At 42.7% G+C, this 218,603-nt stretch overlaps 3 protein-coding genes and 3 long non-coding RNA genes across 8 annotated transcripts; 3 read left to right on the plus strand and 3 right to left on the minus strand.

Moving 5' to 3' along the window:
• Window positions 1-11,526: 11,526 nt before the first annotated feature.
• On the minus strand, window positions 11,527-16,865 carry LOC140002119 (uncharacterized). The gene is made up of 2 exons (XR_011808120.1): window positions 13,374-16,865; window positions 11,527-12,621 (listed from the first exon to the last, which is right to left on the minus strand). It is a non-coding gene; the product is annotated as an uncharacterized lncRNA (long non-coding RNA).
• LOC140002120 (uncharacterized) lies at window positions 11,826-19,188 on the plus strand. The gene is made up of 3 exons (XR_011808122.1): window positions 11,826-11,885; window positions 12,020-12,080; window positions 18,176-19,188. It is a non-coding gene; the product is annotated as an uncharacterized lncRNA (long non-coding RNA).
• Window positions 19,189-25,819: 6,631 nt separating this feature from the next.
• On the plus strand, window positions 25,820-28,841 carry LOC140002118 (uncharacterized). The gene is made up of 2 exons (XR_011808119.1): window positions 25,820-28,236; window positions 28,593-28,841. It is a non-coding gene; the product is annotated as an uncharacterized lncRNA (long non-coding RNA).
• A 16,641-nt stretch (window positions 28,842-45,482) lies between these two features.
• Window positions 45,483-88,515, minus strand: NID1 (nidogen 1). Of its 2 annotated transcripts, XM_027453765.3 has the most exons (20): window positions 88,243-88,515; window positions 83,734-84,033; window positions 82,375-82,604; window positions 81,358-81,782; window positions 80,179-80,328; window positions 78,685-78,936; window positions 77,396-77,596; window positions 75,543-75,788; window positions 73,941-74,084; window positions 72,302-72,430; window positions 68,965-69,108; window positions 68,096-68,218; window positions 60,582-60,806; window positions 59,799-59,971; window positions 57,714-57,840; window positions 52,955-53,126; window positions 51,655-51,812; window positions 50,154-50,277; window positions 48,854-48,966; window positions 45,483-47,277 (listed from the first exon to the last, which is right to left on the minus strand). In XM_027453765.3, exons 1-20 carry the CDS (start codon window positions 88,474-88,476, stop codon window positions 47,156-47,158), a joined length of 3,792 nt encoding a protein of 1,263 aa, XP_027309566.2. In that variant the 5' UTR covers window positions 88,477-88,515; the 3' UTR covers window positions 45,483-47,155. The 2 variants fall into 2 exon arrangements, with proteins under 2 accessions (XP_027309566.2, XP_027309567.2); XM_027453766.3 differs by lacking the exon at window positions 68,965-69,108.
• Window positions 88,516-109,578: 21,063 nt separating this feature from the next.
• Window positions 109,579-134,225, plus strand: GPR137B (G protein-coupled receptor 137B). The gene is made up of 7 exons (XM_072035585.1): window positions 109,579-110,090; window positions 118,832-118,881; window positions 123,861-124,083; window positions 127,813-127,966; window positions 129,810-129,934; window positions 132,455-132,579; window positions 133,621-134,225. Exons 1-7 carry the CDS (start codon window positions 109,722-109,724, stop codon window positions 133,730-133,732), a joined length of 1,158 nt encoding a protein of 385 aa, XP_071891686.1. The 5' UTR covers window positions 109,579-109,721; the 3' UTR covers window positions 133,733-134,225.
• A 2,215-nt stretch (window positions 134,226-136,440) lies between these two features.
• On the minus strand, window positions 136,441-169,406 carry ERO1B (endoplasmic reticulum oxidoreductase 1 beta). 2 transcript variants are annotated; one of them, XM_038176033.2, is made up of 16 exons: window positions 169,212-169,406; window positions 165,181-165,300; window positions 161,905-161,988; window positions 160,580-160,621; window positions 153,305-153,387; window positions 151,391-151,464; window positions 148,673-148,793; window positions 148,541-148,587; window positions 147,464-147,475; window positions 145,548-145,574; window positions 144,870-144,962; window positions 144,461-144,707; window positions 143,585-143,654; window positions 142,330-142,416; window positions 140,948-141,081; window positions 136,441-140,058 (listed from the first exon to the last, which is right to left on the minus strand). In XM_038176033.2, the coding sequence occupies exons 1-16, from the start codon at window positions 169,296-169,298 to the stop codon at window positions 139,998-140,000; spliced, it is 1,389 nt and encodes a 462-aa protein (XP_038031961.1). In that variant the 5' UTR covers window positions 169,299-169,406; the 3' UTR covers window positions 136,441-139,997. The 2 variants fall into 2 exon arrangements, with proteins under 2 accessions (XP_038031961.1, XP_038031962.1); XM_038176034.2 differs by lacking the exon at window positions 147,464-147,475.
• Window positions 169,407-218,603: the final 49,197 nt, after the last annotated feature.

Genomic DNA, 218,603 nt, shown 5'->3' on the forward strand with positions numbered 1-218,603 from the left:
TGTAGGAGGCACTTTCTCCAGATTAGCATTCTCGGACAGACGCTAGCCCTGGAGACACTGCAGGCCACAAAGCTAAATTTCAGATGCTCTCAGCCTCTGCAGCAGCCTGGGCTGTCCTGACAGGAACGTGCCCATTCCCCTTCACACTTGCCTGTGTTTTCTGTTCCTTCTCCAAACATCTCCAGAATTGCTCCAAGTCACTCGTTTGATGCCATGAAGTAGCTTACAGAAAGAGAGCATGACATTGATTCGAGGCAAGGAATTGAGCCAGTTTTGCAGGTTTATGTAACGCGGCGGAGCTCTGCAGGTATTTAGTTGCATTAAATAATTCAGCAGGGTGGCTGTCTGAAGTGCAACAGTTTCTTTGTTCCACATGAAAGGTGATTCACGCTTGGAAGGCTTCAGACACATATCCAGCAACCGGCACTGACTTTTTTTTGGAAACATACGCATTTATGGAACCAGAGACTAGCTCCCAGCACCCCTCCAGGCCCTCTGCCAAATCTTCTCATTTTCTGATGATAAGGCCAAATCCCGTTCACTGTTTTGTCAGCGTTTACTGCTTTCAGCAGAGTCACCCTGGAGTCATGCTGGTGTAAAAGGGTTTGCTACGATCTTCAGTGTTTCCCCAGCCCCCCCCACACACCTCCCCAGACCCTCCCCACCAGCACTCCCCTCATTGCTGACCTAACACAGGAGCTGGCACACAACCCCCAGGTACAGACATCACTCCCCGCTTCTGACCTGTCCCAGACAAGCACCACAATACGCGCAGCAGCTACTACTCACTCACCCCGGGCTCTTTGGTCCTCGTGCCAGATGTGGGGCCTCTCAGGATCTGCACCACTGGGCTGCAAAACTCTCCAGAAAGCACCCATAGCAGTGCCCTCCCACCTCCCCTCAGGCTGGTTTTCCCGCACCTCGTCCCACAGCACACCCTGGCACAAGACAGGAGGGAATGGCCCTCCTTGGACACCTCTCTCTGTCATCGATCGTCCCCTTCTCTATGCAGCTCACCCTTCCCTTGGAAATTAGGCATTACTCCAGGGAATAAAAGCTATTTAAAAACCTGCAGGGCATACCTGGTTTCCTCAGAGAGCTGGAGCTACAAAGCAAGGGGGCAGTGGCACAGTGTTACACGGGTATCCTCCTTCTGGGGACTCCTCTGCTAGCCTTGGATACAGACCCAGTAGGAGTGATGCTGCATCTGCACAAGCTGCTGCAGTGAAGCCTTGGAGTTTCTGCGGGATGAAATCACAGCTTCCTTGCTGCTGTGCTCTGGCTCCATTTCAGCTTCACATAAGCAGCCTTTTCTGCAGACGTTCGGAGTTTGGAGATTGCTTTGTTTTGCTTTTGTTTGGGTCAAAATAATAATAAAAATAATAACAATAATAATAATAAATAAAGCAAAGAAAGATTAAAAGAAACACATCCAGGCTTTTACTATCAGTGGTGCGGGGCAATGAATAAAAAATGCAGACAGCTACAAAGATTGTGCTAAGTGGTGCAAGAGGCTAAAAGCTTTCCAATATGCCATTCTATTGTGTTCGCTTGAGTATTGCATACAGGCATATCAAAAGGGAACGCTTCAGCCTTAAGGCAAAATTCATGAACTGAGAAGACTGTCTGAAGAACTCAAAACTCTGTCCAGTTTTGCCAAAAAGCTTTCAATGAGCAAATCTGAACTGATTTTCAAATAAAAGTTTCTTGTTTCCAGTTGATGCTATTTCTCTAATCACAGCATTAAAGAAAATAAAAGGGTCATCAAACCACGCAACTCAAAATCTGCAGCTGCATCTCTGAGCCTGTAATTTCAGATACCTTTTTTTGAATTTTCATTTCCATAACATCTGCAAGAATAGGAAGGCCAGGACCCCCTTCTGCTAGTCATAATAAAGAAATTATGTTTGTTCTAAAATACCAGATGAGTGCATACAGTTGCACAGGCACCAACCAACTCTTTTGTGGCTAACACTGGCTTGCTATTTTCAGCTAAAGGGGAAGAGACCCAAAGCCATGACCTCTTGCAGACATTGCTCTGGCTTTGCTCTGTGACCACGATGGCAGCTGCCAGGTGCTAAAAGCACCGCTGGAGCACAGAGGTTGGCAGCAGTTCCTCGCTTCCTGTGTGATTTTCCGAGCCCTCAGCTAAGAGGTGTCCATGCAATGTTTATTTGTCTCACAGAGTCAGCCTTTTAGACTGCTTCCTTGAGCTCCGCTGCCACATATTACCAGGTCAATTTACCCATTGGTCTCGATACGCTGAATTACCTCTTACGATTTCTCCTGTCAGTGCAATATGGTCTTGGGATTTGCCTCTAATATTTTCTGGGTAGGTTCTACGTCCTGCAGTCACACCTACATCTCAGGGTGCTGAGACTGAGTGCTAGGAAGGCAGTGCTGGTTCTCATCTGGTCTTGCATCTGGCTGGATCAGCCCACTGACCCAGCTGAAAAACGATCTGCTGCTTTTCCAGGGCAAGTTTTCAACCAGATCAGCTTGCTGACCTGTTTGATGGCGTAGTCACAAATATTGTGCCAGCACAAGGGAGGGGGGCATGCACCTGCAAGATGAAGGGCAGCACCATCCTTTTTGATTTCAGCCTCACAAGCCTAACCATGAAAGCAAACCTTACCGTGTATTCTCTGAATAACCTCCATGCAGGCTATGTGCAGTTGTATGGTGCTGGATTCTGCATCTACAGTCAGCAGGTCCACACCACCTTAGTTTTAGAGGGGTCACTCCAAATATATGGTTGTCTGAGGGGGAACTCACACACTCTCTGTGCCTGTAGCAGTTTGTATAAAGGAAGAGGATACAGCTCACCGTCAGTGCAATGTTGATGGAAACATGTAATCACTATTTAATTTGACTTCTCAATTTTGGAAAGTTCTTGGAAAGTCTCCAGGCATAAATGTACTTCTTGTACTTATACCAACAGAAAGCTTCTTCTCAGTTTCAGGGAGACAAAACCTGGCACAGGAGGCAATGAAATACTATAGCAGAATTCGGAGTCTGACACAGAAACCTAAAATAATCCCTTCATTAGTGCTGTAGCATCTTCCTGTCATAAAATGACTGACAAATCTGTCATAATGCCTAAGGATTTATGAAAAGAATGATGGCTCTTTAGAGTTTTTCTTAGAAATTGGAAATCTGCAGTAATCCCTAGGCATGAGATTTGTCTGATCTAAGTTCATTCCCCCATAAATTAGATGCACAATCTAAAAAACCATTCCTATATGGCCAGTGGGGACAGATAGGAACCAAAAGACAAGTTACTCTGTCCTAAAAGAGGTTTGCAGCATAAGTGGGATGAACTGGCCCCTGAAAATGCTCCTCTCCCTCTCTCTCCACTGACTATAGAAAGAGCCTAGGGAGCTGTCCTAAACTGACTGAAGTTAGGCTAGATGCAACCCATCCTTGCTTCTTCTAGGCTCAATTTGAACCCACACGTGTGTACGTGTTATGGGCAAACTTACACTACACACCAACTGCTTGCGTACATGCCTCCATCTCCCCCAAAAGAGGCCCTGAAAGCATGCAGGCATGTTCAGAAACTGTCTAGTGATAACCATCAGAGAGTCCGAGAGTCCATGCTATGACAACATCCTCAGGATCCTTTTTTTTTTTTTTTTTTTTTTTTTTTTTTCTGGTGAATGGCAACAGTGCGGTGAAGTTGCACACACTTGAGCTGAGTGACAATTGCTTGTACTGCTTTAAACATCTGGAGGCTCTAGCCACAGACAGTGCTCCATCACAGCACACGCTATGCACACAAACACTCCCTATTACAGGAATGTGTGGCATATGGATTCGAAGCTATAGTCTTATTGAGCATTTAAATGATTTTTATGATTCACATAAAGTTGATAATCTGTTTACATGTGCCACTTTTCTCCAGCTTTCATAACCCCTAAGCTGTGTGCCCTACCAGAATCCCTACGGTCACAGTGGCCAGCCCTTTAAAAACCTCTCGTTCCCTTTTGTTACAGCCTAAGGGCTATAACTGCAAAGTGACCTTGACAAATTTAAGCAGGAGGAAGTTTGGTACCAATAAAAAGGCATGAGAAAGTCATGCACAAAAGGAGATGATACAGGAGCAGGGGTGCAGAAGGCCAAAGGCAGGGTGGTGTTCAGCTCCTGCTCGTTCTGTGTGTGCCCAACAGCCTGGGAGACTGACACAATCACCTGGTGAAGGTTCAGCAGTCCTCAGTACCTTAAGGTCTGGAAATGCTCTTCTGGCAGAATACAAGAGCATCAGGCTTCCAGGTCTTAGTGCATGCTGTACAAAATTAGTTTGTACAAAATCAGTTTGTCACTTCCTGGCTCATGTTCAGATAAGACATAAGTCCTACCATGATCACAGTTTTAAACAAGACACTTGTGCTCAGACCAGATTGCCAGTACATGCAATTTGGGAACAGAAAAGCCTACATGCTGCACACACTCAGCACTGAAGTGACACCATGTACATGGCCTGTGTGTGTCACAGCTGATGGCGATGGAGTCAGATTGATGGAAATGGCTTCCTTCAGGCAGAACAGTCTGGTTGCTATGCCATTTCTGAGCCCTCTGCTTACTTCTGTTACTGGAAATGACTTACATCGGTTTCTAAATCTGTCTCTATTGATTAGCACTTAGTGAGTGGCTGCATGGCTGAATATAATGATCATGACTCCCACGCCTTTTGTTATTCCTGATGCACAGAAGATTGTTCTTTCCTTTTTTAGTTGCAGGATGTTCTTGTTATCTCAGCTTAGGGTTGTGCATACCTCATAGCCCATGGTATTTAGGAGTTGCTTTTAAACTATTTTATGCTGGCAACAAATGGTGGGGGGGGGAAGGAAGAAGTCTGTATTGCTAAATTTGAATGAAGCTATGACTATCTTCCAAAACATTAAGAAGATATAAAATATCACATAGCTCACCAGTTGTTATTGCACTAGGTATTTTACCGGCTATCTTTATTACTGAAAATGCTTGGGTTTCCTACAAGTATATTCATTACACTTACAAATGATTTTGGTTTACACTGCATGTAAGTCTATGCTTTGACTGAAATATAAACTTGATCTTTCATCAGAGGAGTCCATTAGTATTTTCCTTTACATGCAGTCATTGCAAATATCACATTATACAGTCACCACTACCTGGCAAGCTGCTGGATCGTCTCTGTAATGATTTCTTGACTGTGGCATTATACTTTTGGTGCTACTATGATTATAGCTCTAAATAACTTTTACTTAGCTCATGCGTTCCAGCTCCTCTTCTGAGGAAAACTTGATATCAGATGCCAATTAATAGTAAATATAAATTAATTCGGCCATTTTCTTCAGCACAAAAAACAGTCATCCTAGTAAGAGTTAGCTGAAAACACAAGTAAAATTATGCATGATTACACAAGTGGACAAAAGTACTTCATCTCAAAATTTGTTGTGTATGTTCAGGAAGACTCTCAGCTAAGACAGCAACAATAACGCCAGTGTAGTTCAGTGAAAAGAGAGCACACAGACCATTATGGTATGTAATTTGTCCGGTCATGCGGTATTCATGTCGTAGCCTTTTCCACAACAGCCCTGTAACGTCTGCATTACCATGGATCGGTGTCAGTTCTGGTTCTCTAGGGTTTGCTGGGGGTGATTAAGCTGATAGTTTAAGTTCCTGTAGAGGTTTCTTGAATTGTTCGTCTATCTGCTCTGGTGTTCCATTCACCTCTGTGTCAACACGTCGCAGAAGTGCCTGGCACATGTTTCAGGGTGGCCTCACTGCTGTGCTTCTAGTCAAATGGTGGAGCTGTGGTGTGGCACTGCCAAGCTCCTTGTAGGGGCACAGTTACACTCATCTCCTCATCCAGCACTTCTGCAGTTGCTATTCTTCATTTTGGGACTAGGGAACAACAGTTTATAATGAGTCTGAATCTAAAAGAGGTCACAAAGACCTGTTTCAAGCACAGCATGGATCCATCCCACCAGACTGCCATTCAAAGGTATCTGACAACAATATGAATTTGGGGAGCCATCTTCAAGTCTCTGGCTCTCCCTCCACAGTTCTGGGGTGTCCTGTAACCACCTCAGCTGTCTCTCAACTCTTTGTGACCAGAATGAAAGAGAATGAAAGCTGATCATTCACCTTCATCCTTTGGCAGAGAAAATGACTTAAAACTGTTGCTGGCACTGGGGGACTGAGTGGAGTAGCCCAGCAGATATAACAGTACTCCGTCACCTCACCCTGTACAACAGAGCTCCCATGAGAAAACAAGAGGCTGCTGCTTCAAGTCACTGCAGCTGGTGTCCAAGTCACTGCAGCTGGTGTCCAAGTCACTACAGCTATAAACAGAATGGATGTGAACACTGTGGACACAGAAGAAGGATGCTTGAGTGCTTGCTGTACACAAGTGAGGTCAGTTTTGCTCCCAGTAGTGCTGACCTGACAGGTGAGTTCCTGAATACAGATTTTCACAAGGTAGCATTGGAGACCAGAGGCTCTCTCCTGTGGCATGCACTTTGCATAACAGCTGCTTTAACACATCCGCATGCTGAACACATGCTTCAGACGTCACAAAAAGTGCCACCTCTGTACCACCAATATTGTCCTGGCCAGTGATGTTAATACTAGGCCCTTTGAGAAAGCTAGATGTCTGTTTGTGTTAAGACAAAATCTCCAAGATATGGATGAGGAAGATTACAAAAAAATAGAAGATAATACCAATGTAGACAGCCGATGCTGATTCAGCTGCAACATACAACAATTTTCAGTCCTTCTTTCAAGAATGCTAATCTTTATCTTGGCAGGCTGATATACAAAACCACAATCACAGGATACACAAATGACTCATCCCGGAGGGCTCTGCTTCTTCAGTGCCAATGCAATACTCTGCCTAAAACACATAAATGCAGAATATCGCTGAAGAGTCAGCAAAGGCTGGGACAGGTATCCTCTGCTGTATGCTCTACTGCTCTCACAACAGACTTCCATGACCCTGTGTATAGTGTGACAGTTTTTAGTTCTGCTCATAGGACTGTAAGAGAAAGAGTGCAACTCAGTCACATATGGAGGCTGTCATTTCTATAAAATGGCCAGAATCAAAGTGTGCACCTTCAGGGAGAGACCCATTCTGAAAGGAGATGCTAAGAGAATTCCATTCCTTATCTTCACCCTGATCTACAACAAACACAAGAAACAACCTGCATTTTTAAACTTAATATTTAATTAATTTACAGTGAAAGAGGTACATTTTTGCTTCATTTCTTTCATTTTTTTTCCTTTTTATTTTTTCTACTTTTATTACTAAAATAGGAGGAAGGATGGTCATGATTGTTGTCACAGGCTGTAATTCAGGAGATCAGTGCAAAGTTTTCCTTTGTAGCTTTAGTCTGTGTTCACCTTAGGAAAGACAGGATGACATTCTTCCTTAGCCTACAGGACTGTAAGAACTTCTAAGATACAGAAAATGGTTTCAAGATCTCTGCCCACAAACACAAATCTTTAATGTGGCAAGGCCCTTGATTTTACAAGCAAATTTTTCACAAACAAACCACTTTGGTCTGACAAGAAAGGCCTCTAATGCAGAAATGAAAGGCAGAAATGTGCATATTAGTGATTGGAGGGAAAGGGCAAGCGTGTAATTCTTCCACTGTGGACCAGATGTTCCAGGTCTGTGGAACCATCTGTGTGCTTCTACCACAGAAATCAGTGTCAGGGATGATGAAGACAGCCCAGGTTGTGATCAACGCTGGGGAAATGTTGTTTGTACACAGGATCTATCCAGAAAGCTCTTTGGAGACAACACAGTAAATTATCATTGCCTGTTGTTAATCTGATCAGTCAAACCAAGACCTCCCATGTGTAGGGGGACATGTCTCCATGGAAATGCATCATGGTGTCCTCTTCCCTACACATTATCCATCCTTCATGCCTAGAAGAAGGCTGAATATAGGTTAGTGATCTAACTTCCCTTTATGCCCTTGCTACAATTTTCCTGAGAGCCATTGCCCTCCAAGGTTTGGCTCACAGACCTATATTGAAACATACATTACATGCAACTGCTGGCATCAAGCAGCAGTTGCATGTAAAAGGTGAATCTTGTGAATAAGGCTTAACCGCCACCAATATGAAATTTAGGGAATAGATCACTGCACACCCTCCTATATTAAACAAACATTTCAATCACAATTTATTTTTTTTTTTAAATACTGTCTGTAATATTCCTCTATTGTTGGTTCAATTGTTTCTTGACTAGGTCTTTGAATTGTTCTTTCAACAGACCTGCAAAAGCTCAGAAGCATCTGTGATATATAAAAAAAAAATCAGATTTCAAATCTCATGATTGGATCACATTTGGGGTATCTAGGTCTAGTTACATTTCCAGCAGAAAATTTGACTAAATGAGTGAACAATATACATATAAACAAACATCATTTAGTTATAAGTAAATAATATATATAAGTAAATAACTTAACTTGCTTGGGATAAGCATCCAGTGGCATACTGATTGGCACATGGCTCACCTATCAGATGCCATTTTGAGGTCATGGTCATGTAAATACAAAAAAAGATGATTCCCAAATACATTACAGAAATTAACATGGGAAGGTGAAGCAGAAAGGGCTTCAGTCTGTAACAGCCCTGCTCGTCAGAAAGCAGCCAGCCCTGAGAGCGAGTGCTGGCTGCCTCAAGCTGTTGGAAACTTCGGAGAAGGCAGGCTGCGGCAGGAAATAAAAAAGCACATTGAATAAATCACTTGATGCTCTGATTAAGAGGCATGGGACTGTATATCATGTGACAGCTAAAGCTGTAAGCTCCAGCCTCAAATATATTATTTGGTACATGAATGGTTTGAATGGGCAGATGGTATTCATGAGCAGGATTACTATTTCTGGCAAAACAGGTCAAACCAAGTCACTTAGAAACGGAATTAAAATTTAAAGATCATTATCTCTGAAGGTGTGCGATTTTTATAAACAGAGGTAATGAATTGGGCTCAAGCTCATTATAATCGCACCATTTGCAACAAGAACTCATCCTGTGTAACAGAGAAATGCTTTGCCTTTGTTCCCTTTCTGTCAGCTAATTACCCATGCATTTTCCAGCATGACATTTGTCTCCAAATAAGAAGGGGTCGGCACTGACCAGAAGCATTCATTTCCCTAAACTACCCAAGAAGGTCAGAGGCTGAGTGACAGTGAAGTGAATAAAAAAGCAAGTGCTACTAGTAAAGCACGGCTCGCATACGGCAGCGCCTGCCTTTCTGAGAAGCACAAGGTCTGACTCTGCATTGGTGTTTGTGGTAGCCCACACCCCAATGGCCGTCCAGCCTGCCACCCGAGGCAGGGCCTGCAGCAGGCTGCATGGGCAGCTCAGGGAGGAGAGGCTGCCCCAGGAGGGTGGGAACCATAACAATCAACCCTATGGCAGAGGTGTAGGGCTGGCTTAGGGCCCACACTGCTTCCCTCACGGCAACAAGGGGAAAAGGTTGCTGCCCCAGTTGTTGGCTGGTTAGGAGCAGAGGTTCCAGTGGCCCCTCAAAAAAACTCATCTCCTGGCATGGAGGGAGGGGAAGTGGCTGAGAGCCAGGCAGCTGCCTACAGGGGAGGGACGACAAGTCTGTGCACTGCTCCTGAGAAGGACTGAAGGATGCTCTGGGAATGGTCTCAGGGAAGGAGGGGTCCTTCTGCCTTTTCTATGTGAGCATCAGCCCTTTGGGACAATCACTCATGGAGACATTCCCAGCGTTTTTCTTTGCCATAAGGCCCCCAAACTCCAGCACGTTAGCAAGAATATCGTAACCAGGAAAATTAGGAACCCTCTTTTTTCCTCACTGTACTGCTCAGCACTGGCTCATTCCTGGGAGAGTCTCCAAATTGCTTCAGTGCTGGATGACATTAGGCTCCCAAGGCAAGCCTGGGGAGTCTCACCTGAGCCTGAGTCTTGCCCCAGAAGCCTGGAGATGTTGCCCCAAAAGCAGTGCTCCAACAGGCTGGGCCAGCCGGGGCTGCTGGAAGAGGCAGGCAACTCCCTCGCCCCTGGGCTGGGAAGGCAACAGCTTCATAAACCCGAGCAGAAAGAGGCCACCAGTCTGAGACAGCTCTGCTTGCTGGTGAGAAACAGGGTGGCTTGTCCTACTCCTCCCATGCCACTGCTGCATCACCAGACCCAGGAGCATGAGGAGATGGTGCCTGCGGCCATCACCCAGCTTGGGCAAGAGATCCAGGAGATCCTTGCTCCACTGGCTAGCGAGGCATAGGATGGAGAAGCGTGGAGCTGCGGGAGAGCTGCAGTGTGGGAAAAGGAGGGGGAAGACTCAGGGGAGTAGTCACAGAAATGGCTGCTGTGTGAAGAAGGTGCTCATAACCCAACAGCTCTTATATATACACCTGTGAGCTCTGATTTCAGCTGGGCCTTCAGACAGTGTCTCCAACAGTCAAAATCACAAATTTATTACCTCCATGTGGGAGGGGGGACACTGCCGTCCACACATAGGGATGTTTAAGCAACACAAAAAGGGTTCAGATTGGAAAGGGACCTTTGTGTGGTGGCAGTGCAGAAACTCCTAACAGCCTTTGCTCCAAGGGCCTTGCACTGCACATATATCCACTGGTAAAAAGAAGGGGGAGTGAGGAGGCAAGAAAACATTACAGTTTTCTTGGGGCAGGAAAGGAAGAGCTGTGGGAAACAAAGGCAAACCGCAATGGCAAACCACAGGAGAAGAACAAATGGAAGAAGAGACAAGTGAAGCTGGCTGGAAGTGAAGGGACAGGGTTGAATGGATAGTAAAGAGTTTGTCTTGCTGGTCAATCTGCAGAGGAGGTGACCAGGGATGCAGATCCCATGCAAGGACGTCAGCTGGCTTCCCTCCAGCTGCTCCAGCTTAAATGCAGTCCCTGCAGCAGCCAGCTCTGCTGCGGGTGCCAGAGAGACAGAGGCTGCTAGGTGCAGAGCAGATGTCAATCAGCATGACCCTGAAGAGCAAGATTGTATTAGATCAGTATCACACAAATTACTGTGCCAGAAGGTGCAAGCAACAACATATTTCGACCAATTGTTATATACATATAAAGATATAGGTCAGCCGACAAAGCAGAGATACAGTTCATTCTGCGGTGATTTTTTTCTGGGCCTGACCCTTCTGCAACTAATCAAAGTGTGATGCATGTTTTGTCTGCTCGTGCCCACAAACGAATTTAAGACGTGTGATTTTAACACTTGTTACGATTATGAGAAACACCAAACGGAAGCTTTTGGAAAGTAAAGCTGCATGCTTAACCACAAGACACACACAGCATAAAGTAGCGCCTCCAGTGTGCCTCATTTGGCCCCACAGATGGCAAGGCCTGGCGGAGGCACTCAGTTCTCCTCTCACCAGCACCCACCTGCACCCACCTTGTCCTCTGCACTGTCTTTCAGCAGCTGCAGCAAAACCTGGCAGCTCTGGTGACATGCAGCGTGTTGGATGGCCATTGGATGGCCAGTGGCAGCTCTTCACACTTCAGCTAAAGGACATTTATTGATTCTGTGTCTCTTGTGTTTCCTTTTTTTTTTTTTTTTTTTTTTTTTTTTTTTTTTTTTTTTTAATAGGCTGAAGAATGAGATACAGAGAGCAGGAACTGCCAGAGGGAAACTGGTGACATCCCTGTCTGGCTCCTGGGAATCCGGCCTGTAAGCAAATATATAAGGACCTGAATCAAAGTGCCCTCATTTGGAGTTGTAAACAGGATTTAAATGCTGCATAAGCCTTGTGACTTCTCTTTTGAGTTCTACCATCCATAATTCATTATTTGTTGCATGTGACTCATCGGTTAAATCATATGCATTTTTCTGTGCTACGCACTTGCCTGCTAGTGAGCTTATCTAAGACTTGTGTATGAAAAAAACCTCCCTGAAATGTGAGTAAAAAGAAACCCTTTTTGCAAATGTGCATAGAAAATGAAAGGAAAACGGAAGTAGACCCAGTGTAAGTGAAGACAGATCTTGAATGGGTAGAAGATTTGAAAATTATTTATTTTGTTTTTTATTCAAGTCAAGCTGAGCCAATTTACCCGGAGAGATATGAGGCACATCAGATACAAAGGCCATGTCAGGTAGGGACAAACTTCTCTTTTATCATGTTATGTGGTCAGTTGCTGCGCTGTAATTTGAACTGTAGATCAAGTAAACATAGCAAAGACACAAAGCGTTAGCCAGGCTCCAGTGAGCGCAGATCCTGAGAGTCAGTTTCCAAACTTTCCTGTTTGTGGTATCAGATATCGTAAGCCTTACATCCATTCTTGTGGAAGGATTCAGTTTTCTAAAGGGAACCTAAGAATGTCAGGGATCATTTACATTATGTAGGTAATAAGGTCTGCTTGCTCTCTTTGCCTCTTTCCCCCTTTAGCAGATTTTATTTATAAGTTCTTGTTGGTCACTTTTGCCAGTACATTTACCTGACAGCCCACAGCAAAGGAGCAGTATGTGCTGGTTTTGGCCCCAGCCTTTCAGAGGGATTCAGAATAACTCGAGCTGCACAGACGCTACACAGGTGCATCCTCTTTCAGACTGAGGTGTCGTCACCAGATATTAACACTGAAGTGGTTCAGAGAGGCCTTAGTATAAAGAAGCACCAGGTTCCATTCAGCAGTGTGGCTGGCATGCAAATGAAAGATAAATAAATGACAACGTGTTAGAGTTTCAGCTTGCAGAGAGTCAAGTAACTCTCAGAAAGTATTTGGCACTTTCCGTTTCAGGTAATTTCCACGGAAGCTGAGAGATTTCAGTGCTGCTCCATCACTTTGTAATGGTGAGCTCTGGCCATGCAGCCAGTGGCTTTTCTGTGGCAGATAAATAGAGGCCTTGGCACTCCAGCCTCTGAAACATTGCTGATTAATTCCAAGGCCTTCTCTGTTTTGTTTGAGGATTAAATTCTCATTTTCAAGAATAAATCTCCTAATGAAAACCTCTTTTTCTCCATCTCCATGGTGCAGCCCTATATGTATATAGGCTAACCCCTATAGGGGTTAGCCTATATGGCTAGTGTATGCTATAGAGATTACTAACAGGGCAAAGGTCATAAATATAGTGGCATCTGCTACACACACAGAGGAAAAAGTTCCACTTATTGTCCCTGTTTTTAATATCTGTACTGATTTATGCTAGCTGGCCAGGTTCATTGAGCAGAGGTGCGTTTATCAAAGCTGATGTGTTTATTTAAGTGAATATTTACATACGCACTTCCATAGCAGCTGTGTGCATGACAGACTCAGTATAATCAGACTAACAGACCAAACAGAGCATAATACGAGGCAAAAATAATTCGCCATGCTGTGCTGTCCTGCCATCACAGGACTCCTATCATGTTCTTTAGTCACTTTGATAGTCTTCACACACAAGTAGCTTACCAAAAGGTTGGCACTTTTATGTCAGTTGTTCTCAAAGTGCTTATGTCTGTACACCTCTCTCAGGCTTGGGCTCTCTAAGCAGAACTTGCTGTGGTGCCAGCAGGTCCCTGGGGCCATGCAAAGCCTCCAGCATGTTCTGTGGGATGGTCATCCACCTGCACAGGAGTCACCATCAGGTCTGGGCTCACCTGTGGAAGAAGTGGGCTGGCAGGTCAGCCTCTGGTTAGGACACTCCTTTCCCCTGCACTGTGACAAAGTTGTAGCACTGGCCATGTGCTACGCTTCAGGATGAGTTGCTTGAGATTTCACATCCCCTAAATGCAATTGCATAGATGGGAGAAGCCAGTCACCAAGCAGTAGCACAGCTCAAGGGAGATAGATTTAACAGCGCCCAGTGGAGGTGCCTTATTAAACTGATACAAACTTAATAAACAGAAGAGCTGCTAATTATCTAAAGGAGTTAAGCAATGAAAAGTGGCAGAAAGCCAAGCAACAAGACCGAGTCTTCTTAATGCAAAGGGAAGCTATCCAGCAAATCTGCAGTTCATAATATGAGAGAGAAGAAGAGACGGATACCCTTAAAGATGATGATTTGCATGTTATTACTAATCCTTTCATGATTTTTTTATTGAAGCTATTTATATAAATCCAGTAGATGGAGGATGGTCACAGAAGTCATGTTGTTTTAAAAACGTACTTGGGAAGTCAAGTGATCCTCCTTCAGAATTAAAAAGAAAAGAAAAAAAAAGGCTCTGAAAGTATTTAAAAAATGGAATTGTGAACTACTTTCCTTTAGCCTGCCATACTCCATGATTTCTGTATGAGGAGAACAAGCAAATTGTTCCAGGAAAGGGAGAAGACACTGTAGGAGATGACCATTGCTCACCTGCTTGCGTCTCTGGCTCCTGGGAGCCCAAAGCACTGGGGTGAGCTGCTGCCCGGCCTGGAGATGTGAAGGCCCCCGGGGACCAGTCCACCAGCAGCCCGCAGACTAGCACCGAGACAGGAGCCAGCGGCTGCCCTTCCCCTCCTGCAGAAGAGGGCATACACAGGGGTTCAGCGGTCTCTCAGACCTCAAGCCTGCCAAGATGGGACCTGTATTAGCACAAACACTGCTACCACGCACAGACTGACAGGGCCAGCACAAGCACAGCACACACTGTGGCTGGCTCTGAGAAGCTGACCGCCTTACTGCTGCAAAGGCAGGGGACAAAGCGGGCATTAATATGCAGCCACCAGCACCTATGCAGTGACCATAACCAAAGCAGCCATCTTCTTCAGAGGTGAGGCTGAAATGGAGATAATTACCACACCGTAGGGCCACATCCTAGTGCAAACCAGTTCTTTTCTTGGCCTGTTGTCAATAGATTCAGTGTTTGCATAACAGAAGTGTCTGGTCAACACAGCCCCATGCAGACCCAGGTGTCCCAGAGTCCAGGGCTCTCTAGCACATGCTGTTACTGCCACCACAAGAGTTGGGCAGGCAAGGAAGAAATCAAACCTGCCACATCCAAAGTGAATTTTGTCCTTATATAATACCATTTTTGGAAGGAGTCACTCCAAGCGATGCTGCCTTGCCTGTGTCACTTGTGTGGTGGGTCAGGAGGCCTCGCACGCTGCTTGTGGCACCCTGCCCACTCCTGCCTGTGTGCGCATATGGCATCACACATCACTTTACAAGTTGCTCCAACTGTGCTCTCAGTGAAATATATCATTAACAATTTTCCCAGTCTTGTTACCGACTTGGTTAACCATTAATAGGATCCCTCTTTACAAAGTCCTCACAGAGACCATGAAGCGCATTTGAGCATGAGGTGACATTCTTCCCCTCAGTAAACCAGGCTCTGCGCTTCAAGGATGCGGGTGATCAGCTGCAGACTATGAAAATACTTTTCCATTTGCACACACAAACTAGAAATACATAACTTACTTCTTTATGCAAAACTACAAGAGGCCTTGGGCAGCTCTTTTGTACCCTGACATAAACTCTGTGAGGAATGAGGAGCTTTGCGTGGTGTTTTTATGAACTATGTTTGTGCTTCTCCAGCTTGCAATGTGCTGCTGGCAAGGGAGAGGCAGCAAAGTAGTTAATCACTAGCCTTTACTGAAGAAAATGAACTGTGGGCAAACAGTACATGGGGCAGGTCGGTATGAAATGGCCTGCCAGGAGCTGAATGGGCTCTTTTCCTGAGAGAAAAACACTCTTTTCTGGTGAAGACAACAGAAGGTCCACTAGCTGAGGAGTAATTTCAGAAGTTAAAATTTTGAAAGGCCAAAGCGTAGGAGGCAAGGATGCTTACCAGGAGGCACGCAGAGGGACAGAAAACAGCAGGATGGATCTGGGAAAAGCAAAGCATGCTGCATGGCTGCTCCTGCAGCTTTAGACAATCTGAATTTTGCCCTGGCCCTCTAATCAAAGGGCACTGCCAGCTATGTTCAGGGACATAACAAATGCTGGCTTGTTGTGAAGAGGGAGCTGCATCACTACAATTATTTCTGATAGCACTGCTTGCCCAGAAGGTAAGTGCCTTAAAAACAGACTCCTTGGCATGTCCCCAGCAATGAGTAAGAGCTTGACTCACAGACCTGGTCTGGAAGGATCTGTTGGACCTACCCTATAAAGAAGGTACTTTGTCTCTTGCTTTAGGGTTTAATTGGAGAGACTGTAAACAGGCTGGGATCTTGAGAAGAAACTGCAACAACTTCTGCCCCGAGAAGGAGCTCAGCACAAAAGTCTTCTTCCTCCCTTCCTCCTCCTCTGCCCCTGTGCCACCAAGCCCCTGGGCCTGGGGAAGGTCCTGGGGGCAGGAGGGGTACCAGGGCCGAGGGAGGGATGCGGAGAGGAAGGAAGGCCTCTGGCAGGTGTTGCAACCGCCTAGTCACAACATGCAACTTCGGGTGCTGAGAAATGTCCAAACACTTGGGTAAATGCACAAACACAGTGTGGGGCACGGGGAAATCGCTTCTTCCTCCAGCTGCCATACACCAAGGTCGTGCAGAACTGGTGTGAGAAAGACTTGACTTTTCAGCTGCGGGCTCCATGCCAAGCCCAAAGCGAGACACCACCATACAACAATTAATAATTTGGAAACTGAAATTATCCCTTCAAGAGAGCTCTCGCCCTGTGTGAGTGGCCTGCCCTCGGCAGGAGGTGTCACCCCCGTTTCCTGCCCTTGCACCACCAGAGGCCTGCGCGCCCGGCACCCTGAGGCCTGGTGGAAAGTGCCAAGCAAGACCCCGTGTGCTTTCAGTATAATGGGTGTTGAAGCTATATTTACGACTTGCTCTGGAAAAAAAAAAATAGTAAAAAGAAAAGAAAGCAACCAACAGTGAGGTTTCACGGGTAGTAAAATGAGCAGATGCAATTAAAAATACATACTGAACCTAGAGAGAAAGCTGGCGCCTCTTTCATATGGTGTGTCTTCCTAGCCATAACACTGAGCAGGTATTTAGCATTCAGAACAGAAAAGAATAAATAAGGTTAGAGGCAAAAAAGCCACAAAGATCCATTTTACATCTAGAAGACGCAGGCAATAAAGCCGTGACTCACCCTTAACAAATCCATCTGCTATTTTGTGACTAATGTATTAAATTATATAATTCACTCATGTCCTTCTCTCAGGTTTTCACTAAAGGCCATTTGCTGAATTACAGTTAGAGATAGCAAAATGAAGTGAAAAAGCAGAGCCTTTTAGAGAAAGGGAAGCAATCAGCACTAATGGATTTATTGTGCAAAAGCCTATGTGGTTGAAAAACCACGCACGTACACACACATCTGGCTGCTTCGGCTGTTGGCGGAGTCGTAATATAGCTTGCTGGTGCCAAACAAAAATCCATATTAATACAATTCTTTATTTATCCATTATTATAATGTAGATGTCAAGATATTAACCACAAACGTAGCAACAACAGAAAACAAACAGCTAGGTTTTCCAAGAGAAAGTTAAATTTAAATGTAGGTTAACCAAAGTCCACACTAAACAACTTGGCTAACAGACTGGCAAGGCTTACCTACTGTGTCACAGAGGAACCATTCCAACATTTGCAATGGCAACAGTGGGGACATCGCTTCCAAAAGAAAGGAAAAGCTCTATCCCTCTCTGACCCAGAACTCTGGCCCCTGCACACTGGTCAGAAGCATGTGTATCTTTGTTAGTACACATAATCGGCACTGTCATACCAAGAGCATGCTTCAAGAAAATATAACTTTAGCAGTAGAGCTCAGGATATGTAAGTACCAAATCTTTACCTAAAAGACTATAAAAAGAAAAGTTTTGAGGAGAATAAGTCGATAAAAACTGACAGATAGGCTTGCCTTTTGTAAATAAGCTAAATCTGTGTCTAGCAACACACCTGAGCCAAGCCGATCATGCCTGAAGTGACACATTTAGGAAAACATTTGCTTAGGGCCTGCAAGAAAGAGGAACCATTAAGCTGAACTCTGGGTGCACTACACAAATGTTGGGATGTGATACCAGTGCTTGGAATTATTTAGCTTCCCTTCACCTGTCCTTTCCAGTACTTTTCATGCTCTAAAGCTGTCTTCTTAGCCACACTATCATTAGTTTCATAATATTGGATTATCTTTCATAAAAGCCCAGCTCTTGCATTCATGTGGTCAATGAAGAAACTCCACTTCCCTTTTGAAAATTACTCATATCCTCAGAGTTGCACATCAAAGCATGGAAAATGAAAGCCCTAAAGTCTCAGAAAACAGAAAGCTAAAAGAGAAATGAATATTAAGTATTTACAGAAACACTGTTTTTAAGCAAATGTCTTTTTTTTTTATTTTTTATTTATAGGGAGACTGATTCCTGGTTTGCCGGGCCCTGCTATTTATGTAGAGAGAAGCTTTAAGGAGTCTTCCTCCCTCCAGTAAATGGGAGCTAAATGATCCTCTGTATTCTGAGGCTTGCTGACATTACACACAATACAGCAGGAATTTTCCACAAGAAAGATAGCTGATGACACATATCCATTTTCTAAAAGATGAGAATTTACCATAAATATACATTTCCTTAGAAGCTGCAAAGTCTTGAAGATATTAAGTTCATTTACATTTCAAATTGTTAAATATTTGGTTGTGCTTTCAAAATATGCAAGATTTTTTCTCTGAAATTCTTTTTCCTACTCACTAGTACTGGTTGGCAGAGATTATCAGAGAAAAGCTTTGAGAAGATTTCAACCTCTGATTATTGCTTTGTAAATAAAACATTATATTTATAACAATGGGTTATATTGTTATTATATTTATAACTATTATATTTAAAAATTACATTCTTTTTCAAGAGGAAACTCTTGAAAAAAATCACTATTCTTTCAAAGTTAATGTTGAGAAATGATCCCTAGTAATGATTATAAAAAGTAATGTTTTCCAACCAAATTTAAAAATTCCTTACAGATGGCACAGTTATTCCCTGATTACTTGTGACCACACCATGAATAGAATGAGACCCTATGGGAAAAATAAATGAGTAATAGATTGTCAGCTTTAATGGGACGATTGCATTTTCAATGGCTTATTTGCAAGGAAATGGGTTAGAAACCACTTTTGAAAGGATAAGTGAGATCATTTTACACATTTCTTCAAACCAAAGGCGTTGCGTGGAAGCATGTCTTGCAAGCGTGCAGTGTCTGACTCTGACAACAACTCTGGACACCCACAGAATTTGCCTTTTTTAGATCAGCATGGTACATCTAACACAACAAGACACGTAAAATGAGGAGGAAATATTCATTTCAGTGTAAAGTGGGCAAGTTGAGAGGAGTTAAATGAAGCTATGACTCTATGCATGGTATACATTAATTGTGGGCTCTGCCTGGAAAATGAAAGACGAAAAATGTTTACCCAACATTTATATAACATCCTTCCTCATTAAGAGTTCATTAACAGCATCAGTCACTGAAATCACAAGGAGAGGGAATAAAACACCCAAGTCCATTTTAACCTGCTAATTAGCTGGGCAATCTGATTAGACATTCACAACAGCTGTTGCCTTCTTGGGAGGGGTTCAGTGCTCAGCTGTGGAAACAAATGCATACTGCAACATATTAAAAGAAAGAAGCAGCACATTTTGTGGGATTAAAAAGCAACAGCTCAGAGATGGGAAAGTTTCATGAAGGCACGGCATACATAAACCTGCACCGTTAAAATTGTGCTTGGTTTTCCTGAGGGGCATCTGGAACAGGGAACGTCCCTTGCTGCTATGTGATTTACTTCCCTGACAGAGAGCACTGAGTGCTTTCCTGAATCACAGCCATATCAGATTTTACTGCATACTGCAATTCTTTGTTTCTTTTATAATTAGCAGATAGGATTTGCAGATTTCGCCTCTGTTGCCCCTGAAGACAAGGGGAGACATAATGTTGATTTCAAGGGGATGCAAACATTGGCAGCTTTTCCATCCACAGTAAATACATGCATGCAAGCACATGCCATCCTAGGCTCCAATTACTTAGTTAAGAGTTAAATATATAGGAAAACAGTACATCTTTAACTATTCCTTTCTTCTTGCTCTCCATGAAAAGATAACCAATAACTACACTGATTTCAATTTCCTGTGTTGTCTTCAGACATCAGCTCTTATGCCACTACTTCTGCAGAGAACCAGGTAATGTTATAACTCCTGTGCAACTACCTAGAACGAGAGGATTTTTTGGCCAAGAAGGTATCAAATCTGAGATCCTTTGAGCGATTGTGAACTTCACTCATTTTCTCTTGCAAACCGGGTGACCGATTCAATTTCTCTGTTCACTGCTGGTAAGGAAACGTGACAATGTGAAACCAAAAACCAGAAGCCAGCTATAGTGCAAATCACACAACATTGATAGCATACTGCTTCTAACATCGTTTTAGAAGTGATCTGTTCATGCTGTGCTAGCTTTAATGTCTTAGCTGTGCAGGATGTAGATTTCATGCCTGTTCCAGAGGGAGCATGAGTCACCATAACGTGATCCAAGTCTACCTTCCCTCCCCCTAGATGATCACAGTTTCCAGGACATCATTTTCATGCCATCCCTTAGTATTAACTGTAGATCGACCACTGAAAAATTCTGCAGTCCCAGCTCTTCAGGCAAGACCATATAGCTGGTGAGTCACATTTACTCCAAGCATCCCTAATTAATGAGCAAGGTTGGAATCCAGTAAACATCTTCGAATGGCAGATGAGTTCCGAAATCACAGCCCTAACCACTGGCCTTCTGTGACAGCTCTCAGAGAGAAGACATATCCATTCATTCCTCATTGGTCAAACAGAAGACAGAAAGGACAATGCTTTGGCAGTCAAAAGAGCAATGTTTTGTCCCTGGAGTTGGGGACTGTGGCTTTTAAAAACAAGCTGGTGTTGACATTTCTCCAATATTATCAAATTCATTATGTATTGACTTCAGAGGCTCAGAGAGTTTGTCAATCTGTTTGTTGGTTTGTTTTTAAAGTTTTGGTTGTAAATTACTCATTTGACAGGCTGAAAAATGTTATAGTAGTAGTTTCTGTATAAAAAAAAAAAATCCCAAACTATTTCTGGAATGAGAATATGAGAGCTGAATATTATTTGGTTTCTTTCCAAACAGAGAACAGAAATACCTGTGAGCACTATTGACCTTTCTGTTCCTGGCAGATTTAGCATCCTTGTCTAATAATGCACATGTGCTAACCGCAGCACCTTGCAGTGAACTTTGAACTGAGGTCCCTGGGAGGACGAATAAAGCAGAACTAAGCCAAAGATCCTGCTAAGATGCTGAGAAGAAATCTAGGCAATAGAAAAGCCATTTTCTAAAACCAAACAGTTTGTAGAATATCAAACTGTTTAGATAGTATTCACAGTAGGACGATGCAAGGCAGCTCATACCCAGAAAGCAGTTCTCAGTAAGAAAGGGAATGGTCCCAAAGACATTTCCACCAGGCAAGATCACGATCTTTCTCAGTTATTCCTCTGCTGATGCTGGCTCTGGAGATGGTGCATCGCAGATCCAGGACATCCCAATTCAGACATCAACAACCGCTTCAGTCACGCTAAGACTTCATGATTCCAGGCAGAAGGTGTGCTGACGCTGGATTTCTTCAGCTATCAAAGATGTCTCTAAGCATGCTGTCTCAGTCTCTGCAGGAGAATGCAGCAAACTGAGGCAGTAATGTCTGTCTTTTTCTCCACTGTGGAAGCATGAGGAGATGTGAACCAAAAAGGTCTTGAAACAAAAACAGTAAAACATGGGGAGAGAGGGCTACATGTCAAGGTAAGTCACCTGAAGCCCCCCTTCTTTGCGTTTGTATCCAGCAAACCAAAAGATACGTGGCTCTGCTAACCATGTCTCTCTGCTAACCCCATATGTAGGGTGGTCTTTCTGCTGTAAATGATTCACTAGAAATCCAGATTTTACTCTGCTAGTCACAGAAAAATGAACAGAGATTTGGGCTCTTGAAGAGCTTCCTCAGTTCCATCCGCATGTCCTGTGCTAAAGCTAGAAGCAGCACTGGTTGTTCATGAGGTGAATGAACGCTTTTTTGGCTATCTGATGAAAAAGTTCAGCAGGGCCTTGAAATATACCAAATGAAAAACATCTATGAACGAAATGAAAAACGTCTATGCAGAAACAAAATCAAACCAAACCAGAAAATGCAATATGAATGGGAGACCAAGTTGGGCACAATGAGATCTTTTTTCCCCATTTGCACAAATAACGTGTTCTTTCTTCTGAAAATAAGTGTTTTAGCATTTCTGAAATGCAAGATTTTCTATTCATTAACCCTTCACTACATTTAGTATACATACATTAGTGTACAGAACATTTTAGTACATCCCCTAGAACATTTTAATATGCCACCTGACAAGAAGGAAGGAAAACCAGAGCATTTTAGTAAAAAAGAAAGCACAGAGCAGTTTCCACTGACTGAAGCAACAAATGAACACCTGCCTCAGAGCTGCAAGCCTGCAATGGTGTAATCTTTCCTGGAGACTGCTACATTGTACAGCATAAAGAAAAAAAAGACAACATGGGAAAGACTGTGAGCACAAGATTTTATCAGCCTAGATAGGTTGCTGATTAGATAGGAAGACCTTTGACTATAAATTGTTCCTTTCAGCCCCGCATGAGTAATGGACACAATTCTTCCTTTCTGTGTACCAGCTGAACAGGAAGCCACTCACTTTATTTCACTTGGTTGATTCAGATTCTGCAGAGAGCAGAAGTTGGTCAGATGTGAGTCATTCTGTTTGCCTCCTGCTGTCAGCCCCAGGAGGAAAGGCTCTGCTGCTGCACCACCTGAACTTCTGAAGAGCCACAGTTTTTAAAAAAACATTGAACCTGGAAGACCCAAGATCCTGAGGTTTCACACAAGACAGAGGAATAGAGGGGCTAACTCTAGAGGGAGCAGTGAGAAGCAAAGGTATGGATATGCTGGTAGTGGTCTCTCTGCCAGGCCAGAGGCAGACTGAGAGCACAGCGTAGGGAAGCTCATTTTGCGATCGCCCTCCAGCGTGTCCTCACCCAGCCATCAGGCTGTGGTTCCTGCACACCACTCCATCACCAGAAGATCCGGCTGAAGAGGTTCCTACACCCAGATAATCATCCCTTCCTCCACAGCAGCAGGTGAAGCCATGTCACCAGTACAAGTTCTGCCAGGCACAATTTAACATTCCATCACACAAACAGCTTAATCAGCTGCAGCAGGGAATATATTAAGGCAGTATTGGCATCAAGTGTTTGTAATGTGAGAATCCAGTCTCAGCCACTCTGCAGTGTAACTCTGTGCAGCTCCAAAATCTTATTGGGTTGCCACTCACATTTTACAAGCTAACTCAAGAAAAATTTGCTTGGATAGCAGTTTATTTGAATCAGTGCTTCAATGAAAGCAAGCACTCCAGTGCCTATCAATGAGCTTCTACTCTCAAGCATGAAATGCACAGTACAAGTATTTTATTAAAGCTTAATACTACTTCTTTCTCTTCCTTTATTCCATGGAAAGTGTTTTCTTTATTCACAGACTTTGGACTCTGATTTTTATTGACAGGGAGTTACTAGTGCTTTGAATTTTATTCATTTCAAAACAGATGATACTATTAAACATGTTAGCATACTGAGCACTATTAAATCAAATGAAAAAGATCTCAGAAAATAGAATTGGTTAAATTCTCAGAGTAGCTAATGCTATTAAACTATTGGATGTGGACAGATCACTACAAATAGGGTTATGTAACTGCAACATTTAAGAAAGAATAATAACCTCATTCTACTATTTCCTTTATGTGTGAAGTGACTGCAGTTTTGTATTCCTGCTTTATAAAAGAATCTCTTTCAAAGTCGTACTGGAACTAAAATATTATATACACGGCTGCAGAAGAGGAAGGCCTTGTGATGTATGACCTTCAGCACCATATATAACCTGCCACGCATTAGGAGAACTTGACTCGCTTCTAAAATGAATGGCTTCTATGTGTGATTTCAGCATGAACATCACCTAAAGTTATCATGCAGTCTGTCTCGGTATACACCACTGACTTCTAAGCATTGCGATCTGTCTCTTCTCAACCAGACAAATGTCAGGCCGCTAGCAATCCATGTTTCTTTATTCTGGTGAAAGCACACAGAGGCTTTGGCCTCAGGGAGGAGAATGCTTCTTCAACCTCTCTGCCATACGTGGAAATGTAGAGAAAAAGCAAAGCTACAAATGCAGTAATAACACAAGCAAATCCTTCAAAATTGTGGGAGGCACTACTTCCACGTGTGCTACATTTTGCACCCATAACCACAACCCCAGAGCTCTGCTTAGCTGGGCTGCTGGGAGAAGGTAGACTCAAACTGGTTCTGAGCAGGTCACAAGGGCTAAACAGGCTGTTATTTATTTGTCAGGTCTTGGATAGGGGTGTTCCCATGGAGAAATACAGATGTACAGATAGTGCTTTGTCCCTGAATCCCTTCGGTTTCAGTAAACAGGTGTTCAAACCCATGCAGCAGAAATGGTAAATCTGTGGGCATGGCCAGGGCACTTCAGGTTCCTACATGGCAAAGGTCCTGCTGTGCAGGTCAGCAGTTCTGCTGGCTGACAGGCAAGGCCACCTTCAGTTACCTGAGAGACAACCAAGCGTACAGAAAGCAGGTAGGTTGCAAAGGTCTCAGCTGCACTTCTGACTGTCCTGCAAGAGCTGTATGAACATCACTAAAGTCCAAAAGCACATGGGACAACTAGCTGGTAGGTGGAGCTTCACATGCCTTTATTACTGTATAGATGTTGGATGGAATACATTTTTCTGCAAGGAAAAAAAGTAATTTTGATCATTTTCATACAGAGTTTGGCCCAATTGCTTTTTCTGAAGTTGGATACCAAAATCTCTCTTCTACGAATGCAGAGTCAAAAGATGCAAGAGAAGGATGAGCAGAGAAGAGCACGGCAATGGAGGTGCCCTCAAGGCATATCAAGGGGCTGCTCTGTGGGCAAGTGACAAGCCTCCTCCAGCTCAGCAGAGTTGATTGTGCAATTTTCTTCTGGCCGTAATGTTTTTGTGGCATACACATCTGCACATTAACTAATAACTCTTTTTGCGTCATTGAACAACAAGAGAGTGGACAACAACCCTTTTCTTCTTAACTCCTTATCTCTACTATTGGGAATGCAGGGCTGGGCTATCCGTGAGACAACTTGTCTTGAGCCAGAACAGGAAGCAGATGAAAGAGTCTTTCACTCACTCTGAAGCAGAAACAGTGCACATCCTACATAACTGGCCTCTACCACCCACTATTAGTAAACAGTACCTTGAGACAAAAGCATATTTCTGAAGAAATCCCCCATAACCTTTTTTTGAAACGAAGAGCTGTGCGTTCACAAAGTGCAACTCTTTTCTTCCTCTTCCTTTTTGCCCTGTTATTGTGTACATCACCACTGACATTTTCTGACTATCTGCGAGCAGACTTGCATGCAAAGCACTTTTCACACTGAGGTTAAAGATGGATATCATAGGAAATGTAATGTTTTTTAGATAAGAAGCAGTAAACCAGATTTGAAGTACTGCATGAGAAATCCTAAAGCTTCAGTAACCAGCAAGACACAATACTACTCAAGAAAGATGTTGTCCCATGTGGTATAGAGCCAAATTTGTAATGACATACATAGATAACGAGAAGAAACACGATGCAATTCAGTATGCCATTATCACATACATATAATACAACTGACAGCGTATCTGCAAATAGACATGCTATGTGTTTTGTCCAAAAAACATGTGGTTTTGTGCTCTCCATTTCTGCTAAGGAAAATAAAAATAAAATTGTGATTCTACTTGCAAACTCCTATCCTAAGTAGCTTTGGTTAGTAAAAAGCACCCATTAAACCACCCAAGAAACATTAACTGTTTTTCTTCCCTAAAAGTAATAAGCAATCTGCTAATATTTGACATAGTGCAAGGTAAACATTACCTGATTTCTTTTAAATACTAAAAGTACATCAGGATCTCTGAAGAATTATCTATCTAAACATGATGGTGACTTAAATCCTGAGTTTCTTTACAGCAGCTCACAGTTTATTACAGAATTACAAATACCTTGGAAAAATTGATAAGGTGAAAAGCTGCATAGGCTAAAAAAAATAATTCCTTTATTAGGAACTTGAACTGCTCCTATTGACCCAACAGGTATTATGTGTTCAAGTTAATAGACAAGAAGATTCTCCTGAGTAGCTACATAAAGAGACTGAGTCACGTGGAGCATGCAACTGACTAGTCATTTTATGTATATATTTCATATCTGATCTTACAGAAGAACCAGACAGACATTTACATGCAGATTTCACATCCTTACCCTGAGCAAAGATAAAGGAAAATGCAAAAGCAGCCCTGGTACTACAGGACATACCTACTCACCGCACTGGGGAAAAAAACAAAACCAACAAAACCAATAACAGCTTAAGTGCAAACCTGAAATGATCAGGATTTAGTAACACCCACGGGAAGCTCTCAAACAGAAATTCCTCCAAGGCATGATAGTTGGAGTCAACTGGACTAGAGGGAGATAAGCTGCTTCTCTGACGTTAGCAAGGGCTCTAGGCAAGGAGCCCGAGGAGGAAAGTAGAAAAGTTACACCCACACAGATCCCTCTTCCCCCACCATCAGTAAAACTGTGTGCTGCACCACCATCAGTCTGCATTTCTAGCTGCTCAGAGAGCTGCAGGGGAGCTGGCTGCCAGCAGAGATAAAGCTGCTGGCAGTGGCTGACCTGGCCAGATCAGAGGATAAAGCTAATGAATCATCTTTGTTGATTTGGAGATTAGGTTTGCACCATAGAAAAGAAGGATTCTCACCCATTCTATGCTGTAAAAAGAGAATTAAAGTGTGAGCCTGGTGAAGGATAAGCAGTAAGAGTTCCTCATGCAGGTGCTTGTTAAAGAAGAAACAATATGAAACTGGTTGATCACAATGAATGTTTTCTTAAACTAGAAATTGTTTTCCATGCTCATTACCATGTTCAGTTTTAGTTTGATAGATCCATCCAGTTTTAGAAACTTAAGATACTTTTCATCCATGAATGCCATACCTTGACCAACAACAGCTGCTGTTTTTTTTTTTTTTTGGACTGAAAGTTCCCCAGTTTCATTCTCACAGAAAATTACAAGCTCAATAAATTACCTGCAACACCACAGTTTAGAATACAGAACAGAAAAGTTTTCTGATCCTTGTCAGGTATAGGAATAAGGAAGTTCTGGGTTTCTCTGAGAGTTTTCCATCAGGCTGAGCTGGGGGTCAGAGCTTCAAAAGGAATGACCAGGAGACAGAGCAAGAGCAAAGAGGCCCTCAGCTGTCCAGGCTGAGATTTATCACCCTCTTCACAATTCTTCTGGAGAAGAAGCAAGTAGAAAATGAAAGCAAAAAGGAAACAATCATGGCAAATCTCCTCAAAGAAACAATCAACAGCTGTGTCTGTAGACTGCCTGGAGGTATGGGCCTTTGTAGGATTTACCCTCCCTTCTTGCTTCAAAGGTACAAGAGAGATTGCTGTGCAGTTTATCATCTGACAGCTTTCAGGGTGAGACCTTAATAACAGGAACCTTTTTTCTTCTACACAGACAGGAACTATCTGGTGGTATTTCCATAACACTTAAAGGTTTTCCAGTGCCCTGAAGTATATGTTGTTGGCTTCTGCCCTCTGCCACAGAATGACTCCAGAAACAGTGTTGTGGGTGAACAGGATCTTGCTGTACTGCCTTTGAAGCTGACGTTAATATTCCCATTTTGACTCTGTAGAAATGACAGCCAATTTCAACACCTCCAGGGTGATGGTTTTAATACTAAAATGTGAAAAGGTCAAGAAGCTCCGTGCTTTAGGGATTAAACCATGCTATAGGGATTAAACTAGCCCCAGTGTTTGATGTTCAAGAGAAAATCATTATAGAAATGAGTTACCCCACACCCACACATTGCTTCTGGTTCATCTCCAGCCCCCACTGGGGGAGAACATCCAAGCAAAGAAGCTGCTGGACCGAACTCAGTACGGCAACTCACAGGAGAGGCTTTGCCTGTGTGGGCAGCATTGTTCACTAACAACTGGCGTAAATCAGAGTCAATGACATCATACAGCCGAAAATGACGTCCATCAGGCAGCCCGCCTGCCTGCCGACAGGCCATCTGTTTTAGTCAAGGGCACCCAAGGCTTAAGTCAAAGCCCACTGAAGTTACTGGAAAGATTGCCACGAATTGTTGACTTTGACTCATCTGTAGCTTATACAATGCACGAAATGTCAGGCTCACAAGCTGCACTCTGTAAGCAAGACAGCTAAAGCTCAAAGAAAATACAAAGCAGCAGTCAGTTCTCCCACGCCACTATATGTCGGGATTTGATCTGCTGAAGCTATCGCAGAGGTAGTGATGTAAAGCAGGTGCAGGTAAAATGGACAGAAAATTCAGAGCTGGTACATTCTACTGGGGTGACAAAAAGAGAAAACAAAAGCTTCTCCGAAAATAAAACCAGTTACGTTCCGGTATTTCTGTGGGGTGCTACCATCAGTAGGGATATGCCTAAAGTATCATTAAGATGATGCACCTAAAGGGAAAACAAGGGCTGTAATGCCTGAGGAAATCAAACACCCCAGGAGAGGTGGGAGGAAAGAGCAGCTGAAATAACATCAAGACCAGGCAGAATTCAACGGGAGAGTGACATAAAAATAGCCAGCTCTATCTGTGGATTCAAGTTGCCTTCTTAAAAACAACAGTTCTTTTCTTTCCCTCTCTTCTATAAAAGGACCCAATTCTCTGCATGGAGCTCCCACTGAAGTCAGCGTGAGTCACTCAGACAGACTGCTTGGAAGTACGTCCCCAGGAGAGCTAATTATTGCATATATTATAACGAGCTCGCAGAAGAGGTTTTATAAACACCTGCCACTGTTTCACCATCTCCAGTTCAGGAAGCAGAACAACTGTCAGTCTAAATGAGATGGTTTGGTACTTTCCACTAACTCTGAACGTGAAGAAATAAAGAGCCTTAATAGCACCTTCACCTTGAAAGGTATTTTCAGGTAAAACCTGTATTGTAAAATGCATGCTAATTTAACCTTCAGTGCCTCATAAGAACATGCAGCAGTTAGGACCTCTTCTGTCCCTTTACGCACAAAAACAACAAAAGAATAACCAAAAGGGCCCCAAGGGCTGAATTTCACCCTTGGACCCACATAAAAAACAAACAAAAACACAACACTATCAGATATGATGGTTCAGCAGAACTTGAACAGATGAGAAACATAAAATTTGATGTTATAAAGCCTCCTTTCCGTTCCACTGTTTTTACAAGGGGGTAATGCTTATGTGCCGTACTCCATAGCTTAAAGCACCTGTTGGCCTGAAAATTGAACATGGCTGGAAAACAAGTTTATAACTACATTATCTGTCCTGACTGCAAAGACTTAATTACATGTGTTATTTAGGGGCCTTTTAAAGCGTGAGTTGGATTGCAATTTAGTCAAGAACTGAGTAAACAAATCCTCATGGGGACATAAGCCGCATACGTGAGGACTGAGCTTTTTGTCCCAGCATCAGCAATGGCAGAGGCTCTGTGAGTAAAGAATTAAAGGTTCTTGTTTGTCAAAGACCTGCAGTAGAGGACACCAACTCTTGCTTTGCAATTTCTACTACTGAGAAGTAGAGACAGAGCAAACAAATAATAATAGCTTTTGCTTTCTTATTCCAAGAAAAAGATTTAAGGGTTTTAAGCAAACCAAAGGAAAAGGACTTCAGAGATCAGAGAGGGAAAACGTCCAGTGAAAACCTCAAGTGGAACACCTAATCTCAGAATAAAACTGTGGGATTGGCAGCAGAACTTTTCTGGATTACCAGTTATTTATGTGCCTCATAATCAAGAAATCCCTTCCAAAGTAAACCAAAAGGGGAGATGGGGAATAGGGATTATATGATTTTTTATAGGCTGATGTTTCTCAGGGCCCACCAGTTGTTTTGTGCAGTCCCTCCTTTTCTACACTTTTATTGAGCTGTATCAGAGGAAGATGCAACTACACACCTGTGTCCAGGACAGCTTGCCCTTTAGGCTGTGTGGGCTCACACATGCAAAGCATTGCTCCTTGAGCAGAGCAAGGCAACAGGACAGAGCGACTGGCTCAATACCCATTAAAAATATTCACACTGTTCTAGTAAATTGTCGCAAGCTTTAACTTCTGGACAGTTTTATCTTTTCAACCATTTTATCTTTACCGGTAGCAAAACAATTCAGAAAGGAAATGCAACAAGAACTGGAACTCAGTACATAAATGGAACAGGAAACACAGTCAAGGACTAGGATTACTGTGGGTGCTACCTTCTGCTGATGGTCACTTTAGGATTTTTAGGCTTTGCCATGCAAGCTTGAAAAAAAAAAAAAAAAAACAATGACCCAAACTAAATACACTATTTGCTTTCTGTTTTATCCAAACTCTTTGGAGTCTTTCCTATATCCACACATTCTGACAGTGTAAATGAGAAATGATTCCGACATTATTACAGTTTATATCTGTTAATTAAACTCAAAAAAGCAGTGGATGTATACATCCCTCAGAGTATTCCCAGCACTGCAGCCTATGGTGTCCTTCCCAGCACTGGTCATGAGCTAGAGCTCCACACTTTCCGTCTGGCACCGACTCAAAACCCTGCAAGTACAGAAGAGCATTTTCCCTATTCCAGGAAACTCCCTGGACAGAGCAGGCTGGGTTACAATTCAGAACTAGTTATTTCCTATAAATAACATTAGTAGACCTGAAGTGTCTCAAGTTAAAAAGATTCCTGAACAAAAGTTTTGTTCAGCAGTGGACAGCAGGAATCTCAGATGCTTTGCTATATTTATTACTGCTTACCCCATCCATATATTTCAAAATTACCTGGGAAAGCACTGAGATCAGACATTATCTGGCCAAACTGGAAAAACTCCAAGTCCTATCAGAAATATTGCACTGGCCGCACCTAGTATTTTGTGACTATATTTATAGGACAGGGATATAGAAACATTTAATAAGGAAAAAACAGCCTCTTATTATGGCTTAGACAATTCAGAAATTACAGAGTCTATACTCACACTGCTTGAAGGACAGTCTGACGTGGCCTGTCTAAGGGAAGATGGCTGAAGTTGATTTTCCTCTCCGTTAGTCCCAGTAGTTTTAATGCGCCCCCCCCCACACACTTGCTTTTTCAGCAGAGGGGATGCAATGACATAGGACACTCAGCTGAGCTGGGCTGGGCACATCTGGGATGACGGATTATGGGACTATTGCCACACTGCAGCAATCTTGCAGAAAGCCCTGCACAGGAATGCCACTGAGTGAGGCACTGCCTGGATGAGGCTTGTCCAGAACAGGGAAGAGCATCCTGGCACCCCACACTAAAGAAAAATGAATACATGCTGGAATGGGTGCAGAGAAGGATGTCAGGAATGTAAGGGCGTCTTACAAGAGGAGACAGACAGCTATTACTACTGTTTGTTTCCTCTAGCGTCTGAGAAGGCACATGATCACTTCCTGGACACATACTGGAAAGAAACACAAAGAGGGAGAAAAGAGGGATTTAAGCAATGGGATAACATCGGCACAAGGACATGTGGCTGTGAACCAGCCACATACGAATTTAGACTGGATTTAGATGATTATTTCTACCCGTCAATAAGGCAATTCTCTGGAACAGACTTCCAGGCAGAAACTTTGGCTGCAAAAGCAGCCTAAACAGTTTTAAGATGAAGCTTGATAAATCTGTTTAAGGGATAACAAGACAAAGCTGCCTGCAACAGCAGACAACTGGGCTCCGTGTTTTAGGAGACCCCTCCAAGTACCGAGCTACCAGACAAATGTTCAGAACTCCTCTAAATGACCAATCTCTTAAATCAGGAATATAGTACCAATACAGTACCACAGCAGAAATCTGGAACCTCTCCTTGTCAGAGAAACAGAAATGCTGGAACAGGGGAAAAAAAAAAGTTAGTGCAGCTATCTCAGTGCTGTTCAGCTGCTGGCTAAAGGACCAGCCATGATCCTGTAGGAGACTTTTTCACGTTTTCTTTTTTGAACTATATTCCCGTTCAGTTGGCACAGCTATTTCAACATCCTGTCAATGATCCCTGCCTGATGGAGGAACACAGCCAAAATCTTAGGAGACCTGAAAAGCCGAGGCAGCCTGAAGTGGAACAGAATTCATTGCAACAGCTTCCTATGCTGGGCACTCACCACAATCCCTCTCCCATGGAAGATTTTAGATTTATTTTATTTTATTCTGAACTGGAACAAATGGAGATAGAAGGTTTATCCATGCGAAAAATAACTTTTGCAAGGATTCACTTCAAGATGAATTACAGAGCTGGACCTTCTCACCCAGGCAGGTCTGATGGCTCCACGGTGCTCTGCGTGACCACAGCTGTGGGGACATCGGTGACCCAGAACACCGAGTGCCTGACATGGTGGTGGGTCCCAGTCACCCATCAGGCAGATGGTCTGACTGCTGGGTAAGATAGCATGCTAAAGGAAAAAAATCAGCTTGTTGGGTTTTTTGTTGCACATTTTGTTGGAATTAGCATTTTCACAACACGTTGCTTTGCTTTAATTTGGTTTCCAGAGGGAACCCATTCATGAGCTGACCAGCCCTAATGTCACTGCTGGCTGCTGCCAGTACAGAGCAGCACTGAGGTTACTTCAGATCTTAGTTTCTCTCTGCCTGCAATGTTTGAATCTCTCAAGCTGAACCTGACCATTGGCGTTCATCATGCCTTTCTTCAAGGAAGTGACAGCAGTTGGTGCATTTTACTGATTTTTTACTGCTTTTTTTTTTTTTTTTCCTAGTATATTTTACTGATACAAATTCTCTAACTTAATTCGATTTCATTACGGCTTTTTTGGGAGATTTGCTGGGAAGCACAGTGCTCCCCTGGGACCCATACACTGAAGATTGCACAGGGCCTGGATGCCTCGATGCAGATACATCTCAGTAACACGTTAGCACCTACAAGCTCTAAGAGAATTTAACAAAAGGATAGCTGCTTCCTTGAAAAGTTGTTCTCTAGTGGCCCAGAAATGTATTTGGCACGATGCCATCCCAAGGGGTTCGTCTCATCACATTTGGACACATCACACCTCATTTCTGTCCGTTTTGCTCTTTTATTGCATGGGAGGAACAGGGCCTCAGTCCCAGGGCTCGTTGTCCATCCTTTTGCTCCATCTTCTGCCAACACTCGACTTTCTGGACCTTTTGTACTTCCTGGTGCTGTCTTTAAAATCCCCAATCACCACAGGTTTTGCTGGGAACTCGCCAAGTGACGTCCCTTCACAGTGCAGGCACCAAGGCAGAAGTTCTGCAGTTGCAGGTCCTGCCCCTGCCTCAGGACACGCTCCCAGCCGGGGAAGCAATCCATGCTGTGTTGATACACTACCACCTAGTGGTAAATCCTGCTCCCAGCCACACCGCCACGGTGTGCTCTGTGACCACGCAAGGTCCTCGGATCTGATCTTCATCCGAGGGTTTCAAGGTGAAGCCTCGGGAGGTGCCATTGCTTGTGCTGTGTCTGGGCATTGCTCACGCAGGTTTTCTCGCTGATGCTGCTACTCCACTTGGCCACCAGGAAAAGTAATTTAATTTCTCGATATTGCTTTTTGGTAAATTGGTTGCCCACCCCTTAGAGAGCTCTGCCTTTGCAAACCATCAGTCCTTCCCTTAGAGAGCTGCAGAGGTGGACCTTCAGCAACCACCTGCAGAACCAAAACCAGCAACACCAGCTCAGGAAGTGCCCTGGCTCAAAAACTTACCTGCTAACAGTTAATTGGGCTGTAATTAGTTCTGCCAGGGAATCTAGCAGGTAAAACTAGATAGACCAACTTTGAAAAGCTGCGTTTAGTCATTGTACAGTTATCCTAAAGTACTGGCTGTGCATACACCAGTGGTGGAACAAACAGCTGGGGCATCTTTTTGACCTGTAGCTACCACGGATATGGCACAGTCTATTTGCCCTGGCTGGTTAATGTGGGGGGCCTTCAACACCCTCATCCTGGCCTGTATCAGTCCACTACCACCTTATCTCATCAGAGGGCCATTTCTTCTTTCCCTTAAACTGGGATAGCAAAGAACAAAAGAAGCAAGACACATTATGACCTTGCACGGACCCAAAATGCTTCAGAAAAGTGTAACACACCCGATCAATACAACTAAAGCCCTGCACAACAGACATATCTGTACACACACACAGACTTGTGCAGAGTCAGCTTTTAATCTCACGTCACTGGATTGCTTTGTCTCTGTTATTATGCCTTCTGCAGTTGCCCTTCCAGTAATCATTAGGGATCTGCAAGATTAGCAGAGATATTGGACACACCTGCATATTAACCAAACGCATCGGAGTTGCTTGCACCAGAAGGTTGTCTGCATAAAATTATCACTTTAACATAAAGGCAGTGGTTAAGACACAGAAAACTGCTTATGGCTTTCTGCATGAATTTAAGAACGCAAATCTGAGAAATGCAAGAGGTACAAAGTGTGTCCCTTGTGCCCTGCTGGAGCTCAGTACTTACATGGAGCACCAGAACAGTTTCTGCTAACACTGCTTTCAGAGGTCATTTACACGAGGAAGTTTACCATTATACTTTGATTATGACAAAATACCTGAGAAAAAATATTTTGAAGAACAGTGATCACTACCCTCCTCTCTTTTTTTTTTCCCCACATTTCCTCCCAAATATCCATGGAACCTGCTAGACTTAGAGATAACGAGAGCACTAATTATGCTATTGTTGTTCCTGCAAAGTTGAGCTTTTTTTTTTTTTTTTTTTTTTTACAGGGAACTTACTCTACCTTTAAATAATTGACCGTCTACTGGTGTTTTGCAAAGGAAGAGCACCCAAAATGGAAGAAGTTAACAATCTGCAATAAAGCCCTTGGACATTCTTTTGCCATAACTCAAACTTCACAGAAAGATCATAACGACCAGAGCAAAAGCAGACACTAAGAAATACCAACATCTGAAAGAAAGGCTTCTCATGTAACATAGTTCTCTCAAAAGCAGCCCTACTTCTTCGCTTCTTTTTAGGCCTTACTCCAGAAGGCATGGGAAACATACTAAGTAAAAGTCACTGTAATATTTTAACCGTTATCAATTTCTGACAATTTAAGGACGCTATGCCTTATTCTGATGCTATGCAGACACTGAGAAACCAGAAATTAGGAGGTACATGAGAAATTACCCTTATTTCCGTACCAAAATGCAGACATTAAGACTATTCTGCAAAACAAAAAAAAAAAAGTGTCTCACCAATACAAGACATGATATCAGATTCTGCCCCCTTGATTTATCAGTGTAAGTACACACAGTTGCACAGCACTACCATTTGCTGCTGATGAGGCACATGTGTTCTGGCTTTAAGTATTTCCTCTTTGATTAAAATTCACTCTCTCCTTTTTCTTTACTAGATAGAAGATTTTAAGACTAGAAACATGAAAGAAATGTTAACTCTCCCACCAGCCAAAATATGTGGTAAAAACATCAAATAGTGCCGAGCTCTAACCTCAGCCTTCCTTGGAAGGGAAGAAGTAGAGAATTCTTTGCACAAGTGCTTGACATTTTCTTTCAGCTGATTTCACAACTCTGCAATTTTTCTTCTTTTAATTCCCCTTCTCCAGGGATCACAGCCCACTAGTTGGGGATTGCAGAGAACTACGGGACAAGAATTGTTCAGGAGTTCTTTATGTGAAGTATTTCTGAAGCTGAGACTGCCTTTGCATATGCAGGCTGCGTAAGAATGTTTCCATTTGTGGGATCCAGTTCACAGGAAGGTAAATCCTTTTCAAGTTCCCAGAGATGGGTTGTACAGGAATGAAGAAGAGAAAGCCATTTAACATCTCAAATTCCGTATTGACCTGAATTACAAAGCACCCTAAACACATTAGCAGATAGCTTTCTCTGTCACTTATTCTGGATTATAACAAACTACTTAAGATGCTAAATCAAACCTATTACTTATGTCTTTGTTCCATGGCCACTAAATACATGATCTTTTAAGCCTTTTGATCCCCCTATTGTACAACTCTTCCACTAACTTCCTTTAGTGATGCTTATGTGATTTTTACTGCTGCATTCAGGTAATCTCACAGTGCTTAGCCCTGCCTGCTACAACACCTCCACCTCTGCAGACTTTCACAAAGAAAACAAAACACCAGCTGTGGACCTGTGTCCTGCAGGGTCAGGACACAACACCCGTCTCTCTTCTGAAGCCTCCCCCATCACCCTGCCAACTGCTCCCTCCATCCAGCTGTATCATCTCTCAAGGTCATAATGCTGTCAAACTTGTCATCCAAACCTGTTAACTCCATGCTTTGGCACCTCGCCTCCTCCTTGCTGATCCAGATGGCCCTTCTGGGTTGCCTGAACTGTTACAGGTACTCCTCTTGATTCTTCCTCTCACTACCCTCAGGTTTAACCCCCTCTTGTTGTCTCTGGTACCAATTTCTTGTCCTTTCTTCCAAAAGAACTTTTACAGGCTAGTTCTGCCCTAGCAAAAGGCCAATTCTTTATTTCTCTTCCAGAGCTTTCACCCAGCCTCCCATGTTATCCCAGAAAAACCTTCCTCTCACAAGCCACTAAATCCCCCACTGGTATACTGCTCCTCTTCAAAACCAGGTCCTTCCTGCATGCATCCTGGTAACTGCAGCCCAATAACAGAGGTAAACTGGGATTCCTGGACAATTTTATTATTATTTTTTTTTTTTTTTTTTTTTTTTTTTTACCAGTTTGTTTACTTTCCCCAGAGCTGTTGTATTTTCAGGTGCTTTGAGTAAAGATGGGTGTAAGCTATGATATTTAATAAAGATTTCAAGTTTACTCCGGGAGTTACATGGATCCCAACTTTTCATGTGGTTTATCAGAGCTACTGGAAAAGGCAAGGACTATCTACTGGGTTTTCTGATGTACGACTTTGGGGGCAAGACCCCTCATCTCTTTACACATTGTGTGTACAGCCTGCCTGTTAAAACACGTGTTGAGACAGAGATTCATGCCGAGCTTTCTGTGCATAGCCTAAAGCTAACTATAAGGGTCTTTTCATAAAGGAGAATGAGATCCAGCTGTTAAGTGTTGGATTTCAGCCCCTCTCTGAAGTTAATGCATTGCACTGGAATTCACACTTTTTGAACGCCGCTTTCACATTTGGATGATGTACACTAGCAGCTGGTCTGTTTTTTTTTTATCAGACAGGTCTTTTTTGTTGTCAGCAGCACTGATATTAGATGCCAGTTTAAGATCCTTGTGCTTTTAAGCAGCAACCTTGTCTTGAATGTCAATGTCTTGAAGTGAATGTTTGTCATAAGATGCAGCAAGGAACTGAAATACACTGATAACAGGTGGTGATCTATTGGTGTTGAGAAAACAGCTCCAGGGAGCAAGATTCAAAATCTTGATCGCCTTCCTATGTTTGAAAGAAATATGGGTTTTAGAGAAGAGGGTCATGAATTTCAAATTTTTCACGGTTTAGTTTTACCTTATTTTGACAATTATTTATTCTAGTATAGAAGTCCTTGCAGACTTCAGGATAAGAAAGGACATAGCACTGCCCTCAGTTTTAGTGTCTACTAACAATAAAAAACAACTGCATATAATTAAGCTTGAGGTTTGTTTTTAAATTTTAAATTCACCTTTATTCTACTGGGAAGAGAGGAACACAAGGAAGCCATACTATCAGCCAAGAGCCTCCAACTAGTCATCAGTCAGGCTGTATAGCCAACACAAAATGAATCTATTAACATCCTGCTTGCAGTGCACTAGCAAGAAGACAAAAGAAAAGTAATACCTTATTAGCAAAAAAGGGGGGAAATGGTACTAAATGGCTCAACAACTTTCGTTTGTATTAACAGCCACCAACACAAGCACTGAACTTTTGCCTTCTTAGACAGTGCACTCTCCAGAACAGCTGAATACATTGAGTTTTAAGAAACATTAGGGGAAACCTGTGTTGCAAATATTAAGACATACTTTCCTTGCCATGTTGTTATTAAGCACTTAACATCGAAAAAGACCATGCTTTTAGATCAGAGCAGACAAACGGAGCAAACAAAACACAAACTAACCCCTCCCCCCCCCACACACACAGAGCTAGGAAATAGCTAATTTCAAATACGTTACTGAATTTTACATTTCAGACTACTCCTAAGCAAGATACCAATTGGTGGTATGCATTGGAAAACCATTTCAAATGCTAAACGCACTGGGGGTGGCAGCACACTACTGACAGATGATTTGGCAAGAAGCTGACTTGTAATTTCATGAATTTGTGAATCACTACAAGTAATACATTTTTGTTCTGATCACAAAAGACCCTCAGCAAGACAACTCAACATTTTGCCCACCATAAACACTTGAATAAACTTCAAAGAATGGATCAACATATGGCTGTAATCAGATTATTTTTGACCTTGTGCCACTAGCTGGTGTCCAGTTACATCACCACACCTGCATGAATCAAAAAACAACATCCAAAACTGCTGAATGCTTGCTCTTACAGCTTTTGCTGATATTTTGCGTAAGCCTTTTTCCAGGGAGATTTGGCTTTTCAAGTCTTATTTTTGATCTCCGTATGATCTTCTAAACTGGGAATGATGAAGTCTTTGATGTGGATTCTTGCATAAACAGAAGCAAGTAACTACACAGCCCCTAACTGCGAATAAAAAAAGGCTAGCCAGGACTGAAACAATGCAAAATGTCCCTTTTAAAAGTAAGGGGGAAATGGAAAGGAGAAATCCAGGGAACAAACACCATCACCACTGTTCAACCGAGGAAGCAATAAAGATTAAGAAAGCCGGTGTGGAAAATAATGAAACCTTTCCTGTGTGTTAAGCAGCTTTATATGTGGTCTTGTATCTCTCATTTGAGAGCTATAGTAAAGCCATTATTATGTGAGGAAAAATGCATGGCACAGACAGTAAGAGAACACTGAAGAAAAATAGTCGAATAACACTATAAAAAATAAAACTATAAAATTCAATTATTCAAAAATGTGGGATCCAGGCACCAGTGTGCACTGGGAAGAAGCATTTTCTCCTTCTGCTTTACTTCTCGTTTACCCATATAATTAAACACGAGGACAAGCACGGAGAACACGCAATGCCTCACTCTGCCCCCAGCTGCTAACACAGCAGGCACCAGGGGGCCTCAGTCGTTCGCTACCAAAGCAACAAGGGCACGGCAACTCTGTGAGCTGAATTAAGGCACTTCAAAGTCCTGATTTAGCAAGAATAAAAACAATGCCCGCAAGGAAAATAAGGAAGGAGCAATGGAAAAAAGGGCATTACAGCTGATCTATACAGAAATCTGCAGTAAAATGGCTAAAAAAAAATGTGACTCCAGCTGAGTTGTGCTACTAGCATGGCAAGTCTCCAGAAGCATGCATGGCACCAACACAAGAAAACAACAACAAATTACTTCAGTGTCACAGCAGGGAAAGGAGTGATTTATAGCGGAACAAAAACAAGAATTAGCTTGAGACCTTTTGATCAGCTCTAGTGATAGATAAGGGCAGGTGATTAGAGCTACCCATGCTGCTTGTAAATGAAGCTCAAGTTGGAGATGAAACCCATGACTTCAGGGCAGCTTGACTGCAATTTAGAAGAGCTCTCTTTCATGTTTTCTCTAAGTGATACCTGCACAGACAAGCAGAAATTAGAGACTTATCCTGTAGGAGTCTTACAAACCTGTGTGCCCACCACGAGGGATGTCAGTCAGATTACATGCAGTCCTTCTCCTACGGACCTCGGGTTTAAAACTGTTCACGTACTCTAAAACACCCAACAGCTGAGTTCTGCCTTGCTTGGCAAACAGCAGAATTTGAAGCAGTTCACATTTTCTGCAGAATTACCTTGATTTTACTTGTTTGTTTTGATACAAAAGACTGGAATTAGACCCAAGTGAGTTGTCAGGAGACTACCCAGCAAAGTAACAGGGCTACAGGACCCAAGCAATTACACAGAACCTAAAAAACCTGCTCTGATGCCCAGTCCTTTTTATCTGAGGCAGCTGCAGCTGGATGCATCTTGGAGTTTCAGTCAGCACACCAGTCCCAAGATACAAAGAACAAATGATCTTCTCTTGCTCAACACTAGGAAGCCTCTCAAACCATGAAGACGGACAAGCACTTAAAGAAACCCTACTTGAAGGCTTTTGCTTCAGAATCAGTAACTTACCTGGCTGCCAGACATGCTGAATCAGAAATTACTGTAACTTAAGTGATACCTGGCAATTTTGTATTAACAAAATGATACCTAATCCACATACAACACCGTGGCTAACCTGAGGATGATAAATAACCACCTAGCTGCAGTTTAACTAATGATATCATAGAGCACTTAAAATTGAAAACATTGTTTGTATTACCCTACTTGATGACATACCTTGACATCAAGGCTTAAATTTGGTGAGTTGCCTGAAGGTGTATTGTATTCAGCTGTAATTTGCTCCTGAATGATATCCTGTAACTGGACTGACTGTCTTAAGCATCTCACCAGCACGTGGGACCAGGAGCAGCTCAGAACAGAACCAATGCACAATCTGAAATCCAGGCAGATAGAGAAAATGAGACCCTATCTCTCACATAGCCTTCCACTACACATGACCGTTTATTTCCACATTCAGCATTGTATTTTAGATTGCTATATTAATCATTATGTTTGCGTTACACCTTGTTAAGTCTTCAAAGTGACAGAATCTTTAATTTAAATGTGTTTCACAAGGCTCCCTTTCATGTGTTAGCACCAATCCTAACTTGATTTCAACCTAACGTAGATCTGCTAGATGAAGGTCCTTCTTGGCCTATCAATCTTCTGAGGAAATGCTGGGCTTCAGGACTTCAGCACTGAAATGGGTCAGTACTGAGATGCTGCCCAAAGAGAAGGCAGCACCTTCATATTTAGAAGATTTCGGGAGTCAATCAGACAAGATCATGAGCAATCTGCTCCTGCAGGGAAGTTGGTCAAGCTTTGAGCAGGGCTTTGGACTTGACACACTGCTGAGGTTCCTTCCAGTTTAAATATACTGAATATAAATTTTGGGGGGAAAATTCTGTGTGTTTTTTTTGACTTCTAGAGTCAAGGTTATTAGGGGTCATGTGCATAAGATTTGAGGCTTTAGGAGAAAACACTGTTCCTGATAAAATCTTTGAATAAATTTTTAAATGTGTTCCCTAACTGTTGTACATTTGTTGCTCATTAGGCAATGTCTTAAGGAGTTTTTTATACAAGAACATGCTGCTCTTCCCTCTGCAATTCTTCATTCAAGTAAAAATCAAGCTGAAAATGAAAAGTACAAATTGCACAACTGTAAGAGCATAGATTTCTCAGAGCACTAAAGAACAAATGAGCCTAAATTTTCTTGCTTCACTAGTAGTAAAATACTGTACCAGGACAAATGTGTAATTTACATAGGTTTTCAGACTCTAATGGCTGCCCCTGAGAGATGACAATCCAGCAGACAAGCTAAGAACTGGTTGGGCAAACATAAGTACTGCCAACTTGCATTCACAGTTTGGATTCCAGGGAACACCCAGTGGGGACTGAGATTTCACAGGGAGCACATCAATCTCTGGCAGCATTTCCCTTGAGAGAAACAATTTCCTCCTCTTTGTCTTAATCTATGGTTAACATTCAAAACATCTTTCCTGGCAAAGTCCGGACTCCTACATCCATAAAATCTACGTCAGTAACATCTATCAGACAGAGGAGTGTAAGTCACGGGCTGCTGGAGTGAAGCACGGCCCTCTGACACTGCTGGAAGTTGTTCCTGCCATGGCAGAGCACGGATGTGTCTACCTGGAGAAGATGCATTGCACCAAACGCATTTTAATTAACTGCTACAGAGACCATACCAGACTTCACCCAGATCAGCTGGGTGCTTGGAGATATGCCAGGACTTGGACTGAAACAAAATAAAAAAGTGCTGGTTCTTCAGGTTAAGGTCAGCTAAAAATGTCTATGTGGCATGTCACTGTGAAAAGTGAGTTACAAGGTTTCTAGGTTAACACCCACACCCATTGCAGCATATCACTCTCTCATTGTTTTGAAGTCAGTGACATGGTTGCACTGACATTTGGAAGCCAAGAACCTAGAAAGCTATTTTGTTTCCAACAAAAAAAAAAAAAAGCTGTGTGGTTTGCCAGTTCTCCATAAGTCCTCATGTTTGAAAGGACAACATGCTTCTCAGATACATGATTAAAGTGCAATCACTTAAAAATACATGAGATGCATCTACTCAATGGTTAACAACCACTAATCCACCTCTAATACACCACATGAGAAAATCTCATGCTTACAAACACATCATCAGGTTGCAGGCTTACAGGTTGCCTGGAGAAGTGGATGCCCCATCCCTGGAGATGTTCAAGGGAAGGCTGGATGGGGCTTTGGGCAACCTGGTCTAGTGGGAGGTGTCTCTGAAGCTTGGGGACAGACCAGTGATTTATAGCTTGGGCTCTTTTCTGCCGTCTGCTCAGGTTTCTCCTCTGCATAAAGCAGGGAAGAGAGGCGAGGAGAACAGAACCTTGTGCTCTTGAGTTTCGTGTTCAAGCAGAATTGGATGTGGGATCTCACATTTAGCCTGCAGTGCCCAAAGAGAGTGCTGTGGTCAGTGGGAAATTCTGGTACTAGGAGAAGAGACTTAAAAGGTTTCTAACATCTGCTGTAACTCAGTGATTCTGTGGCTTCATCTCCCTTGCCCTACCCCCTGCAGTGTACTGACCACAACGGCATTACAACCTTCATGCTAATTGCTCCTCCCACCTCCCAAGCTTCCCACACATCACCATCCACTGCCTCCGAATCTGTCTCTCCTTCAGTTGCCTGTCACCACAGTTGTGCTTTCTCCATAACTCCACACTCAGCTCCTGGGAAGATTTCCATTGCCATCCCCAGCACTGCTACACAAGTTCCTGGGTCCAACCCGCAGCTGCCACAATGCACGCCCCACCACCATCTGTACTCTCCTGTTGCAGGCCCTGCGTTACACAACTACCCTGTTTGCCCTGTGTGTGTTCCAGATACCCCACTGTGCAGGAAACACTGCCTGCCCAGAGCAAAGGGACCACAAACTGAATTGGCTTTGGTGCATTCTTAAAACAAAGAAGCCAGAGGCTGAAATACACCGTTTGGGTAATTGCGAGACTAGCAGCTTTCTGCCATTCATCAACTCCAGAATCCTCCCCCCCAAAAGAGGAGCAGCAAATGTTACTGCAGCTCCTCCTGCTTTGCCACAAAGCAGCAGGAAGCCCACTCACTGCGCTGCCAGCTGAACATCTTGTTAGTTAAGCAAAGCTCCAGAGTCCTCAATATTTATATTTGTAGGAAAAAAATATTCACATCTTTCCCCTATTTTAATGACAGACTATCCTTAACTCATTTGTCGGATAAAGGACAGATTTCATATGCAGCAGAATTTAAATCAAGGAGGTGACTCAGTCTCTTAATGAACAAACTGCTGCCAGATCCCCAGTTGGGGATTTGGATACTGGACATAATATTCAGTACTTACAGACAGACCAAGCAGGGGGTGTCTCACAACTGTATTCTCTATAACCATGTGTTTCACAACCTGTTTTTTTCTTCAGCAAGATCTCCAAGCAATACACTGGGAAATCCTACACAAGAAATGGTTCCCATTTAACCATAGGTTAAACTGATGCATTGTGACACTGTCATCGAGGGGCCCTTATTCCCCACTAATCATCTGTCATTCTTAATTATATGCCCACAAGTTAAAAATGTAATATGTTGTGACAAAATTGTGCAGCTGGAGAACTGCACAGTAAGCAGTTTGCCAGCTTGGAACAATACTGGACAGGATGTTGGGTTTCAGCAAGCCACACTGCTTTAAACATGAGGAAAGAGTTCTTCAGAGGTTAACAAGTGAGTAACTTCTTTTTACACTTTTTTACACTCCCTTCAGATGCAAAGGTGGCTGAACCACCCCGTCAGTTCATCAGGGAGTCAATACTACTTTCAGCTTGCAACTTTTTACATCATTGCTAAACACTACTAATGGTGTCACCATTTAATATCTTGTGTGTCATAGAAGATCTGAAGAGAAGCATTTCAAAAAATTACCTCTGCAGAAGTCTGTAGTATTTTGTCTTTCATTCAACCACTGAAGGAGTTGTTCACCTTCCCAGAAAAACTTGTGAATTTCTGTTTTTTGTAGCCAATGTGAATTGTAATTACACGTAATAATTTCTTCAAACACCACAGCAAGACTGACATGATTACCAACCCCAGCTTTTTATAACTTATTTTTTATAATAACTTATTTTTAATAATTAAAGAAATCCCATTTTCCAATACCTTTTAAACCCAAAGCACAGTGTAAAATATAACTGAAATATGCTTGTGCCTGAGCAAGACTACAACAGTCAGACGCTAATAAACAGCAATCAGGATAGGAACCAGGTAAATGAATTAGATCTGGGTCAGCATGAGAAAGCCCCATGTTATAAAAAGATGCCATTAACTGTCTATGCTTTGAGAGACAAAACAGAAAAATCACATCTGCTATGTTGCATTCAAAATACTTGTGAACATCTAACTAAAAAATATGATAGACACAAGACAGATCCCCTGAAATGGCCAATACCAAATCTCAAAGCTTGAGATTCTTCCCCCGACTGTAACTAAAATGAGGAACTCAATACCACAGAACACTTCAGAGGCCAAAGATTTAGCAAGATTCAATGAGAACGCAAACATTTAAAGGAATAAAGAAATGTCAGTGTCATGACCCAGAGCACACTCCCACCACTAGCAGTTCAGCTGCTTGCACAAGGCCAGCTGGCTGTCAGGATGTATGAAGAGAGCGCAAAGCAACCTCAGCAGAGGCTTGTCCTCAAACAGCTCTGCTGGGAGGCCTCACTGAGGGCAACCTCCTTCCCTTGGAGGCTGATCTTCAGCTGCTGCTCTTCAGCTGATGCTCTCACCCTGAGCCTTGCTTGAGCTGTGCCACAGCCATGCACGCTATTGATCCAGACCCTGGCCAACAAACCTACTCACCAGCTGGACTGCAGGCCTTCATTATGGACTTGCCTGGCCATCACTGGTCTTCAACACTGCATCCAGACTTGACCCTGGCCCTGACGTACCATAGCAGTAAAAGTGTTAAGAGTTTAAACCTCAGCATCACCACCTCCAGCAGGCCCCATGGTTTAGCTTTCTACTTGCCTTGCAGACACAGCACACCCGTAGCCACACACACAGCCTGCAGCAATAAAGCATCCCTGTCATTCTCAAACTCTGCACGCAGGGCATCTCTGAAAAGGATAAATTCTGGCCCTCACTTTCTCTATTCCCTGCCCTGTATTTCCACTAATACAGAAGAGTGACATATGGTGTAACTGAATTGCGTTCAACTTATGTTTACCCAAAGATAACAACCAGTAAAAAGTCTGTGTCATCCAAGTCACAAAACAGAGGAAATTGTATGTTCTTTTATGCAAAACTAATGCAAGAGCACTAAAAGTATCCTACTGGCTTAAAAATACAAAATTCCCAACAGCACTTTCTCCCCTAATACGGTTGCATCATCAACAATCTATAGGAAAAGAGATTTGAGACACCACGTATCATATTCCTTCTGTAGGGAGGACTTTTTTTTTTTAAAAACAAAAAATTAAAAAACCAAACATTTTTATTGACTGTACTGTAGATAGCTGTACAGAGTGTAAACTTTAATATTTCACCAGATATGTGAACAATTCTGGAGAAAGAATTATCAAGCACCTTCATTTCAACACATTTTGATATTTACAGTAAGACATTCCTGATTAAGTGTATGAGTAAAATGAATTAAAAGTTATAAAAAGTTATACAAAAAAATCTTTAAAATGTTTACATTGCTATTTTTATGATAAATATACAATTAATGAGGAAGATGCCACAGTTAAGACTGTGGCTCTCTAGGAAGCTTAACTGTAGTGTCTGAAGGAGTGAGGAAACGGGTGTTCATAGCTTACTGCTCAGATCACAACATTATTGTGAAATGTGTGCTGACAGAAGTAGGCTTGCACATAAGCTTCCTTCCCAACACAAACTGCAGAAGATACGCTTCACTCTTAGCTTTGTACTGCTACTTTGACATTAAGAATATGAATTTTGATTTTGCCTCTCATCTCCAAACTCATTTGTGATATTGAAAACATGCTACAATTTTCCTTAGACTTTCAACATACCTTTTTGCTGTTACTGAACACTGGCACACAAACCGGACATAACTTTTTGTCTTTTGAGCAAAGACACAGCTGACCTTTCTGGAAACCAGATTTTTAACTTTCATGTTTCACATCGCCTATGAAAAGGCATGATGTGATTTGCTTAAGAAGAAAGATAGCTATGATGAAGTTCTAAGATCATTCTCAGGCTTATAGACTCAAACATAGAAATATTATTTTTAAACTTCTCAGGAAACATATATGACTTTCTCTCTTTAAGAAAACAAACACCTCCAAATGAATCAACATCCATTCTTTGATGAACTATCATAAATTGAGATCTATGTCTAAAGTTTGTTTAGTGGATTTTAGGAAACTACTCCAGAATCCACATCAGACAGAATTAAAATAAATCTCTTAAAATCCAGCAAAAACTTCAAATACATCCACTAAGCAGTGCTGACTATCTATCAAGAATCACATGCTGTGGAAGGGGATCATGAGGTTAGTGAGAACTACCCTTGCAGCACGTGGATTTTGCAGCACGTAGTATTTCTATAACACAAGAATCAAAAATTTAGATTCAAGTTTTGAAAGTGTAAAGACTAGTAGTGGGAATGAATGGAGTTAGGCATTAAATCTGTGCTATTACTGGGTGTTCCCATCTATTCATCCTTGAGACCCCCTGGCTGCTTCTCTGCTAAAGATAGAGCCCAGTCATGTATGTGAAGGGCTAAGCACACCATACCACTGTGCAGATAACCTCTGCATGCTTCAAGGTACAACCCAGTCTCAGAATCACACCACCCTCCATTCTATATTCAGTACTTCAATTCTGTCAAGGCACACTTCCTCCTAGCCCAGCACAGGTGCAACTAAGGCACCCACATTTAAATTTAAAAGCACGAAGGTAGTATTACAGGGAATAAGACTGAGTTGGACCCAAGCTGACTAGCTCTGTCTTGCCTAACTGCTACAAAACAGTCATTGCCTATGTGTGTCTGCATACATACATTGTTGCTTGCTGTCAACAGCATGCAGCATTTATCTTTAGGGCCTGATTGTATTTATAGAACTGAATTTTTTACAGCACATTTCCAAAAAGTGCCTGCCACTAGAAAGCTTGTTTTAATGCTCAGTTTCTTTCTATACAATCCACTCCAACTGTGTTGTCAGGGCAGCGGCAAGTACGGCCTCCTGGGGTAGCCAGGCAGAGGTGAGTACAACCACCATTATTCACTGAGCAGTAATTGTGTCCTGAAAGAAAAGAGATGTAAAATGTTGAAGAACAGCGTAAACAAACCCACAAAAAAATCCAAAACACATGTACAGAGAAAGTGTAGATTTTGAGACTGCACTGGAAAACAAGTCAGAACGAGACAGAGTGAAACAAAACTATGCTTTGGGGAGATGGAATTCATCATATCCCCTGTGTTTGCTTCTGATATTCCCCTCAAATAAAGGTTCAGCTATAAGGACAGAGCAGGAGAGGCAACATGAAGAAAATAGCCTGTTTCTGAAACATACTTCATAAATTGGCTGAGTGATCACAGATATTAGAATGAAGAGAGGGTGAGCGAAGAAACAGGGGAAACGCAACACATGAAGACCAAATCTAAAAGGCCACAGGATATCGCTCCTAGAGAGCACCCAGTACAAACACATTGAGGAATGATTTATGAAAACAAAATAATATTGGGGGTATGGGGAGAAATGCATTAATGTTGAGGGTAAAATGAAAGATCTACACGGAGTGGATTTTGAGGGCAAAGGTATCAGTCAGAGAAGGAGGAAAAGCACTTGAAATAGACCTATGATGAGACAGAAGTGATGCCAAGGTTACTACCATTATACACATTTAGTTAGTGCACAGTGTTATTTTGCTACACAGTGCCTATTACTATGGAACTATTAACTTGTTAATAATTAACCAATAGCTAATAATTAACTAGTCAACCACAAAATTAATAGTATTAACTAGTAATAAAATAATTGGTTTCTTAGTTATGATATTCATATGCATTTTTAATGCACTGAACCATGGATGCAATTAAGTTACATTTTTTCTATACATGTTGAGTAACTTGAGTAGAAACCATCTCAAGTTTTTTTTAGGCCTGAAATTAAAATACCACACCTCCTGTAATTCTAGCCACATCATAATAATAAAAGGTAAACTCATCTCCTAACTGTGATTTGATAAGAAGAACATAACTGAACTGTGGTATTGCTTCCCAAAGAACAAATTGTTATTTCAAGGTTATCAACTTCTCTTCTATGCTTCACAAGGGCATTTTCAATAAAGTAGCTGAAAAACTTAACATTCAACAGCACAGAAAGACCAGTCCACCCACTCTATCACCTGCTGTTTTCTGAACAGTCTCATTTTAAAATCACCCATCTTCTTAAGGACAAAAGACCATGATATTTCTATAGTTCAAAGTTTATATTCTATAGTTCAAAGTTAGTTTTTTGTTTTGTTTTTTTTAAAGTAAATAAGCTCTAAGTACAAATATAGCATTCAATTTTGATGATGACAAGATAGCAGCTTTTGCCATATCAGATTTTCATCTTGATCATACTCCTGTCCTTCCATACAGGAAAGAACAGGCCCCTTCTCTCCCTATTCTGGTTTGATATGGCAACCACAATAACTGCTTTTATAAAAACAACACATACATATGTGATTTTCAGTAACTCAGAAGACACAAATCTAAGCAATAACTAGATTTAAAAAAACATCTATATCAGTTGGAAGCCTTTCAGTGAGAGCTGCTACTAAGCTCGTTTACAGGCTAAGGTGCTGCACAGCTGGAAAAAAAATGTGGATTACCTCCTGGGCACTGAGCAAAAGCTGTGGTGATTCCATAGAGGCGGGAGCGCTTGTGAGGCTGGAAGTTATCATTTTCTGTCGAAGCCATGCGATCCACTGCTACAACAGCATCCCTGCCACATACAAGAGAAATTAATGTGTAAGTACACGGAGAAACAAAACAAAAAAAGAAAAATCTGGAAGTGCTTCATTTTCACTAGTAGGAAGTGATGCCAGAATAAAATCCCACCAAGACCTTAACTTTCATGGACAACTCAAGTATATATATATAGCCTTCATGCTAGGCAGCAAAAGGATTTAGCAGCAAGGAGCCAGCTTACTATTATTGGAGGTACTTCCAACACAGGGACACATCTGCTAGTAGTTTTGACACATTACATATTCTGCCCCTCTGATATCTTCTGTGACATAGACTACATAGATACTACACACAATAATTATGGACAATACTGTGTTTCAGGTGAAGCATTTTATCTGAAAGGAATACAGCCGGTCCTAAGTAATTTCTTTTTTTCCTAGAAACAAAACGGCACTCAGCTGACAGAACTGCAACACAGTTTCTCATATATCCATATGAGATATCCAGAATACATATATATATATATGGATATATATATATATGGATATATCTCAATATATATATCTCCATATATCCAGAATAGCATTTGCCAGCTATTAGGTTCCAGCTTGGAAATAATTAAGCACATTAATAGCTCTTTTTGCTGCAATTAACAGACTCAGTTATACAGAAGTTTGCAGGTAAGTCCACGTAACTATTTACCTCAAATGAAAATACTATATATTTCCAGAAAAACATCCGGTACATGTATTTTAAATATATAAACTATAAAGTCTCAATCATATTTCAGTGTTTTAGTTCACTTGCAACAAAGAGTGTGCCACCAAGACAGTAAAAGTGCCTTCTTATTTCTGGTTGAACAGTCAGATAACATTGAGCATAGAAGACCTTGAGTGAGTAATTTCTGTCCTCTACAATGCTGCAAGTACAGCCATAAGGAAAACATGTTAACTCCCACTCCTTTCCCAAAAATGTTCAGTTCTAAAAGCATTTTCTTAGAGGACAAACCAATGTGCTGAAAAAAGAAAACCCAGTTAACTGGCAACATCAATAGGTCAACTCTGCAGATTCACTCCGCCCTGCAACAGCTATTGCCAGGAGAAAAAAAAAAAAGAAAAATGTGTGAGAGGTCACACATGAGAAATGCATCAAATACTTCAGTTCCTATGAGACAGGAGAACAGAATAAAGCATTCCATAATTCCTTAAGCAGATAAAATACCTGCGCCAGTCCGTGTAGTATAAATTCTTCCCATAGCTTGTAACACTGAAAGGATACTGAATTCCTTCAACAATCTTTCGTCGACCAAACTGATTAGGGTTCATGCATTCCAGTCTCTTTGTACCTGCATATAGTGAAACAATTCAGTTTATTCAAAAACAAGACCAAGAGAGCTCTCAGAGGGGATAAAGGCTAAGTGTAAGCATGCAAGCACGAACAGAATAAAACTTCCTGGAAGTCTTTTGGTCTGCTGCTTAGTCAAAGCCCTTCCCATGCCAGATCTCCACACGTGCCAAAGACTGAATCGCAAAGTACCCTAGTGCTAATGTAATTAGCACAGCACCTAACTTACTGAAACACAAACATCCAGTGCAGCTACGGCTTTGCTCACATGTTGAAACCCTTGGTACTGAAACCAGCATACTCAGGCTGGGGTAGAAGCTGACAGAAGGTCTCCTCCATTCTGGAGGGATCCTTCAGCCACTAGTCAGGTTTTACCTCCTCTAGAAGGCATTTTTCAAGTACAGTTTGGTAAACATGTTCCCAAAAAGCTTGATGGGTTGAGCCACAAAGACAATACGGCAGGAGGAACATCCAACTTTTCAATGCAAATAGGGTGTTTAAAGGTCTAGCTCTAAGTTTACTACGCACCTTGGAAACACGGCTAGAGAACCTAATTTTGAAACCCACTACAGGTGTTTAAGAGAAAAGGGGATAAGAGACTAATCTGAGAACAAAAGAAGGAGAGAGGAAAAAAAGACAGCACAAGGAGAAACATATGAAGGCTGGAGAAAGTCTCTTACAGTGAAACAGAGAGCTTGATCTTTTTAATTTATCAGTAACTTGAAAGGTGACTTGAAGCATAAAAGGACATCCATAGGAAGAGATCTCTGGCAGAATCTACAGTGGCAAAGACAGCAGGATGGCAAAAAAAGAACAGTTGAAATGAGGATTAGAAGTATGCTTTTTTTTTTTTGAACAGGTAAGACACTGGCAGGAAACCAGCAATGTGTCAATGCCAGAATTTAATCTCTTGATCTCTAAATACAGTATGAATTGCTTTTAAGGCTTGCTTCAGTCAAATATAAGCCAGGCTTTACCTTACAACAGGTTACAGGGCTTAGAACAATAATGCCAAAATAATGTTCTGTAGATTAGACAGATCAGTGTTCTTTTCTGGTCTTAAACTATTATCTATGAAACCAAAACTTCCCCAAAGGCCTAAATACTATCTAAACATAAAGCTACATGCAAGGCACACAGATATAAACCTGCTGCATCCCTGGAAAATCTGTTCAGAATTTAAATCTTCCAGCTTACACAGTCTCTAATGTGAACTCAATGGTCATACGAACAAATAAAGTGAGATTATTAAAGCCAAAAAGCAAGGTATGAAATTTAAGACTTTTCCTAAAGAGCTATAAGCATTAATTGGCTGGGCATCTTTTCAGGATTAGTTATTATACTACTATTACGAAGATAGATTTCAACACCTATTTACCTGCATCTACCCAACACAGCATTGAGGAATAAGGATCAAATGTGAGCCCGTTTGGTAATCCCAGATCATCCTTAACAAGAATTCTTCTGTTTGTGCCATCCATGTATGAGGTTTCAATTTTAGGAGCTTCTCTGTTCCAGTCAGTCCAGTACAAGTTTCTTAAGAGAAAGAAAAAGGCAAAAATTAAGACAGTGACTGATCTCAAAGGATTGTTGTAATCAAGGAAAACAGTAAGAACACTGAAATAACACCATCATCCCCATTAGTTAAATCCATAGGAAGGACCACACTGCCCTTGGATATAGAAGCAACCGAAGAATAGTGAAGATATATCGAATGTTATACTTCCATTAAAAACAAAGACAGACAAACACACACACGGCGAAATGTTTTTTCTATATTGTTTACCTAAACAATGTGTGCAATAAAATACGTGCAAGATACCAGGCAAAACCACCTCTACTGAAACAGTTCTGCGGACTGGTCAAACTATACATCCCTACCACTCCTGCTCACCAGCCATCATGTCTGCTCAAGTTAAACAGCAGCAGCATTTGGCACACATCCGTGGAATTCATTCAGAATTACATTCTTCTTGTCAGCACACCAAGCAGTATGCAATGGAAGTGATCATAGCAGACTATGGTCAGGGGAGAACCCCAGAGAAGGCCGTTAAAAAATCGCTAACCACTGATCACTAATAATAAAGTATCAGTGATTTTTTTTCCTTGAATGTGCTTTCTAAATCTGAAAATTTACAGGGTCCCTCAAGGCAAGCACCTTTGCTTTCTTTTTTTTTTTTTTTAACCCCTAAACCCACCCACAAAATCTGCTTTGAGACAGAAGCCAGATCCCAGAGCCCCATGCTGTCAGGGGGTTTCTGCATGGAACAGGTCCCCCCTCAGTCTCATTATGCTTGTGCCTCTCCTCTTCCTTCATGCTATGAAGTGCATTCTTTTTTCCTTACTCTGCTGTCACTTGATGCACATGCACAGATGTTCTCATCCCACAATTACGTGACATATAGGAAATGTTGATTTTAACATGTATTGGACAAATCTCTCAAAGTATCACGGCGTTACCTAGTGGACATTTTAGAAGTTTATTTCAAGCCTACTACACAGGACACAAGTAGGTTGTTCCATTTTTGTTTGTTGTTTTAAGAAACTATAGTCCTATTATTGTCTACAGACCGCCTAATACATAGACACAGAGCATACACTACTGTTAAATACATAAATGCATAAATCTATTCTATAAAACCAAGCTTTGCATGTATATTTAGAAAAGGCATCCATACCCTCTCACAGGATCCACAACAATTGCTCTGGGGTTCACCAGGCCAGTGTCAAAAAGGATGCGACGCTGGCGCCCATCCAGCCTAGCCACTTCTATTCTGTCCAGTTGAGAGTCAGTCCAGAAGATGTTGCGACCCAGATGATCTACAGCTATCCCCTCAGGGCTTCCCAAGTCTGCAAGACAACAGAAAAAAAATCAAGCCTAGACATTATATTTTGTACCAATATACAGCATTGGCCTCATAAGCATTCTCAGCTCCTAACAGAGAAGTTTTCTTTCAGTTTTCTGGCTGTGGTCCAACAAAAGCCACTTCACATCAGTTGGAAGAGGAATATGAATTTTGCCTTATGAAGTTTAAATACACAGAACTTTTATAAACACAGAGCCCTTGGAGATGTGTCTGATGTATAAATAAAAGATCAATCTGTAATCAGAGAAAGACAGCAAACACAGTGCCAATAAACACAAAGATGACTTATGTTACTACTGGACATGGATTTTTAAGAACATTGCCCTGAACTGCAACTGATCTTCGGTGGCTGGGGCACTGCAGTGCCTCATTGGTGCAGGGATGGCAAAATAGCATAACAGCTAGGCAACAGCTTCCCCAGCTCTTCATTTCTTTTAACATTTTACAACCTAGAACTCTACACCTTTCACAGCAGATTCCTGCTTTCTCAAATACCTTCCTTCCCACCTCCAGCAAGGTCCCCTTCACTCTCCAAGCGTTGGTGCTTCCTTTCCCATCCTTGCACCTTTGGGCTTTGGCTTTCCCATTACATAAGAACAAGTAAAGCAGTTTGACTTGCATTAAAACAGAGAGAGGGAATTCCCTGCTTGATAGCTTTCCCCCCAAACCTCCCCTGGCCCATGTTTCCCTTCTTGTGAGCACTTCCTTTATAAAAGCCATGGATTTCAGGCAGGGTTACAGCACAGATAACCTGAATTGTTAAGACTCACTTATGCTTCATGTCTTACATTACACTGGGCTAGAATACAACTTACTCTACCCTCCTCAGCAAGTCAGGATCTGGAATAGATTTTATAACTTTTAATATTCCCCCTTCTTTGATACTGGCATATGTAGCACTCCTCTGAGAACTGGATTTCATACAAAGTTTAGCCAAAACAATACACAGAGATAACCAAGCTCAAAGGACTAGAGATAATGATATTAGCTAACTGATGGAATTCAGATCCAGTTCTTTTTTTTTTTTTTTTTTTTTACACAGCAACCCTTTTTGGAACATGTTTCAGAACTGTATGTGCACAGATTTTCTTGGACAGTGAGTTGTTCCAAAAGCAACAGGAAATAACAGATAATGACCTACTGCTTTAGCATTAGTAATTTCTAACCCACTTGAAGGATGGAGATGGAGAATAAATACATGGCACTTGGAGGTTTAATTCAGCCACTGTTGAAAAGCCGCTTTATACTCTTCAAGGTTCACTGAAAAGGAGTAGGCAGGTTGTGCAGGATGTAGTGAAGCCAAAGACAGGTACAAATCAACTTTAGTCTAATTTCAGTTCCAAAAGAAATAAAGAATTGCACGTGATCACTCCCCAGAATAGGCAGTGGTCCTTCATACCAGCCATCTGTCAAATTTTTTTCAAATGCAGATCCACACATCATTTGAATGTACAGGAATGAGGGTATGTGGCAAGTTAGCCTTCTATTAATGCTCAGGTTTATTTGCTGATAGCCATTAAATAAACAGATCCCAACACAAACTGCCTTTCTGGAAAAAAGGCATTTGGTCCAGAACACCAGACAGAGATGCAACTTTTCTGTGAATTAAGTTACACAGCAGACTAAACAGCCTCTCCTCTCTCACCAGGGTGGATTAAACTTAGTCTGAACACATCATTTTGGATGTATGTTCATTGCTGAAGAGCTGGAAAAGATTAATTAAGATATAGTCTTTCAAGAGGCACAAACATGTTCCTGCACTATTGTCACAGGCGTTATGCAGTCACAGGCTCTACCCCTGGGAAACAGACAGACACATACAGCTGATAAAATTTAGGCAATTACTACAAAGAGGGAAGCTCTACTTCCTGACCTGCCTACACAGCTGCAGAGCTCAGAAAGCCTCCAAAGGCTATACAGCTGCAGGAATAGATGAGAACTGGATGGAGTGTCACAATAAAACATGTTTCTGCAAAGCAACTCCACTTGGATTGCAAGAACTTAAAAAAATAAAAAAAATAAAAGTGCATTCCACAAAAATACACATGAACAGAAGAACGCAGCAAGCAGCTGTAGCTCTCCTGAGGAAAAAGACAAATATCAAAACAAAACAAAAAAATAGTTTATGACAAGACTCTCATGAGTTTTCTGAGAGAGACGCATTTTTCCCATTTCCTGAAATTTTAAAGTTTCAGTTTTGGATAGCATAGAGATACTGAAATACTGAATATTCAGCCTTATATTGTTCTGATCCAGTTAACATTTCACACAAAGTAAAGAGCAGCAGTGTTCAACATATCTTCAGGAATGCCACACACATCCTATGGGGACAACAGGACAACAGAAATCATGAGATGTCTTTACACACACATTATTTGTAGCAGATTAAAAAAAATGAAGGTTTCACATGGCATCATGCTGTAAGCACTTTGAATTACTTAAAATAATAAGATTGAGTTGAAAATCTTAACAAATGTTGCTAAAATATTGTATACACTGCAAGACTTTCAATGCATGCACACACTCTCTCATTAGATAGGCCAATTTATATCTATACAAAATCTTTAGCAATAGCAATTTCCCTCACTTTTTAAGAGTACAGAATCTGAGGAAATATTTGAACAGTGGAATTTGGAAATCCTTGCCCCACTGAATCTGTATTTATACAAGCACATGCTTGCACTATGGGTTAAAATCTCATTTAGATTGAACGTGTTGGGATGAAAAAGAAGTCCTACAAATACCTCAGACATCAAGTTGTACAGAAATACCATAGTTGCTACTGTGGTTAGGGATGGCTTTAAGCCCTCCTTTACCCCTTCCCAGAGCAATGGGAAGATCCTAGCTGCTCCCCCCTCTCCACTGCCTCTGAGGGCCTGAATGGAGCCCCAGCAAACCGGCTATTCTGAAGCACATACTCAGGTAGAGATACTTAAACAGATAAAGAAAACCAAAGCAAGATTATTGTGAAGCTTTAAAACCGCTTGACCATTTTGTTAAGTCAATTTCCTAAGTTTTAGTGACAACAGGTAAAAAGGATCAAAAGCAAGGGCCACCTCCTCCAGTGACTTGACTTTAGAGGTGTTCTACAATTCTGAGGATACGTGCATGCAAATAGTGCTGCTAGCTATTTTTGTTGTTTTTTGTTTTGTTTGTTTTTGGTGTGTGTGTGTGTGTGGGTGGGTGTGATTCCCCAAACCTGTCCTTTCCCTTAATCCTTTTCTTTTAAGAAAAGTTTTTGTATTGTAGATGGTCAGACTTACATTTCTAATGAAAACAAACACAAACTGCATTGAGCAGAGACCTGGGGGAAAAATACCATAACAGGACATAAGCTGTAAAAGCACCAACCCCACATTACTCTCTAGCCCAATTCTTGAAGCCTTGAGCAACTCCAAGGGTGAGAACTGAATGAGACTAGTTTTACTCATTCTTACTTCAAAACTTAACTGGAAGACAAGAAAACTCGCAGCTGAAACAGTTTCTAGCCACCTTTCAGCTGTTCAATCTCCAAGCCCAGGAACAGAGAGCAGGGGTTCTCCTCTTCAGCCTCCCTGCCCACCCATTACTCCCCAGCACAACAGACAGGTGACGGGCAGAGTGAAGGAGAGAAAATGCCTATACAAATTCAAATCTCAGACAGTCAAAATATTACCTACCTTGCTTACTAGAACGAAATCAGAGTGATGCCCACAGATAGAATTCAATGTGAACATACCAAATTATTATGAAATCTTTCTGCAACTCTTTAGTAGGCTTTAGTTTTGATTGCATTCATTCAACAGAAAGCTGACAATCCATCATCCTCCATTTCAAATCACAAATGCATTAAACAACAGGGATTGGCCCCAGCACATGCCCTAGGTTTTAATGATAACTCAATTCCATTGTAAGCACCAGCCATTTACTGCTACCCTTGTTACTGTCTTTTGCTCGGTCAACAAGAAGCTGTCAGTCCAGCAGAAAACCATCCCTCCATTCTCTGAACAAGCCCATTGGTAGGTCCTTTGCAAAGAACCTCACAAAGCATTTTGAAAATCCAGCTACATTATACTTACTGAATCACCTTTATTTGCACAACCACTGACTGTTGAAAAGCTTTCATAGTTTTATATAAGGCATGACTACCCTACGTTAAAACCAGCAAAACCCTAAATCAACTGTTAACATCATGTTTATTTATGCTTTTTCCTTCATGTATTTACATGTTGTAGGCATTGCATCATTGTAAGCATGAAAAATGTCTCTATTTACAGCAGAGCTTAGTCTACCCATATGTTCCAGCCTGCTCTTCTGCACTTTTGGGCTTAAACTTAGTTTATATAAGGAGATCAGACTTCTCACTTATCTCAATAGTGAAACAGCAATGAAGTGCTACTGCACAGGAAATGGATTTTTATTTTTATTTTTATTTTTTTACATTAGCCAGGCTTTCTGGTTATTGTTTATCAAAATAGCACTCATTTGTGATGCTACAGCGCAGGCAACAACTGCGAATTATAGATTATTAAACTCATGTCTCTAATACCATTACTAGGAAGTAGCAAGACAAAGAAATTAGTCCTGTTACCTGTTTTGATGATGGTTGTTGGCTCCCCACCATGCAGGCTAGCTCTGCTGATCGAAGGGCCACTGATGTCTGTCCAATAAACCATCTTGTCCATGCAATCATAAGCAACTCCAATAATAACTTTGTCCTGTTGGCCAACATGAAAATTAGGCTTATGCTAAACAAAACAAACAACGACAACAAAAGTATTTGCCAGCAGGTCAAAGTCTCAAGCCTAAAAAAAATAATTCTTGGAAAGAGGTGAGAGATGAGGAAGACAGGCAAAAAAAAAAAAGAAGTATGGGTAGTCATCATAGTGTAGCTTAGAATAATACTTTTAGTTTCAAGTTCCTTCTAACTAGCAGGAACTAACCTTCTAACTAACATTCACTGTTCTCTTATTCCAAAGAAGCACTGTAGATATTAATACTGACATGTTGGTCTTACTTCAGTAATTTCTTTAAATGGATATGCAGAAGAAAACTCATGATATCTTACTTTGTTATTCCTCATATGCTTTTTTCCCCTCTCATCCTTTCCCTTCAAGGACAGAACAATGACTTTATCAAATCTGACTGCTGTTCTGTATATTCATTAATCCATGCACAATGGCTCCATTTTACCATTTACTTACAAAGCATTAATTGGTATAAAGTTATAGCAAAGTGAGTTCTTAAAATAAAAAATAGTTGAATGAAAAACTCTATAAATCAATCATTCTGTTGGAATAAATATGCTCAGGGACAAGGAAGCAATTTTCTGGGCAGGAAAAGGTAGGGCTGAAGTTTGAGTTCAGAGTGGAAACTCTTTTCTCCAAACAAATGAATGGCATTTTCTGGATAAAACACTAATTTTTTATGGATTTCTGAGTTGATTTCTTTTTTATTAAAGAAGACTTAAGACTCTCATTCATTGGATGGAAAACGAAAAGGATCAGCAACTTCTTACAAAGATGGTCCAAAAACATGCATTAGAACAGAGATGGACATATTTTTGAGCCTACATTATTACTGTAGGGTACTAAATAGTCTAAATGTCTCCACACTGTCACTTCCCAAATACTGAGATAGCATAAAACAAAGACAATACCGCATGCAGAAATCGAGCGTTTAATTGAAGTTTTAATGAATAGTTGCATCTTGTCTTTTGGAAGCTCTTTCCTGATGATGGTTCTAATTACACCATTTAAGCCAGACCAAGTAACAAGACTAGCTGACAAGGATTCAGAATTGTTTCTCTATATCAGCTTAACAACCCACAGTATTTTCTTTAAAGCATTGCTGCAACAGTGCTGTGGACAAATGACAAAAGCTTGATTTTGCCGTTACATCACAGCAGAATTTGTGGTACTGTGTACTTAACTGAATCAGGGTAATTTAGTCAGTATCTCATCTATCAGGCCAGCATGCTACCTGGTGTATCATTTATAAATACACTAATACTAGAATGAAAATAGAAATCCCAGGCTTCAGGCAAAATAAATTAATGTGATGAAATTGGAAGCGGAAAGAGTTTGTGCATGTCACAGGTGATGGAAAAGATACATTCTCAACATCAGGGATTCATTTTCAAGGAAAAATGATTCTCAAGATAGTAGTAAGTGTGGGAAAAGGATTTACCACCCACTGGGGCTGCACATGGAAAAGGAAACAAGAAAAAAAATTATATATCTGTAGCCAAGAATGCTGAGAACATGAATAGATTAAGACTTATGACAAAATTTTGAGGGAGTAAGAGGAAAACTCCATATACTGCTTTTGTAGATCTGCATTTTTATACCACAGCCAGAAATGAATAGAAAGCCAATGAAAGTGTAAGGGTAGGAGTGTTTATATCATGAACTGTTGGAAACACATAAGATCACAAATATTACATTTTTATCTTATGATCTATTCTTTAAAGGCAAATATTTTTTTCTATAGCTCATTTTTTCTGAGTAGTCAGGTCATGGATTTTCAGTGGCAAAGTGCGACGATACTGAAATTCTAATGAAGAATAAAAACTGAATTTGGAACTTCAATTATCAAATGACATAAAAGAAACAATCCCTTTGATCTTTGCTGCAGCTCTTCCAAGACACATGGAATTTTATAGTAGGTTACTTACTGGAATATGCAAGAGTGCTTTTGCACCATTTTTCTTCATGTTGTTTCCCTCTAGTGGAACATGCTCAATTTTCCCACTTTGGGCGAAGAGCAAGTGTGTTCCTGGAGGCAGAGGTATCGTGTCTGGTCGAACAGAGGGCCCAATAGCAATAGGAGGAGCAGCTGTGCTCAGACCTTGTTGATAGAGAAAGAAGCAGATGGGAAAAAATGAGGTTGTACAGCATAACAAGGCCTCTTGTTATTTTCAGATACAATTACAGCCAGGCTTCTTAGAAGGAAACAGTCCTATAAGTAGACACTAATAACTATAATCAGATGCAGAGAGCTTCTCATTTTTTTCCTTTGGCTGACAGAGAAGGAGCAATTGACATAAAAGGTCATTTCATGTTCAACTCTGTAATTGCTTGTTCCATCAAACGTTCAAAATCTTATTTTGCAGTTGAAGTGAGGAAGATGTAAGAAAGAACATCTTTCATTTCCTGAAACAACAGCCAGTTACCACACAGCAAGAGCTGCCACAGCTCCCTGAGGGTAGAAACTATAGAGGCCTCTCACAGTTTCAAGGCACAAAAAGAAGTCAGAAAACCATCTTCTTAATCAGAGGCTCACCACAGTTGTCCAGATGCCCTGGCTGAAGGAAAAGCATATGCTGGAGTTGTCAAAGGGCTGGGACAACAGAAGTCTGCAATGCTCCAAGTCAGTGCTATATCTCAGGGGCCCCGTATTTGGAGACTGTACACTTCAGCAGAGAGAGACACAAAAGACAAGTGCTTCAGCCACTTACATGGCGGTTGAACTCCTGGGCCACTCCTGGTGCCATCAATCTCATTTCCATCCCTGTCCACACACCAGCAATATCCAGTGCTGGAATGGCACTGAGTGGGCAGGTAATTGCCATGCTCGTCACACTGAGGAACAAACTGAGCCACTCTCATCTCTCTTTGGAAGTAGGCGCCTCCGCTTGCAAGAGCTACTTCTTGCTCATGCTGACATCTGGTCTTTTCTACTCCTGTGGAGAGAAAACAGACTGGTGAATATTTCTGTTTTAACTAATAACTCTGCTCCACTAACAGTTACTATGCATTGATGGCTTAAAACACGAGCATTCTCACCACTGGAGGAACATTATTACAAACTTGAAAGGTGTATACCTTCAGTGCACCTTCAGAAAGTCTGTCCTATGTAAATTTAACACATTTGCCTTAACTTCACATCATTTCAAATATCTTTCACTGTGTAATTTAAAACAGAACAAGGAGCTCCCCTGCAGCTTCCTACATTGAAAGGTCACAGACAATGTTCTCCAGCTTCAGTTTTTTTCCTAGCAGCGCATTAGCAAGAACATTCTGTCCGACTTGGGACCCCCCAAAGTCTACTTGTTTGGCAAATACCCGTGGGCCTTAAAATGTGAGCAGTTAGCCAGACCATACAGTGGGTAAAGTTTTTTTTTTGGTAATGCTAAAAGTTGAGTTTCCCTTCAGAGGCACCAAAGAAAATTAGGACACAAGGCAGATGCTGAGTTCTCTATGGAGCCTAGGAAGCAACTCAACTCTTTGCTCTGATGCATAATAGGTTTTTAAAGCTGAGGCATCACGTTTGAGCCCTCATTTGATATTTTAGACCTAAGTGAGGAACTGCAGGAACAGTTTGCCCAGTGCCTGGTAAAGCACAGAAGTGAGGCTATACTGAAAACAGGAATACTACCATGCATACAGATAAACGTGATATGCAGTGGCCACACCAAATGCTTATGTATTGCTACAGAGGTTACAGAAGACTACTAACTTTCCAATTTATCAGGAGATAAAGGGATTCATTTCTTTTGTTTTCAAGTTTACTAAGCAGTCTGTACTGAAAAATACATCTCTTTGGTATTATCTGTTGTGCAATAGGGAATGTCATCTAGATCAACATATCCTTTCAGATATGAAAGAGCATAGTGAAATTAAGAGAATGCCATAAAAATAACATTTTTCCTTCTCTGCACAATGAAATCTGGGTCACTTTTACCTTACACTTGAGACTCATAAAGGAGTCCTGCACAATGGGAAAGACTTGTAATTCTGGGGAGTATCTTCCTGCTGTCAGTGATTTCTACAGACAGCTAGAAATACTTACTTACCACAGTCTGTCTGATGGAGAGGTTGAATATTACACTCTCGTTTTTACATTGCCTGGTGGACAGCCAAGACCTAGCACAGCTGAGCTAGAATCTAATCCCATGAGCCTACAGACTATCATGGTGTAACAGTCACACAAATATCAAAAAATAAAGGGGGGGGAATATTTTTTAAGTTATTATAACCAGTTATGCAAGCAAAAGCTTTGGAGGAGTTTCATGCACCTGGACACAATTAAAGCAATACAAATGTCTGGAGAACAGCTCAGTCCAAGCAAATAAAATATTTGGCCTCAGCTTTAGTGTGGGTGGTGAAGGGCCTTGAATCAACCTACAAAATCAAACACTGAAAGAAAAACTCCATTATCTCAAATGTTGTTTATAGTACTCAAAATACCATGCAGGTAAAAGAAATGTTGATTCCAGTACAATACTTTTGTCGCAACATTATTATTTTTTTTTAAAATCTAATTACATGCACCATTCCTGAGAGAAAGCAGGGGGAATACAGGGTATTGGTAAACTGACCCTCCCTGCTGCTGTTCTGCAACACATTCGTGCCATCCTTTGAGACACTAGGAGCTCCTCCTCAATGGGATACAAAAGCTAATGTAGAAGCTGGTCAGTTTTCCTTCCTGTCCCAGGAACTCCCAGAATTAGAGAAACTCAAACAGATTATTATTAAAAAAAATAAAATAAAAAAAATAGCAGACTAGATTAACTTTATGAAAAGGAGTTAACAAATATAAACTATACAAAGGACCATATGTGCTCCCAGCTTGGACCCAACTGTTACACACAAAATATACTGAAGTTATTGGGAACATGAAATACTAATGCCTGCTCAAATTTCAAAACAATGCTCACATTTCTATCTACAGACTTTATACAGGAATACTGATGGAAGCTTTGAAGCGTGTTCATATTGGAATGATCAAAAACAATCCCACAAACGCCTTGGTTATGCAATTAGCTCCAAAGAAAAGAGATTAGTCAACCAAATTAGTTTCCAAAATCAGAACCCTGTTTCTAGAAGGCAGAGTATATGATTTATTCTTTCTAAAAATCCAGACGTGCCAGCTGGTTGGAATAATCTACTCATAATGCTTACTCAGTCATACATTTCATTCAGAGTGCTTAAAAAACAAAATATGGCTTAATTTTGCAAGCTTTAAGTTGTGTTAATTAACTGTCTGAAATGGGGCTAGCTATATTGCAGTCTGAAAGATGAGAGTCACAGAGTAAATAATGCTTTGTCAATCTAACAACACAAGTTAGACAAAACATACAGCAAGAATTGGCACATATTTTGGTCATACAAGGGGTACTTTGTAAGCCAGCTTTCAGACACAGACAGGGCTAGTAAGTTTCCTTTCCTTCAGTGCACCAGCCTACATGAGAAGGTTCCTTAGAGCTCCTCCTTTAATATCCATACAGTAATATTTCATCTAGTCAAGACTCTTCAGTGATCCAGAACAATTAACACTAGAAGAGTTCTCTGGTCTCTTGACCAGAGAACTAGGTCAAGATTAGGATAGGTCAAGGTAGGAGGAAGATTTCCTTTAACTTCACCAAGAACTAAGATCAAATAATGCTTAACTGCTGTAAACTGTGACATTACATCTACTACCACACCTGTTTGTAGCAGCTGGAAAATGAAGCATGCTTATTTCAAGGTTCTGTGACCTCCTCACTAGGTCAACTGAGCTCAGTAAAATCAACAAGTGGGTTCACAGTCAAATGGAAAGTTACTCTTCTTGGGAGACACTGCGTCGTACATCATCCTCTAAAGATAGAGGCTTGTCTTGGAAAATGACAACCCATGAAAGCTGACAGTAGATAAGCAACTCAGCGTGAACACTGAGCTAAGTCCTGTTGGGGTTGTGAGGGGATAAGAATTCAGCATATACACAGGGAACACCATGCAGGTATAGAGAAGCAAAGTTATTACTCTATGTGGGATTAATAAAATGATTCAAGGAATAGTGGGTCCAACTCTGGTACCCAGAATTTGAAAGGATAGTGAAAAATTGAAGCAGTGCACAGAAAGGAGCTCTGAGGAGAGAAGCTGTAGTGCAGAACAGAGAAGAAAGGCTGCTGGAGAAGTGATGCTCCATGGACCACAAAAAGTCACACTAGGTACATGAAAGGGTGCACATCCTGAATTCAAGCTAAATGAATACCCTTTCTCAGAAAAATAAAACTACAATTAAATGTTTTCAGCATTTTTTTTCTAGTTGTTTTTATCAACTGCCACTAGCAACACATAATTTAAAAGTCACTGAATATCATGGAACTAGAAAAAATGAACTGGAAATAGCACAGATACTGAAAGTTGACCATATGAAAAACATGCAACTACACTTTCCCAACATAAGCCAAAAAAAGGCATATGCAAACATTCAAAGTCTCTTTTGGTTATAAAGGAAAGATCTCGTAGCAGCACTGCAGAAGATAACTTACGGATTTTTTCAAAAAAAAAAAAAATGGAGGCTGAGAAAATAGGATGAGAAACAGGGACAATATGGGTCTTCTTCCCTTCCACTCTGTAGGGGGGGTTGGCAGGGAGTCCGGTATGCTATATTAAATTCAATTAGCATTCAGAAATTTTTCAAGATCTGATATAACTACTCATACAGGTTTTCACTCACAAGCTAAAGGCAGAAAAGTGATTTAAAACTGTGACCAGTATCCAACCAAAGAGTACTTGTTTATTTCTCATGCGGATCACTTTATTCCCCACGTATCACAAAGAGTTATGCTGGCACTATTAACTGCTGTTCTCAGACATTGCCAGAAAAGGAAGAGGAAAAACAAAACAACACACTTCCCTTTGTCCATTCACTTTGCATTGCAATCCTTCGCTTCCAGTGCTGCCCTGTAAGTGCATTTCTCGTGTGAAACAGATGGTGTGCAGAGGACCACTGAATGTCTCTTAATGGTCAGACCCCCAGTCCAATAATCTAGACTTGTGTCTGTTTAGTAAACAGTGTCTGGGGTCTGCAGGGGTAAAAACACTCAGACATCTGGTTTTTGAAATGGAAAAATGAAGCGTGAGGAAATAATGAAGTGCAGACATTCTTAATAGCTGTGAGCAGCGGGGCATTCCAGCATTGTTAACTCTTTCATTAACCTGCTGGTTTACTCCTACCACATCCACTCACATACAACTCAAATCCATTTTACTTATTAAGCCTGCTTGCTACAAGAGGTGCTGTTCCCAGTGGTAAGGTTCCACATAATAATAAAGACACCATAAAAGCAAACAATTGTACACATTGTTCAGAAAAGGACAGGAAAAAGAGCCGTATTTGGATGAATGAAACTTTCCATGCTGTTAATCACCAGGAAAGACTTCAGTGACTTGACTGAGGCTAATAAGATCAAAACCTTAGTGGGTAAAAAGGGAAGGAAAGCTCTCTAATAACATCTGAATACAATGGATTCTCTTCCGCAATCTCCATCCTGAAGCAACTTACTTTACAAATTGGGTACTAAAGTAAACTAAGCTGCTTTTTGCTAGGCTTCAGAAAGTATTTTGGTTCTAACTGCTGGCAGTGATTAGCATTTGGATATACCAATTTTAAAAGCACTAAAGCTTTAGCAATAAATGACATCCCAAGGGCAGCTATTGTTCTATTAACTTTCAAAGAAGGGAGGAGTAGCTAACTTTGTTACCACCACTGCCATTGCTACAGGCCAGCAAGGCAACGCAGATGCTCTGTCCCTTAGTCAAGGTTCAGCAAAAATAAGACTTATCTATAAAATTGGGGGGAGGGTGTTTTTTTGTTTTGTTTTGCCTTTTTTTTGTTTTGGTTGGTTGTGTTGTTTTCTGTTTGTCTGTTGTTGGTTTTTTTGTTTGTTTGTTTTTTTACTCCTGCTCAGAGAATTTCATGAACAGAACCAATTGATGCAAGTGTTTCTAAAGCACGTCTTCTACTGGTAGTACAAAACCACATTAAAAAATAAAAATATTAACCAATTAACAAAACCTGGCCAATCCCCACCCACTAGAACAGTAGACTCAACTAAACTCTCCAAAACATTTTTTTTGTTACCATTAAATCCAGGACTTTGAGACATCCCCATTCAAGCTACATTTGTGTTGAGTATGGAAAAATCAAGAAGCGTCCAGGATAAAGAGTAATAACAACAAGTTACTACAAAAATACTAGACTGTACTTCGCAGTTTAGTAGACACTGTGAAAAGGTGTTTTTCACGAAACAAACAAAAAACCAACAACGCAAGTATGCTATCATATACACTCAGAAAAAATTAAATATGCCCTGGTAGTAGAGCTAAATGGTTGAATTCAAGTAACAGCCTACCGAATCACAGAATGGTTTGGGTTGGAAGGGACACTAAAGATCATCTAATTCCATTCCCCCTGCCAGGAGCAGGGACACCTCCCACCAGATGAAGTTGCCCAAAGCCCCATGCAGCCTGGCCTTGAGTACTTCAAGGGATGGGGCATCCACAGCTTCTCAGGACAGCTTGTTCAAGGTCATCACCACCCAAAATTACCAGCCTCAGCTACAAAGGGGAATGTGCCAGACATGAACGCAGTATTTCTGCCTCTGCAATTGTTCTTGAAGAACTGGAAGCTCCAAGGTTTGAATTTGCTTCAAGCTACTCACATCAAGTTTCTCCTCTATGAGTAAAAATCCTGTTTTTTATCAGCAAGTTCGTTGCTAAATATTTTAACATAGGTCAGAAACACAGAGTAGTTCTACATTCATCTAGCACTAGAACAAAAATATGTATGGGCATTCATGCATCAAAAGTATGTTGAAAATAATATTGAAAGGCTCATGTACAGTTGCAAAATCTTGAGCTTCAGAATTAAACTGTGCAAAACCTCCTACAATTTACCTATGACAGGAAAGTCTACAAATATCAGATAGTTTGACGTAATACATTCTGTTGAGTGCACGATGAAGCCATGCAAATATGATCTAAAACCAGGAATCACCTTGTGATTTTTTTATGCCTCTCCTATATAAGTTACCCTTTGCCTTTTTGTTTTGAGGCATTAGTATCATACCATGCAGAAGTGTCAGAACTTCAAATTAGGGAAGACAGTAGCAAAAGGAAAATAAGTTTCAGCAACACATCAGATAGTGATATTGTGTCATACAGACAAGCACTTTTAAGGCAGTACATCAATCGTTTAAAAAAAAGCAAACAACTTTGAATCATCAAATACTTTGGACATCATTAAGACACAGTGCAGAAGCTGATTTATAAAGACAGATTCTCCTTCCTCAGTCATACTGCTTTTTTTTTTTTTCCTCCTTTGGCTACATGCCATTTTTACTCTTGGCTGCACATTTTGAGTTTCAGTCTGTGCAGAGGTGCAGGGTGGTCTTTATCCCAACAGCAACAATCTCAGAAGCAGGGGAAGTGGGTTCAAGTGTACTCAGATGGTAGGCTTTATGTATTTCCTGGATGAAAGCACTCAACATTGTGCAAAAAAATGAGTACTGTCACTGAGCTTTGTCATGCTTTTGAATTAAAGCAACTCTCACAATGCTACGCTGTGCTTTACAGTTCCTTACTAAATACACACATTTTAGCATGCCTACAAGGTCAGGAGTTATGTACTTCAAGACCCAAACCACAGTGCAAGAACAGAAGTGTGGAAGGATAAAGAACCTTCTGCTAAATACAGAACTGGCTCAGTACAGAAACATTTAAGAGTTCAAAACTGGAGTTAGTCTTTATGGACTCTCACTGGCTATACTCTGAATGTAGGCATCTAGATCTCAGTGAATTGCAGATACGTTCATCTCATCCTTCACTTTTCTCCTGTAATGCTGCAAAGAATTTACATTACCAACAGCTCCATGTTTTATGATACATGACTACTGCGTATGCAAAACAAAGTCAATCTGTTATCAAACCATCGCAAAAGGCAACTTCTAAAGATAGCATCAGCTTTGGGCTGAGAATTGCTTGGGGTAGACAAACAAAACCTGAAACAGGATACTGAACAAGAAAAGTGATAATAAGATACAGACTTCAGCACAAACTTGATGCAATTCAGAACCTGAGAGACTTGAGAAAGAACAAAGTCCTCGGTGAGACAATTTTTTCTACAGAGAAGTCAAATGATCATACAACCTCCAATTTCCCAATTATATTCCCAGTCCAACTTTCAAGAACTGTAGAATTTTACCTCCTAATACACACTGGAAACCATCCCCACGATAACCTGCCTTACACTGGCAGCTGAAGGACCCAGGAGTGTTGTAGCAGAAAGCATCAGGATGACAGCGGCCCTGTTGACATTCATCCGTATCTGTAAAATAAAAGATCAGTCTTAGATAAACACACCTCATGATGAAAGGTAGCTTACAAGTCAGAGTGAGGAATTAAAGTGCAAATCTGGCTTATTAGTTTCAGGCTTCTATTTTAGGACATAAAACTAGAATTACAGACCTTTGGAAGAATACAGAAATGCAAAGAGGAAAAAAGCATGCATGTATTTTAAATTCTGCCTTCCAGGAAATCCCTCTACCATGCTACTCTGATGGGGAATTGGCACTGTTAATTCACACAGTATTAAATACGTTTCTTTCTCCATGTTTCTTAAGGAAAAGATTAAAAAACAAAGCAAAAGAGGTAGGATTTGGCCAGCAAGGTTTCCAATATGTTTTTAGGTAAGGCTGCTCTCCCACTACACTCCAATTGACATGAAGCATGGAATAACATTTTCGCAGACTCTGAATTCTGAGCACTATGTGATTCCCTCTTAGTAACATAAACCAATACAGTTCAAACAACTCCAGCAGATGAGGATCTCATCTCCTAACTGCAGCTTCCGCAAAAATTGTGGCTACCTCATCTCAGACTACCCGTAGTACAAATATTGAAGAGTGAATTCAAAAAGTGCAGGGAGAAAAGAACAAGAGCTTTCAGTGCTTGCCTGCAGGACTCAAGCTACAAACTTTCCTATTGTAAATCAGAAGTAACTATAGGAGATAGCAGTGACCAGCCAAGTTGTGCAATGAAGTGCAAGAAAACACAACAAATGGTGCTACCCACCCTCACAGGCACGCCCGTCTCCAGAGAAGCCAGGGAGGCACGCGCAGATGTAGGCAGAGCCACCCGTGTACACACACTGAGCACGCTGAGGAATGTCGCAACCATGCGTGCCTGTCTGACAGTGGTTTACGGCATATTCAACAGCTGCAGGTTAGACGTACAAGAGAGTGAAAGTTTGAATTTTCCTCCACAAGGCTGAAGCTTGTAATACGTTTGCAGAGAGAGAAGAACAGCTGTGAAAGCACAGAGGATAGAAAGGAGACAAGGAAACTGAGTTTTGCTTTGGGGGCTGTTGTTGTTTTCCCCCCAAGACCTTCCCTTTTGCTGATGTTAAACCTTATTAATGTTTCATAAGTGACATAGTGTCTTCTAGCACCTCATAAATGCTTGTTAATGGGGAGCAGGGGAGAAAGGCTACCACAGCCATAGATCCTAATATCCATACCAGTTTTGTTTATAAACAGAAGTCCTCGCTGAAGAAATGTAAGGAATCTCACAAAGGCACCTCACATGTTAGCTGAGTAGCCAGTTCACTGCGCTGGGAATTATTAGATATCCTGCAACACTAACCTAGCACTGACCCAGGGCTGTCATCACTTGGCTACGGATAGGAGCCGTGACTCATTTAATAAGAGATAAACACATCTGTCAACTATTGGAGAGATTTTGACCAACTGGGGCAGCTGGGGCCAGTCCTGCAGCTTTCCACAGCTTTCTCAACGTTGGCAGCCGTGACTGTGAAGGCACTACAACACTTCTTATCAAAATATACTCCAGGTAAGGCAGAGTTTCAGCGGCTCTCTCTTATGTCTAAGAAGAGGAAAAGAAACCATGGTATTTAAAAAAATAAAGAGGCAAAATACTACAAAAATGTTGTATACATTTATATATGTGAAGTACACAAGTTTGCAGCGTGCACATCTAGGAACAGACTTCCAGCTGCTGTAACAGAGTTCACCAAGGCTTTCTTTATGCAGTTCTTCCTAGGAACTTACAGGGGACCAACACCACACTCCACAGTGCTCCTTTCATCGCAGTACACAGATGGAAACTACCACAGTACCGGCAGGGAAAAAAAAAACTAAAATATGCCATCATAGTCAGATCTGAAAACAGGCATTTTCTTCGTTTCTCTGGAGGAGATGACACCACTGTTAGAATAATTTCTATCTGTTCTGCTTGATGAAGTAATCTCTTAAGCATTTAAAATGCTTAATTTTAAAGTTTTAGAGCTAGAATTTCTAGGGAGTCCCTAAGTCCTCCTATTCCTCGGTGGGAAAATAGGGCAGGATTCACTTACAACTCTCCTTAAGCTGTTCAGTGAGTTACACAGCTGGTATGAAAAAGCTGCTATTCCAGAAAAGCCGAGGCAGAGTGGGTAGCCCAGAGTAAGCCACACAACCACAGAGAGGGTAGCTGTTGCCTTTTCTGAGGTTCAGGCTGTCCACAGGCGGTAAACCCATAGACAGGGGAACAAGATTACCATGGCATTTATTTTCACTCTGTTGGGAAACAACAGATCATCCTCCCCCCCTCAATCTTATGGGTGCCAAGTTTCTTTTCAATTGAAGGAAGGGATCACACTGAAGTCCTTCAAGCTGGGTAAGGAGCCACTTGGCACTTGTTACAAGTGTGACACATCAGCTTCATGGAAAAGTGGTAGAGTGAAATCAGCAAGGCCATGGCTGGAGGAAGGAACATTCAATTTCAGGTCAAGGTGCCTATAGGGTATCAGTGATTATAATGGAAAGAATATAAAGCTGCGCTTCCATATCTGACCACACTCATTCCTGTGTCATGGAAAATTACTTTTTTCCACATGTTCTGCAGGAAAAGGATATGCTCCATGTACACTGAGTGGGCTTGAATGGTAATTCCCACTGGACAAATAAATGGGGCTTGTGACTGGCTGGATGGCTGCACTCAAAGAGTTATGGTCAATAGCTCCACATGCAAGTGGAGATCAGTAATGAGCAGTGTTGTTCCTCAGGGGTTGGTTTGGGGACTTGCACTGTTTAATTTCTTGGTCAGTGACATGGGTCAGTGGGATAGAGTACACCCTCACCAAGTTTTCCAATTACACCAAGCTGCGTGGTGCAGTCAGCATGCTGGAGGGAAGGGACTGGACAGGCTTGAGAGTGTGCCTGTGAGAACCTCACAGAGTTCAACACAGCCAAGCACAAGGTCCTGCAGCTGGACCCAGGCAATCCCAAGCAAAAATACAGGCTTGGCAGAGAATGGATTGAGAGCAGCCCTGACAAGAAGGACCTGGGGGTGTTGGTTGATGAGAACCTTGACATGAGCCAGCAACGTGCGCTTGCAGCCCTGAAAGCCAACCGTATCCTGGGCTGCATCAAAAGTAGCATGGCCAGCAGGTCGAGGGAAGCGATTCTCTCCCTCCGCTCTGCTCTCAAGACCCTACATGGAGCCCTGCATTCAGCTCTGGGGCCCCAGCACAAGGAGGACATGGAAGCATTAGAACAAGTCCAGAGGAGATCAAGAAGAACAAAGGACTGGAGCAGCTGAAGCAATGAAGACAGGCTGAGGGAGTTGGGGATGTTCAGCCTGGAGAAGAGAAGTACCTAAAGAGTACCTGCAGGAAAACTGGGGAGGAACTCTGTTAGGGAATGTAGTGACAGGACAAGGGGTAATGGTTTTAAACTAAAAAAGGATAGATTTAGATTAGATAATAAGAAGAAATTCTTTTCTATGAGGGTCATGAGGCACTGGAACAAGTTGCCTAGAGAAGTTTGGATCAGCACAACCAATGATAAGAGAACATGCAGTTTTTCTTTAAGATGCAATGGTTTGTCCCTTGACATCAGGTACGGAGACCAAAAAAGACAAAAAATATTATTGTCAATTAGCTTTAACAAAGAAACAAAACTTCAAATCCAAAAAAGCAAAAGGTGCAAGACAACAGAAAATAATTTACAGCCACGGTGAGAAAAAGCAGTACCTCATTTTGAGAGTGAGACACTGACAAAGACAAATTAGTAACTGCTCACTTCAATTTTTGTTCTTTTACAAATTGGAATTTTAGTTCTATGTGAAATCTACAACTAAGTCACAGTACAAAAAAGACAGAAGCATTCCATAAATTTTCCATTTGGAAACATTTTGATTGGGGAATTTTTATGAGACAGAAAGAAAATACTTCAGGCACCTTCTTCAGTTACCTAATGGATTGTAGTTACTAACTGCAGAACAAACCCCTAAATTCAATCCATGTTAGAAGCCAGCATGTATCCTAGAAGGTGCATTCTGTTTCTGTGAGACAAATCACAGCCTGAAAGCCAGTGTTTTAATCAGTGTTTTTAAGAAATCTGAAACTCACCAACACACGTCTGCCCATCTGCTGCAAACTGGTATCCATCTACACACTCACATCGGTACGTTCCTGGCTGGTTATTGCAAACTGCATTGCTGCCACATAGAGCTGGTTGCTCTGAACATTCATCAACATCTAGAATATTATAAGGATTCACATTATTACAAATACGCATTTAATACTGATACCAAAAAAAAAAGCAAACTGTGCAACTGTTAAATAATAGCAGGCTTGAGTATTTAATCCACATCTTGGATAGACCACACCTCTTAGAAGGTACTGGTAACCTGAAAATCATTTTCAGGTAACTGTGGCCTCAGCTAAACTGCACAAAAACAAAACCTGAAGAGATTCTATAGTGGAGTAATAAGAGGAAAGCCTGGAAATCACAGAAGGAGGAAAAACTGCAAAAGAAAACACAGGCTACAAGGTGACCAGCAGCAGTGATGGCTACTTGGCAAGCAGAACTTTAGGAAAGACCCCTCCTGTAGTTATCCATATACTAAAACCTAATGCATTAAAAAGAACTTGCTTAAAGACAGAAAATGGCAAATAAACAATTGATATGCACTATTAAGTTAAAATATGGAGTAAACTAAAACCGGGGATATAACCTTTACACTTGATCTAAAACGTGGTTTTGACCTTATATACAGTAACTGGTTTATATGCCAGAAGCTTTCAATTAACTTCAAAAGCTCACTGTTTACTTATATTAATATACATACACATAAAAGAGGTAAAGATCACAAGTTCAGAAGCTAAAGTGACCTAATATTTTACTGAACTGAACAGCGTAAGTCACCAACTGGAGTTTAGTTCAACTTAAGAGCATGTCTGGAAAAAATCATTTTTTTAAAGTAAGCAGGAGGCCTCTCTGAAGTTTCTACTATGACCTGGGGCAAGCAAAATAGATTGAAATATGGAAAAGAAGGAAACTTCATACTGCAAAGCAATCTAACTGTCAACCTAACAACACGTTTCATTGACAAGAAGATAATCAAGTAAAGACATGGAGCTTTCAACTTTTTCAGCAGCTCTTACAAAGCATCTCAGAAACCCATCAAATGTTACAAAGAGAAGATCTTAGGAAGCAGAAACACTGCACACAGTAGCAAGACAAAATCTTCACTAGAGAGCAAAGACAAAGATAATGCATCTTTAAGCATTTCATTCCTGAATCCTAAGGACTTGGACAGAAGGAATTTTCAAAGCATATCTTAAAAAAAAGATTATTTCAATGGGCTCCATGTACCTGTGCTCTGTATGTATGTTACACATGCAATTCCTCATTGCCCTCAAGAACTTTTAACTTAGCTGACTCATTTTAACCAGACTTTGTAGAACAGTACATTTCTCACAGCTAAGTTCCCACAAGTTTTATGAAAAGAGTAACTACACAAGATGCTTTGTAAGCTAACAAAACATACCCAGGTTTGATTCTCCAAAACAGTCAATTAATCTATCATTTAATTACACAGACTTAATCAGATCGGTCAGTTACCCCAGCATCCCTCTAACCAATTGCTCCCCAAACCAGCCTCTTAGGTTGGTTCATCCTGACCCCTCAAACCAAGGGTCTATAAGTTCCAAGCTAACCAAATTCTATGTTAGCTGTCATTTTGAAATGAAAATATTCTGTTACCATAACAAACGTTTCCATCTCCACGGAAGCCAATGGAACATTCACAGACGAAACGATTTCCAGTTCCTGGACGACATATTGCATTGGTGTCACAATTATGGGTACCCGTGTAGCAGGGATTCCGGTTAATATCAGCAGAACCATCTGACAAGAAAGATCACATTCAGACATAAGAACACTACTCAAATAATAAGACTCACGTAAGGCCCAGGAGGAGTTTCCTCTTAGCATACATTAAATAAGAAAAAAGCATGTTTTGCACTAGGAAGAAGGAGACTTGCAGGAGACACGCAGGACATGAAATCTCAAATGACAGTAACACCTGTATTCCTTGTAACTTCTGCAAAGGACTGTTGAGTCTTTTTTTTTTTAATGCTTCTTCCAGCCACTAGCCTAGACCCAAAGTGTGATTAACAGCTTGTTTTGTTCACTTAAGTTAGTAGAACTTAATTTTTGGAACAAACAAAAGTGAGATACTTGTTTCTGTACTTATCTGGCATGCATTTTCAAATTTACAGAATTACAGAATTTCTAGGTTGGAAGAGACCTCAAGATCATCGAGTCCAACCTCTAACCTAACACTAACAGTCCCCACTAAACCATATCCCTAAGCTCTACATCTAAACGTCTTTTGAAGACTTCCAGGGATGGTGACTCCACCACCTCCCTGGGCAGCCCGTTCCAGTGCCTCACAACCCTTTCAGTAAAGAAATTCTTCCTAACATCTAACCTAAAACTCCCCTGGCGTAACTTTAGCCCATTCCCCCTTGTCCTGTCACCAGGCACATGGGAGAACAGGCCAACCCCCACCTCTCTACAGCCTCCTTTAATGTACTTATACAGAGCAATAAGGTCACCCCTGAGCCTCCTCTTCTCTAGGCTGAACAAGCCCAGCTCCTTCAGCCGCTCCTCATAGGACTTGCTCTCCAGGCCCCTCACCAGCTTCGTCGCCCTTCTTTGGACCCGCTCAAGCACCTCGATGTCCTTCTTGTAGCGAGGGGCCCAAAACTGAACACAGTACTCGAGGTGCGGCCTCACCAGAGCCGAGTACAGGGGGACGATCACCTCCCTAGCCCTGCTGGTCACAGTAAAAAAAAAATTTCTTTTTTTTTTTCCTGGTATTAGCACATACAAACTTGGACTGTTCTAAAAGGTACATTTCATAGGCTTTCTACCTTATAACGAACGTGCCTTGTTTCAAGATAAACTATGGCAACTTTTTTTTAATGGTAGATCTTACTCCTCTCTTTTAGCCTTTACCCTGACAATATAAAAATTCCTACGCATTAGCTAAGGAAAAATGACACATCCCATGTATCTAAGCAGCAATAGATTCAAGCTAGTATTTTGAGAGTATTTCAAGGAATTAGACACACACTCCACTCAATTTCAAAACCAGGTAATTACTTAAATAGCATTCCCCGAGTAAAAACACAAACTTTCAACAGTCCCATTTCTATTCTTAATTGATGGGCCCAGATCTGGAGACTAACGCAACTAATTTAATTCATTAATGCCCAACTAATGCAGGCTAAAGTAACATAAAAGCATGCTTTTAATTACTCACAATAGAGGGAAAAAAGATTTCTAATTTGTACATACCACTGATTGGACCAATGGAATTACTCATAGCGTATCGCAGAATTTGCTCATCTCTGTTATACAGGACAAATACACTGTCCACTGAGAGCTGCTGAGTAGCAGAAGTAGCATGTAAGGACTCATCATGAATGCATTCGTCAAAGGAGATGGTCTGTCGCCACTGATAGGCACCCGTGTATGTGGAAGCAACCCCATCCCTTTCTGGCTCCGTCACTGTGTACTCTCTGGTGGATGAGGAAGTGATCACTGCAGAATGGCAACAAGAACATTGATCAGAACAGAAAACACAAATGCTCTGCCCAAATAGCATCTGGACATATTCCCATACAAAGGAATAGGTACTTGATGAGGTTTGTTCTGTTCTCAGTGCAGCATTCAGGGACAAGACATATAATTTTTCTTGATGTAATTAAAAATACAACTTAATTTTGTGGGCTGCCAGGTAATGAAAAGAAAAATTAACTCTGTGTCGTGGTTTCTAAAGAAACTCAAAAGTTTCTTTAGATGAACCTGCATAATGGATTTATAAGCCAAGAAGAGCCTCATCACCAGCACCACACTACATCCACTTTAAGTTCATTGACATCTACTGGTCTTAGATTTTGACAGTCCTGAAGATGACATGTCTGAGAGCCCTTGTACACTCCACAGCAGTTTCCCATGTTGTGAAAAATTCTGACCATTATTCTTTAAAGCAGATCTAGGCTTGCAGATCCTTCCACCTACAGAAAGTTCCTTTGAATTCCACTAGTCTTCAAACAGACAGCACTATATCAATCCATTTACAACAGTTGGCAAAAGCTGGGTTTCTGCTGTTTAAATAATGGTCCATCAGATATGCCATAGGACAGCAGAAGGACAGCTATTTGGTTGCTGGTAAATTAAACCCAGCCTGAAGGATGCCTCCTCCCAGGCAAAGCAGCAAGAGGGGCTCTGCACTGGATTCCAATGCCAGGCACCAGCAGACACAGTGCAGCAATGATTTAACTACACTACTTTCAGCTATCTCTAGCAATCAAAGTGTGCAAGTACCATCGGAGCAAAGTGCTGTCTCTCTAATATCCAGATGCACTTGGGAAGCAGTATGTGGTACCTAAACCCCTTTACTGCTCTTTTGAGTCTGGGTTGTCTGGCCACAACCTCACTTTGTTTTTGCTGGGTTGAGACATCCATAATAAAGAAAGGATTATCCCAATGTAAATGGTGAAATGAATGGATCTCTTACCAAATCTCAGAGTCTTACAGAAGGATGTAAGAGAAGTACTGAAGAGACTATGGAGAAAACTGCTAAGGGAATTAAGAGCCTCCTAACTTCCTGGTCAGTTGTTTAAATTCAGCTCAAATAATACTGACCAATGCTTGTTACTAACAGAAGGCATGGTCATTGAAGTGTAGCTTAACTGATACATACTGGTAAATTACTGGTTTGCATGGTCTCATTAGACAAGAACAAAGCCCATTTAATGACAACATTACTACAAATCGGTCTACTAATAGGTATACCAGTTTGGCTCCTACTGGAGAGCTGTGGACCCTACAAAAAGCTTTGCAATTGGTATGACTGTCATTGGCAGTATAAAAGTAAGAACAATAAAAAACAGAACATCAGTGCAAACAACAGTTGAAAGTTAAATTCATTTTTTTTCCAATAAAAATATGAAAAATATTTGCATTGTCGCACTCAAAATCCACCTTCTTTTGGGACCCACTCCTAAGAGGTAAAAAGCAACTTTCTGTAAATAAAGGTCATAAGCACACCCTTCAAGAAGGTAATAAAATCATGTTTTCCAGATTGTCTTACTCTCCACAATGAGAAATGTGCACTTACATATTTCCTTCTTAGGAAAACTTACCAGAACTAGAAGTGTGATAGAGTTCAGTGTATGGTTCAATATGAACTGATGCACCAGAGGGGATCTCAGGTATTCTGCCCTCCATTTCTGTGCTGATAGTAAGGTGACCATGCTCATCAATTCCACTGAATTTCTGCTTTATAACCAGCTTCTCATTATTGCCAAGAAAAGTAACTTCTGTTTGCCGTGTAAACTCACCACCTATAGAAACAGTATCAGTCAGGCCACTTTGCACTGGTTTCGGAAGGCTTCCATTTGCCATAACCTCTTGTACCAGATAATAAAAATAACTATTTTCTGCAAGCAAGCTTTGATGTGGCACAATTAACGTTTTGGGTCCCTACAGAAATAACTTCCAGAAGTATATTGATACCTGAAACTTTCACTTCTTAAACACAGAACATGCTAAACTGCAAGTAATCCCAATGAAGCATTAAAAAAACAAAACAAAAAAAAAAACAGGAGAATGAAAATCAACCAAATAACCAAACACATGTTCAGACAAAGCTAAAAATATTCTGTCTTATCCTATCAGTTAAAGTAGTATAAGAGTTGTACATTTTAGAGAATATATCCATTAGGAACACAGTCAGTTCAAAATAAAATCCCACACATCTGTTCCTAAATCAAAACCAAGTAAAACGTATGTTGTAAATTATGGAACAAACTTCAAGTACACAATATCAAAAAAAAAAAAATCCCCAAATAATAAGTTAAGTTCATAGTGCAGGGCTGTAAAGGATAAAATTTAAAAAAGAAACACATGCTCTTCGAGAACAGATTGGACCTACAGCTTGAATTCATGTGCACAAACAAGTAGATAAGGCCTTGGACACTTATGAAAAGCTGTAATTGTAAGCTGTGGTTTCCTTCAAGTTAGCAAAACCATTTGCCTCTCATGTAGCATTTGCTTCCATTACGAAATTCAGACCTTCACTAGGTCAGATTTTCATTGCGTTTTGCTTCATTGGCACAATCAAGCAATTAATATTAGACTTCACATACATGTAGGGGCAGGTGTTTTTTCCAGCAGCTTGTTACACTTTAGTGCCAAAAATGAGATACTTTTTAATAATCTTTCTTGTACAGGAACTGGCCAATCCATTCTTCTCCAAGAGACTTACATGCTTGTGCACAAGTTGTAAAATGAAATGGCCAATATCTAAACAAGACGTTTATAAAGCAACCAATTTTCAGCTCAGAATAAACAGATTTTCATCCTATATTGCTTCTAGATACACATTTCTTAACTCAAGACAGAGGAATAAATATTTTAAATTAAAAGTTACCAGTAACGCTGAATCCATTTTTATATCCTTGCTGTTCCACAGCAAACATCCATCCTATTATACCTCCAATAGAGGCAAGAGGCAATAAAGAATACCCCAAGGTCTCTGGGATAGTGCTGATAGCAGTGTAGGCACGTCCTTGGTTCATCACAACATAGGAGTGAAGATCAGTGTTCTCAAACGTAACTGGCACGGGGTTATTTCCTACAAAGATTCTTCCTTTGACTTTCCCATTGACTCTCTGAGGGGAACCTGGCAAATCAATGCAAGGCATCAGAACAAAATGACAGTTCTCAAATACTCTGCAAGGAATGAGTTCAGAGCATGTGCTATGTTCAAAGATATTAGTGTCAAAATGAATGGCAAACAAATGCTCACTGAATTCAAATGACAGGAAACTGCACAGAAGCAGTATGTCGGTTTGCTTACAAGTGTATTGTCACTATACAGATTACTAACCAGTCAAAATTGCCTATACAGATGCCCTTTACCCTCATTAACAATTTTTTCCTCCAAGGACAACTCCACAAACAGACTCTGCTGTTGCAGGATCTTTGACAGTAAGTGGCACTTCACTTTTTCACTTGAATATCACACTTCATATCAATTTCTAGTGAAAGTAAATTTGCTCTTTCCACTGGCTGACACCCCTAGGTGTTCAGAGTCATCTGACTATTGACCTCCAGATAAAATTTGTTTTGAGACTGTGTCTTAGAGTAGTTACTTTGATTTACCACTTTAATACTATATACAGTATCCTAAATACACTCAAATTCAAGTTGCATTACCATCAGATGCTTTTTTTCTTCCATCCTTCTGGAAAACTCAGTTTTATGAACTGGAAACTGAGTAGTAGGTTTTACTTTCTTGCCTTATACAACACAAAGTTTGCAGTCAGCTATTTCAGTTGTTGACATGCATCTATACTCTGAGTCAAGTCACTATGAGGATTACAAGTGTGTACATAAGAAATTCCTTTATGGATCCTACACAGGAACAAAGTTTAAATGGGTATCTAACAAAAATCTGGCAGATTAGCCCCTTAGTAAAGGAGCTTAAGAGTCAGACAAAGAGGAGCCATGCTCTTCACTTTGATGATCAGAGCTCATTTGTTTATCCCCTTTAGACCATCCATTTCTAGAGCGGGGATCAAATCAGGTTATGAAACGCTGGAACTTCACAGCTACTTCTAGCAGTAACACTGGATGCTGTGCTATCTATTAAATTATGTCAGTTTCATAAGAAATTGCTAGAAAGTCATCATAAAATGCATAATTCGTATACTTAACCACCTAAAACGATTTGCTCTGTTTAGAAATGAAAACACCATCTTAGAAAGCATAGCTCACTTAAAATACCTTTTAAAACACCTTTAGTGGTAAGCTTTTCAAGAAACATTTAACCATGTCTTTTTTAACTTTTGAAAATAGGTTACCTCACTCAAGCATGCTACGTGCAATTGCCTCATATGCACCCAATTTTCAAAAAAATTACCTTCTGCTACACATTGTCTGCCATTTCCTTTGTAACCAGCAATGCAACTGCAACAAAATCCATTGGGGTAATCTCTGCAAATAGCATGAACAGAGCACTGGTGGCGATTGTTAGCACAGGTCTGTTGGACATCTGTGTGGTAGCGGAACACTGCAGAAAATAAGACCAGACACTCATTCTTTTTGCAATTACTATAGTATTCACATGCCCCTGCTTCGGTTTCAAAGCATCACTACACCATTTAATCAGGTATTTTCTTCACATTTTGTCTTCGGGGAAAACAATCAATTATAATTAATTTTTTTCCTAATGTTCGAATATGCAAGTAACAGTCCACTGTTTTCCAGAAAACATCAGTGTTTCAGATGTTTAGTTCTATTGAATTCACTGGATCTACGCAGTTAAGCTGTCTTGGTGAAGCTAAACACACAATATTTTACCTGCCATTGCTTCCAAACCACAGGAAAAGCAAACCTTTCCAACCTCAGAACAAAATATCAGTACAATACCTAGGAGCACGCACCACACACACACTAATCCCAGTTGGTTGAACCCATTATTTCACAGAGAAATGCTCACATCTGCTTCTTGAAACAAGATCTGGGTAGTCAGTCACACTGTTTTGAACTTTCTATAAACAACTCCTTAGAAGTTAGAATTGCAAATACTAGCCTTGTAAAACTTGAGCCAATATTTTTAGCCAATGATTTTTACAGCAGTAAAATTCCCAGCCTTTATTAAATCACCTGTATTCAAGTAACACACCCAGGAAAGGAAAAAAAAACACAACCAGGTTTCAATAGAACCCATAAGATCTTTACCAGGAACAGCCGCTTAATGCAGCTAATAAATTCAGCTCATACCTTTAACAATAGTCCTGGCCAAAAGACATGGAGAAATCAGTTCCGCAAATTATGTGTCAACCTTAGGAATACCACTAGCCTTACGGGAAGCTCTCCTTAGGAGAGATTCCAGTTCCACAGGCACTGTAAACTTGCTCTCCTGTGAGCCTGGCCGCAGGATTAGCTCACTAGACTGGCAGGATTTGATTCTGAGGTGACATCCAGGGTTAACTGCCTCAACAAGTAATGCAAGCTTCTTTAAAGTGCCCAGATTTTCTGAAGCCTATCCAGCAGCCTATCCAACTTAGCAGGAACCAAGCTGTACAGAAGACCTTACCGATACCAGTTTCATCAAATTCTTCCACATCTATGACCTGGGGTTCCTGTGGGGGGAACTGCTGGGCCGGGAACTGGCGAGGTGGAGCTTTTGCTGTTGGGAGATCTTGATGACTGTAGAAAGACTCAGTTGAAGGTGTTCCTGTTACATCTTGGTATGAAGTTACAAAGTCTTCTGCAGCTAACTGAGGAACGCTATAAGTCACGTGCTGATCCTCTTCTATACTGTCCATACTGCTGGTGACATACTGTTGTCTTATTTCAGTGGAGCCATAGTCTGACATAAATGGTTTTGATGTCATCTCCTGGTCTTGTTCACTGGACTCTAGGCTCTCCAGAACATTGCTGATCTTGGCAGGCACAATACTGTCAGACGAGCTACCAATCTCAAAAACCCAGACTCCTTTCTTCCCAGCATTGCTGCTTCTATCAAAGAGAAGTGTATGCCAAATCAGAATGGTCAAGTGCAAGTTGTGGTATTTTTATGCTACACAAAATGTAATACTTCACTAAGAAATATCAAGACAAACTGTTGAATTACATTATCAAATTTCACTGTCAGTTTAGATAGCATTTTTTTCTCCACACTCAGAGCTCTCTTCTTGACTCCAAAGAGGTGGAAACAGAAGGACATATTTGAGTCACAAACGTCTTGCTAACACTTGTTAGAACTTTCTAACCTACTCCCTTTCCTTCTTGTTCACCTTTTTTTTTTTTTTTTTAACTCCCCCAAAGAGACCGCCCATGAAAGAGTATAAAGAGTTAGTCTTAAGTGGTCCTATCTTCAGAAGAGCTAAGTAAAAAGCAGTCCCTAGCAGTGACAACGGAACTCCATGACCTTTTGAAAATTACACCACTGTCCCTATATTCTTCAAGAGAATGAATATTTATCAGTGGCAGACTTTGCAATTTTATAAGCAATGGCTAAACGGAACTTATTTCTCATTGACTCATGCTACAATTAAGAAAAAACATGGAAATCCCGGAGGTTTTCTTGATAACTTTAAAAAAAGCATACTTGTGCAAGTTTCTAATGCTGTCTTCATCATTAGCGATGATATTGTAGGATCCCGCCTTTTCCCAGAAGTAGTAGTTTGTGGAGGCTTGACTAAAGCCAACCATAGCAGGAATCTTCCCATCATCATTCTTGGAGTATGTACTGTAGAACTGCAAACTGTCTTCTGGGTAAAGGAAAATAGCATAGGAACTGGAATCGGATGAGGCTAAAACAGCCTGGAATGTGTTTCTCTGTGTGGAAAAAAAAAATAAAACAGGCAGTAGAATGACTTTTTTCTTTTTAAATACAAAGTCAAAATCTGAATTTCCATAACACATAATAAATGCATCATGTACTACGAGGAAAAAAATCAATATTACGCAAACTTATATTTTGTTCAGGCAGTTTTACATTTAGCATGCATAAATATTAAACAGAAAGAGGGAAGTTAAATCATTAAGGAAGTAGCTGTCTCCTTAAAATAAAAGGCAATGGGCTAGACTAAATAAAAAGATGTAGTAAAGTGGCATGAGTATATTTGTAAACAGAATATTTAAAGAAGAGTTGAACTTGCATGTTGCTGCAGGAACACTCCTACACACTGTAGGAACCATTCATACAGTACCTCAGACATCAGCTATTCATTGATACACCAGTGCAGAATCATTACTGTGAGAACAATGGCTGTGTCAAGCTAGGTGCAAAAAATTCATCTTTGATAAAAGATGACCTGCTAAGTTGTGGTAATGTTCTCAACTTCATACATCGTGAACAGGCTCATCAATTAGGATAATTACAGCGCATGAAGGTACAAACACCAGAAATCTTAAGATAGTATCTAACAGGACTTAAAAAGCAAAAAGGAAAGGGAAATGGATTGCAAATCATACAAAAAGTAACTTTTAACTGCTACTTCATTCAACACTTGCTACAAAGTATGGGCTTTTTGTTAATGCAAGGTCAACTCTCCTTGTGGAGAACTGGATTCACAGTTTGAAGTTCTTATTAGTCCTTATCAGATTTTAGATAGTTTGATATCAAACTGCCTTAACAGTCTGTTGAACAATTCAAGCCAAATGGATTGTATTCCACAGGTGGAGGGCAGTACATATGCAACTATTTCAGTTATCGCATCACACTTAGCATTTGGTATGGGAACATCAGGGAATGCAAAGAAATCAGCTATTAAGATTCAAGCATTTTCCTCTGAATTAATAAAATACTATAAAAAACAGGAAAAAAATGTGGAAACTCCTATTTTGCTACAGCCTTTTCAACAAAGAAATACAAGGAATTTGAGCCTTCAAAACAACAGGTTATGGTGTTACACATCAACTGAACATGTGTCCAATTTGGCTCAAAGCTCTGATTAACATTCACCTTTTCTTCCAAAGAAGGATCTTCTCCAGGTCCCTGGTAAGGAGCCACGAGCTTCCAGGTAACAATAACAACACTGCTGGGTTCGAAAGTGGTCTCAGGAAACCCCCTTTTGATATAGTCTGATGCAAGTTTCAAGACCTCTGAGGATGAATCTTCTCTGTAGTACACATTTCCACGTCCATCTGTTGTATCCAGATCTGCCATAAACGGAGCAATAGCCCCAAAACTGACAGGGAATTGACCAAGATATTTTTCCTCATTTGAAGGTTCATTCACTGCGATAATCCCATTAGTGGCAACCTAATAAGAAGTAGAAATTTTAAGATGAATACTGTTCGTACGCCTGTCTCCCGCATTTATGTGCTCTAGATCACAATATTTTCATTCCATTTCTAAAATAAATGGTCAGAAGTCAGCCTTGTATTTGTAAAGCAATTAAATTTTGCAAGCTTCCTTTTTAAAAAAACAAGTCTACTTTACAGATTGACCAACCTTTTCTCTCTAGAAAAAAAGATTTTGTCCATTTACATTTCAGATCCTTATTGCCTCTTCTAACACAGACATCCACATCCACCACATTTCACAAGTTCCCAAGTCTTTCTCAGACCAAAACCCAGCGCAACACCACCATGAACCTGTTGTGCACTGTGTGCAGACCCTCGCTGATGACCAAAAGCTCATCTCCTTTTTAGCTGTCATTCTCACAGAGCAGTTTTACAATAGCATTACCAGGCATGGTAAAGATGAAGCCAACTGTTAGTTTTTTGGTTAAGCAGTGAGCTAGATTCTTACCTGGATGCATATCTACTAGCTCAGCAAGATGTAGCTAGTCAGTGAGGTGATGACTTGCAGGCAACCACCTCTGCCTCTGGCCCTGCTTCCAGACCTGTATGGCCCTGTATCAATCAGCCACGCATTTCCAAGTGGAAATTTCCAAGGCTCCCCAGCAAGAGGGCACACCAGACTGCCTGCAGGCAGCCAGACACTTCTGACCCCATGGCTGCTACCTCACATGCTGATGGCTCACAAACAGGCAGAGGTCCCAAAATTGGCACCACAAGCCTTGAAACTACACCAGCTGCCTCTCGCAGCTTTACCTCACTTGCAGGGATTCCTACATGTCCAAGAAGAAGAAGCCACCACTGGATGTTCTCACATGGTCAAGACATCCACAGTGTTACACGATCTTTATGAAGACTTGGAAGAATGTGCAGATGGCCACAGCGACCCAGACCTCAGGGCCATCTAGCCCAGCAGGCTGTGCCCCCCGCTGTACCTGCATTACAACACCTTTGGGTTCAGCAGAACACAAAGCCCACTGTTCTCCAGCCAGCCTCCATCCACGTGCAGCTCAAGGGATTCCCTGTTCCCTGTGGTTTGACTGTTTACTCATCCTCAGTGGATCTCCTTCAAGTGTTTGTTAAGTCTTCCCTATGACATCTCTAAACTTTAAGCATACGCAAAATCCTTTAAAAAGCAATCCCTGACTCATACCCTGAGGTCTCTCCTGTTTTTGTTTGTTTTCAGTCTGGCTCCCCACTTCATTTTATGCTCCCTAGTTTTTGTACTGGGACATAGGGCCAAACCCTACCCAGTCTCTCCCCTAGTTTAATTTCTCCTCCAGAATGAAACTCCCAGTCTAATCTGCTTGCTAAAACATTTTTGCATGTTTGAAGTACGAATTTAGCATCAAGTCAAAGTATTTCTTTTCCTTCTTGCTTATGGCTTTTGCACACAAGCGTTCCTACTCCCACTCTAAATCATCCTGTGAGAGATGACTTGCATTCAAAATATTTCAAACAAATTCCACACTCTGTCAGATTTGGTGTGTGCAGACTTTAAGCCTGCATGGTCCCCCATGTATGGCAAAGATTAAAATACCAATGTGAGAAAACACGATCAGGACTAGGTAATATTACAGAACAAAGTAGCGGCTAGAAGAAATGACCTAACATTTGGTCTCTGTCTTTTCATCCATTAGGGATGTGCATCTGACTATTCATTTTATATCTTGCTAAGACTTTAATGCGACAAGTAATTTAATTAAGGGGATGCAGAAATGCCAGCCATCTTCATTCTATGTTTGTAGTTTATGAGACGGTTTGGTTATAAATGTTAAGGAACTGTTTGGTTGCTAGTACTCTATCACCAAGAAAACATTTGCGAGCTATTAAGTGAAAATAAATACACCAACTGAGCACTTTGTAAGAGATTTTAGTGTAGAGAAAGAACATACATTATTACTAAAAATGCTTTTCGTTTTCAGATTTAATAATACATTTATATGTACACGGATAGCAAGTATCATGATTTAACTTTACCCTGTTCCTTTTAATCTCACACTGGCAGCTTAAAGCATGAACCCCAAAATACAGAGAAGTAATTGAGAGTAAACTGGGTTTCATTAAAGCATCGTTCCTGTCAAATGGGAAAGGAAAAGGAGAAAAGCATCAGGTGGGTGTTGTCTAAAGATCAACTGTACTGTACATCTTTCCTTTTAGGGTATAATTCTATTTAAATTGACAGGAACTAACACGGATGTATTTTTAGCATATCCAACTTCTGGATTACACACATAGTTAACATACATTCATGGTCTGTCACAGAACAAGTCACACACACTCTGTTATGGTCCTATCTTGAAAAAGTAAGTGAGGAGAAGGAGCTAAAAAGTAACTAAGTGCTTCTACTGACAGAAAAAAAAAAGGATAATACAAGTCAAACTTACAGGCAAATGAAGTATTTTTTCCCCCTGGCCAGTTGCTAGGCATTTTAAGGACGTGAATATTTCTGAAGAAAAAAAGAGTTTAACAACTGAATTTATTTGTGTAAGTGCCTGTTGACCTATAATGGCACAGTTTTCTAATATAAAGATGAAAGATTATTAATTTAGTATGCTAATCGTTACCAGTTAAATTGCACCTATCCTGAGTTAACAGACTCTGATCCTTCCCCCAAATGAAGATGTCTCCACTCCTCTAACTTTTCCACATCAGCAAGCTCTAGTGTAAACTGAAAAAGTCTTCATAGCAGGGTCACTAAAACAAATAGATCAGTATAGGCTACTGAGAGGTTCCAGCGTTATAAACCTTGCATAGGAAAACACCTTATTTTCCTTGAAATGTCTTCAGAAGGTTATTGTATGTGACGGTCTAATGTTTGAATTTGTATTAAATTAGAGTTCTCTCTCCTAGCTATGAAAAGAAAAAGTTATGTTGCTAGGGATTTTATGACAATTTGATAATAAAGAATCGTTCCTCAAGAGTCCTTGCCTTCTCTTTCATAAGTAGACCTAATTCAAACAACGCAGCTTCCCAACTACTGGAAAAAGAGAGGAAAAACCCACATGATTTTTCAACTGACTGATGAAACTTGCAAAAATCACGTGCTCAGAAATTAGAATAAGCTTGTTCCATACTCCTGATGAACTTTATGGAAATACATATTTCATCACAACAACTCAAAATCTGATGCAGAAATTATTTTATGTACTGCATATACGTAATATATTTTGATACCATGTGTTAATTTAAAAGCTTGGCAATATTTACTATCCACTATATATCTGAGTAAATTTTGCTTACCAAATAACATCAGAGCTTGTACGGACTCCCTGCCAACGTACAATAAATGGGTACCTTGTGAAGGTGCATTTAAGACTGCTCAGTACATTCCTTTAATGCATATACTTTGTTCCCATACACTTTGTGCCATGCTTCTGTTTCACAATCCTTGTGACAGACTAAATGCAACACAAAAACCTCTTGGTATTAGGTAGACTGATATCAAACACCATTTATTACCAGACTTGGCCAATCTGAGAATTGCCTTCCTTGCTAACCAGGCTTGAAGAAGCCCTAGGATTGATTCTGGAAGTGCCTCTACATTTTCCAAGACAAGCACTAGCCTCAAATCACTGTGGTTTTATGGCACGGGCCAGTAATGAGAGCATTAAGCTTGAGAAACCTCGTGGTGCTACCCAACCTACTGTCCCCCTCCGTCCCTTATCGGGCACGTTACTCGCTATCTCGCCCCTCAGTGCCAGGACACACAGCCCGCTATCTGGCAAGGCTCTGTCTGTGCCTCTAAAAGGGCATTTCTGACTTGGGCTGGCTAATCAGTGACCAGGCACAAGACAAGACAATGACCGAAAGGCTCAAACTGACGGCTGGGCTAATTCACCTACAGGGGAATTATCTCTGCCTGCCTCTTCACACGTAGACATCCCTCAGAATTTTGACTTTCTGCTGGGATTTCGGGACTTCAATAGGTAGGGACATTGAGGACAAGGAGCACGGCTGCGGCGCTCCCCAGCACGGGGGAGCCACACCGCACACCTGCAGCCGCAGCCCGAAAGGCACCGCCAGGTGCGAAGCTTCCCAAGCAGCTCCGCGGAGATGCGCCCCAGCAGCCACCCCTTCAGCACGTCAATTTCTGTGCCCAGCGAGCTGGGCTGCACCCTAAAACTCCACACCCCGCCGCCGGGCTCCCCCCGCACCCCGCACTCACGTGTAGGGCGCGCACGGCCGCCCCATAGAAGCGCAGCGCCCGCCTCAGCTCCAGCGCCGCCGAGCGCGAGTCGTCGCCGTGCTGCAGCGCCGCGTCGCCGTGCCCCGGGCCGTGAGGCAGCAGCAGCGGCTCGGCACGGGGCTGGGGCTGCGGGGCTGGGGCGAGAAGGAGCGGGGTGGGCAGCGCCATGGCCGCGGCCAGGGCCAGCAGCGCGCAGGGCGGTGCAGGACCCATGGCTGGCGGCTGTGAGGGAGGCTGTGGCGGCGCGGCCCCGCCGCTATAAGCGCGGGCAGCGGGCGGGGCGGGGGCAGGGGGCGGGCTGAGGGCTGAGGCGGGGAGAAGCGGTGTGAGGGGGGACGGAGGGAGCGCTGTGTGGGGGCTGCTCGACGGCGGGGGGTTATCGGCAGGGGGAAATGGTGATGATAACCCAAAAATACGCCCAAAGGTCTTTCGTGAAGTCATCCTGTCAACGCCAGAGCGTCACCGGCTGTGAAGTAAACCCCACGGAGCAGCCTGGAAAAGGAACTTCGCTGAGGATGAGGTGCATAGGAATCTATGTGCAGAGCAGCAAACAGCCCGAGTACACCTTCCTACTTCTCTGCCTCGTCCTGCCAGCAGGAAACACCCAGAATCAGCTGAAGAATGGATAAATTTCATATTTTTTCCTAAGGGTTCCAGGCAAAGACATTTATAGAAAACACAAGTGTTTTAAATCTTTAATTAAATCTTTAAATCTTCAAGTTAAAACTTTAATCATTAATTCAAATTAAGTAATTTGAATTGAATTGTTAATAATTAATTCAAATTAAATCTTTAAATCGTTAAATCTTGTCCAGAGAAGCGTATGCTGTGCTATTTCTACGGAATGCCTATAGCAGAGAATCGCCTGAGGGGAGGCAGCTGAAACCCTACTCACATGCCTTTTACATGACTTCTTACTTGTCTCTAAACACCTGCTCCTTCCAGTTCTCTCCTTTTCCCCAGTCAGTCTCATCCGATTTCACCCGTTTTTGGTAAGAAAGTACCGTTCGCATTTGGTGAGTTACAAGAGCACAAGACACTTGGCGAAGTGCTATAACCATGCCTTCCTAAAAGGTAGAAATACATTTGGGTATGTAACGAACATTATTATCGTTAGCAACCCTGTCCACCTGATTTCTACATTTCAGCAAAAGCAGCCACTGAGACACACGTAGCCTGGAGGTCTGGGAAGAGAAGCCCTCCCTCCACACAACCCAGCTCACTTTGTACTTTCACCTGCACCTTCTCCCCATATTTTCACAGCCCATTAAACAGTAACCAGTAACAGCAACAGCTCCTTGCCCATGTTAAGTGTGCACACTCAAACATGATGGAATGCCTTCACCAAAAACCACCCTTTCTTTCTAACCTCCTCTATTCAGCATAAGACTACTTCCAAGCCTACAGAAGGTAAGGACAAGATGTGTTTGTGGAACACAGCTCCACAACAAAGAGAAAACCTAAATCAAACCATAAAACACCCCCATATATACACTCACAACATAAAAATGTCATTTCTGTTAAGCTTGAAGTTTTCCATAGCCACATTCTTTGACACGAAAGTCAACCTGAGCCAGAGAAAGATAAAAGCATATACGTGTATATGAAAAAAAAATCTGAGGATAACATTTTCCTGCCAGATCTCTATGATTTCCTAGTACTACATCCAGAATTTGGAATATGAGGATCACTGGGAAGCCAGAATCTTCTTGTAGTAAATCTGAAATTGATTTGAAGTCTGGAGAGTTAAACGTATACATCTGGATATTTAAAACAGAGTAATAGCAATGTTATGGTAAATCCTCTGTCCATGAGTCAGGACATTGTGATTGTTTAGTCTGTTTTGGGGTTAAGAGGATTGTGGTGTTTCTGTTGAACAAGTTTACCTTGTATGTTGCTCCCACAGTGGTGAGTAATGAGAACTGTTAGTTCTCAGACCAAAAAATATTTTATTTAAGCTGTCTTTCCTAGCATCTTCAATAATGACCTGAAAAAGGGGTGGAGAAGCATGTTTACAAATGTTGTAATTATTTGGGAGATGCTAATTTCTAATGCCAAGCAGAATGTAGAATGCAAAATACTTTCGTAAGATTTTAAATGGGAAGAAATATATTCCGAGGCAAACTGTCATAATATCAGTTATCTCCAGGATATCACCATGCAAAATCTTCCAAATATTAAATGCCAAGAACATTGCCTTTTCAATGGATAACAAACCAGACATGGCAACAGTTTACAAAGCAATGTGGCCCCCAGAGATCAAGTACAAGACAGCAGCAGGTTTTACTGAGTTACTGGGACATAAGTGACCTTTTCTACAGGGAGGTGATGACACTGCTTTTCCAGAGACTGCTTGCAAGATCAGAGATCTCACGAAAAGTGCACTACGGGAGAGAACTCTGACCGAGACATTTAAAAAGATCAGAGGACCAGAGGGAGCAGCATACAAAGCATTATTAAAGAGCTGAACTGTGCACATGCCTAAATGATTACGGGGAGGAGATTTGATTTCCATCTGCCATCAAAGATATGAAGCATCTTCCATTCAAGTATCTGAAGGGTGCTACCAACCAGAGGGAGGAATTGGATCAGTGTGTTTAAGGAATACAGACAACCAAGGATTAAAATGACCAAAAGACACCACAAAACCAAATAGCAGAAAATGTTTCCTTACCATGGGGTCCATTTTTGGAAAAATCAGAGATTACACATAGTAGAAGCAGAATGACAGAAAGCTTTAAATAGTCCTATCTCCAGATTGATTGGATTACAGTAAGGAATAATTCTGTATTTGATCCTGGGACAAGATAGCCTCTCTGATTTTTCCCTTGAGTTTTTATGTTGATATGGTACTGAAATAGCTCACAGGTATGCACACATGTATATTTGAATATTTTCACTGCCTACGCATGAGGAGATGTAGAAAAGAGGACTGCAGATATGGTTTTTGTGTGATTCTCCTGACAATCCCAACCTTCTCCTCACTTTCTTGAATAGAAAAGGGGAGCTGGAGGGTCCCCCTTGCTGGCTTGGTTGGAAGAAGGAAAGTGGTGACCTGGGCTGCTCATGATGACCCTCAACTGTCCAAAGATGAGGAAGCATTCCAGCAGATGGATCATCAAAAGAGAGAGTAACCATGTGGTAATAAGCTGGGAAGAACTGAGCATTTGGGATAATGACAGGAAAGAAGAGGACCGAGGTCTGCTGAGAAGGAACATTTTTTGAGAGAGAAGGTCATGGGAATCAGAAGGTCACAAGCAAAGGCAAAGCTTGCAGGAAGATCGTGGAGTGAGCATCATGAATTTAAATCACTCCATCCTGGCACTTAATGTTTGTTGTTCAGTAGAGTGGAACATTAAGAGTTTCCCTCTAAATGAGCCTGTATCATTACGGAGGTCACAAGATTTAGGAACAATTTCCAAATAGGATATTTTGCAGCAGAACTCTCTACAGAAGGAGACTGGTTTTGAAGCAGTGTTAGACGATCTTGAGAAGAGATGAACATGGCAGGCCCTCTGCATCAGTGCAGGGTACAAAAGATTGTGAACTGCCTTGTTTCTCTCATGTGGAGATCTTACAGAGCAAGAGAAGTACAACTTCCTTGGGAATTCATATCCTGTGCTGGAGAACAGCTGGGCAGCAATGGGGATGTGCAACAGTGACCTGATCATTACAGAAGAAAGAGACTGCTGGGATATAATGGTGTAACTATAGTAACGGTGTTACTATAAGCAGTAACACCGGGAACTGCCTGCAGCAGGGGCAAAGCAAGGGAGAAGAAATAGCTCCCAGCTACTTCCTGAGTCCACTGTTTGGGGAGACTCCTTACACTTCTAGGGTTACCTCCTTCCACTTGTATGTCTTATTAGTCTTAGAACTGATAGCTGTATCAAAAAGGGACAGAAACAAACTACCACAGAGGAAGTTACGCAGAGGTGTTACTAACACAGATGCAGGAACACTTCCCTTAATCCCAGTCTACAGCCTAGGAAAAACAAGATGGAAAATGGAACAGAAAAATACCACCGTCACAGAAATTAGCTATGTAAAAATAACAGCCTCACAATTCTCCCATCTGTCATGTACCACGTGAAAAATATGACACTCTTTATCATTTTGGTTTTGGTGTTTTATCAAAAAATCCTTCTTACAGCCTATAGCTTTAAGTCTCTCAAGAATGGAGTTTCTCATCCAGGAAAAATACTACAACTTCTTTGTCGTAATAGAGTTGGAATGGGGAAAGCAGGTACATAGCTGGTCTTCTATATAAATGTTGAGCACAGCACTAACGATTCCAAGTCTTACTATTTTGTTGCTATCTAAAAGTTTTAGCTTTGTGCAACAAAAGTCTCCAGACAGACACTAAGAACTGACTTCAAACTTTTAAAACCACATAGGAGATGGGAAGACAAAAGGTATGACCCATTCCTCATATATGTGAAATAAATAAGTAGATAAATGATTACAATATAAAGGAACATTGTTTTTAAACAATGGGAATAGAATATGGAAAAGCAATTTGACTGGGACAGGAAGACAGATATGGAAAAGGTATCCTTTGTCTCCTGTCTACTCTGAGACTTAAGACATAGCTCCTCTGCCTCACTTACATTTTATTGTGTCAGACTTCAGAGCAGAGAGAGCAAACATGGGGAAAATACATCCTGTAGCCTGGTGATGAGGTTGCATTTAATGCATTTCTTGCTAAACCACCACTTAAGATTAAACACGCACCCAAACCAATTTAGCATTGCTAAATTTTGCTTTCTGTTTTCCTGGGGCATCCAGAATTTCAGTGCAGTGAATGCGAATTTCGGTTGTACGTGGGATACAAAAAAGGTGTTGCACTGAGTCCCTGCAGCAAAGCCTCTAGATGACTATCAAGAAGGAAAGAGAGGGCTAGTGGTAGCTAGAAATTCAATTACAAATGATTAGTATAGAAGCTCAGCCTTAACTTTTCCATGAACACTGAAAAGGGCTAATAAAGTCTGAAACTCTGGCACAGAGTTCCCCGTGACAGCCAAACTATTATCTCACACCCTGCTCATTGTGTCTGTATAGCATCCAGCCTCATGGAGCCTGGCCATGCCTAGACCCTCTGCCTCTGAGAAAACACAATTTATAACAATTAAAATTAGAAAAAAAAAAAAGTACATGATTTCTCAGGTGAGTCTAAACAGCCATGGCAGGTTAACGAGGACACTTAATAAATTTTTCCCTAGCATGATCAGATGGTATCTTGTAGAAGGAAAAGGACTTATTTTGGAAACTGATTTTTTGAAGAGTGGAATCCATTGCATAAGCCAGTGAAACTCACCAAGGAGAGCATATTACCTTGAGTAGCTGTGAATAAAACAGAGAAACCAACTTTCACAACAGGTAAATGACACTGTGGTGCAGCAGAGGCCAATTGTTTTCACCACTGTTTTTTACAACAGGACTGGAGAAGGGAAAAAATATTAAAGTTAGCACCTATTCTTATTAATTAAAATTAGATTGTGGTTCATCTTTACATGTAGAATAGTTGTGAAAGCCCTGCATAGATGAAGAACAAAAGTTCCCTAATTAAGCCCATGCTTGGCCAGACTGAACACTAGGGATTAACATTTCTTCAAATGAGGTTGCTTGTAAGTTCAAGAATTTACTACGCATTTTTAACCTGAAAGCCTAGTTTTTATGCTTGTAGATAAAATGTTTAAAATCAGTTGGACGTAATGCCTAGAGTAGGCTGTAGTATGCCACACATCTGTAATACTGAAAGAGTGTTTGTCTCTCCCTCTCTCTCTCTCTCTTTTTTTTTTTTTTTTTTTTTTTTAAACAGCATAAAGCCTGTGAATTATCCTCTGGCCTGAAACAGTCCAGATCCAAAAACCAGGAGTAATTCCATGAATTGCAGCTGACCTAAGGACTTACATTGCTGTTTGCTTGGAATCTGCAGACTAATATAAACAGTGGCCCACTCATTTCTTCCCAAACAAAGTTGAGTGTTCAGCCTAGGATGTACCACTAGCTTTGTCACAGAGCAACAATAAAACATGAGGATCTGTGCTAAAGCAGCTCTGCACAGGAACAATCACGTTGCCCCTGGGAAAAGAGGCAGTATGTGCAAGCACTAGGGTTGATGCAATAACTTATTCATCGGAGGAGGAGTGACAGGATAGGAGCAAAAGCGGGAGCTTTTTTTTTTTTTTTTTTTTTTCCTCTGCAAGAGGCTGCTGAGAACAGCCCCTGTGTGTAGTCTATGCTCCCAATTAAAAGAAAGACAGGGTGTGATCCCTAAGGCCACATAGCAAGGGCTGGATTGTGTCCAGACTGTTAACCCTGAGTTCTCAGTGGCTGTGTCCACACTGCTTAGCATTTGGCCTGTGAGCTCTGCTGAGTTACTGTAGTCCTAGGAAACAACAAATGTATATATTTTTTCCAGTACACACTGTCAAAGATAAAGAGAACGATTATACGCAAGTGGTTTAGTTACAGCACAAAACTGAGGGTATGCCACATGAGGGGATGTGCAGGTATTTGAAACTGCAAAGCTTTGGAAGATTGCTTAGGGCCAAGAACAAAGCCTGGTCTTGGCTTGTGTATGACTGCCTTTTGAGGCTGGTCCTTGGAGCAAACTGTCTGCAGGCTGCTCCTGTGCTTTGTCTGGGAAAGAGCCACTGGGAGCAGGCAGGAAATCAGCTAACATTCAAGCAGTTTGGATACTCAGACCCAGTGCTAAGAGAGATCCTGGTCCCCTCTCATTTAGCACTATAGATGTACCTGTGTATCTGGAGCCTCCTTCTCAGAGGCATATTTTAAGTTTTTCTAGGGGCAGCAATACTCTTACAATAAGAAAAACAAACAAACAAACAAACAAAAAACTATACTTGCAAAAGAAAAGGTTACCAAGACATTTTTCAAGTAATTAATTGGTTTTGTTGCTCAGGACTGGACTTCTATCTAAGCAATTTTTGTCTTGTCTTCTCTCCTTTTTAACACCCTGTGAGCTCTCTGAACCTACCGTAACATCCTCCTCCTTCACCTACTCTCCACAAGAGCCTTCAACTCTGTACCAGTATGTTCCTCTTAGTTTCCTTCCTTGTCTTTTTCCAGAACAGGCTTTGATTAACCTTTTGGGATCTTAGGGCTGACCCGCTTTATGGCTCATTGACCAGTTCTCATTCCTCGAGTTCTTTCTCAGAGAAACTCATGCCTGTTTCCCTTTAATTGCAAAATCTTTTACGATTCTCTCAAACTTCCTGCATGAAAAATATGTGAATGTTTTCCAGCGTCACAGATCTTTCAAACCCCACTTTTGCCAGCATGGGTAGTTTTTAGTTACAAGTGAAATCACTAAACTAAAGGAAGTGACTTAGGACGGAAAAAGTATTACCTGAAATAAAATGATCTATATCTGGTTCTTAATTCTCTAGTTACTCATTAAATACGATTTTTGTAAACGCATCAAATGAGTTTAATGCACTTGTCTCTTAAAATGATGAACCAGTCCATCAATCCCACCCATCTCTAGAGCCATTAAATACAACACGAGACTGCCATTGAGAGAGCCGTGTGGACAGAGCTTAAACATTGTGAAAATATTTGGAAACACAATTATTGGAAACAAACAACGTGGAAGAAATGTGTATTACAGTAGACATAGATTTTAATAAAATAACTGATTTCTGTGGATGTACTGGTATTTACATTTTCATCATCTGAGCAGGGATTCTAAGTTGTGCAGAACGAGCCACAGCCTTTGAACAAACAAGTGCATTGTGTTCTTCCTGAGGGAAATCTGCTGCCCTCTGCTTCTTCCATGTTAGTGAATACAATTCAGTCATTTACGTACACAGCACAGGACTTTGCCCCATCCAAAATGTAAGTATTTTTTGCAGCTTATTCCCTGCAGCAGCACTAAAGTACAAAGCAGGTTTTCATCCAGCAATCACGGTCCTGACAGCACTCCTCATTACTACATACTACTGTGTCAAGTCTCAAAACCTCTCCTGCTGACTTAAGAAACATTATTATTCCACTTCATAGACAGAAAAATGAAAGCACCAAAGGAATACAGCTTGTCCACCTGGCAAATCAGAAGACAGGCTGGAAACTTAGCAGAGATTTCCTGACAACCACAAGCAGCTTTCTGAAGCAGAGCAGATTGTGTTTCTTCTCAAGGCAAATGCCAATTTTAACTAATAATGGTCTCTGTGGGTATCCAGAGAGTGGAACTCTGTCGTTATTCTTAATGCTCAGGAGCTTCTGGAAAGCTCACCAACTTCAGATATTCAAGGGGCTACCACATGGCAGAAATGGACAAAAAATAAAATAAAATATCACAAGTAAAATTTAGAGTCATTTTTTTTTAAGTTGAATATGTAATGAAGAATTGGGTTGCTGGCTGACATGTTCAGCCTTACTAGAAGGGTATATGGCTGATAAATTACAGTTCAGCAAGCACAGAAAGACACAAAGTTTTTGCAATAGTTTCCATGTTATGTAGTGGAGGAATTAAAAGGTTGGTCTTAAATATCTACAAGCTGTTTCTGATTTCCATTAATTGTGACCTAACTTTGAAAACAGGAAATATGCTTCAGAGTAACGTAAAACAAACAGGCTGATTTAACACAACAGCAGCAGCAAATCACCCCTGACAGCGCAGTATTTTTCAAATACCCATCTGTCCAAAGACAGCAAAGTACAAAGATGCAGCATTAGACTAAAGACAAACTTCTGCTAGGAACAATTCTCTCCTGAAGAACTCAGGAGAGTTCTTACCTCACCTGTAAAGCCTCCATGCCCATTTTACATGGCAAACTATGACCAAAATTAACCTTGTTGTCTTGTTTGCTAATGCTCATTTTCACATACTTGCCAGCATGCCCTACACACTTCATACATCTAAGTGTTCTCAAAAACTTGGAAGAACTCCTGCTTGAGCATTTACAAACTTGGGGCTTATATTTAGCAACGTATGTATTACACATATAGAAGAATCTAGGTACATTACCCTTATTATTTCACTGCCACTTACTCTGATAACTTTTTCTGGTTACTAAGATTTTTGAACATTTCCTACAGCATGCTATACAGTTTTCTCAGTTCCTGACCTAAACTGAAATCCCACTGATTTTTTCAGCCTCATCTAAGGACAGGACGTTTGCCATTTCCAAATAGCCCATTTTTACAGAACGTGTTTTTCCCCTCTGGTACCAGACATAACCAGCTGTCTCATGCATTGCTTCAGGAGAGTAGCTGAGCTGTTACTCCCAGTATGTGAACCAGCTGCTTTCAGCTGCTGCTAGTTGTGCTGGAGCCAGACCCGGAGCTGAGAAGAAGCCTGCTGGACTTCCACTGGCCTCAGCAACCTCACTCCTTACTTTGAGGAGGATGTCTGTTTTCAATTGAGAAGGAACAAACCAGGGTAGGGACAGAATGGATTTCGAAGAGGAGTCAAATGAGGATGGAGTAGGAAGGTGGGAAAGAGAAAGAGAACCTGAGCCTTTTGAGTCAGAGGATACAAAGATAAAACCTGATATCGCCGGGGTTTGTGCATGCATATTATGTCGTTCACTTTAAGAAGGCTGATTCCATACTAACAGCAAGCAGAAATAAAAAACACGGGCTATCCAATCCTGCAGACAAACAAGCAAGAAGTGGAGTGCTCCTAAACAATACATATGCTCCCAGTCCTACAAAATGAAACCCAAGGTTTGCTGGTCCTGCTGGTCTTCACACCCTGCACAAAAATTAATAAATAAATAAATAAATAAACAAACAAACAAATAAATAAATAAATAAATCTCTCCTTTGACTGAAGATCTCACTTATCTCCAGTAAAGTTCAGCTAAGAAGAGTGAATTCTCAAAATGAGTGTTGCTGGGCATGATGCAAGGAATGCTGCTACTCAGTAGTAAGCACGGATGTTTGAAAAAGGAGAACAGGCATCCTTGGCTCCCTAGGCACAAGACAGGCACTGGTGCTGGTCCAAAGAGCAAATCATATAATTTCGTTTAATTTCCTTCTGTCTTCAGACACCATTCTGTGAGTGTTAAACGGTTCCTGGCATCGCAGGGTTTTTCTTTAGGATATCTGGCAAACTGAAGACACAGTTAAGCAGATGCTGAGGGCTCAGAAGGTTTTTCCCTGACAGAGGTCCAACATCTGTGAAGTCATCCAAAAAATGCTCCAAGCACATGCTATTCAATACACACAGGCTACCCATATATGATACTTTTAACACCGTATGCCTTGCACTCTCCAAAAGGTGGTTTTTCAAAGTTAGCACTGGGATTGCTTGAAAGCAGTCAAGCAGCTACAGCTACCACAAGGGAAGCAAAAGCTCCCCACAAAAGATGCATCTATGCAGCCAACGCTTATGCTAAAGGAGGTAACCCCCTGTTGTGTAGCTCTACAGAGATGCTTCGAAACAGAAACAGGGCTCAGACAAATGCAAACTGCTAGCATAACAGACTGAGTCCAGTGGTCAATGAAAACCTCTCTGCTATAGTTTCAAGCCATACTTTGAAAGTGAGACAAACAACTGACTCCTACCACGCAGCTTTTTGATACTGCAAATTCTTTCTCAATGGCCCCATGTACTAGACACAGATGCTCAGCTTGTTGGGATAAGCTTATCCAAATCTGTACAGGGCGCAGGCTTGGTGCTTGAGAGCACAGACCCCATCTTGTCACAGTATTTGTTATGCATAGCAGCTGCATCCTGGCCCCAGTCCTCCATAAAGACCTCCAGGACTGCCTGAACTTCCTTGTACATTACACGAGATACCTTCTATGCTGCCCCGGCAAGCCCTGCAGCAGGTGGCTGACTCACTTATCTTCCCATTGTCATTTTGCAGAATCTTTTGGTGGCACTAAGCACCCCCTGTCTGAGCCCACGGCCACACTTTCCGTCACCAGGCCAGCATTGAGGCTACCTCGCAGCAAGGAGCTAACAAGAGAGCTGGCAACACACTACGGCAGCAGGACCATGGTTACTTAGCTCAGCTCCACGCTCACAACCAAGAGAGATGTTCCCTTCCTGCTCCATGGCACCGCAGCTATCAGAGCCAGTCTTTCAGGCTGGAGATGGTGCTCACTACCACCAGTTAGTTACTTGGCAGGCTGTCGACGCTGTGGTGGGTAGGAGTTTGCAAGGATATGGTGGAAGGAGAAAGGCAAAACTACACCAGCACACCTTTTGTCCCAGCACAGCGCTGCTCTCAGCTCCTTTTCAGCACGCTGCAGGACAGAGAAGTAGCAGCAGCACCCTCAGCTGGTCCCTGCCATAAAGGCACCTGCAGTAAACAGGATGCTGGGAGCTGCTGCTAGACCTCTTGTGTTAAATCTAGAGATGTATAGCTTTTTACTAAACACAGCAATCACTCATTTCCTTTGTAAGCGGCTGCAGCTGCCTCCAGTCACTATACGCATACATCATTTAAAGGCAGGAGCAGCGATGTGAAAGCTCAAGCACAGAATGAGCACATAATTACAGTACAGATTCTGCTTCCATATATGAAAAGGTAAATTTCCCAAACAGGTGAATGTTAACTAGAGCTTTAATTACAGTACCAACTTTATTTGGGAGATTGTAATGAAAACTTAAATTACAGGTATTATCATCTTTTTTTTTTTTCCTTTTTCCAAGTTTTCTGACCAATAGATATGTGTAAAATTCAAACAAAACCAGAACAACCTAAGCGACTTCTCTCCTCACTGCACACAAAGAAGACAGGATGCATGACAGTTTGCATAATTTTCCTTTAATTTTATCCAGAAGTAATTAGTGACTCTCGATAATTAAGCACATTATAATTTGTTTCTTCTGTGCTGATCTCACTGAATTACTGATCTAAAAACTTGATTTTGTGTAGCAATATCTGGTGGTACACTATAATAAAGACACATGCAGATATGGAAAAAAAACAAGTCAGGAAACCTTTGTGCTTTGTGTATCAGGAGAGCTATGTAATAGTAAATGCCTACCCAAGCCTACATATATTGCCAAGTTTGGAAAAAATGTAGTAGCAAGGATGTGAAAAGATGTCACTAGGTTCTTCTTTGATACATATCATTCCATGCTCTGAGCTTCTTTTAGGTGTAAAGGTGTTTGTCTTCCAAAGAGGATACTAGTCAGAAGATAAACAAAAGGTCCATTTCAAAAACAATTGTCTACCTAAACTAGTTCCTGATCTGACTACATATTAAATATGTATTTTCTTCTCAAAAAATCAATACTTAGCATGACATATGTAATACACATCTGATGTCAGCAACCTGTGGAACAACTGCAGACAAGCAGTCCAATATGACTATCCCAGCAAGCTGTATCAGTTAGCTAAAGTCACTTTTGATTCTAGCTTTGTCAATTATCCCACTGACAAAGGACTCTTTAATGCATTTCTCTCATTTAAATTAGTGAACAAGGGGATGCATATCTCAAAATGTTTCATACAGATTCATCAGAATTAAATTTGGCTGCTCAGTTTCTTTCATTAAGGTATTTATATATATATATATATATTTAAATATATTTTTCTATTCATTTATCAAATGGCCGTACTACATTTACCTGAGATTTAGTCCTTTTCTTTTTTTAATCTGAGCCATCAAAACATGAAAAATAAAACAAAAAATAGAAGTTGTGATGAAACATCCTCTGCATGGCATAGTTAAGAGGAAACACAGCTGCATACAGGAACACATCTCTTAAAATGTTTTAACAGCAAAAATGATTGATGCCTTCTTACTGCATGCTGTCCATTCTATAAGAGGATTGGAAATCTGCCCTTGTATTATACTGGATTTTGCTCCAAAATAAACTACAACCGGCACAGCTGGAGGTGACAGAAGTACGTCCAGGGTAAATACCTACTCCCTGCCCTCCATCCCAGCTGTTCAATCATTCTGTCCTTTCTCCTTTCACAGCATGTATGTAGCACTGGACAGCTTCTACCCTCTGCAAAGCTCACCAGCTCTCTTCATCCTGTGCTTACGAAAATCCTCTTGATGATGCTCAGGCCAAGAATCCCAAACAGCCTGTAGTTACAAAGACCTGATGTGCCCTTATGCGAGCCCTTATTTCACCAAACCCCAATTCTCATGTATTTTACACCCTACAAACAGCCACATCAATTTGAAACAACCCAGAACACTTATTGCACTCTCCACTCTGTCCTCTGAAGGAAGTGAGGAGCCTGGGGGAATGAGTTGCTAAAAAAAAAAAAAACAAAAAAAAAAACACTTGCAAAGGGGTTCAAATTAAGTTTGCAGTGACAACCTTAATTACAATCTTTCCTAAATTTTGAAGTTACCTTATTATTGTTCTGTAAAGATGCTTATTTAATATAATAATCTTATGTGGACACAGGCTTATTAAAAGAAGTGAAAAAGACAAAGTTGTTACTGTGTTGGTATCTTCAAGCAACTTGCTTATGAGAGTTTTTGGGGAAACTACAGAATCACACAATTGAAGGGGTTGGAAGGGACCTCGAAAGATCATCGAGTCCAACCCCCTGCCAAAGCAGGTTCCTTAGAGCAGGCTGCCATGGTAGGCGTCCAGACAGACCTTGAGTATCTCCAGAGAAGGAGACTCCACAACCTCCCTGGGCAGCTCCAGTGCTCTGTCACCCTCACCGTGAAAAAGTTCTTTCCCACGTTGGTGCAGAACTGCCTGGACTCTATCTTGTGGCCATTGCCCCTTGTCCTGTCCTCACAAACCACTGAAAAGAGGTTGGCCAAATCCCTCTGTCTCCCACAGCTTGGGTATTTATACACATTGATGAGATCCCCTCTTAGTCTTATTTTCTCCAGGCTGAACAGACCCAGGTCTCTCAGCCTTTCCTCATAAGGAAGATGCTCCAGGCCCCATATCATCTTTGGACTCTTTCCAGGAGATCCCTGTCTTTTTTGTACCGGGGAGCCCAGAACTGGACACAGTACTCCAGGTGAGGCCTGACCAGGGCAGAGTAGAGGGGGAGGATCACCTCCCTTGACCTGCTGGCCACACTCCTTTTAATGCATGCCAGGATCCCATTGGCCCTCTTGGCCATGAGGGTACAGTGCTGGCTCATGGTCAAAAGCTCCCCAAAGTTAAGGGATCTGCATAGTACTTTCTTCAAGCAGAGTTTTTCTTTGATGTTGTTCCTGCAGTAACATCTGCAGCTCTATTTGTTCAAAGTCTCCTTTTATCTTTCTTTCACTATTCTCTCTTTCCACACTTCTACAGTCCTCTGCTCTGTTCCATCCACTAAGCCAAATTTTCCAGCTGGGGCATTTGAAGTTTAATGCATTCAAAGCTCTGTCGCAGTATAAACAAACATAAACAGTCTGCACAATCGTTAAACTCATGAAGTGCTCCTCTTTTCTTTTTACTGTGTTAAAAGCAGAAGTAGTTCAATTTAGAAACATACGATATATTCTTGACCTTTTCCCCAAACAAAAGAAACATTTTGTTAAATAAGCTACTGGTGACTATTTTTCACATATTTTAATGATGTTAAGGAGGATGAGATACAGTTCAATTTCTGCCCGAGTCACAGTTTATGAACACATAAATTCCTTTAGAAGTAAAAAGTACAAAAAAGGGGGTTATTTTGATCACTGCTTTGCAACAAAAAGTAAATCTGGAAAAGCTGCCGGTCTAACAGGAAGCTGCCCGTCTGAACGCAGCGAGCTTCAGGACATGAAGCTGTGTAACATCTTCTGTCTCCTCCAGGAGAATTTTATGCAGAAAACAGACATCTTCACAGGCAATACAAAATAATAATAAAAAGAACAGATGTTCTCGAGACACGCAAAGCCAGATGAAAGAAGAAAACTGTGATCTCTTTCTGGTCAGCCCGGCTGCTAAGGAGGGTGAGGAGAGCCCACGGGGTTCGGGCTCTGCCGTCATTTTTCAGCCCAAGCTGTGACGCTTGCCACGCAGTGCCTGAGCACAGATAAAAAAATAAAATAAATAAACACGAGAGGAATTTAAAGCCATCGATTCGCCGCTGGTGTTCCTCGTCTTCCTCTCACGGAGCGCTGCCCAGCCTCGAGCAGAGCCCGCAGCCCGGCCCACGCCGCCCTGTCTCGCTGGGAGGCGCCATGGTGCCGCGGCGGTGCCCGGGCGGCGCCGCCATTTCGGTGGCGGTAGCAAAGAGGAGTCCGCTCGCTGTGTGCTCACTGCTCCCCTTCAGCCCCTTCATGTCTCCAGCTTCCCCACACACGGCCCTGCACCTGAGGCTTCTCCCTGAGCGGGTGGGCAGGGGGAGGCAGTGGCAAATGGAAGCTCAGCTGGTGGCCCAAGCTGAGGGGTCCTAGGCTGCCTTCACCTTCCCGCTGATGGAGAGGGTGATGGCACAGTTTGGCCGGGGGGCTGTAGGAGCCCTCCTCACATCACCCTAGCTCTCCTCCATTCCTCTGCATTGAAGCCCCTGAAGAGCAAATGGCCAGTGGCCTGGGTAAGCCAGCTGGTGGCAGGACGGCAATAGCACGAATGCCTACCTACAAACACGCAATACAGCACACAAAACATACATGCATATGGAGAAGGAGGGGTGCTGTTGGCCAAGTCCTCTGTGTTAGATGTTGAATGCACATTTGTTGTGAAGGTTTGTTAACTCTTTGGTCTTAGCTTTGAAGTTACATTGGTCTCTCAGGTTCTTGTAGATGTCTTAAGAACAGATTCACTGGTAGTCACAGAAACCTCATCCTTCAGGAATCCATCCCTGAGCAGTAGGCTTGACCTGTAGTTCAGGAGTTCTCTACAGAGCTACATCACCTTGAAACCCCAGACACAATCCTTGCTTCCAGACAGACTGGTTGCCCCTTCCTGCCCTATACATGTATAAAAAAATATATATTTTTATATCCCAGAAAGGCCAGACTGGAGTTCTGCAGGCCTCTCATCAACAAGAAAGTCTTCATCACTATTCCAAGGCCAGTGCTACAGCTGAACAGTTTCTCCTGCACACATTCAGCAAGATTCAGGACCTTTTTTTCCACAGCTGGACTTCAGCTGTTTGAACTACGAGATAATCAGGGCTGAAGCAGGTGATCTCTAATGTGGGTCTTTATTAGCTGTGAGACAGATGCTTCATATTGTCAGAGTATTAGAAGCCAAGGAAAGAAAATAAATTAATTTCCTTTACTGGTTGTGGCTGAAACCATCCCTGTTTAAATGGGCTTTCCTTCTCAAGGTTCCTATGAAGAGAAGAAACATTCCCTGCCAAGATGCGTGGTAGATGATACAAAACGGCAGACACTGGAGCAAGTGATCCTTAGCACTCAATCCACCTCCCTCTTTTTTCAGTGTACATACAGTCCCTTTTCCAGTCAGCTCATACCCAGCTGACTGAAATATCTAAGGGGATTCCCACTGAAGAGATACTCAGCTGCTTTAGTTCCTCTTGTAAGGGTTTTTTCCTGTGGGGGTGGGAAAGGGTGCACAGAATGGGATAAACCCGAAGGCAGAGGAAGCAGTGAAGGCCAGCAGAGAGGAGGATATATACTACTTGAGCTAACGTTGATTTAAAGTATCTGTTTGAGTTATCAAGGCATCCAGGAAGCTGAAGACCATAAAGACCTATTTAAAAAGTGAAAAGCAAGAAATTCTTTTCAGTGATTTATAATCTCAGATCTGCAGATTGCTGAGTCTTCTTTTAAGCTCCGAGGAACGTGCAACATGGACAGAAATTTCAGGGTTTTCAAGACTTCTTTCAAGTCTGGAATGCAGACCGCATCTTCAAGCTTGGATCTGCTCTTATTGCACATTGTGCAATGGGGAAGTCTGCAGAAGAGCCTGAAATCAGTTTATAACTAATAGAGCCAAAACTTCAAAATGAAACAGACTCAGAAGCTCAGAAGTTCTCATATTTCTGGTTCACAGAATCTGTCTGCTTCCGTCTTCCACTGAGTAACATTTAATTCTAGAAAATTTCTTCTGGTCAAGTATTGACTGAAGTTATCAAACCACTTTTTTCTTTTGAGCTACTTTTATTACTCTGTTTAGTGTGTGAGGGTGAAGTCCTACCTTTGGTAATGCATAGGCTTTACTTTATTTGAAGCCAGTGGAAGCTTTGGCTGCCTTAAGGATTATAGGTTAGGGCCCTACATTTGTACTGTTGTACGCCACTATATGACCTAAATGAGATTAGAATAATAAATCCTGATTTATTGTGAGGGCTTTATTTAGACATGTTTTGAATATGAGGTCTGTGTCAGGATTAATAACGATATCTAGCATGCCCCAGCATGGAGAAAGCTCAACAATGAAAGGACATTTTTTCCCTTGAGAGCACCGGTTCCCAGCCCTCTATTTGCTTTTTGTCAGAGTTGCTAAATGTTGAATGGCACAGAAATGCTGGATCCCAAAGGCGGTGACGTAGGCCATGACTTGGAGATAAGCCCACAATGAGCGAAGGACGGAAGTATCCCATCAGCAGCATTTTCCAAACCTAAGTAATCATGCTCTGCAATGCAGTAGCATTCAAAAAAGCTTCCAATGCCAGGTTTTTGGAATCCAGGGACAAATGATAAATTACATTTTCAGGATTTCCTGGTTAATTCATCCATTGTGTTGAGCAGGCACTAGCTGAGGTACCTACCCTGGAGTTAAATCAGATTCCTGAACCTGTTACAAAGGAATGTTCATTCTTTTCAGCATCCTGGCCACCTTCTCTCATCAGGAAAGCTGGTATCTTGTCATGCTGTGCACCAAATTGCAGTGACCTTAGTATTAGACACAGAAGGTGTGTGCTTACGCAAAACAGTTAAATTTACCCAGCCTAATAGCCACACTACTAAAGGCTTCGGAGGAATTTGCCTTTCCAAGTAGTTATTTAGCCAGAACTAGGGAAAAAAATGAAGTCGATGAACTGCAAAGATGTGGGCTGGTATTCCTGTGGGACACAGAATAAGAAAGAAGACTTTTAAGTGTTGTGGCAAATTCAGGTGAATTAAATCAACATGAAATCCACAGGATCTTTACCTTTTCTCTAAGTCCTAATACTCCCACTGTTCATCAGCTGGTTGACTGATCTTGTTCGACATCAGGTTTCTGTCCCACTTGTTCATGGAGTAGATTCTTTACTCAGTGCTCAAGATTCAAACCACAAGAACCAGCTATTGTAAGAAACAGAATCCAAGAAATCAGGAAACCCTGAAAGGATGAAAAGCCTCTCAGTATAACTGAGGACAAACTCTCTGAACTGGTATGCTAGAGAATCAAATATGAAAACAGTTCAGGATCTAACAAAATGTAAAATTACAATTTTTATTTTTTATTTTTTAATTTCCTAGAAGTGCTCCTTTCTAAAACACTTTTAAAAGTATACACTAGATAGTGAGAGTCTTTGGGTGCAGAGCAGCAAACAATGATTCATTTACAGTCTTGCCAGCAAATTCTTTCAGTTCAAGTGACATGAAAGATGAAAACCCTAGACCTCTCTGTTCAGGAGCAGGGCAGCACTTCAGCTTGAGATACTTTACGTTATCTTCTTTTGATCATTTCAGGTCAAATAGCAGTGTGACAGCCTAGCTAAGCAACTTTTTGAGCCCTCAAGTTCCACTCAAGTTTATTCCCTTGGACACTGACCCTTCGAAAGAAAACAGTAACACAAACAAGTCCTCTGGAGTTTCCCAACATCCCTAGACAGCAGGAGCGTGATGAAGACCAAGCAGTAGCTGAGCTGGAGATCTGCGCGGGAAGTTTGGTCTGTTCAGTTTCTCATAACGCTGCAATGCAGAGTTTCCCAGCCAACCTTTGCAGACTTACTGGCCAGGCCACAAATCTGTGATGCCGTCTGTGCAACCACTGTTCTTTGCAGTCCCTCTGAACACCCCACCAAGGGAGCAGCAGCTCTCTTTGCTTACAGCATGCTGGCCATGAGTCGTGAGCTGGCAATCATACCCACAGGGGGACTAAAGGAAAACTTTGTTGGGTGGAAATGGGCTTCTGCTTCTCTGCACATTTTATAGGATATTTTGGGCACGTGGCAATTAGCAAATCCTTGTGGTTTTGCTGATGTCACATCATGGAAGCCTTCACCCTCATTTAGCAGGTTAAAGTCTTATAGCACAAGCTTGAACTGTTGTTATAAGTCACTGATAAAAGGCTATAGCGGGCTCATGGCCGACACAGGTTAATGTTAGCCACAAGCATAATCAGAAAGTTTGTGCTGAGAGCAGAGAGGTGGTGTGTAACCCACTGCATTTATTATCACTGTACTCTGGCCTCTAGATAGTGTGTGTGCACTGGGGTTGTGGAGAGCGAGGAATGTATACGGCAGGCCTATTAGTGGGACTGGGAAAGGCTAGGAAGAGGTTTTCCTTGTCCTCTAGAAGGAAGCATGTATCCATCTAGGGGAGACGTTTTCCTGGTCTGGGAGACAGAGCCTTCTGTAGTATGTATCGAAATAGTTTTTATTGTACTTATTCTGTTTGCTGTACCTATTGTCTAAACTCCTGTCCAGGCCATTTATCTTACCCATCTTTGCCTAATGAATGTGATAGTCTGAGTACAGACAGCTTCGCTAACAAACTTCCTTCAGTAACTGCTCAGTTTTCTGTGTTCTACCCTGCTATTGAGTCAGGTTTATTTTTTATTTTTTCCTGGGAAATATGCAGGATCTAGGAACAGGTGCTAATTTAAAACAAAGTCTAAGTTATTTATGTTAAAGTCATAAAATTCTCCTTCCCTGCAAGCTATAACATATCTCTGTATATGTATATGATTCTCAGTGTTTTGACATTTCTTATCCTCACTCCTCTTTCCCATCCCTCACTGCGTGTCTGTGTGTTTCTGTATTTAGTTCATCCGACAGAGCCACCCGGGGCTGTGCACCACCCTGCTCCCGTGGGCTGCTCATCCAGCATTCCCAGAGCTGCCTGCTCCCGGTAAGCTTCTTAATGTCATGTCCAGGCACCTTAGGAGACGTGGCCTGAGTTACAGAAGTGCGAACCCACAGATCTCCTCCCAGTCAATGGGAGCTGAGTTTGCTTGGCACCTTTAAAATCAAACCACTTATACATGTATTTCAGTGCCCAAGCATGGATTTTGAGGCATAGTTTTAAGTGGCCGGTATGGGTATTTTTAGGGCAGGATGGGCTTCACTTTAAAAAGGCATTATCCAAACTTATATACACTGTATTTATATTAATAAGCACAATTATAATAATTGCCTTTTCAACAAAATACTAGTTTTCAATCCCTGTTATGGCGAGGCATTAATAATTTAAATAATTGCCTTAGTTAGTACTCTGTGCCAGTATCAGCGTCTCCCTACCCTGCCCCGAACATGGTGTTAGCCTTTCCTGCGTGGCCTCTTTCACTGAAGAAATCTTTTTTTAACCGGGGTCCTCCCCGGGGATTGTTCCAGGTAACAAAGCAGTTCTTGCAGTCAACTTACTATAAATGCTAGCACAGGACAGATCATGGCAGTGCTCCTGCTGCCGTGTGGTTATCTCTCATGAAAACTTGTTATTCACTTGTCTATGACGCTATACAGGACCTAGAGATACGTTAAGCATTTCCACCATGCTGCAAAGATCTAAACCACTAAGTTTCAGTTCTCGCTTCTCACCCCATGAGTCAAAGCCAGCAGGCTGCAATAGCACCTATTAATTTATAGACTTAATCCCAAGGGCACATCTGCATGCTTGGGAGAAGGCGTGTCTGGTCAGCTGTTGCCACAGCGATGGCACAAATAGGCAACAACCAAGAAGAAAGGAACCTGTAGCTGCATGTATGCTTTGGTGAATTTGGGTATTTAGGGGGTTTTATTTGTTCCCGTACACAGCATATTTGGAAGCCTTATGTGCTTTTTTTCCCCGTTCTAGTTAAAAGTCTTTTGTTAGAAGAAAAAAAAGATATTAGATGTGTTAGATAAGCCGTGCAAATTTTGCATTTTGCTATAAACACCAAGGTTTCTGCAATGCAGAGCTGAACTGTTAGAGGTTATTACAGTAGTTTGAATTTCATGAGGAGGTTAAGGTGCTTAAAATTATTCCTAATAAAATGCAGCTAAATAAAGTACTTGTTAAATGTGAAACAAGGCAAAAAATCCTACAAAGACAGCATGTGGCTGTCACTGGAAAATGCTCAGTACCTGCTTCGTGCAGAAAATAGAACATTACTTAAATAATTTAAAATCCAGATTATTTTCTGTAGAAAAATAATCAGCAGTAAACCACTTCAGGGCTGGTGCATTTCTTTCTTTCCTAAGGATGGTAGAGATTTGTGCACAGACATCAGCAAAGGGCAGCTTTCTGAGCTGTTCCCTGCCAATTGCTGACAAAGGCAGTCCTAATGAATCATTCTGAATTGTGATCATGTGCTACCAGCCCACAGTGAGCTGCCAAAGAGGAAGTGCAGCTTGTTTTCTTTCATTTTCTTGATTCCTATGCTGTAGGAAGATGAAAGGAGCAGGAGGAGGAGGCAGCAGCGGCAGCCAAACTTAATAAATAATTCTGACGATTCCAGATATCAAATGGAGGCCCCTGAGTGGGACCCACTGAAAAATGACACCCTTCCGCCGACCCTGACGCCAGCTGTCCCTCCGTATGTGAAGTTGGGCCTGACCATTGTATATACTGTTTTTTATTCACTTCTTTTTGTGTTCATCTACGTTCAGCTCTGGCTGGTCCTGCACTACAGGCACAAGAGGTTCAGTTACCAGACTGTCTTTCTGTTTCTGTGCTTGTTTTGGGCCTCTCTTAGGACTGTGCTCTTTTCATTTTACTTCAAAGACTTTGTCACAGCAAATTCTTTCAGCCCCTTCATCTTCTGGCTCCTCTATTGCTTCCCAGTCTGCCTCCAGTTTTTTACCCTGACCCTGATGAATCTTTACTTCACACAGGTAAGCAACAGATATTTGGTTGATTAAATATGACAGAATGATAAAGCATTGTTTTGTAAGATTTGTGCGAAAGATGTAATTTCCTAATGTGCTTTGGCAAGGCAAAAAGCAAATTTCAAGTTATTTAGCTGGGAATTTTAACTTTTGATCTCTGTGCAAGTGATCAGTTTACAGTGAGACGGGAGCCTAAAGTGATCGTTTCAGGAATGGCAAATAATATATCTACTGTCCATTAAATAGGTGTCATTTGATATAAAGGTAGGAAAAAATGTACAGGAGAGCTGGAGGGCTTGAAGGCTGGATAACCAAAATGCCGTTCTGTTATTATTCTTTATTATTGTTCTTAGTGCTGTTATTAAACCTCATAAGCCTCCTGGCTTAGCAGACCTTGATATCCGTGTGCTACCAGAATTGTAATTTGTAATTTTGCAGGCAGCCCGTGCCCCCCCCCCCCCCTCATTTTTTTCATAAGTTGATTAAAATATTTCTCAGTGAGATTTCTGTGCTGTGTATCAACAACTGAAAGTGCAGATCGAGCCCTGCTGCCGGCTCCCATGCTTACAATGATCTGTATTACAAATAGCAGTGAGTCTGGGCCCCGGTAAGTGCTGGCTGCTGTACAGAGGTACATACACCCTCTGTTTCAAGGACACCATGATGTAAAGGTGAATTAGCCATGTGGGGGGGTGAAGGGAACAGTCTCTCTGTATCATTAGGTTGCCTTGAGAATATATCTGCTGCAGACAGCTAGGAAGCCAGGTGAATTAGGGTGCACAGAGCTCCGTGTTGCTGCAGTTAGATCTGCTTGGAAGTATTTACGGTGAGCTTGGGTATCTGGTCACTGGGCTGCAGGACGGGATGTTGGCATGCTGAGGCACAGAAGGGCTGCTGGGCTCGCCTGAGATCTCACAAGAAGCTCGCAGGAGAGCAGGGGTTGGGATCAGTATCTCCTCAATCCCACTACCGTGCCAGGAGCAGGAAGCCCAGCCTGCCCTCAGCTGACCCTTGTCAGAGGCAGCTTTTCCAGGGCACAGGTGGCTTGGCCAGGGGAGCACCAGCCAGCCCTGGAGCACCCCCAGGCAGCGCTCAGGATGTTCTGCATGTTGCTGTGTGCCCCTCGTGGGACCAGCTCAATGCCCGGGTTTGGATGCTTCTGTAGTGCCTGCAGTGCTTACCGGGGCTCTGTAGTGATACAGGCCCGTGAGTCCTGAACAGCCAGGCTGTCAAGATCGGGCTGCTTGTGAGAGCTGCTCTCCCAGAGCTGAAAATGCGGGGATTGGAAGCGTGAAAGCTGTAAGAGGATCACTTGAGTCGCAGTGGGTATTACATACTTAGAACCACGTACACAGTTGTGCGCTTAAGTTTGCTTTTCTGGATTCAGGGGCTGAAATGCCTGTAACTCGCCCGCTCGCTCCCCAGGGCTTGAGATGCATTAAAGGATTACAGGAACCTTTCATCTGCATGCTGCCCAAATCTGGCTCAGGCATGTAATGACCTATGCTTTATCCCACGGCATTTGAGAGCGGTGCAGCTCCCCAGGGGCAAACGTCCATCATCACGCAGCCCGTCACCATCACAGGACTAAACCGTAGCCCTGAGTGAGGTTCTTCCCTCAGACACGCAGGTAGGGCTGCGGTGGAGGTCTGGAGGCAGACTGCAGCATCTTGGCTCTCACCCAAGAGCAGCCAAAGCTGAGGGGAGCCCAGAGCACGCACGGCGGCTGCGCTCCATGCATAGGGTGCCAGCTCTGAGTGGCTGATTGCAGTGAGCAACCAGTTCCTCTTGTCGATGGAAGAAGTAAAAAGGGAGCACACGGAACGCACCGATATGTGCTTTTAACTAATTTTTGTCATTGCTGCCTGATATTACTAAGGAAGTATGAGACACTAGTTGGAAACACACGAAATGCTAAGGCTGCTGGTTCTGCCTTTGACACGATTTCTGCTTTGTCACCGTGAGTCCTCACAATCTTCCTTTGAGCCCCTGTATAAAAAAAAAACAGCTAATAGTTACCTGTCTTGAAGTGCTGTTGTGAAGCTTTGGAAACATTATTTGCTTTGCCTTTCGGAGTTTGTGCTATGTGTCATAATCTTTAAAGATTGTGAGCCGCTGTAGACTGGCACATTATTAGCAGCGTTGTTTGCTTTAGAGCTGGTTGCTCCCATTGAAATCTTATCTCAAATATCTCCCTAGCCAAAACAAAGCCTTAAGAAATCTAAGCACAGCCACTGTAGAGATATAATGTAGGGCACAGAATCAGTGCACATATTTTTAATTCACTGTTATTAATTCTCTATTTCTAAACATTAAAAGGTGGTTTGGCTTGAAATTCAGCATCTTCTTAAGACTGTATGTTTAATGTGCATCTAGCTTTCCACAGTAGGCAAGCAAGAACTAGTGTGAAAGGGGTGGGGAGAGAGAATTTTGTTTTCAGTAATACCTTATAACTTCACAGACCTGTTCAGAAGCAACATTTACCCTTTTTTCTCTAGAAGGAAGGAAAGAAAAGTCTGCAGCTGTGTCTTGTTGCATGAAAACCATGCTATTTAACTGATGCTTAGCTTCAAGAAAAAGAAGTGTTCTGCATGTGGTATGGGGACAGGGGACAGGGAGAGACCTCATGGGTCTCAGGACTTTGCAGGTGTTTACCTGCTGCCCAGCACCCAGCATTTCTAAATGTGGCATTGCAGAGAAAACCTGGAGACGCAGAGGTGAGAAGAAAAAGTGATTCCAAAAAGATTGCAAATGCTCCTGGCCCAACAGAGAAACTCATTTGGCAAGTGCCCGAGGGCATTTTTTAGAATAATGAGCACCTTTGAACTTGACAGAAAGTTAGCCACAACTATTCTCTTTTTAATAGGTATCCCAAAGCAACGAGGACACACATTTGGACTGCTCATTATGCCTAGGAAGACAAATAAGCCAAGATGGCGTCAGCACAGCGGGGGTTATTCCCAGCCTTGGGCAGCACCATCAGCAGATACAGGGGAAGCCAATGCGCTGGGCAGGTTGCTAAACCAGGGGACCTGTAGCCAAAAGACAAGCTACAATCAAAGTAGTTTTGATTCAGAACAACTCCTGAGAGCTGAGAGCTGTTCTTTGGGTTGAGAGCCAAGTTCAGGGTCCTTCGCCATGGTCTTGATGGCAGAATAAAAACGGTGCTGTAGAAAAGGCTTGTGTAATATTACCTGCGCTCAGAAATCACATACTGCAGCAAATACGTGTGATTGCTAATAAGAAACACAAATTTCCTAGAATTTATTAGTTTATAATGTCTGTATTCATCCTCCTGTCTTCTAAAGGAGAGCAATACTGCTAACTACCCTCTCAGGATAACCCTCTGTCTCCTTAGAAATGATTGAAGTAAATCTCCAGTGGAGCTGAGATCCATCCCCGACCCATCAGGTAGAGCTGAAGTGTGCATTTCCACCTGCAGAGACCGAAAAGCCCATGGATACATTTGCCTCACACCTGCACCTCCCACGGGTGTATTTTGGCTGCTTAATAAAGCAAAGGCTGCACATGGGCAAATACCGTATTTTCCACTTCAGCTGAATTCAGCCAGCGAGGATCCCAGGACTCGAGCACTCTTTAATTTACGTCCTGCCTGGCCAAAGCTCCCATTCTTCCCAGCCCCTGACAGGAGGAGGCTGAGATGAGTCCTCAGGCTTTACGCTCAGTGCCCTGGGCAGAAGTTTAAGGAGGCTGTGGGAAATAAAATAACAAGTTGTCTTTTTTGGTATGCAGGTGGGCAGAGAAGGGCTCGCTTCACTTTGTTGTTTCTTCTTTACATTTTCCTGGGGAGCAGGATACAGATGAAGGAGGCAGGCTAGCATGGAGGGTTACAGGCTCAAAACACAAGGTCAAGGCCAAAGGCCAAAGGCTGTGAGCCATCGGTGATGCTGGAAATCCCAGTCCTCCCCTGTGGCCAGGCACAGTGAGCCACTTGGTGGGCTGTGGGTTTAACCATTAGGTTGGGAACTTCTCCAGGACCTAGAGAAGGTGGTGCTGAGCTGAAGAGCTGTGGGGCTGTACAGCTGGAGGAGGGCTGGCAGCTGGATTTTCCTCTCCTTCCTCCTCCGTAACCATCTTCCCTTTTCTCTGGCACTCGGATGGAGGAGCTTACCCTGCCTCCCAGGCAGGCCTGATAACATCAGGGACTTTCAAATGAGGAGAAATTGTGCAGAGTAAGGCAGTTCGGAGAGGAGCAAGCCGTGCTGGAAGTGCCTGGCAGGGTGGGGTAAAACCTGCACGAGGCTGTTGGAGAGGCTGCCCGTATCTGTGGGACTGGGGCATGAGTTATCTGTGAGGGAAACAAAGGGGGCTTCTTATGCTCTAATTCCTCTAGACGGGACTTTAACAGTGATACCACCGGTGAGAGAACAGAGAGGGCTTTTTATTTAGTAGGAACATTTATTTTTTGATAAATATGAATACACCATATTGTATAAAGCTTGCTATTTGCAGCATGCTTCAGATGTACACAGAGCTACAGGAGTCCAACTCGAGATGGTGAAGCATCAGCAAATACGTTTGGCTTAAAACATTACCCTTTGGGTCTGTAGGAGACAAACTGGAGCTGCAGACTGGCTGGCTCTCAGCATCTGACATGGAGAACGGCGTCGTTTGGTTTGGATGGTAATTGGACAGGAAAGTGCAGAGAGCCTGCTGTGGCTGCCAGCCCCACGATGTCCCCGTCCCATGTTTCTGCCAGCTCACCTCAGGCTGACTGGCAGGGGTCTTGTTGCTGGTATCAGGAGGCTTTACAAAGCAGGTAGGGTTTAGGGAGTAGAGGGAGAACTTGGCATGTTTGTGGGGAGCTGGTCCAAATGCAGGAACATTTAACATGAAAGAATGAATAAGGAGAGAAGAAGCAAGGTGGGACTGGAAAATACACGGCAGAGGAAGGGTGTACGCACTGGCGGTGAGGGGCTCTGGGCCTGCATGAGGCTGTGGCCTATTTTCAGCGTGCAAAGAAGTTTGCACAGAGTGACAGAGGGAGAGAGGGGCAGCGGTGAAAAGGACTGGGAGGGAAAAGAACACGCTGTGCTCCACGTATAGGTCTTTGAAACGAGGACTGGTAAATAAAGCTGAACTTCATTCCTCTGCAGAGGGCCGGCTTGAGACATATGCAAGCACTTAGCACATACCTGAGGCTTTGTGGTGAGCTGAGGCTCCTGGAAAAGTGAACTGATCAGCCAGACCTGGAGGTATGTGGGAGGTTTGTGCCAGTGTTCCCATCAGCTCAGCTAAATCAGCGCGAACTGAGAATTGCTCCAGTGAGATTTTATTTTAGTGCTTCTTTTGTTCTGGGAGCGTGTAAGCTGGCTTTGACACCTGCTTCATTGATACTTACAGGCCCAGAGCGGTTCCTGACGTTGCTTCCATTACCCATAGCTGGAACCCCCTGAAGCCTCAGCAGCCTGGCCCTGCCTGCCTGCCCAGCAGCTCCACAGAGCTCCCTGCAGCCAAGCTGCTGAGGGACTCCTGTGCCATCCCCAGCTCTGCTGCTGGGGGCTGGTAGAATGCCTTTAAGGTCAGCTGTTTACATCACTTGTTGCAACAGAGGAATTTTCCCTGGCTGTATTAAGGGCTTTTTTGGCGTCCTTTTGTACTGCTGCCCTTTTATACGCCAGACATATACCTCAGGGGAGTAGAGGAGGGAGTGTGAGAATCTCATTTGAGGTTTCCAGTCCTTCAGAAAAAAAAAAAAAAAAAAGAAGGAGTCAAAACAAGGTATTTCTCCTTTAAAAAAAAAAATAAAAAAAATAAAAAAGTGAAAGGGGAAAAAATAAGAAGGAAAAGTAGCCCTTTGGACATTGGAAAATCAGCAAGGAATTGCACTGAGTTTTCCTGGTTCCTATTCATCCTGGGGATCTCTGAAAGGCCTCTTTTTAAAAGTCTGCCTTCTGCTTGCTGCTTAATCTGTTCATAGGAAAAGCCTGGTTTGCTCTGGTTTGCTGGAAGACTTGCTGAGATGACTCAGATACTGACTGGAAGCTTTCTCAACACTGTTGCGGGGAGGGGCCATTGAGCAACCAGTCTTTTCTTCCAGCGTGCTCTTGAGTGAAATGAGTGCTAAATGCAAAGAGCTGCACCCACACATCTGAGGTATATTCAGATCAGCTTCAGACATCCCTACTGCCACCGAACAGCCCTTTATTCACTGACAGTCATACCACTTCCAGCAAAGTTCCTCATGAAATAAAGCACCATCAGGGTAAGCCAAGGTGGCAGAACGTGGCCGGCTGTGTTACTGTTTAGCAGTGACTTTGTACGAATGCCCGTTCTTGTACTAAAGCTTTCATTCTATGTAGCATCCATTTTATGCTTAGTATCAATTTTCTTTCTTAATGGGCATTTTGCTCTGAAAGAATCCAGAAGCATTTGCCTGCTGGGACAGCTCCACCAAATGTGGGATCACAACAACATGGCTGCTCCAGCAGCCTCACACCTGGAGATGCTGCCGTGCATTTTATCAGCAGGAGGAACATCACACTTGGCTTTTGATAAGCTAGCCATGGAGCCTTTGCTGAGCAGGACAGCCCTGGGCTGCTTGATGTGAAAGTAGCACTCGGTGACATTGTAGGGGTGGATGGATCCTTTTTGGGGAAGCACAGGAGATGGCATTCAGGAACTTGTGAACCTCCCATGCTTTGTGGACCCAGCATGACTCATTGCCCACCGGGAATTGTCTCGTGCAGTTCTTTGCACAGGCTCTGAACACCTCTGTTCAGTGCTCCTCCTGTCCAAATTAACGGTACAGCATGGGTGAGTAAGTGCTGCTCAGCACAGCCGAGGACTGTGGAATGGCCCTAGAGACAAGTTTTTCTTGTTTAATTTCAGTGAGCTCAGGAATCTGCTCCCTCCCCACTTGCCCACGGTGTTTTCCAGAATAAACAGGGGAGGTAACATACCTAGTACAGAACACATACAGAAAGGATTTTGAACCCCAACTCTTCTCTAAAAGACTGACAGCTCCTCTCTGTGCGCCACAGGAACACAGAAATCTCACAAGCCTGTCATACCTCTCCTCTAGGTAGCAAATGGGTAAAACAACATAAAACATGTTCCTGAATTCCTGTGAGAATTGATGATCTAGGAATTTAGAGAATGAATCCCCCAAATCTTCTATAAGGGATACTGCCAGAGATGTTAACTACTTGAAAACAGTGCCAATGGTCGCAGAATATTTTTAGAGGTTTCCCTCCCCTGGCGTTTCAATTTTATTCTCAGCTGTTATTTTTCTAAGGCCTACTGAAAGGCTCAGTCCTCTCTGCTGGTTCAGCTAGTCCCAAGCAGACCGATGTGTCATAAAAATAATTTCCAAGTCAAGGCAGCTGCTTGTGGTGAATAGCAGTTAAATGACAAGTTGTTCCAGGAGCGCTGGAACAAGCAAAGCCTGATTTTCTCCAGATCCGTGTCTCATGCTTGACTTTGAGCTGTGACTGGGGCTGCTTCTATAACTGGGGCACTTCTTGTGGTGCTTCGCTATGTGCAGCCTCTCGTACCGTGTGATGTGGGATCATTAGGCAGGATTCTCCTCACATCAGATGCACTTAGAGGGTCCCTTACTTCTGTTGGGTCATTGATTTTCAGGAGGGTGATAGAAGGATCATGTCTTTGACACTTATTTTGCAGTCAGCTCTCTGACCAGAGTATTTTGAGATCAGCGGGGGGACAGATAAACAGCTTGACAGGACAGACGCATGCCTGTACACACACAGTGATCATGTCATTCCTGTTTCCTTGGGGAAGCATGATAATCACAGCAAATATTATGCAAGCTACACTACAGGGCATGCAAAACCAAATTAAATGGATAAGGCAGGGTGGCTTGAGAAGGAATCAATTAGGCAGCAGCCCACAGAAAGTCATGCAGCATGATTTTTGGTAATTTCAGCAACCAGTGGGCTTCAGTGTTGGTTGCTGAGCTTAAATGAACCTTTATAAATTTTTATAAACTGAGTGTGTTTAGTAACTGTGATAGCTTACGAAAATGCAGTGGTACTTACCTAGATTTGCTTTTAATAAACGAGATACAAAATATGCTAATATATTCTTGTATAATTCCTGATGGTGGTTAAACACCTGTGACTGATACCACCTACCTACATTGTGGAAAATGTGTCAGTATTTTGCCTCTCCTGTTTCAGCAAGGTAACTGATTTGCCTGAGCTCTCTCTGTAAAAATACGTACTGCTCTGTCAGTGAGTCAGTAGAAGCCAAGTAAACCTCAGAGTAAACCAATTCCTTTGGGTCTTGATGGCATCCTTTTGTCAACACAACGTAGATATACAACCTTACATATCTGATTTCAGGCCAGGGCACTACGGTGAGCTTTTGATATGAACAGAGCATCTGACCCCAAAAGCCAGCATGAGCTGGTGCGTGTGAGAGACGTACTGATAGGATGTGTAAGAGCCTAATAATTACTTACCTCTTTGATTATACTGGCTGTTGTATAAAAGCTGGTATAAAACCTTATTCCCAAACCAGAATAAGTAAAAATAATGGTGGATACAATTTGTGTACAAGTGCATCATAATCTCTTGCTGAGTGGTTTTAATACTTTGTTTATAGCTTGCCTGCCTCAGATAAGCCATAAATGCAAATCTATTGTGTGAAGAAACCTAGCATTACATTTCACGTGATGTGTGAGGCAAGATTCCTGTGGATCACAGTGTTTTTCTTTACTCATGTGTATTCTAGATCTGATGCAATATTTTTCTGCTTTGCAGGTGATTTTCAAGGCTAAATCAAAATATTCCCCAGAGCTACTGAAATACAGGTAAGAACTGTGCAAATATTTGTTATGGTAAAGAAAAGTAGCCATGTACTTTGAGAAACGCTACATCTCTGATCATTTGTGGTGCTCATATCTCTGCTACTCATATTTAAATCCCAGTGTTTACGATGATGGTTCTGAGGCCAGCTTCTTCCTCTGACTTTTCAAAGTCTGTGTCATTTCCCAACACAAGTAACGTTTTCAGCCATTCACATATTTCAAAGGCAACTATTTAAAATACAAGCAGAAAACATTGACCCTGGTGATTTGTCTACAAAATTTGTTTTGCCTATGTGTTCTTAAATAAAAGCTTTGTATGTTAGGTGAATCCAGATCCAGCACTTTGGTAAAGGTAGCAGGGTGGTGTATTCATTTTGACAGGAAAGAGTGAGACTGGTTATTTCTCAGCCCAGAAGTGAGGTCAGTGGTAATAAAAGACTCCAAAGTTTCGGGAAGCTGAGACAAGTGTTATGAAGGGAAGGAGCTAGAGAGAACGGCTTCAACGTGATGATGTGTTTGGGAGCTCACAGATAGCTTTCCACAACTCCATAGAGTTGAGGCTATGGTAGCTCTGCATTTAGGTGGTGAGATCCATTTGGGGTCTTGTTTGAGCAGGAGGGATTGTCAGGAGCTCCCTGAAAGCTTCCGGAAAGGCATAAATGACCAGAAAGCTGAGGAAGAGCTCAGTAAATTAATGTTCACTGTGGCAATTCCTAAAACCTTCAATCAGGGGCAATGTTGTTTAGTTAGGGTGGGAGAGCAAGAGAGGTTGTCTCCTTTCTAAACAAAGGTTTACAGTTTGAAGTCAGGATGGGAAAGCAGAGTAATTTGCAATTGAAATCTGACCCCGTATTTGCTGACTGATCAGGAGAACGTGGAACTGTATCAACAGGTCAGACATTAATACTGTCCTTGCTCTGGACAAGGGTTATCTGGCTGGGTTTTGACACAGCTGGAGCAGCGATCACCCAGCGCAAGTGCATGAGAGACAGAGATGTGCAAGACATGTTTGGCAGAATGGCAGGACAACGAGAGCAGACTTGGGGTGAGCAGTGCATGGACTGGTGAGCAGTGAGGTATGAGACAGGCAAGGTGTGGATGCTGACTGAGGGATGGGGACTCCATGCTGAGGAGCAGCTGATGCAGGAACAGTGAGGGTGAGAACAGAGAAGGCTGTGTCTGTTTTGGTGGCCCCAGGAATGCTTCCAAGCTAGTGGGTCTGTGTGCATACCTTGGCTGCCTCCCAAACCTCAAGGGGCAAGAGCCAGATGCTCCCTGGTGAACACTGCGGCATACAAATACCTACATCCCCCTTTGGGCTCTGGTTTCTGTGGGAAGGAAATCCAGGAGTATGGGCTGGCAGACAAGCACAGCACACACCAGCCAGCCCCCAGCAAGTGACAGAGCCTGTCGCTGATGGCACACATAGCCAGGAGGAATAAGGAGGAAGGCTTTGCACAACACCTGAGCTGTAGGTTCTGCTGGTATAGGGAAACTGTGAACATGTTCCTGGCTGGCTTTAAAGGTGAGAGAGAGACTTTGAACCTTGTCTGTTACTACTGTTTGTGGCAAGGCTTTATTCATGAAAAAAAGCACAAAAAGTTATTTCTTCAAGCAAAGGGAGCTTCTGAACTTGTTTTATTTGTTCAGTGTCCATGAAGTGACCGCATTATTGTGGGCAGCATTTCTCATGTACAGACTGCTCTGCTCTCAACAGATCAACGCCTGCCCCAGCTCTTGCCCTCTGCATTTCTAACACAGGTCACTCTTGAATCTGGTCTAGCCTTTTGCCTCTTATTCAGCCCTCTTGTTAAAGGACCACAGTAGTATCTTGTTTTAATATCTAGAGCGATTAGCATGAATGTGGTTAGCCTGTGTAAAAGAGCCAAATAAATGAAGCCGACCTCATTTCCTTTCTTATAGAGGGCAGCTGAAGTGGTGTAAATACACGCACACCTGCAGCAGAGGTCCTCTATCTTAATCATAACAGGCTAGCGAAAGGCGGATGATTTGGGCCTTCATACAAGGGTGGAGTCAACAGTTACTGAATTTGTTTTTTTTTTTTTAATTTTCTTTTTGACTTTTTCACATTTTTTTAATAAGTGGCAGACCATATTGCCTGATGTCATTTCTGCAGCACGGCAGGAATGGATAAGGGCAACATATGCAAGTCAGCAGAGAGGTGGGGCTGCAGTCTGTATATTGACAAAGGTCTCGGAAATCAGAATCATTTCAGATAAGGGAAAAAATGATGAAATCCTGTCAGAGAGCTGGAATCTTAAGTAAATTTTACTCAGCATAGCCTTCATGATATTAGTCACTGTGGCAAAAGATCTCACGGCCAAGCCTGTGCTAGCCCAGCTTCGTATTTAAACAGCCTCCTTCTGCATCGCCCTGGGCTTGGGGAGTTCTTACAGTCCCTGGGTTTGAATGAGGCTTGCTGTGCTGTGTGTGCATGTGTTGTACATACAAACCTCAGACGCTGTATGGTTTCTGAGGAAACCACATACAGAATGTAGTAGTTTCACCCAGATTTTCTCATTAAACAAGGCAGAATTCACGGCATTCAGCTGTAATTTGGTGTTAAGCTCAAAGAAAAACTTCAGAGGTGCATCCAGCCTGACAGAAAAAAGAGAACAACCTGACATGTGCCTTCCCTGGCCAAGCCAGATTACACACAGCTCCGCTTTAGGGACTGGCCTCAGCATGGGGATTATGCACAACAGGCTGTTTGAACAGTTGCTGGTGTAATGTGGAAGCACCTCTCCTGTCCAGCTTTCTCTTTTCTGAAAAAAAAAAAAAGCTTATTCTTTCATTCTAGGTGCCCATGTAGTTGAAATGTAGGGGCGCATTCTGCCTTTAAGTGAGGCTGTAATGTTTTGTAATGTTTTCTGCAGCTGCAGAGACCCTAAAACTGCCCGGAGAGACACAGCCTCCATCTCCATCAGTGCTTATTCAGAGGTTCAGCCACAATGCTTCCTTTGTCAGAACAGGCAGCCGCTTCCCCAGCCACATCATGTTAATAAGGGGGATGGAAGCTCATTATGTGAAGAGCTGCACAACTGACGGGCCATGACAGCTCACACTGGTACATATGGCAGTGTGTGGGCATGAGAGCATGACAGTGCTTTGCTGGTGGTGTTTTTTTGGCTAAAACCTGTCAAGGAGGAGCACGGTCTGGAAGCTTCTCAGCCTTGCTGTTTGTGAGCCAGCATCTGGGGCATGCAGGCTGAAGCAGAAGGTCCCTCTGACTAAGCAGAGCACAAAGACTGCACGTACTTACTGTCCCACACATAGGCAGTGTGTAAGTACATATCTTTCCTCCTCAGCCCCAAACCCACAGTTATATCTTACTTGCACTGCAATGGGGGAACCATACGGGTGGTGGGGGGAGCAAATAGGCTGTGGGAGGGCAAGGAAAGGAAGACACCTGACCATAACATAAAGACTTTTGAAATATTAATAAAATCTGTAAAGGTTCCACCACTTCAACTAGGAGCTGCATCCACCAAAGGAAGCCATGTGAGAGAGGAGAAGCTTTAGGACTGTGAGGTTTACAGGAGCTGCCTTGTGTATCCTAAGAGCAGAGCCCTGCCCTGGAAGATTATGAATGAGCACAATCTTCCCCCCCAGAGGGATTTCCATGACTGGCAAGGAAAAGACAGCAGACTTGCTCACTGCCAGATACAGCTGGGAAGAAGGATATTGATTCATAAACACAAGCAGAGAATTACAGGCTTTCAGTTCTCCCTGTTACACATCTAACAGGTCTCAAAGGTGTACCCTTTCCTTTCCTGCCGTCTGAAAAGAAGCCAGCTGCACTTGTGTTTTGTGGCTGGGTTGGTGCCATCCCAAAACGATATGAACGTGTGAAAGAGAATTATCATCATTGGGCAAAAGTACTTTTGAACAATACAAATTTGATTCTTCAGAGACAATCTGTACGTTTGCTATCAGCCAAATTCAAGATTCTCAGCAGGCATGAAGGGCTGTGACCAAAACCTCATGTTCTGTGACTGTAGATTATAAACCTTATCAGAAATTGCCTCGGTCAACAATGATAATGAAGTAAGCAAACACTTAAAATGGAAACATGCTTCTTTTTATTCCTTTTTTTTTTTTTTCTTTAAATGAAAAACTCTGCAGCTGTGTGTAGGAGTAAAGAGAAGCAGCCTTCCTTGAGTATATGGTATACTTACACTGCAGGTATCACTGCTGGGTAGGTAGGAAAAAATACAAATGGGGAAAACCAGTCCAACTGCTAGGCTCCTGACACATTCCTGTTCCAGCTCTGCTCCCGTGGTTGTGCAAACAAACCCTTTGCCTGGCATAGATGGCAAAATGCTAACCCTTAATCAATGTGCATATAATAAATGTGCATAAATTTCTCTCAAGAGGCTGCCCATAACCAAGATATTTAGGAAAAGTGACAGAAAAAGATGCCGGGGAACCAATAACTCAGAGATTTCCTACAGTTAGACATTTCCCTAATTTAATGTGAAATCTGTCTACAAAGACTGGCAGTGATGTTTTTCACGGCAGTGATGATGTAGTAAAACCAGGATCAACACCAGCCCATTCCAACCAACTCGACCTTTTGTGAGGTTTCTCCTGTCAGCAAATAGTCAGAGGGTTTGTGCTGTATGTGAAGTGCATGCCTTAAGACGTGTATTTAAATGATTTGTAAGAACTGTGCCACGGTATTTCTGCTGCAAATACTTTTCCAAGTTTTGTTGCTTGACATTAGTTTTGTTACCTACTGCTTGTTCTATAACTTAAAAAAAAAAAAAAAAAGGGGTTGAAATAAGCTGTGTTCATCTCTCCAGTGGTCTAGAGTACTTTGATTTTGCCTTGGGTGGCTGCTCACTCCGTCAGCCGTGGCAGCCCAAGTGTGACTTTCAGTGCTCGGAGTGCAACTTCCATCTCATGACTGACACTTGCTGAACAATGTCGCTAAAACTGTTTTCTCCTCACTCTCCCAGGTTGCCCCTCTACCTGGCTTCTCTTTTCATAAGTCTCCTCTTCCTCTTGGTGAATTTAACATGTGCAGTATTGGTGAGGACACAGAACTCAGAGAGAAAAGTCATTGTCTCTGTCCGGGTGGCAATTAATGACACGTTGTTTGTGCTGTGCGCTGTTTCACTCTCCATCTGCCTGTATAAGATTTCCAAGATGTCTTTAGCCAACATTTACTTGGAGTCCAAGGTAAGGTACATTTTCAGTTCCTTTTAAAGTACCTTCTGAGAGATGTGGGCAGTGCGAAGCGAAGGCACAAAACTCTGTTGATCCCCCAAGAACTAGAGGCCTTAGACTTCATAGCTTACACTTGTCCATCTTGCTCAATAAATTAATTAAATACTAAGCAAGGGTGCTTTTGGCTAACAGCAGAAACCCCAAAATACCTGTCTTTAGGACAGAATTTATAGATCTACTGGCTGGAGTTTCTCAGCTGTTCTTCATATGGATACTGCTTTCTCCAGAACTATGTCTGACGACCACTTCATTTCTGTACTGGTACATAGAGGTGGGCTGTGCTTTAGGATCCTTCAGCTTGTCAGATTATTGATTGATTATTTTAAACGTTTAAGGTAGCAGCGTGGTGATTGTAAGTCAGAAATAGGAATATGAATCTCCCTTTATAACGTTGCATACTGTCCTACAGATAGGAAGAATGTGTTTTAGAAGACTTAATGCTTTAGAAATTCATCCAGGTGGGGAGAAGGAGGAAAAATGTCCTATCACTCTGCAAAATGTTCTTTCAAGAATTTTCATTAGGTTCACAGCTTTGGTCAAAGGGCTGGTTTCATAGGTGACATCATGTGATAAAAGCTAGCAGTGTTTGTCATAAAATCAGTGATGATGTTTTGTATCTATACATAATGACACTTGTATTCATAGTACATGGTTACATCTTAAAGTAAATTAGTTTAACCACTAGAGCATTACCACAACAAACCTTCCAAAAATGTAAGTTTCAGCTGCTAGTTAGAAAATCTTACAATAAAATCCATCTCTCCATTTAGTTAATCAGATGAAAGGAACACTTTTCCTGTTTAATCAAATCTGGCGATACTGCACAACAACTGAGAGTTCATGGCTGAACAGAAGATTTAAAAACACGGCTTAGTTTGTTTTGTTTCTTTCAAGGCTGTCATTTGCTGACCAAAGGGCATGGGCAATGGATTATTTTTACTAGGAAGAAAAGTTTTTCTACTGCTGCAAATCACAGAAGCGTAAATCTCTGTAACAAAGCCGTGTTAACCTACAAGAGGCTTTGGTAGATTACTTGTTCCGTTTCCTCCTTCTGCTGGGAACCCGATCTTCTTTACTTCAAGCTATTTCACAAAAAAGCAAACAAACTGCAGCACTGCTGCAAAGAGGAAAAGACAGGACACTGAGCCATCAAAGTCTGAATGTTGAAATGAGAATTAAAGAGCTTTGCTCTTTTCTGCTGACCTGAGGTGGGAGTCCCTCTGGGGACTTCCAGTAGGATTTCACTGCACATACTGCGGGATACAGAAGGCTGGAGCCCGGTGAAAAAACATCCTGGTTTAATCTGCTACCGCTGTGCTGAAAAAACTAGCTAAAGAAGAAAAAATTCTTCTTCATGGTGATACGATAGAAGTATCATTAGAGATAATGTCTGGGGCGTGTGTAGATAGGGATTGCTACCAGCAGCCTTTTATTTGTATCTCCCTTCTGCCTTCCGACCAGGGGTGAAATCGCTGGTGGAGATGCTGCATCCACCTTCGTGATGTGGCATGGGGACGGACCTGGCTCTCTGGCCACAGGTCAGGCAGCACCAGGGAGGTGCGCGGCCCCTCCGAGAGGTGTGAGGGGCTGACTCGGGACGGTTCTCTGCTGGCCAGAGGCTTCCTGTGCTGGGGCACTGCCAGCCTGGGGCTGCCCCCTCTTCTACAGGGACGCCTTCTGGCTCTGCTCCTGTCTCTGCAATCTCCCTTCCCCAAGCCACCACATGTATCTGACTGGCAGGGAGAACGGGACAATTTTATCCCCTTCTTTGCTTTGGTGTCAGTTTGCTAAAGCTGCAGCACATTCAGCTCTTAAAGAAAGCAAAGTTATTTAAGAACAACAGCCCTGTGGGGAAACGGGTACAGGGAAATGCCGACCCCATTCCGCTCTTCACTTCTGTTTTTGAAAGCTGCCACCGAAGGGGCTGAGGTACTGAGGTACGTGCCTGTCAGCAGCTTCCCTCGGCTCGCTCACCCTCAGTTTCCATGGCAGCGCCACTGCTCGTGCGGGAGGAGAACAGAGAAGTGCCCAGCAAACGTTTCCTCTTTCTGGCATTTCCTGCTCGCTCGTCTTGCCACAGCTTTCACCGCCTTGTGCTGGGTGCCCGGGTCCCGTTCCCACACAGAGCAGGCTCCTGGCTCGCCCCCGACATGGCTGCAGGTTGGGGCCTGGTCGGCGGCGTTTGGAGTGGGAAGTCAGTCAGAGAGACTGACCGCGCTGGGGATTTTGTAACACCCCTGAGCTTGACCGGTCTCTGAATCGGTGTTTTTTGCTGGGAAAACACGCAAGCTCGTTTCCTGCAGGCTTTTCTGACAAGTCCCTGAGCTCCTTTTAACTGACTCTCCTCAGGGATGACCCAGGCCGAGGAGCTTGGCTGGCAGAGCCGCAGGACAGCAGCTGCCAGCACAGCAGAGGGGCCCTGAAGCTCAGGGATTCAGGACGTGGTGACTCGGTGACTTTCCTGACTCTCCAGCAGCCAGTTGTGTTATCTCTGTGCTCTCCGGTGCTCTGCTCCTGGACTGCAGGTGTGGAAGCAGAGTTTGGGTGGAGGGGACAGGGTGCAGGCCCGCCTGTCCCTGCACTGCCGCGAGGGGTCCTGTGGCAGGAGGAGCAGCTTCCCTCTTGGCTCATCTGTCCCAGATGGATTAGAGGAGCCCATCTGCATGGTGTGGGTCTCTGCCAGGAGAGGGAGGGCAGGGCTAGTGAAGCAAATGGCTGCAAGGTGTTTTGCTCCCCTGCAGCATGGTTCTCTATAGCATTCCTCTTTCAGCTGTGAAAAGCAGTATTGCAGAGCTGACTGCACAGAATTTATATCGAGTTTCTTCCTTCAGAGGCAGTCCCCTTTTGGTACATCTGCTGCCTCCACAGTCAGTCTCACACTGCTCCCTGTAGCCATGGCTCCTTGATTCCTTCCTTTGGAAGTTGGTGCTGCTGCAGCAACTCCTGTGCTGCTCCCTCAGCCCCCTGCATCCAGTGGCCGGGATGTCATGTCACACTTTTTCCTCACACTGGATGAGGCTCTGTCCCCTTCTCTGACCATTTCCTTCGCTAGGACTCAGGAGCTATCTCAAATCCACACTTGCAGTCTCATTGCTTCCCTTGTGCCAGTGTCCCACTCCCAGCCTGCCCTGCCATGGTCACTCTGCCCGTAGGCTGTGCTTCCTCATTGTCTCCTCCATGTTGACTTTAGGTAAGGCAGGATGTTCTGTTCCTCTCTGGGCTGTGTTTTACTGCTGACTCCTATGATCTGCTCAGTACTTGGAAGGAGAAATAGGTGCACAGCAAGCAGTTATAAAAAGATGTAAGGTTGCATCATACTAGTAGTCAGCACCTGATATAGGATGCTCAATAGCTAGTGCACAGCTGGAAGCTGAATTCTGCTGCTCCATCTGATATCAAGTGTTGTTCTCATGTACTGTCATTGCTGTGAAAATAGTACTTGTACAACAGTCACAGGAGTTAGTCACAGCCCATCTTGGCAGGGGCTGGAATTGCTACCATTCCCTGGAAACCACCATGCTGGTAAAATATAGGAATACACATCGTATAGGATGTGCTGATCAAAGAAGGAAAGTCAATCTCCTTAGGCAAATTAGCGTGACAACCCCCTGAAGTCCATGCAAAGCGATGTTCTTGTCAACTTCCCATACAAATAATAACCTATGTTTAATTCTCTTCCAGGGCTCATCTGTGTGTCAGGTGACAAGTATAGGAGTGACTGTTATACTACTTTATACCTCACGAGCCTGTTACAATTTGTTCATCTTATCATTTTCCCAAACCAAGAAAGTCAATTCTTTTGATTATGATTGGTACAACGTATCAGATCAGGCAAGTATGAAAATATTTGCTAATGAGAAAAACTCATTCTGCATGTGACGGCTGATTTCCTAAATGATATGGCAAGAGGCAATAATATATTAAAATTCTATTGCTTTTTTTTCCTTTTATTTGATGCACTAGATTTGTTTTGCTCTAGGAGTACGAAGAAAGGAGGGAAAAAAACAGCACTGAAAGAAAAACTGTTAATTAAATTATCCTTTTATATCGTGTATTTTATTTACTTTGATTTTATTAAAAAAATCATTTTATTAAAAAAAACACAGGTGTTTTGTTCATTAGAAAGAAAGTATTGTGGTTGGAGGAGAAAAATAGTGCTCGATTCCACTGAAATGCCAAGTTCTAAAGTAATTGTCAATTCTCCCATTGCCTTCTAGTGCTGTGGAGTTATTTACCATAATTCTGTCAGTAGTGCGATACCTTCTGTAGTTTTAGGTTCAGACTATGATTCCTCTCAACTTTTAATTAAGACAACAATTAAAATGACAATTCAGGTTGAAAACTAGGAGTGGTAAAAACACTGAAGGAAATAAGCAGGTGATTCTTTGAATTTTGTGAAACGTGGGCATCCAATTCCTTTCTCTACTCTGAAGCATGTAGGTAGGTCCCAGTAGTTTTCCAGCTCTGTCAAGGCTCAGCAGAATGGAAGGCCTGGGTCTGGACCATGACTAAATATTTTTTGGCCCCAAAATCCCAGACACATGACGCTGCCCCACCACCCCAGCAAGCACTTGCTGAGCAGAAGCCGTGTTCCCAGACATGCAAGCACCTCGTAGTACCAGGCTAGGCTAGCAAACCTGGAGCCATTATCAGTTTTTTGTTGAGTAGTAGATAAAATTGTAAATAAGATATAGGTAAACAGCAGGGGAAGATTGCCCAGAGGTTCTCATTAAGAGTTATTTGAGCAGGGTTTGTCAGGGGATCACTAATCTCCCCTGCTGCTGTGTGGTTAAGAGGAGAGCAGCTAGGTGGTACCACTCTGTGTAATTAGAAGACACAAGTTTCAGATGGAAGGGCAGTAGGCTGTGATTCACCTCCTGAATCCAATTTTTACTTCCCTGTCAGTGGGGCCTGCAGCACATGCTGCTGACCCCTTGCAAGGACAGGAAATCTATGGCCAGAGTATTGGGTCCAGTTTCCCACCTGTGGTTGTTCCTAGGGAGCTGAGTGAAATGCTTTAGGCCGTATTGTGGCACTGCCTCAGCTCACCTGTCACAAACATTACCCTTATTTCTTCTGTAGAAAACACACAAAAAGACAAGATTTGCCCTCTGCAGCTGTGGTGAACAGTGGAATTAAATCTAGAGAGGAATTCAAAGCTAATGCTAGAGTAACTGCATGGTTATTCAGGCTAAAAACATGCACCAATTTGAGGGGATCCGAGCATGAATTTTAAAGGTCACATTGCCAGCAATGCCCTTGAAGACGTGGGCATTGAGTGTTCCTTCATGTGTTATTCTCAGCTGGGAAAGGACTAGTTTCTCATTATGTCAGTTTTATCCCTTTCTTCCCAGTCTAAGAGCCTAGCCTGCCAAGCGCCCACTGAACTTACATTTTCCTGAAGAAAAGATGGAGGCATGAGAAAGAGGGAGGAGAGGAGGTAGAAGGAAAGGGAAATCATGTACCCAGCAACATAGAATATTGATTTTTTTTTTCTTTTTAGTATGCCTTTAATAATTAACCAGGTTAATCCAGCTTTACTGGATATAGTTTCTGGCCATGTTGTTCAGCCACTTAAGTATAGGTCTCCATAAGAAGACATGTTGCCTCTTGCACCTTCTAAGCAAGCTGCAGTTTTTGTTTGTGAACATTTTTCTCTTTGAATTTTCAACAGGCAGATCTGAAATGTCAGCTGGGAGATGCAGGTTACATAGTGTTTGGAGTGATCCTTTTCATCTGGGAGCTCTTGCCTACTTCCTTGGTGGTGTATTTCTTCCGTGTCCGAAACCCTACAAAAGATCTAGTGAGTGAAATCTGTTAGTACATTTGATGGCATGATGTCCTGGCAGGTGTGGAGGGCTCAGTTTCTGAAGGAACTTTTGCTTCTTTATGTTTTGACTTATCTTTTTCAAGGTGTCCTCAGCAGAATAAAAGCAACCCAAGCTTACCACTTTGTTATGCTAAAGTTCTCATGAGAAAATCTCATCATATTTACCAAGAAGAAAGGATATTTCTTGGGCAATTTACCTTAAGAAACAGTAATCTTAAATTTAGGGACATGTTCCTTTTGGGTTGATATGGCACCGTACTAGTCAGTGAAAAAGAAGTCAGCTTGTTATTCAAACCTGGTATCTTTCATTACACAGTGAAAATCATTCTCTGCTAACTGTTCAATGGCATATATGAAATAGATTGAACTCTTCAAGCTTTGTGCCTGCTGAATTGTTTCCATGTCAAAAGCCAATAGCCACAGTAAGCGCTACTACCATTTCTGTTTGCTATTTCAGCAGAGCAGGGAATAAGGTGTGAGTTGGAAGGGTAACCCCTTCTAATTACTCTTAATATCTAGGCAATTAATAGATGGACTATCATTTAATAGCTGTAGGCAGCATTCCCAGGTTAGTGTAGGATATGCTGACTGACAGGTACATGGGGAGTATCAGCCTTGGACTAGGATTACTAAGGTAATGTTTCTATAGGGCCAATCCAGTCAGCTACCCCAAGGAAGACATAAATGGTAAATTCACATATAAGAGAAGCAATTCATATGTGTTTTTTTTGTTGTTGTTGTTGTTGGTTTTTTTTTTTAGTGGACACCATGATTTTTATCCTCACACACAGATTTCAGAGATAATAATAATGCCAAACTGAGTGAGGAAGTAACAAACCTCCACTTAAATAAAACTCTTCTTACTGTTCGCCTGCGATACTGATTTCCTGCTAGAAACCTACAAGTTAGCCCGTGTGTACATCACAAACAAAAAAAAAAAAAAAAAAAAAGGAAAAGATCAGATCAACTCCTGCTTAGGAGTCAGCCAGGATAACTGCAAAGAAAAGAAATTAAATGTTTTAGTTTTGCTGTTGCTCTTCTACAAAGTGACTAGAGAAAGAACTGCAAATGATGTTAGAAAGAAAAACCAAAGAGGCTGTGTGGCAAGGCAAGACTGAACTTCAATGCGAATATGCCACAAGAGGGAGACGAAGGGCCACAGGACTTTAGTCTAACGAGGTCAGTAGACTATTAGAGCAAGTATTAGAAAATGGTCCTTGGCAGAAAATACTTGCCCAGAAAGCATGGGATTGGAATTAAAACAAACCCTCTTTTAGTTAAAAACATAAATCTTAACAACTTCGATTTATCAGAAATCCAAGATGTACTTGATTTGTGATAAGGAAACTTGCCAATGAACGGTTGTGCTTTGTTTTTTACGCTTCATTCAGGACTTCAGAAACAAAAAGCTTGAGTAGAGGCAGCCTGCCTTCAGCATTGCTCAAATGTAAAGCTCCATGTGACAGATCCAGCCTGGATCACGCAAGTTGCCTGTGTGCTTTGGTGCTGCCATGTGGTAACTGCAGTGCTTGGTCCTCTGCCTTGCCATAGCTGCAGCAAGACCAATGTTGGAAACGGAGAAATGACAGAAATTGACCTATTTTTAGTTCATTTATATTGAAATTATTTAACATCTAAAATACAGTGGGAGGTTAAACTGCTCTCCTATTGAAGGCCAAGGAGAAGACATCATCCTGGCTTATCCATGGGTGCAAGGAGTCCTGTTCCCTGGAGATACAAGCAGTGGATGAGTCAAAGAGGCTCAGCTGGGTCCTAGATGTCCCTACGCACTGGCTTCAGAATCATATGGACCTTTCAAATCTCGTGCACTTTCCATTTTGATTCATAGGGAAATAAAGGCAAAGGGTTTTGTAAATGAGGGTGTTACAGGTACACCTCATTCCCTATTTTAGTGAGGCACATTTCCTTGGGCTTTGGTCCTCACAGCACTGAGTAGATACTGAATTTGCTGAGGACAGTCCCAGGGAGCCTTTCAGCTGTGGTTTTGTGAAGCAGGGTGCCAAGGTTCAGCATGATCAGTTCCTGAGGCAAGGGAGAGAACTGCAGGAGGAGGGTTACAAACAGGGACGGGGGCTACAACCAAATCTCTTCAGATTCTTTAATGTCCTGCGGTTCCTCAGCTGCCTTCCTACTGCTCACTTCAAGCCAACTGGCTAAAAGCGTAAAGCATCCAGGGCAGAAAATTCGGCTGACAGGCTGAACACATCCTGAAGGGTAGTTTCAGAAATGGGTCATATCTGTTAGCTGCAAGGCAGGAAGAGGAAAAACTGTTAAGATCACAAGACTATCACTATGGTAGTAGAGAAAAATACAGAAAATATGAAAATATTTCTATTGTCTACAGCAAATTGAAAATTACCTATTTTATCTCGGAGGCCAGGAGGTAAATTTCCAGTGGCAACTTCTAGAAGAGAGGCAGCAAGCAGTTTATGTGTTGCAAGTACTGACTGAGGTTTGTTTCCCTTCCTTCAGGCCAATGCAGGAATGGTCCCAAGCCATGGCTTCAATCCCAGATCTTATTTCTTTGACAACCCTCGCAGATATGACAGCGATGATGATCTGGCATGGAATATTGCACCACAGGGAGCCCAGGGCAGGTAAGATACAACAGGTAGTAGCTGGATTCCCATAGCAGAAACAGCTGGAGGAGAAGGAAGCCACACACTGCAGAATAATGTAGATTGTCAAGCTCCAATTGTTGCTTAAATGATAAGGGGCAGGGAGGAAGCAAAGGGGAAAGCTGATGTGGCAGCACTGAATGACTGTAGGGATCCAAGGGCCCCACAGAGACTACAAGGACGCAAGAGGTGTGTCCTTGCGTAAGTGTGTCCAAGTGCAAGGCGCTGCACCTGGGTTGGGGCAACCCCAGACAGGAGCACAGACTGGGAGAACTCATTGAGAGCAGTCCTGCAGACTTGCAGATTTTGGTGGATGAAAAGCTTGACATCAGCCAGCAGCGTGTGCCTGTAGCCCAGAAAGCCAACTGTGTCCTGGGCTGCATCAAAAGCAGTGTGGCCAGCAGGGCGAGGGAGGTGATTGTCCCCTTCTGCTCTGCCCTCATGAGGCCCCACCTGGAGCACTGCGTGCAGCTCTGGGGTGCCCAGCACAGGAAGGACAGCGATCTGTTAGAGAAAGTCCAGAGGAGGCCACAAGGCTGGAGCACCTCTCTGATGAAGAAAGGCTGAGAGCTGGGGTTGTTTAGCCTCATGCTACTCATGGGAGTAAAGCCAGTACGCCAGAGCTGCTGACCAAATCCAGGCCCCTTGTGCACAGACACAGGAGGTTTAGCTCTGTCACCGACAGTCCATAGCAGCGGTAGGACTCGGTGTGGAGTAGAGGCGCTAACAGCACAGCACTAAAATTGTCAACCATGTTCTGGATTAGCAAAGCAGAAAAAGTAGAGTCTTCAGTGAACTAGAAGAATCAAGAAACAGGTAATGAGTCAAGAATGCTTGGGCTGAAACATTTGCCAGATAAGAAACAAACAGCAGCCTGAACTCACAGCCTAAATGGCTGTGGTTTTATTTTGCACTTCAGTGTGAGAAGTGCACCTATGGAACTGCATTTTGCACAAACTAACTAGCCAGGCATTTACACAACCACCCTGCCAGTCACTAATTCCTGTTTTCTTTTTTAAGCTTCTCTCCAGACTACTACGACTGGGGCCATCAGAACAACAGCTTCATGGCTTACATCGGATCCCTCCAGCAAGAGGCAGCATTGGACACAGAGCGGCCAAGCCCCATATAACTTCAGCCACCTACAGCATTCCAGGACATTCCAATATTAAAACAGATGTTCTGAAAAACAAAGCTTAGCAATTCTTCGTCACGCTTTGGTTTTTAGAAGTGTTCTATGCACAGATAAATGAAGAACTTGTCTTTGCCACAAGCTTTTCACAGGTTAAGGAAAAGTGTAAGCTAATGATTTAGACTTTGAAGACTGTTTAATTAATACCTTGTTCTAAGCCATGATATTTTTGGCTTTGAATAGAGTTGTTAGGGTATAATTTAATCATTTTATGCTCATTTTAAAGGAGCAAATTTCATGAAGGTAAACGGCAATTATTTTCTAAGTATTTTTATTTTTACACTGTATTAGGTTAGAAATATGTGATTATGATGAATATACTGTAAACACATGAAAAGGTTGCTCAAACGCATGACGGTAGGGATTCTTACATGCACGTAACAGCCTGTAAGGGAAAAATGTCAACTCCATTAAATATTGTCTTTTCAAGTTATTACTACATTCTTGGAGCACAATTTACTCTGCATCATCACTGCTTACTCAATGTGGCAAGATAGTTGGAGGCTAATAATATTTATGCACTAGTTACGATCTCAAAACACAGCATTCCTCTAAAAATAGAGAATTGTATCTTAGCAGCCATAGAAACAGTCTTCGAATGGAAGAGAGAGTCATCTGCTCTGGTTTGGGCATTTTGAACTGTGAAACAGGCTGAACACCTCTAAGTCTGAAAAATTAAAGCTATGTGATCATTTTTGTCAATCCTTTCTAGGTACTTTATGTAGAAAAGTGATTCAAATGCCTAGTCAGTGAGCAGAGAGATGGATACATGTAGTTAGTATTCCTTATTTTAATACAGTAAGTCTAGTCCTCCTCCTGTCTTCTAGATAGGAAGAGATATTAATGTGATATCACTTATAAATAACACGTTATTTATAAGGCACCGATCTGAACTCTGTGGTATTGTTAGATACGATTTTTGTTCCGTTGGAGAAAGGAGCACTGCGAGGTGCACTGACATCCTGAAGCTCATGGCCCTGTTAGAAAGCAGCTTGAGAGACTACCTGAAAACCTGGAACAAAGCTGCCAGTAGCAGCAGCTAGGGGAAGGAGAAATTAAACACCACAAACATAGCAAACCTACAGCACAAGTCTTACCCACAAAAGGGAGATAATGGAAGTTTTAGGGGAAACCAGAAGGCACAATATAATCAGCTGCAGTACCGAAGTTGAACAGCTGTTTTATAAACTTCAAATGAGGTAATGTTAGTCTTTAGCACGTTTCCTGACTGAAAATGTTCATAAAGATTAAATGCTAATTTTTTTAATACTCTGAACAAAGAATTTTACACAGAAGTGTAAGATTCTGCTCCCAAGATGACTGGGAAAGGGAAAAAAAATCCTTCCAAAGAAATCCAGGCTTGAGTTGAAGCCTCTGAATTCAAAGCCAGGAAGTTTCTATCAAGCACCCTTCACTTCAACAGTGCTCAGCCCCACAGGGCACCTCCCCGCCTGTGAGGGCACTCTGCCTCACCTGCCCCAGCATCTGCAGGGACATTGACCTGAAGTCATGTCTCAAACCAAAAACACAACCACCACCTCTGTGCTACAGTTGCTGTCAATGAATTAATCCTGTATTGGTTTATTAAAGGCCAAAACAGCTGTTCTTAAAGCATATATGGTGCCTGCCTTCTCTCTGAGACAAACAGTAAACTGCTCTGCTGGTGGACAAGCAAGTACCACTTCCCACTGCAGTACCTCTTCCAGGTTGGTGTGAGCACATTCTTACTGTCTTACTGTTTTCACCTGGGAATCATAAGCACTCCCAGTTACATTAAAAATTTCCCCAAAGGTGGTTGTTATATCAGATTGGAATGGGAGCCCTGTGGAGTTCTATCATGTTGGAACAAAACTACTTGAAAGTCTTTCTTAGTGTGAAGAAAATCTGCAGGAATTGCATTTTCTTCATAGCAGATACAGCTGCTCTGCAAAAATTTAATTGGGAGAATTCTGCCCTTAAAACAAGCTTAATCCCTGTGTGGCTGTATGCATAAAACGTGGAATTACAAGTTACTATAGCCACAGTAACAAATGAGATACTCTCAAATACAACAGATTTAGATGCAAATTTCAGAGGTCAGTAGCTAAGTTACTGAATTATCATTGGTGTAACAGGTACTTACCCAGGTCAACCGAAGACAAAATGGGTATATATATATATTAATAACCAAATGGGTAGTAAGGTAATTTGTTGAATACATGCATGGAATGAAACAAAGCTGAGGAAGCCTTCTAGGGGTAATAATTTCAGGTGGAGAGCCCCACTGTGTTAACAGCCATAAAGTAATTATAGAAATTTTTACAACTATGCTGAGAAAGGGACAGGACAGACTCAACTTCCTTTCAAAATAAGCTTTTTGCCTCTTTCTACAGTGGGACTTAGCCAGTGGCTAAATTTAGCCATATTCATACAGAGACATTTTAATTCTGCCACACGGATTTCTGATGCACTGGTGTATGGCAGTGCACTGTCAATAGCACCAGATATGCAACAGCCTTCCTATGAAAATCCAGAAGTTACATTTAGCTTTTAAACTAAATTAGTGATAATGGAATCTTGCTCATCATCTTATGCTTAAATGACTGACACAAACAATTTACTCTGCATGATTTCTAAAGTATAGTTGAAAAAATTGCATTCACAAAAAATATAGCAGAAAATACTTTAATTTGTATTTTATAGATTCAAACATAGCAAAGATTCAGAAGTGTTTAGGTCTCAGTAAGCAGTTCCAACATGGATTTTGATTTTAATAAATATTACATTTTAATAGGCTAGATATAGGAAGGAATTGTAAAGTGATGAATTGCCAGATTGCTAGTTTATAAACGTAAGCATCTAGATTATTTACAACATATTACAGGTAATTTCCCAGGAAAGCACAAAGCAAGGTCATATAAAGGTGACCCAATAATCAAAACACAAATCTAGAAAGTGTGGCACAGTTTTTCATGCATATACAATGACTTATAGCACAAATCACCAGCTGAAGTAGGAACACACTTACTATTCCAGCTCACATAATCTGTATACTTCACTGTTTTAAAACTGCATTCTCATCTTCCTTCTCTGGCACTTAGGAGCAAGTTGTTCAGCAACAGTGCCCTACGTGTTGCCTATGCAGTTTGGACCAAGTCTTTTAACGTTTCACTCAAGTCCTCATGACTTCAGAACGATGAAACATTCGTCTTTGTCTTCTTGCTACCTCTGTGATTACAATCATTGTGTCATTTGTACAAGGAAGTGTAATTTTACTCTGAAATGAATGGCAGACAACGTTGACAAGCTGATCTCCAATAGGCTGGAATTTAAAATAGTTTACAGCTCAGGGACAGTGTAACTAACCTTATTCTTTAGTATAAAAACAGATCTGTAATTTTCTGAAAATTAATTTAACATATAAAGACCTATGTCATCCAACCCACATGGCAAAACCTCATAGGCAGCATAGTCACAGAATGTACATCAAATACTGTAAAAAAAGATAGGTGACAGGAAACTTGTTTCAAGTAGATTTGTAACAGGAAAAGATCTTGTATTTCTACAACAGTGAAGTGAAATGCCTTCCGTATTTGATCACCAATTGCAATGTACCTTCAAATGCAATAGAACCTCTCTGTACACAGAACTACGTGGTTCAGTTGCACTCCTGTTTTTATCATGACACAAAGGAAGAGAAGAAAAACTTCCCATCTCTTAGTCCTCACCCAATGGTAAGAACCTTGCTGGATTGTGCCAATGAAATCTTTACAGAGCAGGTGGGCAGGATCTGTATGTCTGAATCTCTCACCTGTCCCATAAGCAAGAGCATGACGCTAGCATGTGATGCTGCTTCAGTGTCCATGGATTTTAGCCAGGCACAGGTGGAAGAAAAGAATAAACTGCATCCCCAGAAGGTTGGAAGCAATTCACTTTCCCCAAAAAGCAAGGTGAAGGGGAAAGGAAAAACTGTTCTAGACTCGTGTCCTTCCTGGTGCATTGTAGACTTTTTTTTTTTAAGCTAGAAAATCCTGCCTAAAGCTTTAGGCACTATGATATATATTACAGTTAAACTTAGCTGTAAAGGATTCTTCACATGAGTGAGCCTACAGGTTCTAGCCCTTGCAGGTCAACCCAAAATGGAAGAAATAAATGGCCAGCTGAAAAAAATACATTCCTTCAATATATATATATATAACTCAGAAGACTTCGATACTCAGGGCATACATAACTCATTTGACCAAACACAGCTGTTCACATTAAAGCAAAGACCTAGATTTTCATTTCAGTTGAATAAAGAAAAGAAACTCCAGGGTGCAAATTATGGTATCCTAGAGTATACAGATACTACAGATACCAACCTTAGAAAAGGTCAGGCAAATCCACCTGGAAATCAGCTGCTCTCCTCCCCTAACCAGAAAGGCAGTCCATGGTGACTTGCTCAGGCATGGGTGCCCACAAAAGCACAAGAGGCTGCTGGGTCAGAACATAACGTCCCCAGGCTGGCGTTACCTTTCTCTAACACCACATTGATTTTATCTACTGGCTTATATAGGAACTACAGACTGGGCAGTTGCCAATTTGTGCAACTACCGATTTTTTCTCTTTCATTTAGCTTACCCCAGTTTGACTCAAGAGGGTTTACTTTCTCAGGAAACGGTACTCTTATTATAAGTGCCAGCAAAATAGTCTCTCATTTCCAGCCTGGTAGAAATTTGAGGCTTGTCTAGAAATGAAGGACAGAGTATATTCCATCTTCCAGGAAAATCTCTGCTGTAAAGGACCACATTATGGAAGCCAGTATCATTACAATAAATTATATAAACAGGTCACTGAAGATCTGGTAGAGTGAAAAATGTTTAAGAGCACTTCATTTGCTGATTATTTTTTTTTTTTAAATAACAAAAAAGGTATCTACACTGTACCAGCACTTCCTACATTCGTAACTCCTAACTATACTTTGAAATACGCTGGATTTAAAGAAACAAAATTACTTCATTTTAAATTTAAACCAACATTTGGTTACTACTAATCAGTAGTACTGCTTCTGAATTATGTCTTGGTCAATGATAATTTATCATTGACATTTGTGGACTGCGATTACACAAGTAATTTCATATTTTATGAAAGTTACATTATTATATACCCGTTTTATTATGCTGAATATCCTTTTTAAGAAGGTACAGTTAGGGATTGCATAGATAGAGTATGTGATATTAAATGTCAGTATGATTATGAATTTTAAAAAGCTTTTTTTTTAAAGTGACTATTAAAAAGTTTTTTCTTTTTGCACTGACCTTTTAATATACCACTAAAACATAAACCATTACAAGCAAATCTAATTCCACTGCTCAAAGAGCAAAATGTGCTATTTTTAATAACTTAGACATTAAAAGGACAATTTCTGGAGACTGAATTTGTGATTACCATCCAGAAGATAAAATGGACTAGATGCAAACCTGACTGACAGACTTAGCTATCAATGCTCCACTAGCCATCTCTCCATGCCCTTCCCTCTCACCCCTGAAGTGCATGTAGGTAGCAAAGGGGCTGAAGAAGAGTCACTTACAACTGTGCTGTATCAGAGAGAAGGTGGTCATTTTAAAAAATAGCCATTTATGAAAAGCAGCATGTAAAGAAAAAACCATTGATATCAGTATATTGCAAAGGAGCTTGGTACAAAGTAAAATTTTCTGTTCAGTAAATTTCCTATTTTTAAAAGTTTCATAATTACAGTAAAACAACAGAACTCAACAAGAGCCCTATTTCCTTTTCTGGTTTTACTTTTAGACAGCCATAATCAGCATACTCAGTCCTCAGAACTTACTGAAGCTCAGTACTGGGGCGAGGTGAGGGGTGAACCACCTCACTTAGGACAGGCCAAGTCAGGATCGAGGTACCTGTGTTTTCATATAAAACAACTGTCTCAAAGACAAGAAAATAAAGAAAATTTATGATGTGTCAGTACAATAGAACTGTGAGCAGAGAACTTAAAAAAAATTAAACAGATTGGCATAATTTACACATTTAAAAACTATATACTTCATTCATAAATATCTTTTCTAATTAACAACCATTCCTAGTTTAAACATAAATATTCAAGTTGGTATTTGATTTTACTTTTCATCAGTTCATATGAGTCCTGTAAGGATCAGTTCCTTCTGCTCAATGCAGTCCTGTAAATGGTCTTCACTAATTTCACTAATAGTTTGTGCAAAGGCCTTCATTACCTAGTTCGTTGCAATAAAACTTTAAAATTCTGCAACTCTTTTATACTTGTGGAAAGCCTGCAAAACAAAACAAAAAACCACAAAGTGTTAGTAGGTCAACTGTGACAAGAAGTGCAAACCACTGTCTTCTATTGGAAAAAAAAAGCTCCCACAGAAAAAGCGCTACACAATTCTGTTCCAGATGTTAACACTTATGATACTACTTTCCCCTCGAGAGATCTACTATCTGGCTCTCCATTACATTTAACATGTTACAGGGATTAAAGTTTGGATATATTTTAAATAGTCCTGATTTTATTCAAGATCTAACCAGAGGTAATATAAAGTGAATTCTTTTAAACAGGAATAATTATGTTCAAGATCAGATGAATTAGCATGATGAACATGACAAATTCTACAAGTCTTTTAAAGTTGTTAAGTTTTACTTCACCATTTGAAGAGGTCAAGTTTTTGTTGTTCCCTCCAAAATAAATCAAACTTAAGTTTTAACAAAAACAATTACATCACACCCCAAAATCCCAAAGCTTAAGGGCTAAATGACAGCATTGAAAAAAAAGAAACCCTCAAATATTTTCCCTCCTTTTCAGGTATATATATTTAAAACAGAAATATAAACTATACTTCTAGAAGAGCTGTAGTTACTGTTCAAGAAGCATTAGACTGTCTCCTGCTTAAGATTAAGAGCCTTATGGAATTCAGGAGATTTGAGATACAGGCTGAGTTGGGTCCCAAAACAAAATAACAACCAAGGTTAATAATCAGTACTTCACACTCTGTTTGATGGTACTGAGTTTATCAGTATCACTGAGAATAATTCAACCTTTAAGAGCTACATCTACATGCCTTTTCTACAGACCTTGAGTGTTGACACTGAAATTTTACTTAAAAAAAAAAAAAACAAAAAACAAACAAACAAAAAAAACCTACACAAATTACAAAACCTTACCTTCCAAAGGCATTTACAAGAGCAACTATTTCTTGACGCGTGAGTTGAAAACCTTTTGACGGGCTATTCTCAGGAAGGTTCTGTATTTCTTTCTCAGAAAATAAAATCTTCAGAGCAGTTCCTAAGCCTTGAGTCTACAAGAAAATCCAAATGTTTTAATGCCAATAAGGTCACTCTTTTCAACTTAGAAAACCATTAAAATGTTAACTACCCATGCACCCAAAATGTAGTACTAATTCTTTTATACTGACACTGTCTCAACACAAATAGCTATATACAATCCAGGACGCCAATGCAAACACATACCATCAACTGCACACCAAGTTCATTCACTTATTTAAGAATATTTGTTTCCTCCGGTATACTAACTCTAAATCCTTATGGTTTTAACCTCTTCCTTTCCCATCTCTTTTCTTCCTAGCCACACCAGAGGCATACAAAACCATGACTGTCACACAACACCTCCATCCCTTCCCCACTGTTGTGGGATCTGTGTGGGATCATGCTTCCTCTTTCCTTCTCTTCCCCCCTGTTCCAGGTCAAGCTAGGTTTTTGTAATGAGGTGTCACTTTTTTTTATTTTTTTTTACTTCATCTCCAGTCCCAGTGGCAGACATTTTATGTGTTGTTTTTTTGTTTGTTTTTTTTTTTTGATACAAAATTGGGTCTGAAACTGTATCAGACACAGCTAATCTTGTTCCCCCTTTTAATCAGGTTGAGGAAATGACTGGATTTTGACAGTGGTTGAGATTAGCTGCAAGGAAAAGGAAATCCATCTCATTTTGCATGAGAAGAAAAAGTGGTAATAGATCAGAAGTATCAACTGGTACAGAATAGGCAGAACTCCAGAAATTTAGCAGAGACCACCACATTTTCTGTGTTAGGAACTTATACGAGAACTGACCCCTAATATACTTAATGCTACACAACATTACCATATAGTAGGCACCTAGAATTACCAACTGTTCTCAGACTACAGTTAATATTACCCTTAAGGGTTAAAAACTTGTTCTCAATAAAATAAAGACACGTCTCCAGAAACAGACTGGTTTTCAAGTTGTCAGCTTTACTGTGCATCTTGCAGTATTTTATAGTGGTGAAAATCTGAATTACTTGTTTTTCTTATGCCTCAATTTATGGAGTTAAAGCTCATTAAGCAAGTGGAGTATTTCCATGAAGGCTTCCCACAGGTGATTCTACAAGATTTTGCATTGAATTATCTGCTCTAAACCAAAAAGTAATTTTTGAGAATACAAACAACAGACAGCTGTTGACTAAAATTAAATAATATTCAACAAAAACATCGAAAACAATGTTTAAAAGTAAACAACGTATGTTTATTTTTTAATATAGAGGTAAGGATATCAAGGACCTAAACTGTACCTGCAGTTTGCCCCACAGCCTGCATTTATCACATCCAACACAATCCATTATGCGGGATATGTTCTTGAAATGCAATCTGAACTCTTCCTAGCAGTTAAAAACAAAGTTTAAAAAGGTTAATTTAAAGTATCTCTTAGCTTTACAAAGAGTCATTTATTACCGCTAGAATATCAATCCTCTGCTACTAAAATCGAACAAACTGACTACCATACAGGGTCAGGCTATAATAAAGGTCCACATATACCCAGAGTTTTGTTTCCAAGCATTTGATAAGAGTTGATTCCTTGAAAAACAAAAATATAGGACATGCAGAATAGCGCTGGAAACAGTGTACAGAACATAATCAACTTGCTCAAAAATTTCTGAGCTGTAAGTATTGTGTATGTCAATGTCCAATTTTAATTCCATTAAGTTATTCAAACCCTTTTTGAACCAACCTACATTTTGGACAACAAGGCAAAAAAATGACAATTCACAAAAGGCATTTCCTACTCAAAACTACGGGCAGATTGTTGATTTGCAGCTTCAGTTAGGGTGGAAGCAATTACAGTACAGAACTAATTAATGTTATCTTTTCTGACATTTAAGGTCAGAAAAACACTAGCAGGGCTGATAAACTACTGGTACCACCTTTCAAAAAGCATTTTTCCTAATACTGATCGTAAAAAAAAATCCAATGCTACTACTGAAATAAGTATTTGAATACTTACTAATATTTTTTAACAGACCTTTATTGCTATGAGCCACACTCCAGTTGTGGAGTTCCAGCACATAATCTGAATAACAACACTGATATTTTCTAGATAGTAACAGTATTTGCATTAGGATCTTGTGTCAGAGAACTATACTTTTGTAATGTTAAGCTCATATTCTAATTCACCAAAATGTGCATAGATTGCCCACCTATTTTTTTTTTTTTAACCTAACATCACTTTTTTATTGGACGGAATGCCTATGTGAAGCTGACACTATTTAAATAACTATTTGCTTGCATTACTAATACCAAATCAACTCATTTACCCCACAGCACAGTCCCATTCCATCTGCTTGACTTGGTGTAGCACCTTGAATTCATTTATTGTAAAGGAGATTGAGAAGCCTCAGATACAATTCTGTAAGATGTCATCCCTGCCTTCTCTACCTGCCATAAGTAGTCTACCTGCCATAAGCATGCTGCTGAGAGAGGTTTTTCTAAAACAACGCAACATAATTCCAAAATGGATATTTTGGATGTTTATTAGAGAAGCAGCTTCACCTTTAATGACTTGGCTCCTTTTTTATCTCCAGCAAACATGGACTTTTCATCAAAGTGCATATGGAAGGACCTAATAAAGACAAAATACAAAGAACTCAACAACCCCAGTGTGAAATACAGTGTACCGTCAAGCAGCTGTTACAGTGTAAAATGCTTTTCAGAGTTCCTACTTGTTCCGTTTCAAAGATATCCTTCAAATTTCAACTGGTTGCTATTCAAAAATTTACTAACCGGTATTGACTTGACCATTCAATCGCTATAGCCTGAAAACTGTTCCAATTTTCTGGAGAATGTTCTTCATCTCCATTGATCTGGACTTCTTTCTAATACAAATTGAGATTGTCTTACTATGTGCCTTTCAGTCGATCAGTTGTGTCTGACCACATCTCAAATACTTAACATGACTATGACTGTGACTAGAGGCAACAGATGAAGCCATGCAGCACACAACTGACCACAAAAAATAGTGAGAAGATAAGCAAAGGAATTGGAATAGAGAGCCTTACAGGACCGCCAGAAGGAAGAAGGATAAGCATACGAAAAACACGGGATTACTCACTAAAACATTGAAAGAATATATGTAGCATTTTCCTTTTCAAAACAGATCACGCATCTTACACTGAAGAATCAGAAAAAAGCCACCAATGGGGAGTAGCTCAGGGTGGTGATTTTCCCCACCTCGTTTTAAAGATTCACATATTCAAGCCTCAAACATTTCTCTTATCCTGTCAAATACACAAATTCCTCTTCTCCCCCACTATTTTATTTCCTCATGTCACACTCTTCCTTGTTCTATCCTGTCAAGAAGTCATCTATTCTCAGTGGAGAGCATAACTAAGAATTTCAAGGTACTGATAAAAAAACCTCATGCCTTACTTTGTATCCCTGAAGATTTCTAGTAAGAGAGCTTTAGATTCAGCATCCTCATGGCCATTCCCTGTGTAAAGGTCAACAACTGAACGCTCAAAGTATGGTGCAACCTTTGATAAAGCACGTAGCTCTATCAAATACAAGAAATATAAATTTTTAAGCCTTCTTGGTCCTTCTCCTTTTGTTTCAATAGGGTCAAAGCGGCGAGTGAACTCCTTCACATTCGGTCCCCAGCTAGGCTTCCCCCAGGTTTCTACATAGAAGAAAAAAGGAGGGGTGGAGCTTAAGATCATATTTGGAAAATAGAACAAAACAGACAAGAACCAAGTATACACAAAATTATTTCAGAAAGAAAATCAATACAGGATACAGACGTAGTATTCCATTCATCAACTTTACCCAGTCTTAAAATTACCTTCAAGGAGATAATTGGCACACAGATGCAAGTTGATGCTAGCATGAAGCCCAGAAATGAGTTTATAGAACACTCTTTTCTCAAGGCAAAGACCTGTTGAGGAAAAAGAAAAAAGCAAATCCCAAACTAAGTACTGGAAACGATGTATTAAGATTAATGTATCTTGACATGCCTCAGTGACATGCCTTCACCATTTAACTTTAAAGAGTTACAATCACAGCACTTGATCATTATTTCTAGCAGTACATCTAGTAAGTACTTATATCCATCATAGGGAAAGTACACCTCTTATTTTTGTACATAAAGTACCACCAAGAATGACATTTAACATTTACTTGATGTTTGTGTTCTAATAAATGCAGTCAAATAACCATCTGGTCAATTAGCACAGATAAATTGGCACGCAGAAGTAAGATGCTTATATTGTTTGAACAATAGATTTGAAATAGTCTTAAATTTTGACAATCTGGAAACCAGAACTATGCTGTGACCCATCCTAGTCAGAATTAAATCTATCATTGAATTAGAGATGTGTTCTTTCAGGAAGAAATCAAAACCACAAAGCTTCATGGCACTGGAAAACAGTTACACTATGAACAAAAGATATGGAGAGTAAAAATCCTAATGCTTTGTTTCTAGTGAATTTAAATTATATTAACCCCATCCCATGAGGATTACCTTCTAGCCATGTGTAGAAAGATTCTCCTGTAAACAGATAATATATAGTTAAATTAAGAGTATTATTTTTTATCATTACAGTACCTTTACATTACTATGTGTACTAACATTAGCTATCATCTGGACATAAAGTTAAATAATTTAACTATTAAAGTGAGAATAGGGACCGAAATGGCTAAACTTTGAGGTTAGTTTCAATCTGTTGGGGTCAGAATAAGAGAAATACAAGAATAGGTGTAACTAAGGTACTAGTGAGGGCATTCAACAGCAAGTATAAGCACAATTATATGCACTAGTGGTTGAAGATATGATGAAAGCGTACAATTGAGCAAATAAGAGTATCTGTGGAAAGGTATCTAGTTTACATTCCCTGCATCCATCTATGATCGTGTATTTTAAAGTCACTAAGAACATTTCCAAGAGCAAAGAAACTACTAAACCTTGGTTTTCAACAGACACCAGCCTAGATTCCCCGGGTTTAGCAGAATGGGTAAGGGTCCTAAGTCAAATACCGCACTACCAAACTTACTGTTGGTTATACCAGTTCTTTACTGGACATACTCTTAGACTAAACCTACAAAGACATTATGCTACTACTGAGTTTCAGTAGATGCAGCTTCACGTCAGTAACAGTACCCTTTATGCACTACTTTTCTGCTTTGGACATGGTTAATGACAACCAAAGGCAATCAATCCCTGTGCTCATATTCAAGCAGAGAAATGCTTAAAACATAGGTATGGAATTCTGTCATCTCACAAGACATCTAATCAATCTGTCAAACTTTGTACAAATAGTAACACAAGCTCTAAAGCCTTGCAATTTAAGAAAAAAGATCTGCTGAGCAAAACCAGCTGAAAAATTTAAATTAGTGCAAAAAGCGACTGTATACTAATTGATTATAAGCATTACCATCAAGGTAGTGCTTTAAAGCACTATCAGCCTTTTAACAGTTAATAGAAATAGCGAACATTACTCATTCCATCAGACAAAAGTAAAACATTCATTACTACCTCTAAACAATGATTCTCTGGAAAGTCAGTATCAAAAGCAGAAGAAAACCCTATAGTGATTTCACAATGACTTCCTACAATTTCTTCTCTGTTATGCGCAATAAGTAATTAATTCATGTCTTTGAAACATAAGGTGGGGTAAAATATCCTACCTACTTCTTTAATCCTAACCCATAATGAATCTTCTCTATAAGTATTAATTGTATGGATACAAAAGACAGATTCTTTGGCTCAATAGGTCACAGGAAATCACTAGTAATTGGCATATAAACAAAACACACCAGAACACTTTTCTGCTTTTATATTATTGCCTCTATTAACTAGCTTTCTTTTTAACTAGCTTTTTTTTTTTTTTAAACTAGCACTTCCATCTTTCCTCTGCATCATAACTGATAACCTTTACCTTAACTGCTACTGCCTGAAGGTTTCCAGTAGGATTAAAGCTTTTTGCCTGAGAGATCTGAGTAACCAAAAAGAGTATCTCACTGTAAACAGACCAAGTGCTTTATCGCCTCAGCTTCTCCCCATCTTCTTGGCAAAAAAGCAAATGAACTCCTGTCCATCTTCTTTTAGGGGATCTGACATCCATATCAATGGGGCTCTTCTGGAGGAGACCCAAGAATCCTTTATACATCTCCACTTATCTTGCGAACAGTATTATCACAACAACCATTAGAAAGGTAAGAACCAATAACACAACTCGATTTTGTTCCTATTCACCCCTTCCCCTACTTGACCTGAAGGAATTGTCCCAATAAAAACATTTTCTGAATAACTGATTCTCTTCATAAAAACAAAATGTCCTTGGCCTCTAATACTACAGCAGTAATGCAAATAAATCAAAAGTTCACAACTGTACAATGCTTGCTTAATTGCTGCAGGTCAAGCAAAATAAGATAACTTACCATCATCTCCTCCTGGAGGGGTAGAGGTGGAAGAAATAAAAATCCATGAGCATTAAAAACATCATTTCCACAGCAAAGCAGTAATGAAACACAGGCTTTACTATAAAAACTGAAAAAGCGTAAGAAACTTATTTGATCTCCCAGAAAGCATCATCTACTTTCCATCCTCTTCTTTTTCCTCAAGACAACCTGAGACTAGACACTTTATTATAAAGAGAGTCACTAAATTTAAACACTTAGTACCAGTTGATTTATATGTTCCTGAAGGCCATTTTTAAGCTTCAGACAGACAGTAGTCTTGTTCTTCAGTTCACATTATTCAAGGATCTGACCACTGCTTTTCTACCAAAAATTCTAATCTAGCTACTCTTTCAATTCTTTTTAGTTGTGTATTACCTCACTATTTGTGATTACCAAAATCCCTCTTGAGCTTCTAATATCTGGTAGGGGGACAGGGGAAAGCCGATTCACTTAGAACATACTGTTATAGTTCTCAGTTTTAATTTGAAAATATAAAACTCAAGTATTTGGCATATTTTTACAAACCAAATACCTGAGCCTTCCTACGTATCCACTCTTTAAGACAATGCAATCGTTTGCACACTTTTAATAGACTTTGTTTATGGAAAATATACAGCTACATTATACTAGGATGACTATGAGTTAAAGGGATTAAATTAAATACTCTAGAAAAAAAGACAAGGAAAAAAACAGTTGTGGTGAAAGTTGTATTGAATTCAAAGTCCTTCCCACCTACACTAGAAAGTCACTACTGTGACTTCCCTATTGAATAGCTTTAGATATACTTGAATTGTCAAGTCTGCTCCCCTGACAATAAGCCTGTTGCTTAATAAGCCCTATGCTATTGGCTGTGCTTTCGCATGCTTCAAACTAAGTGCATATGTAATCAAGTATCACAAACCTAAGTCTAGATATTCAAAGTTGACAACAGCCTCTACACAGGAAATTTAAAAATCAGAAAGCACACCTGAAGACTGAAGACTGTTATTTTTATCACTTACACTGCAGTCACTACGTTAAAAAATCACATTAAAAAATAAAATAGAAAAAACCCACCCCTACTAGGTGCCAGTGGATTTAAAGGGCGATAGACAGATCGAGGCCTAGAAAATAAATTAGAAAGTGCAAAATCAGTTTTAAGCTAAATTGAAGCACAGGTATAAGAATAGGCTTGTCCCTCCTGATTACTTGAAGCAGTTTTCTTCATAGATGCTGTTCCACACTCTCCAAGCAGAGGGCCCTTTGTAGCCAGTGTAACGTTCTGGGTTCAGCAGCAAATCCACGTACTGTGCATCTGGAGACCTCTCATCTAAATAAGAATACGTAACAAAAGGTTTCCAACTGATCATTTTAAAAATACTTAAATAAAAAGCCACACGACTACATATAAATAAGAGGTCTACTATTATTTCTCCAGCTGGATTCTAAATGCTCTGTACACAGAAATATAGCAATATACTCACTAAGCAGAAAACCCCAAAGAACATAATCTATTCCACAGTCTCTTATGCTGCCAAAATTTCCACAATGTCTGAATACTTCTAGGTGGCTTCTTCAACTCTGCCATAAACACTTCTCCTGCAGTGTGTTCTCCTGACATATACTTGGACATAAACAGTGTTTTGTTTTAAACAGGCTTCAAACTCCGGATTTAATCATTCAGCAGTATTCAGTGCAAAGAAAGGGAGGGAAGAGTTGCTTTTTCAAAATGGGTATGCTGCTAAGGGAGCTCCTTAATACCTGGAAGATTTATTTATTAGCTAAATCACTTATTCCTCAAATAATCTTGTATGCTGGTGCAAAGTACGAATCCTAGTGCTTAATTGAACAAACTCAGCATACCCCAGGACACAGAGTTGGTTACAACACAAAACAGTATTTAAACAGCATTTCAACAAGTTGCATTCTCATCTCGCCTCAAATTCTGGCAACACACCCAAAATAAATAGCTAAACAACACTCTTTCTGCTTGAAAACTCTATTTATATAGTGTAAGAATAAACTGGACTAAGTTTTCCAATTACACTCAGTAAAAAGCAGGAAGTGCTCCCTCCCCTTCTCTTTGAAATTCCAGGTCAATAACAAATCATGCTTAAGACCTGCATACAATGCAAGGCAGAAGTCCATAGTCTTATTTATAGGAATAGCCCAAGCAGTGCAACTGAGCATTTCCTCAGATGTTGAAAAAAAAAAAAAAAGACAAAGAAAGAATGGAAACTGCTCTGAAGAGATGATTCCACACGAGTAGTTAAGCATCACTTCAGCAGTAGCAGCAAAAACAAAGAAGAGACAGACAAAACACAAGAACACAGTGAGTGCCAGATGGAATAACGTCAAATTACAACTTGATTTCTTTGACAACATGGCTAACCCAAGCAGTTCCTACACTTCCTGGTCACTTCAGCTCTCCGCTTGGTTCTCATTACCCACATACAACTGAGTCTGTGGGGCAGCACAACAGAAATGTAGAAAACTGACCTAGATTAAGTATTCTTTTTTCCAGCCAGATCAATTCCCTTATCTACTCTATCGTTAAACCCAACAAAACACTAGTAAGAAGTAAATCTGAAGATACAGCTTTGTGCTACAGCTGAGTGAAATAAGGGCTCTGACATCACCAGGAAGAGAGGTAATGAAGAAAAAAAAAAAAAACAGTTTCTCCCTCCTCCCTGTCACTCCCAGTCCTCTCTCTCACCTCTCCCTGCACCAGCTCAGGGACTCACCTAACAAGCCAGTTCACCCCAGCAGTCTGGGAGATGGAAGGGAGATGTCAGCTTTCCTGGTATTCAACTAAATTGCAATCAGCTTACCATGCAGTGAGAAGCATGCCACAGCCAGTGCAAAAAAGGCACTGGAAGCACGCAGTTGAGGGTAGCACATCATCTTTCAAAAGGACACAAAGTAGGGAGATAGTACCAGAACTACTTACGCAAATATTACTTCTAAAATAAATGCTCCTCAACTATACCTTTCCCAACTGAGTCCTCTTAAAAATGCGAGTGTGCAGCCTGAAGACAGTGGAGATTGCAGTTTATTGCTTAAGCAGCAGCGTATTGCACAGAACAGCTCAGATCTACAGTAACGCTCACCAAGTATGTATTACAGAAACAGTTCATACAGAAAATTTCACATATAAGATGCAGTACAAGTGCTCAAAGAACCGCAACTGGTAAGTCCACTACAGCTACTTTCTCAGGTAACACCAGGTTTTAATCTAAAGGTAGATTAAAATGTCTTGCACAATACCTTACGTCTTAACAGCATAGAAAACTTACTAAGGTATTTAATAAAAATGCTTTTAGCAGCCTTCCTTGAACATGACAATTTATCTGTTTATGTGTTTATCTGAAAAATTCTCCTTTAAGCTTTGAACGTTACATGCAAATAAAAGGACTCATGTGGAGCAGAGGGAAAACAATTTAGAATCCTAATGTGTTAACGAAGTCTTTACAAATAGGGGTGAATTTAGTGCAGAAATTGTTTGAAATAGCAAGGCTGGAAGGACATTATCAGCCCAAGCATAGATGACAGAACAGCAGCAAAAATAATATGGCAGTAAGAAGCTGAATCAAGTGCAGGTATTTGTCTTAGATTTGTGCCAGATACTTTTCCTGTATAATCATCTTTTTTTTTTTTAATAAAAAGGCAAAATCCCTCCCATTTAAGTTATTTATTTCTGTAAAAATCTCCTGTCCACTTAGTAGCAGGAGGTAACAATAAATGTAGACTACTAAGTGCTCCTTGTACAAACTGCATTCTCTGTAAGATGATATAAACTGTCACATGCCTGCTTACCACAAAATTAAAACCTTTAAAAAATGGCTATTGGTAGAGCAGCTATAATATTCTGTGTTGTTAAGAGACAGTAAATAAAACAAACACTCTTAAAAAGCTTAAATATTTTACCATCAAGTTCACAAAAATGATCCTGTGAATCATCGTATCTTGCCCAGTCAATGAAAGCCTCCTTACTTTGGTTACTGAGGGGAAGAAAATACATTTGGTTTTAAACTTTTAAATAAACAAGGACAACAAGAGCTACTCAAAGACACAATCAACACAGTAATTAACTTGGAATTGAAATCCAAATTACGTTATCTGGCACACTAGAATACATGGCATTACCATTAGCTGCACAGAGGAATCAACTTTTAAAAGTCAATTTCATGTCAGATACCAGGACAGATTTCACCATCGTTATTTGAACAAACTACACAGGCAGTGACTTTGCTCCCTTCAGTAAAAACTTGGTAAAATAATTCCATACCACATTTTTAACACATTCTCAAGTACTTCAACAGCTGTCAGTTCAGGAAAAAAAGATGATCTTATTTTCTTAACCCATACTTCCAAAGCGATCTACAATACTTAGCCTTGCTTCTGAGTAGGAGGCTGGACTTCTAAAGGCCTGTTCCAGGCTAAACTACTTTAAGAATGATGTAAGTCTTTTAAACAACATTACTCAGCTCACCCTAGCAATTTGAAGTACTTTGAAGTTCTCTCACTATGAAACACAAACAGTGCCACAAGCTGAATGTTTCCTTCTACACACATGTTCAGCACAAGACTACCAATGCCACACTACTGACAGTAAAATGTAAGCAACATTGAAACAGGAACCCTGCTCCAATGAAGTCCCTGGAAATACTGAAAACAACCTATTTCATTTGGCCAGATTAGCACTAGCTCAATTCTACAGCTGCAAAGCTTTAACAAGATACATGTTTAACCTTCTGCCAACTCAAAACTTCCCCAATGTCCTTCTCCAGTAACTATGGGCACACAAGATTCGATAGCCACAGGAAACACAGTTTATAAAGGAAAATAACCCTCAACCATGAGCTAGGTTGAGGTTCTATACCATTCTAGGTATAGAATTGGGAGGTTTGCCTACAAAGCAAAAACTTTTCCTTCACTTGGAGGATCCTTTATCTGACCTCTGCCAGCTTTAACCAACTGCCCTAATCTGATACAAGGCCTTCTCTTTAGCTTTCTGTACATGTACTCATCCTCATTCTTTCATCCTACAGAAGTGGAAGAGTGTTAATGGCTCATTTCCCCCAAAACACCTGGACAAATGCTCTACCCAGTTTGGTTTAAGATACTACATACCAAGCAGCAGCATTTGCCTCCCCTCTCTTCAAATTGCAGTCCCATTTTGTTTCTAGGCAGGGAAGTCTCTACATTTTCATCAGGTAGAACTGCTGAATCTATGGCCAAAGGTGCCACACCTTTCCAACAACAGTGAAAAACTGATTTTTCTATTGCTACTTCTTAAATGTGAGGTATCTAATCAACTGCAAGTTTTTCTAAGTGCTGTTCTCCTCTTTCTTACATAGGGGCAACACTATCCTGCAGAATTCTTCCCACCCAAGCATGACTGTGCCATGCAATAAGCAAGATCAGGGAATTGATGGAAGCTAAAAATAACTTTGCCAACAGAAATAACTCGCAAGCTCCCTGATCTGGTTCACTGAATGATCACAAACAGGCATGTCAGTGTAACAGAGGGACAGAGCAGGACAGAACTCCTTAATTCATCACAGTCATCAAGAACAAAGACGGTTGATACTTGTAAAACGTAGAAAAAATACATTCATTTGCAAACTTTCTTCATCTGTTGATGCTGCAAGATTTCAAATAAAATCATAATTTTTTTTTTTAAAAGTAACGAGCCTACTTTTACCTTCAGATGTTCTTGCATCATTTCACATTTACTTTTTAATGGGCTATGGAAGAATGAAGAACAAAAACAAGACAGACAAAAAGGAACACCCCTTTGTTACTATTTCTATACTACTGTTGTAAATCACAGCATACCTTAAGGTACTGTTAACTGCTCCCAGTTTGTTAGCTTGCTCACAGTCTTCCAATTCTTTGGAATGATTTGCTGCTTTTGAGTACTGTAAGAAAGGTTACATTCAACATATAAGTGAACTAAAATTTACTGAAAGCAGGTCATGTGAGAAGTATTTCTAGGCTTAGCATTGAATCTGACAGTATCAGGGAAAAATCCTTATATTCTGGAAGTGGCAAGTAATTGTGGAACACTTTCTCCCCCCTTCCCCCCCCCAAATTAATTTTGTCAGTCTATTTTCGCCCTGTGCTTTCAACTGCCACAGAAAATTCAGGTAAATGTGGTGTCGGATTTTATTTTTTTTTAAATAGAGTTCTGAAATATTTCTGATACTTGTTTACATTCTTGTAAACTGACAAACTGACTTTGGAATACAAGCAATGGGATAGCTATAAACTTAACTTGGGGTATGATTATGCTTGCTGAACACAAGGTTAGTCCATCATTCCTGTGGGAAAGTTTATCAGTTTTGGCCGCTTTCCCCATCATGTTTTATTTAATTTTATTCACTAGAATGATTTAGATAATGCATAGGTCTGGAAGCGAGATCTTTTGATCTGGACTCAAACTGGTTGTTTCAAAGCTAAGACTTAAGTCTTTAAGCTGAATGCCAATTCTAAGCTGCCTTTTTTTTTTTAACGTAATCCAGTGAAATAGAAGCCGTTTTCCTTATCGTCCTGCTAATAGAAGAATTAAATTAAATCCCCTTATTCTACAGTAATATATAGATGTCACCAGGAAATCTGTTAGCTTGTCAGCTTATAGCTCAAAAAACCCTTCTAACTGTTTTACAACATAATACAGTATCAGCACCCTCCTAAAAGATAAACAAACCCAATTTCCTCTTTTGTTTGTTTTGCAGATTGAGACTTTGGTTTACACAGATTTTTACCTTATCACAGCCTTTAAGAAATATGGAAAGTGATTTGATGTTAGGCAACTGTTATCTTTTTGTAAAGCTGAACTGCTGGCTTCTCTTACTCTTGGGCATATACTAACTGGCAGGAAGGATTACTATCCAAAATAAAACCAGAAATTAAAGACCTCAGTCAACCCTTCAGAAACAGCAAACAGTAATTGTAATAACAGAATTTTTAAAGAAAGAGGATAGCTTTTTTTTTTTTTGAGGATAGATTTGTGGTCAAGATGTCATACTCCAGTTATTTCCCACGCATATTTAGAAAAGCTGCAGGATTTTATTTATTTATTTATTTTTACCTGCAATGCATATACCATGGTATTTCTCAAAAAAAAAATTAAAATTGTTTAGACAAATAGGCAGGACAACTTTAAAATTACACTTGCTACCCCTAGAAACCGTCACTACCCCTAAAAATGCTAATCACAGAAATTCAACACTGGGAAGGTCTTCACACTACATTATGTACTTAGTGATAAAAGGATTTATTCAACTCTAAATTATAGTTAACATTTTATGAAACTTAAACTGAAATATTTAATAGGCTATACACAATAGAAAAGTCTTTTACTATGCTGTTTTTCTTCTTAAGATGGTCATAGTTTTTATCTTTGAATGCAGTGGTAATTCTGCCCAACACAACTGGAATGCTGTTACTGAAGAGAAGCCTGAAAGGGTTGTTAAGTGCCCTTTTTCCTTGAGGGCTCTGTACATGGATAACAAATGCCCATCTTCCAGGTTCAAGGCTTGTGTCATCTGAAGGAAGAGTTAACGCCTCCCTTCCAAAAAGAGAGTATTTGTCAAAGACAAAGGCACATGGGAATAAACAGGTAGCCTCCTCCAAAAAGGCTGAGCTATCTGTGATCCACGTTCTAGATTTGGCAAGGCACACCTGCATAACCTTGCCTCAAACTTTTGAGTAAATGGTGAAGTTTGTGAGAAAGCCATAAGTAAATGTGTAGACTGGAGCCAAGCAACATGAAAGTAAGACTGCCAACAGAGGTAAGATCCTTGAGATGTGGATATGCAGCAGCTCATGGATTTAAGAGCAAAAGCTCTTGAATCACTTGAAAAGGTATGAAAACATTATTGAAAACATCAGAATATTGCAACTGAGCACCCCACACCAAGAAGTAAGAGAGGTTAGCACCTCTCCACCTGACAGCTACCAGGCAAGCAGAACTTATTAGATACCTCATCACACCAATATTAATGCTTAGCCTAAAAGCTTGCTAGTCCAAGCTAGCTATTGTGCACATTAGCCAGTTACTTTCATGTCTATACAGCTTGCAGTCCCTCTGCACACTCCAGAAGCTGTCTACAACAACCACCGAAAGAAGGATTATAAAAAAACCTTGCATGTGATGCCCTGTGTTATCCACTAAGGACAGAAGGCTTACTTTGAGGAACGAGATGAAAGCCTACCGACAACATTCATTTTACAGAGTGTTTTTACAGGTTTCATATTAGCTCTCACATCAAGCAACCACGTGGTCCAACAGAGCAAAACAAACCTATACTTTTGTTGTACGACAGATGACTAACAGGCCCTTCCACTCACTTGTACATATGGAAGATGAGTCCAAGTACACACACAAAAATGAATGATGTTATGAAAATCTGTTGCAATGAAATTCAGAGGAATGCAGTGGGTTGACACTGGCCAGCAACTAAGCATCCACTGGTCACTTGCTCACTGCTCCTCTCCCTTCCCCTGCCAAGATGGGGAAGAAAGAGTTGGATGAACAAAGATGTGGACTAGTGGCTTGAGATAAAGGCAGATTACAGAGTGATAGAGCAGAAAACAAATAAATACAAAGTCATGCAAAGGCAGTTTACTTGCCAACTCCAAGAAACAGACCGAAGCCCAGTCAGACAGAAACAGGTCTTTTGGACAGTCTGCCTGCATACCCGAACTATGTCATGCTGAGCATGTTGTTTATCTCTTTGGTTAGCTCAGGTCAGCCATCCCAGCTGCATCCCCTCCCAGCCTCTTGGCCACCCCTAACCTGTTCTCCTGGGGGACAGACAGAAAAGCAAAGTGATAAACAGGGAAGATTTTGATGGCCTGCAAGCACTGATCAGCAATAGCTAAAAAACTGTTTTGTTATCCACACAGCTTTAGTCATGAATCTAAAATAGAGCACCATATGTACTGCTATGAAATAAGTTACAAACCGCAAAACCTACTGAATACCAAAGTAGTGAAGGAGACTAAGAAGTCATTTTGACATTGTTAGGGAACTTGCCCACAAGTATTTATACTAGACAGAGTTTCTTGCTCAATTTTCTTGAGTTTGCTAGGTGTGAGGCTCATTCTTTCACATCAACGGTTGTTAAATGGAAAAATGTTAACAGAGAATACACCTGACCTAGAATGAACGAAACAGATACTGCTGATGAAATAACACTGAGATGAACATTTAAGTCTGAAGCGTTTCCAGGCTTCACAATTCTCCAGTGCTTAACAACAACAGATATGCAACCTCCTTTGCTCTTAGACCAAAGACCCACTGCTGGCCAGAGCTGAGCTAGTGAGTGACACTGGTTGGGCCTCTCTGAATGCAGATTTAAGGGGAAGAACAACCGCTTTGCAACAGCAGCTGGGAGAGTGAGGAGTGAGAAGCAGAGAAGCAGCCCTGCAGCCCCCCCAGGTGAGTGCAGCAGGAGGTGCTGCAGGCAGGCAGCAGCAGTTCCCCCGCGGCCTGTGCAGGGAGAGGCCCGTGGTGGAGCAGGCTGTCCCCCTGCAGCCCATGGGTCCCACATGGAGCACATCTCCACGCTGCAGCCCCCCATAGGTGGAGGAGCCCCCGGTGGAGCAGGTGGCTGTGGCCTGGAGGAGGCTGCGGCCCATGGAGAGCCCCCGCAGGAGCAGGCCCTGGGCCAGAGCTGCAGCCCGTGGAGAGGAGCCTGTGGCAGAGCAGCTCATGCCTGAAGGACTGCACCCTGTGGTACGGACTCATGCTACAGTGGTTTTTGAAGAACTGCAGCTAACAGGAAGCCCACATACGATCAGTTCAGGAAGGAGGGCATCCCATATAAGGGATCCCATACTGGAGTGGGGACAGAGAGTGAGGAGGAAGGAGCAGCAACAACCAAGTGTTATGGATTGTCTGCAACCCTCACTCCCCCGTGCAGCTCAGACAGAGGAACAAAACATTTTTAGTTTACGTTTAGTTCTCACTCGTCTGTTATCAATTGGCAATAAACTGATCTTCCCAAAGTTGAGCCTGCCTTGCCCAAAATGGTAGTTCTCATGTTCTCATGGGATTTTCCTACCCTTATCAAGAAAAAATAAAGAAACTGGTTGAGATAGTTTCTTGCCCTGTTCTCTGAAGAACAGGAACACAACAGCGGTACGCTGGTGCTTAGCTACCTACCGGTGTTATGCCACCAGCCTACTACCCAAAAATGTTTTCACTATTCAACTGAAGTAAAACTATATAAAGTGAAACTACTTTGTGACTTTCCAGCACCATCTGAAGCTTACATTGGTGCCAATACTTTAAGAAGAGATCCTCTGTTGCTAACTGGACTTCTGTGAAGATGCTGTACAAGTCTAACGCTGGTCTTTGTGCCTATCTGATCTTCCAAATGCAGAACTGTTCTCCCCGCAGTAATTAAGAAACCACAAAATAAAAACAGAAGAACAAAAAACCCCGGACTAACCACCAACAAAAAACCCTTGGCAAAAAAAACTTCTGCCTAGAACAAGGCAAAAAGTCACAGAAGTGTGAGATACAGCTACAAGTTTAGCAGCTCCTCTACGTTAGGAGAGATGCACAATAGGAAACTGTGCAGAAGCCCAGCACTGAAGTCACAGAAGACTTCTCCACAGAATTCTACCCTGAGTTTATCTATCCAAGAGTGTAACTTGCATTATTTAAAGATGTCTTCAGATGGTTTCACCTTTCTAAGGCACATCAGGACAAAGGAGAGGAATTGGACAAGTATGTCCCCCGAGGAAAACCACTTTCTTTAAAATAGTGTTTTAAGGATAATCTACAAGACACAGGACTTTCTCAAATGGACCAAGCCAGTATTTGTATAGTCCTTGAAAAAAGTTATCCATACCAAGATGAGTTTGATGCTTCCTTAAAAGGGATATTGAAGGAGATTGTAAAGGAGATTCCCAATTTTTAATGGGCTTGAAGAAACAATTTTAACTTAACCAAAAGGTGTATGAAAATGGCATAAGATTTCTGCCAGTCCTGGTGTCATCTTTCCTGCAGACAAGTAGCAGATGTAAACCCCTTGGTTCTACTACTGATTAAAGTGGCAGAATTGCCATACTTCCAATACTGTAGCTGCTTGTAACAGCCTGCAAGGCAATTCAGATGAAACAACTGTAGCACATATACCAGCAAATTATAGCTCCCTGAAGTTTTCACTCTTCCTTTATTGTAGGGAAAAAAGTGGCTGATATTTCCTTAAGTCCAACTCAACATCATTATGTGAAGTAGTATCTTAAGACCACCATTACTCTTTAGTTACTAATTCACATCTTAATTATGGCTCTCAGGATTAATCAGAAGGCTCAAACATGTACTTAAATAATCTTTAAAGACTAAGTTTTAGAAGAGATGAAGTTAAAATGCCTGTAAGAGTCATTACGGTATTTCAGTAGTCAGTTTCTTTACTTGGAAGAAAAGAAACTTTACTTTCTTACATTTGGAAAAGATCAGAGTCAAAGAAAAGACTTGCCAGCTAAAACTCTAGATCTTCTACCCAGATAAAGTACTAAAGTTTTCCCAGTACAACTACTGCATATGCTGAAACACATTCAGTCATGTCAGAGAGATGGGAGTTTTTCTCTGGCCACCGGAAGCCTTTAAGAGAATGGGCACACTTCAGAGCGAGCTTGCCACTAGATACATGTAAACAGGAAATGAGACTTCCTCTTGAGCTAAAGCTTGGACAGACTTGTTACACTGATCAAGACACAAATTACTCCATGGTAGCTCTCAGCTACCTTTGGTGATCTTTTGTGGAATACAGTTTAAACCTAATACCAACCGTCATTTATGATACAGTAAGTTACACTGAGGTGAAATACACAGTAACTATGGCTGGCTGTCCAGTGAGGTGGAAAGTGCTGGGAAGGATGGAGATAGAGTTAAGCAAGAGTAAGTATGAACCTACAACAGAGCCATGGCACTATCCTGGTTTTGGATGGAATAGAGTTAGTTTTCCTCCTAGTAGCTGGCACAGTGCTATGCTTTGGATTTAGGGTAAGAATAATGCTGATAACACAGTGAAGTTTTAGTTGTTGCAGAGCAGTGTTTACAGTAAGCCAAGGACTTTTCAGCTTCTCACTGCCCTGCCAGCAAGGAGGCTGTGGGTGCATGAGGAGCTGGGAGGAGACAGAACCAGGACAGCTGACCCAACCCAGACAAAGGGATATCCCATAGCATGGTGTCATGCTGAGCAATTAATATGGGGTGGCAAGGACTGCTGCTTGGGAACAGGCTGGGCATCAGTCAGCAAGCAATCATGTTGGGCATTACTTGCTTTGTACGTTATCATCATCAGCATCCTCCTCCTCTTCCTTTTCTGTCCCATTAAAGTGTCTCATCTCAACCCTTGAGGTTTTACTTTTTTTCCTCTCCTGATTCTCTCCCCATCCCATCAGAGCTGAGTAGGGGGAAGCAACAGCTGTGTGGTGCTTAGCTGCCAGCAGGGTTAAACCACACCAGGCACTCAACAGTAAGATCTCTTATTTGGGCCTCATAGATACTCTTATCCAATCAACTGCTAAAACCTTTTTTCTTGGCTTGGACAAAAGCAAAAACCAACAGCACAGACTGACTACTTAAGCAGGCACAGATGACTTAAGCCTACATCAACTTAAGGCTCATGAGCTGTTCAAGATTAGATGCATCAAAAGTACAAATAAATGTTCACCTTTTTTAAAATATTACAGGTTGTGTTTAGAAATGATTCTTACAAAAAGACTACGTTGCTATTCATCTCAGCTTATAGCTTCACAGAGGGTGGTCTATACTCAGGAAGGAGCACAGAATTTTGTATCAGGTGTTCGGTGGCCACGCGTCGCTGTCCCTGGTCATTCACTGATTCTGTCTGTACTGAGTCTCAAGTTGTTAAAGACTCAGAATGGCGCAATGGTACCAGCAACATCAGGAACACTGTTACTCGTACAACAGAAAATGCAAAGCTGCACACAGGAACTGATCAGTTATGTTAACAGTTGCATCATGACGCCAAGACTGAAGATTTGCAATAAAAAACCCACACATCTACTGTAATGTTAATATTACAACAAATGAGATGGAACTTAGAAAAATAAATGACTACTTACCTTATTAGAGCTCCCAGCTTTAATTCCAACAGGTATTTTACTCTAAAAACAAAAGATAATTCAGTTTTTATACCGCTCCTAGAAACAATTATGCTTGATATAGAAATATTTAATTCCTAGATTTACAGGAGGCCAAACCATACTTGTTTTACATAATTAGCTTGTTCCTTTCCTTCCTTGGATTTATTCAAAACAGTACTACATCTTTGACAGACTTAGAGTTATTTATGTTAGTGGCAAAATGATTAAGACCTTAGACTACTTTGATATTTATTCTTTCAAAATAGTTTTGTCACCCTTTTACTTAAATTTAACTAGATTTGTTAGTAAAAATTCTGAACTAATACGAATTTTGTTAGCTGATGACTGATTATAAGTATAGATCAGCCTTATAAATGAGCCTTGATATAGTTAAAGAATCAGTATATACTTCAGAATAGTTAAAAGTCTGCCAAAAACAATTTGACATTTCTCACAAGTCAAGGGCAGACTACCTTTTGACTGAAGATGCATGATCTCCAAACAGGCTAAGAACCAACCCTTGTCTCTTATGCCTTCTGAAAACGCAAGGTGTACATTATATACCTGCCCCAATCAATAATTTGGGTGACAGAGTGCCAACTACTGTAGGCTCTAGTCTCAGACGCGAAATGTCATAAAAGTGACATTAAACATTAGCAGTGACTTGCAGTTTATGAAATCAGGCAGTTCTACCACCTATTGCTTTGCATCACTGCTCATTGAATGCATGTTGTAAGTTACTGCATAGAAGACATGGTAAATCCAAGGAAACAAAGACCTCAATACTACAAATATATTGTTGGGACTTGGTATACGTAAGAACCTTAATCGTATCTACCCCCCGTCTCTAAATATTAGAAAATGAGATGGCTACCTCTAGGAATCATTTTTTCCCCCCCAGGTAAGTTACCTATTTCACAGCTGTGTTTATTTTGAAAGAATTAATGCATCAGTGACAGATTTTGTCTAAGATACTCTTGATTTTATCAGAGAGCTGAATCAAGCTACACATGGATGGGAATACATCGCTATAATTGCTGACATACTAATAATTATTATAGCACTTCACTTACATTCAGTGCTACCATTTCCTTGTGGACATTATACAGCCTGGCTGGAAAACAGATTTATTCTAAATGAGAGGAAATAATAGAACCATATCTACTTACCATTAGAACTATAAAGTATGTTATTACAAAGATCTTAAGTTTACTATAGTGGAAAAGTAGAGCATACAGCATTACTCACTAAAAAATAAGGAAACTGCTTAGACCCTTTCCTATTTCATGTTATTTGATCCATACCTCAGGACAAGGCTCTACATGACAATCTTTGATAGAACAATGGCCATCGTCAGCCCAGAATGGGCATGGTCTCTTCAGATTGACCTAAACACACAAAAAACAAAAGGTTACAATCAATATTATTTAAAGCAAATTTTAAAACAGAGAACTCCCACTATCAAGTCCTTTCAAATTAAAAAAGATACAAGGAAAAGGGTTAAATTTAGTACTGACATATACATACATACATTGAACTACTCTCCCTCAGAGCTGAAGCTTGGTGCATTGGAGTTGTTAATAATGGTACCAAGTGGACACAAACACAGAATAGTAAAGCCCAAATTAAATCTGTCAGTTAATGTAACTTAAAAAAGCAGTAACAAAATGCTAAAAATAAGGCAAACCAGACATATACAGCTATAAAATGGCTGTACTTAGTTGTATTTGTACTAAACTGATCAAGGAAATTTATTTCATGGAAGACAGGAACTAGTACAGAAGTTTATGGTTTAAATTAAATGCTTGGAGGATTTCAGATTCCAAGCAGTAAAAATGGACAAATCACTACTGCACTTCATTACTCTAGTCAAGGAATAATGGGTATCAAAATACTAATGGACTTAAAGAGCTGATGTTGTACAAGTATAAATAACTAAGAGAAACCACTTCAGAAACATTACCATCAAATCCAGTCGTTTTCTTGTCAATGCTCCTATTTGTTATTAAATGGCAGAATAACACACATACTAGTATCTACTACATAGCAAGAGACTCAAACACTTTGCGATTACATTTCATGCAGATTGCCAATATGAAAGTCAGTTCAAAAAAAAAGTTTTATTTTGCATGAGCCATATACACACATACGTGGTAACACACACTTGGACCTCATTGTTCCTACACTGAAGACTACATACTTAAAGTTTTCTTGCATGATCAGCCAGAAAAACTGTGGAAATACACCATCTTTGAAATATAAAATTACAAGTAAAATACAACACAATTATCCTCAGAAGCTATCAACATTTTTGGATAAAAATGAAGACACACTTTTACAACTCTCAAAGTAAAACTATTGTTTCTCAGTTTTCCTTTAGCGAAGTCTGTACTAGTTTCCTTCAGTTTATAAGTACCATTCAAAGACATTAAACTGAAGTCACTACTTATATCAAATAACCTACTTAAATGATTGGAGGTTATTACTTTATATTTGAAACTTTTGAGTCCGCAGTTGGACACAGCAAGAGTTCTAATAAAATGCACTGTAAAATTAAGCCTAATACTCCAAGGACAGCATCAAGTCCTTGAACAATTTCAACACAAACTTAAGATTTAAAAACATGCTCACAAATATTATTTAGGTCTATACATCTTAAGCTAGAAAACTAATCCATATGCTAGCTCACAAGAAGAGACGTATACAAGCTGTACAACAAATGGAGTCGTACACTGTAACAGCATTCCTGTTGTATCTCATCACTACCACCGCAGTAAGAACTGCTACACAAAACATGCCCTCACACCAATTTCTACCAAAAAAGCACACCAAAACCAGCTAATACTGTTAGGATACAACCTTCTTCAAGGTAAACCCTAACACACTTAAGCAGTCACGAGGGCCGGTGTGCAGTCCACCCATTGCTACACAATATTTACTAATTCTAGAGAAGAATTTGTCAGAAAATCAAGCTGAATAAATTGGAAAGCTTTTTATCCGTTCCCTTCTGAATAAGCAGCAGGTTTTTTGTCCCTGCACAGAATCAAGGAAGTGCTATGGAGTCAGTGCATAATCGGTATTGATTAAAGTACAAGGACTGTACAACCTCAGTTGGGCTCACAAGTGTGCTTTGTGTGTGAGCACAGATATTGCTTAGTTACTTGGACCTTGCATCTTCCTGTTAGCAATATCAGCAATGCAAAAAAACTTCAACTCCTGACTATCCCCCAGCTCTATAGGTTAACACACTGCATTTTGCTGTCTCAATTCTCTACCCACTGGAAGGATATACCTATCCACTGAAGGTGAATCAATAATACAGATTCCAAAATAATTTGTATTGGTTTGGTGCCTGTCATGCAGGAAAATTGTAAGCATTAACTACTGTTTGTACATTCAAGCATACAGTCATTTTGATGAAATCAGAACTGTATGAAAGATGAGGTAGGATTTTAACAAACTGATCCGCAGACTGCTATTAAAATTAAGATAAAACCTCAATTTGCAGGACAAAATTACTGTTGTATAGTTTGTACAAAACCTTGTATACATGCTAGCCCTCTCTTTGGGTTCAATCTTCCTGTTGCCTCTAGAGAAACTAATGAACAGAACCAAGTGATATTCTCCCTCAGGTTGCACATACCTTGCTTCTCCTGAAAACTCAAGTTAGAACTGCGTCATGTAGCAGGAGGAATTTCAGGATGAAGTTACACATTATTGCTTGCTCAGACTACACAGGGAAGACTCTAGTGCTTTTCCTTTCTCACATTTATAACCCCACCTTACATTAACTTGAATATTTGTCTGATCCCAGACCATGTAAATAACTTACTGCATCTTGAAAACCAAAAAAAAAAATCCTGAAAAATCGACCAGGTTAAAGGGAAGTACTGGCATAACACACAGTCAGACAAGGCCAAGATATAAAAGCAAAGGAACAGGGATGGCCTGCTCTGAAGAGGAATCTTTTTTTTTTTTCTCTCCAGTGGCAGGTAACCATCTGATGAGCTCACACAAAATGTAACCTCATTTTCAAGCTAAACATATCTGAAAATAAGAGTCTTATTTCACTCATCAGAGTCTAACAGAGAGAAAACAATTGTTGAAGGACGAGTGGTATCACAGACCATTTGAAAAGTATTTGTTCCTCTTTTTCAAAGAAATAAGAGCTCTCTAGATAGCAAACACATCAGAACTGAGCTGGTAAGAAAAAAATCATTGTAATATTTCCATTTCAAATTATACAAGTTACTTCGAAGACAAGTGCTGCATGCTGTCAGAAAGTTGCTAATATACAACCCTTTCCCAGATGTAGCCATCCAAAGACATTGCCTTGAAAATTACCACTTATACGCTGAATGAAAGCAGTAGATTTGCTGTCACGGACTCCAGGATTAACAGCAAACACAGGACCTCCTACCAGTATAACTTCCAGGGACTGAAAGCCTGCTATAACCAAATGAAAGAACTCTACATTTCTAAAAGACAACTTAATGCAGCCAAGCTGGTTTGCTCAGTAATCTTCCCTGTATTTTATGGATTTTATTTAAATTATTCAGGAAAAAAGTCACTAATTGTACCTTGTAATATCTGAAGTAATCACGTTCTTGCAGTTTCTGTATTTTGGGGAAGATCTTGAACGTATTGAAGTCATCGATGCTCTCTATATCACATAAGCAATCATCTAGGACTCCTGTGAGCTATAAAAAAAACAAACATTGGATTGATTTTTAATCAAGAAATGCAGCATTAACTGTGGAAAAATCCTCTAAAAAAGATAACAGTCAAAAGAAATAGCAAAATGTAATTCCATACCAAATAATGTATTTCTCATTATGTAACATACTTTACACACCCAAAATTGGAAAATAACAGACCTTTGCACTTTTTAGCTTAAGTCCACCTTCAAACACAACTCTGAATCCATGTTAGACTATCATTTCCAGCCCTGAAATATTCAACGTATAGAACGTTCTGCAGAACAAACAGCAAGATTTTCCAAACTACAAATACACATTATCTTAGCACAGAATTGCAAACCAAGTATTCAACTAATGATCGTGCAATAGAAGAATTCCCCAAAAAACACACAACTATGCACTGTTATCCTGTTTTTTTCATTTCTTCTTAAAAGTACAAAAAATTCTAGATAGTTTCTTTAGCAGTATGGGAGAAAGAAGCATCAGTACTTTTCTGCCTAAGAAGTTAGTAACTTCACAGTTAAATTCTACAAACAAATGCAGGTGTCTGCACTTGGTTTTCCTAATATTACAAGGCTGTAAGCCTATTGTGAAATTAAGTCTGAACTTCCCAGGCTCCATCCCTCCTGTGCCAGGACCACAAGCTTGCTGGCACTGAACTAGACAAGACTGTCCCTGCAAGAAAGCGCGCACAAGTGCCGAGGCAGCCCAAGCGCTGCCAGCACAGGAGAGGAAGTAGCAGTGCACAAGTAGCCAAGAGAGGCCCCAACAACTGAGCAGACTAAGCTATGGCAACAGTTTTGCTAAGACCCTGACAGCACCTTAATGAGAGACGGGAACAGTGAAAACGTGATTCTGTGAACACTTGTGACATAAATTGAATGAAATCTCAACTACTCCTCGGCTTCTTCACCAAATAGAAGCACCCTTGAAAGGCCTTTCAAGCTTACGTTTGAAGCTTTAGTCCATATCTAAATGAATGGAATCAAGCACTGCTGCTAACTACTATTATTCTTCAGCCAGACGTGAAATTCATCAGCATAACTGATGGCCTAGAAAGCAAATAAAATAGGAAAGCCCCGCATATTTTGTATCTTGTGTAGGCTTAGAACTTCTCAGTACTAAAAGGCTGCATGCGAAAGGAGAAGAAAAACATTGTGTTTTTTTCTCTATAGATTTCACAGCTAGATGAGATGAGGTTATGAAATCGTCTAATCTGTTTTATGCATGATAGATCACTCCACTACTTTACAGCAAAGATACCGTTATATAACCAAGCTTGATATAAAAAAAAAAAAAGTCACCAGAAACCACACTGTAGGCTTCCACTCTTATGAAGAAGAAAGGAAGCCCAGGAAGTGGATTCTTCACCACCCAAGAGAATACAGCGAGGTTATGGCAATAAAGCATTTTAGTAGGAAATTCCCCTTACATAGATCTTACTTTCCCTGACACACTAAAAAGGCTGTCACAATTCTGCAGGGTAGTTATGGTAATGAAGTAAAACACATTTAAGGGAAGCAACTTCACCCTAAAGTCTTCTATGCTGTTACACTTGCTTTTGTTAATGTTATTTAACTTCAAACCTGGGCAAACAGCTCTGGAAGACTGCATTCATTAACAGGCTTTTAAAAAGCCTAAAGACCTCACAACCCACATGACTGCCAAGTTCTAAGCAAGAATACAGAAGTTGTTATCAATATTTACGGAAGTAAAACATCCATGCATTTTAAATTTGATTTCATTGCAAAACTCAAGTTTTTGTATCGATCACACATGCAGGAAGTAACTTGGCCATCTTTACAAGTAACACCTTACCACTAACACACAGTTAGCACATTCTGCTAAAATACAAAAAGGTAACTCAACATTTTGCTCAAACATTATTCAACTATATAACAGAGTAGCTACGTAAAGAACAGTAACGTATTAAGATGAAAGCAGAGCGAGGAGGAGCTGAGAAATTTTCTTTGGACTTAAAGATGAAGAGTAGGAAATAATTCTGATGCTTGCCTCCCACTGCTTATAAAAATATTTAGACCATCTTTGCAAAACCAAAAACGCCGCTCCGGGGGAAAGCGTTCCAAATCAACAAGCTGTACTTACAAGCAGTATCAAATACCCACGGAAAATAAAGCTGCAGTCCTTTATTTAACCAAGATAACAAACTAATTGAAGTTACACCTTTGCCAGATGTCTCTGATAACGCTTTCATTCTAAGAACACCTTTCACAATGTAGTGCATTTTACTCAAAAAAATAAGCAGTGCCAAAAATAATCCACCCCCCAAACTAGAAGAGGGGTCAAATTTTTTAAGAGAAAAACTAATGTAGAGTAGCAAGAGCAAGCAAGCAAAACTCTCAATTTCATTCTCATAAGCTTTACAAAACTGAAGCAGTTGGCTCCCTGAACACACAAAACTGGAAAAAAAAATGATGTTTCTTTGGAAGGCACGTTCTAAAATTAAACGATGCTGTATCTGTACCAAAATACAATTTATGAAGTCCTTTGACAGCCCATATGAAAAGCCAATACTGCACAGGAGCAGAGTCAGTTCATGGCATGCTAACTCCAGCCACCCTTGTCATTAGTGCTGGTAAAGTCTTCAGTGCTTAATGACAGACCGCTAAGAAAATGCATGATACTGCTCTGTTTGTCAGCACCAGGATCCCCCAGTGAATTTTCGATGTGAAGATATGAAAATAAGGACAACATATTTCACAGTTAACACTATCTATTGCACGACCTACTTTGCTATTCACGCCACTCATTTTTTGCCTTTTTGAGCTGAGCTGCACTAGTTAACTTAAACCACAAATACACAGCCAAACTCTACTAGAAGTTAGCACAACTTCTGACCTGTACTAGAAGCTACCACCACCAAGTATCAGGCTTCCTTTTCATTTGTCAATTACTTTGAACTTTACGATAAACTCTAGAAGCATTAATCTAACATAAGTGTGATCAAAGTCAGACAGACTAGTTTCTATTCCTTATTCCCACTATGCTTATCGAAGTATTCCCATGTATCATTAAACTTAGTTTAGTTTTTGTACAAGTATCAGCTGTGTTGGGCATGTCAAACTTCTCCAAGATAAACTGAGCTTTCACACAAAAAGGTCGGTGTTTAACCTGCATCAATTTCTCCTTATGAAAGGCCGACAGAGAAGCGTACTCAGCACTTCAACGTTATCAGCAACCCGAACAAGCGCACATACTAACAAGCAGCATATTTACACCAACCCCCTTATTAGCGCTATCAGGTTGCTGCACTTTAATTGCTCCAACAATTAGAGGACCACCAGGGACACCGCTTTGCTCCTCGATGTTTCACTCCGCCAGGGCTGCAGAAGAAGAGAAGAACCGCAGGTAACACAACCCCAGGGGCTAATGGGCAGCTTATCTTTCCTCGGGGCACGCCGAACCGTGGCTGTTTCAGCTCCCAGCACAGGGTAATACCAGTCCTACCAGCAGCCAAGGGCTGTGGGAAAGCCACGACAGCCTCACACCTGCGTTAGGAGCTCCAGCCCAGCCAGCGCCTCGTTACGCTGGGATAACTGTTAGGTAAGGGGTTGTTTTTATTGAAGCCTCGGCCAGCTTCAGGTTATAACCCCAAACCGTGGGGTTCCTGTGCTCGGTTACTCACCACCTCGGGCGGTCAGCCCCCACACAGCACGTCAGCTTCAGAAAACGGAATAAAAACAACCCCCGGGGACCCCCGGGGCGTTCGGCTCCACGTGCTCACCGCGGCGCCCGGGGCCGAGCCGCAGCCCCCCCCCCCCCCTCCCCTCCATCCCCGACACGGGGCTGCCCCTCACCGCCTCCTGCCTGAGGACGGCGCTGCCCGGAGGCCGCGGGCCGTGCCCGAGCCCCAACCGCCGAGCCCCCCCCCCCCCCGCCGCGGCTCCCACCTGGGCCTCCGCCGCGAGGACGCAGCCGAGCGCCGCCAGCAGCCGCAGCGCCGCCCCGCTCCGCCCGGCCCCGCCGCCGCTGCTCATGCTGCTCCCGCCGCTCCGCCCGGCCGCACGGAGCGGGCGAGGCTCGGCGAAGCGGCGGCGTCTCCGTCTCCGTCTCCGTCTCCTCCTCCTCCTCCTCCTCCTCCTCCTCCTCCTCCCCCCCCCTGCCGGAGCCGTCGGGCGGGGGCGCCGCGCTCGCCTCAGCCCGAGCGCGCGCCGTCCCCTCGCGCAGCACCCGCCGCCCGCGCGGCCGCCCGGCTGCCAGCCCGACGCGCTGCATGCCGGGACATGTAGGCTGCGCGCGCGCGGCGCCCTCCTGCTGGTGCTGGTGCTTCTCCTCCTCCTGCTGCTGCTGCTCCTACTGGGGCTGCTGCTGCCCCGCCTCCCGCCGCCGCCCAATGGGAGCGGACCACGCGCGCCTCCAAAACAAGCGGCGGGCGGGCGTGGATCGTCTCAGATCGCCCAGCTGGGGTGTTTGAAATGCAGCTTTTACTGTGCATGCAAGACCTCCAAGCACCCCCAGTGTAGCTCGAGCTAAGACTTTACGCTTTTTTAGTTTAAACCCATTAGCCCTCGTGCTATCAGAGAAGAAATATTTCTCCTCAACACCTGCGGTGCGTTGGAGACATCATCGCGTGGGGCAACACAGGAGAGGGGGCTTTGGAGAAAGGGGACAAAATCATACAAATGTGGCCGGCTGCTTTTGTCCTGCTAAGCAGAGGAAGGTGAAAGGACGTGCGCTGGAACAGACCTTTATTTAGTAATAAACGGGCAAGACGGAGGGCATCAGGTCCCTGTGGACGCGCTCAGTAAAGGAGCAGCTCCGAACCGGCCACCGCTGCCGGCTGCGTGATGCCTGCACGGGTTCCCAGCCCCTCACCTCCCTCCTCCGCGCCCCTGGTGCTGAGGCTGTTGCCGGGGGCGTTGGGGCACAGACCCGCCAGCTAAGGTCATATGACGTCATCATTCCTTTATGACGTCAGGGGGGTTGTGAAGACCAAGAACCAGAAAGGGAGCAAATTACCAGATATATGACCAAAAAGTCCATTATGAATAATGATTAGAAATTGGAACAATAGGGGCCCCCGAAAATTAAAGAGTAAATTGAAAATGATCCAGTATTTTATGATAGAATGACCAAAGGAACCCTTAAGACCCCATGTATTTTGATCCACGGAGGACGGGGTCTGTCAGGCTTTGAACATTAATAGTAGAATACCCGTGGATCCAGAAAAGAGCAAGCTGAAACATTGGAATTAGAAATTAGAGAGCAATTGATTAAGAATGAATATGTGCTACTGTGCTGTGCTGCGCTTATACCTCCAGATAACAGGAGCCTCTCGAGCCCTGAGAATCAGATCAAAAACAACCTCATGGTTCAGACTTTAATCAAGGGGTCTAAAATAAGGAGGAGTGTTCATAAAGGGACAGGTTATGTATATGTATAGGAATGTTTATGTATATGTAACTTTTTACTAAAGCAATTTGTCACGTTAGGCCTGCACGACTTTGGTGGGACTACCCGCCCCGTGCTGCACGGAACTGAGTAAACATACCTACTTTACAATCTTACTGATTGTGGAGTCAGCTTTCTGAGAGTCATTTTGGTGAGCCAGGCAGGAGACACTCTGCTCGGCTGCGGGATCGGCTGCAGCGTGGACGCCCCTAGGTGCACCCTGAGCGTTTTGCTCGGAGGGGACTCCACTCTCAGCTGCTCACCGCAGGAGCAAAGATCTCCTGAAACTGCAGACAAACGGTATGTTTTCAGCTGCTGGAGGGATACTAACTGGAGTGTTAATAATTGTATGTGTTTTTATGTATGTATTTTGTGTTGAAAGTATTTGTGTAAATGTAAGGGTTTGAAACAAAGTGTTACAAGTCACTTCACGAAGAACACAGTCAGAGACAATACTTATTTGGTTGGTTATCATTCTAAATTATATTCCTGTGGTATGAATGAGATGTGCTGGAGGCCTCCGTGTGCGAGTGTGCTGTGTGAGTGAGACGCAGCGTTGCTGCAAAGCGAGTGCAGAGTTCCGATCCGTTGTTCCGTACTCTCCGCAAGGGGAGTGGGCAGAGACGAACGAAGCGCTTGACAGACTGAAAAGAAGTGCCGTTTTATCCAAGTTTTGAGTGGTGGTGCCTAATATATGGGCCCGGTGTATCTTGTGTATCTTGTGTATCCTATTTTTGCTCTTAAATGTTTTGACTGTGACAAGAAAAAGGCAGGAGCATGACATGACATGCTTCCTGCAACATATGAGGCCCGCACAGGCCGAGACCTGGACTCGCTGAGACCTGAACAGGCCGAGAGACCGGAGCGGCGCCGAGAGACCGGAGCGGCGCTGGGAGGCCCGAGACACTACGGAGGGACTACCGCTGGACGGAGAGAGCCCTGAGAGATGCTGCAGAGCCACGGACGGCTCTGAGAGACACAGAATAGACCTGACAGAAGCTGCAAAACGCGGGGAAATTGAAGTAATTGCAGAACATCCGAGATCGAGTTGCTACGGGAGACCAGAGGCGTCAGTGGACACCGGTAGCTGACCCTCACCGTGAGGCGAGTTGGCACAGAGCAGAGGGACGGACATCAGGACCCTGCAGCCTGTCTGACATAACCACGGAGGCAGCGGCAGCAGCGGCTGTGCTGCTTCACTCTGGCATTCTTTTTATAAAAGGTTTATCTTGCAATGCACAAAAGACTATTCGTCCCCAGATCGGTGTTATAACTATTACTAATGACGACTTAGCTCTATCGCAGGGCAGGAGTGCAGAGACGCAGATCACACTGCCAAATGGCCACCGGCAGGCTCTTTCACAAACCTAAGGCTGCAGCTGGCACTGCCTGCAGCCGTATAGCAGACGTTACACTCTCTTTCCTAACTAGTAATCATGTGTCTCATCCATTTGTGGTGAATGGCCAGTGACAAAAAGAAAAGGGGGGAGACAAAGACAGAAACGGTACAAGGAGGATGCCACTGACACTAACAGCATGGGTAATAGGAGTAGTATAAGTGACACAGGTGACGGTGCGGGGTGCTCTGCCTGCTGCTCGCCTTCGCCTGACTGTGCACTGCTGCCAACGGTGCTAGAGTAAAATGTGAAGACTGCTCAGATGGCAGTGATGAGAGTGCTTGTGTGAAGAAGATGTGTACTGAATCTGACTTTGTGTGCATAGATATCAATAAAGTGTGTAACCAGCAGAGAGACTGCAAGGACTGGGGTGATGAGCCCCTGAAGGAATGCAACAAAAATGAATGTGACTGTCCAGCTGGGAAACTGTGGAGATAGTGATGAATGCCAAAACCCTGGTATCTGTAGTCAAATCTGTATCAACCTGAAAGGCTATCAGATGAATCCTGCTACGGGAACCTGAAAAGGGCCATACGGCGAAGCAAATTAGATAACTGTTATTTAACTTGTCAGAAGATAAAAAAGAAAGTGTTTCAACAAGCAGCCACGGGAGGGAAGAATCACTGAACCCTCGGTGTGAGGGACTGTACCTTGTTTTACTGACTACTGAAACAGCTGTGAGAACTGCAGAAAGGGACCCATGCATCCAGAATAAAAGGACCAGTAACTACTGAAACTTGGAGGGTTGAGTCCACTCCTGGGAAACTGAAACTCAAGCTAAGGAAGAACTAATATTCTGGCAACGAGGCTCTGCAGGCTCTGCATGAATTAAGGATGCCAAATAAAGGGGACAAGCCTGAAGGGAGGAAAGGGAGAAGGCAAGACCAGGGCAGGACCCTCCACTGCGGTGTGTATGGTCTACCGAGGGAAGCAACCCCTATGGGTATTGACTGCCGAGTGAGAGGGCCTCGACTGGACTTCTCCCACACTAAGGTCAGGTTGTCCTGAGAAAATAACATCAGACCCTTTTTTTTAACCTATATAAAATTGTGATTCGTTTTCCAGGAGCTGGATCACCCTGACAGGCCGAATGGTAACACAAGCCTGAATCAACCCTGAAGGTGTTTGCCTATTATGATCCAGATACGTGGGCAGAAGATAGATCCTGGGACTATAGGACCCCAGTATATATACTTAATAGAATAATTAGGTTATTAGCTGTAATAGAAATAGTTATAAATGATGAGAACTGCTTTGTATCAAAATAGCCTAACTTTGGATTATTTACTAGCACAAGAAGGAGAAGTCTGTGGAAAATTTAGCTTTAGTAATTGCTGTTTAAAGATTGATAAAAAGGGTTTTTCTTCCTAGTAGCTGATAGAATGTTATGTTCTGGTTTAGGATGAGAAGAATGTTAATAATATGCTGATGTTTTAATTGTTTTTAATTGTTACAGAGCAGTGTTTACACCAAGCCAAGGACCAAGCCAAATTCAGCTTCTCACTGTCCTGCCAGCAGGCAGGCTGGGAGGAGGGCCGGACTGCTCGGGGTTGGGTTGGGCATCGGACAGCAGGTGGTGAGCAATTGCATTGTGCATCACTTGTTTCGTATACATTATTACTAGTAGTAATATTATCATCATTATTATTGTTATTATTATTATTATTATTATTTTCTTGTTATCTCAACTCACAGGCTTCACTTTCCCATTTCTCTCTCCCATCCCAGAGAAGGAGAGGGGGGAGGTGAGCGAGCAAACACAAACCTGGAAGGATATGGAATGGGATTTATTTTCATGGCTGCCTGGTGGACCATGGGTTAAAAGAGTGTTATTTTTATTGTTATGTGGTGTAATGACGTTATTATTTGTACCTTGTATGATACCTTGTTTTACATTATCAATACGCCGGGTGATAAATAGTACATTGGTAATAACTTCTTTAAAAAAGGAAGGGAATATGTCAATTATGATGCTTAAGGATTGGGCCCTCCAAGAACAAACTGATGAAATCCAGTTATTAATAACAGAAGAGACACGAATTGGGGATATTAAAAAGAAGATAAGGGATTGTGAGGAATGTTTTAACAATTCCAATTCGTGTCCATAAATTCGTGTCCATAAAGAATAATTCTTTTTGAATCCTGTCTGCCTCTGGGCCCTGCACTGGCAATTTAGTTCTTGAACCACAGATGCAGTGTGTCCCAGTCTCCCCCTCATTCTAGTCAATTTATCACGTCTTCAGAAAACACTCCTTAAATTTGTGAACCTGTTTGCTTTTGTTATTCCGGACTTCTATTTCTAACAGTTACAGCCTTTTTTCCTGTCTTCTTCGAGATTAACTTAACACTGCTATAGATGTGTCTGTGAATGGCTGGGGAAGAATGTTTTAATTACTCGTGAAGCGTCAAATAAGAAAGCTGTTTGTGTTTGATGTCTGGGAGTTTCAGAACAACTGATAACAACTAGTGACTGTTATGAGATCCTTGGTATCTGGCCAGGGGGGCCAAGAGATTAAGAGGAAGAAAAAAGAAGCTGAAGGACGGTTGGGAGACAAGACCTGTGGAGAGTGTACAGAGAGTGTTCCATAAACTTGGAATAGTGCCGAGTAAGTACAAAGGGTGAGAGGAAGACTACGAGCCTTCAGCATGAAAGACCCCTAGAGACCCCCAGAGGAGACTGATGCGCATGCTCCAGTAGGAGGGACTGGACCCCGGAAGCTAGTTATAATAATCTATTTTTTTAGAAGTAGTAATGAATATGTATTAGTCTAGGTGCATAAAAATCAGCTGCTTGATGTGACTGGTGTGCGTCCTGGTGGAGCAGAGACTCCCGGTGCACCCAGCGCTGTTTGCTTACCTCTATTCCTTTATATTCTTTTAATAAATCCAATTTTTTTATTTAATCCTAATTTGAATCCTGAGCCATTTATAACAGGGGCGTTGGGGCGCAGACGCGCCATAGAAGGTCATGTGGCGGCATCCTGCCTTTACGACGTCATCCCTCCCTTATAACGTCACAGCCAGGGCACAGCATATAAGGCCCCGCTCGCGCCCACAGGGCCAGCAGTAGGGATTGCCTCTGCTGCTGTGCGGTGCTGGTGTTTCCTGGGTGCTCAGAGCCTGCTGTCCCTCTCAGGCCCAGGCCGTGCGATTGCTGTTGGCGATTGCTGGCAGCGTTTGGTGACCGTTCACCGAGTTCCAGTTATTTCTGGTTATTATTGCCAGTTAGTAGTAGTGGTTATTAGTAGTGGTTATTAGTATTATTATTAGTTATTAGTTATTAGTAGTGGTTATTGAAACCATGACCGGCGGTGGTGATGGCCAGGGGCCCGTGGCTCGTGGTCAGCCCTCATCCCGTCGGGGCCCTGTGCAGCACCAGGAGCACAGGCAGGAGCTGGAGGCGCTGCGGGCCCAGCTGCAGGCCGAGCGTCTCCGCTCCCAGGAGCTGCAACGGCGCCTCAACACCGAGGCCCGTGAGATGAAGAAGAGGGCAGAGCAGGAGCGGCAGCTCCTGGCCCAGCAGCTACGCTCCAAATGGGAGCAGGAGCGGGCGCGGGAGCTGCAGCAGCTCGAGGAGCAGAGCCGGAGGCAGCGGGCGGCGGAGCTCCGGCAGCTGCTGCAGGAGAAGGAGGCCGAGCGGCGCCGGGAGCAGGAGCTGCTCCAGCGGCAGCGGGACGACGCCGCCCAGATCCTGGCCCTGAAGAAGAAGCTGAGCCTGCAGAGAAGGCTCTTCTACAAGGAGGTGGTGAAGAAGGCCGAGTGCAGGGCGCCTGCCTCCCACGACGGGGACAAGGCCGCGGCCCAGCGCCACGTGGGGGTTCAGGTCTCAGGGCAGCAAGAGCCCTGCCCCCCCGGCAGCGGAGGCGGACAGCTTCTGGAGCAGAAAGCCAAACTGCTCAATGCCCTGCAGGAGCCGGGGAGGCGATGCGGGCTCCTTCAGGAGGAGGCCTGCCTTCCGGAGGACGAGGGCTCCCTGCTGGGAGCCAGGGAGAAGGCACGGAGGCTCATCGAGGACATCAGCGTGGTGGGCCTCCTGACCAAGGAGGTGAGGGAAAGAGTCAGGCAGCTGAAAGAGTTTGCCTCAAGATCTGAAAATGCTGCTGCAAAGACGGAGCAGGTCGACCAGCAGCTGATTGAAAAGGAGGCGATGGAGAAGCTTCAGCTGCAGAAGAAACGGGACCTGGAACGCTCTCGGCTGAAGAACAGGAGCGAGGAGCTCAAAGAGCATCTGGCACAGATGCAGAAAGAAAAAGCCACACGCAACCAGGAAAACTCTCAGCTCCGCAAGCAGAATGAGAGGATAAAGGAGGTTGAGGCTGAAAACGCTGCTCTGAAGCAGGAAGTCCTGCAAGTGTCAGAGCAGCGAAATGCTAAACAGCTCGTAAAAGTCCTGCAGTATGTCAGTTGTGAATTTCAGAACACGAGTCAACTGGCCAAAATAATGCAACAACGGGAGACGGAGCTAGAGGAAACAAAGCTGATGCTGCAGAAGAAAGAGGACGAGGTGAAGCATTGGCAGAAGGCTTGGGCAGAGCAACAAAGGGCACATGAGGAAGAGCTGCAAGCGTTACGAGCGCAGCTGACACAGTCCGAGCAGCGGTGTCAGCAGCAAAGGCAGCAATGTGAGCTGCTCTCGCAAGGACTCGAACTGGAGAAAAGAAAAAATTCCAACTGGATCGTCTCAGAACTGCCCCAGGCGACGACAGCTCCCACAGCACAGGCCCGGAACGTCACGAACCACGAAGACGGCTCTGACGCTTCGGAAAAGTCAACCATCATCTACGCAAGTTCCTCGACGTCAGGTGTCACCCTCGACATCCCTGGGTGCTGCCTTTCCTCGGACGAGGGCTCTGTAGATGGGAGCGAAGAATCGGGAGCACGGCACGTGTCCTTCATCCCGCAGTCCCTGGGGCAAGAATCACCCGAACTGAAAAGCCGTTCACCTCGCCACGGCTGCCAACCCACGGAGGGTCCAGACGAGTGCCCTGAACTCAAGTTTCCTCTGGCTCTGGGAAACGACGTGTATGTCTTTGGGGACAAGGAGCAGTGCCTCAGGCTGCTGAGGGAGCTGCAGGACTTTAGGAGAGGAGTTCTCCCCTCCACGGCAGCCGCAGCAGAAGGCTCATCCCACAGCCAGGCGCCAGCTCCGGAGCTCCGTGACCCCGTGCCAGACAGCGGTACCGAAGTGAGTTCCTGCGGCGGAAGGGGACGGAAGAGCCGGAGAAGGAATAAATAAGGAATAAATCTTCTTGATAAGAATTGGTGTCTGCGTGGTGCTTGTGCTCGGGCGGGTGGTCGAGTTCCACATCAGCCGCTCCCTCCCTCCCCAAATACGACACGAAGGGCTCAGGGGTTGGGAGAAGGGCTCAGGGGTTGGGTTGGGTTGAGAGGAGGGCTCAGGGGTTGAGATGACGCCGATCTGAGACGAGCCCCCCCCCGCTGCCGGTTGGAAAGTCGGTAAGGGGGGGGGGGTGCTTGGGCGGTGACGTCATCGAGTGGAATTTGGGGCGGGGCTTGACTGGAGGGGCGGGGCTTGGGTAGGAGGGACCTGAGGGGGAGGGGCCGGGGGGGGGGACTCTGGGACCCCCCCCCCAGCCCCCACCACAGCGACCCCGCGGCCCGGGGATGGGCCGGGGGCTCCCGAGCCCCCTCCCTCGCCCCCGTGGGAAGCCCCTCGGGGCCCCCCCGCGCCGCCTCCCGGCCGCCGCCTTTGTTCTGCTGCCAGACCCCTCCGGGGGGGGGCAGGGCCGGGGGGGGGGCCCGACGTTTCCACCCCCCCCCGCCCTGCCCTGCAGCACCCCGGCGTCTGGCCCTGGCTTCGGGGTCAAGTTCCCAGGGGCCGGGGATGCGGTACCCCCCCCACCCCCCCACCCCCCCTTTGCTGCCCCCCCCGGGCTGAGGTTTGCAGTGGGGTCACCGCCTCGTGCCCCCCCCCCATGCAGGGGAGTTTAGGGATGCCCCCCCCGCCCCAGGGAGGTTCCTGAGAGCAGCGAGACTCTGCCCAGCCCCCACATCCCCCCCCCAGGATTTCCCTGTGCCGCCCCCCTCCCCCCGGCGTCGTGGTCCCCTGGGAATCTCTCCCTGTGCCTGCAAGTAGCAGTCCCTGTTTGTGTGTACCTGGCCGTGCTCCCCTGCGCAGAATGGGGCTGTGGAGGGGCCCTTCCCACCCCCCACTTAGCACACGGTGGGAGGCCACTGCCCCTCGTTCCTGGATTTACCCCAATAAATGTCCTGGTTCAAAGCGCGTCTGTGCTGGCATCTCCTTCAGGCTGCGGGACATGAGCAGTGATTCAAAGATCGAAGCCAAAATTCCTTTAAGTGGTATATTCTTTATTGCAGCGCTGGATGCACGGGGGATCTCTCCACCTATCGTGCATACCCAGAGCAGAAAGCAGTCTTGAATTTATACAATCAATCTATCAATATTCTACAAGCGCCTATACGTATGCATTACCTATCCCCGCCTTCCCTCGCTTCTCATGCTAATTAGCCTTTTGGCACCTTGCGCCTGCGTAGAGCCTCCCAAGAATTGTGGGCAGGGGTCTTTGGGACGTGGGCAGGGGTCTCTGGGAGGAAGACCCCGAGTCTTCCTCACAGTGTACTTTTCACCTTTGGTCAGGAATCTGCTGAATTGGCACGTTTCTTAATTGTGAGAGCTGGTTGTTGCCAATTCTTCCGTTTGTTGTATCTTTATAATGAATTCCAATGTCCAGTTTTGAGATTTATAGTCCTTACGTTTGTTTCTCTGTCCGTCTGCCGCTTCCTTATCATGAGTTCCAGTGTCTTGTTTCGAGATATACAGTCCATGTCTGGGGATTGTCCTTGCCTCCCCAATGCCTCCCCAATACATCCTTAATCAATCCCCCCTTTTCTTTTCCCATGCAAATTCTTTTGCATCAGATACTTTCATTATTTACAGTAACACAACAAAGCAGGCATCTAAACAACATGCACACAAATATTCCTAACACTACTAATGTTATAGAGCAATGAACACTTGTTTCAAACATTGGAAACTGGGCAACCAGGAGGTTAACTTATTCCTTATTTCACTAAAACTCCATGAAAGATCATCTTTACTGATCTCATGTAGGACCCTTGTCTGCTTCCATATTTCTTCCAGGTCGGTAGAGATCCTTCCACTCTGATCTACATACACACAAAAACTTGTGTTTATTACTGTACAGACTCCCGCTTGAGCGGCCAGTAACAAGTCTAGGGCCATCCGATTTTGTAATACTACCTGTGATAAACTAGATATCTCTTCTTGTTGAGCCTTTATAGCATCCAGAGTTTTGTTTTCTAACTTCTCTATAATTGCAGAAATATTAACTATCGCCTTTTCCAATTCACTCACTCCTAACCATGTGATAAACCATCGAACAAAACTATGAAAAGCGGTGTGTCTCTCTATCAATGGATTGTTAATTTTTCGTCTAATTCTCCGGATATGATTTCTCAAATAACCTCGAGGCGCTACATCATGTATGGTCAAACTGGGGACTACTGCGCCAAGAGTGCAAGTTCCCTTCCAATTCTCGGGCAAGACCTTACGGGCTGTATCATTGCATAGCCAATACCACCCTTTTCCTTCTGGAACCGACCAGCTGGTTGAATTTGCCCAACTGCTAGTTGTACTAATATCAATTGTTTGATTACAAGATGTCTGATTTCCCACATAAGTAGTACCCGTATTTATACAATCCTGTTTTCCCATACCCCTAGGTGGGTTACAGCTTTGTACACATACATAGTAAGATTCCAACGGCACAAAGCTACTCACTTCTAGTTCCAAAACTTCTTCATATTTTCGACCCCAAGATGTGTTTTCCCACAAATTAGTCCAAGGTAAGTTTGCAAGCAAGGGAATCCTGATTAACGATACACCCTTATTCCCATGCTCTGGCAGATGGGTGCATACCCAACAGTTTGTCTTATTAATTACTTGAGAAATTGTTTGTATCAGGGACAGGTGTAAGTTCTCATCCCAAGTTGCCCATCCCAAATCTGACAACCACACCCCCACAATCATTAGGATCTGGAAAAATGCAATTTTGCTGGTCCAATTGGGGTCGTGGTCCATATCGTCGCCGGGGCCTTCTTCACCCTTCAATCGTGGATCCAAGCTGCTTGCTCCTTAATCTTAATGGCGGTGTGTGTTGTCAGTAATACCTGGTATGGTCCCGTCCACTTTCTTTCCGTTTCTCCTCTAGGGGTTGTCCTGAAAAAGTCTTTATATATATAATCCCTGAGCTTAAAAGGGTGGATTGGTTGATCCAACCGTCTAGCCCAGGTCCTGAGAACAAATTTACGTACTTTATTTAATTATTTCTGAAGTTCAGTTATATATGCATATAAATATTCTAATCCTAACTGCGTTCGATCCTCTCCACTAAATAGAAATGGATACGGCCTTCCATATAAGATTTCAAAGGGACTCAAATTCCCTTTTATTCTAGGTTTAACTCAAATTCTAAGTAATGCTAAAGGGAGGGATTGAGGTCATGACAAATTAGATTCTTGTCCGATTTTAGCTATTTGTTGTTTAATTAAATGTTTCATTTTTTCTACCTGTCCACTTGCCTGCGGTCTATAAAGAGTATGCAGTTGTCTTTAGAATATCTTTAGAATCTTACTTATCTGTTGTACCACTTGCACACAAAAATGTGAAACTCTATCAGAAGACATTGCTACTAGAATCCCAAAGCATGGTATTATTTCATTTAACAAGACTTTAACCACTTCTTCTTGCTTTGTTTGTTCGACAGGGAAAGGCTTCAGGCCTTCCTGAAATCATGTCAGTCAGAACCAGTAAATAACAATACCCCCCTTTTCTAGGGAGTTCTGAAAAATCAATTTGCCACAGTTGCCCCGAATAATTTCCTTTACTGATTATTCCAAATTTTATTCTATTCTTGGTATTGGGGTTATTTTGTAAGCAAATGCTACATTGTTGAGTTACTTGTTTTATTGTTGTATATAAATTTTGTTCCACTAATGTCTGACTCAGGCTCTTATGCAGTGTGCCAGCTCCCCAATGTGTTTTATTGTGTTCTGTAAGAACTATGAGCCATGTCAAATTAGGGGGTATTATTACACAGTTATCTTTTAAATATACTCATCTATCTGGTTTCATTTTACCTTTCAAATCTTCAATTAATTTTAAGTCTTCTTTTGTATAATTTGGCTTTTTGGTTCATATATATAGTTTGGATTTTACCGTCTGGTATTAAAGACAATGCCTTCACCTCAGTTATTTCAGCTGCCTGTTTAGCCTCCTGATCTGCCAATCGATTTCCAATTTCAAAATCAGAGTTTCCCTTTTGGTGTCCTTGACAATGCATCATAGCTACCTTTTCTGATTGTTTTACAGCCTGTAACAATTTTAAAATTTCTTCAGCATGTTTTCTTTTTGTTTTCCCTGAGCAGTCAGCAATCCACGTTCTTTCCATATCGCTCCATGAGCATGTACCACGCCGAATGCATATTTAGAGTCTGTCCAAATATTTATTTTCCTTCCTGCTGCTAGTTCCAGTGCTCGCATAAGAGCAATTGTCTCTGCTTTCTGGGTGGACGTCCCAGGGGTAATGGTTTGGACTTGATTACCTGTTGAGTGGTTGTAATGGCGTACCCTGCCTTACGTTGTCCTTGTTTCACAAAGCTGCTCCCATCAGTATACCAAGATTCGTCAGCATCTTCTAAAGGTTCTTCCTTAAGATCGGGTCGATTAGAATACACAGTCTCTATTGTTTCTGTACAATCATGGGTTATGGGTTGATCCAGAGTTCCACTAAGGAAAGAAGCTGGATTTACGATGTTAATGACCACAATTCCCACATCATCTTGTTCTACTAATATTGCTTGATATTTTAAAATCATCAATTCTTGTTTAAGTTGTTTAAAGACTTTTTGTGCTTCTCCAGTCCAGACTAACTTTGACTGGTTAATCTTTATCAATTCACATAGAGGCTTTACCAATCGTCCATAATTATAAATCCAAAGGCGACACCAAGCTGTCATTCCTAAAAAGGTTTGTAGCTTCTTTACCGTTTGAGGTTCTGGAGTCCGGCAAATGACTTCCTTATGTTCAGTTCCTAGTTCTCGTTGTCCTCCCGAAATTTCAAATCCCAGATAGGTCACACTTTGTTGAGCCAGCTGGACTTTCTGTCAAGAGACTTGATATCCATTTTAAACCCAGAAAATTAAGAAAACTTATAGTCCATTGAATACAGCTCCCTTTAGTCTCGGTAGCTATTAAGAGATCATCTACATATTGTAACAAAGCACCTTCAGTGTCCGGAGGCATCCATGTTTCGAGTTCCCTTGCTAATTGGTTTCCAAAAATAGTGGGGCTATTCTTGAATCCTTGAGGTAGTAATGTCCACGTAAGCTGCGTCTTTTCTGCCTGAATTGGGATTTTCCCATTCAAAGGCAAATAGGTTTTGGCTTTCTGTGGCTAAGCCTAGGCAGAAGAAGGCGTCTTTTAAATCCAGTACGGTAAACCAGACTTGACTATTCTTTAATTTAGTCGGCAAAGTATAAGGGTTTGCCACTACTGGATGTATATCCTCAGTGATTTTACTTATGGCCCTCAAATCCTGAACTAACCTATAGCTTTTTTCATCTGCCTTTTTAATTGGCAATATGGGTGTATTGTATTCTGATTCTCATTCAATCAATAATCCATACTGTAAAAATTTATCAATTATCTCTTTAATTCCTTTCCTATCTTCTATCCTCAAAGGATATTACTTAACCTTAACGGGTTTCTCTCCTGGCTTTAATTTAATAATTATTAAGGTCACATTTTTGCTCTTCCAGGGACTTCGGTAGCCCAAACTCCTGGACATATTGATCTGTGATCTCTAAAGGTATTTCACTTTTAGGGTCAGTTTGTATTAGTGCCAAGCTTAACACATTTATTAGTTGTTCTTCTCCTATTCTTAATTTCATTTTCCCTTTTTCAACGACAATTTCTGCTCCTAATTGCTCTAATAAATCTCTACCTAAGAGTGCCCATGAGGAGTTAGGCGTATATAAAAATCTGTGTATGCCCCATTGTTTCCCTAACTTGTACTTCAAAGGTTCACAAAAATAAGCCTTTTCGGTTACACCTTGTCCTGGTTTCAGTTAGAATAGAGTTAATTTTTTTCCTAGTAGCTGGTAGAATGCTACGTTTTGGCTTAGGATGAGAAGAGTGTTGATAACACCCTGATGTTTTAATTGTTGCAGAGCAGTGCTTATACCAAGCCAAGGACATCTCAGCTTCTTGCTCTGTCCTGCCAACGGGCAGGCTGGGGGTGCAGTAAGAGCTGGGAAGGGACAGACCCAGGACAGGTGACCCAAACCAGCCAAAGGGGTATTCTATACCATCTGACGTCATGCTAAACAATATATATAGGGGTGGCTAACCGGGGGAGGGGGCCGGACTGCTCGGGGTTAGGCTGGGCATTGGTCAGCGGGTGGTGAGCAATTGCATTGTGCATCACTTGTTTGTACACATTATTAGTAGTGGTACTATTATCATCATTGTATTATTACTACTACTATTATTATTATTTTGTCTTATTAAACTGTCTTTATCTCAACTCACGGGCTTCACTTTCCATTTCTGTCCCCCGTCTCAGAGAGGGAGGGGGAGGGTGAGCGAACGGCTGCGTGGTGTTTAGCTGCCAGCCGGGTTAAACCACAACACACCTTTTACCCTAACATAATAATTCTGTGAAGGCATTAATGCTTGATTTAGAACTGAATACGTTGCCCCATATCAATAAGAAATTTCACTTCCACTCCTCCCCTAGCTTCATTATAATCAGTGGAGGATCCACTAGGGTAGATTCCCCAGGTCCCCGTTATTCCTGTTGAAATCAGGGACCAATGATTACCCTAGAAAAAGGCTAGTCAATTTGTCCTCCGAAGCCAGGTCCAAACTGTTTTGTTTTATTTATTTATTTATTTATTTTCATTACATTTCAGAGTTGGTCCAAAAATTCCATAGGGGTTTCTTTTAGACCTTGTTGGAAGCATATTCTCAATTCCCAATTCATCCAGATTTTAGTATTTACTTAGCCGTTCATAATTTTAGGGATGATTAGGGTCTCAGTGGGGTCGGTCAGGGGAATGCAGTTGTCCACAGTTCCCTGAGCGGTCCCATCGGTAATCTGAGCTCGCACATGAACTCAGGTTGTTTTAAGAGTTAACTGCTTTTCTGTTTCCATAACAACTCTCTCTTGGACCCATCATGATCCATTTGCCCCAAAGGGCTAACACCCATGATTTTAAGATCTCTGCCTAGAGCAGAGGCAGAACTATTAACATTCCTACATCCTCTTTCCCTGCTCATTCAACTTCAAACACCTTTAACACTTTCAACAACCCTTTTAACACTTCCTTTATCTTTCTCCAGAATGCCAACATCAAAGGCTCAGTCAGGGGCCAACTTAATTCCGTACCTTTTCCCACCAAGATGCTGAAACAACATCAGTATACAACATTTCATCCTATTCTCCTTCTCAAAACCAACATTAACTGTAGCAAAACATTAGAGTTTAAAGTTCCATTTAGGGGCCACTTTTCTCCACATTCCAGCTTATAAAGCGGCCACCATTGATTACAATATTTTATCAATGTTTTCCTGTTCACACTTCCACCGGCAGATCCTCCAATATCCTTCCAGTGACTCAAAACACATGTGTTCCAGTGACTCTAACGCACTTTTCTTAGGAATTTCACTGCTTACTCGCCCCCCCATTTTCCAGTTTACACTTTCAGAATACACGTGTTACTTACAAAAGCGTATCACAAAAACGTATCACTCACAAAATTACAGGCACGCAATATCTTTCAGTAGCGATGTCACAAAGCTACTATTACCAGCAATATTGCTAAAATCACAATAACAATAGTCAGAGTCAAATTCCACATGCGATAAGTCAGAAAACCGAACTGTGTAACACCGTAACGATATCTCTCTTATAACAATGCCACGAACCTACTATTACCACCAGAAAAATAGCCAAAATCACAGTAACAATAACCAGAGTTAAATACCATACTCCATGAGTCAGAAAACCGAAATAAACAACACAATTCCAGATGGACCTTAAAGCGAGCTCTTTCCTTAAGGTCCCCAAATATACCTATGGTGCTTACCACATTGTATATACCAAACACTGCCTCGCAGAAGATCACCTTCCGACTTACAGACAGTTCCAGATACAGATGGACCTCAAGGTCCCCAGATATACTTGTGGTACTAACCACAAAGTATATACCAAATACTGTCCTGCGGAAGTCACCTTCCGACTTACTGGACAGTCCCAGATGACCGGTCTACCAGAAAACCAAACCAGAATAAAGAATATACTCACTTACAATGATGGGGTCCTTGTCTGCCTCCGCAGTGATCCGGTGAGTCGAGGAGTCCCTCCGGGAAATCCCGGGGGTACCCTAGGGAGTCCTGTCCCCAGCGGGTCCTGCGGACCGGCAGAGAGGTAGTCCCATCTGGGGTGCCAGATTGATTCAAAGATCGAAGCCGAAATTCCTTTAAGTGGTATATTCTTTATTGCAGCGCTGGATGCACGGGGGATCTCTCCACCTATCGTGCATACCCAGAGCGGAAAGCAGTCTTGAATTTATACCATCAATCTATCAATATTCTACAAGCGCCTATACATATGCATTACCTATCCCCGCCTTCCCTCGCTTCTCATGCTAATTAGCCTTTTGGCACCTTGCGCCTGCGTAGAGCCTCCCAAGAATTGTGGGCAGGGGTCTTTGGGAGGAAGACCCCGAGTCTTCCTCACAGTGTACTTTTCACCTTTGGTCAGGAATCTGCTGAATTGGCACGTTTCTTAATTGTGAGAGCTGGTTGTTGCCAATTCTTCCGTTTGTTGTATCTTTATAATGAAATCCAATGTCCAATTTTGAGATTTATAGTCCTTACATTTGTTTCTCTGTCCGTCTGCCGCTTCCTTATCATGAGTTCCAGTGTCTTGTTTCGAGATATACGGTCCATGTCTGGGGATTGTCCTTGCCTCCCCAATGCCTCCCCAATACCTCCTTAATCAGAGACATCATCGCGTGGGGCAACACAGGAGAGGGGGCTTTGGAGAAAGGGGACAAAATCATACAAATGTGGCCGGCTGCTTTTGTCCTGCTAAGCAGAGGAAGGTGAAAGGACGTGCGCTGGAACAGACCTTTATTTAGTAATAAACGGGCAAGACGGAGGGCATCAGGTCCCTGTGGACGCGCTCAGTAAAGGAGCAGCTCCGAACCGGCCACCGCTGCCGGCTGCGTGATGCCTGCACGGGTTCCCAGCCCCTCACCTCCCTCCTCCGCGCCCCTGGTGCTGAGGCTGTTGCCGGGGGCGTTGGGGCACAGACCCGCCAGCTAAGGTCATATGACGTCATCATTCCTTTATGACGTCAGGGGGGGTGTGAAGACCAAGAACCAGAAAGGGAGCAAATTACCAGATATATGACCAAAAAGTCCATTATGAATAATGATTAGAAATTGGAACAATAGGGGCCCCAGAAAATTAAAGAGTAATTTGAAAATTATCCAGTATTTTATGATAGAATGACCAAAGGAACCCTTAAGACCCCATGTATTTTGATCCACGGAGGACGGGGTCTGTCAGGCTTTGAACATTAATAGTAGAATACCCGTGGATCCAGAAAAGAGCAAGCTGAAACATTGGAATTAGAAATTAGAGAGCAATTGATTAAGAATGAATATGTGCTACTGTGCTGTGCTGCGCTTATACCTCCAGATAACAGGAGCCTCTCGGGCCCTGAGAATCAGATCAAAAACAACCTCATGGTTCAGACTTTAATCAAGGGGTCTAAAATAAGGAGGACTGTTCATAAAGGGACAGGTTATGTATATGTATAGGAATGTTTATGTATATGTAACTTTTTACTAAAGCAATTTGTCACGTTAGGCCTGCACGACTTTGGTGGGACTACCCGCCCCGTGCTGCACGGAACTGAGTAAACATACCTACTTTACAATCTTACTGATTGTGGAGTCAGCTTTCTGAGAGTCATTTTGGTGAGCCAGGCAGGAGACACTCTGCTCGGCTGCGGGATCGGCTGCAGCGTGGACGCCCCTAGGTGCACCCTGAGCGTTTTGCTCGGAGGGGACTCCACTCTCAGCTGCTCACCGCAGGAGCAAAGATCTCCTGAAACTGCAGACAAACGGTATGTTTTCAGCTGCTGGAGGGATACTAACTGGAGTGTTAATAATTGTATGTGTTTTTATGTATGTATTTTGTGTTGAAAGTATTTGTGTAAATGTAAGGGTTTGAAACAAAGTGTTACAAGTCACTTCACGAAGAGCACAGTCAGAGACAATACTTATTTGGTTGGTTATCATTCTAAATTATATTCCTGTGGTATGAATGAGATGTGCTGGAGGCCTCCGTGTGTGAGTGTGCTGTGTGAGTGAGACGCAGCGTTGCTGCAAAGCGAGTGCAGAGTTCCGATCCGTTGTTCCGTACTCTCCGCAAGGGGAGTGGGCAGAGACGAACGAAGCGCTTGACAGACTGAAAAGAAGTGCTGTTTTATCCAAGTTTTGAGTGGTGGTGCCTAATATATGGGCCCGGTGTATCTTGTGTATCTTGTGTATCCTATTTTTGCTCTTAAATGTTTTGACTGTGACAAGAAAAAGGCAGGAGCATGACATGACATGCTTCCTGCAACATATGAGGCCCGCACAGGCCGAGACCTGGACTCGCTGAGACCTGAACAGGCCGAGAGACCGGAGCGGCGCCGAGAGACCGGAGCGGCGCTGGGAGGCCCGAGACACTACGGAGGGACTACCGCTGGACGGAGAGAGCCCTGAGAGATGCTGCAGAGCCACGGACGGCTCTGAGAGACACAGAATAGACCTGACAGAAGCTGCAAAACGCGGGGAAATTGAAGTAATTGCAGAACATCCGAGATCGAGTTGCTACGGGAGACCAGAGGCGTCAGTGGACACCGGTAGCTGACCCTCACCGTGAGGCGAGTTGGCACAGAGCAGAGGGACGGACATCAGGACCCTGCAGCCTGTCTGACATAACCACGGAGGCAGCGGCAGCAGCGGCTGTGCTGCTTCACTCTGGCATTCTTTTTATAAAAGGTTTATCTTGCAATGCACAAAAGACTATTCGTCCCCAGATCGGTGTTATAACTATTACTAATGACGACTTAGCTCTATCGCAGGGCAGGAGTGCAGAGACGCAGATCACACTGCCAAATGGCCACCGGCAGGCTCTTTCACAAACCTAAGGCTGCAGCTGGCACTGCCTGCAGCCGTATAGCAGACGTTACACTCTCTTTCCTAACTAGTAATCATGTGTCTCATCCATTTGTGGTGAATGGCCAGTGACAAAAAGAAAAGGGGGGAGACAAAGACAGAAACGGTACAAGGAGGATGCCACTGACACTAACAGCATGGGTAATAGGAGTAGTATAAGTGACACAGGTGACGGTGCGGGGTGCTCTGCCTGCTGCTCGCCTTCGCCTGACTGTGCACTGCTGCCAACGGTGCTAGAGTAAAATGTGAAGACTGCTCAGATGGCAGTGATGAGAGTGCTTGTGTGAAGAAGATGTGTACTGAATCTGACTTTGTGTGCATAGATATCAATAAAGTGTGTAACCAGCAGAGAGACTGCAAGGACTGGGGTGATGAGCCCCTGAAGGAATGCAACAAAAATGAATGTGACTGTCCAGCTGGGAAACTGTGGAGATAGTGATGAATGCCAAAACCCTGGTATCTGTAGTCAAATCTGTATCAACCTGAAAGGCTATCAGATGAATCCTGCTACGGGAACCTGAAAAGGGCCATACGGCGAAGCAAATTAGATAACTGTTATTTAACTTGTCAGAAGATAAAAAAGAAAGTGTTTCAACAAGCAGCCACGGGAGGGAAGAATCACTGAACCCTCGGTGTGAGGGACTGTACCTTGTTTTACTGACTACTGAAACAGCTGTGAGAACTGCAGAAAGGGACCCATGCATCCAGAATAAAAGGACCAGTAACTACTGAAACTTGGAGGGTTGAGTCCACTCCTGGGAAACTGAAACTCAAGCTAAGGAAGAACTAATATTCTGGCAACGAGGCTCTGCAGGCTCTGCATGAATTAAGGATGCCAAATAAAGGGGACAAGCCTGAAGGGAGGAAAGGGAGAAGGCAAGACCAGGGCAGGACCCTCCACTGCGGTGTGTATGGTCTACCGAGGGAAGCAACCCCTATGGGTATTGACTGCCGAGTGAGAGGGCCTCGACTGGACTTCTCCCACACTAAGGTCAGGTTGTCCTGAGAAAATAACATCAGACCCTTTTTTTTAACCTATATAAAATTGTGATTCGTTTTCCAGGAGCTGGATCACCCTGACAGGCCGAATGGTAACACAAGCCTGAATCAACCCTGAAGGTGTTTGCCTATTATGATCCAGATACGTGGGCAGAAGACAGATCCTGGGACTATAGGACCCCAGTATATATACTTAATAGAATAATTAGGTTATTAGCTGTAATAGAGATAGTTATAAATGATGAGAACTGCTTTGTATCAAAATAGCCTAACTTTGGATTATTTACTAGCACAAGAAGGAGAAGTCTGTGGAAAATTTAGCTTTAGTAATTGCTGTTTAAAGATTGATAAAAAGGGTGTTTCTTCCTAGTAGCTGATAGAATGTTATGTTCTGGTTTAGGATGAGAAGAATGTTAATAATATGCTGATGTTTTAATTGTTTTTAATTGTTACAGAGCAGTGTTTACACCAAGCCAAGGACCAAGCCAAATTCAGCTTCTCACTGTCCTGCCAGCAGGCAGGCTGGGAGGAGGGCCGGACTGCTCGGGGTTGGGTTGGGCATCGGACAGCAGGTGGTGAGCAATTGCATTGTGCATCACTTGTTTCGTATACATTATTACTAGTAGTAATATTATCATCATTATTATTGTTATTATTATTATTATTATTATTTTCTTGTTATCTCAACTCACAGGCTTCACTTTCCCATTTCTCTCTCCCATCCCAGAGAAGGAGAGGGGGGAGGTGAGCGAGCAAACACAAACCTGGAAGGATATGGAATGGGATTTATTTTCATGGCTGCCTGGTGGACCATGGGTTAAAAGAGTGTTATTTTTATTGTTATGTGGTGTAATGACGTTATTATTTGTACCTTGTATGATACCTTGTTTTACATTATCAATACGCCGGGTGATAAATAGTACATTGGTAATAACTTCTTTAAAAAAGGAAGGGAATATGTCAATCATGATGCTTAAGGATTGGGCCCTCCAAGAACAAACTGATGAAATCCAGTTATTAATAACAGAAGAGACACGAATTGGGGATATTAAAAAGAAGATAAGGGATTGTGAGGAATGTTTTAACAATTCCAATTCGTGTCCATAAATTCGTGTCCATAAAGAATAATTCTGTTTGAATCCTGTCTGCCTCTGGGCCCTGCACTGGCAATTTAGTTCTTGAACCACAGATGCAGTGTGTCCCAGTCTCCCCCTCATTCTAGTCAATTTATCACGTCTTCAGAAAACACTCCTTAAATTTGTGAACCTGTTTGCTTTTGTTATTCCGGACTTCTATTTCTAACAGTTACAGCCTTTTTTCCTGTCTTCTTCGAGATTAACTTAACACTGCTATAGATGTGTCTGTGAATGGCTGGGGAAGAATGTTTTAATTACTCGTGAAGCATCAAATAAGAAAGCTGTTTGTGTTTGATGTCTGGGAGTTTCAGAACAACTGATAACAACTAGTGACTGTTATGAGATCCTTGGTATCTGGCCAGGGGGGCCAAGAGATTAAGAGGAAGAAAAAAGAAGCTGAAGGACGGTTGGGAGACAAGACCTGTGGAGAGTGTACAGAGAGTGTTCCATAAACTTGGAATAGTGCCGAGTAAGTACAAAGGGTGAGAGGAAGACTACGAGCCTTCAGCATGAAAGACCCCTAGAGACCCCCAGAGGAGACTGATGCGCATGCTCCAGTAGGAGGGACTGGACCCCGGAAGCTAGTTATAATAATCTATTTTTTTAGAAGTAGTAATGAATATGTATTAGTCTAGGTGCATAAAAATCAGCTGCTTGATGTAACTGGTGTGCGTCCTGGTGGAGCAGAGACTCCCGGTGCACCCAGCGCTGTTTGCTTACCTCTATTCCTTTATATTCTTTTAATAAATCCAATTTTTTTATTTAATCCTAATTTGAATCCTGAGCCATTTATAACAGGGGCGTTGGGGCGCAGACGCGCCATAGAAGGTCATGTGGCGGCATCCTGCCTTTACGACGTCATCCCTCCCTTATAACGTCACAGCCAGGGCACAGCATATAAGGCCCCGCTCGCGCCCACAGGGCCAGCAGTAGGGATTGCCTCTGCTGCTGTGCGGTGCTGGTGTTTGCTGGGGGCTCAGAGCCTGCTGTCCCTCTCAGGCCCAGGCCGTGCGATTGCTGGTGGCGATTGCTGGCAGCGTTTGGTGACCGTTCACCGAGTTCCAGTTATTTCTGGTTATTATTGCCAGTTAGTAGTAGTGGTTATTAGTAGTGGTTATTAGTATTATTATTAGTTATTAGTTATTAGTAGTGGTTATTGAAACCATGACCGGCGGTGGTGATGGCCAGGGGCCCGTGGCTCGTGGTCAGCCCTCATCCCGTCGGGGCCCTGTGCAGCACCAGGAGCACAGGCAGGAGCTGGAGGCGCTGCGGGCCCAGCTGCAGGCCGAGCGTCTCCGCTCCCAGGAGCTGCAACGGCGCCTCAACACCGAGGCCCGTGAGATGAAGAAGAGGGCAGAGCAGGAGCGGCAGCTCCTGGCCCAGCAGCTACGCTCCAAATGGGAGCAGGAGCGGGCGCGGGAGCTGCAGCAGCTCGAGGAGCAGAGCCGGAGGCAGCGGGCGGCGGAGCTCCGGCAGCTGCTGCAGGAGAAGGAGGCCGAGCGGCGCCGGGAGCAGGAGCTGCTCCAGCGGCAGCGGGACGACGACGCCCAGATCCTGGCCCTGAAGAAGAAGCTGAGCCTGCAGAGAAGGCTCTTCTACAAGGAGGTGGTGAAGAAGGCCGAGTGCAGGGCGCCTGCCTCCCACGACGGGGACAAGGCCGCGGCCCAGCGCCACGTGGGGGTTCAGGTCTCAGGGCAGCAAGAGCCCTGCCCCCCCGGCAGCGGAGGCGGACAGCTTCTGGAGCAGAAAGCCAAACTGCTCAACGCCCTGCAGGAGCCGGGGAGGCGATGCGGGCTCCTTCAGGAGGAGGCCTGCCTTCCGGAGGACGAGGGCTCCCTGCTGGGAGCCAGGGAGAAGGCACGGAGGCTCATCGAGGACATCAGCGTGGTGGGCCTCCTGACCAAGGAGGTGAGGGAAAGAGTCAGGCAGCTGAAAGAGTTTGCCTCAAGATCTGAAAATGCTGCTGCAAAGACGGAGCAGGTCGACCAGCAGCTGATTGAAAAGGAGGCGATGGAGAAGCTTCAGCTGCAGAAGAAACGGGACCTGGAACGCTCTCGGCTGAAGAACAGGAGCGAGGAGCTCAAAGAGCATCTGGCACAGATGCAGAAAGAAAAAGCCACACGCGACCAGGAAAACTCTCAGCTCCGCAAGCAGAATGAGAGGATAAAGGAGGTTGAGGCTGAAAACGCTGCTCTGAAGCAGGAAGTCCTGCAAGTGTCAGAGCAGCGAAATGCTAAACAGCTCGTAAAAGTCCTGCAGTATGTCAGTTGTGAATTTCAGAACACGAGTCAACTGGCCAAAATAATGCAACAACGGGAGACGGAGCTAGAGGAAACAAAGCTGATGCTGCAGAAGAAAGAGGAGGAGGTGAAGCATTGGCAGAAGGCTTGGGCAGAGCAACAAAGGGCACATGAGGAAGAGCTGCAAGCGTTACGAGCGCAGCTGACACAGTCCGAGCAGCGGTGTCAGCAGCAAAGGCAGCAATGTGAGCTGCTCTCGCAAGGACTCGAACTGGAGAAAAGAAAAAATTCCAACTGGATCGTCTCAGAACTGCCCCAGGCGACGACAGCTCCCACAGCACAGGCCCGGAACGTCACGAACCACGAAGACGGCTCTGACGCTTCGGAAAAGTCAACCATCATCTACGCAAGTTCCTCGACGTCAGGTGTCACCCTCGACATCCCTGGGTGCTGCCTTTCCTCGGACGAGGGCTCTGTAGATGGGAGCGAAGAATCGGGAGCACGGCACGTGTCCTTCATCCCGCAGTCCCTGGGGCAAGAATCACCCGAACTGAAAAGCCGTTCACCTCGCCACGGCTGCCAACCCACGGAGGGTCCAGACGAGTGCCCTGAACTCAAGTTTCCTCTGGCTCTGGGAAACGACGTGTATGTCTTTGGGGACAAGGAGCAGTGCCTCAGGCTGCTGAGGGAGCTGCAGGACTTTAGGAGAGGAGTTCTCCCCTCCACGGCAGCCGCAGCAGAAGGCTCATCCCACAGCCAGGCGCCAGCTCCGGAGCTCCGTGACCCCGTGCCAGACAGCGGTACCGAAGTGAGTTCCTGCGGCGGAAGGGGACGGAAGAGCCGGAGAAGGAATAAATAAGGAATAAATCTTCTTGATAAGAATTGGTGTCTGCGTGGTGCTTGTGCTCGGGCGGGTGGTCGAGTTCCACATCAGCCGCTCCCTCCCTCCCCAAATACGACCTGAAGGGCTCAGGGGTTGGGAGAAGGGCTCAGGGGTTGGGTTGGGTTGAGAGGAGGGCTCAGGGGTTGAGATGACGCCGATCTGAGACGAGCCCCCCCCCGCTGCCGGTTGGAAAGTCGGTAAGGGGGGGGGGGTGCTTGGGCGGTGACGTCATCGAGTGGAATTTGGGGCGGGGCTTGACTGGAGGGGCGGGGCTTGGGTAGGAGGGACCTGAGGGGGAGGGGCCGGGGGGGGGGACTCTGGGACCCCCCCCCCAGCCCCCACCACAGCGACCCCGCGGCCCGGGGATGGGCCGGGGGCTCCCGAGCCCCCTCCCTCGCCCCCGTGGGAAGCCCCTCGGGGCCCCCCCGCGCCGCCTCCCGGCCGCCGCCTTTGTTCTGCTGCCAGACCCCTCCGGGGGGGGGCAGGGCCGGGGGGGGGGCCCGACGTTTCCACCCCCCCCCGCCCTGCCCTGCAGCACCCCGGCGTCTGGCCCTGGCTTCGGGGTCAAGTTCCCAGGGGCCGGGGATGCGGTACCCCCCCCACCCCCCCACCCCCCCTTTGCTGCCCCCCCCGGGCTGAGGTTTGCAGTGGGGTCACCGCCTCGTGCCCCCCCCCCATGCAGGGGAGTTTAGGGATGCCCCCCCCGCCCCAGGGAGGTTCCTGAGAGCAGCGAGACTCTGCCCAGCCCCCACATCCCCCCCCCAGGATTTCCCTGTGCCGCCCCCCTCCCCCCGGCGTCGTGGTCCCCTGGGAATCTCTCCCTGTGCCTGCAAGTAGCAGTCCCTGTTTGTGTGTACCTGGCCGTGCTCCCCTGCGCAGAATGGGGCTGTGGAGGGGCCCTTCCCACCCCCCACTTAGCACACGGTGGGAGGCCACTGCCCCTCGTTCCTGGATTTACCCCAATAAATGTCCTGGTTCAAAGCGCGTCTGTGCTGGCATCTCCTTCAGGCTGCGGGACATGAGCAGTGATTCAAAGATCGAAGCCAAAATTCCTTTAAGTGGTATATTCTTTATTGCAGCGCTGGATGCACGGGGGATCTCTCCACCTATCGTGCATACCCAGAGCAGAAAGCAGTCTTGAATTTATACAATCAATCTATCAATATTCTACAAGCGCCTATACATATGCATTACCTATCCCCGCCTTCCCTCGCTTCTCATGCTAATTAGCCTTTTGGCACCTTGCGCCTGCGTAGAGCCTCCCAAGAATTGTGGGCAGGGGTCTTTGGGACGTGGGCAGGGGTCTCTGGGAGGAAGACCCCGAGTCTTCCTCACAGTGTACTTTTCACCTTTGGTCAGGAATCTGCTGAATTGGCACGTTTCTTAATTGTGAGAGCTGGTTGTTGCCAATTCTTCCGTTTGTTGTATCTTTATAATGAATTCCAATGTCCAGTTTTGAGATTTATAGTCCTTACGTTTGTTTCTCTGTCCGTCTGCCGCTTCCTTATCATGAGTTCCAGTGTCTTGTTTCGAGATATACAGTCCATGTCTGGGGATTGTCCTTGCCTCCCCAATGCCTCCCCAGTACCTCCTTAATCAATCCCCCCTTTTCTTTTCCCATGCAAATTCTTTTGCATCAGATACTTTCATTATTTACAGTAACACAACAAAGCAGGCATCTAAACAACATGCACACAAATATTCCTAACACTACTAATGTTATAGAGCAATGAACACTTGTTTCAAACATTGGAAATTGGGCAACCAGGAGGTTAACTTATTCCTTATTTCACTAAAACTCCATGAAAGATCATCTTTACTGATCTCATGTAGGACTCTTGTCTGCTTCCATATTTCTTCCAGGTCGGTAGAGATCCTTCCACTCTGATCTACATACACACAAAAACTTGTGTTTATTACTGTACAGACTCCCCCTTGAGCGGCCAGTAACAAGTCTAGGGCCATCCGATTTTGTAATACTACCTGTGATAAACTAGATATCTCTTCTTGTTGAGCCTTTATAGCATCCAGAGTTTTGTTTTCTAACTTCTCTATAATTGCAGAAATATTAACTATCGCCTTTTCCAATTCACTCACTCCTAACCATGTGATAAACCATCGAACAAAACTATGAAAAGCGGTGTGTCTCTCTATCAATGGATTGTTAATTTTTCGTCTAATTCTCCGGATATGATTTCTCAAATAACCTCGAGGCGCTACATCATGTATGGTCAAATTGGGGACTACTGCGCCAAGAGTGCAAGTTCCCTTCCAATTCTCGGGCAAGACCTTACGGGCTGTATCATTGCATAGCCAATACCACCCTTTTCCTTCTGGAACCGACCAGCTGGTTGAATTTGCCCAACTGCTAGTTGTACTAATATCAATTGTTTGATTACAAGATGTCTGATTTCCCACATAAGTAGTACCCGTATTTATACAATCCTGTTTTCCCATACCCCTAGGTGGGTTACACCTTTGTACACATACATAGTAAGATTCCAACGGCACAAAGCTACTCACTTCTAGTTCCAAAACTTCTTCATATTTTCGACCCCAAGATGTGTTTTCCCACAAATTAGTCCAAGGTAAGTTTGCAAGCAAGGGAATCCTGATTAACGATACACCCTTATTCCCATGCTCTGGCAGATGGGTGCATACCCAACAGTTTGTCTTATTAATTACTTGAGAAATTGTTTGTATCAGGGACAGGTGTAAGTTCTCATCCCAAGTTGCCCATCCCAAATCTGACAACCACACCCCCACAATCATTAGGATCTGGAAAAATGCAATTTTGCTGGTCCAATTGGGGTCGTGGTCCATATCGTCGCCGGGGCCTTCTTCACCCTTGAATCGTGGATCCAAGCTGCTTGCTCCTTAATCTTAATGGCGGTGTGTGTTGTCAGTAATACCTGGTATGGTCCCGTCCACTTTCTTTCCGTTTCTCCTCTAGGGGTTGTCCTGAAAAAGTCTTTATATATATAATCCCTGAGCTTAAAAGGGTGGATTGGTTGATCCAACCGTCTAGCCCAGGTCCTGAGAACAAATTTATGTACTTTATTTAATTATTTCTGAAGTTCAGTTATATATGCATATAAATATTCTAATCCTAACTGCATTCGATCCTCTCCACTAAATAGAAATGGATACGGCCTTCCATATAAGATTTCAAAGGGACTCAAATTCCCTTTTATTCTAGGTTTAACTCAAATTCTAAGTAATGCTAAAGGGAGGGATTGAGGTCATGACAAATTAGATTCTTGTCCGATTTTAGCTATTTGTTGTTTAATTAAATGTTTCATTTTTTCTACCTGTCCACTTGCCTGCGGTCTATAAAGAGTATGCAGTTGTCTTTAGAATATCTTTAGAATCTTACTTATCTGTTGTACCACTTGCACACAAAAATGTGAAACTCTATCAGAAGACATTGCTACTAGAATCCCAAAGCATGGTATTATTTCATTTAACAAGACTTTAACCACTTCTTCTTGCTTTGTTTGTTCGACAGGGAAAGGCTTCAGGCCTTCCTGAAATCATGTCAGTCAGACCAGTAAATAACAATACCCCCCTTTTCTAGGGAGTTCTGAAAAATCAATTTGCCACAGTTGCCCCGAATAATTTCCTTTACTGATTATTCCAAATTTTATTCTATTCTTGGTATTGGGGTTATTTTGTAAGCAAATGCTACATTGTTGAGTTACTTGTTTTATTGTTGTATATAAATTTTGTTCCACTAATGTCTGACTCAGGCTCTTATGCAGTGTGCCAGCTCCCCAATGTGTTTTATTGTGTTCTGTAAGAACTATGAGCCATGTCAAATTAGGGGGTATTATTATGCGGTTATCTTTTAAATATACTCGTCCGTCTTGTTTCATTTTACCTTTCAAATCTTCAATTAATTTTAAGTCTTCTTTTGTATAATTTGGATATAGTTTGGATTTTACCGTCTGGTATCAAAGACAATGCCTTCACCTCAGTTATTTCAGCTGCCCGCTTAGCCTTTGCCAATCAATTTCCAATTTCAAAATCGGTGTTCCCCTTTTGGTGTCCCTGACAATGCATGATAGCTACCTTTTCTGGTTGTTTTACAGCCTGTAACAATTTTAAAATTTCTTCTTTCCAAATTGCTCCATGAGCATGTACCATGCCGAATGTATATTTAGAATCTGTCCAAATATTTATTTTCCTTCCTGCTGCTAGTTCCAGTGCTCGCATAAGAGCAATTGTCTCTGCTTTCTGGGTGGACGTCCCAGGGGTAATGGTTTGGACTTGATTACCTGTTGAGTGGTTGTAATGGCGTACACTGCCTTACGTTGTCCTTGTTTCACAAAGCTGCTTCCATCAGTATACCAAGATTCGTCAGCATCTTCTAAAGGTTCTTCCTTAAGATCGGGTCGATTAGAATACACAGTCTCCATTGTTTCTATACAACCATGGGTTATGGGTTGATCCAGAGTTCCACTAAGGAAAGAAGCTGGATTTACGATGTTAATGACCACAATTCCCACATCATCTTGTTCTACTAATATTGCTTGATATTTTAAAATCATCAATTCTTGTTTAAGTTGTTTAAAGACTTTTTGTGCTTCTCCAGTCCAGACTAACTTTGACTGGTTAATCTTTATCAATTCACATAGAGGCTTTACCAATTGTCCATAATTATAAATCCAAAGGCGACACCAACCTGTCATTCCTAAAAAGGTTTGTAGCTTCTTTACCGTTTGAGGTTCTGGAGTCCGGCAAATGACTTCCTTATGTTCAGTTCCTAGTTCTCGTTGTCCTCCCGAAATTTCAAATCCCAGATAGGTCACACTTTGTTGAGCCAGCTGGACTTTCTGTCAAGAGACTTGATATCCATTTTAAACCCAGAAAATTAAGAAAACTTATAGTCCATTGAATACAGCTCCCTTTAGTCTCGGTAGCTATTAAGAGATCATCTACATATTGTAACAAAGCACCTTCAGTGTCCGGAGGCATCCATGTTTCGAGTTCCCTTGCTAATTGGTTTCCAAAAAGAGTGGGGCTATTCTTGAATCCTTGAGGTAGTAATGTCCACGTAAGCTGCGTCTTTTCTGCCTGAATTGGGATTTTCCCATTCAAAGGCAAATAGGTTTTGGCTTTCTCTGGCTAAGCCTAGGCAGAAGAAGGCGTCTTTTAAATCCAGTACGGTAAACCAGACTTGACTATTCTTTAATTTAGTCGGCAAAGTATAAGGGTTTGCCACTACTGGATGTATATCCTCAGTGATTTTACTTATGGCCCTCAAATCCTGAACTAACCTATAGCTTTTTTCATCTGCCTTTTTAATTGGCAATATGGGTGTATTGTATTCTGATTCTCATTCAATCAATAATCCATACTGTAAAAATTTATCAATTATCTCTTTAATTCCTTTCCTATCTTCTATCCTCAAAGGATATTACTTAACCTTAACGGGTTTCTCTCCTGGCTTTAATTTAATAATTATTAAGGTCACATTTTTGCTCTTCCAGGGACTTCGGTAGCCCAAACTCCTGGACATATTGATCTGTGATCTCTAAAGGTATTTCACTTTTAGGGTCAGTTTGTATTAGTGCCAAGCTTAACACATTTATTAGTTGTTCTTCTCCTATTCTTAATTTCATTTTCCCTTTTTCAATGACAATTTCTGCTCCTAATTGCTCTAATAAATCTCTACCTAAGAGTGCCCATGAGGAGTTAGGCGTATATAAAAATCTGTGTATGCCCCATTGTTTCCCTAACTTGTACTTCAAAGGTTCACAAAAATAAACCTTTTTGGTTACACCTTGTCCTGGTTTCAGTTAGAATAGAGTTAATTTTTTTCCTAGTAGCTGGTAGAATGCTACGTTTTGGCTTAGGATGAGAAGAGTGTTGATAACACCCTGATGGTTTAATTGTTGCAGAGCAGTGCTTATACCAAGCCAAGGACATCTCAGCTTCTTGCTCTGTCCTGCCAACAGGCAGGCTGGGGGTGCAGTAAGAGCTGGGAAGGGACAGACCCAGGACAGGTGACCCAAACTAGCCAAAGGGGTATTCCATACCAACCACAAAGTATATACCAAATACTGTCCTGCAGAAGATCACCTTCCGCCTTACTGGACAGTCCCAGATGACCGGTCTACCAGAAAACCAAACCAGAATAAAGAATATACTCACTTACAATGATGGGGTCCTTGTCTGCCTCCGCAGTGATCCGGTGAGTCGAGGAGTCCCTCCGGGAAATCCCGGGGGTACCCTAGGGAGTCCTATCCCCAGCGGGTCCTGCGGACCGGCAGAGAGGTAGTCCCATCTGGGGTGCCAGATTGATTCAAAGATCGAAGCCGAAATTCCTTTAAGTGGTATATTCTTTATTGCAGCGCTGGATACACGGGGGATCTCTCCACCTATCGTGCATGCCCAAAGCGGAAAGCAGTCTTGAATTTATACAATCAATCTATCAATATTCTACAAGCACCTATATATATGCATTACCTATCCCCGCCTTCCCTCGCTTCTCATGCTAATTAGCCTTTTGGCACCTTGCGCCTGCGTAGAGCCTCCCAAGAATTGTGGGCAGGGGTCTTTGGGACGTGGGCAGGGGTCTCTGGGAGGAAGACCCCGAGTCTTCCTCACAGTGTACTTTTCACCTTTGGTCAGGAATCTGCTGAATTGGCACGTTTCTTAATTGTGAGAGCTGGTTGTTGCCAATTCTTCCGTTTGTTGTATCTTTATAATGAATTCCAATGTCCAGTTTTGAGATTTATAGTCCTTACGTTTGTTTCTCTGTCCGTCTGCCGCTTCCTTATCATGAGTTCCAGTGTCTTGTTTCGAGATATACAGTCCATGTCTGGGGATTGTCCTTGCCTCCCCAATGCCTCCCCAATACCTCCTTAATCAGCAGGGCCCAGCTGGGGTGTTTGAAATGCAGCTTTTACTGTGCATGCAAGCCCTCCAAGCACCCCCAGTGTAGCTCGAGCTAAGACTTTACGCTTTTTTAGTTTAAACCCATTAGCCCTCGTGCTATCAGAGAAGAAATATTTCTCCTCAACACCTGCGGTGCGTTGGAGACATCATCGCGTGGGGCAACACAGGAGAGGGGGCTTTGGAGAAAGGGGACAAAATCATACAAATGTGGCCGGCTGCTTTCGTCCTGCTAAGCAGAGGAAGGTGAAAGGACGTGCGCTGGAACAGACCTTTATTTAGTAATAAACGGGCAAGACGGAGGGCATCAGGTCCCTGTGGACGCGCTCAGTAAAGGAGCAGCTCCGAACCGGCCACCGCTGCCGGCTGCGTGATGCCTGCACGGGTTCCCAGCCCCTCACCTCCCTCCTCCGCGCCCCTGGTGCTGAGGCTGTTGCCGGGGGCGTTGGGGCACAGACCCGCCAGCTAAGGTCATATGACGTCATCATTCCTTTATGACGTCAGGGGGGGTGTGAAGACCAAGAACCAGAAAGGGAGCAAATTACCAGATATATGACCAAAAAGTCCATTATGAATAATGATTAGAAATTGGAACAATAGGGGCCCCAGAAAATTAAAGAGTAATTTGAAAATTATCCAGTATTTTATGATAGAATGACCAAAGGAACCCTTAAGACCCCATGTATTTTGATCCACGGAGGACGGGGTCTGTCAGGCTTTGAACATTAATAGTAGAATACCCGTGGATCCAGAAAAGAGCAAGCTGAAACATTGGAATTAGAAATTAGAGAGCAATTGATTAAGAATGAATATGTGCTACTGTGCTGTGCTGCGCTTATACCTCCAGATAACAGGAGCCTCTCGGGCCCTGAGAATCAGATCAAAAACAACCTCATGGTTCAGACTTTAATCAAGGGGTCTAAAATAAGGAGGACTGTTCATAAAGGGACAGGTTATGTATATGTATAGGAATGTTTATGTATATGTAACTTTTTACTAAAGCAATTTGTCACGTTAGGCCTGCACGACTTTGGTGGGACTACCCGCCCCGTGCTGCACGGAACTGAGTAAACATACCTACTTTACAATCTTACTGATTGTGGAGTCAGCTTTCTGAGAGTCATTTTGGTGAGCCAGGCAGGAGACACTCTGCTCGGCTGCGGGATCGGCTGCAGCGTGGACGCCCCTAGGTGCACCCTGAGCGTTTTGCTCGGAGGGGACTCCACTCTCAGCTGCTCACCGCAGGAGCAAAGATCTCCTGAAACTGCAGACAAACGGTATGTTTTCAGCTGCTGGAGGGATACTAACTGGAGTGTTAATAATTGTATGTGTTTTTATGTATGTATTTTGTGTTGAAAGTATTTGTGTAAATGTAAGGGTTTGAAACAAAGTGTTACAAGTCACTTCACGAAGAGCACAGTCAGAGACAATACTTATTTGGTTGGTTATCATTCTAAATTATATTCCTGTGGTATGAATGAGATGTGCTGGAGGCCTCCGTGTGTGAGTGTGCTGTGTGAGTGAGACGCAGCGTTGCTGCAAAGCGAGTGCAGAGTTCCGATCCGTTGTTCCGTACTCTCCGCAAGGGGAGTGGGCAGAGACGAACGAAGCGCTTGACAGACTGAAAAGAAGTGCTGTTTTATCCAAGTTTTGAGTGGTGGTGCCTAATATATGGGCCCGGTGTATCTTGTGTATCTTGTGTATCCTATTTTTGCTCTTAAATGTTTTGACTGTGACAAGAAAAAGGCAGGAGCATGACATGACATGCTTCCTGCAACATATGAGGCCCGCACAGGCCGAGACCTGGACTCGCTGAGACCTGAACAGGCCGAGAGACCGGAGCGGCGCCGAGAGACCGGAGCGGCGCTGGGAGGCCCGAGACACTACGGAGGGACTACCGCTGGACGGAGAGAGCCCTGAGAGATGCTGCAGAGCCACGGACGGCTCTGAGAGACACAGAATAGACCTGACAGAAGCTGCAAAACGCGGGGAAATTGAAGTAATTGCAGAACATCCGAGATCGAGTTGCTACGGGAGACCAGAGGCGTCAGTGGACACCGGTAGCTGACCCTCACCGTGAGGCGAGTTGGCACAGAGCAGAGGGACGGACATCAGGACCCTGCAGCCTGTCTGACATAACCACGGAGGCAGCGGCAGCAGCGGCTGTGCTGCTTCACTCTGGCATTCTTTTTATAAAAGGTTTATCTTGCAATGCACAAAAGACTATTCGTCCCCAGATCGGTGTTATAACTATTACTAATGACGACTTAGCTCTATCGCAGGGCAGGAGTGCAGAGACGCAGATCACACTGCCAAATGGCCACCGGCAGGCTCTTTCACAAACCTAAGGCTGCAGCTGGCACTGCCTGCAGCCGTATAGCAGGCGTTACACTCTCTTTCCTAACTAGTAATCATGTGTCTCATCCATTTGTGGTGAATGGCCAGTGACAAAAAGAAAAGGGGGGAGACAAAGACAGAAACGGTACAAGGAGGATGCCACTGACACTAACAGCATGGGTAATAGGAGTAGTATAAGTGACACAGGTGACGGTGCGGGGTGCTCTGCCTGCTGCTCGCCTTCGCCTGACTGTGCACTGCTGCCAACGGTGCTAGAGTAAAATGTGAAGACTGCTCAGATGGCAGTGATGAGAGTGCTTGTGTGAAGAAGATGTGTACTGAATCTGACTTTGTGTGCATAGATATCAATAAAGTGTGTAACCAGCAGAGAGACTGCAAGGACTGGGGTGATGAGCCCCTGAAGGAATGCAACAAAAATGAATGTGACTGTCCAGCTGGGAAACTGTGGAGATAGTGATGAATGCCAAAACCCTGGTATCTGTAGTCAAATCTGTATCAACCTGAAAGGCTATCAGATGAATCCTGCTACGGGAACCTGAAAAGGGCCATACGGCGAAGCAAATTAGATAACTGTTATTTAACTTGTCAGAAGATAAAAAAGAAAGTGTTTCAACAAGCAGCCACGGGAGGGAAGAATCACTGAACCCTCGGTGTGAGGGACTGTACCTTGTTTTACTGACTACTGAAACAGCTGTGAGAACTGCAGAAAGGGACCCATGCATCCAGAATAAAAGGACCAGTAACTACTGAAACTTGGAGGGTTGAGTCCACTCCTGGGAAACTGAAACTCAAGCTAAGGAAGAACTAATATTCTGGCAACGAGGCTCTGCAGGCTCTGCATGAATTAAGGATGCCAAATAAAGGGGACAAGCCTGAAGGGAGGAAAGGGAGAAGGCAAGACCAGGGCAGGACCCTCCACTGCGGTGTGTATGGTCTACCGAGGGAAGCAACCCCTATGGGTATTGACTGCCGAGTGAGAGGGCCTCGACTGGACTTCTCCCACACTAAGGTCAGGTTGTCCTGAGAAAATAACATCAGACCCTTTTTTTTAACCTATATAAAATTGTGATTCGTTTTCCAGGAGCTGGATCACCCTGACAGGCCGAATGGTAACACAAGCCTGAATCAACCCTGAAGGTGTTTGCCTATTATGATCCAGATACGTGGGCAGAAGACAGATCGTGGGACTATAGGACCCCAGTATATATACTTAATAGAATAATTAGGTTATTAGCTGTAATAGAAATAGTTATAAATGATGAGAACTGCTTTGTATCAAAATAGCCTAACTTTGGATTATTTACTAGCACAAGAAGGAGAAGTCTGTGGAAAATTTAGCTTTAGTAATTGCTGTTTAAAGATTGATAAAAAGGGTTTTTCTTCCTAGTAGCTGATAGAATGTTATGTTCTGGTTTAGGATGAGAAGAATGTTAATAATATGCTGATGTTTTAATTGTTTTTAATTGTTACAGAGCAGTGTTTACACCAAGCCAAGGACCAAGCCAAATTCAGCTTCTCACTGTCCTGCCAGCAGGCACGCTGGGAGGAGGGCCGGACTGCTCGGGGTTGGGTTGGGCATCGGACAGCAGGTGGTGAGCAATTGCATTGTGCATCACTTGTTTCGTATACATTATTACTAGTAGTAATATTATCATCATTATTATTGTTATTATTATTATTATTATTATTTTCTTGTTATCTCAACTCACAGGCTTCACTTTCCCATTTCTCTCTCCCATCCCAGAGAAGGAGAGGGGGGAGGTGAGCGAGCAAACACAAACCTGGAAGGATATGGAATGGGATTTATTTTCATGGCTGCCTGGTGGACCATGGGTTGAAAGAGTGTTATTTTTATTGTTATGTGGTGTAATGACGTTATTATTTGTACCTTGTATGATACCTTGTTTTACATTATCAATACGCCGGGTGATAAATAGTACATTGGTAATAACTTCTTTAAAAAAGGAAGGGAATATGTCAATCATGATGCTTAAGGATTGGGCCCTCCAAGAACAAACTGATGAAATCCAATTATTAATAACAGAAGAGACACGAATTGGGGATATTAAAAAGAAGATAAGGGATTGTGAGGAATGTTTTAACAATTCCAATTCGTGTCCATAAATTCGTGTCCATAAAGAATAATTCTGTTTGAATCCTGTCTGCCTCTGGGCCCTGCACTGGCAATTTAGTTCTTGAACCACAGATGCAGTGTGTCCCAGTCTCCCCCTCATTCTAGTCAATTTATCACGTCTTCAGAAAACACTCCTTAAATTTGTGAACCTGTTTGCTTTTGTTATTCCGGACTTCTGTTTCTAACAGTTACAGCCTTTTTTCCTGTCTTCTTCGAGATTAACTTAACACTGCTATAGATGTGTCTGTGAATGGCTGGGGAAGAATGTTTTAATTACTCGTGAAGCGTCAAATAAGAAAGCTGTTTGTGTTTGATGTCTGGGAGTTTCAGAACAACTGATAACAACTAGTGACTGTTATGAGATCCTTGGTATCTGGCCAGGGGGGCCAAGAGATTAAGAGGAAGAAAAAAGAAGCTGAAGGATGGTTGGGAGACAAGACCTGTGGAGAGTGTACAGAGAGTGTTCCATAAACTTGGAATAGTGCCGAGTAAGTACAAAGGGTGAGAGGAAGACTACGAGCCTTCAGCATGAAAGACCCCTAGAGACCCCCAGAGGAGACTGATGCGCATGCTCCAGTAGGAGGGACTGGACCCCGGAAGCTAGTTATAATAATCTATTTTTTTAGAAGTAGTAATGAATATGTATTAGTCTAGGTGCATAAAAATCAGCTGCTTGATGTGACTGGTGTGCGTCCTGGTGGAGCAGAGACTCCCGGTGCACCCAGCGCTGTTTGCTTACCTCTATTCCTTTATATTCTTTTAATAAATCCAATTTTTTTATTTAATCCTAATTTGAATCCTGAGCCATTTATAACAGGGGCGTTGGGGCGCAGACGCGCCATAGAAGGTCATGTGGCGGCATCCTGCCTTTACGACGTCATCCCTCCCTTATAACGTCACAGCCAGGGCACAGCATATAAGGCCCCGCTCGCGCCCACAGGGCCAGCAGTAGGGATTGCCTCTGCTGCTGTGCGGTGCTGGTGTTTGCTGGGGGCTCAGAGCCTGCTGTCCCTCTCAGGCCCAGGCCGTGCGATTGCTGGTGGCGATTGCTGGCAGCGTTTGGTGACCGTTCACCGAGTTCCAGTTATTTCTGGTTATTATTGCCAGTTAGTAGTAGTGGTTATTAGTAGTGGTTATTAGTATTATTATTAGTTATTAGTTATTAGTAGTGGTTATTGAAACCATGACCGGCGGTGGTGATGGCCAGGGGCCCGTGGCTCGTGGTCAGCCCTCATCCCGTCGGGGCCCTGTGCAGCACCAGGAGCACAGGCAGGAGCTGGAGGCGCTGCGGGCCCAGCTGCAGGCCGAGCGTCTCCGCTCCCAGGAGCTGCAACGGCGCCTCAACACCGAGGCCCGTGAGATGAAGAAGAGGGCAGAGCAGGAGCGGCAGCTCCTGGCCCAGCAGCTACGCTCCAAATGGGAGCAGGAGCGGGCGCGGGAGCTGCAGCAGCTCGAGGAGCAGAGCCGGAGGCAGCGGGCGGCGGAGCTCCGGCAGCTGCTGCAGGAGAAGGAGGCCGAGCGGCGCCGGGAGCAGGAGCTGCTCCAGCGGCAGCGGGACGCCGCCGCCCAGATCCTGGCCCTGAAGAAGAAGCTGAGCCTGCAGAGAAGGCTCTTCTACAAGGAGGTGGTGAAGAAGGCCGAGTGCAGGGCGCCTGCCTCCCACGACGGGGACAAGGCCGCGGCCCAGCGCCACGTGGGGGTTCAGGTCTCAGGGCAGCAAGAGCCCTGCCCCCCCGGCAGCGGAGGCGGACAGCTTCTGGAGCAGAAAGCCAAACTGCTCAATGCCCTGCAGGAGCCGGGGAGGCGATGCGGGCTCCTTCAGGAGGAGGCCTGCCTTCCGGAGGACGAGGGCTCCCTGCTGGGAGCCAGGGAGAAGGCACGGAGGCTCATCGAGGACATCAGCGTGGTGGGCCTCCTGACCAAGGAGGTGAGGGAAAGAGTCAGGCAGCTGAAAGAGTTTGCCTCAAGATCTGAAAATGCTGCTGCAAAGACGGAGCAGGTCGACCAGCAGCTGATTGAAAAGGAGGCGATGGAGAAGCTTCAGCTGCAGAAGAAACGGGACCTGGAACGCTCTCGGCTGAAGAACAGGAGCGAGGAGCTCAAAGAGCATCTGGCACAGATGCAGAAAGAAAAAGCCACACGCGACCAGGAAAACTCTCAGCTCCGCAAGCAGAATGAGAGGATAAAGGAGGTTGAGGCTGAAAACGCTGCTCTGAAGCAGGAAGTCCTGCAAGTGTCAGAGCAGCGAAATGCTAAACAGCTCGTAAAAGTCCTGCAGTATGTCAGTTGTGAATTTCAGAACACGAGTCAACTGGCCAAAATAATGCAACAACGGGAGACGGAGCTAGAGGAAACAAAGCTGATGCTGCAGAAGAAAGAGGAGGAGGTGAAGCATTGGCAGAAGGCTTGGGCAGAGCAACAAAGGGCACATGAGGAAGAGCTGCAAGCGTTACGAGCGCAGCTGACACAGTCCGAGCAGCGGTGTCAGCAGCAAAGGCAGCAATGTGAGCTGCTCTCGCAAGGACTCGAACTGGAGAAAAGAAAAAATTCCAACTGGATCGTCTCAGAACTGCCCCAGGCGACGACAGCTCCCACAGCACAGGCCCGGAACGTCACGAACCACGAAGACGGCTCTGACGCTTCGGAAAAGTCAACCATCATCTACGCAAGTTCCTCGACGTCAGGTGTCACCCTCGACATCCCTGGGTGCTGCCTTTCCTCGGACGAGGGCTCTGTAGATGGGAGCGAAGAATCGGGAGCACGGCACGTGTCCTTCATCCCGCAGTCCCTGGGGCAAGAATCACCCGAACTGAAAAGCCGTTCACCTCGCCACGGCTGCCAACCCACGGAGGGTCCAGACGAGTGCCCTGAACTCAAGTTTCCTCTGGCTCTGGGAAACGACGTGTATGTCTTTGGGGACAAGGAGCAGTGCCTCAGGCTGCTGAGGGAGCTGCAGGACTTTAGGAGAGGAGTTCTCCCCTCCACGGCAGCCGCAGCAGAAGGCTCATCCCACAGCCAGGCGCCAGCTCCGGAGCTCCGTGACCCCGTGCCAGACAGCGGTACCGAAGTGAGTTCCTGCGGCGGAAGGGGACGGAAGAGCCGGAGAAGGAATAAATAAGGAATAAATCTTCTTGATAAGAATTGGTGTCTGCGTGGTGCTTGTGCTCGGGCGGGTGGTCGAGTTCCACATCAGCCGCTCCCTCCCTCCCCAAATACGACCTGAAGGGCTCAGGGGTTGGGAGAAGGGCTCAGGGGTTGGGTTGGGTTGAGAGGAGGGCTCAGGGGTTGAGATGACGCCGATCTGAGACGAGCCCCCCCCCGCTGCCGGTTGGAAAGTCGGTAAGGGGGGGGGGGTGCTTGGGCGGTGACGTCATCGAGTGGAATTTGGGGCGGGGCTTGACTGGAGGGGCGGGGCTTGGGTAGGAGGGACCTGAGGGGGAGGGGCCGGGGGGGGGGACTCTGGGACCCCCCCCCCAGCCCCCACCACAGCGACCCCGCGGCCCGGGGATGGGCCGGGGGCTCCCGAGCCCCCTCCCTCGCCCCCGTGGGAAGCCCCTCGGGGCCCCCCCGCGCCGCCTCCCGGCCGCCGCCTTTGTTCTGCTGCCAGACCCCTCCGGGGGGGGGCAGGGCCGGGGGGGGGGCCCGACGTTTCCACCCCCCCCCGCCCTGCCCTGCAGCACCCCGGCGTCTGGCCCTGGCTTCGGGGTCAAGTTCCCAGGGGCCGGGGATGCGGTACCCCCCCCACCCCCCCTTTGCTGCCCCCCCCGGGCTGAGGTTTGCAGTGGGGTCACCGCCTCGTGCCCCCCCCCCATGCAGGGGAGTTTAGGGATGCCCCCCCCGCCCCAGGGAGGTTCCTGAGAGCAGCGAGACTCTGCCCAGCCCCCACATCCCCCCCCCAGGATTTCCCTGTGCCGCCCCCCTCCCCCCGGCGTCGTGGTCCCCTGGGAATCTCTCCCTGTGCCTGCAAGTAGCAGTCCCTGTTTGTGTGTACCTGGCCGTGCTCCCCTGCGCAGAATGGGGCTGTGGAGGGGCCCTTCCCACCCCCCACTTAGCACACGGTGGGAGGCCACTGCCCCTCGTTCCTGGATTTACCCCAATAAATGTCCTGGTTCAAAGCGCGTCTGTGCTGGCATCTCCTTCAGGCTGCGGGACATGAGCAGTGATTCAAAGATCGAAGCCAAAATTCCTTTAAGTGGTATATTCTTTATTGCAGCGCTGGATGCACGGGGGATCTCTCCACCTATCGTGCATACCCAGAGCAGAAAGCAGTCTTGAATTTATACAATCAATCTATCAATATTCTACAAGCGCCTATACGTATGCATTACCTATCCCCGCCTTCCCTCGCTTCTCATGCTAATTAGCCTTTTGGCACCTTGCGCCTGCGTAGAGCCTCCCAAGAATTGTGGGCAGGGGTCTTTGGGACGTGGGCAGGGGTCTCTGGGAGGAAGACCCCGAGTCTTCCTCACAGTGTACTTTTCACCTTTGGTCAGGAATCTGCTGAATTGGCACGTTTCTTAATTGTGAGAGCTGGTTGTTGCCAATTCTTCCGTTTGTTGTATCTTTATAATGAATTCCAATGTCCAGTTTTGAGATTTATAGTCCTTACGTTTGTTTCTCTGTCCGTCTGCCGCTTCCTTATCATGAGTTCCAGTGTCTTGTTTCGAGATATACAGTCCATGTCTGGGGATTGTCCTTGCCTCCCCAATGCCTCCCCAATACATCCTTAATCAATCCCCCCTTTTCTTTTCCCATGCAAATTCTTTTGCATCAGATACTTTCATTATTTACAGTAACACAACAAAGCAGGCATCTAAACAACATGCACACAAATATTCCTAACACTACTAATGTTATAGAGCAATGAACACTTGTTTCAAACATTGGAAACTGGGCAACCAGGAGGTTAACTTATTCCTTATTTCACTAAAACTCCATGAAAGATCATCTTTACTGATCTCATGTAGGACCCTTGTCTGCTTCCATATTTCTTCCAGGTCGGTAGAGATCCTTCCACTCTGATCTACATACACACAAAAACTTGTGTTTATTACTGTACAGACTCCCGCTTGAGCGGCCAGTAACAAGTCTAGGGCCATCCGATTTTGTAATACTACCTGTGATAAACTAGATATCTCTTCTTGTTGAGCCTTTATAGCATCCAGAGTTTTGTTTTCTAACTTCTCTATAATTGCAGAAATATTAACTATCGCCTTTTCCAATTCACTCACTCCTAACCATGTGATAAACCATCGAACAAAACTATGAAAAGCGGTGTGTCTCTCTATCAATGGATTGTTAATTTTTCGTCTAATTCTCCGGATATGATTTCTCAAATAACCTCGAGGCGCTACATCATGTATGGTCAAACTGGGGACTACTGCGCCAAGAGTGCAAGTTCCCTTCCAATTCTCGGGCAAGACCTTACGGGCTGTATCATTGCATAGCCAATACCACCCTTTTCCTTCTGGAACCGACCAGCTGGTTGAATTTGCCCAACTGCTAGTTGTACTAATATCAATTGTTTGATTACAAGATGTCTGATTTCCCACATAAGTAGTACCCGTATTTATACAATCCTGTTTTCCCATACCCCTAGGTGGGTTACAGCTTTGTACACATACATAGTAAGATTCCAACGGCACAAAGCTACTCACTTCTAGTTCCAAAACTTCTTCATATTTTCGACCCCAAGATGTGTTTTCCCACAAATTAGTCCAAGGTAAGTTTGCAAGCAAGGGAATCCTGATTAACGATACACCCTTATTCCCATGCTCTGGCAGATGGGTGCATACCCAACAGTTTGTCTTATTAATTACTTGAGAAATTGTTTGTATCAGGGACAGGTGTAAGTTCTCATCCCAAGTTGCCCATCCCAAATCTGACAACCACACCCCCACAATCATTAGGATCTGGAAAAATGCAATTTTGCTGGTCCAATTGGGGTCGTGGTCCATATCGTCGCCGGGGCCTTCTTCACCCTTCAATCGTGGATCCAAGCTGCTTGCTCCTTAATCTTAATGGCGGTGTGTGTTGTCAGTAATACCTGGTATGGTCCCGTCCACTTTCTTTCCGTTTCTCCTCTAGGGGTTGTCCTGAAAAAGTCTTTATATATATAATCCCTGAGCTTAAAAGGGTGGATTGGTTGATCCAACCGTCTAGCCCAGGTCCTGAGAACAAATTTACGTACTTTATTTAATTATTTCTGAAGTTCAGTTATATATGCATATAAATATTCTAATCCTAACTGCGTTCGATCCTCTCCACTAAATAGAAATGGATACGGCCTTCCATATAAGATTTCAAAGGGACTCAAATTCCCTTTTATTCTAGGTTTAACTCAAATTCTAAGTAATGCTAAAGGGAGGGATTGAGGTCATGACAAATTAGATTCTTGTCCGATTTTAGCTATTTGTTGTTTAATTAAATGTTTCATTTTTTCTACCTGTCCACTTGCCTGCGGTCTATAAAGAGTATGCAGTTGTCTTTAGAATATCTTTAGAATCTTACTTATCTGTTGTACCACTTGCACACAAAAATGTGAAACTCTATCAGAAGACATTGCTACTAGAATCCCAAAGCATGGTATTATTTCATTTAACAAGACTTTAACCACTTCTTCTTGCTTTGTTTGTTCGACAGGGAAAGGCTTCAGGCCTTCCTGAAATCATGTCAGTCAGAACCAGTAAATAACAATACCCCCCTTTTCTAGGGAGTTCTGAAAAATCAATTTGCCACAGTTGCCCCGAATAATTTCCTTTACTGATTATTCCAAATTTTATTCTATTCTTGGTATTGGGGTTATTTTGTAAGCAAATGCTACATTGTTGAGTTACTTGTTTTATTGTTGTATATAAATTTTGTTCCACTAATGTCTGACTCAGGCTCTTATGCAGTGTGCCAGCTCCCCAATGTGTTTTATTGTGTTCTGTAAGAACTATGAGCCATGTCAAATTAGGGGGTATTATTACACAGTTATCTTTTAAATATACTCATCTATCTGGTTTCATTTTACCTTTCAAATCTTCAATTAATTTTAAGTCTTCTTTTGTATAATTTGGCTTTTTGGTTCATATATATAGTTTGGATTTTACCGTCTGGTATTAAAGACAATGCCTTCACCTCAGTTATTTCAGCTGCCTGTTTAGCCTCCTGATCTGCCAATCGATTTCCAATTTCAAAATCAGAGTTTCCCTTTTGGTGTCCTTGACAATGCATCATAGCTACCTTTTCTGATTGTTTTACAGCCTGTAACAATTTTAAAATTTCTTCAGCATGTTTTCTTTTTGTTTTCCCTGAGCAGTCAGCAATCCACGTTCTTTCCATATCGCTCCATGAGCATGTACCACGCCGAATGCATATTTAGAGTCTGTCCAAATATTTATTTTCCTTCCTGCTGCTAGTTCCAGTGCTCGCATAAGAGCAATTGTCTCTGCTTTCTGGGTGGACGTCCCAGGGGTAATGGTTTGGACTTGATTACCTGTTGAGTGGTTGTAATGGCGTACCCTGCCTTACGTTGTCCTTGTTTCACAAAGCTGCTCCCATCAGTATACCAAGATTCGTCAGCATCTTCTAAAGGTTCTTCCTTAAGATCGGGTCGATTAGAATACACAGTCTCTATTGTTTCTGTACAATCATGGGTTATGGGTTGATCCAGAGTTCCACTAAGGAAAGAAGCTGGATTTACGATGTTAATGACTACAATTCCCACATCATCTTGTTCTACTAATATTGCTTGATATTTTAAAATCATCAATTCTTGTTTAAGTTGTTTAAAGACTTTTTGTGCTTCTCCAGTCCAGACTAACTTTGACTGGTTAATCTTTATCAATTCACATAGAGGCTTTACCAATCGTCCATAATTATAAATCCAAAGGCGACACCAAGCTGTCATTCCTAAAAAGGTTTGTAGCTTCTTTACCGTTTGAGGTTCTGGAGTCCGGCAAATGACTTCCTTATGTTCAGTTCCTAGTTCTCGTTGTCCTCCCGAAATTTCAAATCCCAGATAGGTCACACTTTGTTGAGCCAGCTGGACTTTCTGTCAAGAGACTTGATATCCATTTTAAACCCAGAAAATTAAGAAAACTTATAGTCCATTGAATACAGCTCCCTTTAGTCTCGGTAGCTATTAAGAGATCATCTACATATTGTAACAAAGCACCTTCAGTGTCCGGAGGCATCCATGTTTCGAGTTCCCTTGCTAATTGGTTTCCAAAAAGAGTGGGGCTATTCTTGAATCCTTGAGGTAGTAATGTCCACGTAAGCTGCGTCTTTTCTGCCTGAATTGGGATTTTCCCATTCAAAGGCAAATAGGTTTTGGCTTTCTCTGGCTAAGCCTGGGCAGAAGAAGGCGTCTTTTAAATCCAGTACGGTAAACCAGACTTGACTATTCTTTAATTTAGTCGGCAAAGTATAAGGGTTTGCCACTACTGGATGTATATCCTCAGTGATTTTACTTATGGCCCTCAAATCCTGAACTAACCTATAGCTTTTTTCATCTGCCTTTTTAATTGGCAATATGGGTGTATTGTATTCTGATTCACATTCAATCAATAATCCATACTGTAAAAATTTATCAATTATCTCTTTAATTCCTTTCCTATCTTCTATCCTCAAAGGATATCACTTAACCTTAACGGGTTTCTCTCCTGGCTTTAATTTAATAATTATTAAGGTCACATTTTTGCTCTTCCAGGGACTTCGGTAGCCCAAACTCCTGGACATATTGATCTGTGATCTCTAAAGGTATTTCACTTTTAGGGTCAGTTTGTATTAGTGCCAAGCTTAACACATTTATTAGTTGTTCTTCTCCTATTCTTAATTTCATTTTCCCTTTTTCAACGACAATTTCTGCTCCTAATTGCTCTAATAAATCTCTACCTAAGAGTGCCCATGAGGAGTTAGGCGTATATAAAAATCTGTGTATGCCCCATTGTTTCCCTAACTTGTACTTCAAAGGTTCACAAAAATAAGCCTTTTCGGTTACACCTTGTCCTGGTTTCAGTTAGAATAGAGTTAATTTTTTTCCTAGTAGCTGGTAGAATGCTACGTTTTGGCTTAGGATGAGAAGAGTGTTGATAACACCCTGATGTTTTAATTGTTGCAGAGCAGTGCTTATACCAAGCCAAGGACATCTCAGCTTCTTTCTCTGTCCTGCCAACAGGCAGGCTGGGGGTGCAGTAAGAGCTGGGAAGGGACAGACCCAGGACAGGTGACCCAAACCAGCCAAAGGGGTATTCCATACCATCTGACGTCATGCTAAACAATATATATAGGGGTGGCTAGCCGGGGGAGGGGGCCGGACTGCTCAGGGTTAGGCTGGGCATTGGTCAGCGGGTGGTGAGCAATTGCATTGTGCATCACTTGTTTGTACACATTATTAGTAGTGGTACTATTATCATCATTGTATTATTACTACTACTATTATTATTATTTTGTCTTATTAAACTGTCTTTATCTCAACTCACGGGCTTCACTTTCCATTTCTGTCCCCCGTCTCAGAGAGGGAGGGGGAGGGTGAGCGAACGGCTGCGTGGTGTTTAGCTGCCAGCCGGGTTAAACCACAACACACCTTTTACCCTAACATAATAATTCTGTGAAGGCATTAATGCTTGATTTAGAACTGAATACGTTGCCCCATATCAATAAGAAATTTCACTTCCACTCCTCCCCTAGCTTCATTATAATCAGTGGAGGATCCACTAGGGTAGATTCCCCAGGTCCCCGTTATTCCTGTTGAAATCAGGGACCAATGATTACCCTAGAAAAAGGCTAGTCAATTTGTCCTCCGAAGCCAGGTCCAAACTGTTTTGTTTTATTTATTTATTTATTTATTTTCATTACATTTCAGAGTTGGTCCAAAAATTCCATAGGGGTTTCTTTTAGACCTTGTTGGAAGCATATTCTCAATTCCCAATTCATCCAGATTTTAGTATTTACTTAGCCGTTCATAATTTTAGGGATGATTAGGGTCTCAGTGGGGTCGGTCAGGGGAATGCAGTTGTCCACAGTTCCCTGAGCGGTCCCATCGGTAATCTGAGCTCGCACATGAACTCAGGTTGTTTTAAGAGTTAACTGCTTTTCTGTTTCCATAACAACTCTCTCTTGGACCCATCATGATCCATTTGCCCCAAAGGGCTAACACCCATGATTTTAAGATCTCTGCCTAGAGCAGAGGCAGAACTATTAACATTCCTACATCCTCTTTCCCTGCTCATTCAACTTCAAACACCTTTAACACTTTCAACAACCCTTTTAACACTTCCTTTATCTTTCTCCAGAATGCCAACATCAAAGGCTCAGTCAGGGGCCAACTTAATTCCGTACCTTTTCCCACCAAGATGCTGAAACAACATCAGTATACAACATTTCATCCTATTCTCCTTCTCAAAACCAACATTAACTGTAGCAAAACATTAGAGTTTAAAGTTCCATTTAGGGGCCACTTTTCTCCACATTCCAGCTTATAAAGCGGCCACCATTTATTACAATATTTTATCAATGTTTTCCTGTTCACACTTCCACCGGCAGATCCTCCAATATCCTTCCAGTGACTCAAAACACATGTGTTCCAGTGACTCTAACGCACTTTTCTTAGGAATTTCACTGCTTACTCGCCCCCCCATTTTCCAGTTTACACTTTCAGAATACACGTGTTACTTACAAAAGCGTATCACAAAAACGTATCACTCACAAAATTACAGGCACGCAATATCTTTCAGTAGCGATGTCACAAAGCTACTATTACCAGCAATATTGCTAAAATCACAATAACAATAGTCAGAGTCAAATTCCACATGCGATAAGTCAGAAAACCGAACTGTGTAACACCGTAACGATATCTCTCTTATAACAATGCCACGAACCTACTATTACCACCAGAAAAATAGCCAAAATCACAGTAACAATAACCAGAGTTAAATACCATACTCCATGAGTCAGAAAACCGAAATAAACAACACAATTCCAGATGGACCTTAAAGCGAGCTCTTTCCTTAAGGTCCCCAAATATACCTATGGTGCTTACCACATTGTATATACCAAACACTGCCTCGCAGAAGATCACCTTCCGACTTACAGACAGTTCCAGATACAGATGGACCTCAAGGTCCCCAGATATACTTGTGGTACTAACCACAAAGTATATACCAAATACTGTCCTGCAGAAGTCACCTTCCGACTTACTGGACAGTCCCAGATGACCGGTCTACCAGAAAACCAAACCAGAATAAAGAATATACTCACTTACAATGATGGGGTCCTTGTCTGCCTCCGCAGTGGTCCGGTGAGTCGAGGAGTCCCTCCGGGAAATCCCGGGGGTACCCTAGGGAGTCCTGTCCCCAGCGGGTCCTGCGGACCGGCAGAGAGGTAGTCCCATCTGGGGTGCCAGATTGATTCAAAGATCGAAGCCGAAATTCCTTTAAGTGGTATATTCTTTATTGCAGCGCTGGATGCACGGGGGATCTCTCCACCTATCGTGCATACCCAGAGCAGAAAGCAGTCTTGAATTTATACAATCAATCTATCAATATTCTACAAGCGCCTATACATATGCATTACCTATCCCCGCCTTCCCTCGCTTCTCATGCTAATTAGCCTTTTGGCACCTTGCGCCTGCGTAGAGCCTCCCAAGAATTGTGGGCAGGGGTCTTTGGGAGGAAGACCCCGAGTCTTCCTCACAGTGTACTTTTCACCTTTGGTCAGGAATCTGCTGAATTGGCACGTTTCTTAATTGTGAGAGCTGGTTGTTGCCAATTCTTCCGTTTGTTGTATCTTTATAATGAATTCCAATGTCCAATTTTGAGATTTATAGTCCTTACATTTGTTTCTCTGTCCGTCTGCCGCTTCCTTATCATGAGTTCCAGTGTCTTGTTTCGAGATATACGGTCCATGTCTGGGGATTGTCCTTGCCTCCCCAATGCCTCCCCAATACCTCCTTAATCAGAGACATCATCGCGTGGGGCAACACAGGAGAGGGGGCTTTGGAGAAAGGGGACAAAATCATACAAATGTGGCCGGCTGCTTTCGTCCTGCTAAGCAGAGGAAGGTGAAAGGACGTGCGCTGGAACAGACCTTTATTTAGTAATAAACGGGAAAGACGGAGGGCATCAGGTCCCTGTGGACGCGCTCAGTAAAGGAGCAGCTCCGAACCGGCCACCGCTGCCGGCTGCGTGATGCCTGCACGGGTTCCCAGCCCCTCACCTCCCTCCTCCGCGCCCCTGGTGCTGAGGCTGTTGCCGGGGGCGTTGGGGCACAGACCCGCCAGCTAAGGTCATACGACGTCATCATTCCTTTATGACGTCAGGGGGGTTGTGAAGACCAAGAACCAGAAAGGGAGCAAATTACCAGATATATGACCAAAAAGTCCATTATGAATAATGATTAGAAATTGGAACAATAGGGGCCCCAGAAAATTAAAGAGTAAATTGAAAATGATCCAGTATTTTATGATAGAATGACCAAAGGAACCCTTAAGACCCCATGTATTTTGATCCACGGAGGACGGGGTCTGTCAGGCTTTGAACATTAATAGTAGAATACCCGTGGATCCAGAAAAGAGCAAGCTGAAACATTGGAATTAGAAATTAGAGAGCAATTGATTAAGAATTAAAATGTGCTACTGTGCTGTGCTGCGCTTATACCTCCAGATAACAGGAGCCTCTCGGGCCCTGAGAATCAGATCAAAAACAACCTCATGGTTCAGACTTTAATCAAGGGGTCTAAAATAAGGAGGACTGTTCATAAAGGGACAGGTTATGTATATGTATAGGAATGTTTATGTATATGTAACTTTTTACTAAAGCAATTTGTCACGTTAGGCCTGCACGACTTTGGTGGGACTACCCGCCCCGTGCTGCACGGAACTGAGTAAACATACCTACTTTACAATCTTACTGATTGTGGAGTCAGCTTTCTGAGAGTCATTTTGGTGAGCCAGGCAGGAGACACTCTGCTCGGCTGCGGGATCGGCTGCAGCGTGGACGCCCCTAGGTGCACCCTGAGCGTTTTGCTCGGAGGGGACTCCACTCTCAGCTGCTCACCGCAGGAGCAAAGATCTCCTGAAACTGCAGACAAACGGTATGTTTTCAGCTGCTGGAGGGATACTAACTGGAGTGTTAATAATTGTATGTGTTTTTATGTATGTATTTTGTGTTGAAAGTATTTGTGTAAATGTAAGGGTTTGAAACAAAGTGTTACAAGTCACTTCACGAAGAACACAGTCAGAGACAATACTTATTTGGTTGGTTATCATTCTAAATTATATTCCTGTGGTATGAATGAGATGTGCTGGAGGCCTCCGTGTGCGAGTGTGCTGTGTGAGTGAGACGCAGCGTTGCTGCAAAGCGAGTGCAGAGTTCCGATCCGTTGTTCCGTACTCTCCGCAAGGGGAGTGGGCAGAGACGAACGAAGCGCTTGACAGACTGAAAAGAAGTGCTGTTTTATCCAAGTTTTGAGTGGTGGTGCCTAATATATGGGCCCGGTGTATCTTGTGTATCTTGTGTATCCTATTTTTGCTCTTAAATGTTTTGACTGTGACAAGAA

The sequence above is a fragment of the Anas platyrhynchos genome, chromosome 3, assembly GCF_047663525.1.
Source record: "Anas platyrhynchos isolate ZD024472 breed Pekin duck chromosome 3, IASCAAS_PekinDuck_T2T, whole genome shotgun sequence".
In the NCBI taxonomy this organism is placed as follows: Eukaryota; Metazoa; Chordata; class Aves; order Anseriformes; family Anatidae; genus Anas; species Anas platyrhynchos.

Coding starts and splice junctions, on each gene's coding strand:
- ERO1B (XM_038176033.2), bottom strand. CDS start 169,298: ATGAGCAGCGGCGGCGGGGCCGGGCGGAGCGGGGCGGCGCTGCGGCTG. Junction 151,465..153,304: donor GCAGTTAACAGTACCTTAAG/GTATGCTGTGAT, acceptor TCTTCCCCTCAG/TAACCAAAGTAAGGAGGCTT. Junction 143,655..144,460: donor GAAATCTTCAGGGATACAAA/GTAAGGCATGAG, acceptor TGTCTTTATTAG/GTCCTTCCATATGCACTTTG.
- GPR137B (XM_072035585.1), top strand. CDS start 109,722: ATGGAGGCCCCTGAGTGGGACCCACTGAAAAATGACACCCTTCCGCCG. Junction 129,935..132,454: donor GAAACCCTACAAAAGATCTA/GTGAGTGAAATC, acceptor CCCTTCCTTCAG/GCCAATGCAGGAATGGTCCC. Junction 132,580..133,620: donor CCACAGGGAGCCCAGGGCAG/GTAAGATACAAC, acceptor TTCTTTTTTAAG/CTTCTCTCCAGACTACTACG.
- NID1 (XM_027453765.3), bottom strand. CDS start 88,476: ATGGGTCCTGCACCGCCCTGCGCGCTGCTGGCCCTGGCCGCGGCCATG. Junction 82,605..83,733: donor ATCCTTCTTTGGAAGAAAAG/GTGAATGTTAAT, acceptor TTTTCCACACAG/AGAAACACATTCCAGGCTGT. Junction 77,597..78,684: donor AAATGGATTCAGCGTTACTG/GTAACTTTTAAT, acceptor CTGTTTCTATAG/GTGGTGAGTTTACACGGCAA.